The sequence below is a fragment of the Rana temporaria genome, chromosome 4, assembly GCF_905171775.1.
Source record: "Rana temporaria chromosome 4, aRanTem1.1, whole genome shotgun sequence".
Taxonomy (NCBI): Eukaryota; Metazoa; Chordata; class Amphibia; order Anura; family Ranidae; genus Rana; species Rana temporaria.
Window position 1 is genome coordinate 101532936 of NC_053492.1, and position 288358 is coordinate 101821293.

Here is a 288358-nt window from a genome sequence, read left to right on the forward strand (position 1 = left end):
GATGTGTTAGCAGCCGTTTGGTCTCGGGGGCCTGCTGGCCCGAGGCTCCGCTACTGAGAGTAGGCCCAGGAGTTTCTGGGGGGGCTACTGGTCCAGGGGAGGTCCCGTGCTGTCTTGCCTGGGGGAAGAAGCTGAACATTTGGGGATCCAATTGGAGGACGCACCCTGGCCAATTTACCTCACCGTGCGAGGGCTTGGCTGAAAGATCCTGGCACCGTGAGCTGTGTAATCCCTTTGAACTTTGCAAAGTGTGTGTATGGTTACATGACCCTGTGGCAGAGGACTGTGCACTGACTCGGTGGCACTCATCAAGTCTGTGGCAGAGACTTTTGAACGAGCTTCGCACCGGCTGCTAGGTCAGTGAAAGAGGCCTATCCGGTGGTCGCTGGATCCAGTGTGGAAACGATTTATCTTCTGGATCCAAGATCATACCCGTATCTTCCCTACCCCTTCACCTCTCTAACGGAACTTGTTTAATAAAACCCTTGAAGAAAAAGAAAACAAAGTGTTGGTGTGGACATTTGTAACTCTTCAAGAAGGACCCCTAGGACAAACATGGTGAACAGTAAGGTAATGGCAGTCCTAAATCTAAACCAGCAGCTCCTTTGGGGGATAGTTCTACACTTATACAGTATATAATTCTAAATATGCTTATTGTCAGGAAACCCAAATGTGCACTAACTGGATAGAACATCTGTGTTTTATATGTATGTTATTTTAAAGTAAAAGATTCACCTCAGCAAAGGAACTGACGAGGCACTTGTATGGGGGGATGGGGGTCCATACTTGCACTTTGCTAGCTTGGAGTGAGATGTTTTAAAGTGTGTGTCAGGACAAAAAAAGTGGTACATCCCCACACTATATTCACATTTTTCCATGGTTAATCCTGTTAAAGACATTGCAGATACAGAAAAATACCTGTTGATCCATACCATAGGTAGGAGTTCTATATGCCCAATTGCACTTCAGCCTGTTGCAACGTGACAATCTGGCACTGTGGGACAGGCAGGCTTTAATTAGTGGGCCATTGTTAATGTTTGACTCAAAACCAGGCTTGTCTTGACCTGGTGGATCACGGTTCTTGCAGTAAAATCGGGGAAATTCTTACTCCCACTGGTCTGGAAGGTTCTCATGATAGATGGCAGCCTGTCGCATGGGGAAGAGCCATGTATACTTATTTGGTGCAAGGAACCTGATCAGCAGAGGAATCCTATCTCCTGGTTAATGTTTTGGAACTCAGAGAAAATCAGATAACTCTTCAACTGTATCTCTTGACTTCAATTTCATCTAACCAGGGTTCAGTCAGACTGTGCCATGGCGTTGGCTTACATCAACCATAAGAAAGGAATCAGAAGTCTCACTGCTCAAAAGGAAGCCAGTCAGATTCTGGTTTAGGCATAACGTCTCATCCCAGCTCTGTCCATGTGTGAAAAATTGCCCAGGGGACACCTTAGTCATCAATGTCTGGACTTCGGAGAGTGGTCTCTTCACCTTGAAGGGGTTTCAACACCTTGGTAGCAGGTGTGGCCACCAGATGTGGATCACCTGTCTTCCAGGTTGAAAAACAAAATAAGCAGGTTTGTCTCCAGATCCAGGGATCCTCTAATCTTCCTAGTGGATGCTGTGACTCTGTGGGATCAGTTCAATTTGATATATGCCTTTCCTCCTTTGAAACACCTTCCTGGTCTGCTTCACGGGATCGAGATAGGGACTCTTTGCACAGATCTGGCCCAGGCAGATGCGGAACTCAGGCTTCATCACAGTGTTAAGTAGGCCCTTCCGGATTAGACAGATCTTTTGTTATAAGGCTCAGTTTACCACCCTGCCTTTTTGTCGCTGGCTCTTAATGGCCAGGTCCTATGAGAAAGGAGACCCGTTTGATTTGGAAATCACTATGCTATTAAAACCTAAGGAATTTACTTCTTGCAAAGTCTACCATTGCACCTTAAATGTATACTGTAATTCTCATTGTGTAAGGCAGGGGTGCCCAACCTTTTGAAGAGTGAGGGCCACTTAAGTGACTTGGTAACCGGTTGTGGGCCACAATGAGCGGAGCGGGTGGATGGCAGCCCACTCTATAGAGCCCACTCTACTCTTTTGTATTAGCGGAACAAAATTTAGGTCAGCGTTTGTAAACGGACACAAGACCATTTACATCTGCCACTCCTTAGAGGTGAACGAAGGGTCCGATTGGGTCGGACTGACTGTGTGAAAGGGGCCTAAGGCTACACGGTTGTTTACCCGCACCGCGAGCGCAGCACAGTTCACCTATGGCTTTCCTGCAGGTTAGACTTCTATTATATCCTGTAGGTGTGGTGCACTTTCAAACTCGCAGGTAATAGAAGTCTATGGCTCAGTGCAGGTAATCCGCAGGTGCACTGCTCTGCACCTGTGGATCAGTTTAAAACGGCCCAGTAACCACTGCAGAACACAAATGCCCATATATACACTGTGATTTAAAGGGGTTGTAAAGGTTCGTCTTTTATTTTCTAAATAGGTTCCTTTAAGCTAGTGCATTGTTGGATCACTTACCTTTTCCTTCGATTTCCCTTCTAAATGCTTTTTTTCTTTGTTTGAATTTCTCACTTCCTGTTTCTCCTCAGTAAGCATCCCACCATCATCCGAGCGGTGGAAAGTCATTTAGAACAGCTTACTGAACAGCTTACTGAGGAGGAACAGGAAGTGAGAAATTCAGACAAAGAAAACAAAGAAAAAAAACATTTAGAAGGTAAATGGAAGGAAAAGGTAAGTGAACCAACAATGCACTAGCTTAAAGGAACCTATTTAGAAAATAAAAAATGAACCTTTACAACCCCTTTAAGTAATAAGCATTCCTTTAATAACAGTATTCTATTCTATTGTATTCCATCCCAGAGCAGGAGGTCGCGGGCAACATCAGAGGGCTCCGCGGCCACTGGTTGGGCACCCCTGGTGTAAGGCAAGGAAATTCCATATCTGGTCTTTATTCAAGGCTGGTCTGGATTAACAATTGGCTTTGGGTGACATGAAGGGTCAAATTCTTTTTCAAAGACTACTTACCTCAAACTCCTTAGTAAGACGGTAGACCTTTTCCAGGGTGCTGCTCACATTATTCTCCCTGTGCATTCCCAGTGACACTGTGGGATCCCAACCTGGTTGTGTTGGTTTTTGAAAACCACCCTTTAAACCCATCAGAGAAAGTCCAAAGTTGCCTCAATTTTTTTGTGGTTTCTCTATCTACTCTTATTTACAAGATTGCTTTCTTAATTACCGTCACTTTTGTAAGGCAAGTTTCTGAATTGGTGGCCTTAACATGTTGTAGCACCTGTGTACTTTATAGTACTGGTGCTAGTTAAATTTCTGGGCCCAATGAGGGTTCATTATGTCAAGAAATTAATACAATAAATTTGGGTTTTGAACAATCTCATGATTATTTTTTATACGTATAACCAAAATGCCTTGTACACTAGATCTACAGAAATACTACTTACCTGCTGTGACTGGGGGGGGGCAGATCTACAGAAATACTACTTACCTGCTGTGACTGGGGGGGGCAGATCTACAGAAATACTACTTACCTGCTGTGACTGGGGGGGGGGGGCAGGTCTACAGAAATACTACTTACCTGCTGTGACTGGGGGGGGCAGATCTACAGAAATACTACTTACCTGCTGTGACTGGGGGGGGGCAGGTCTACAAAACACTACTTACCTGCTGTGACTGTGTGACTGGGGGGGCCAGATCTACAAAATACTACTTACCTGCTGTGACTGGGGGGGGGGGCAGGTTTACAGAAATACTACTTACCTGCTGTGACTGGGGGGGGGGGCAGGTCTACAGAAATACTACTTACTTGCTGTGACTGGGGGGCAGATCTACAGAAATACTGCTTACCTGCTGTGACTGGGGGGGGGGGCAGATCTACAGAAATGCTACTTACCTGCTGTGACATAAAGCCAGGCAGGTTTGGACAGCTTTTTTTCCTTAATAAATTAAATTATCATTTAAAAACTGCATCTTGTATTTCTTTAGGTTATCTCTGTGTAATATCAAATTTAGTTTGATCTGAAACATTTAAGTGTGACAAATATGCAAATATAAATAAACATCAGTAGGAGTGACTTTATAATTATCAATCAGCTGCTGCACCTGCAGGGCTCTAATGAGGACAGTGGCAGGGTCTGCATCTCTTTACACATGTGTGTGTGTATATACACATAAACACGCCAACAGGTAACCAGACCCCCCATGTGAGGGGGCCGTCTCTGACTAAAGAATTCATAAGAAGTTCATAAAAAGTGCAAATGTTGCTGCGCCTCTCCCCTCTGTGCTGTATGTATTAAATTATCACCATTTACACTTTATACCACGACTTGTATAACATATCATTAAGGGCCTTTTCATGTATAACATACAATTTTCAGTGCAAACCGAATAAAGTGTGTGTGTGTATAATATATATATTATAGTGTTTGGGAGTGCTGATTTCTACATGTAAACAAAATGCCTGGTCATCAAATGGTTAATAATCCTTAGTTTCAGCCACAGAAAGAAATTCTCATGGAAAAAAAAAAAAATCAAGTTAAGTGTATTTAAAAAAAATAGTGGCCCGGATTCAGGTACGACTTGCGCATTATTTGCGGAGGCACAGGGCAACGATTTTGCCCTGCGCCCCCGCAAATAATTTGCGCTGCCCTCGATTCACGGAGCAGTAGCTCCGTAAATTGCGAGGGCGCGCCGGCAAAATTGCCCGGCGTAAGCGCGCGCAATGTAAATGATCCCGCCGGGGGCGGGAATCATTTAAATTAGGTGCGCTCCCGCGCCGAGCGTACAGCGCATGCTCCGTCGGGAAACTTTCCTGACGTGCATTGCGGCAAATGACGTCGCAAGGACGTCATTTGCTTCAAAGTGAACGTGAATGGCGTCCAGCGCCATTCACGATTCACTTACGTAAACGACGTAAAATTCGAACGTCGTGACGCGGGAACGCTGGGTATCCTTTAGCATTGGCTGCCCCTGCTTTTAGCATGGGCAGCCTTACGCTAAAGATGCCGTACGCAACCGACGTAACTTGCGTACGCAGGGGGCGCGCAACATTGTGAATCGGCGTAAGTATGCAATTTGCATACTATACGCTGACCACAATGGGAGCGCCCCCTAGCGGTCAACGCAAGAATGCAGCCTAAAATCTGCGTGGCATAAGAGCCTTATGCCACGCAGATTTTAGGCTGCAGTCGGCGTAACAAGTTCTCTGAATCAGGAGAACTCGTTACGCCGGCGCAAGTCAGCAATTGCGCTGCGTAACTATGGTTACGCAGGCGCAATTGCTACCTGAATCTGGGCCAGTGTTTGAAAAACTGCTACACAAATACCACGCGACATAAAACATTTTCTGCTAAAATATGTGTGTGTGTATATATATATATATGATATATCTTAGCATTTTTTTTTGCTAGAAAGTTATTTGAAACCCCCCAAACACACATTATACATATATATATATATAAAAAATGTGTGTTTGGGGGGGTTTCAAATAACTTTCTAGCAAAACAAATGCTGATTTCTACATGTAAACAAAGTGCCTGGTCATCAAATGGTTAATCCTTATTGTAAGTAACAGAAAGATATTCTCATAAAAAAAACAACACTTGTTTTCCCTCCTGCTGGCAGATTTGAATTTTTGTCTGTTGATCTAAAAATAGAACATTCTGTTGCCGTGGTGACGTGCACACAGGTCCAGCTAGGAATGGAACAGCAGAGTCATGTGACCACTGCTGTGACATCACAATGACACGGAGAGAAGCTGGAATAAATAGCTGCTGACCAGAGAGGAGCTCAGAGTGCGATCGAGCTCAGTGAGAGAAGGAAGCAGTTTGTGTTTCTCTTCAATCTTGCGAATCGTATTGAGAATGCTGAAGTGGGTTAAACCAATCAGACATAATTCTGTGCAGGTGAAAGATCAGCCAGCACAGGAGAGAGCCGGAATTCCAATGGAAGAGCGCCGGCCAGCCGCACAGCCCTGCGTTAATACTACCCCACGTAGGGGTTTATTTGGGGTAATTAAGCGGCTTTTTAAGAACGTTCCCCCTCTGTGCACCAACCAAGAGGAATTATCACAGGAACGTGGGGGGTCCTCGGCTGAGGTCCCCCAGCCAGCTGTACAACCCCGGGTTACTACCCCGCATAGGGGTATCCTTGGGGCAGGTAGGCAGCTTTTTAAGAAAAAGAAGAAGGTTCCCCCTCTGTACACCAACCAAGAGGAATCATTAGAGGAACGTGGGGGGTCCTCGGCTGAGGTCCCCCAGCCAGCTGTACAGCCCCGGATTACTACCCCACAAAGGGGTATCCTTGGGGCAGATAGGCAGCTTTATACAGAAAATGGAGCTGAACCTCTGAACATCAACCAAGAGGGATCAGCACCGGAGACAGCAGGAAAAGAGGATTTTGGTAAGTATTCTAATAGAGCAGGGGTATTGAATTAAAATTCATGGAGGTCCGATTAGTAACATTTTCTTCCAGCCGAGGTCCGCATCGCAGTTTTGTGCGATTACCCCGATTCTTTACATCGCAGCCCAGGGGTGCAGGCACGACACACCATTCGTTTGAAGGGGCTGCTGCGCCTGTGTTTCTGCTGGGAAAAGGTCCTGGCATCTTTTTAAAAAGGCAGCCGCATGGAAACTGCATGATGCGTTTGTACCATGCGATTTCCATGTGCAGAAAATTGCACTTTAGTGCATTTAGGAGTCAATGGTACCCCCTTCACGTTTTCTGTGCAGCACCTCATTTTGTGCGCAGCTGCTTGTCCCCTTCACATCTTCCCCACCACAGCCCTGTCCCCCTTCACATATCCCCCCACACAGTATTACCCCCCTTCACATATCACCCCACACAGTATTACCCTCCTTCACATATCACCCCACACAATATTACCCCCCTTCACATATCCCCCCACACAGTATTACCCCACACAATATTACCCCCACTTCACATATCCCCCCACACAGTATTACCCCACTTCACATATACCCCCACACAGTATTACCCCCCTTCACATATCCCCTCACACAGTATTACCCCCTTCACATATCCCCCCACACAGTATTACCCCACTTCACATATCACCCCACACAATATTACCCCCCTTCACATATCACCCCACACAATATTACCCCCCTTTACATATCACCCCACACAGTATTACCCCCTTCACATATCACCCCATACAATTTTACCCCCCTTCACATATCGCCCCACACAGTATTACCCCCTTCACATATCACCCCACACAGTATTACCCCACTTCACATATCCCCCCACACAGTATTACCCCCCTTCACATATCCGCCCACACAGTATTATCCCCCTTCACATATCACCCCCACACAGTATTACCCCCCTTCACATATCACCCCACACAGTATTACCCCCCTTCACATATCACCCCCACACAGTATTACCCCACTTCACATATCCGCCCACACAGTATTATCCCCCTTCACATATCCCCCCACACAGTATTACCCCACTTCACATATCACCCCGCACAGTATTATCCCCCTTCACATATCACCCCACACAGTATTACCCCCCTTCACATATCACCCCACACAGTATTACCCCCCTTCACATATCACCCCCACACAGTATTACAAACTAAACTGACTTGTAATTAGCAGCCAGCAGGTGACAGTTGTCTGACTCTTCAGGTGACCGTTGGGCAGCCAACCTGGTGTGGGGTGACGGGTATCAGGTGTGGGGGAGACACACAGACCTGACAGGCAACCCAACTATAAAACTAAAGTGTTACACATGGCGGGCTGACAGAGCTCCGCCCCCAATCACTGCCACCCCCATTATTGTCACTTGTGGACAGTCGTGTTCTGGGCTCCTCCCATTTTATCATATAGTAACCAGGACATAGAGCTGCCCACGGGACTCATCCCCCTGCTCCTGCACAACCCCCAACCCTTCCCCCACCACCAGTGTTCATTTATACATCACATTTTTATTTAGTTTTAGTCATATTTTAATCATCTCAATTGTTTTAGTCGACTAAAATCGAACGGGTTTAGTTAAATTTTATTGGATTCATTAAGCATGTCTTTAGAATTGCCAAACTCATTCTATACTCCGGGAGTAAAAAGCGAATAAGATATTATTTCCAGTGGGAAGGATTGAACCCGCACTACACACACAGCTGATGTGATAAATAACATCTTTAGAAATAAAACCGAGTTTCATAAACAAACTGCTTTCTGACAAACAGGAGTGCAACCTGAAAATATATTGCTCAACGGTCTTTCAAACGCAATTTTTGGAGAAAAATACATTTCACTGAATTTAAAAAAATAAACAGTAAAGTTAGCCCAATTTTTTTTTGTATATTGTGAAAAATTATGTTTCGCTGAGTAAATAGATACCAAACATGTCACAAATGAAAATTGCACACGCACAGCCTGCATATGTAATGTAGCAGATCGGCGCTCTTTATCACCAAGAGCTCAGCGCAGTGAGAGATTCCATCAGAATTTCTACCTTTTGGTGGACAGAAGGTTGAAGTCTGGGTATTTGGGGTGAATAGCTGTTAGAGATTCCACAGGGACCCCAACTTACATTTGTATTGGTGGAGAAAGCCGTGCCCTGAGAATGGACTCCCAGGGCCGGGAACCCCCATATCCTCCATTTTTTTTTATAGAATTCCCATAAAGAGAAACGCATCACACAAGATCATTTCCATAACTCAAATGACATTCACTTTCATATGTTAAAGTCAATGAAGTGTAAATATAAATAATTTGTTGTTTTTTTCTCTCTGCAGATGGATACAATGACCCAGCCCCCCATGAAATGGGACCGATTCTACTGGTTCAATCCATCAGTGATGAAACCCAAGTGGCTCCAATCACCACCGAGGCTGGGAAATCATCCTACGCTAAGACCATGGAAGAGACACGTGTCATGCCATTCACCAATAATGAGCAAAGACAAGTGACTCCATCCACCCATAAGAAGAAACCACGAGTGGTAGTGATTCCATCCACCCAGGACAAGGATGCACGAGTGGTAGTGATTCCATCTTCCAGGAGTCAGCAAGTACAAGTGATCACCGTTCCCTCAACCAAAGGCCAGGAAGTAGAAGTGATAATAGCCACCGTCAAGAAGGAGGCAAGATATGTGTCCACGTCTACCATCGAGATTAAAAGATCCATGATGAACAGGAGAATACTGGTGAATGGGACTCCATCCACTTTGGACCAGGAAATACAGATGACGCCATCCACCACGGACCAGGAGACACATATGTCAATGTCCACCAAGGAACAGGGGACACAAATGTCACTGCCCACCAAGGAGCAGGCGACTCAAATTTCACTGTCCACCAAGGAGCAGGGGACACATGTGTCATTGTCCACCAATGAGCAGGGGACGCAAATGTCACTGTCCACCAAGGAGCAGGGGACACAAATGTCACTGTCCACCAAGGAGCAGGGGACACAAATGTCACTGTCCACCAAGGAGCAGGGGACACAAATGTCACTGTCCACCAAGGAGCAGGGGACACATATGTCATTGTCCACCAAGGAGCAGGGGACACAAATGTCACTGTCCACCAAGGAGCAGGGGACACAAATGTCACTGTCCACCAAGGAGCAGGGGACACATATTTCATTGTCCACCAAGAAGCCGGAGACACATATGTCATTGTCCACCAAGGAGCCGGAGACACATATGTCATTGTCCACCAAGGAGCCAGAGACACATATGTCATTGTCCACCAAGGAGCCGGAGACACATATGTCATTGTCCACCAAGGAGCCGGAGACACATATGTCATTGTCCACCAAGGAGCCGGAGACACATATGTCACTGTCCACCAAAGAGCCGGAGACACATATGTCATTGTCTACCAAGGAGCCGGAGACACATATGTCATTGTCCACCAAGGAGCAGTCAATTCCAGTAGAGCCAGAGACACATATGTCATTGTCTACTAAGGAGCCGGAGACACATATGTCATTGTCCACCAAGGAGCCGGAGACACATATGTCATTGTCCACCAAGGAGCAGTCAATTCCAGTAGAGCCAGAGACACATATGTCATTGTCTACCAAGGAGCCGGAGACACATATGTCATTGTCCACAAAGGAGCAGTCGATTCCAGTAGATCTCGCCTTCAAGAATCAGCATACACCGGTACCTCCTCCAGACAAAGGCCATGGGGCATCTCCACTAGTCCCATCCAGTAGTGCCATGGAGCAACAGCCATGCGTACTTTCCTTGGAAAGATTCACTTTCTATGAAATACTTGGAAAGGGGGCCTTCGGGAAGGTGGTGTTGGCCTCCCATGACACCATTCAACAGAAGCTGGCCGTGAAGATCATTAAAAAACGAGAACTACTTGATCAAGATCCCAGCATGGCCACCAAAGAGCGTCACGTACTGATAAACTACAAGGGGAATCCATATATCACCCATCTATTTGGATCATTCCAGACAGAGGTAAGTCTTTCCATCTTCCATTTTTTCATCTCTTGTGTGTATCTTCCTATATTCCTCCACAAAGTGAAATCTTATTTGTCTCTAATGTAACCTTTATCTCTTCTTTTCCCACAGACTCATCTCTTCTTTGCCATGGAATACCTGAGTGGAGGGGATCTTCGGAAACTGCTATTGGCCTACAACACATTTGACGAGAACATCATAAGGTAAGTCCAATGACAGGGCCATGATGGAGTCGGGGGTGGCTGGCCAATGAGGACAGGCAGTGATGCAGCCAGGCCCCTCCCACTGAGCCCCATCCATACACACCCCTATGTACTATAGGGGGAAGTCACTTAGCTTTAGATTTTCTTGGTCTGTGATGATTTTGAATGATAATTCATATTTTTCTTTCTCCTTCAGAGGTCTCACTGCAGAGATTATTTGTGGACTGCAGTACCTGCATGCTGCTCAGGTCATCCATAGGTAAGTATTGGATTATCTGACTAACACTCACCCCTTGGCTTCTGGTATTTTATGATGAATCAGGCAAGGTTGTGTTGCCTCCCGTAAAGTCTCATTCCATCTGCTGCAGAAGTCTCCCTGCTCATGTCATATTCTGCTTAATGTAACTGTTCTCTCTTTTCCTTCACAGAGACCTCAAACCGGAAAACATTCTCCTGGACGCCACTGGTCACGTTCAAATAGCTAATTTTGGCTTGTCTGAGACTGGAGTCTCCAAGGCCAATAGAATCAGAGGAGGCGGGGGTACAGCAATATACATGGCCCCGGAGGTAAGATTGGTGATTTCCTGATATTAGACTTTGTTGTAATGCTTATTATGGGATATAGAGAGGAGCTAAAAGGGGGGCTCCTCATTCATTGAATGGAGAATTCCTCCACTGGGGCCACCGATTGCTTTCAGTGGGTCTCCAGGCTGGTTGTATTTACAACAAAATGTGGGAAGTTGTGAGTTTCAGTGGTGTTGGAGCTTCTTTGTGGAGGACATTGAGGGGGGGGGTATAGATGAATGGATCTGTCCCACCCAATTCACACATATAAATGGGATAAAATCTCCTGGAGCTGCTCACCTGCTGTACTCCTCTTTACCATGGTAAGCGCTTGTGAAGATTGAGCTATTGGGGTCAGTACACCTTTATCTGCCCCCTGTAATTGGCACAATTTAAGTGAACCTCTAGGCAAGGGTTGGACATTCTCTTAGGTGTTTCTTGGTGTCTGAGTCCTCATTAGGGGGAGTCACACTCTTTATTTGTACTGGTGACCATTGACGGCGAGAAAATTAAGGGAAATGCAAAATGTTAGAGCTGTCCCCAGAACAAGAATAGAGGGAAAGTCTTCCAATGGTGGGTACAAGACTATAAGAGTAGAATGGGAGATTTCCTTTGACTTCCTCTTGAATCTCTGGAACAGGAAATTAACTTTCCCCCAATGGTACACAGACAGCAGAAATTTACTGGCAGGGGTACTAACCCTTCTGTACTCTATATTATTGGATGTTAGCGCAAATTAAAAATAAAGTATCTTGGTCGTTAATGTACAATATATATGTGTAAAGCGCGGTGTAAAATTGATGGCACTATACAAGCTCCGCCTTAGTTTGATGTCAGTTTTAGGACTCCTGGGAGGCTCCATACATCATATATCAGCATGGAGTCCTCTCTGTCCTCTGCCTGGCCTACAAACTCGCTCATCCTTCTTTCTCTCTCTCTTCTCTTTCTCCAGGTCCTTTCAGGTCAACCGTACTACACCATGGCAGACTATTTCTCCCTTGGAGAGACAGTATACGAGATGGCCAAGGGCAAACATCCATATAGGCAATACATTCATGGAAGAAATTTGGACGTGGAAGAACTTTGGAATGTAATCCGTACCAACACCCCTCATTTTATACGGAAAAGAAAGACTCCTCTCCAGGATCTCCTATATAGGGTGAGTATTACCTTCTCCTAACTGACAAAACCCTTTCCAAGTTATATATACCTTGTTAGGATTTTAGGAAACATGATTGGACATTCATGTGGGTCATAGCAGTACTTTCAGCATGCTGACTGCTTAGTGCAGGGGTGCTCAATCCTGTGGCCCTCAGAGCCCAAACCAGGGAAGCGCATGGCCCGGGGGTCAGCCAACCCGATGATCCCAATGTGGGCCGGCAGCGCAGGAGGCAGGCAGCCGTGGAGGGAGGAGCAGGACCCGCATAAGCTGATGCCTACTCTGTAGTGCCGCCTCCTGTCCCAGGCAGGGCTGCTGTTAGGCTATATGGGGCCCCGTGACTTCTATCTGACAGGCCCCTCCCCCACCTCCAAAAATATCAAAATGATATTTTCGCTAAAGTGCCATGGCTGGGATGCCATGCTTCACTGTCATGGCAGAAATGATACCCTTATCGATAAATACCCATTCAGTTGACTTAGTGCTGCTCTGAAATTTCCCCGCAATCCCGTGCAAAGCATGCAGTTGTGGTGTGATAATGTGGGGGTTAAAGCAGGCGGTGGGGAGGCAATATAAAACATTTCAACAAGTTTGTATTGTTTTTAAAATTAATTGAAGTTTACATTTTTTTTAGAAATCTATATTTTTTTTAATCTGCCCTGTTGGGGGGGCTTTGGTGAAATATCAGGGGTCTAAACAGACCCCTGATGTCTCATATGAGATATGAGATAGAGCAAGGGACTGAGGGCAGAGATTTATCAGTCCCTTTCCCTCAGCTAAACTAGATCCACAAATGTCAGTGATAAGGCAGTACAGCCGGCCCTCCAGCTCAGCAGGTGCCTGTGACCCCCCCCCCCCTTTGAATGGATGGGGCCCGGGCCCAGTACAGGAGGGATGGCTGTACTGCCTCATCACTGGCCCTGGTTCCAGGCAGAGTGATACCAAGTGCACTTCTCCTTCCAGCAGCCTGGAGAGCGATGCCAGCTGGAAGAGGAAAAGGGAGGTCAGTGTATTAAACATACAATCAGTGGCGGCTGGCAGGGCCGTCTTTAATATTAATTGGGCCCTGGGCAAACATTTTCTTGGGCCCCACAACAGGCAGCTGCTTTGGACCCCACAACAATGATGGAGCCCAGAGGAGCTGCCCCTTTTGCCCTGCCTTAAAGATGGCCCTGGCAGCTTAGTAGGGGGAATTAAAAGCAAAACCAGGGAAGTTGAAATATGTCAATGTCAGAATCCAATATTAGAACGGGGGTTGTATTGTTCACATATCACTATTGCTCTCTCGTGGTTTCTTATCATATTTCCTTCTCCTTTACAGCTCTTACAGATTTCCCCAGAAAAGCGAGCAATCCACGTATGTGACATCAGAGGTCTCCTATTCTTCAAACCGATCAACTGGAAGGAGGTAGAGGAAGGAAAATCACCATCACCGCTTAGACCAGATATGGTAAGTATATGAACATGTCCTAGGGTGACAACAAACACTCGCTGCCTCTGTGGAGAAGAAGTGTTGTCACCCTAGCCTGCCTTCCTGATTAGGACTACAAACACCTGCACCTCTCATTATCTCCGTGGCATAGAGGGGTGTTGTATTGTAGTTTACAGACAATAGATGAGAATGCTGATAACGATTTTTGAGATCTCAGCACAGGAACTTAAGACAGCATTCGATCGAATCTCAGTCGCTTCAGCAGGGAACAGCCGAGATTTGATACATCTATGGGCAGGCTGGTGGTACTGAAGTTGATCCATCGATCTGGTACAACCAGCCTGTCTGATATTTTGCATGCGATCACTGCCAGCAGCTATAGACACCAGCAGCGATCATTGTGTTCTGTTGACAGGGAAGGCTCCCTACCAGCAGAACACAATAGTGCAGTGGCAGAGATTCCTCCTTTAACACTGAATGTGTTGATGGAGGAACCAAGCGATTTTCTTTTCTTCCTCCCGTGGTGGAAGAAAAGAAAATGGTATAATCTATGGCTTTCTTCATGAATCAGGAATATTGATATTTGTATTTTTCCCTTTTCAGCTTCCCAAGGAATCGGAACATAGAAGAATGGAAATATCGGAATGTTTGATCTGCAACGACCATGAGAAGCGGATCGCGACGAGGGAGCAGAAGAAATTTGAAGGCTTTTTCTACATCAGCGAAAGTCTGAAGCCGCAGCCAATGACCTCTTCTCCAGCACCATCAGAGGGTCATTAAAGCATATCCATCAGCTTATAAAACAGACAAAAGGGGGTATCCGGGTAACCTGCCACCTCTGCTCAGGCTCTAAGGAACTGCATCTCCCAGCATGCACTGTGTAAGTAATGGGGCTTCAGCTCCCAGCCTAGAATAAGATGCTATGGGACTACATATCACAGCATGCTTTTTTCTATAGACGTATTACAGGTCCCAGCAATCTACATACCCCAGCCTGCTTCCCCCCCGCCTCAGGGGTAATTGCGCCCCACACTCTTCTCCCACCACGGGTGGTGGGGCCCCTCCCCCTCAGGATAAGGGTGGGCCGGTTGGGCCTGCGGGGGAGGGGAAGAGGACGGTGGGAGAAGAGTGGGGTGGCGGGACTGGGGGGGCGCTGTCCCCCTGAGGAGGGGGGGTAGCAGACTGGGGTATGTAGAGATTGCTGGGACCTGTAATATCTCCATAGAAAAAAGCATACTGGGATATGCAGTCCCGTAGCATCTTATTCCAGGCTGGGAGCTGAAGCCCCATTACTTACACCGTGCATACTGGGAGTTGTAGTTCCTCAGAGCTTGAGCAGAGGTGGCAGATTCCCCGGACACACAGACACGCTGTGAACCAGCTGCAGTATGGACAATGGCTCCTGAGTCGCACCGGAGCGCTTTCTGTGTGGGGGAGAGATTCCCTCCTCCCCGCTCTCCGTACAGTGGCACCGCTCACCTACCACCAAGGGTGGCAATGCCTCTTACCAGGCTCCACCCCACTCACCTACCACCAAGGGTGGAGATGCCTCTTACTAGGCTCCGCCCCCCACTCACCTACCACCAAGAGTGGCAATGTCTTTTTATCAGGCTCCACTACACCCACTCATCTACCAGCAAGAGGGGGTGCTACCACCCTGGGTATGGGGTGAGTGTGGCCAGTGGAACTTCCCCCCAAGTTTCATCTGCCCTCACTCCCCCCACACCCAGCATACTGGTGTTTCCCCCAGGCCCCACCTACATGCACTCATGTACATAAACTGACCGCTCCATGCTTTAGATAGATGTACACAAACACACAACCAAATTAGGAGAGAGTAGATGACACACACAGATTATAGGATGAGGCCGTACTACAAACATACACCCAACATTAGAGAAAGGATGACTAGCGTCCAGTAGGGTAGCTCAGTGTAGGTCCTGCCCTAGAAGAGTCTACCTTGCCGTGGTGGGCAGGCTTGGAATCTCCTGGTCAAAAGTGTGTCAGCGAATGGGCGAGAGGATCACTAGATCTTCACTTCTGGCCAATTGATTTTACAAAAGGACTCTTGGTTTATTCAGAGTATATAGAGTTGGAAAAGGAAAAAATGTGTCTAGGTCCAGAATTCTACTTTCATAAACACACAATAAAAATTTGGAATATTTACATTTGAATTGCTTCCTCTTTTATTTAATCCTTTCATGAGCGGGGGGTAATTACCACTTGGATGCCCAGGTCACATTTGCGAGGCTGGAAGGGGATCTATGGCGACTTCTTCTACTTCTGGTGTAGGGATGTGCAATAGGTGTTTATGTATAACATGTGTCCTAACCATGTATATATGTATGTAGACACACCCCTTATGAGAGAGGAGTGACAAGGTCCTCTCCATGGAGACATCGGGGGTCTTCCAGCTTCACCCCAAGAACAGGAGATACCGTCTAATCCTGGAATGAAACATTCCCCTAAACTAGGAAAAGATATCAAGTTCTCCAGGAATTTTATATTCATTTTATATTCCTACACATTCCCCTCACACAATATCTGGGGAATTCTTTCCTGTTATCCGGGGCTGGAGGATCTGCTCTATTCAGAAGAAGTGTTTCTCTCCCCTCACAATCTATACTTTAGTATAAAGCCTTTCTCTCGTCTCCAATACAATTGTAACATTCTCCGTTTTAAAATCTCTTTACATTTTTTTTCATTAAAATAATAAATGTGTTATACTTATCTGCTCTGTGTAATGGTTTTGCACAGAGCAGCCCTGATCCTCCTCTTCTCAGGTCCCCTATCGGCGCTCCTGGCTCCTCCCCTTGCCTGATATGGGACACTTGTGCGCGCTCGATCCGGAGCCTCACTGTCTTTGTCGATTGTGTAAAAAAAATTTTTGCACTTGGTTACTATTAAATGACAACAGTGAAAAGAATTGTGGCTCTCAGAGAAAGCAACACTCTAAAATGTGTTTAAATACATCAACACCCAAAGAGATGTCACTAGAGCTGGTTTGGTGCGCTGTCTCTTTTATATTGTTACATCGATATGAAAAGCTTTATTGACAATGACAATGAACAGTGTTGCCAACCATCCCAGATGGAAATTTACTGGCACAACACCCAAAATTTACTGGCACAGACAAATTTTTACGGACATTTTACAAAAGTTACAAAATTACAGTTTTAAGTGCAAATTTCAGTATTTAGGCTACAAACAAGTACACTAGGCAAATAGCAATGTGATTTAAGGTAGATATTAAGGTAAAAAAACATATTTCTGTTATTTTCACTATAATAGTCCATCAGTTTCTGTTTCCCATCACCTCCTGCCCCCACCAGCTCTTGCTACCATCACCTCCTGCCCCCACCACCTGCACCCACCAGCTCCTGCCATCACCTCCACTTCCTGCCACAATCACCTCCTGCCACCACCAGCTGTCAGCTCCTGCCGTCACCATCACCTCCGGCCAGCTCCTGCCGCCACCATCATCTCCTGCCACCATCATCTCCAACCTGCCCCCAGGATCACCCCCTGCCACCATTACCTCCTGCCAGCTCTTGCTGCCATCACCTCCTGCCCCCACCACCTCCACCTCCTGCCAGCTCTTGCCACCATTACCTCCTGCCCCCACCACCTCCTGCCAGCTCTTGCCGCCATCACCTCCTGCCCCCACCACCACCACCTCCTGCCAGCTCTTGCCACCATCACCTCCTGCCCCCACCACCTCCTGCCAGCTCTTGCCGCCATCACCTCCTGCTCCCACCACCACCACCTCCTGCCAGCTCTTGCCGCCATCACCTCCTGCACCCACCACCCCCACCTCCTGCCACAATCGGCTCTTGCCACCATCACCTCCTGCCACCATCACCTCACCCACCTCCTGCCACAGTGCTACCATTACCTTCTTCCACATCACCTCATGCCCCCACCACCTCCTGCCACCATCACCTCCTGCCAGCATTACATTCTGCCACCATCACCTCCTGCCACAGTGCCAGCATAACCTTCTTCCACAATCACCTCATGCCCCCACCACCTCCTGCCACCAGCAGCTTCTTTATTACCTTAAAGCTGTGCTGTGCTGGACTTGGCTTGTACTTGTATGGTGGGGTACTTGTATGGCAGGGTACTACTTGTATGGTGAGGTACCTGTATGGTGGGGCACTTGTATGGCGGGGCACTTGTATGGCGGGGCACTTGTATGGCGGGGTTATAGCGCACACATAGTAGTATAATACTACTACTACTGCTAGTATATTTCAGTGCCTGTACAGAACATACATCCTTTCTGTACTCAGTGGAAGGAAAGATTTGGCCAATTAGAGGGAGATCAGAGTGTAGTCAAACCTTTGATCCAAATTGTCAACGCAAAACAGGGTCTCTTACTCAGCTTGGCCGTGCTGTAGGTTATTCTGTTACACTGGGGTGTTCTTCCAACCCCGGTGCTGCTGGTGGCAGCAGTGGAGTCAAGGTTTGTGTGCTCTTTCCCAGCAGCCAATCAGGAGGGTTTGACCTCACTGTGCATGCTGGGGAGGGGTATTTATGAGGCAGACGCCATTGGTTCTGGGTCTTCTTCGAAAGAGTGGCAGCCACCTTTGGTTGTGGCCTACCTGGCCGGGGGCGTGCGTGCCACGCGGTGTTCCTGGTTCTGGGACCATGTTGGCCCGGAGCATCTGAACAGGGGCAGGGACCCAGTGAGCGACTGGGTTCCCACCTTTGAGGATCCCAAGCTGTATTTGCTGTTTGGTGGGGAGCGCCATTGAGAGGCTGGCGGTCCAAGGGGGCCTCGACGGACCACCGAGGGATCAAGGTGGCCGGACACTGAGGAATTGATCACCTGTCAGTTGGTACCTGGGCGACGAGTTGAAGGAGATCCAGGCGTAACTCATCTAAGGAGGATTATCTCCGTAGCTACCAAATCAGAGAGGGCCTGTGGCAGGGGTGTCTCTCTGAAGTTCACCAATGAGGGCCTGTGGCAGAGACTTTTCCCTAAGTTCAAGTTCACCAAGGAGGGTCTGTGGCAGAGACTTTATCCTACAAACGTTCGAGTGATACTCCGGCTGCCAGGTAGGTGAGAGAGGCCTGTCCGGGTACGCTAGACGCACTTCGGCAGGAGTGGCGCAGAGAGGGAGCAGGACTGTTTCCCTATCATCACGCCTGAATCTGCTGTTCTCTTTCTTCTTCAACTTTACTTTCCTCACTACGGGTTATTGTTTTTGCCTGGCTGGGTAATGGAGAGCACAGCAGGGAGCACCTGTTGTGGAGATTCCTTTACTTCTACTAAATGCAATACGCATCATTCACCCCTAGGAATTCGGAGGAGCCATGAGGTAAATGTTCCACCCAAAACAACCAGCAGCTCCTCCGGGGGTAATGCTACAATGTAAATAACCTTTTCTGTGCCACACAGAGATAAGGTTGTCTTGAGGCCAAAAGCAACATTTTTTCCCAAGGTGATTTCTTCCTTCCAGCTTAAGCAGGGCATTGTTCTCCCTTCTTTTTGCCCTGCCCCACAACATCCAAATATTTCCTTCCATTGGACATGATATTAGAGTCTATGGGCCAGATTCACGTAGATCAGCGGATCTATAGATCCGCTCGATCTACCTGATTTAAGATCCGCTCCCGCAAGTTTGCGAGGCAAGTGGGTAATTCACAAACCACTTACCTCCAAACTTGTGGCGGCGGATCGTAAAACCCCCGGCGGAATTCAAATTCGACGCGGGAACGCCGGCTATACTTAACATTGGCTGCGCCTCATAGAAGCAGGGGTAAGTATACGCCGGGAAAGCCGCTACGGAAACGACATAAGAACACTGCGTCGGGTCCGCGTACGTTCGTGAATTTGCGTATCTCGCTGATTTACATATTATTCAACGTAAATCAGCGGGAACGCCCCCGGCGCCATTTTCAAATTGAAAAAAAGATCCGACAGTTTAACACAGTGTAACACTGTCGGATCTTAGCCATATCTATGCGTACCTGATTCTATGAATCAGACGCATAGATAGGAGCAGTGTAAGTCAGAGATACGACGGTGTATCTGGAGATACACCGTCGTATCTCTTTGTGAATCTGGCCCTATGTTTCAGCTCCCTTTAGACAATTTGACTCTCCATTTGTCATTCCTGAAGGACCCAGTAGGGGACAGCCTTATAGTTACATCTGAAACCCTGTGTGGGTGTGTGTATGCATTGGGCCTCCTTCTTATTCCACTGTTGCGAGCTGGATACAGCGGCTCATCACTTAGGCCTGTAGACTTAAGGACAAGGTTGCATTTTTCCACATAAAATTATGCTCCACTAAATCGGCTTCAGGTTTTATAAGGTTCAGGCTGACTTCTTCAGGTGACTGGGTTGATCCCTCTCTGTTACGTCCCTTATTTATAGGCATGTTAATGCTTTGTTTACTGTATTGCCCACCCCTCAGTTGGACTGCTTTTGGATATGCCAATGTACCTAAATCCCCTTTTCCTGTGTCCCTTAAAGGGGTTGTAAAGGTACATTTTTTTTTTTCCTAAATAGCTTCCTTTACCTTAGTGCAGTCCTCCTTCACTTACCTCATCCTTCCATTTTGCTTTTAAATGTCCTTATTTCTTCTGAGAAATGCTCACTTCCTGTTCTTCTGTCTGTAACTCCACACAGTAATGCGAGGCTGGTGTGGAGTGTGTCGTGCTCGCCCCCTCCCCTGAAATACAGGAGAGTCAGGACGCCCACTAACACACAGCTCCTTTCTCTATCTGCAACGTAGAGAGCGTCCGGACTGTACTGCATTCCAGGGGAGGGGGCGAGCACGACATTCCACACCAGGGGGAAAGCCTTGCATTACCGTGTGGAGTTACAGACAGAAGAACAGGAAGTGAGGATTTCTCAGAAGAAATAAGGACATTTAAAAGCAAAATGGAAGGATGAGGTAAGTGAAGGAGGACTGCACTAAGGTAAAGGAAGCTATTTAGGAAAAAAAAAATCCTATACAACCCCTTTAATATACAGTTAAGAAAATAGGATTTTGGACTTACAGAGAAATCAATTTAATATATTAAAGGGACACAGGTCACTCCTGTGAGCTCTTCTGACCCACTCCTACTATTGAGGGGTTACAGTAGGCTGTCCTTAAAGTGGAGGTTCACCCAAAAATAAACTTTCTGACATTAGCTACATCCCTCCAGCATACTGCTCACATCTGCAGTATGTTTTTTTTTTTTTTCTGTACTTATCGTTATACGAGCCCTTGTTATCCGGCTCCGAGCGGGGGATTACTTCCGGGTATAGGCGTTCCTAAGCCAAGCGGAGTTGATTGACGGGCTGCTAAAGCGTGTCACGCCTTCCGAAAATACCCAAAGTGACACTCGGGTGTTTACGGCGCCTGCGCAGTCAGCTCTACACGGCAGGCGCCGTAAACGCCCGAGTGTCACTTCGGGTATTTTCGGAAGGCGTGACGCGCCTTAGCAGCCGTCAATCAACTCTTCTTCGCTTAGAAAAGCCCATTCCCCGCTCGGAGCCGGATAACAAGGGCTCATATAACGATAAGTACAACAAAAAAAAAACAGCATACTGCAGATGTTAGCAGTATGCTGGAGCCAATGTCAAAAAGTGGATTTTTGGGTGAACCTCCGCTTTAAAGATTTATTTGCCAGTATCCAATCTCCTGGGGAAACCTGTTGTTACGTACCTGGGTGTGAGCCTGACGCGTGGAGGGAGACCTCCCGTACAACCCCGGCTCGGAGACCACTGGAATGGGGACAGTGGTGGTAGGAGCGCGGTGGGGTACAGGTGCCTGTTCTGGTTGTTGCTGCTGGTGAGATGGGAACCGAGAGACAGGAAGCAGATGATGCAGGTTTGCAGACTTAGTAGATGCAGGTCAGCAGAGCGTGGATGCAGGTCAGCAGAGCCGAGGATGCAGGTTAGCAGAGGCGTGGATGCAGGTTAGCAGAGGCGTGGATGCAGGTTAGCAGAGGCGTGGATGCAGGTTAGCAGCGCAGCAGGTGCAGGTGGGCGGAGTCAGGCAGGCCGGGTCATACACTTGGAGTCATAGCAGAAGCAATAGGCAGAAGAGTAGTCAGTCCAGGCCGGGTCTTGGCAACGGGTATTCAAGCAGGGAACAGAGCAAGGTCAACAAGCCGGAGTCAGGATTGGAGCAGGAAGCAGAGTCAGGAAGCCGGGTCATACACTTGGAACAGAATGCTTTCAAACAGCAACAGGAGCTCAGGGAACAGATGCAGATCAAGCCGCGAGGTGCAGCATCACCACAGTGTCTTTTATAGGCTTGCTGGGCGCCAAAAGATGCGTCTAGTGCGTGCGCATGCGCGCACGCACGAGCGACGGCTGGTTAGGTACGTTTTGGCGCGTGCGCGAAGGAGCGCGCAACGGCTGCATAGCTGTGTGCAAGGTCCGTGGTTGGCGCATGCGCGTAGGCGCGTGCCGAGGGGAGCGAACAGTACGTCCCTGACAGTGCCCCCCCCTTAAGGGCAACCTCCGGGTGCCCAAGAGAGCTCTTTTTTGGGGATGCGTCCGAAAAAAGGCCTGAATTAGTTCTTGGGCATGAATGTTCTGTTGGGGTTCCCAAGAGTTCTCCTCTAGACCGTACCCCTTCCATTTGATCAGGAATTGAAGCTGGTTCCTCCTTCTTCTGCAATCCAATACAGCCTCCACCTCGAACTCCTGATCACCGTCAATGATTACAGGTTCAGGTGGTCCTGACCCCCTGTTAGGGAAAGGATCAGGTACAGTAGGCTTTAGTAAAGACACATGGAATACCGGGTGGATTTTCATTGACTCAGGTAAGGCAAGTTCATAGGAGACCTCGTTTAGCTTCCGTTTTACTGGGAAAGGACCGATAAATTTAGGTGCCAGTTTCCTTGCGGGGCAAGCCATCTTAAGGTTGGTGGTGGATAACCAAACTTGATCGCCTTGTTGAAGGCTCAGTTCTCCTCTCCTTTTCCTATCGAACATCCTTTTACTGGCTGCTTGTGCTTTGGTCAAAGCTTCCTGCAGAATCTTGCTGTTACGGGTAAGAAAATCAACGGTATCTTGGACTGCCGGGACTGTTGAGTCAGAGACAAGATCAGGTAGGAAGGTCGGGTGGAACCCGTAGTTGGCAAAAAACGGAGACTGACCTGTGGCCGAATGGCTGGCATTATTAAAGGCAAACTCTGCCAAAGGTAGTAATGCTACCCAGTCATCTTGGACAAAGGAGGTGAAGCATCGGAGATATTGCTCGAGGGTTTGGTTTGTCCTCTCAGTTTGCCCATTGGTTTGGGGGTGGTAGGCCGAAGACATGGACAGTTCAATTTTCAGAACCTTGCATAACGCCTTCCAGAAGCGAGAGGTGAACTGCACCCCTCTATCTGACACAATGTCTGCAGGGACCCCATGTAATCTTACTATCTCTTTAATAAAGACCTGGGCGGTCTCCATGGCAGAGGGCGTGCCTTTCAGTGGTATGAAATGAGCCATCTTGGATAGACGGTCAACCACTACAAAAATGGCTGAGCAACCCTCTGACGGAGGAAGTTCCACTATGAAGTCCATCGCGATCATTTTCCAAGGACGGTCAGGAATTGGTAAAGGCCTGAGCAGACCCCAGGCCTTGCCTCTGGTGGTCTTGCTACGGGTACAGGTAGCACAAGAACTGATATATTCCCTGCAATTTTTTTCCAGATCTGGCCACCAAAATGTGCGTTGGACTAGTTCCAGTGTCTTATGCAACCCAAAATGGCCTGCCAGGGGGTGGTCATGACACAGGTTCAACACTGTAGCTCGGACTTCCTCCGGCACAAAGATTTTGTCATTCTTCCACAGTAACCCCTCCTTGGGTAGCAGAGAGACTCCAGAGGGCTCAGGCACACCTACAGAAGCTTGTTTCAGGCTAGACATCAGGTTGGTTTGCAACAGTAAGAAGTTACCTTCCGATAGTATGGTATCTGGAGCTGACACTTCTTTCGGGTCATCAAACATGCGGGAAAGGGCATCTGGTTTGGTGTTTTTGGAGCCTGGCCGGTAAGTAATGTGGAATGAAAACCTAGAGAAAAATAATGCCCATCGTGCCTGGCGTGGTCTCAGACGTTTGGCGGCTCTCAGGTACTCTAGGTTTTTGTGGTCTGTATAGATGAGTATAGGGTGCGCTGCACCCTCCAACAGGTACCTCCACTCCTCCAGGGCAGACTTAATGGCCAGGAGCTCCCGGTCCCCCACATCATAGTTCTTCTCAGATGGGGTGAGCTTACGGGAGAAGAATGCTATTGGGTGCATCAAGTCCTTGAGACCCTGGCGTTGGGAGATGACAGCACCCACCGCTGATTCTGAGGCATCTACCTCGAGTAAGTAGGGTAGAGTCGGGTCAGGGTGACTCAGGATAGGAGCGGATGTAAAAAGTTATTTTAGGTTTGTGAAGGCGGCCTGTGCCTCGGGGGTCCAACGGAACCGGACATTTTGCTTTGTTAGCTGTGTAATCGGAAAAATAATGGCAGAGAATCCCTTAATGAATCTTCGATAGAAGTTGGCAAAGCCAACAAATCGCTGCACCCCCTTTTTGTCTGAAGGTGCAGGCCAGTCCAGAATGGCTGAGACCTTCTGCGGGTCCATCTTGAACCCCTCTGTTGAGATTACTAGGCCGAGGAACTGAATGCTCTGTCGCTCGAACTCACATTTTTCTGGTTTTGCATAAAGTCCATGTTGGCGGAGACGACAGAGTACATTCCTGACGTGTCTTCGGTGCTGCTCAAGAGAAGAAGAAAAAATCAAGATATCATCCAGATAGACAACTACATAAATATCCAGACAGTCTCTAAAAATGTCATTGACTAGGTGTTGGAATGTTGCAGGCGCATTACATAGGCCAAAGGGCATTACTAAATATTCGTAATGGCCGAACCTGGTACGAAAGGCAGTCTTCCACTCGTCCCCGGCACGGATGCGGACCAGGTTGTATGCCCCTCGCAGGTCTAGCTTGGTGAACACAGAGGAGGTCCTGAGTCTTTGGAAGAGTTCGGGAACCAGGGGCAGGGGGTACCGGTTCTTAACCGTGACTTTGTTCAGCTCTCTGTAGTCCACACAGGGCCGGAGAGAATGGTCCTTTTTCTCTACAAAAAAGATTCCTGCCCCTGCCGGGGAAGTAGAAGGCCGGATGAAACCCCTCTTTAAGTTTTCGTCGACGTACTCTTTCAGAACTTCTAATTCCCGCTCAGACAAGGGGAAGATGCGTCCAAACGGAATCTCAGCACCAGGTAGAAGTTCGATTGGGCAATCGTACGGACGATGAGGCGGCAGGACTTCAGCCCCTTTCTTGCTGAAAACGTCCAAGAACTCGTGGTATTGTTGGGGTACTGCAGCACGTACCTCTGGGTCTGATTCAAGGCATAACAAGGGACCAGAGGTGCTAGGACATGAGGGCCTGCAGTGTTGCTGGCAGTAGAGAGACTGAAACTCAATCCTACCGGTTTCCCAGTTGATCTGTGGATTGTGTGCCTGGAGCCAAGGTAGGCCCAAAATGACTGGAAACATAGGAGATGCTATAGCGTCCAAACGTAAAAGTTCCTTATGATTCGTAGAGGTGACTACAGGCAAAAAAGGGGTTTCTTGGGTTACTTCTCCAGACTTGATTCGAGACCCATCTGCCAGGAAGATGGAAAGACCCCGAGTCTTGGGTTGGAGTGGGATGCGCTGTTGTGCTGCAAAGTCCAGATCAATAAAACAGCTACATGCCCCTGAGTCTATTATTGCAGTAACTGGTATAGTTCTTTCAGGTAATTGAAGGAAAATAGGTAAGTCCAGGTGAGTGGCCTTGGTAGAGGAAGGTGACAAACTGGGAGACGAGGTAGCCAGGGTCTTGCGCAGCTTGGCAGGGCAAGAGGAGACATAGTGGCCAGCCTTCCCGCAGTACATGCACAGAAAATTCTGCTGCCGGCAAAGTCGTTCCCTGGCAGTTAAAGAATGTCTTATCAGTCCAAGCTGCCCAGGCCTGGTGGTGACAGAAGGTGAGGATCTACCAGGAACTGTACTGACACGGGCAGGGTATACAGAAGCTGGTGTCCGGGGAAGCATCCAAGCTGGGCGAAGTGGCTGAGTGGTTCTTTCGGTTCTGCGTTCCTGGAGTCGTCGGTCTATCTGAATAGACAAGGCAATTAAGGACTCAAGGGTATCAGGGACACCGACCCGAGCTAGTTCATCCTTCAAGCTCTCGGAGAGACCAAGACGGAATTGATGCCGCAGGGCTGCCTCATTCCACTGGGTATCTGTGCTCCAGCGTCTGAAGTTAGTTACATAGTCCTCAACGGCTCGGGAACCTTGCTGGAGCGTGTGGAGGGCAGCCTCAGCAGTGGACGTTCGCTGAGGGTCGTCATAGAGTCGGGCCATAGCATCGAGGAAGGAAGACAGAGAGTCAAGAACCTCATGACGGACTTCAAGTAGATGATGGGCCCAAGCCTGGGGCTCCCCCTGCAGCAGGGCGATAACGAAGCCCACTCTGGTAACTTCAGAGGAAAAAGTCCGAGGTAACAGCGAAAAGTATAGTTCACATGCGTTGCGGAACGCCCGGAATTCGCTTCGGTTCCCAGAAAACCTCTCGGGAAGAGGAACCCTGGGTTCAGGGAATGGTATCGTTCCAGTAGAGCAAATGAGGTCCGAAGATAAGTCTGCATAGGTAGCCTGGGTTTGTGTCTGTTTATCTATCCGGACATTGCTATCCTGCAGGGATTTCACAACTTGAGTGAGGGCTGTGAGATGTTGAAAGACACTGTCCATAGGCGAGGTCCCTCCGTCAGGCTCCGACATGGCGGCTTGATACTGTTACGTACCTGGGTGTGAGCCTGACGCGTGGAGGGAGACCTCCCGTACAACCCCGGCTCGGAGACCACTGGAATGGGGACAGTGGTGGTAGGAGCGCGGTGGGGTACAGGTGCCTGTTCTGGTTGTTGCTGCTGGTGAGATGGGAACCGAGAGACAGGAAGCAGATGATGCAGGTTTGCAGACTTAGTAGATGCAGGTCAGCAGAGCGTGGATGCAGGTCAGCAGAGCCGAGGATGCAGGTTAGCAGAGGCGTGGATGCAGGTTAGCAGAGGCGTGGATGCAGGTTAGCAGAGGCGTGGATGCATGTTATGACTGCAATACTCAAGATACTAGACTATAAGTTTGGATCTCAATTGCGGAGGCTACTCAGCTCTCAACCACCGGTTCACTCTCAAAGTGATATAGAGAGTTTGGGGGTTAGGTCATCACAACCTCCAGAGAACAAACGTATAATATAGATAGCTTATTAACTCATAAGCTTGTTGTCTAGTGCAGCATAATCACAGTCTTACTAATTAGTACAAGCTGACGTAGGTATTGTTTCAGGTTAACTGCACATTTAATTGAGAAAGTAAGAGACTGGCAACGCTCACAGAAGTATACTAATATCCATTAGACAGTTAGTATGGGGTTGAATACAGTCCTGTATAGTTCAGCATAAACTATAAGCAATACATCTACTGATAGTGAATACTTGCGGTTAGGAGATCTCTTCTGTAATTGGTTGTTTTGTGAGAGGAGAGAGTTGATGCTGGCACTCCTAAAAGATATATATATAATATGCAGGCAAATGATCCAGCAGGGGTTCTGTGACATGTAGAGGCAAGAGGATGAGTCCCAAATAAAGAGATTCCTGGTGGGGTTTCAGCTGATGTCCCCTGGGGATGAGAGCCCAGGGAGGAGAGATCCAGGGAGCAGGGTCCAGGCTGCAGGGAGCAGGAAGCCGAGTCCAGTGGGCAGTGGTTCCCTACAGGTGCTACAGCACGATACCGGGTTCCAGGTGGCGGCAGGGTCCAACAAGAATAACCGAACACCCTGCCGCCGATCCTGGGGAGTTTAAATAACCCGGGTGCCGAGCGCCGAGCGTGACACGCTGGGACGCGCTTCCGCGTTCCAGCGTGGAACGCAGACGTCCGCGCACCGGAAGTGACGCGGACGTCTTACAGAACGGAGCGCAGCTGTTAGAAACAGGGACAGCTGCGCTCGTTCTGCATGGAGTAACGCCGAGGGCGTTACATACTCCCCTCCTCAAGGGGGCACCTATAGTGCGCCCTAAAGGAGACGGCCTATCAGGATACCTGCGATGAAACTGTTTAATGAGTCGGGGAGCATGAATGTCTGTGGAATCCTCCCAGGAGTCATCAAGATGACTATAACCCTTCCAACGGATTAAATACTGAAGAGAAGAACCTTTCTTTCTTGAATTGAGAATCTTCTCTACTTCAAATTCAGCCTCGCCAAGGACATCAACTGGAGGAGGAGGTTGAGGATGTCTGTTAGGAAATGGATTAGGTACGTATGGTTTGATAAGTGAAACATGGAAGGACGGATGAATCTTCCAATCGGGAGGTAAAAGAAGTCTAACCGCGTTGGTGTTGATCACATGAGAAATTGGAAAAGGTCCAGTGAATTGACGGCCAAGTTTTTTTGAAGGTATCTTGAGGCGTAAGTTCCGAGTGGACAACCAAACTAAATCGCCAACCTTGTAAATGGGAGGTATTGTTCTATGAGTGTCGTAATATTTTTTTTGTTTTTGTTGAGCAGTTTCAAGATTGGAGCGCAATATACTCAGAGTCTTCTTTATGGTTGACAAATAGTGTTCCACCGCGGGAACATTGTTAGGGAGAAAAGAGGACGGCAAACTGTTGGGATGGAATCCGTAGTTGGCGTAGAATGGTGAAAATTGAGAAGATGAACTGGTGGCGTTGTTATATGCAAATTCTGCATGCGGAAGCAGATGGAACCAATCATCTTGTAAATGGGTGCAATAACAACGTAGATATTGTTCAAGTGTTTGGTTGACACGCTCTGTTTGCCCGTTTGTTTGAGGGTGATAGGCAGTGGACATACGGTGATCAATTTGTAAGGTTTGGCAGAGGCCTCTCCAAAATCTAGAAATGAACTGAGAGCCCCGGTCGGAAATGATCTGGGAAGGTAATCCATGAAGTTTGGGGAATCGGCCAAGATAAAATGCAATCCACTTTGGAACGATCCATCTGAATTCCATTAGGGGTGATCTGGTACCCGAGGAAGGAGATACTGGTTTGACTGAAAACACACTTCTCAAGTTTAGCGTATAAGGAGTGTGTTCTGAGTCTAGCCAAAACCCAACGCACGTGTTTATTATGTTCCTCCGGAGTGTCCGAATAAATTAAAATGTCATCCAGGTAAACTACAACACAAATGTCTAGCAGATCGTGAAAAATATCATTAATGAATCTCTGAAAGGTTGCTGGGGCATTACATAGCCCGAAGGGCATGACCACACTCTCGAAAAGACCATATCGTGTCTTGAAGGCGGTCTTCCATTCGTCACCCGAACGGATTCTTATCAAGTTGTAGGCCCCTCTGAGATCTAGTTTCGTGTAGATCTTGGAGGTCTGGAGACGTTCGATGAGTTCTGGAATAAGTGGCAGCGGATATCTATTCTTTATAGTAATATTGTTGAGAGAGCGATAGTCAATTACTGGCCGAAGCGAACCATCTTTCTTTTTAATAAAGAACAATGCTGCACTTGCTGGAGAAGTGGAGGGCCTAATAAATCCTTTCTCGAGATTCTCATCCAGGTATTTTTTCAAATGTACCAGCTCTGGTTGTGATAAGGGATAAATCCGAGCGGTAGGGATAGGCCTGTCAGACATAAGGTCTATAGGACAGTCATAAGTCCTATGTGGGGGAAGTATGTCTGCGTTGGTCTTGCTGAAGACATCCGCAAATTCAAGTAAATAATCGGGCAGATTAACCGGGTGAACTTCTGAACAGGAGATGGTGCAAGAAGGGTAACAGAATTCTTTACAGTAGGTAGACTGTAAGGAAATAGAGTTTGTGGCCCATAAGAAACTAGGTTGATGAAGAAGTAACCATGGTAAACCGAGAACTATAGGAAATACAGGAGATGAAATAATATCGAAAACAAGGGTCTCAGTATGACCAGTTCCACAGGTAACCAAGAGAGGAGAGGTTTGGGAAGAGACTGGACCTGAGGAAGAACTAGACCCATCAATAAAAGTGAGTGACACAGGAATTTGCTTAAACACACAGGGGATTTTATTGGATTCTACAATTTTTGAATCAATGAAATTGCCACAGGCTCCGCTGTCGACCATCGCTTCAAGGGTAATCCTTTCTTGATCCCACTGTAAAGTAAGAGCGATAAAAATGTAACGGTTAGAGGTAGTACCATTTGAATTAGGCTTACTAATGTGGGAAATTTTACCTTCAGAGTTCCTCTTTAGAAGCGGACAACTGGATACCATGTGATCCGGAGCTGAGCAATACAAACAAAGATTATTGGTTCTACGGCGTTGTTTCTCGGCTGGGGATAAAGGACCTTTGATAGTACCGATATCCATGGGAACATCCTTGGGAGGAGATCTAGATCTTTTGAAAGGTGTTTGAAGATATGTGTTACTACGTTCAGCCTTTCTTTTCCCGAAGACGACGATCAATGGCAACAGAAAGATGCATAAGATCCTCTAAAGATGTTGGGAGCTCAATACGGGCAAGTTCATCCTTCATTGCTTCCGCTAAGCCTAAACGAAATTGGTTCCTAAGAGCAATCTCTGACCATTGGGTCTCTCTGCTCCAGCATTTGAATTCAGAGATGTAGTCTTCCACATGTCTTTTCCCCTGTTTAAGGTTCCTAATTGAATTCTCTGCAGTCAACTGTTTATTAGGATCTTCATATAATAATGACATCTCATCCAAAAAAGTGTCGAAAGCACCAAGAAGGTCCCCATGTTCCTCAACGTAAGTATCAGCCCAAACTCTGGGTTCGCCCTTAAGATAAGAAATTAGGGTGAGGATTCTAATCCTGTCAGAATAATATGTGCGGGGGCGCAACTCAAACATTAGTCGGCATGAGCTAATAAATTGGCGGTATTGTTTCCTATCTCCAGAGAAGACCTCTGGAGGGCAGACCTTAGGTTCAGGTCTCTCTCTGGCTTGCGCAAAATTTTGATTGCGTAAGGCGTCATTGTCTAAACGCAATTCATTCATGGAGGCGGTAAGGGTATCTACCCTCTGTGAAAGTCCCACTAAATGATTCGCAAGCTCCGCTGGATCCATTTCAAAAAAAGTTTTAGGGGGGGTGGTTCGGTTATTATGTTATGACTCTGCAATACTCAAGATACTAGACTATAAGTTTGGATCTCAATTGCGGAGGCTACTCAGCTCTCAACCACCGGTTCACTCTCAAAGTGATATAGAGAGTTTGGGGTTAGGTCATCACAACCTCCAGAGAACAAACGTATAATATAGATAGCTTATTAACTCATAAGCTTGTTGTCTAGTGCAGCATAATCACAGTCTTACTAATTAGTACAAGCTGACGTAGGTATTGTTTCAGGTTAACTGCACATTTAATTGAGAAAGTAAGAGACTGGCAACGCTCACAGAAGTATACTAATATCCATTAGACAGTTAGTATGGGGTTGAATACAGTCCTGTATAGTTCAGCATAAACTATAAGCAATACATCTACTGATAGTGAATACTTGCGGTTAGGAGATCTCTTCTGTAATTGGTTGTTTTGTGAGAGGAGAGAGTTGATGCTGGCACTCCTAAAAGATATATATATAATATGCAGGCAAATGATCCAGCAGGGGTTCTGTGACATGTAGAGGCAAGAGGATGAGTCCCAAATAAAGAGATTCCTGGTGGGGTTTCAGCTGATGTCCCCTGGGGATGAGAGCCCAGGGAGGAGAGATCCAGGGAGCAGGGTCCAGGCTGCAGGGAGCAGGAAGCCGAGTCCAGTGGGCAGTGGTTCCCTACAGGTGCTACAGCACGATACCGGGTTCCAGGTGGCGGCAGGGTCCAACAAGAATAACCGAACACCCTGCCGCCGATCCTGGGGAGTTTAAATAACCCGGGTGCCGAGCGCCGAGTGTGACACGCTGGGACGCGCTTCCGCGTTCCAGCGTGGAACGCAGACGTCCGCGCACCGGAAGTGACGCGGACGTCTTACAGAACGGAGCGCAGCTGTTAGAAACAGGGACAGCTGCGCTCGTTCTGCATGGAGTAACGCCGAGGGCGTTACAATGCAGGTTAGCAGCGCAGCAGGTGCAGGTGGGCGGAGTCAGGCAGGCCGGGTCATACACTTGGAGTCATAGCAGAAGCAATAGGCAGAAGAGTAGTCAGTCCAGGCCGGGTCTTGGCAACGGGTATTCAAGCAGGGAACAGAGCAAGGTCAACAAGCCGGAGTCAGGATTGGAGCAGGAAGCAGAGTCAGGAAGCCGGGTCATACACTTGGAACAGAATGCTTTCAAACAGCAACAGGAGCTCAGGGAACAGATGCAGATCAAGCCGCGAGGTGCAGCATTACCACAGTGTCTTTTATAGGCTTGCTGGGCGCCAAAAGATGCGTCTAGTGCGTGAGCGACGGCTGGTTAGGTACGTTTTGGCGCGTGCGTGAAGGAGCGCGCAACGGCTGCATAGCTGTGTGCAAGGTCCGTGGTTGGCGCATGCGCGTAGGCGCGTGCCGAGGGGAGCGAACAGTACGTCCCTGACACCTGTATAACCCAATATAGATAAATTACTTCATCCTGTGCCCCTTTATTGTTACAGTCATTGCCTGTATCTTTGGATTTGCTGATCACTCCTATATGTCGTTTTCAGATAACTCCATCTAACGCCACAACAACATTTTCTTTTCTTTTTTTTATTTAAATCTAATTTAAAGGCATATACAAATAAAACAAGTGAATACAGATGTACAGTCATGAACATTCTGACTTCAATTGTTGTAATTGATTATCCTTTCTGAGACCTCTATGGCTGGCCTGAATATAACAGAGACAATCGCTGCAGACAATCTTCATTACACAGCTGAACTCACTAGAACACTTGGCATCCACATAAATTCTTTATATTTATATTGATATTTAATTGTTTCAGGCAGTCAAAAGCAATATGTGCTTTTCCCAACCTCAATATATGGACAGTAAAGGATCTCACAAATGAATAAGAGGAAATTACATAAAAGGCGGAGGAATTATAGACATTACATGTAGTATAAACAATGGCCACAGGGTGGCAGCATAAAAAAAAAAAAAAAACGAATGAAGAGTATAGGCCAGGGGTGCCCAACCTTTTGAAGAGTGAGGGCCACTTAAGCGACTTAGTAACTAGTCGCGGGCCACAATGAGCAGAGTGGGCGGATGACAGGTCTGTATACACTCTGCATATGTAAAACAGACACAGCCCACTCTACTCTATGGGCCCTCTGATCCGATCAGATGAAAGGGGACAGATCCACTTCTGTTTTTTTACCAGATCGGATTGGAGGTAGGTGGATGTAAACTGACACAAGTCTGCTTACATCCGCCGCTCCATAGAGGTGAATAGAGGGTACAATTGGGTCAGACCAGTTGTGTGAAAGTGGCCTAAGGCTGCTTTTAATTGGACGGTCTGCAGTCTACCCACACCGCAGGTGCAGCACAGTGCACCTGTGGCTTACCTGCGGGTTGGCTACTCTTTGCCATAGAATTCTATTATATCCTGCAGGTGTGGTGCACTTTCTGAAAGTGCACCAAACCTGCAGGTAAAACCAGAAGTCTATGGCTCGGGGGCAGATAACCTGCAGGTACACTGCGCTGCACCTGCAGTTCAGTTTGAAAGCAGCCTAGTAACCACTGCAGAACCGATATGCCCGTATGTACACTGTAATTTTAATAATAAACTTACCTATAATAACAGTCTTCCATTCAGGTATCATCGGCTGTTGCTGTCACAGGCAGAGTGCATTTAGTATCACTCCACCTATGATAGGAGCCCATGCTATACAGGAAGCATTGGCTTATGCAGCTCTGCCCAGCAGCTGTATGCTTCCTCTACCGCTGGCTTCATTCACAACACTGATGCTCTGGTATAGCGGGTCGGCAACCTGCAATCTAGGTTTGCCAACCCACCATTCTAGAGCAGGAGGTTGCGGGCCACAACAGAAGGCTTTGCGGCCACTGGTTGGGCACCCCTGGTATAGGCTATATACACAAATGCAATTGCATTGTCCATATCATTTTTTAAGGCAGCTCAATTAACTAGCAAAATTACCATTTTAGAGGTCGGGGGATATAACCAACAACCTAAAGAAGTGACTTATATTGAAGTTGGGCAGTTTGACTCGAAGAAGAGTATGGAAGGTGTAACAACAGGCACTTTGTGCAAGACAGGAGTATGGGGGCTGTGACAGCAGGCAGTGTGTGCAGGAGAAAAGTATAGAGGGTGTAACAGCAGGCAGTCTGTGCAGGAGAGGAGTATGGAGGGTGTGACAGTGGGCTGTATTTGCAGGAGACGGGGTAATCCACCAGTAGGGATGAGCTTTGAGTTCGAGTCAAACTCATGTTCGACTCGAACATTGCCTGTTCGCCGAACAGCAAACAAACAATTTGGGGTGTTCGCGGTAAATTCGAACAGCTGCAGAACACCCTGGAAAAGTCTATGGGAGAAATCTAAAGTGCTAATTCTAAAGGCTTATATGCAAGTTATTGTCATTAAAAAGTGTTTGGGGACCTGGGTCCTGCCCCAGGGGACATGTATCAATGCAAAAAAGTTTTAAAAAAAACTTCTGTTTTTTCGGGAGCAGTGATTTTAATAATGCTTAAAGTGAAACAATAAAAGTCAAATATTCCTTTAAATTTCGTACCTAAGGGGGGGTGTAAAGTATGCCTGTAAAGCAGCGCTTGTTTCCCGTGCTTAGAACTGTCCCTGCACAAAGTGTCATTTCTGAAGGATAAAAAGTCATTTAAAATCACTGCTCCCAAAAAAACTGCAGTTTTTAAAACTTTTTTTTGCATTGATACATGTCCCCTGGGGCAGGAGCCGGGTCCCCAAACACTTTTTAGTTCAATAACTTGCATATTAGCCTTTAAAATTAGCACTTTAGATTTCAAACTTTCGAGTCCCATAGACTTTAATGGGGTTCTAAAGTTCACACAAACTTTTGGTCTGTTTGCAGGTTCCGGTGCGAACCGAACATAGAGGGGGGGGGGGGGGGTTCGGCTCATCCCTATCCACCAGGAGAGGAGTATGGACTGTGGAGTGAGGGTATGACAACAGACAGTATCTGCTGGAGGGTATACCTTTTTTTTAGTTAAGGACTTTAATGTAAACACACATGAGTTTACAGGCGTAATTTTCAAAAGCTTTAGACTAGGTTTGTGGCTTCCTTTCATCACAATAGACATTCAAACTGTTACAACAGATGTACTGGATGAGGGATGATAGGTCAAATCTCTGTAAGCAGTCACCCCTCCCTTGTGTAATAAATGTCAAGTATAGGATAAACACTATCTAATCCTTTTGCAATCTTAGCAGAACATGTGGTTATAATGCAAGGTGTGGTTGGGGAACTGAACAAGCTGTGCAAACAAATAAAAGGTTGGGAGTCAGACTTTTTGATGAGCAACAGTGTGGTACCCTATAGCCAGGGCTCAAAATTTCAAGCCCTGAGCTACTAGCCAGGCCTCAAGAGTTACTCGCCACCAGTTGCCCCACCTAATTCATACACTGCTCCACGCCTAATTGCGCCCCTAAACACGCCCTCGTAGATTATCTCATGGAATGACACTGTTAAATGTTTTATGCAGAATCAAGTTACACAATTAAATATTACCAAAAACAACTTTAACAAAATGGGACAGGGCACTGGGGACAGACCAGAGGGACAGGGCACTGGGGACAGACCAGAGGGACAGACCAGAGGGACAGGGCACTGGGGACAGACCAGAGGGACAGGGCACTAGAACTGGATCTCTTCCCCATTCTCTTGCTATCTCCTCTGCAACTCCCATCCATCCATCCTCTCTCTCCCTCTCCTATTCATCTCATCATCAGGAGCCTGTGTGTGCGGCTCCATGCTTGCATGTCCCCACTTCCCCCTTTTATTCAGGCTGGCAGTGAGGAGAGGAGCTGCAGCACAGTGGGAGGGAGTACAATCCAGCGCCGAGATCCACACAACTGCGCACATTGACACCGCACAGCACACATTGAAACCAGTTTGCTCACAGTGCTCAGGCTGAACTGCTGGACACCTACATAGAGCACAAGGAGAAGAAAACTTCACAAACTGGAAGGCTGCCACTCTCATGTCAGGGCAACTTTCAGTGAGCGCTGCACTGCCTACCTGGGACACCCGGAGTGGTAATTTTCGCAATCCTCCACCTGACTCATTACTTCCTGCTCCCTGCTCTCCAGCTACATTGGTCGGGGGAGGGGGGGCAGGCTCAGAGAGGTCATACTGTTAGGTCCCATGGCTTAATGAGAATTGTAAGGAGAGCACCTGTGTACTGCGCTCTGCCTGTGTGCGGCTCACCAGACTACTTTTCCCTAGCATGCACCTTTCCTCTTCGGCTGCCAATCACATTGGGGCTCTAAGTGTAGGCACAAATTGAAGGGACATTGGTCATGCAGCCCTGTCATCACTCGCCCCCAGCTTAAATTCACTCGCCAAATGCTAGCAGGCGAGTGGAAATTTTGAGGGCTGCTATAGCAACAAATAAGAATGGATTTTTAAATGGTTTGACTACAAAAAAAACTGAAATCTCATTGCTTATTATGTGTGTACACCTTCGCTATGGTCTTACAAATGCCGGAAATTAGTCAGTCTGTACGCTACTCTGTGTGTACAGGTTTTACATCAGGGGTGCCCAACCGTTTAAAGCGCGAGGGCCACTTAAGCAACTTGGTAACTGGTTGCGAAGGGGGCGGCAGGTCCATGACCACTCTGCATATGCAGAGCCGACACGGACACAGCCAGATCGAATTGGAGGAAGGACACAAGTCGGTTTACATCTGCCACTCCATGGAGGTGAATGGAGGGTCCAATTGGGTCGGACTGACCATGTGAAAGGGGCCCATGGCTGCTTTCACACTAATGCGCTGCGGTTTACCCGCTCTGCGGGTGCAATGCAGTGTACCTTCGGCTTTTTTGCACTTTGCAATAGACTCCTATTATATTCTGCAGGTTTGGTGCACTTTCAGAAAGCTCACCAAACATGCAGGTAATAACAGAAGTCTATGACTCAGTGCAGGTAACCTGCAGGTGCACTGCTCTGCATCCGCGTATAGTTTGAAAGCAGCCCAGTAACCACTGCAGAACAGATATGCCCATATATACACACTGATTTTAGTAATAAACTGACCTTTAATAACAGTATTCTATTCCATCCCAGATCAGGAGGTCGCGGGCCACATCAGAGGGCCCTGCGGGCCACTGGTTGGGCACCCCTGTTTTACATTATAAGTTGCTGTCCAATGGCAGACACTGAATATGCTGGCCAAAAAAGCATCATCTAAGGGGGCTTTTTGACAGGTAGTGTTAAGGTACTTGTATATTGTAGCGGAGTACAATATTAAAATCCACGATCTCCGCTGGTAACCAGGGTAAATCCACAGTCAGCGCTGAAAAGTAAGGCAATGTCCCAAATCCCCCCAAGTAACCGGACGAAACACAGCTCTGGGAGTCAACTGACTTTTTATTCACAGGCTTCCATATTTATATAATTCCCCATGCAAGGGGTTTCAAAACAGTCAAACAGATTTAGCAGGGGTAATACAGTGAGGACCACATGGGGAACTTAACATTTTGGATAATTCTCCCATCAGGCATTGCTGCACGAGGGAAAAGTCGGTTGATAGCTGGGGTCTGGGGTTATGTGTTGTGAGAGTTCGGTTTAAAACTGCCGAACACCGATTGGGCAACATAAAACGAAGAACTTGAATGCTAGTGGCTTACGGCTGCTAGCATACGAATTACCATGCCCACATAAGACCCAGCAGAATACATAGCATATAAAACAGACAACCCTTTGACATGTAACGTCCAGCGTTCCAGAAGTGGCTAGGTTTGCCACATATGGTATGGTAATGAGTAAAAAAAATCTCAAGTGAACCACCAACATAAGTGGCCACTTCATCACTGATCATCACTTTAAAAAAAGCATTTTACCACTGTCCACTAAGGCTGGATTCACACCTATATGAAGTTTTAGTGCTTTTTGCAGACTTACGCTACAGAACATGTTCCAAAGGGAAACCATATTAAATGGACTGTAGTGCAAATCTGCAAAATGCAAAAAGCACTAAAACTGCATAGGTGTGAATCCAGCCTAAGACAAACGGTTACTGCACTGGTCACCAATGTAAAGTGGGATACATCCTATGAGAAAATAAGTCCAAATGAGGAACAATCGTTCGAATTTCGTATATTGGGCACACAACTTTCAACATCTGATTCCAACCAGTGTTACCAACCGTCAGTATTTTTACTGGCAGCCAGTGAAAATGGGCACCTTTCTCCTGCCAGTAAATGCCAGTAAGAGGTAAAGGTTGCCAGTAAAAAATATGGCTGTGATGCTCAGCCCGGAACTGCGCATCCAAGTGCCTGCTAGTCAATTTCATGTGCATCACCCATGGGACCACAGGCATCATGCATAACCCAACAAAACGTGCATAGAAATAAACAAACCCAACAACAGAATCCTTGAAAATATTTATTTAACAATTCTGTAATAATCCATTTGGAAATAACTTGGCCACGGCCTGATTCATTGGTTTTACAAATTAATACACGATAATAACTCATACTGAATATCATGAAATCCATCACTTAAACAATTAATTCACCATAACCAAACATCAGCTCAGCCACTTAGACTCGAGCCGATTTACCATCAGAAAACTCAACTCTCCCCTCAGGCATCTGAGGGAGACCACCACATGAATCGGCCGCGACGGGAGGGGGGGTAGGGTGGGGAGCTTCCTCCTGCTGACATTTACCTGGTCACCGGCACCTGACCCATAATGCATAGGCCTTAATATAGCCCAGAGACCAGCTCCAGAATTTTCCAAACTAGCCACCTGACCTGTCAGAACCAATCCCTGACCCAGGCTGCTAGCTTTCCAGAACCCTCTCCTACCCAGCTGATCCTAATCTTCCCAGTTAACCCAGCTGATATTCCTCACTCCCTGACTATCTGACTGTCCTAAATTAACCTTGCTGGCCCAAACTTTTGACTTTTTACCTGAATGCCCCTGCCGTGGCCCCATGAGGAAAGGAGAGCCTAAACGGCTACTCTCTTTCCTTTCCCATGGGACCACAGGCATCATGCATAACCCAACAAAACGTGCATAGAAATAAACAAACCCAACAACAGAATCCTTGAAAATATTTATTTAACAATTCTGTAATAATCCATTTGGAAATAACTTGGCCATGGCCTGATTCATTGGTTTTACAAATTAATACACGATAATAACTCATACTGAATATCATGAAATCCATCACTTAAACAATTAATTCACCATAACCAAACATCAGCTCAGCCACTTAGACTCGAGCCGATTTACCATCAGAAAACTCAACTCTCCCAAGCGACAGAAGGAGGGGCAATAGCCGCCCTTCTGTCCCCACCACCCCAAACCGCGGCCGCTTCTATGCACGTTTGAAGTTCCGTGTTAAAAATGTCCAGGCCTATCTCTGACAGATGGACTCCATCTGCCCTATATAGACCCTGAACCCCGCCCTCTAGTTCACGATGCCTGAAAGAAAAACCCAGATCGGGGGATAAAAAATTTTCCATAGCCTTGTTGATCCGTTTACGGACCTTCTCCAGAGGTTTGAAAATTAAAGACTCCAACCAACGTAAACGCGGAACTATTTCCGAGAAAACTAAAACAGTGTGGGGGGAAACCATTTTTAAAAATTGAAAAGAATCCTTCATCTTGTTAACCAACTCGTAAGTTTTGACTTTACCTATGTCATTTCCGCCCAAGTGTAATACCAAAATGTCTGGAGGAGGAAAAACTGCATATAATCTGCCTAACTCAAAAACTAGGTCATCCCACACCATTCCTCTGCGACCATACCAATTCACTTTGAAGATCGAGGGGTCCAGGCCCAAATTTTCCGAATAGGTCCTATCCGCCGCTCTTTTCTGTGCCCAAAAAATAAATAAATGACCTAAGATCCATATTGACTGTTGGTGACCTGTAATAAATTAAACTGTTTAATACGGGCGAATATACAATTTAAATGCACTCGACTTCCATCTCCCAATTTTCTTAATTGCATTATCCCCCAGCCCAATCCTAGCGGCCTCTGTTGCTGCACCGATACGAAAAGAATGGGACGTTAACCTCATATGGCCTAGGTGAGCATACGATACACATTTTTTTAATATTGCTGAAAACTGATACCCGGAGGCGGGAGAACCGTTCATATGAATAAATAACAAGCCAGGGCATGATGGACGGATCCGCAGGTACTCCCTCATATTAGTTACTGGACAAATTTGCTTTAAACCATACTCGTTTAATGAAACCCAAGATCCTATGCCCAAAGTATCTGTTTTGCTAAACTTAACGAATAACTTTAGCACATTTTCCAGCAAGAGAACCTCGGACAATAGCATTCCCGAAATCCTTTTACCAGAGGAGGGAAGCAACTCCGATATCCTAAATGCACCAAAAAATGCTATGATAAACATCAATTTAAATAGCATGGCTTCATATGCCGAGAAGCATATTGCTGAGGTTGCCTCGCAAATCTGGGCTAAGATAGCTGGGGTAATTGGTGATCTGGTATCCTTCCTAAAAGAGCTTTTCCTATAACCCTTTAAAACCTGCCTAACAGTAAAGAAACTGTGGCAAGGAGGCAGATTGTACAGGCGAAGGAAAAAAGAAACCCCCGAAAGAGTTTTGCTAATATGGGACCAGGAGTAGTGTCTCTGTATTAATGAGGTGAGAAATAGAAGCACCAGTTCCTCTGAATAATCTGACACTGGTGACTTTAATGAGGCTAGAAAAGTTGACCACAAAAACCAAGCAGAAGTGTAACTCCTCCATGTAGAACCTGCCACTGAGTTCTGAATATTTCGCGAGATTAAATCAGATCCCACAGATGGGCAGGACATACCACCCCCACTGGATCTGCCCCCGGAAGAAAAACGAAAAACTGGTCCATCTGTAGACGAGAAAGAGCGTCAGCGATTCTGTTAGTCTTACCAGGGATGTATCTAGCTTTTATCCAGATGTTCCATTTTAGGCAAAGAAAAACCAAATGACGCAAGTAAGTCACTACTGGGGGGGATTTTGATGCTAAAGTATTCACTGCAAAGGCTACACCCTTATTATCCGTACTTACTAGCAATCTTCTATTTGTGAATAGGTGCCCCCATATCTCAAGTGATACGATTACCGGGAAGAGCTCTAGTAGCACAATATTTTTGCAGAAACCATTGGTGATCCACCTAACGGGCCAGGTGTCCATGCACCAATGGTTCCCCCAAACTGCCCCAAAACCAACTGATCCTGCTGCGTCTGTTTCTAAATGAAAATCACTGTCTAACACAAAATCCTGCTGCCATACTGCCTTGCCATTAAAACATTCCAGAAATTGTAGCCAAACAAAAAGATCTTTCTTAATGTCCATTGTTAACTTAATATGCGCTGCAGGATTCTTCAAACCCGCTGTTGCTGCATATAGGCTTCTAGAGAAAACCCTGCCCATGGGTAACACCCTTGATGCAAACGCCAGCTGACCCAGGAGGGATTGCATCTCCTTTAGCGTAACCTTATGCCTCCTAACAAATGATTTCAGAGTTTGAGATAACTTATAAATTTTCTCCTCTGGTAATCTAAATTCCATTTTTGCCGAATCTAACGTTATACCCAAAAAATCGATGCAATTTGTAGGAGAAACAGTTTTCTCGACTGCCAGTGGGATACCAAAATGCTTGCATACCATTTGGAAAGAGTGCAACAGGTGAGAGCATTCATCTGAGCCTCCAGGGCCTAAGAACATGAAGTCGTCCAAATAATGGGTTAAATTGCCTGAACCTGACACCTTGCTCACTACCCATTCCAAAAATGTTGCAAATGCCTCAAAATAAAAACATGAGATCGAGCAGCCCATTGGCAGTGCTTTGTCAAAGTAAAACTGCTCCTCAAAACAAATACCTAATGAATTAAAACTTTGGGGGTTCAAAGGGAGTAACCGAAAAGCAGACAATGTCTGCCTTGGCCATTAACGCATCCCTTCCTAGTAGGCGTAGCTTATTGACGGCTGTGTCAAAAGATGAATATGAAACCGAGGCTTCGCTGGTGTCAATCTGGTCATTTAACGAGTGGCCAAAAGGAAAAGACAAATGATGAATTAAACGGAACTGAAAAGGCTCTTTCTTGGGAACTAGGCCTAAAGTGGAGATTCTGAAGTTCTTAAACGGAGGATGATCAAAAGGACCTTCCATCCTACCCGCCATAACTTCCTTCAAAAGTTTAGATTTCACCACTGCAGGTGCTTCTCTGACTGATTTTAAATTTTCCACAATCTGGCAACCACTACCATTAAAACTCGGTACGTGGAAGCCCTCAGTGAAACCTTTAATGAGAAGGGAAGCCATCCGCTGGTTTGGGTACACCTGTAGCCAGGGGGACATGTTTAGGAATATCACCGGGGTAGCCGCCTTTGGGAACCCCGTCTCTTGCTTGGGTCTGTAGCTTACGAAAACACTTTGAGACTGGATGGTTCCCAGTACAAAAAGCGCACTCGTGTCTATATTTGCAGGTATTAGCCCATCTACATTGTGTGTCGTTGAAAGCGAAGCACAAACCTTTCTTATAAGTGCCCCCCGCGGAGGCCTGTGGTGCGTTAGGTGTGCTTGACCGTACGAAAGGCTGTTTCTGTGGCAAAAATAAATTTAGCCACAGGCCCACATCCTTTGATCCCCATTGCAAAGATGGCTGAACCGCTATCTTTTGTCTGAAAGCCTCATCATATGTCAGCCAAGACATACCACTGAAGCTTCTGTAAGCCTCCAAGACTATATCTATATGCTGAAACAAAAGGGGGCTTTTCTCTGGGGATCTCTCACATAGCACACTAGCGTAAATTAGAAAGGCTTGTAACCATCCATAAAAGGATTTGATCATAGGTTTACGTTCGTCCTGTTTTTCCTCCCTCCTTTCATATCTAGCAAATTCTTTGGAGGGAGGAAGAATAGTGGACAGATCAATATAATCATTGCTCCAGATTTTCTCTTTTAAATTTAGAGGTAAGTGAAACCCTAAAGGAGATAGAATACAAGGCATGCACTCTTTAGAAATCCTGTCAGTATGTTTAACAATGCTATCTGTACCAGGGGTCTGAGGCATAGGGGAAAGGTTAGCTGACCAAACCCCTGCCTCACTGCTTGCTGACTGTACATGCAAAGGGTTAACCTGCTCTTTCATTACAGAAATCAATCTTTCAACAGTTGTAGATAGAATAGCTAATTGTGTTGCCGTCTGGCACTCACCCTCCAATCCCTGAGCAGACTGGGCTCCAGGGAACGCTGCAGGCACCTCGCACCGCACAGGGATGCTGCCGGTTTGCTGAGAGGTTTGCTGAGAGGTTTGTTGTGTGGGGCGGCTCGCGTTCCTCCGACCTCCCCTGCCACCTCTGCGGGAGTTTTGAACATTCCCCGGCGTGCTTCCTTGGCTGTGGAGAAGCTTCAGTTGTGGACCTGCTGTTCCTCCCTCGACCTCCAGGGGGGGCTGCTGGTCTGGCGCTCTGGCTGCTGCAAAATAAAAGGGGAGAGAGACTACAGGACTCGCTGGTCCTGGGCTGCGCAGGGCTTACACTCCTCCTCTGCGAACGCCGTCTTTTGCTGGTCCTCTGCCCGACGCCTTCCTCCTCCTCTGCGGCCTCCAGGCTTGTCATCCCCGGGACGAAGACCGTCGGGAACTCCGCTTCTCCTATCCGGAATGGCTGTAGGCTGCTCGGCTCGCTTGGACCTGGTGCAGGGGCGGACTCGACGCTGCTGGCATCCACGCTCCTCTCGTCAGGTAGGGATAGGCAATGCTGTATCCATTCGGCGCCGCCCGAACCCTCCGCCTTCCTGATCAGCTGTTGAATCAAGGCTTCCATCGCACACACCGTCCGGGAGCTTCCTCCTGCTGACATTTACCTGGTCACCGGCACCTGACCCATAATGCATAGGCCTTAATATAGCCCAGAGACCAGCTCCAGAATTTTCCAAACTAGCCACCTGACCTGTCAGAACCAATCCCTGACCCAGGCTGCTAGCTTTCCAGAACCCTCTCCTACCCAGCTGATCCTAATCTTCCCAGTTAACCCAGCTGATATTCCTCACTCCCTGACTATCTGACTGTCCTAAATTAACCTTGTTGGCCCAAACTTTTGACTTTTTACCTGAATGCCCCTGCCGTGGCCCCATGAGGAAAGGAGAGCCTAAACGGCTACTCTCTTTCCTTTCCCATTCTAATGTATTGGCCTCCTGAGTCCTGTCCCTGAACTACTTACTTACTATATCGAAAATAAAAATATGCTTTTTTGCCTTAATATCTGCCTTAAATCACGTTGCTAATTGCGTATTGTACTTATTTGTACCCTAAAATACTGGAATTTTCACTTAAAACTGTAAATTTTTTAACTTTTGTAACTGCCAGTAAAAACTTGGCTGTGCCGGTAAATTTTGGGTGTCGTGTCAGTAACTTAAAATCTTGTAGGTTGGCAACACTGATTCCAACCCACCAAATGAAAATTAAGAGGGAATTTGACCTTTGACCCCAAATGTAAGGGGACAATACATTGATTAGCAATGTAGCCTGTGCTTTACAATACGTACACTTGACTGGTGCCATTGTCTGTTTTTCTTTCTGTTATTAATGAATTTCATGATTATTACTGAAAATTATTTTGTTGCACAGAGGAGGGTGTTATTAAACAATCTGCTATGGGAGCCAAATATACTTGGTACAACAGAGTACAGTGTTTTGTCCCTAAATATACTTGGTACACCCCTGCTCTGGGCCATAAGGAACAGGGCTGGATCAGTGATATCGGTATTATAAGCAGAGGGGCCATGTGCAGCCTTGTCGATGCCAAGTTGTTATGGCACAGTGCTCTGCCTCTCTCCTTTGCACTGAAGCATTCATGTCCATGGTGTAGGGGGAAGGTGGACCAGGATGCATGGTGTCAATTGTTGCTATGGTGCTTGCGGCAAGGGATGCCTGCAGCATGGAAACAAATTATGTTGATCCAGGGCAGGGATTTAGAAGGGAACTTGCTTCCATCTAGACCTGTGCCACCTCCCGCCCCTGTCATGATGCTGCAACCATGGTGAGAATTTGAAGGTAAGACTTTATTTGTGAAAGGTGGACTAAGAGTGTGTGATGGGGGCTGACTCTGACGTGAATGGTGGAATTCTGATGTGTTGGGGACTAAATCAGATGTGACGGGGAACTCTGATTTAATGGGGGTATTACAATGTGATGGGGGGGGGGGACTTTGATTTTATTGTTGGCACTGATGTGATGGGGGATTCTGATGTAATAGGTAAGTGTGATGTAAAGGGGGCATGCTAATGGAAACGGTTGACTGCCAAGTAAAGGGTGACATTATCATCCATTGTATGTCCATGTCCTTTAGCCCAATAGGTACAATTTGATTTGAGACTGGGGGTCCCACGTGATTTTGCATACCTTTAAAGGTTGACGTAACTAAAAAAGGTAAGAAAAAAAGCTGCCCAGTGACACACGCACACATCCAGTGCCAATGGGGAGAACTGGAGAGGGTGAAACAAAAGTGTGTTGACTGTATGCCCCGCAACTTTTTTGTTACTGCACCCCCAGATCAGACAGGCTAGATAAGGGCTGATAAGGACTATTAGGCTAGATGTCTTTGGGTGTTTAGTCATCTTAAAAATGACCCACAATAATGTGTCCCCTATTAAAACGGCAATACATGAAAATTGGTGGATCAGAAAACTCATCCTAGTCAATAATTTGCATAGATTTTAATGTGTAACATATACCAATTACTCAAATCACTACCCACATTCTCAGTGCGACATTTTCCCATCTATGACCACCTCAACACAAACAACCCATTGGCACGTTCATAATCTTTTATGTCTGCCAGGTAGGCGGCATTCTTCAGCTGCTAATAGAGATGTGAGCTGCAGCCAAGCTCTGTGTTGAGTCCCAGTAGAAATCATGTGTGCAGAGAGTCAGATAATTCCAGGATGCCTCAGTCTGACCCTGTTTTTCTGCTGGTTTCCTTTATTTTCTGGCTGAATGAATTTTCACCTCTGGATGCGGTGCCATGGGAATGCAGCTGCATACTGCGCCATTCAAAATCACAGACTGAAAAGTGATTGTAATCTCATACCTACAGGTGAAAGCAGACTGCTCAGAACTCCCCCTCCCTCAGCTGACATTTTACAGGCGCATTTCACTGTGTGTGTATGTTATACAGTATACACACACACACACAGTGCTGTGCAAAAGTTTTCGGCACGTATTAAAAAAAAAATGCTGTGACGTAAGAATGCTTTCAAAAAGATATATTTAAATATATTTTTTTTTTGCAATTTACAAAACGCAAAGTGAGCGAACAGAAGAAAAATCTAGATTGCACATAGTTGTTGTTGGAGGAACTCGGCAGGCAGGTTTTTCTAATTATCTTAGGCTTCATTCACACTTGGCGGACTCCGTCGCTACGGAGTCCGCCTGCTCCCGTCGGCTCAGCGGGAGATCAGTCCGCAGATCTCCGCTGAGCCGACGATGACAAGCTCCTCTCTGCTCACTGAGCGGGGAGGGGCTTGTCGGGCACCGCTGTGTCCCTATGGAGCGATCTGATGAAAACGGACAGCATGTCCGTTTTCATCAGATCTTACCCGATCTGATCCGCATGGACGGATGGGGACGTGGCCCCCATACGTCTGTTTTTAGCGGGTCGGGTCGGATGTCAGCGGACATGTCTCCGCTGACATCCGACGCTCCATAGCGATGCATGGAGCGGCCGTTCAGGTCCGCCGACAGACGGACCCGACCGGCCAAGTGTGAATGAGGCCTAAGAGTACTAACCACAGATCATCTGTGGATATAGGCAGGGGCAGCTCCAGACACATTTTTGGGGGGTGCTGTGGTGGTGCTGGAAGTACGAGTGGGGGTGCTAATGTGGCACACCTAACGTGTGTGTGGGTGTGGCCTGCAACTGGGCATGGCCAGCAAGTGGGTGTTTCCTCATGGTCTATAGCTTGTAGTGTGACACTTTTCTCCCTTTGTATAAACCAAATTTGACCTGGGGGTGAACTGAAGAGACTGTGGGAATTAAAAAAAATAAAAAATGAGTCCAGCTGAGGCCAGAAGTGATAACCCATCAGCTTGTGTCAAGTTCAGCACTAACCTCCAGCACAGCAAAATATTTAACTCCCAGCAATCCACAAAAATTAACCCACAGTGGGACACAGTATTTAACCCCAAGCATGGCACAGTAATTAACCAGGACATGGTTCAATACTTAACACCCAGCATGGCAATAACCCAGGGCATGGTTCTAAGCACAATAACCTTCAGCATGTCACAACAATTAACCCCCACCATGGCACAGTAATAAACCTCCAGCAAAACACAATCATAAACCCCTAGCACAACACAGTGATAAACCTCCAGAGAATGCCAGAAGTGTGCTATGTACAGGGTGCAGAGATCACAAGTGTGCTGCACACAGAATGCAGGGTTGATGAGTGCACTACGTACAGAGTGCAGAGTTCAGGAGTGCACGGTGTACAGACTGCAGGGTTCAGGCATGTGCTATGTACAGAATGCAGGGCTCAGGAGTATGTTACATACAAAGTGGTGAGCTTAAGGGCTGTGCTACATACAGATTGCAGAGTTTAGCAGTGTGTTACACACAAAATGCAGAGTTTAGGGGTGCACTAAGCACAGTGCGCAGAGTTCAGGAGTGTGTTATGCACAAAGTACAGATTTCAAGGGTGCACTACATACAGAGTGCAGAGTTCAGGAGTGTGCATTGAGAACAGAATGTAGAGTTCAGGGATGTGCCACATAGAGAATGTAGAGTTGAGGAATGTGCTACATAAAGAATGTAATGTACATAATGCAGAGTTCAAGAGTGCATTATGCACACATTGCAGAGTTCAGGAATGTGCAGCGTACAGAGTTCAGGCATGCATTGGGTACAGAATGTAGAATTCAGGAGTGTGCCGTATACAGAATGTAGAGTTCAGGAGTGTGCCACATACAGAATGTGGAGTTCAGGAATGTGCCACATACAGAATGTGGAGTTGAGGAATGCGCTGTGTACAAAGTGTTGAGTTCAGGAATCCGTTGCATACAGAATGCAGAGCTCAAGAGTGCATTCTGTAAAGAATGCAGAGTGCAAGAGTGCACTATGTATCACAATGCAAAGTTCAGGGGTGCAAAGTGTACATGTAATGGTCAGCATTCCGCAAGTGTAAATACAGGCTTTGACACACTCCTTGGTTGCCACACTGGGGCAGCTATGGAGAGCACAGGCTGTAGTATTAAATTTAAATCCGTTCAGATTAAAAGGGTTGTAAATCATCAAGGTTTGCATTAAGGTGAAAAACCTTTTGTAGTGCAGCAGCCGCCCCCCTTTTACTTACCTAAACCCGATCATTCCAGCGATGGGGACCAGGAGAGCAGCTCCAGCCGCTGTCTTAGGTCCTCATTGGCTAGATCAGCCTTTCTCAACCAGTGTGCCGCGGCACACTGGTGTGCCGTCAGAGGTTCTCAGGTGTGCCGCGGGGTCAGTGGAGAGAAGGCTGTCAGATGAGCTCTCCAGCCGAACTGTGAGAAGCTCTGTCGGTTTCAAAAGTGAAAGTAAAGTGCAGAGGAGTGTGCTGTGCTCTCTGCTTCCCCCTAGAGTGCAGTACCCGGCTGAATGAGGAATCTGGAAAGGTACAGTACTGAGCTAGAAGCTAGATTCATTTTAAAATGGCTTTATACATGTGTCTTTGTGTGTGTGCACATGTGAGTGTCTGTGTGTATGTGTACGTATGTATGTGTGTAAGCATGTGTCTGTATGTATGTTACTTTTAATCCTGACCCCTCCCCCCCCCATTCCTGTACCATCAGAATGGCTTTTGTAGGGCTTGTTTGATAGCAGCAAGGACTGCTGCTCCTCTTAAAAGCAATCCAGCTAAAGGTGGAGAAGTTGGGGGTGGTAAAAACAGCTCAACCATGTGGTTTTACCGCCCCTATGACATGTGAACAAGCCCTTGGTTCACATCTGTGTAGCTGCATGTAGGGCAGTCCATTCATTTCCGTACCCACAAAAATGCAGGAAAACAAGTCGCACAACCTTTTTTTTTTTTAATTGCACTGCAGCAAAAGCACCCCACATTTTCCAATGTGTGGGGGTATCATTTAGAATTTATGGTACCCCTAAAGAGCAGAGCATTTGTCTGTGTCAGGAATGAGCGTGATTTTGCGCGTGTTCTGTGAACCAAGCCTTGGACTGGGGTGCCTCAAGACTGAAAATACTTTTTAAGGGCGCCCCGACTGGAAAAAGGTTGAGAAACACTGGGCTAGATTGATAGCAGCGGGAACATTGGCTTCAGCAGCAGCATAACTCGGGGGAATGCGGGTCTCTGTGGGGGCACTTGAGAAGAGGAGGAGCCAGAAGCACCACTGGGGAACCTCAGAAGAGGAGGATCTGCACATAGGAGGTAATCATGACATGTTTGTCATTTAAAAAAAAAAAAACCTTTACAACTCTTTAACCACTTCAGCCCCGGAAGGATTTGTCCTCTTAACCACTTAAGCCCCGGACCAAAATGCTGCCTAAAGACCCAAGGGGTTTTTACAGTTCGGGACTGCGTCGCTTTAACAGACAATTGTGCGGTCGTGCGACGTGGCTCCCAAACAAAATTGGCGTCTTTTTTTCCCCACAAATAGAGCTTTCTTTTGGTGGTATTTGATCACCTCTGCGGTTTTTATTTTTTGCGCTATAAACAAAAATAGAGCGACAATTTTGAAAAAAATGCTATATTTTTTACTTTTTGCTATAATAAATATCCCCCAAAAACATATATAACATTTTTTTTTCCTCAGTTTAGGCCGATACGTATTCTTCTACCTATTTTTGTTAAAAAAAATCGCAATAATCGTTTATCGGTTGGTTTGCGCAAAATTTATAGTGTTTACAAAATAGGGGATAGTTTTTTTGCATTTTTTTTTTTTTTTTTTTTACTACTAATGGCGGCGATCAGCGATTTTTTTCGTGACTGCGACATTATGGCGGACACTTCGGACAATTTTGACACATTTTTGGGACAATTGTCATTTTCACAGCAAAAAATGCATTTAAATTGCATTCTTTATTGTGAAAATGACAGTTTGCAGTTTGGGAGTTAACCACAGGGGGCGCTGTAGGAGTTAGGGTTTACTTTGTGTGTGTTTACTAGTGTAGGGGGGTGTGGCTGTAGGAATGACATCATCGATCGTGTCTTCCCTATAAAGGGAATGACGCGATCGATGCGCCGACACAGTGAAGCACGGGGAAGCCGTGTTTACACACGGCTCTCCCCGTTCTTCAGCTCCGGGGAGCGATCGCGACGGAGCGGCTATAAACGAATAGCCGCGCCGTCGTCCCGGATCGCTCCTGAAGCCACGGGGACCGCCGCATGTACGGGGGGGGGGTCCCGATCGGACCCCCGACCCACGTCAAGCAGAGGACGTATATATACGTACATGTGGCTGCCTGTGCCATTCTGCTGACGTATATGTACATGAGGCGGTCCTTAAGTGGTTAATGGACAGGTTATTTTTTGCGATACAGCACTGTGTTGCTTTAACTGACAATTGCACGTGCAACGCTTTACCCCAAAAAAAACTACGTCCTTTTTTCCCCACAAATAGAGCTTTCAACAGACATTTGTTTGTTTGCATGTTCATCGAATAGCGAACAATTTGCGGTGTGCGCGGCAAATTCGAAAGCCCCAAAACACCCTTTAAAAGTCTATTAGCTAGATTCAGTAAGAGCGCCTCATCTTTAAGGTGGCGTAGTGTATCGTATTTACGCTACATCGCCTTAAGTCAGAGAGGCAAGTACTGTATTCTCAAAGTACTTGCCTCCTAACTTACGGCGGCATATCGTAAATGCGGCGGGCGCAAGCGCGCCTAATTCAAAATAGGCTGAGGGGTCGTGTTTTATGTTAATATGCTTTGACCTGACGTGATTGACGTTTTTTTGGAACGGCGCATGTGCCGTCCGCCTACATATCCCAGTGTGCATTGCGGCAACGTACGCCGCACGGGCCTATTGATTTAGACGTGGACGGAAATCCCTATTCACGGACGACTTACGCAAACGACGTAAAATTTTCGAATTTCGAAGCGGGAACGGCGGCCATACTTTAACATTGACTACGCCTCCTAGGGGCAGCTTTATCTTTAGGCGGCCTATCTCTTACGGAAACGGCGTATCTTTACTGCGACGGGCGGACGTACGTTTTGTGAATAGGCGTATCTAGTGATTTACATATTCTACACCGACCGCAATGGAAGCGCCACCTAGCGGCCAGCCTAAATATTGCACCCTAAGATAGGACGGCACAAGCCGTCGTATCTTAGATCGGTTTAAGTGTATCTCTGTTTGAGAATAAACTTAGGTCGACGCAGATTCCGAGTTAGGTCGGCGTATCTACTGATACGCCGACCTAACTCTATGTGAATCTAGCTATATGGGAGAAATCAAAAGTGCTAATTTTAAAGGCTTATATGCATGGTATTGTCATAAAAAGTGTTTGGGGACCCGGGTCCTACCCCAGGGGACATGTATCAAGGCAAGAAAATTTCATACCTAGAGAGTGTCTATAGTATGCCTGTAAAGTGGCACATTTTTCCTGTGTTTAGTCCCTGCTCAAAATGAAATTTCTAAAGGAAAAAAGTCATTTAAAACTACTTTTTGGCTATAATGAATTGTAGGGGCTCGGAAATACAGATAAAAGTCTTTGAAAAAAACGGCATGGGTTCCCCCCCAATTCATTATCAGGTCCTTTGGGTCTGGTATAAATATTAATGGGAACCCTGAGCCAAAAATAAAAAATAAATTGCGTGGAGGTCCCCCCAAATTCCATACCAGGCCCTTCAGGTCTGGTATGGATATTAAGGTGAACCCTGCGCCAATTTTCCTTTTGGAAAGAATGGCGTAGGGCTCCCCCTCAAAATCCATACCAGACCCATTAGGTCTGGTATGGATTTTAAGGGGAACCCTGCGCCAAAATAAAAAAAAAATGGCATAGGGGTTCCCCCAAAAATCCATACCAGATCCTTATCCTAGCACGCAACCTGGCAGGCTGCAGGAAAAGAGGGGGGACGAGAGAGAGCGCCCCCCTCCTGAACCGTACCAGGCCACATGCCCTCAACATGGGGAGGATGCTTTGGGGTCCAAAGCACCATGTCCCCATGTTGATGGGGACAAGGGCCTCATCCCCACAACCCTTGCTCGGTGGTTATGGGGGTCTGCGGGCGGGGGGGGCTTATCAGAATCTGGAAGCCCCCTTTAACAAGGGGACACCCAGATCCCGGCCCCCCTATGTGAATTGGTAACGGGGTACAAAAAAATAAAGAACATTAAAAAATTCCAGCAATGTAAATCCATTCTCGAATTCCGGAACGAGGAAAAAAATGGGCAGCTCCCGCCGAGTGACGTGTCTACCGCTGTGACAGCTGTTATATAGCTGTGGGCGGGGCCACCCGATGACATGTATGGGCGACCCTGCCCCCCTCTGATGCCAGGTGGGTTTCCCCTGGCATCAGAGGGGGGCGGGTCACCCGAACACGTCATCGGGTGGCCCCCCACAGCTATCACGGGGGGGGGGGGGAGTGTCACTCGGCGACCACATAGGAATTAATGTGTAGAAGAATGGCCTGATGAGTCAAAATCATATCAGGTTTGGTTGCAGAAATATTTTAAATACCCCATCCGTTGATGGGGAAATGTCATATTTCCTTATTAAAGTTGTCTCGCAATATCTCATAATGCCTCCAAAGCCTAGTTACCTTATCTGACTTCATACAGAAGGAATGTCATTACAAACTGACCAGGTCCTTAAAAGAACATGTTTCTTGCAGTAGGGGTTGACCATTTCCTTACACACAAGTCCTATATACTACAGCTTTAACTTTGAATATCCAGTCTTTTCTCCCGAGCTGCACCATGCATGCGTCTGGTCTGACTATTTGTATCTGTCATTGCTTAATTAAATCTTATACCTACAAGTGTTTGTGTGATCTCTCTTTGCACATCTCGAATACAACCTCAAAAATGTAAATTATCACGTAACTGTGATAAAACATCTGCTCACTTGTTCTGCTGCTAAAGTGACAATATTTTACATCACTCCATTTTTGTTATGCCAAAAAAAAAAAACACTGAACGCTCTGACAATCAGATGATAAGTGGCTCCTTTTCTCTTTATCTCTACTGCTTTTCAAGATGACACATCTACATACAAAATGCCCTGATAAATTCTAGTTCAAAGTGCTTCTAAAGGCAGAATTTATTTTAAATATTAATGCATTCTGTGCATTAAGATAAAAATCCTTTTATGTGCAGCAGCCACCCTAATACATACCTAAGCCCTATCTATCTATCTATCTATCTAGTAATGTTGCACGAAAGACTCGGCTGTGCGGGACTCTCCCTCCTGATTGGCCGAGACACACAGGGGCACCATTGGCTCTTGCTGCTATCAAAGTCAGTGAACCAATGAGGGAGGGAGAGGGGGCAGGGCCAAGCTGCAGCACCATGTCTAAAATAGACACACAGAGCAAATGCTTGGCTTGGGTGCCCCCATAGCGAGCTGCTTGCTGTAGGGGGCACTCAGGAGAAGGGAGGGGCCAGGAGTGCAGACGAGGGACCCAAGAAGAGGAGGATCACTGCATAGGGCAGGTAAGTATAACATGGTTGTTATTTTTTTTTAAAACAAACAAATACTTTAGTATCTCGTTAAATATGGATCCCTCTGACTTTTTTTCTTACATCCTCTCTACATACGCTATATTGTCAAAAGTATTGGGACACCTATGTTTACCCGCACATGAACTTTAATGGCGTCTTAGTCCATAGGGTTCAATATTGAGTTGGCCCACCCTTTACAGCTATAACAGCTTCAACTCTTCTGGGAAGGCTGTCCACAAGGTTTAGAAATGTGTCAATGGGAATGTTTGACCATTCTTCCAGAAATGCATTTTTGAGGTCAGGCACTGATGTTGGACGAGAAGGCCTGGCTCGCAGTCTCCGCTCTAATTCATCCCAAAGGTGTTCTATCTGTTTGAGGTCAGGACACTGTGCAGGCCAGGCAAGTTCCTCCACCCTAAACTCACTCATCCATGTCTTTATGGCCCTTGCTTTGTGCACAGGTCCAAACAGATTGGTGTAGATGGATTATGGTGTATAGGGGTGCAACGGATCAAAAAACTCACGGTTCGGATCGTTCCTCGGATCAGGAGTCACGGATCCGATCATTTTCCTCCTCCTCTGTGGGTGTAAACAGAGGAGGAGGGCTGCTGCTGGGTGTACCAAGATGGCCGCGGCTTCCGGAGCTAGGCCGAAGCCGCGGCCTTTCCTAATGTTATTGCCGCGGCTCCGGAGGTAGGCCGAAGCCGCGGCCATAACATTAGGAAAGGCCGCGGCTTCGGCCTAGCTCCGGAGCCGCGGACATAACATTAGGAAAGACTGCGGCTTCGCCCTAGCTCCGGAGCCGCGGCAATCCGCGGATCACAGTGTGTGCCGATCCGAAGGGGGTGACCCGTTCGGATCACGGATCACCTGTGATCCGTTGCAGCCCTAATGGTGTGGGATTGTTTTTCAGGAGTTGGGCTTCGCCCCTTAGTTCCAGTGAAGGGAACTCTTATGGCGTCAGCATACCAAGACATTTTGGACAATTTCATGCTACCAACTTTGTAGGGACAGTTTGGGGATGGTCCCTTCCTGTTCCAACATGACTGTGCACCAGTACACAAAGCAAGATTCATAAAGATCTGGATGAGCGAGTTTGGGGTGGAAGAACTTGACTTGCCTGCACAGAGTCCTGACCTCATCCTGATAGAACACCTTTGGGATGAAATAGAGCAGAGACTGCGAGCCAGTCTAAAAGAAAAGCCAATGCAGCTACCTCATTTAGGTAAACTGCAATATATTATATACTGTCTATAATATATTGGTTTTTGGGTTTAATACTGCTTTAAAGCCCAACTTCAGGGCTATGAAACAATCCCTTTGCAGTGCGGCTGCACCTAGCCCACACACTGCAAGGGTTAACTGCTGATTTCTCATAGTGGAGGGGATAAGTGCCTTTACTTTCCTGATCCTCCTCTCCTCCATACTCTGGCCATGGACTGTCCATAAGCATCCTCTTGTCCAGTGCAGGACTATGGATGCTGCACAACCACATTGTGCTTTGCTGCCTAGGTGCATTATGGGTGGGGAGAGGGTGGTGCAGGTTATGGCCGTGCACACAATGCAAAAAATACCACTTTTGAAGCGATCACATGATAATCGGATCGTTAGTACACAGCTTTCGAGAGCTGATCACGACAGTTCATCCGATATTATCCAATGGTGCAAGCGCACCATCGTCCGAAAATACAATAGAAATACACACTACAACACATGACATCACTTCATTTTTTATTTTGTCGTACGAGAATTTTTATAAAACGATTTTCAGGTCGTATGTACGGGTCATTAGGCCACGTTCACATGGGTGCGTTATAGCATATGTCTGTATGAGGTCCATTGTTGCCCCCTCGGGGATGCACAGGTGTTCCGTGCAGGTACAGTGGAACCTTGGTTAACGAGTAACGCGGTTAACAAGCGTTTTGAAAGACAAACAACTTTTTTTTTTTTTTTTAAATCCTGACTCGGTTTGTGAGTGTTGTCTCACAACACGAGCAGGATTCAAGCCTATGGGGTGTGCAGTACCGCATTTGGCCAGAGGTGTGGGGGCGCCGGTGACACTCGAAACGGTTCAAAAATACTCAGAATCACTAGGAAATACTCCATTCCTGAGCCTTTCTGAGTTCAACCGAGCTGTCCCCGAGTATTTCTGAGGCTCTCCGGCGCTCCCCCCCTACCTCTGGCCACATGCGGTATTGCATGCAATAGAAGTTAATGCGGAACAAATTATCTTTGTTTCCATTGACTTCTAAGGGGAAAATCGCTTTGATATGCAAGTGCTTTGGATTACAAGCATTCTCCTGGAACAGATTATGCTCGTAATCCAAGGTTCCACTGTAGTCCTATTCATGTTAATTGGGACACAGCTGCTGCTCGAGGTTGTACACCCACACAGCTCTCAAATTACCGTATTTATCGTGGTATACCGCGCCCCGGAGTATAACGCGCACCCCTAGCTTAGCAAGGTAAAAAAAGATAATTTAAATTTTTGCCCTGCGTCCATCGGCGGCCTTGTCCAGCGTCCGTCTGCGGCCTTGTGGGTGTTCATCTGCAGCTTCCTTGCGAGGTGTATCCCCCAATATATATACAAAAAAAATAATTTCTTCCTCAGTTTAGGCCGATATGTATTCTTCTACATATTTTTGTTAAAAAAAAAAAACGCAGTAAACGTATATTGATTGGTTTGTGCAAAGGCTATAGCGTCTACAAAATAGGGGATAGATTTATGCCATTTTGTTATAAAAAAAAATGTATTAGTAATGGCGGCGATCTGCAATTTTTAACGTGACTGCGACATTATGATGGACGCTTTTGACACTATTTTGTCATTTATAGTGATCAGTGCTATAAAAATGCACTGATTATTGTGTAAATGACGCTGGCAGGGAAGGGGTTAAGTGTGCCCTAGGGAGTGATTCTAACTGTGGGGGTGGACCTGCGGGCACGCTCACCGAGTACATGACAGGTACGTCCCTTTGCGCAGCCGTGCCATTCTGCCGACGTAATTGTACGTGTGGCGGTCGGCAAGTGGTTAAGACGTAGCTGTAGTAGTAGGGTGTAGTAAGATGTCTGCTGCCTTCTTCTGACTGCAGGTGTTCTGTCAGATTAGCAAACCTGGTAGCGCTGGAACGCATGCGCAGCGGACGGAACGTCACTTCTGTTACCTAATTTAATAGACCACAGGCCGTCCCATTTATGTCATTTGGGATACAGCAGCTGCACTGACACAACCACTACACTTAATTTGAGAGCTGTGTGGGTGTACAGCCTTCGAACAGCAGCTGTGTCCCAATTAACATGAATAGGACTGCCTGGCTGGAAAACCTGTGCATCCCCGAGCGGGCAACGATGGCCCTCGCACAGACATATGCTATAACACGCACATGTGAACGTTCGCTATTCTCACAGAACACCTGTGCATCCTCCGAGTGGGCGAAGACTGCCCTTGTTCTATCAGAATACCGCTACCCATCAGAAAATGTAACCAAAGCAACGTTCTGTTGCGACCATCTTGGTACACCACGCACTCGTCCACAGTAAGTCTATAGTCAGATGGCGGCAGCAGACATCTTTTTACACCCAGCCAAGTCTTGCAATTCACACTTATTTTTACCAGTAAACTCAACTTATATAGTGAAATGCAGTATTTTGAAATCCATGGCACATTTTTGATGTTGGATTTTAAAACAGTGGCAAGCCTGCTGCTCTGACAGGTGTGCTAATCTGACAGAACAGCACTGGTTTTAAAATTCAACTTCAAAACAGTCTGACGGATTTTAAAATACTGTATTTCACTACCTCTGCCGGGTTAGCCCCCCCCCCCCCCCCCCATATAAAAAATGTTGACTTTTTTTAAGCAGTTTGTTATATCTTTGTTAGATCAGGTTAGATCAATCATTGTCTGTGTTAGATCTCACACAGAAGAAGCAATATTAACAGTTATATGCTGGGGGGGCTAACCCGTCATCAGCCCCCCCTTATTACATTTTCTGGCCAAAAATCATTTAGGCTAATAGATATTCGTTAGATCCGGTAAGATCAACTGGTTTTAACGTTAGATCTCACATAATTAGAGACTTATTAAGTGATTAATTAGGGGGGGCTGGCGTTAAAACCAGTTGATCTTACCGGATCTAACGAATATCTATTAGCCTGAATGATTTTTGGCCCAAAAAATTTATAAGGGGGGGGGGGGGCTGATGACAACAAATAACTGTTAATATTGCTTCTTCTGTGTGTGATCTAACGCAAACAATTATTGATCTAACCTGATCTAACAAAGATCTAACAAACTGCATAAAAAAAAAGTCAAATTTTTTTTTATATGGGGGGGCTAACCCGGCAGAGGTTATTTCACTCTATAAGCAGAGTTTACTGGTAAAAATAAGTGTGAATTGCAAGACTTGGCTGGGTGTAAAGATGTCCGCTTTCGCCTTCTGACTATAGGCTTACTGCGGACGAGTGCGGGGTGTACCAAGATGGCCACGACAGAAAGTAATTTTGGTTGCATTTTCTGATAGAATACCCTCACACTGGCATACGCTGTAGTACACTTGTGTGAATGAGGCCTAATTGACTTCAGTGATTGGCATTGACTTGCAGAACTGTAAATGGGATCCTGTCACTGACAATGGCTAGTATGACCTGACCCTGAGCTAGACATTTGTTTTCTATAGTGCAGCACTGAGCATATCACCACCTCTGCACAATTACATGTCAGCTCAGATAGCAACGAATATACAGCTCGAGTCCTGCACATGGCCCACACGTCCGCAGTTCTGTAGAATGTAACCCCCTGTGTCCACAGCAATACCATGTCCTCATATCCTCCTAGCTTTTACTTTCGAACGTCTAGTCACCACTATCTAGACCGACGCCATCTTTGTTAAAGGCATTGCTCTTCCTCTGGACTTCTTGCAATAAAACAAGCCTTTCAATTTCCAGAGAGATAATACCACCCTGGTCGTTATTTAGCATCTACAATAGGAAATAGAACGTACCAATATTCCACGAACGTCTGTAAACATACATAAGTCAGCAGTGACCACAAGAAAAATGGCCGCTGCTCTACTACGGAGACGTCACATTCCTGTGGCGAAGCGGAAATGACCCCTGGGAGGTGTGGCGCTTCCAGGAAAAGGAGCCGGTAACTGTGAGTATCGTGTATTTGGGTTCCTAGATGGAATGGGGGTTCGGGATTCTATTGCTGGGGGAGCGGTGAGGGTGGATATAGAGCGTGCTTCTAGTCCCCGGTGCTCATTTCCGGTCTGTGTGACTGCTTTAGTTATTTCTCTCTTATCATGAAGAGAGGAATGGAAGTGTCCCAGTGATACTGGCGAGGTTCACTGCGGGGCTGAGGACAGCAGGGGGGAGCTTGTCATCAGTACAGGGAAGGGAGACTGCAGCCACATGGAAACACTGATAAAATGACCAGACTTGCTAAAACACAGCTGTGTTTGACAACCAATCAGCAACTAGCTTTAATTTTCAAAGCTTAACTGATAGGTAGAAACTGATTGGTTGTTCTGCACAGCACAAATTGTGTCTGCTCTAACCCCCTCCTATTACACATTAAACAAAAAAAATCTTATAAAACTGTTTCACTTTATTTCATTGCCGATGTAGGAAACGCACAGGAAGTGCTGGGTTTCCTGCATCGCACAGCGATCGTACGGTGTACATGCGATCTGTTGCAAGGTAAAACGGTAATAAAGCAAAAAGTGTAAACGGACAAACAATGCATATGTCCAGTCTACTCGTTCCAATGTGGTTCCGTCACCAAGTCTCAAAGCATACATGGGAATTTTTTTTTTTCCTTAGAGGGGAAAGAAAGAAAGGCTGCAAGCGTGACAGAGAATGCGGACCGCTATTAATTGAATAATGTTATTAATCAAAAGATGGTATCGTCTAAAATCATGGTGCTGCATACAGCCACTAAGGTGAGGAACATAAAAATCGCTCAGCATTGCAGGAGAAGCATGCTGACGTATATACAAAGAACATAAAACATAAACGTCAGAACGCCAAGTTAATTGGCACATGGGGCACCTCCACGGCACAGTGAATACTCAGTATATCTAGGTGGGGCACCCGTGTGTCAACCCGTTGGAGGCTCGAGCAAGGGAAGGGACCAAGGCCAACTCTGGGGTGTATTTAATATGAGATGCTGCTCAGACCAAATGTCCCAGATCGTGGAGTAAAGTAGGGGAGCCCTTGTCCATCATGGAGACTGAAATCCTGGTTTTCCGGAGCTGTAGAGGAGTGAGCTTACCCTGAGTGCTCAGGTGCTGGGAGCATAGTGTCAGGTGAACTCCCTGGTAATAGTAAAGAACCAGGGAGATGCTTTTGGTCACAATTCAAAGGATGGTTCCTGCAGGGCAGTGGACCTCCTTACTGCGGAGGTGGGCTGGGCACCAACATGTATCAGTCACCATAGGGTGAGTGTACTGGGGATCTGGCACATGGAACAGAAGGAGATGGTAAGGGAGTACTGGTTGTGGGGACTTGCAGTAGTATGGACACTACAGACAGCTGACAGTCTCAGGTGAGGTATAGATACTTTACCATCCCCAGATGATTCTCAGTCCATACCCATCAGCTGGCATCTCCACATGGGTTCCACGGTGGGACCGTCGATCAGTATGCTGCGAAGGAAGACTGAATCTTGTTATCGCCAAAGGCTGCCACCCTCCCTTTCCAGATTCCGGTCACTCCGCTGGTGGGCCAGTGGCCAAAGAGTCATGCAAAGTTCCCCTCCAGCTGGAGGAATCTCCCTGTGTGCTCACCAACGCTACAGGGGATGTTGTGGTGGCGTCCGGGCGGTGATGACGAAAAATAAAGCCCACTTTGTGAGTTTTACCTATAGGTAAGCCTGTAACAAGGCTTACTTGTAGGTAAATGAATATCTCCTGAACCTGCGCAGTTTAGGAGTTATCCACCCTGCATGCAGTCAGTGACATCACCGGCACATGCGCTCTGAAGGACTTGCCTTGCCGAACCTTCAGAGCTTTGTGCTGGAACCAAGGGCTCCCATGTACATGCGCAGGAGTGATGTCATTGTGGCTTTGGCCAATAACATAGCTGGAGCGTGTGAACCTGGAAAAAAGACCGGGGGAAGATGTCAGCCCTCTCAGCAGTGAAAGCATACCGCTGGAAGGCTTCCAAGGTAAGCATTTCATCATGTGCAGGTATGCAATGCATACTAGCACATTATGCAATTGCTTTACAGGTGTTTTTTTTATATTTTTTATGACACCCAAAAAGCAGGTTGCAGAACGCGGTGTGTTTGCGTGAATCAGATCACATTGATAGTAACACTAATGCAATCCGATTCCAGTGTGGCAAAAAAAAGTGCCTGAACCCAGTGCTGCTGATCTCCAGCACAGTCAATGATCAGATGTCTGCCTGCCTTTCTTTTCTGTGGAATAAAAGGGAAAAGGGCATTCACATACACCCCAATGCTCAAGAGGCATAGACCTCTGGATGGTGCCAAACGGTAACCATCATGATCTCCGAAGTGATCTTCAACTGATAAGCTCCACCGATGCAGCTCTCCTCAGATGTGGGGAATCCTGACAGAAAAGTGTAAAAACAGACAGGAGGATGCAAATGCCTATGGCATTACTGCATAGACCTTTATTGGAAAAAAACTATCACCAAAAACACACTCACACGTATACCAGAAAGCAATGTTTAACACTACAGCGTGTTCCACCTGGGAAGGTGTCACCAAGTCCAAACCGTCACTCAAATTGGCAGGCTTACTCATTTCGGGACACACACCCCCTTCCTCAGAGCTAATCCTGTCTGGGGCCCACATCTTCCTTCATATCCACTTATGTACATTTATGAGCACTGTCTCTATTTGAGTGACCATGTGTAGTGGCAGGTTCGAGTTCATCAATTTATTCTCAAATGTTTAATATCCATGCAGGTGCATACTTTTTTGTGAAACGGGACAATCAGTGATACCCTTGCTGACATCTGATACTTACTGCAGCCCCATCGTGGTTTCTATAGAGACATAGGACATTGTAGTATGGAGTGTTGTTATGGTGCAAAGACTTTGCTATTTTATCACATGTTAGCAGTGACCCTCCTGATGGTTTCCTTCATGTTTGTAAAGTGATACTAAACTAAAAAAAAAATGTGTTTCAAAATAACAAATATGTTATACTTGCATGCTCTGTGCAGTGGATTTGCACAGAGCAGCCCAGATCCTCCTCTTCCCAGGTCCCTCTTCAGCGCTCCTGGCCCCTCCCTCCTGTTGAGTACCCCCACAGCAAATCAGCTTGCTCTGAGGGCACCTGAGCTGAACCGCAGCTCCGTGTATCCATTCAGACTCAGAGCTGTGGCCCAGCCCCGCCCCCTTTCTCCTCATTGGCTGACGGCCTTTGATAGCAGTGGAAGCCAATTGCGCTTTTTTGCTGTCTCAGCCAATGAGGAGGGAAAGTCCTGGATAGCCGAGTCTCTCGGCTGTCGTTGGAGCTAGGTATTAGGGAGGCTGAGGGGGAGCGCTGCACACTGAAGGCTTTTTATCTTCCCTCAAAAAATGTAATTTACTTGGTCTCGATGGCTGTGTTCTACATTGGTTCAAATCTTACTGCAACTTCAGTGTTACTTACAACTCCACTTCCTCCTCTGCAACACCTCTTACCGTTGGGGTCCCCCAAGGTTTTGTCCTTGGACCTCTACTATTCTTGATCTACAAGTCCTTCCTGGGTCAGCTGATAGCCTCCCATGGCTTCTGCTACCATTTATATGGCGATGAGACCCAAATCTATCTCTCTACCCCTCAGCTCACCCCATCAGCCTCCTCACGTATCACTGATTTGATAACAGACATATCAGCCTGGGTGTCACACCACTTCCTCAAACTGAATCTATCTAAAACCAAGCTCTTAATATTTCCTCGCTCACGTGCCCCTTCCCCTGACTTCTCTGTCAAGTCTGACCCCACATGCCAGGGTGCTAGGGGTAACCCTAGACTCTGAACTGTTCTTTCAGGCCTACATCCAGTCCCTGTCCAAATCATGCCGTCTTAGCCTCTGCAATATTTCTAGAATATGCCCCTTTTTAACTATTGACACCACCAAGCTTTTAATTCACTCCCTGGTTTTCTCTCGCTGCGACTACTGCAACTCCCTCCTCATTGGATTACCTTTACGTAGACTATCCCCCCTTCAGTCCATCATGAATGCCGCTGCAAGACTCAACCACCTTACCAACCATTCAGTGTCTTCCACCCCTCTCTGCCAATCCCTCCACTGGCTTTCACTCACCCAATGAATACAATTCAAAGTTATAATAATAATAATTTACAAAGCCATCCACAACTCTGCCTCCAGCTACATCACTAACCTAGTCTCAAAATACCAAGCAGGCCACTTGATTTGGTCCTCCCAAGACCTCCTGTCCTGCACTCTAGCTCCCTTGTCACCTCCTTCCGTGCTCACCTTCAGGATTTCTCCAGAACTTCTCACATCCTTTGGATCTCCCTACCCCAATCTGTCCAACTGTCATCTACTCTATCCATCCTGAAAACCCTTCTCTTTAAAGAAGCTTACCCTGCTTCCAACCAATACACTGTTTTACTTTCTCCATCAGCTCATCCCCCATAGCTTTTGTATCAATTGACCCTCTCTCCTAGATTGTAAGCGTTAACAAGCCAGGCCCTCTGATTCTTCTTGTACCAAATTGTAATGTAAAGGTAATGTCTGCCTTCATTTTGTTAAGCTCTGCACAAGCTGTTGGCGCTATATAAATCCTGTATACTATTAATAATAATCTTAAATGCATAGAATGCATTAAGATAAAAAAAAAAAATTCTGCCTTTACAACCACTTTAACGCAATTGCCCTTGGAGTCTTCCTGGTAGACATTACTATAGTGATGACCTCCAGTTTACCTGCAACCTTAATACTTTGCATATTTTGTGCATCTCATCTGGTCTCCTGATGAAGCAGAACTTGATTCTGGGAAACACGTTGAGATTTGGGCTTGTCTTACCCCTAGCCTTTATATGTTGGATATGATCATGTATCTGGGATTGCATATATGTTGATTACCACATTGTTAGAGTACGGTATTGTACTGGCTGGGAGTTCTCAATGAGGCTGATTTATTTGTAATTTTGGTTGAATGGATATTTGATTTTCTGTATGTGTATCAATGAAAAGTTACTGCTTTTTATTCGAGCTGCACAATTAATTGTTAAAAAATCGTGATCTCAAAACAACCCCCGTGACCGTGACGATCTCCAATGCAGAGTGATTCTTTCATATAACAAATGGAGAGACTTTATCTGCTCACTCAGCTGTCAAAAGAAAATATCCGGGGCAGTCTGCCAAGTTCTTAACAGGAAACATTGTAACTAATGCTTCCTTCTTAGATCAAAGGGATAAACTTGTATAAAGAAATAAATCTGGGCAGTCTGCCAAGTTTCACAACATGAAACATTGTAACCAAATTCCTTCTTAGAGCAAACCTGTGTAAATGTAGGGAGTTTAACCACTTAAAGTCCAAATCGATTTCTGACACTTGTTTATTACGTTACAATCAATATTTTTTGCTAGAAAATTACTTGGAACCCCCAAACATTATATATATTTTAGCAGAGACCCTAGGGAATAATATTTTGCAATTTTTTTAGGAAAAAATACACTTCAATGAATAATAATAATAATAATAAAAAAAACGAAACAGTAAAGTAATGCTGGCCATACACTATACGAAAATTCGGCCGAAAATCGGTCGTAAAGAAAGATCTTTCGTTTTTTGGCCAGTTAATGGGCACAAAATCGAAAATCGTTTGGACGTTTTTGAGCCGAAAAAACGAAGGACAAGTTTTGAAATTTTCTGCCGAACGAACGATAAATCGGAAGGTTAATGTGTTTCCTGTCCGAACTTTCTGCACTAGGTATATGTAAAAAAAAACGAACCATTTTTTTTTTTTTTTTATGTCCACTGAACGATTTATCGCCCATTACATGATGGCACTATCGTTTGCACTCACGAAAGAACTTTCGTTTTTCGAAAGTTCTTTCGGACGATTTTTCGTGGAGTGTATGGCCAGCATTAGCCCAATTTTTTTTGTTTTAATGTGAAAGATGATGTTACGCCGCGAGAATCACGATCTATCTAAGCGAAAGAATTGTGTTTCTCATTTTAGCCAGAATCGTGCAGCTCTACTTTTTACACAATTATTTCTGGTCTTCTATTTAGTTCTCCCTATACTGGATGTGGCCCCCGCAACAGGTAGTTATTCTGGGAACATGGGTAGAATGCCAATCCATCTGTTTATTGATTGGGCAGCACAGTGGCTCAGTAGTTGGCCTTCCAGTTCTGGGGTCCTCGGTTCTAATCCTGACCAGAACACTGTCTGCACTTGCTTCATCATTCAGTGGTGAAATTAAATCCTCAGTGGCTTAGTGGTGGAAGGAATGGAGCCTAGCCTTGCCTTGGAGATAAGTCTAGTGTGCAACCTGGTCTTATGATCCAATATAAGAGCTTACAAATTGCAGAAGGCCACATCCACGCAGGGAGACCCCTGGTAAGAAAGCAAAACAAATACGTATATAACAGACATTGAATACAGTTGGTTCCTGTGTGGTATTTGTGAACTAAAAGTATGGAAAATGAAGATTATAGTCATCTCTCCAGCCCTCAAGTTTAAGGAGAGGGGGCAGTGCTGTCTCCCATAAATCGTGTCATAGTGGCTAAGAATGGGGAGTCCTCCAGTTGGTTGGACAGTTCACTGCAACATGAACAGAGAGGGAAGAGGCATAGATCCTGGGCACAAGGATGAACTCCTCTGTGCATGTGTAGGAGTTTTGTCATCCTGAGCTGGCCAATAGGATCTCATGCACACTGGTTTATATTAAAATGCTCTTTCTTCTGACATGAGAAAACCAGTGTTAAAAACTCACCTAAGCTGCATTTTTTCAAACCAGTTTAGCAACGTTTGATGTTTGGGCGTGCATTTATTTATTTGTCCAGAATTGAAGTTTCTTTATTTTTTATTACATTTTTAAAATTAATAATACTGAAGTGCTAAATGCGCCTAGTGTTTATGCGCATTTAGCAGTGTCAATCGTTTTTTTTCCCTGCTAAAATGCTGCTTCTGGACTCACTGGCAGTGGGTTTTTCAGGGATGCAGTGATACCAAGAATTTGAGCAAGTATCGGTACTCGTTCAAATGCTCTCGGTACCGAAACTGATACAGTGCAATTTTGCGTCAATATAAAATTAATAGGGGTGCATATTGCTCTACAAAAAATCAAATTCGATTTCCCCCCACCGCTCCTGTGTGTATATAGAAAGGGAGTAAATCGCCATCTAGTGGGCAGGTTTTTTTTTCTTTTTCCAACTCACAGTTTATATCTGGCAACATGCAAATTTATCTACATAGGTGTCCCGATCTGTCAATTATAGTAAATCACTAGTGTTGCTCACGAATATTCGTATTGTGAATATTCGGCTCGAATATGGCATATTCGAGTATTCGCGATATATTTCGAATTTCGCAATGAATATTCGCAATTCCGAATATTCGCATTTTTTCAATTTTATTTTTAGAACAGATCACATCCTATCGACGTCTAAAAGCATTGCTGGTATGATTAGAGACCCTGGGCCGAGTAGCTAAGCTGAGGCGATCCTTTTATGTTGCCGAATATAAAAAAAAAAAATTGCAAATTTTCGATAACTGTGGTAGGAGAACTCTGATTGTCTCTGATGCAAAAGGGGGGGGGGGGGCTTTGTGTATGTTTCTGTTATGAATATTTGTATGTTTGATATTTTTTTTTGTAAGAAGGAAAAAATTGCGCATACCTTAAAAAAAGGGGAGAATAGAGCAGCAACTCAAAAATGTTATACAACATAAATTAATACAAGACAGAAAATGGAGTCGCTCTACAAGAATAAAAAATATGTCTAGTGACAAGACATGTGGGCAAATTATAAAATAAGCAAGCGCAAATAACTTGTGAAATACACAGTGAAACAAATATATAAAGAAATATAGTCCCAATAATAGAAAAATAATCTTTCATAAAAATGTCTTTGATATGTGAAGTGAAAAAAAGTCCAAAGCATGCAGCATGAACGTGTTCAATCTTCAAGGTGTTTGATTGACAAACGGCTGTGACAGATGGATAGAGTAAAGAATCACCACCAATGCAAAACACTTTTTATTTTCTATTGTAAAATATCACGAATATTCTGAGCCAATCAGAGTGCTCCTACCGCAGTTATCGAAAATTCGCAATTATTCTCGCATTCGCAATAGCGAAAATTCGCAATCATTTCATTTCGATAAAATATCACGAATATTCGAATTTAGCGAATATATCTCGAATATTCGAGATATATCGCGAAATCGAATATGGCGTATTCTGCTCAACACTATAAATCACGGGCGCTGGAGGAGATCTAGAGGCAGCCCGCCCCCAAGCTGAACTCACTTCCACCCTATACCAATTGGCTCTGCTATAGCGGCTAGCAATAATCACTGTGTTCTCCTGGCAAGGACAGCTCCACTTGCCCCAACAGCTGGAGGGATTCCCTCATCAACACTGACTGTGGTCATGGGAGAATCAAGTGATTCTTTCTCCCTACTTGCAACCTGTGGTTGCATGATAGAAAATCTCACCTATGGCCGACTTTAACTTTTTTATATAAAATTATCTTCTAATTTCAGTTTGCAGCTGCTATGCTTATCTAAAGCTGCCAAAAATTCTAAATGTTACTTCCTTACACCATGCCAAACAGGACGTAATGTTTGTTTATGAGCTCCAATCTGAAGAGTTTCAGGATGAAGCACTGGATTTTTGTTGCTAATGTTGTATGTGAATTAAACTGATATAAAAAAGTCAACAGGCTGACTGTCTGATTCTCCAGGGCAGTACAGACCTTATAGCTAGGACCCATCAGTAAACCACCACTGAAGAAAAAGGGCATCATATTCTTTTTCATGATAATTTGATAGTCATTCTTATTTTTAGGAGGGCAAGATGGTGTTCAAGGAGTGGTGGGCAGAGAGAGATCACATTTTACACTTCATTTGATTAGATTACTTCTAATTCTGATTTATTTTTCTGCAGATACTGGCAGCAAGATGGATTCGCTGTGGCTACTTCTGGGTTTTGGCTTTTGCCTGTCTTCAGCGAGTACAGATTCCAAGGGTGTCACCATGTCCCTCACCACCAAGTGGGCTTCTACATCCTTGCTGCTGGAGGCCAGGTAAGACTCATCAATGTGTGGAGCCAAGAAGGATAATTCAGAGCGGACCTCCAGGCAAATCTAAAAGAAACACCATTTAGTCTGAATATTACATTGTAGTTCCTTCTGGTTGCTGAGAAGGTCACCTAATAGGTGTTTGTATGTTGAACTTCTACAGTCCACTGCACACAGGAAAAAAATGAGTGACATGTTTTGGGCTTTTAGCCATCCAGACTTTTTTCTAATGTATTGTTTTTCAGAAAGATGCCAAAGCTGGAGTCCAGATATGACCTTTTGGATCACGTTTGGACTCCAGCTGTGGTGTTTTTCTGGACTAAGTATAGAGGGCTGACAGAAGCGTTGTTGTGGGACCAACATCTCTTGTAACTGTAGTAGCTTGGAGGGGGGAGCAGTACTTCGATGAGTGCTGTGTGTTGTCTTGCTAATGTTGTAGGTTATTGGCATTTAGAAAAGAACAGGTAAGTCAGGTTCCAGGAAAAGAGAATACAGAAATGACCCCACCTGAGTCTTATTACTCATTCTTGGCCCAATGAACAAGTTGTAGGGCGGCGTGTTCTGAATAATGGTGTCACACTAAACCTTGTAGTGACAGAATTAGAACTCGGCTATATGTTTAACTGTCTGAAATCCTGTTTTAGGGCCAGTTCAGACTGGTGCGATGTCGGACATCGCATGTGATTCGCATTGCTGTGCAGATCACATGCAATGTCTGTGCGATGCAAATTTCAGCCATACAAACTGTATAGCTAAATTTGCATCGCATTCAAACCAAAATTGTGCAGGACCCTTTTTTGGTCCGCACCAGAATCGGAGTGCATAGGTGTTCACACCCATGCGATCCGATTCCTGTCCAAATTCACCGTCAGCACTGTGATCTGCAAACCGATCTGGGGGTGTCATTAACTTAATATTGACACCCGCATCGTTTCGCAGAGGGCAGTGTGAACTGCCTGCTAGTCAGGTAAGATGCAGACGCATCGCGAGCCTTCGAGGTCAGTCAATACAGTTAGTCATCAACACTCACCTATTGACTAAAGCTGTATGGTAGAAAACTCACCTCTTCAGGGAAGCCTATCATGTCTCCAACTAATCTTTTACCACTTCCATCAGCTCATTCCCCACAGTTACAACTAGGGTTGCCACCTCATCCCTTTAAAAAGGAACACATATTAATTACACAGGTTCTGTGGCTAATTAAGGTAGTAATTAGACTCATTTGGTGCCTTACCTGCATTAAATTAGCCTCAGAACCTGTGTAATTCATATGTGTTCCTTTTTAAAGGGATGAGGTGGCAACTCTAGTTACAACCTTTTGTACCACCTGCCCCACCCTATTAGATTGTAAGCTCTTCTGAGCAGGGCCCTCTTAATCCTCTTGTATTTTATTGTATTGTAACTGTATTGTCTCCCTTTTATATTGTAAAGAGCTGCGTAAACTGTTGGCGCTATATAAATCCTGTATTATAATAATAATAATAATAATAATAATAATCCTGGCTGAACTGTACTTGACATAAGTGATCCATTATTCACCTTTTGCCAAGCACCCCTGTGCATAGTTTTTTGGTATGTTTTACATAATATATTTAGACACAAAGTGTAAGGATTTTTTTCTGTTACATGGTTGGTAAGGTTAAATAAAGACACCAATCCATCCTGTTTGTGCGTAGGTGTGTGCATGAGTTTCTGTCAATATTAATTCCCATATCCCTGCATTTTGTGTTTGCTAAGATGGTCACCTATTATTTTTTTTTAAACTATTGATACTCCCGCTGACAACGCCGCTTGTGGAAGAAAGTTCACATCTTTACCGCTTTGACAGCAAAGAACCAATTATGCGCTTTTAAAGTGTTTGTTAACCTCCCATTAAAAATATGCATCCTGCTCTTTTAAAGCACTTTATACAGCACAGTGCTTGTGCTGTGTAATGTGGACCCCTGTAACACCTAAAAAAAACCTGTCTGATCCTGCCAGTTTCTCCCATCCCCTATGTAAACTGACCACGGTATATCATGGCTGCTGAGCCCTGACACCGTGGTCAGTTTACGTGCTTCCCTCATCCGCAGCCTGTTCTTCTGTGTCTCCTCCGTCCCCCTCCCCTCTCTGCGTGTCACCTACTGACAGTGCCGCCCTGTCACTTTCCTGCTGCAGGAATATTTTATTATACTATCCATTTTGACTCCTAATACAGTGCCCTTCTGTCTCTCTTTGTTTTATAAAAAAATAAAAATCTTCTTTACCGTATCTCACGGTGGCTCCCGGCGGTCACGTGACCGACCCTGTCTCTCTCCTCTCCTCCTTGCGTCCCGCTGATGTTGGCCCCGCCCTCCCGCTGCTTCTGTCAGACGGTTACATGAGTGTTGGAAGCTGCCGGGGGCTATGGTAAAGGAGGATTTTTTTTTATAAAACACTGAGACAGGAGGCACTGTATTAGGAGACAAAATGGATTATGTGTGAAAGTGGGTTAACAACCACTTTAAGGTTAAACCGCTTCTCCATTTTTAATAAGTGGCTGTGTCACTTTGTAAACTCCCTGCAACTGAATAGTTTTTTCCCTATGCTAGAATCAGCATTGAGATATTTGTATATCGCTATCATATCTCCTCTCAAGCGTTTCTTCTCCAGGGAGAATAAGTTCAATGCTTGCAGTCATTGCACTACAAGTTAAAGTGGTACCAAATGCTAGATGTTTTTACAATAATGCATTCACAGCATCAAGATAAAATACATCCCAATATCATAACTGGGTCTCTGTGATTCTCTGTTTAATGCAGCAGAACATAACTGGTGGGAGGGGCTGTATCACAGCTATCTGTGATCAATGCAGAATCGCAGCTATCTGTATCTGCCTCAGTACTCCTCTCAAGAGTTCTCATCCTTGATGATTGACCCTTCAGAGGAATTATGCAATCATCAAAATGCATTGATCAGTGGCTGTCAGTCTGTACGATTGAGCATTATTAGGTACGCTGCATTTGCATGCAGAATGCCCTAGCTGAGCCTCCATGTTGGAAGAACTGAAATTCATGAATAAAAGGGGAGGGCCAGGGACAGTAAGGTTTGGTAGGAAAGGGCCAGATGATGCTGGTCTTCCCCCAGTCAGGTAATGAGATGGGATCTACTATCTGACCTATCTGGAGTTAGGTTTTCTTTCACTTTAAAACGGTTTAAGCCACGAAAAAAACAAAAAAAAACACCTGTATGGCAATTGTATAATGTGCTAGTATGCATAGCATACTAGCACATTATGGAATACTTACACATACTTGCACATTATGGAGTACTTGCCTTAGGACAAAGCCTACCCACAGTCACCGCTGAGAGAGCTGATATCTTCTCTCGGCCTTTCTTCCGGGTTTGCACACTCTGGCTGTGTGATTGGCCAGAGTCGTGATGACGTAGCCATCGGTTTTGGCACAAAGCTCTGAAGTTCTGGCAAGCTATGCCAAACCTTCAGAGCTCTTTCTCCAGTGATGCCACTGGCTGCATGCAGGGTGAATATCTCCTAATTGGTGCATGTTTGGTAGATATTCATTTTACTATGGGTAAGCATTATTATAGCTTTACCTGTAGGTAAAAATAACAAAGCAGGCTTTACTACCACTATAAGACTGTATCCACTCTTCTTCTAGCTCCTTCAATGCTATGCCCCTGCAGACTTGTCTCCAAGGTGCTCAGGCAGCCACAGACACTTTTGCATCATCAAGTACAGTGCAGGGGCAATAGCCCTGTATTGTACCTTGGGACACTGAGGGCCCACACGCCACAATGCCAGGGATAAGAGGAGACTGCTGTCTGTTGGGGGAGGGATTAGGTAAATAAAAGTCCCTTTTACTAGTACCCTGGGTATACACAAGCATTTAAACCTTGCAGTGTGAGGAGAGCCTCACTGCAAAGAAGGATTATTATTATTATTATTTTCTTTTTTTAATACATGCACACCTGTCTTTTTATCTACCTAGCACTCAGCATTACATTTATAAAGTTATTATTACCATTATTTTATTTAGAGAGTTGTTTTCCTTGCAAAGTGTGGCAAATTGATGATTTCACAGGCGGCTCACCAGCTGACACAGGTTGGAGATGTGCGGAGTAGAGGAACGTGTCTTGCCATTGCTGCAGGCTCAGGAGTGAAGGGTTCTTTGTTCGGATAATTAAATCAAATAAAGCAATGAAGTTGGCTGCAGTGCCATTTCCCCCTCTCATATGTTTACCTCTGTCTCTTGGTTCCTGGTCTGGCAATCCTTCACTTCAAGGATCAGGTCCTCTGCCCTGGCTGTCTTTTTCAGTGTAGGAGTAATAAGCATCTTTTACAGTAATGTTGCTGTCCTCTGACTTGCTGTCTGCACAGAGTATAAATACATATTCATGTAATTTACTGATCTGGTGAGAGTACTTTCCACTGGAAGAAGCAGAAACTGCAGCCAGATGGGAAGCTTCACAGATGCTCAGTGTACACTTCAGTTACAGAAAACACAAACACAGGAGCACAAGCCTGAAACCATATACATGTTCTTATAAGGCTGCTTCTAATAAAATAATAAGCTCATTCTCCTTTCCTCATTAAAAGCTGAACTCCGGGAAGTTTGTACCTTGTACTGTAATGTTTAAAGAGGTTGATGAAGAAGCTCTAATGGTTACCTTATTGCTCACTCTGGCAGGCTCCCTCCATCTGTACAACTGGTCCACTGACGCCTCTTCTCTTTGGCGTCCCACCAGTGGTCGCTCTCTGATGTCTTCATGTCCAACGCAGGGCCAGTAGCAGTGCATTGTACATGAGGACAGTGAGGTCCTACCCGGAATGTCGGAGAGAAGAGGGGAGTGGGGGAGTGACAGAAGCCGACCAGAGCAAAGGACAAGGTAAGCATTACAGCTTGTTCCTCCACCTTTAACTGTTGGAAGGGATGGGGGCATGGGGGATTATTATTCTGTATTGGATACTGCAGTAAGCAATCCACACTGCCTATATTTTATAAAATGCAGAGCGCAATGTGGAGCTGGTGTAGTGTCCTTCAGAGTGTTCTTTGCATAACGCTGCAGGTAACATTTCATGTTAGAAGGGGAGCCCAGCCAGGCAGGCAGGGTTCACTTCCCCCAGAACTTTTTTCCTCATTGTTTTTTTTAAAGTTAATGAAGCTATACTTGTTTTGGGATCTTAAAGCAGTCACTTCTAGGGTACTATACCATTATTGGTTACCTGTGTGTTTTTAATGCCTTTTATGCTCTATTTTCTGATATTTAATAAAACGTAGTAATAACTCTAAGGCCCCGTACTCACGACCAAACATGTCTGCTGAAACTGGTCCGCAGGCCAGTTTCAGCAGACATGTTTGGTCGTGTGTGGGCGCGAGCGGGCCGAATTCCAGCAAACATTTGCCCGCCGGGCCTTTTCCCAGCAGACAAATATTCCTGGACTTGTTTTAAAACAGTCCGCTGGAATCCTGCCCGCTCGGACATGTACGGTCGTCAGTACAGACCTACCGTACATGTCCAGGCGCCCGCCGTCCCTCGCATGCGTCGAATGACTTCGACGCATGCGTGGAAGCATTTTAAAGGCGGGCCGCCCACGTCGCTGCGTCATTGTCGCGGCGACACCGCGTCATCGACGCGGCGACACCGCGGACACGCCCCGCGTATTGTTTACGCGCGGACTTCTGTACGATGGTGTGTACAACCATCGTACAGAAGCCCTCTGGCAGACATGTATGGTGAAAACGGTCCGACGGACCGCTTTCACCATACATGTTTGTCCGTGTGTACCCGGCCTTAAGGGTGTGCAGCAGTCATTTTTCTTTTTTTGTTTTTTTCTCTCGGGATCTTAAAGCACAAAATGTTTCTTTGGAGAGCAGTGCTAAGGCCAAACTGCTGCCTAATAAATTGGGCCTTAAATGTTATCAAAATAATTCAGTTGTTACCAGCATATTCTTCTTCATATTTCCTTCTCGTTTACTTCTACAGTGAATTTCTTGCGGATGAAGGACGGGATCAGTTCTGGAACTTTGTGGATGAAAACCAGCAAATAGAAGATCAAGGTAAACCATGTACATTGAGGTTGATTTACTAAAGGCAAATATACTGTGCACTACAAGTGCACTTGGAATTGCAGTTGCTCTAGATCCGAGGGGAAGCTCCCACATGAAGGGAAGAGCTGCTGACTTTTATCATCCAATCATGTACAAGCAAAAATAAAAGAGTATATCTCTTAGGATTTATAAAAGAAATGGCTCCCATGCTATGATGTCAGTTTATATTCAACTGTTCCGGAGGGGTTTGATAAGCTTGGGTCTGTGTCTAGGAAGGAGAATACAAAGTACTATAAACTAAATAAGAGTGTCACTATTGGCTTTCTCTATCAAATTAGTATACGGACTGATTAAAAAGGAGGAAAAAAGTACATAATCAGGATTGTTGGTGTGCCTGGACAAGTTGTTGTAACGTAGGATCCACTAGTGCCAGCAGGGCAGTGTCCAAACTAGAGGAAACCGGAGCCGACCTAGACACGCGACTCCTCCATGGGGCCCACATAGAATCAAAACGCTTCTGTGTACGCTTGCTTGTAGTAATCCACTCTTCCGCTTCCACGATTTCTGTCACCTTCCCAATCCAGTCCTTTTTACTTGGAACATACAAGCTCTTTTTTTAAAATTTATTTATTACCATAATGCATTCCTTTTGTTAAGGTAAAAAAGTTTAGGCATTAGAATCCCCCCTCATCCCCCTTTTTACTTACCTGAGCCCTCATTCGATCCAGTGCTGTGCACATCTGCAGTTTTCCTCTACCCTCACTTCCTGCTCTCACTGGCTTTGCTGAGACAGCAGTAGCCACTGCTGTAAATCATAGCTGGTTAAAGTGGTTCTCCACCCTAAAGTGAAGTCCCGCTGATCGGAACCCTCCCCTTCTCCGGTGTCACATTTGACACCTTTCAGGCGGGACGGGGGTGCAGATACCTGTCTAAAGACAGGTATTTGCACCCACTTCCGGCCCGGCATTCACGGGCAAAAGACGGGCATTGCGTCACATCCCGTCGCCCCCCCCCATTGTGTGCTGGGAACACTCGGCTCCCAGCACACAGCGGGAGCCAATCGGCGGGCGCGGCGCGACTCGCGCATGCGCCGTAGGGAACCGGGCAGTGAAGCCGCAGCGCTTCACTTCCTGGTTCCCTCAGCGTGGATGGAGGGGGGAGCAGCAGGGTGACGAGCGACCGCTCGTGCTCTGCTGCGGACTGCGCTGGACTACAGGACAGGTAAGTGTCCTTATATTAAAAGTCAGCAGCTGCAGTATTTGTAGCTGCTGGCTTTTAATATATTTTTGGGGTGGAACATCCGCTTTAAGAGGGAGTGGGGCTGAGTCTCACTGTCTGCATCAATAGATGTAGACAGCGAGACTCGGGGTCGTGCCCGTGTGAGTGTCCTCATAGAAAGATGCTTTTGGGGCACTCGCCAGAGGGGAGGAGTGCCGGCAGAGGACCGAAAAAAGAGGTTCGGTGCTGCTCTGTGCAATTCCATTGCACAGAGCAGGTAAGTATAACATGTTTGTTATTAAAAGAAAAAAAAACATTTACTACTTTAAAGTAATTATAAAGCCTAAACATTTTTTTACCTTAATGCATTCCTTGCAAAAAGGTAAAAAATGTTTAGGCATCAGTATCCCCCCTCTCCTGAGCCCTCATTCGATCCAGCGTTGTGCCCACCTACAGCTGTCTTCTCCCCTCACTTCCTGGTCTCTTGGGCTTTGCTGAGACACTGGGAGCCATTGGCTTTAGCTGCTGTTAATCAAAGCCAACGACATGATCATTGTAAGTGAAGAGTATATACCAGAAATGGGCAGATTACTGCAGAGTGCCAGTTTAGTCAAAGAGCCAGCAGGTACTTTGGAAAATATATTGTTATATTGGGTTGATTTTTTTTTTTTCTTCTTCTTCTTCTTTTTTAATAAGTTTAAAATTTTAAAACAAATGATTTGTATATTTTTATTATTATTTATTTTTTATTTTTTTAATATTAAATGTGGCGTGCACCCACTACACTTGTTTAGAGCATTCTAGTTTTTTTCAAAGCTAAACTCCAGGCAGATAAAATACAATTAATGCAGCTATGCATTTATTTTAAAATGATAAAATTTATTTTAGATGCAACTATTGTAAATACCTGAGTTTTCCTTAATTTAGCCTCTTGTACTTTCATGTACAGCAATGCTCCGACTGGGAGAGGGAGGGGGGTATCCTGCTTTATCCTGTGCTGAAAAGAATATGGTTATAGGAGAAGAGAAATAGATAACCTCATCCACCACGTTGCCTAACTGCAGCAGAGAAAAATCAAGTCTTATGCCGCGTACAGACGAGCATACATGTACGATGAAACCGGTCCGCCGGACCGTTTTCACCGTACATGTATGCCTGGGGATTTCTGTATGGTGGCTGTACTCACCATCATACAGAAATCCGCGAGTAAACAATACGCGGGGCGTGTCCGCGCTGTCGCCGCGACGATGATGCGGCGACGTGGGCGGCCCTGCCAGTTAAATGCTTCCACGCATGCGTCGAAGTCATTCGACGCATGCGAGGGATGGCGGGCGCTCGGACATGTACGGTAGGTCTGTACAGACGACCGAACATGTCCGAGGGGACAGGATTCTAGCGGGCTGTTTTAAAACAAGTCCGGAAATATTTGCCCGCTGGGAAAAGGCCCGGCGGGCAAATGTTTGCTAGAATCCTGCCCGCTCGGGCCTACACACGACCGAACATGTCTGCTGAAACTGGTCCGCGGACCAGTTTCAGCAGACATGTTCGGTCGTCTGTACGGGGCCTTAGGGTTGTCTGTGGTGCCTCTCAGGGCTGGATTGGATGGATAGAAATGCATATCCTTTGGCAGGTTAAACAATTAGCAATCTATGGGGGTTATTTACGAAAGGCAAATCCACTTTGCACTAAACAAGTGCACTAGAAAGTGCAATCGCTGTAGATTTGAGGGGAAGCTCTGCTGATTTTATCATCCAATCATGTGCAAGCTAAAATGCTGTTTTTTATTTTCCTTGCATGTCCTTGGATCTACAGCGACTGCACTTCCAAGTTCACTTGTAGTGCAAAGTGGATTTGCCTTTAGTAATTGACCCCATATATCGGGCGTCACTAAATGGCAGACCGCGGTCCGGTTCCGGCCCCAGTGGCCATTCTATCCGGACCGCAGCCCCGCCAAGTAGTTTTGTGTGTGTCCTCTGTCACCAGCTCGCCCGCCTGCCTGCCTGCTGCTGATGCCGCTATATACACAGCATGGCAGGCGCGGCAGGTCCGTGCCTTCTCTAACATCGCTGCACTCCCCCCTCCCCACACTGCCTGTCTTAATCACACAGGACATGAAGCGCAACTGCTCTGGACAAAGGGCGGGACTTTTTAAGTTAAAAAGTGGGTGATTGGTTGCTAGGCAGCGGGGGCGGTCCCAGCAATAAATCACTCACTTTTAATGGGTAAAGTCCCGCCCATTGTCCAGAGCAGCAATGCTTCATTTCCTGTGTGATTAAAGTAGGGTTCTGTGGGGAGGGGGGAGTGCAGTGCAATGCAATACAGGACAGGACAGGGGAGGTCTGCGATGGGGAGTCTGATGTGTCAGGACCAGTTTGTGATGGGGGGAGGTCATCCTGTGATAGGGGGTCTGTGATGGGTCAGGACCAGTTTGTGATTTGGGGGGGGCAGTCTGTGATAGGGGGTCTGTGATTTGGGGGTCAGTCTGTTATGTTTCAGGACCAGTTTGTGATGGGGGGGGGGGGTCAGCCTGTGATAGGGGGGTCTGTTATGGGTCAGGACCTGTTTGTGATGGGGGGTTAGCCTGTGATAGGGGGTCTGTGATGGGTCAGGACCAGTTTGTGATTTGGGGGGGGGGGTCAGTCTGTGATAGGGGGTCTGTTATGGGTCAGCAGGACCAGTTTGTGATGGGTCAGGTCAATTTGTGAAAAGTGGTCTGTGATTTGGGGGGTCAGTCTGTGATGGGGAGTCTGATGTGTCAGGACCAGTTTGTGATGGGTGGGGGGGGGTCAGTCTGTGATAGGGGGTCTGTGATGTGTCTGGACCAGTTTGTGATGGGGGGGGGGGATCAGTCTGTGATAGGGGGTCTGAGATGGGTCAGGACCAGTTTGTGATTTGGGGGGGGTCAGTCTGTGATAGGGGGTCTGTGATTTGGGGGGCCAGTCTGTTATAGGGGTTCTGTTATGGGTCAGGACCAGTTTGTGATGGGGGGGGGGGGGTCAGTCTGTGATGGGGGGGTCTGTGATGGGTCAGGTCAGTCTGTGATAGGGGGTCTATGATTCTATGATTTGGGGGGGGTCAGTCTGTAATAGGGGGTTGGGGGGGGGTCAGCCTGTGATAGGGGGTCTGTGATGGGTCAGGATCAGTCTGTGATGGGTCAGGATCAGTCTGTGATGGGTCAGGATCAGTCTGTGATGGGTCAGGATGAGTCTGTGATGGGTCAGGTCAGTCTGTGATGGGTCAGGTCAGTCTGTGATGGGTCAGGTCAGTCTGTGATGCGCCCCTGCGTGCTGAGCAGTGTGTTGCAAAATGCATTCTGTTTCTATGCACCGCAATTGAACTGTGGTGCATAAAAATGAATGAAATTTATTTTTACATTTCAATAAAGTTGAAAGAAAAAAAAGTGCAATGTGTGTGGGTCATAAAGGTGTGTGGTGGTGGTGGGGGGGCGCTGTGATGGGAGGTTGTCAAGTGGAGGATATCATGTGGCGTCATAGCACCAATTTGGCATTCGGACCTCCGCTGGAAGAATTTTATTCCGACTGGACCCCCGTGAATTTTAATGTAGTACCCCTGCCCTATATGTTATTCAATTTTATAATCCGCATTTTGCCTCAATTTCAGCTTAAAAGACCATTTTTTACAGGATAAAGTGTGCATTTATTATTTTCTCCCCAAGGATCCTGCAAAACATTACACCTTCTATCGGAGGATCATGGGTGCCACATCAGGCTCTTGCACACTAATACTACAGCTTTCTGCCCATACCTCTGTACGGACTGTCAGTTTGAAAACTGTATGGCTTGTGAATGTATTACAAGGTCACTCATCAGCACCCTCGCAGTTCATTGAGAACTATAAGCCATCTGCCACATTGGCAGACAGGACTTGTAGCTTTCTCCTTCACAGATCTCGGTGAACGAATGAAGCGGTTGCACAGCCGTGACGATTTTAAAATGTGACAGTGGGTGTGGAGATAGAAACCATTGTCTGCTGTCACACGGGGATCAGTGGGGTGAGGGGAATATGTGCCGGAACATGTTACATATGGGCGTAATGTGTAACATGCTCCAAATGGGGAACTTTGCTTTAAATAAGAGCCGGTTCACACTGGGGCGACTCGTCAGGCGACTTAGCCGCCTGACAAGTCGCATCCCATTCTATTCACCAGAACCGTTCTAATGGGAGCGGCGCAAGTCTTTCCGACCTAGAAAAAGGTTCTTGTACGACTTCGGGGGCGACTTGCATTAACTTCTATACAGAAGTCATTTTGCAAGTCGTCTCTGAAGTCATCTTCAGGACGCCTTGCAGAGTCGCCCCCGAAGTCGTGCCGCCCCAGTGTGAACCGGCTCTCAATAAAAAAACACAACAATAGTTTCTTCCTTTCAAACTATTTTTCTCCAATTCAAAATCTGTATAGAGCAGGATGGGAGGGAAGCAGGGAGAGAGGCATTCCTTTCTATTTCAGCTGTGTGTGTAATTTGAGCTTTAGCAGTTTAGCTTTGTAAACAGGCGTTTTTCATTATCAGCTTTCTGCAGTAGTTGTTACTTTAGTCATTTTACTGCTTACTTAAGAATTGGTGACCATATGCTTTCTTTTATGACCATAATAAAGTTGTCAGCCTTGACTCCCGACTATCGGAATTTGTCCAGACCTGGTATAGACATCTTTTTCTTATTCTTTTTACTATTGCAACAATTCTATTTTGAGGTATTTTTGCAGTGCAGATCATAGTGTCAAACACTTCTCTGCAAGGAACTTTGTTCATACATCCAGCTGTTTAACACATCAGCAGCTCCTCCAGTAGGAATGTACTATAATGCAGAAGGAGTTGTGTTTTCTTAACTTTAGTTTCGTGTTACACAAAATCACAGTTTAGTCAGACCGTTTTATATAATGGTGTCCTGGGATTCTGGCCCTGGGTCTTCCATTGCATTCCATTAGCATTACATATACCTTGGCTGGGACACATTTCTTGCATGCTTTGAGTTCTGGGGGTTTGGCTCCCTCCAATAAATGTATGTGTGTGTAATATATAATATAACTGCATTTATGTGTGAGTTTATGAACTACTGAAATGTCAAATATTTAACAACTTCAGCTCCGGGAGATTTATGTCCGTCCATGACCGGGACATTTTTTGCGATAGGGTACTGCGTTACTTTAACTGACAACTGTGCAGTCGTGCAGCACTGTAAATAAAAATGAAATGTATGTCTGTATGTGTGTTTTACCATAAGTAGAGCTTTCTTTTGGTGGTATTAGATCACCTCTGCGTTTTTTATTGTTTGCGCTATATATATTAAAAAAAATTCAATTTTGAAAAAACAAAACAAAAAAAACAATATTTTTTACTTCCTACTCTAAAACATATCCAATAAAAAAAGGCAAAATCGAATTTCTTCATCAATTCTATGGCAATATGTATTCGGCTACATATTTATGGTAAACAAAAATCCCAAAAAGCGTATTTTGATTGGTTTGCGCAAAAGTTATAGCGTCTACAAACTGTGGGGTATATTTATGGAATTTTTATTTATCGTATATACTCGAGTATAAGCCGAACCGAATATAAGCCGAGGCACCTACTTTTTCCACAAAAAAATGGGAACATTTATTGACTCGAGTATAAGCCTAGGGTGAGAATGCAGCAGCTACTGTAAGTGGGGAAAAAAGGATCAACATTGCCCATTTGCAGCTTCACTTTTCCCATTTGAATGCCTCACTGAGTCCATCTACATGCCTCAGCCTCACTTTGCCCATCTGCATGCCTCAGCCTCACTTTGCCCATCTGCATGCCTCAGCCTCACTGTACCTTGATTGGCGTTATCATCTCCTGGCACTGTCTGTGCACATCTGCAGCCTTATTACGGTATCTCTCGGCGCTGTAATACATTCAGTGTAATCGGTGGCCATGCAGTGTAACAGCGCCGGGGGGATTAGGCTGCAGCGCAGGGCTCGAGTACAAGCCGAGGGGAGCATTTTCAGCAGAAAAAAATGTGCTAAAAAACTTGGCTTATACTCGAGTATATACGGTATTTATTTTTTACTAGTAATGGGGGCGATTAGCAACCTAAAGCGGGACAAATCGGACATCTAACTGACACGTTTGACACTTTTTTTGAGGACTAGGGACACTAATACAGTGATCAGTGCTAAAATCTGAACTCACACAATTTCACTCCCGCTGGCAGTCCCGATTTTGACCATGATTACAGAGACATCTGTACAGGTTTCTGTAAATCGCAGTCCGAAATCGCAAAAAAGTAGTACAGAAACTACTTTTTGAAATCGTGCAGCGCTGCAGATTAGGATTGTGTCATTGCCGGCAAATGCTGCCGATTTGACCTGCGATTTGACATGTCAAAACGCAGCAGTGTGAACCAGGGCTAAAAGTCGTCAAAGTAAAGTTTCTCTTAAAGCTGAGGGATGCTGCATTTATATTAATTTGTTAATCTCCTAAAGTAGGCACATGCTTTAAATTATCAGTTTAATGTCACCACCTTGTTTTAGGACCATTGGATATCAGAAGCATTCATGCTGTGTCTGTTACCCATCATTGCATCATCACTAACATTTGTAGCACAGGAAGGAAAGCTTCTAATGGTCTAAAGTGGAAGTAAACCCTTTTTGTAAACTTGTACCTACAAGGTAAGCCTATAATGGGGCTTGCCTGTAGGCACTGTGAATATCTCTTAAACTTACTGGGGCAGATTCAGATAGATCTGCGGATCTTTAGATCCGCTAGATCTACCTGGTTTACGATCCGCCGGTGCAATTTAGCGAGGCAAGTGCATGATTCATAAAGCACTTACCTCGCAAACTGCACCGTCGGATCCTAACTCCCCCCGGCGGAATGCAAATTCCGCGGCTAGGGGGAGTGTACAATTTAAATCAGGCGCGTTCCCGCGCCGATTTAACTGCGCATGCGCCGGGGCGAAAAAGCCCAGTGCGCATGCTCCAAATGACGTCGCTACGACGTCATTGTTTGCGGCGGGTACGTCGTTTGCGGCCATCGGTATTCCCGATCGCGGTACGCAAACGACGTGGAAAATTTAAAAATCGGCGCGGGAACGTCGGCCATACTTAACATTAGCTACCCCTCATAGAAGCAGGGGTAGCTATCCGCCGGAAAAACCCGAACGCAAACGACGTAGAAAACGAGCGACGGGCGGGCGTACGGACGTGAATCGGCGGTTTTCCTCATTTGCATATGCGACGGGTAAAAAATCGCGACGACACCTAGCGGCCGGCGGGAGATTACAGCCTAAGATTCGACTGGTGTAAGTCACTTGCACCAGTCGGATCCAAGGAAGATCTATGCGGAACCTGATTCTTATGAATCAGTCGCATAGCTCCGACGGTGGGATCTCACAGATCCGACCGTCGGGTCTCACAGATACGACGGCGGATCAGGAGATCCGCCGGCGTATCTCTATCTGAATCTGCCCCACTCTGTTTAGGAGATATTCACACTGCATGCAACTGGTGTCACTGGCGCACGCGCTCTGAAGGGGCGGCTTACCAGTACCGTCCTTCAAAGCTCTGTGCCGCGGTTCATGTGCAGGAGCCAATCGGATGGCTGGAAGCTTCATTGTAAGGTAAGCATTTCATAATGTGCTAGTATATAATTAGCACATTATGCAATTGTCTTACAGGGTTTAAAAAAAAATTGCAGTTTACTTTTCTGGGTAAGGCTCAATATTTATCAGCACCCCCTCGTATAAGGTCAAATTCAAGCATTTACACCAGCTGCGTTTTAAAAACACATTACATTTTTTTTATATATATTTTGAACTTTTTGAAATGTTAAGGAGAGTTACCCCAATTTAAATGTAATTACAGGACCATCGGGCCTCGCTCCTGATTGTATCTGGATGGGCTATATTCCATTAACCTATATGATGTGTATGTTACCCCCTTTTATATCAATGGGGTTGATTTACTAAAACTGGAGAGTGCAAAATCTGGTGCAGCTCTGCATAGAAATTAATCGGCTTCCAGGTTTTTTGTCAAAGCCTAATTGAACAAGCTGAAGTTAGACCCCGATTGGCTACCATGCACAGCTACACCAGATTTTGCACTCTCCAGTTTTAGTAAATCAACCCCACTTTTTTTTAGACATGGATGTAGTCCTGCACCTCTTAACTTTTTCTTATAAAAATGTATGAAATCTATTGAACGAGAAATGTTGAAGAGAGATGGTTACACACAGTTTGTTTTTTGAATTGAGCTTGTGTCCCACTTTTGGAGTCCTAGTAACCCCATAAATACTTGCGCTTTTTCTTTTTGGGAAATTGTCTTGTAGTTTAGAAGGAAACAAAACGTACCAGGTCTGGAATCGTTCATGTTCTGTTGTAGTTACTAATAATGGAAAATATTTTTGAAGCATTTGAAATATTTGTGTGAGGATTAACCATATGCAATGAATCTCTGTCCTATTGCAGGCTCTGACTCCGCTAACTATAACCTGTTACTGACTCTTGCCAGCCGCCACCTTTCCTCAGTCCAGCAGAACCTACTGAAGTTTGCCCTATCTCTTCGCTTATACTCGGCAACTGTGCAATCATTCCAACAGGTTTGTAACCTTTGCGTTTTCCCTGCCTGTCACAACAAGAAAGCAATTTCCTAGGCTTGGTTCGGGGTTATAAGTGCTTGCAGATGTTTCCTTTTTGCATACAGCCAATGTGTTTTTAATAATATGCATTTGTTTCAGTGCACAGATTCATTCTTCATCTAGTTAGTAAGAAAAAGTGAGTACGGGGAGTTATCTTATTTTTTTTTAATACTTATACTCTCCCAAGCACATCTCTCACTTAAAAAAAAAAAATAAATCCTGTAGGGACAACTCACCCTCTCCACAATCCTGCAATGCCCCCTAGAGCCAGTTGCAGTTTCTGTTCCAGGTTGTATAATGACCAGCATCATTCCTCCCGCTTCCTGTGAGCCAAGGTTGTCAATGACACACCCCTGGGGCATCGTCACGCATCATGGGCTCACAGTACTTCTGGACATGAGAATCGCTCAGTCCAGTTAGAAGGGCCACCTGCTGCCAGTGGAGAATTTCAGATTTCTGGATTGATGGTATGTATTGAGCAATTAAAAAAATAATGGTAGGGGCTTCATGGAGGGAAATGGTGGGCAGGTTGAAAAACAAGTTCTGCTTTAAGGCTACTTTCACACGGCTATTAAGGCCAGTGTGAATTGAGCTTCCGTTCCTTCTGCCTCAGTAGCTAATTGCGTCCGCTGGCCCCGTTCACTATAATGACAGGTCGCTGTTGGTGCATCTATTCGTGGCTCTCTGCACAGCCAGCGATTTACCTGCTGTGATCACTGCTGGACACACACAAAGTGCATCCAGCAGTGATCACCGTAGGTAGTCGCTGGCTGTGGTGAGAGTCACCAATAACTGTGGCTGCCAGCAACCTTTCATTATAGTAAACAGGGCCAATGGCTGCAGCAGGAATCTGATTCCTGCCGCTACTATCTGCACTGGCCCTAATCACCAGTGTAAATGTAGCCTAAGCCATTTTGCTAACTGCTCCGGTCCATACAGGCTGTAGTCTATTATTGTAATCTCTTCATAAAAATAGATCATCCCTTGCAGTTAACTAATTATTTAGGCTCTGTTCACACCTGAGCGATCCAAATTGCCCGGGGATTTACTGCAATTCTGCCTGCGATTCCAAATCGCAGGGCCCTAGTATGATGCCATTACTTCTTAATGGCACCCCAGTCACCCCGCGTTCTTTCTGCGATAAATCACGCTGCAATCATGGCAAGTTGCAATGCGCGCTTCTGCTTCTATTTGAGCGATAAGCATTTAAATTTGCCATGATTGCAGCACGATTTATCACCATAATTGACGGCGCAATTGAGGTGCCATTAAGAAGCAATGACATCACACAAGCATCACGCGATTTTTCCGCGTCACGTTTCAGATCGCTTAGGTGTGAGCGGAGCCTTATGCCGCGTACACACGATTGGTCAAACCGATGAGAACGGTCTGATGGACCGTTTTCATCTGACCAAACCGATCGTGTGTAGGCCCCAATCGATCATTTATCCATAGGTTAAAAAAAAGCAATCTTGCTTTAAATTTAACCGATGGATACCTAACCGATAGAAAAAAAACGATCGTCTGTAGGCACGTCCATCTGTTAAAAATCCATGCATGCTCAGAATCAAGTCGACGCATGCTTGGAAGCATTGAACTTCATTTTTTTTTCAGCATGTCGTTGTGTTTTACGTCACCGCGTTCTGACACGATCGTTTTTTTAACTGATGGTGTGTAGGCACGACTGACCATCAGTCAGCTTCATCGGTTAACCAATGAAAACGTTCTCATCGGATGGACAGATCGTGTGTACAGGGCATTAGATGTGCAAGGGTGTTTTCGTGTTGTTCATGGTTCCAGTGAAGTTCCATCCATCGTAGTACACCCTTCTAGTAATGTGTAGCTGTCAAGGCTTCCTTTGTCAGGCTTAGTTTTAGTAGGTGGGACAGCCAGAGTACATGCTTGTCTGTGCCCACCAGCAGTCTATGGGACAAAGGTGGAGGATCATGGTACTGATTGAAAATGGCAACAAAGCCCAGTCCAGTTCACCAATTGACATGTAAGAACAGGATGGCTCCATTTGGCTTTCTTAAAGACAAATACAATTGTCAGATAAACAACACCCTTCTTCATTACATGGAACTGTGCTATACTCTGACAGTGAGCTTGTTTGCCATTAGAAAAAATCCTGCCAGTCAGAAAGTGAACAATGTCATTGTATCTGGGCAGGTGTAAAAAGCACACTCTGTGCTGCATATCTGTCTTCTAAAGGTAAAGTGAGTTTTTTTAATAGATTTATAACTTTTATATCTTGGGACTGGTGAAGAGACGTGACATAAGAGAAGGAACAATAAACGGCAATATTTTTTTTGAAATAGCAAGGATTACTTTAATTTTATTTTTATTTTTTATATTATAGGTTATCACATTCTTTGATTACAGCCACATTTTCTGTAAATAACTATTTCTGTGCACATTTATTGTTTGATTTCAGATTGCAGTTGATGAGTCCCCACCCTCAGGAAGTAAAGCTTTCATTGTGGTCCATGGAAAGAAGACCCATGACCTTAGTGAGCTGCCATCTCTTCTCAGTGAAGCTCAGGAAAGGTATTCATGTTATTTTTGTAAATATAAAGAGATACATTTACAGAAGTCATGCAACATATCTGAAATACTTTGCTTACATATGTGAACCACCATTAACATCCTAACTATCTCTTTGTCCAGGCCAAAACCTTTCTTGTTCAAGGGAGATCACCAATACCCTGGTTCCTCATCTGAGAGCCCAGTGGTAATACTATACGCTGAGATTGGCTCTGAAGGCTTTTCCAAGTTTCACCAGCATCTCTCAGAGAAGTCTCGAGCAGGGAACATTTTATATGTGCTAAGACATTATGTTGCGGTAGGTTTCTATTATTCTTCACTGCAGTTCCTGTTGTTTCTGTTGCTTCATAGCCTAAAGCCGGTATTGATCCTTTTATGGGCAGGCTAGTTGCACTGAAGTCAGTCCATCAATCAACTTCAGTACAACCAGCCTGCTGTTTCTTTTTTGCCCAATCACTGCTGGTGGCTATAGCCAGACAGCAGTGATCGTTGTTTTCTGCTGGTGGGAAAGGAACATACTAGCGCTGCGGGTGGGATTCCCCCTATCCTTCACATGGTTGAAGGAAATAAAATTGTACAATGTATAGCTTGCCTAAGGACCTAGAAAAACTTAAAGCTGGCCATAGGTGGATAGAATTTAGCCCTGTTGGGTTGAGGCTTTGGTAAGTAATCAGGGTTCTTAACAGACCCCTGACATCTCCCTTTTGAGACAGGTAAAGGGACTGAGGACAGAGATTCCCCAGTCCCTTTCTCTGCAGCCTCAGCTGCACTGAGTATGAATAGACAGGAGATGGAGGCTCCTCTCCAGTCATAAACTGAAGCATCATAAGCACAGTTTACGATGCTCAGTGACAGTTATGAATGGAAAGAGTCAGTGATCACTGACTCTGTGCATTCGTAAAAGGAAGGAGTGGTAAATGACATATTTACTGGCTCCTTCCTCCGCTCTCCATCCGTACAGATCGAGGACAGAGGGGTCGGAGGAGCACAGAGGGGGAATGAAGGAGGATATAAGGGACAGTCAGGGTTGATCGGTGTGGTGCTGGGGAGGAGTTACAATCACAGATCTCCCTGTATAGATTTCAATAAAGCAGCTGAAAGTCACGGGAGGGAGAGGAGGAGAAGTGGCTGTCAGCTGCTTTATTGAAATGTATACAGAGAGATCGGAGATTGTAACTCCTCCCCAGCGCCGCACCGATCATCCCCTGACTGTCCAGGTATCCGATTAAGCATCAGAGCCTTCGGGCAAATGCTCGGTATCGCCACTAGTATCGGTATCGGTGCAACCCTATTGGAAACCAACTGAACTTATTTCCTTTTGGTCTGAAAAATTCTTGGAAAACCTAGCTACTGTAGGCAAACTTTATTCACGGGTTGACATTTTTGAATATTCTCTGATCTTGTTATGTTAAGCGGTATGTGTTGAAAAGCCTGTCTCCTATTCATTTGACATATTGTATATTTAAAAGAGAACTTTACTGAAGCTATATCTCAGCCTTAATAGTTTCATATCCAGAGTGCATGTATAATGTACTTTTTGTTTCCATAGAATCCTGAAGCAGAGAAAGTTTTCCTCTCTGGTTATGGTGTGGAGTTGGCCATTAAAAGCACAGAGTATAAAGCTAAAGATGACACAGAAGTTAAAGGTAACAAAGAAGTCTGATTACAAAATTATTATACTTCCTGTGAGAGGTGGAAGAAACTGTTCTTTTGTACAGTTTTTGGGAGCGGTTTCCCTGTGCTTTAGCATTATTTTTTCTTCATGTACTGTAAAAACATAAATAAAACGCTAACGCTCCTAAAAACTACTCCAGCGTTTTTTTCTAGCGTTTTTTTTTGCTTAATAAAATGCTTGTGTGCATGGAGCCTAAGGTTGAATTTGTGTCTTGCAGTACTTTACAGCACACACATTAACCTATGTTATTTTTCCCTATACCGCAAATAAGGTGTCAAAGGACCTGCAGCATTTTTGTCAAGTGCACCACAACCTATGGATAGTTCACATCTGCCCAAATGCATGTGCCTTGTTGTGCTAGTAGGTGCACTGAGGTGTGATTCAAAATGATTGGCATCATATCACACAAAGTTTTCGGCATTTTATCACGTGTTACCACAATCAAATTTCTGAATTGGCCATTAACATTGGGGTAGACTAACCATTTAATATAGCCAACTTCTGGCCAGGGACAAGACTTTTAGTGTTAGTTAGACCTCATGTGAGTTTCAATTTCTTAAAGTGCAATTCTGCCAAAGAGTTGTATTTTAATTGTAGTGGAATGGGAGCCCCTGATAACACAACACAACACAATACATACAGTGCCTTGCGAAAGTATTCGGCCCCCTTGAACTTTGCGACCTTTTGCCACATTTTAGGCTTCAAACATAAAGATATAAAACTATTATTTTTTTAAAGAATCAACAACAAGTGGGACACAATCATGAAGTGGAACGAAATTTATTGGATATTTCAAACTTTTTTAACAAATAAAAAACTGAAAAATTGGGCGTGCAAAATTATTCAGCCCCCTTAAGTTAATACTTTGTAGCGCCACCTTTTGCTGCGATTACAGCTGTAAGTCGCTTGGGGTATGTCTCTATCAGTTTTGCACATCGAGAGACTGAAATTTTTGCCCATTCCTCCTTGCAAAACAGCTCGAGCTCAGTGAGGTTGGATGGAGAGCGTTTGTGAACAGCAGTTTTCAGTTCTTTCCACAGATTCTCGATTGGATTCAGGTCTGGACTTTGACTTGGCCATTCTAACACCTGGATATGTTTATTTGTGAATCATTCCATTGTAGATTTTGCTTTGTTTTGGATCATTGTCTTGTAGGAAGACAAATCTCCGTCCCAGTCTCAGGTCTTTTGCAGACTCCATCAGGTTTTCTTCCAGAATGGTCCTGTATTTGGCTCCGTCCATCTTCCCATCAATTTTAACCATCTTCCCTGTCCCTGCTGAAGAAAAGCAGGCCCAAACCATGATGCTGCCACCACCATGTTTGACAGTGGGGATGGTGTGTTCAGGGCGATGAGCTGTGTTGCTTTTACGCAAAACATAACGTTTTGCATTGTTGCCAAAAAGTTCGATTTTGGTTTCATCTGACCAGAGCACCTTCTTCCACATGTTTGGTGTGTCTCCCAGGTGGCTTGGGGCAAACTTTAAAACAACATTTTTTTTATGGTTATCTTTAAGAAATGGCTTTCTTCTTGCCACTCTTCCATAAAGGCCAGATTTGTGCAGTATACGACTGATTGTTGTCCTATGGACAGAGTCTCCCACCTCAGCTGTAGATCTCTGCAGTTCATCCAGAGTGATCATGGGCCTCTTGGCTGCATCTCTGATCAGTCTTCTCCTTGTATGAGCTGAAAGTTTAGAGGGACGGCCAGGTCTTTGTAGATTTGCAGTGGTCTGATACTACTTCCATTTCAATATTATTGCGTGCACAGTGCTCCTTGGGATGTTTAAAGCTTGGGAAATCTTTTTGTATACAAATCCGGCTTTAAACTTCTCCACAACAGTATCTCGGACCTGCCTGGTGTGTTCCTTGTTCTTCATGATGCTCTCTGCGCTTTAAACGGACCTCTGAGACTATCACAGTGCAGGTGCATTTATACGGAGACTTGATTACACACAGGTGGATTTTATTTATCATCATTGGTCATTTAAGTCAACATTGGATCATTCAGAGATCCTCACTGAACTTCTGGAGAGAGTTTGCTGCACTGAAAGTAAAGGGGCTGAATAATTTTGCACGCCCAATTTTTCAGTTTTTTATTTGTTAAAAAAGTTTGAAATATCCAATAAATTTCGTTCCACTTCATGATTGGGTCCCACTTGTTGTTTAATCTTCAAAAAAAATTACAGTTTTATATCTTTATGTTTGAAGCCTGAAATGTGGCAAAAGGTCGCATAGTTCAAGGGGGCCGAATACTTTCGCAAGGCACTGTAATTCTTACACATGAAAATGATATAAGAAACTGTCATATGCTTTAGCCTTCAGGGCAGTTGTTTCCTATGTGTCCCATTCACACTGCAATGCAGCCTAGCGCTGTGCTAAAATGCAGACATGCTGCATTTTATCACAGCGCATCAGTCCAAATTGCAATGCAATGTCGGGCAGCGCAGCACATCATGCAACCCACCATTGCAGTGTATGAAGTATACATACATTTTGTACACTTTACATAAAGTTTAAGAGCCAATTCACAACCGTGTATTGATCTACGTTTTTAGCATAGATGTAAAGCGCAGATCAATGGAAGGACATCTGAAAAACAATTTCCAAAGTGTTCTATTCACGCCATAATGCTGCGCATGCATGTCAACGACCATCAAAATCGATGTCACCGGACATCAAAATGTATGTCAAGGGACTTATTAAAACACAACTAAAATGGATGGAAATGTACATGCATTTTCCATGAATTTAAGTCAGTGTAAATTGGCTCTTAGAAAAAAACTGAAATATCACTTTTGGGTGGACTGACATATTACATTGCTGGTTTGGTAGCAGGGAATAAAAAATAAGGTTAAAACTAAAGAACTCGCTTTAAAAAGAGGCTTCACCACAAGTTAAAAATCCTTGATAAATTCCCCAGGGGACCCAGTGCACGAAAGTAATTGGACCTGTTCAAATCAGTGCAGTGGTTATTGAGCTAGTGTGGCTGGCAGGGCATCCCTACCTGTGTCTGACCATGCTACTCACAAGAAGAAGTATATTATTATTATTATTAATATTATTATACAGGATTTATATAGCTCCAACAGTTTGCACAGCGCTTTACAACATGAGGGCAGACAGTACAGACAGTACAGTTACAATACAATTTAATACAGGAGGAATCAGAGGGCCCTGCTTCGTTAGAGCTTACAATCTAAAAGGGAGAGTCAAGTGAAACAAAAGGTAATTGGACGTGGGGCTTAAAGGAGACTTCAGAGTCCAGGACTACACCTAGGACTTTGGCATGCGGGTATGGGCTTATAGTTGTGCCATCATTTTTAAAAGAGAGATCAGGAGAAGGTGCATGTGGTGGAGCAAAAATTATACGTTTGTTTTTGGATAGATTGCGTTTGAGGAAGTGGTGTGACATCCAGACTGATAAATATGTTAGTAAATTAGTGATATGTAATGAGACTGAGGGAATGAGCTGAGGGGTAGAGAAATAGATTTGGGTGACGTCATCGTAGAGGTGGTATTTGAAGCCGTGAGAGGCTGACCCAGGGAGGAGGTGTGGATTGAAAATAGGAGAGGTCCAAGAACAGAACCTTGGGGGACCCCAACAAAGAAAGAAAGAGGAGAGGAGGAAGTAGAAGTAACGCTAAAGGTGCGGTTGGATAAGTAGGAAGAGAACCAGAGATGAGTACAGTCGAGGAGGAGGGGGGGGTGGTCAACCGTATCAAAGGCAGGTAGGAGTACAGAATAGTGACCTGTGGTTTTGGCCGTTAGTAGATTGTTTGTTAGTTTTAGGAGAGCAGTTTCTGTGGAGTGTTGAGGACGAAATCTAGACTGAAGGGGATCAAGAAGGCTATTCTCGGCAAGGTGGTTGCTCAGTTCTGAGTGACAGACACTCACAGGAGAGGGGGCAGGAAAGACAAAGGAGAGTTCGCACAAGCTGTCAGCTACTTGATTTTTTCTCTGGTCTTTCTCAAGAGAATAGCTGGTGGCATTCTGTACAAGAAAGTCTATTTAGTACAAGGAAGACTTTTTATTACCTGGAAGATGGCAAGAGGGGTAGAGCAAAAGCGGCATAGGAATGCTAGATTAGATGGAGGGCTCCAGAAGGAAGAAAGGTGATAGCTTCAGTGCTGGCTGTGTTACTCTTGTAGGAGTGCCCATAAATTGGTCTTCAGCCTGGGGTGGAGCTACTGCCAGCACAAACAGAAAAATACTATTTATCTCATTAACAAACCACGACTCAGATTTCAAGAGGACCTAGTGCTATGTTCACTGGGAAATTAGCAAGGATTTTCGGCATTGCTGGAAAACGTTATCTGTCTTCAAGTTCTCTCTCTTTGCATGCATTTTAAAAATAATTGTATATTTTAGATTCCTCAGAGAAGTTATCATAATTCTCATTCATTTATTTTAGGGGATGGGGTAAATGCCACAGTGGTGAGTGATGATACCACAGATGAAGTTCAAGGATTTCTGTTTGGAAAACTCAAGTAAGTGAACTAAGAGTACAGTCTATACATAAGAGTGTTATAATGGAATATGGAATTGATGGGAAATAGGTAAGGGGCTAATAGCTGACTTTCTTTGGTTTCAGTACTTTTAATGTCAATGCCAGAACTGCTCATCTACATAATTTAAAGTATAACTAAAGGCAATTTTTTTTTTTGTTTTGAATAGAGTGGAGAGGGGTTAGAACACCCATCAGTTTTTATTGCTTTCTGTGCCCCCGTTAAGAACATTTGCCTTTCTAATTTGTCCTATTTACCATTATCATTGAAAATAAAAGAAATTCCCAAATTTTGGGTTGTCCCCAGAAAAGTAATAGAGGGGAAATCTTCCAATGGGAATACCAGTTCTGGTGACCTGGGGTCCCCAAGAATTTCCCTTAATTTGCAGGGATTTCCTCTCACTTCCTGTTTGGCTATGGGACAGGAAGTGCAGAGTAATCTCCGCAATCAGACACATAGGATGTATTAAAAAAAAAAAAAAAAAAATCTGGCAGGGTTTATAACCTTCCCTTCTCTTTCCAAACTGAAAAAAAAAGTTTTGCCTATAGTTCTACTTCAGGGTCACTGACTCTAGCTATTATGGCTAGTTCACAACACAAAAACGTCCTCCAGATCCGTTCTGGATACATTTCTGGATACATGTTTTTGATGCGTTTCAGTGCACTTTTGATGAATTTCCGAATGCATTTCAGATGCTTTTTTTTTTTTCTTGTTTTTTTTTTCCCACTGTACTTGCGTCCGATGCGTTTTTGATGCATTTAAGTACATTCTGGTGCACTAAAAATGCAGCATGTTCTATTTTTGGAACTGGAATGCCCTAGAACTGACTGCACTGGTGTGAACTATGCCATGCGTTGATGCAGAATAAAACGCACTGGACTGCATGTGGTGAAATCATAGGGATCAACAAGGCAGCCGGGAAAATTGCATTTTTGTGTGGAGAGATCTGTAGTGGCAGCCCATGAATTGTAGCTTATATCCTTTAAAAGAAAGAAAGTTACCGCGCCAGGTGGGTTGTGTTAGGATGATCAGTGTAGTCTCAGGAGATCGAGGGTGCTGGCAATGCACAAGGCAACAAATAGCTATGATTAAGCACTAATTTATAGTGTGAAACGCGTCAGATGTTTTACTCCCGTGTAGTGTGCTGTGACTTGTAGTGCATTTTTTCCTTTTTTAAATAAAGACAACCATCAAGGTTTTTAGGAGTGCGGCTGTCCATATTTTCTTTTTCCATTTATTTCCTTTAAAGCTGAACTCCAGACACCAATTTTTTTATATATTCCTTAATAGGCACAAAATCCACTTTGTGTGCAGCAAATGCCTTTGTAAGTCCAGATATTGAAGCAGGGTTCCATCCAAAAGTGGAATTTCTGCTTTAAGGCCTCCTCCCCAGCTCCTTTTTGTGAAACTGAGCTTTTGGGGAGGAGGGGGGTAGTGGTACCCGATTTTGACATGTACCTGCCACCATTTCCATTCCAGTCACCTAAGTCCGGCTTCACCCACTATAGGCTGCCTGTAGAAAACTACTAAAGTGGGTGGAAACATGCCCAGGACCGTGTGCAAGAGACAGAAGTTACTGGTCTTTATTACAGGAAACTCTTGTACAAATCCAAAGTTTCAGGCTGGCTTATTCCATAGATCTGGAAGAAATACACAAACCACACCAAGTTTTAAGTAGGAATACACATGCCTTTTGTATTTTAGACAATATTTGCTTATTGCTTATGCAAAAGATGTAACTTGGATAAGTGGATCTTTTATATAAGCTGCTTTGCCTGACTTCTGTATTCGATCATAAAGATCATAATTAGTCATGCCCATCTGGAGTCCAGTAGCCTCTCATAAATGTTTGTAATAAACTTTTATTTTTTTTACAGACAGCTATACCCAGAGCTTAAAGAGCAGCTAAAAGAGCTGAGGAAACATTTAGTGGAAAGCACCAATGAAATGTCACCTTTGAAAGTCTGGGAGTTACAAGGTATGTTTAGAAGCACTGACATTATTGGGTCTGGTATGTTCAAATTTCTGAATCCATATATGTATCCATTGGCATAACTTGTGAAATTCTCCTAAATACCAGCTCCACATTTGTGGACCCCTAAACCCCTGAATATAACTAGTTTTTCTTATATGCCCATATGCACCCACTCCTCTCACACCCATTTTATTTTATAATCCAATCCACTGGAGACTGATGCTAGCCTGTAGGGCCCCCCCCTTTTTTTTCCTGACCTTTGTCTTCCCCTGAAATCCCCATATACCCCCAAATATGATAAAAAGACAGTTCAAAAACAATACAGCTATAGGTTGCCCAACACTGATTTATTTGAACATGAGTTGTAACAGTATATAATGACATTTTAGTTTGTTGAAGTGTTATGCTGTTGAAAATAGATTGTCGTCAATGTCCTGATCTGATATACACAACTGTATCTATTAATGCTGCTGTCCTAGCAGTATGTCTGTGGAGCCAACTAAATAAAGAATTGTATATAAACAAAGCGAAGAATCTAAATCAAACAATATCTGTAGAACTTACAGCAACTAAATTCTTATTTCTTCCCTTTTTACAGTAAGAGAGACTCATAGGGAGAATGGGGGGAGTATTTGCCTGGAAGTATAACTAAAGGCAAAACCTTTTTGTTATTTTTGGATACTGGAGAGTTAATAGAACACTTGTCAGTTTTTATTTCAGTCTATCCCCTGTTAGGGAGATTCACACTCTCTATTTGTCCTGTTAACCATTATCATTGAAAGTGATGGTAAAAGAAAATTCCAAATTTTGGGTTGTCCCCAAAAAAATGAGAGAGGGAAAAATCTTAAAATGGGGACACTAGCTCTGGTGACCAGGGGGTCCCCAAGCTATTCCCTTAATTTGCAGGGATTTCCTCTCACTTCCTGTTTGGCTATGGAACAGGAAGTGAAGGGAGATCTCTGCAATGGAACACAGATGGTAAAAAAAAAAAAAAAAATCTGTACTCCCGCAAATGCCCCCGATGCCAGATCCGATACTACTAAACAACCCCCCCCCCCCGCGCCGTCGTCGCCGCAATGCCGCCGCATACCGCAACGCCGCCACCGCCTAGTTATTCAGCGTGCAGGGAACATTACTACAGCTTTCATTTGAATAGCTGTCTGTTCCCCGCCGTGCCGCGTATAGGCATTCCCCCTTGCTCAGGATTGGACGGGTGATCTGTCTATCAAGGTGCAGATCACCCGTCCAATCCCGAATAAGGGGGAGTGTATACGCGGCGCGGCGGGGAACACACATCTATATAAATGAAAGCTGTAATGTTCCCCGCACGCTGATTAACTAGGCGGCACCTAGGTATGGGGAGACATGGCTGCATATGTGGGGGGACATGGCTGCATATGTGGGGGGACATGGCTGCATATGTGGGGGGACATGGCTGCATTTGTGGGGGGACATGGCTGCATTTGTGGGGGGACATGGCTGCATTTGTGGGGGACATGGCTGCATTTGGGGACACATTTAAAAAAAAGTATCGGTATTCGGTATCGGCGAGTACTTGAAAAAAAAGTATCGGTACTTGTACTCAGTCCTAAAAAAGTGGTATCGGGACAACCCTAGTTATAACCCTCCCTTACTCTATCCAACATGATTTTAAATTTTTTTTGCCTATAGATCTACTTTAAATTTTATTTTTGCTTTTGGCACTTAGGCAAATTAAGCAGATGATACAGTATTTTTTATTTAACCAGTGGGTTGAATGAAAAAAATCTGATTAGATTCCCCCATCCACACACTTGATGTGGATGGGGGAATCCTACCCGCTCAGTTATTGTACTCTTACAGTGGGGAGACTTCCCTATTAGCAGAATATACTGATCGGCGCTGCTGGCTAAAGCTGGCAGCGCTAATTGAGCAGGGAAAATCTGACAGGGCAGTCAGACACAATCTTTGCACACTCACTACAACACATGGTAATAGGTTACCATGCATTGTGGTGCGATTTAGTGTACATGCATTGACTGTTGCTGCACGCCTGCCTGAACATAGTATATTGTCATGCAGCGCAGAGATGTGTTCAATATCGAACACGTTTCCAAGTCGCATTAATGTGAATGGCCCCTAATACTTTGAGTTACTAACCTGGGCTGGCATACTGAAGGGGAGTCAAAACTCCTGATCTGCATGTTCGCTGCAAATCAGTTTTAAAGGAGCAGCAATTAAGGCCCTCTCTTTTCTTTCAGCACAGTTTTTCATAAAGTTGCTGAGCTTTATATTTCTGATCGTGCCATAGTTTAGTTTACATCTATTGATTGTGAGTGTCTAAAAGCACCCACAGTATATGTAAAGAACTAGTTGGGTAATTGTGGCTTCTTATCGCTATGCTAAGACCCCTTTCACACTGGGGCGTTTTTCAGGCGCTTTGCCGTAAAAAAAAAAAAAAGCACCCTTAAAGTGCCTGAAAGAAGCCTCATCTGCAACCCCAATGTGAAAGCCTGAGTGCTTTCAGAGCTTTCCGTTAAGACCCCTTTCACACTGGGGCATTTTTCAGGCGCTTTGGCATTTAAAAAAGCTTCTCAATGGCAAGGGGGCTTTAGGAGCGGTGTATTCAACGCACCTAAATCGCTGCAAAGAAGCTGTTTGCAGGACTTTTTTTGACGCCCTGCCAGCGCAGCGGCTCAGTGTGAAAGCACTCAGGTTTTCACATTGGGATTGCAGATGAGGCTTCTTTCAGGTGCTTTACAGGCGCTTTTTTTTAACGCTAAGACCCCTTTCACACAGGGTGTTTTTCAGGCGCCTTAATGTGAAAGCACTCTGGCTTTCACATTGGAATTGCAGATGCTGCTTCTTTCAGGCGCTTTACAGTCGCTTTTTTTAACGCTAAAGCACCTGAAAAACGCCCCAGTGTGAAAGGGGTCTAACTGTAAATCCCTGTACTTCTTCCCCTGAACTTGGTTCTTCAGATTCTGGATCTCTCAGCTGTCCAAGAACACCCAGACAGTTATGTCTGCTTTCCTTTTTTTGCTTTCACAAAAAAAAAAAACTCTAGGATCATTAAATAGAAAATCTTTCTACAAAACATTTTGCTTGGTATCTGCTTCTTCTTTGTACAGCACCACTCAGACTGCGATAGAAAAGGCAAGTGCAAAGGTGCTGACAAGGAATATGTAGACAAACAATAGGATTACAGTGGTTATTTTTCTTTCACTGTCCTGAGGTATAGTGGGTGCGGGGAGGTGACTTGTCTGTAAAGAAATGTCAGGTCTCCATTCTGCCTCCGCTGTCAGTTATGGCTGTGCTTATGTCAGGACTGGCTGCAGGTGAACAGCTCCCATATTTGTACTTCTGCCTGGAGTTCAGTGTTAAGATTCTTATTTAGTCTGTTTGGTTTTGCCAAGTCATTATGGTCACTGTAGTGAAATACTTATCATTGTGTGTTTTTCTTTTCATATAAATATGTATACTTCTCTTATTCCCATTAAGATCTGAGCTTTCAGACTGCGGCTCGTATCCTGGCTGCTCCCTCCTCTGAAGCTCTGATGCTCATGAAAGATTTGAGCCAGAATTTTCCTACTAAGGCCAGGTAACACTGTTTGTAACTCGGTTTTGTTGTGATTTTTGTTTTTCTGGTCCAGAGTAACTGGATTTAAGGAAAGGAAAGCACCCTTTGCAAGCAGTCAGATTATGGATGATATTTTATAATGCTGGTTTCTAGTAAATGTTTTTTAAAGGTTACAGTAAAACCCTGGGTTGCGAGCATAAGTTGTTTCCGAAACATGCTTGGAATTCAGAGCACTTGTAAATCAAAGCTAATTTCCCCATAAGAAATAATGGATTTATTTCACAACCATTTATTCATAGGTTTTTCAGTTTATAGTCCCCTAGTTACAAACATCCGACTTACAAACGACTCCTACTAACAAATGGAAGGAGACAACAGGAAGTGAGAGGAAATCTACCCCTAGGAAGGGAAATTCTCTCCTGTAAGAGTTAATATGGGAAAATTATCACCAATCCTTGTTTCCCTAATAACCCCAAATTTTCAAAATCCAATTGTCATTGGGACAGAAATTGAGGTGAAATCTTCTGAACAGATGCGCACAGACAGCAAAACTAATGTTACAGGGGTAATAACCCTTCCCTATGTTATCCAAAAAGCTTAAAAATATTTTTTTTGGCTGGAGCTACACTTGTACCTGTTCCAACTTACAAACAGATTCAATTTAAGAACAAACTTAAGAACAAGCCTACAGTCCCTATCTTGTTTGTGACCTGGGGATGCCTGTATAGCAATGTGATTTTGTAACCATAAAATGTCCGTCCACAAGTGGATTATAAGCAAAATTCAGCAGGAGCTACAGAGTATAAAAGAGAAGAGAGGCACCTCTAAATGTAGCAATATGGTTACATTTAGCAACTCACATGGTTGATGATTAAAACAGGCACATCTAAGTATGCAGTCATCCGGGGTAAAGCTGTCCACATAGACCAGGGATATGCAATTAGCGGACCTCCAGCTGTTGCAAAACTACAAGTCCCATCATGCCTCTGCCTCTGAGTGATATTCTTGTGGCTGTCAGAGTTTTGCTATGCCTCATGGGAATTGTAGTTCTGCAACAGCTGGAGGTCCGCTAATTGCATATCCCTGACATAGACCATCCTCCGTACCAACAGCTCTCACCGCTGTCAGACTGCAATCATGACCGGGAAGACTACTCTGAAAGCGAGGCTTGAACTGCTCGTGGAGCGCAGCGTGGAAGGGACGACTTCGATGGCAGTGCGGAGGATGGTCTATGTGGACAGCTTTAACCCGGATGCCTGCATACTTAGATGTGCCTGTTTTAATCATCAACCATGTGAGTTGCTGAATGTTGTACCTTCATTAAATGTACCCATATTGCTACACTTAGAGGAGCCTCTCCTCTTTTATACTCAGTTGTGACGTGACACTACTTGTATATCAAGACATTGCTTGTATATCAAGTAAAAATTTATTTAAAAATTTAGCTTGTCTTGCAAAACGCTCTCAAACCAAGGTTTAACTGTACTTGAGACCAGCTGAATGAAACAAAGTGGTGTAGTGTAGTGGTTAAGACAGGCAACTGCATCTCATCTTTCTGTGAATATTCTTTAGCTAATCTGTAATTGTATTAGCTAGGGCTGCTTCATCCAGCCAAAGCAGTGTTCAGGCAGGCTGATCACATTGCAGAACTAGTAGCTGCCTCTAGCATTGCTGTTGGCCAGGAAATGTTTATAATGAATAACATCTATGCATTTACATTGTTTAATTTCATTTCTTTTATCAGAGCTTTAACAAAAACTGCTGTTGATCCTGCGTTGAGGAAAGAAGTAGAAGAAAATCAAAAAGTGAGTAATGTGAATCCTATGTGATCAGGGCCGGCGCAACCACCAGGCGGACCAAGCGGCCGCTTGGGGCGGGCAGGTCCGCAGCCTGGGATGGGGCGGAAAAATTACTTATTTTTTATTTTTTTTATACTTTATTGTCCGGAGTTGCCGCCGCCCGGTGTCCCGCTCCGGTGTGCTAATGCGCCGCAGCGCCTGTCAGCTGCTGACTGGATGTGGCCCGGGCCGGGCGCAGCCAGTCCAGTTACTGCCTGGTGATGGATGACGCCGGGTCCGGGCCTGCTGATAGATCCCTCCCCCGGCTCCCACAGCGGCAGAGTTGTTCGGCGGCTCAGGGCTCTAAAGCCGAAGAGCTGGGCCGCCTCCTTCACAGTCACTGGTCGGGACTCGTGAGTGGGTGTGGCCAGCCAAGGGATGATCCCGCCTGTCACTGGGGGACGGAGAACGGAGTGGGCGGCCTCAGGGATGATCGCAGGTCTTTCTGGGCAGAGCAGCAGGTAAAAAAGAATGGTTCTAAAAATGCTGTTTTGTTTTTGATGAAGCCACTGGACTAGGAGAAATTGAGTTGAAAATTGCTCAGTCAGGACAGGAAAACACAGATATCATCTTGATCTTTGTCAACTGTATGACTTATATCTTTAGACTTTTACATAGAAGTAAAAAGTGCTATTAGCTGACAAAGATCAAGATGGTATCTGGTATCTACTGACTGAGCAATTTTCAACTCAATTTCTCCTACTCCTCCGCCCTGCTGTCACCCAGTCCTCTGCCCTGCTGTCACCCAGTCCTCTGCCCTGCTGTCACCCAGTCCTCTGCCCTGCTGTCACCCAGTCCTCTCCTCTGCCCTGCTGTCACCCAGTCCTCTGCCCTGCTGTCACCCAGTCCTCTGCCCTGCTGTCACCCAGTCCTCTGCCCTGCTGTCACCCAGTCCTCTCCTCTGCCCTGCTGTCACCCAGTCCTCTGCCCTGCTGTCACCCAGTCCTCTGCCCTGCTGTCACCCAGTCCTCTCCTCTGCCCTGCTGTCACCCAGTCCTCTGCCCTGCTGTCACCCAGTCCTCTGCCCTGCTGTCACCCAGTCCTCTGCCCTGCTGTCACCCAGTCCTCTCCTCTGCCCTGCTGTCACCCAGTCCTCTCCTCTGCCCTGCTGTCACCCAGTCCTCTGCCATGCTGTCACCCGTCCTCTCCTCTGCCCTGCTGTCACCCAGTCCTCTGCCCTGCTGTCACCCAGTCCTCTCCTCCGCCCTGCTGTCACCCAGTCCTCTTCCCTGCTGTCACCCAGTCCTCTGCCCTGCTGTCACCCAGTCCTCTGCCATGCTGTCACCCGTCCTCTCCTCTGCCCTGCTGTCACCCAGTCCTCTGCCCTGCTGTCACCCAGTCCTCTCCTACGCCCTGCTGTCACCCAGTCCTCTCCTACGCCCTGCTGTCACCCAGTCCTCTGCCCTGCTGTCACCCAGTCCTCTGCCCTGCTGTCACCCAGTCCTCTCCTCTGCCCTGCTGTCATCCAGTCCTCAGCCTTGCTGTCACCCAGTTCTCTGCCCTGCTGTCACCCAGTCCTCCGCCTTGCTGTCACCCACTCCTCCGCCTTGCTGTCACCCACTCCTCTGCCCTGCTGTCACCCACTCCTCCGCCCTGCTGTCACCCAGTCCTCAGCCATGCTGTCACCTAGTCCTCAGCCATGCTGTCACCCAGTCCTCTCCTCTGCCCTGCTGTCAACCAGTCCTCAGCCTTGCTGTCACCCAGTTCTCTGCCCTGCTGTCACCCAGTTCTCTGCCCTGCTGTCACCCAGTCCTCCCCCTTGCTGTCACCCACTCCTCCGCCTTGCTGTCACCCACTCCTCTGCCCTGCTGTCACCCAGTCCTCCGCCATGCTGTCACCCAGTCCTCAGCCATGCTGTCACCTAGTCCTCAGTCATGCTATCACCCAGTCCTCTCCTCTGCCCTGCTGTCACCCAGTCCTCCGCCCTGCTGTCACCCAGTTCTCTGCCCTGCTGTCACCCAGTCCTCCGCCTTGCTGTCACCCACTCCTCCGCCCTGCTGTCACCCACTCCTCCGCCATGCTGTCACCCAGTCCTCTGCCCTGCTGTCACCCAGTCCTCTCCTCCGCCCTGCTGTCACCCAGTCCTCTGCCCTGCTGTCACCCAGTCCTCTCCTCTGCCCTGCTGTCATCCAGTCCTCAGCCTTGCTGTCATCCAGTCCTCAGCCTTGCTGTCACCCAGTCCTCCGCCCTGCTGTCACCCAGTTCTCCGCCTTGCTGTCACCCACTCCTCCGCCTTGCTGTCACCCACTCCTCTGCCCTGCTGTCACCCACTCCTCTGCCCTGCTGTCACCCACTCCTCTGCCCTGCTGTCACCCACTCCTCTGCCCTGCTGTCACCCACTCCTCTGCCCTGCTGTCACCCACTCCTCTGCCCTGCTGTCACCCACTCCTCCGCCCTGCTGTCACCCAGTCCTCAGCCATGCTGTCACCCAGTCCTCTTCTCTGCCCTGCTGTCACCCAGTCCTCAGCCTTGCTGTCACCCAGTCCTCCGCCCTGCTGTCACCCAGTTCTCTGCCCTGCTTTCACCCAGTCCTCCGCCTTGCTGTCACCCACTCCTCTGCCCTGCTGTCACCCAGTCCTCCGCCATGCTGTCACCCAGTCCTCAGCCATGCTGTCACCTAGTCCTCAGCCATGCTGTCACCCAGTCCTCTCCTCTGCCCTGCTGTCACCCAGTCCTCAGCCTTGCTGTCACCCAGTCCTCCGCCCTGCTGTCACCCAGTTCTCTGCCCTGCTGTCACCCAGTCCTCCGCCTTGCTGTCACCCACTCCTCCGCCCTGCTGTCACCCACTCCTCCGCCCTGCTGTCACCCAGTCCTCAGCCATGCTGTTACCCAGTCCTCCGCCATGCTGTCACCCAGTTCTCTGCCCTGCTGTCACCCAGTCCTCCGCCTTGCTGTCACCCACTCCTCCTCCTTGCTGTCACCCACTCCTCTGCCCTGCTGTCACCCACTCCTCCGCCCTGCTGTCACCCAGTACTCAGCCATGCTGTCACCCAGTCCTCAGCCATGCTGTCACCCAGTCCTCTCCTCTGCCCTGCTGTCACCCAGTCCTCTGCCCTGCTGTCACCCAGTCCTCTCCTCTGCCCTGCTGTCACCCACTCCTCCGCCCTGCTGTCACCCAGTACTCAGCCATGCTGTCACCCAGTCCTCAGCCATGCTGTCACCCAGTCCTCTCCTCTGCCCTGCTGTCACCCAGTCCTCAGCCTTGCTGTCACCCAGTCCTCCGCCCTGCTGTCACCCAGTTCTCTGCCCTGCTGTCACCCACTCCTCCGCCCTGCTGTCACCCACTCCTCCGCCCTGCTGTCACCCACTCCTCCGCCCTGCTGTCACCCAGTCCTCAGCCATGCTGTCACCCAGTCCTCAGCCATGCTGTCACCCAGTCCTCTCCTCTGCCCTGCTGTCACCCAGTCCTCAGCCTTGCTGTCACCCAGTCCTCAGCCTTGCTGTCACCCAGTCCTCAGCCATGCTGTCACCCAGTCCTCAGCCATGCTGTCACCCAGTCCTCAGCCATGCTGTCACCCAGTCCTCAGCCATGCTGTCACCCAGTCCTCTCCTCTGCCCTGCTGTCACCCAGTCCTCAGCCTTGCTGTCACCCAGTCCTCCGCCCTGCTGTCACCCAGTTCTCTGCCCTGCTGTCACCCACTCCTCCGCCCTGCTGTCACCCACTCCTCCGCCCTGCTGTCACCCAGTCCTCAGCCATGCTGTCACCCAGTCCTCTGCCCTGCTGTCACCCAGTCCTCTGCCCTGCTGTCACCCAGTCCTCTGCCCTGCTGTCACACAGTCCTCTGCCCTGCTGTCACACAGTCCTCTGCCCTGCTGTCACACAGTCCTCTGCCCTGCTGTCACACAGTCCTCTGCCCTGCTGTCACACAGTCCTCTGCCATGCTGTCACACAGTCCTCTGCCATGCTGTCACACAGTCCTCTGCCATTCTGTCACCCAGCCCTCTGCTGTCATCCTGTCCCCTGCTGTCACCCAGCCCTCTGCTGTCATCCTGTCCCCTGCTGTCACCCAGTTCTCTCTAAAAAAAAAAAAAAAAATTGTTGGCAACTATGCTCGCTGTGTACGGCAGTTCAATGAGGGTCAATAAACATCACAGGGGGTATAGACAGGGCCGGTGCTAGACGTTTGCGCCCTTTCTATACCTTATAGAGATATAGAAATTATATTTTAGCAGTATAGAAGTTTTTTTTTTTTGTTGGGGGGGCGCAAGTAGCTGGTCTCGCCTAGGGCGCAAAAAAGTCTAGCACCGGCCCTGTATGTGATGGAAGTACCTCCAGATAGTGGTCAGGCATGAGGTAGTGCCTGACTGGTTTGTTTCATAGTAGCAACCAATCAGCAATTATTTTTCATTGTTTGGATTACCCTTAACAAGTGGTCTCCGAACGGTGGCCCTTTGCTTGCCTTTGCTGGCCCTTGGACACTTTTCCATCCACTGACACCAACAATGGAGCATAATTCCTGTTGCTGACACCAACAATGGGGCACCCATCGTCTCACTGATATATCACTAAAGTCTAAAGGACAGTAAACTGTTTTGAAAGTTTGGAGACCCCTGCTATATAAAAAAAAAAAAAAAAAAAGGGTCAAATCTGGTTATTGTATTTTGCACATTACCATTGCCTTTGCAATCTCTTATTCTAAACAATTTTACACCTACAAGTAAGCCTAGATTAAGGCTTACCTGTAGGTGCTTGCAATATCTCCGAGACCTACACGGTCTCTGAGATATTTGCAATTTCCCCGAGCGACGCCTTCAACGGCGTATGCACGTTGTGACCTTTCAAGCCGGGAGTGACGTCGCGCAACTCCAGCCAGTCACAGAGCCGGAGTTCGCGGCCCCCGGAAGATGAAGGGTGAAGAATGGATGCTTGCTGCCATGGAGGAAGACAGTGACATTGCGGGCTTCTCCTGCAGGTATGCGATGCATAGTAGCCAATTATGCTTTACCTTTGCAGGGAGACATAGAGGAAGTAAACCCATCAGGGTTTAAAGAAGCAGTGCTGAATAAACATTATTTAAAATATCTTCAACATCATAGGTTTGTCAATTGTCTTGTAAGAATGACCTGTGAAGGGAATGACTATATAAATAACTGCATTGGCCTTATTTTTAAGGGCCTCTTTATTTAGCAGTACCATAGCAGTCCCAGTAGGAAATTCTTTAGGCTTGAGACATGTGCAATGACTGTTCTATAACCATGGATATGTTCTTTATGTTGTACATGTTCTCCTTGGGCTATATTGTGTTAATATTAAAAAATATGTTTTAATTGTAAAAATCATACTGTATAAAGGGACAATTATTTGTATACACACACACACACACACACACACACACATCATTTTTGTGTTTGTTGGTATAATAATGGTTTTGTAAGCATATTATACATAAGATACACTTTTTTTCTTTTTCAGTATTTTAAGAATAACCTAGGCCTACATCCTGGAGACTCTGCTCTGTTTATTAATGGAATGCTTATTGATCTGGACAGCCAAGACATCTTCAGGTATGGGGAGCTTGGAGCTGAATACAAAAATAAAGTGGAACTGAGGAAAAGCTTTTTTTTTTTTTGGATAGAAAAAGGGACAGATATAACGCTAGTCAGTTGTTTTTGCCATCTTTGTCCCATTGGGGAGATTTTCTTTAACTTCCTGTCTCATAGCCAACAAATAAAGCGAGAGGAAGTCCCTCCAAGGTTAGGGAAATCCCTAGTATGTCATCAGAGTCACCAAACCTAGTGTCCCCTATGGAAGATCTCCCCACTATTCCTGTTCTGATGACCACTCATAATTTGGGACTTCCTTTTGAGTTCACTTTATTTTGATTTCACTCTGTGATATCTGTCACCAGGAAAAATTGGTGATTTTTCTTAACTGAGTAATTTTCTGTCTAATTATTGTTTGGGTTCTTCCTGTCCCCTCCTGACCAGGTTATTTAACAGCAGTGCATCTTTCAGACTAGCACCACTCCGAGCTGTTCCTCTGTCGTCTTTGTGGTCAGGTTGCATTGCGCTAAAGAAACCTAATTCAGTAAGAGTGGATAACCTCGAAACTAAAAAATGGTTAGGAAGAATTTCTAATTGTGTGAAGGATTCCCTGGTATTTTTTATGAACTGAAAAACCTTCTTTAAACTCCCATGCATGAATTTTACCTATAGGTAAGCCTGCAATACAGCTTTACCTGTAGGTACTGTAAATATCGAATACACATGCACTGTTTAGGGGATATTTACTGTAGATGCAGCCAGTGACATCACTGGTGCATGCGTTCTGAAGGAACAGCACACCGTGCCGTGTCTTTCAGAGTCCTGTGCTGTAAATGTTGACACTCACGCACATGCTCGGGAGTGGGTGTATTGCGCCTCTGGCCACTCGCACAGCCGGAGTCTGTGAATCCGCAAGAAAGCCTGGGTGAACATGGAAGCATCTTCAGCGGTGACAGCACGCCACTGAAGGGCTTTGTTCTATGGTAAGTTTTGTGCTAGTATGCAATGCATACCAGCACATTATAAAATTGCCTTGCAGGTACAAAAAAAAAAAAAGCCAGCAGTTTACTACCGCTTTGGGATGTACGCATTATTTTACATCTGGCTACATTCAGTGAAATTGCAAGTTTTAATTGCCCATCTGCTTGTTCTCCCCCTGTGTGTAACAAGGAGTGGTCACACTGCCTTGCTTAGATTGGGATCTGAATTTCCTGCTGATTTCTCCTGCAATACCAGCTGCATAAAGTGTATCTTTCCTAAGAGCACTTGGGAATAGGGAAGGTTCTAGAATATATGTCCCACCTCTAGGGGGTAAGTTGCCACCCCCCCCACTTCTTACAACTAAGATCTCGCCATTCTGGTACCTTTGCACAGTGGGGCATTCATGCCCTTCAACCACCCACTCCCAGTGTGACCTTTCTTAATTTCGGTCTCAGACCGAAACACACCATGCTTTCCCAATTCTCAACTCTGCCATCTTTCTTTGAACCAGACTTCAGTGGCAGGGAACAAACATTCCACGACAGCCTGTAGTTCCAAACAAGGTTTGACAATCTTGTGTGTCTTCTGGCTTTAACACATTTTCTTATTCTGGAATAGAGAAACTAGTAGGTGTAGCATCCCCTAGTAAAGTCTTTGTATTAGGTTTGCATTTAGCTTCTAGCTACACAACTTGTGGGTCAGGACCTTAATTGGATTGTTTTAGTTTCTCAGGTGGTTAGCTGTAGCATGCACTCCATAGAAATAAAAGGACAGACACGTTTTTGGGGCAACAAAACAATGGGACTGTAGTGTCCTTGAAAACAGGCAGTGACTACATGGAAAACAAGAAACCTTAAGTTTAGTAGACACGGCAGCTTTTTCCCATTTGGTAAATGTTCTTATTTTTACAATCATGTATTTCAAATTCAATAATCATTCTATATGTAATTTTAATATTTGTTGAATTTGCATCTTCAAACACTATCTCAGATGTTATTTCTCATTTTGTCTACTTATATGACTGATAATATCCTTTTTCATCTTGTCTATTGCACACAGTTTATTTGATGTCCTGCGTAATGAGGCTCGGGTGATGGAGGGTCTCCACCGATTGGGTATAGAAGGTCCAGCATTGCATAATGTCCTCAAACTTAACATCCAGCCATCTAATGCTGACTATGCTGTGGATATTCGAAACCCTGCTATACTGGTAACTTTCACCACTCTTTTTACCTTTCAGTGATCATTGTTCATAAATGTATATGTCATCACAGACTTGCCTAATGCTGAGATGTAAATGTTTGGTGAAATCCTTAGTGTTAAAGTGACTGTTATATTAATTTTGCCTGATTACATGGCCTGTTGTTTAGCATATGACAGCAATAGTTGTTATGGGGGCTGTTGTTGGCTATAGCTAATAAATCATTTAGAATTACCATGTTGTAACCTTGTTTGTGTACTATCTAGAACACTGAAATCCCTGGATTTGCAATTTCTGATTAAATTAATAAATATCTACAAAATGTAATATATGTTGTACCCACATCATTTGATTTAAAAATGTGTGGAGTCCATGGAGAGCTATAGAGGAGAAATATGGTATTAATAATGGGTGCTCTGGCTTATCAAGGTGCATTCCAGCCAAAAAGAAAAACAAGCCCTTGATGGATAAACAGGACACATCGTCCCTGCCCAGGACTTTTACTTTTCATCCAGGCATTGTTGTAGTGCATTATACCATCCCACTGCTGGTCTGTCCTTGTGAAAACACCAGTTGATGAGCCTTGTGAGTGTGCAGATCAGATGGTTCCAGTTCTGCCTGTTGTAGTTGCCTTGTAGTCTTTTACACAGAGTAAGAAAGGGATATTATAAGGGGCAGAATTTCGTAACTACTGGCTAAAGGTCCATCCAGATTTACATATTGAGGCTTCCGAGAATCTTGCTTTTCTGGATTACAAAGTTCGGACCAAAGAAAATTTTGTAGACTTTCTGACTTGTTCTTGGATAACATTTATTGAATGGCCTCTGTAGATTCTGTTCACTGTTATGACTTGGAGCATGTTCCTCTTTGTATTACATTTATGTAAACGTCTGCTTGCATTGTAGTGGGTGAACAATCTGGAGATCGACAGCAGATACAACTCATGGCCATCCAGCGTTCAAGAACTTCTGCGGCCTACCTTTCCTGGAGTCATCCGGCAGATCCGCAAAAACTTCCATAACTTTGTAAGTAGAAACGTTTTTTCATGGTTAGTTTCGATTTTAAGACGGCTTCTAGAACTTTTTACATCAATAAAAGTATGAATAAAATATATAAAATGGACCCATTAGTGGAGTTATCAATAATGTGGCCAAACATTTTAGGGGTGTGCATTGGGGCAACTCCTCTGCCTTACAAATACAGGGCATATAAAAAATCATTGCCCCAAAAAGGGGGGGGGGGGTGACGCCTTTAGGTAAGAGGGAAGTCTCTATATTCCACTTACAGACAAGGATTTCAGGAGGCTTGAACTATGAGTTTGATTTAACCCACTATTATGAATAAACCACTTTGTCCGAGATGTTTATTTTTTTATTTTTATTGTTTTCAAAAAATAAATACAGTATTCAAGGACCGCCCATCACAATACGATGATCCACCCAAAAAAATAAAATAAAACCTAGTAGTACACACAAAAAAAAGTGCATAACATTTGACCATGTGCATGAATATTGGCTGCGAAGCTTGCCAACCTGACCCACACCGCCTTCTCAGAAGAGACACAAACCCCTCCCCACCCATAAGCAACTAAAAGCACAAGGATCCATGTGAAAAACTACTCACACTCTCCAGAGGATACAATTTGTGTGTCCCACCATTCAATATTGTAGAGAGACCACCAAACCCGCCTTGTCAGAGGTGATGAGGTGCATATTAGAAGGTCACATAATACAGAAAAGATAACCTTAATAAAAGGTTAAAACTAGGCTGTTACAGTGAGGGGTGAGGCCATCCAACCGGCCCAGACCTTATCAAATTTGAAAAGCAACCCCCTGTTCAAATATGTGGGTAGGGTAGGGCCCTATTCACTGAAGCCTTCCAGGACTTTAACGATGGAGGATTAGAACTCTTCCAAGACAGAGCTATGCGTTTCCTAGCATTAACAAATTAAAGTAAGATCCTTATTGCTGTAGTGGGGGCCAGATCATTCTCCAGTCCGAGCAGGCGCAGTGCCTTATAGAAGGACTTGGAGATATTTGTCACCACCTGTAGACTCATCAAAACATCCTTCCAGTATTACTGGACAATCCCAGAAGATATGCATACAGTCAGCCCCCTATCAGAACAACGCCAGCAAGAAGAGGTGACCCAACCAAAAATTCTCGCTAGCTTCACCGGGGGTCATGTATATATGATGCAAAAACTTGTAGTGGATCAATTGGTCACGGGCCAAGATTAGTCCGGTAAAGGGTACATCCCAAACATCCTCCCAATACTTTGTGTCCAAATCAGGGACCACTAACTCCCACTTAGCTCTATGCACACTCATAAACCGATCAGTCGCAGGGAAAAGGAATTTATAAATAGTAGACATGGGCTTTTGAAGATCATCCTCCCTTGGTAAGGATTCAAGGGCAGACACTGGGAACGAAGCCCTTACATATTTAAACTGTGTTTGGTATGCGTGTTTTATTTGTATATACCGAAAAAAATGGGTATTTGGCAACTGATGTAGAGATTTCAGTTTATCGAAAGATTTCAGCAGCCCATTTTCCAATCTTTTTAATCCCAAATTTCGTCCAGACCACTGGATCCTCAAATGCAGATTATGATTTCTCCACAAAGAGGCATGAGGCGAGAGTGGGAAGGGACCTCCAAATTCCTACTCTGTCAGAGATTTGAAGTGGTTGTAAAGGTTTGTTTTTTATTTTCTAAATAGGTTCCTAGTGCAAGTGCATTGTTGGTTCACTAACCCTTTCCTTTGATTTACCTTCTAAATGTTTTTTTTTCTTTGTCTGAATTTCTCACTTCCTGTTCCTCCTCAGTAAGCTATTCTGACTGACTTTCCACCGCTCAGATGATGGTGGAAAGCTTACTGAGGAGAAACAGGAAGTAAGAAATTCAGACAAAGAAAAAAACATTTAGAAGGGAAATGGAAGGAAAAGGTAAGTGAAGCAACAATGCACTAGCTTAAAGAAACCTATTTAGAAAATAAAAAACAAACCTTTACAACCCCTTTAACTAATTGGTAAAATACAGATTCTGGTAGAAGAAAGATATGGGGAGACATGCACAACCTGATATTTTCAGATATCCTTTTTTTTTGTCTTTTGTTTCTCCTACAATTGTTACAGGGTATAAGTGTCACATTTGGGCCCGGTTCATACTGGTGCGACATGTGCTTCGACTTTAAAAGCGCATGACAAATCGTGGCTCATTAAATGCAATGGAAGTAACCGTTCTAATAGGGGCAACTTGAGTCACTCCGATTTAAAAAAAAAAGGTTGCTGCACTACTTTTGGTCCAACTTCAGCATGACTTGCATTGATGTCTATTAAAGAAGTCGCTTGCAAGTCGTGTCGCAGTCATGCTGGGATGTCAGCTTGTCGCGGCAGTGTGAACCGGGCCTTAGGCTACATTCACACCAGTGATTTAGGCTGATGCATATGTGTAGCGGTAGAAATCTCCTGATTCCTGCTGCGGCTCTGAGTGGCATGGTACAGCCGCCAGCCTGTTCATTATAATGACAGGTCGCCGGCGGCTGAAGGTTTTCGCGGCTGTCCACACAGTCAGCCATTAGTCTAATTGTTTTTACATTTGAGTACAGTTATATTAAAGGCTGTAAAAAATGTTTAGTTATGTTCATTCTCATCTTTCTTTAGGTCCTCTTTATTGACCCAGTACAAGAATCTACCTCTGAGCTGATCAACATGGCAGAGATGCTCCTGACTAACCATATACCTGTGAGGTAAAGGTGCTAAAAAAAGCCAAATGTACATCGAAAACATGTATGTTGGCACTGTTACCTGACAATTTTTTTTTAAAAGGCTGTATATTCTTAGGAAGGTCACACCACTTGCCAAGGCAATTCTGCCGACTATGTGACATTACCTGCCTCCTGCTTGCTTTGGGACTGTTCTTCTGTTATGACATACTCTCCTCCCTCATGTAAACCAACGATACACAGTGCTGTTGCAAGCTATCTTTATCTTTTAGTATTAAATTGCAATATTAAGACAAATCAAGTTAAGTATATCAAAATAAAACTTTTTTTATCAAATATTTTTAATTAAAAGGTTTTTAGGTTTTACAAAAACACACACATAAACTCAAACGTAAAAGTAAAAAAAAAAGTACAGTTCAATGGACAGCAGCATCATGTTCCTGAACATATATGGTGAGGTAGTCAAAAAGCAGTCTCTGCATAAACAAAACATGTCTATTGCACCATGTTGATTATCCCTGAACTAAAATGACCAAAAATGTATTTAAAATACAGCAGAAAACATTACAGTAAATATTTAAATGACACGTGTTACACCACATCTATAATAATGCCACCGTCCCTATACAAACTAACAGTGTGCCTGCCGACAAGTATATCCATTTCTAATGTCCTGTATACCATCATGGATGTTGCAAATGGCCACGCTTATTTGGGTATGCGAGGACATAGCAAACGACCGCCATATTGAAATATCTGCTAACATTGGAAATTCTGTGAAACCTTTTTTTACGTTTTTTATAGAGCTAGTAAATGGTTAAAGGCCACTTACAAGTGTAGGCAAGCCCTGTAAACGTTGCCAGTCTAAAGTGACATTTCTGATTGCCCATGTCTTGAAATGCTACTACTTCACTGGTCCCCAGCAACTGCAAGTGTGTGTAAATACCTGCTTCTCCCACCGAATGCTGTGGTTCCTCTTTCTGACTCGTACTTCACCACTAGACAAACGAGGGGGTGGGAGAAAGAGTTGCATTGAGGGGACAGATATTTAAACCCACTCGAAAAAGGTTGATTACCTGCAGCATCCTGGGAGCAGTGAAGTGACAGTATTTTAAGGCACAAGCCATTGGAAAGGTAAGCATAGTTGGGCTTCTTTTACAGGGCTGGCCTATTTTTTTTTTTTTTATAAGTGACCTTGTGATAACGGCAAAGGTAAAAAAACAAGAATAGAGCCGCTGACCTTTCAGGAATCCAAGGTACATTTATTTGTGTGATGGACCCCCTACTCAAAATGAGTCTGTCCGCCGTAAATGCTTCCTCTGTCTGGAACCATACCATCCAAGGGCCCCTTAGCTTTTCCATTCACTAGTCGTAGCTCAGTGTAGGGTAAAACATCCGACAGTTTATTAGAACCAGAATACAGAAGTCTTATATACACAGTAAAAGAGGAGGTTCCTACATTCTGCTCATATTACTCTAGCAATACACAGAAACATAAATTAAAATGAGCTCATTAACTAATTCCTTTATACAGCCGATGTGACTCCCTAACTACAATACACATTATCATACATATCAACACAGAACTTCTTCATACAATTGCAGGGTCAATTAGCACAGACAACCATGGGTGAAAGAGAAGCCACACTAGACTCATTTACATTATAACGGACAGACAGGTGGCTGGAGTTGACATCAGCACCTCCTAACGATATGTGTCCTAACAGTATGAATCAGTCAGTCTTTCTAATATGGCATATACAGGGTTCCCAGAGTCTGTGTGTCTTGGGGAGAGATGGACTTGAATCCAAAGTAACACCACCTCAAGGGTCCCCAAGCATACAGCTCACAAAGAGCACCGTCCCCCCCAAATGCCAGGGCCCATGATCAGTAGGTAAGAGGCTAGCATTCAGTCCTCTCCAAAAGCCTCTGTCCCAGGTGAGTCTGTCACAATTTGTATTACCCAAATGTGTTGGACAAAGACTGTTTTGTTTAAATTGCTAAATTTAAAACCTAATAGGGTGGGACTTTAAATGAGGCTATGGCCATCCGGCAAGTAAGCCTCCATCCCCGGCAACATGAAATAGGGAAAATAAGTTGTTGGGACTTTAATTGAAACAGAACACTAGGGCAGAGTGAATCAATCAATATGATAAAAAATATTTATTAATGGAATGCTAGGGCACAATGCAATGTAGGTAAACAGGGTAGATCAATAAATGAGTTACAATGTATAACAGAAGCATGATTGGTAAATCATATAGCATTCTAATAGTAACATAAACAAACATAATAACACATGATGAACAAGAAACCAGCAATGTGACCCAGAATGACATATAACCATGATAACTAGTAAAATACAATTGATGATTTAGACAATATCAAGCCCATAGTAGAAAACATCTTCACTGTGACATGACAGCTGTATTGTATGCTCGACGCGTTTCGTGGAATATCTCCACTCATCAGGAGCAGCTAGGGACTGGGGTAACCTACAGTAAATGATAGTTGATAATGAGAAACTAATTAATGGTAATTAATTAGAAAGGGAAGGGAGTGAACACTACACAGTGATTCCTAACAATCTTACCTATGGGTATTTGGTAAAACAGTATAAGCAGTAGCTTCCCGCGATTTGCCGCTATTGCCAACTGCTGGCAGGATCGTGGTGATTCCGCCCGTGATTCGGAATGCGGAGATGTGAATGAATCCTAAATCTGAAAAAAGACAACAGTTCCCCTTTTGAGGCTCGATTCACACTAATGCGATTTTTGGTGCATTTTGCAGAAATGCAGGGACATTTTTTAACATGGGTTCCTATGGAACATGTTCACATTAATGCATTTTTGGAAAGGTTTTGGGACTTTTTTCCCCGCAAAAAGCAGCGTTTTGCATGTAATAGAATTCAATGGACCCGCATCCAAAATGCAAGTACCGCGATTTTGCCGCGTTTTTACCCCGATTTTTTTAACCTGTTATAGCTGATTGTTAAAGGAAATGTAAAAAAAAAAAAAAATCAACAAAAAACGCAAACCACAAATAGCGGCAAAAATGCGTGTCGAAAAACGCAGCAAGCACCGCAAAAAGCACTGCATAAACGCTCAAAAACAACATGCATAGGTGTGAATCGAGCCTGATTGCACATATTCCAAAGATATTTTTATCTTCTTTGGTATTTGTAAAAAATATCAAATGCTTATTTATTTAAACATACAGTCTGTCAGTTAAATCCATGTAAGAAATGTGTACATTCAATAACATGCAGATATTTATTAGATTTTTAGCTGAAGTTTTGTGCAGCGTTTGAATTTAGTTTACATTTTGACCAGCAGAGGACTCTGTCTTTCAGGATCGGGTTGGTGTTCGTAGTGAATCAAGCTGATGAGGTTGATGGTTTTGAGGACGCAGGTGTTGCTCTGCTAAGGACTTTCAACTATGTGGCTGATGAAGAAGATAATTATCACGCTTTTCAGATCGTTATATCGGTAGGTTGCTGGAAGCATAAAGGGAACATCAATCAGCTTTTCTTTTCTTCTGGAGCAGAAATACAGTCACATTAATGTCGAGTCATTTCAGCTTTATACTTGTCCTCTGCTTAATGCACTTTTAAAAGGGGAGCACTGTGAACATAATTCTCGGTATCTAATGATTTCTGCCAATAATAAAGGCTCTTATAACAGTCACTATGCTGCACAAGCTTTTTTATTAAGAGCAGCATAAAAATGAAATAGTAGATAGTGATGCTCTTCCCATGGGATCATTAAAAGAAAGCTGGCTAAGAAAGTATTTACATTTTGCCGTTTTGACACATGTATTGATTCAAATTATATTTAAATTATATGTTGTTACTCTTTAAAATATTTTCTATATTTCAAGGAGATTGGAAAGGTAAGGGAAATTTTAACCACTTAACCCTCGGACTATATTGCTGGTCAAAGACCAGAGCACTTTTTGCGATTCGGCACTGCGTCGCTTTAACTGACAATTGCGCGGTCATGCGACGTGGCTACCAAACAAATTTGGCGTCCTTTTTTCCCCACAAATAGAGCTTTCTTTTGGTGGTATTTGATCACCTCTGCGGTTTTTAGTTTTTGCGCTATGAACAAAAATAGAGTGTCAATTTTGAAAAAAAAATATTATTTTTTGCTATAATAAATATATAAAGGTTTAAGGCCGATACGTATTCTTCTACATATTAGCATTCATTGATTGGTTTGCGCAAAAGTTATAGCGTTTACAAAATAGGGGGTATTTTTATTGCATTTCTATTAGTATTTTTTTTTTACTAGTAATGGCACGCACCCCTAGTGGCCTGCGCGAGAGCCGACGTATAGCTACGGGCTCTCGCGCAGGGGAGCCGACCTGCCGCCGTAAAACGACGGCGGCTGGTCGGCAACCAGTTAATACTGAAACACATACAGGAAATATTTGTAAATGAACAATTGTAGGAGTTTAAAGTAAACGGATCTCAATTCTTCACAGTGGTAAAATATATGTAAACCCTACCAATGGACTTATTATATTTACTATCCTTTGGTCTGTTAAATATGCCATCGAAACATTATTGGAAACATAGAAAAGCGACAGCAGAAAAAGACAGAAAAGTCCATTGAGTCTGCCAATTTAAAACATTTTTTTTTATAGAAGTTCCAAAAATATTTTATCATGTGAGAAATTCAGAGCTTTGCTGAGTTCTCAAGGAGTCTAACACTCCTAGTTGTTATTTGGGGCTACAGAATGGTTAGTGTTTATGTTGTAGATAATGGCATAGTAGTTTAGCAAAAAAGACAGTTGGGCAGGGCTGACACCACAAAGTCCCCAAACAAATACTGTGGTCAGCTTACAACAGGAGCGCAGAATTGCGTTTCTGATAAACAAATATGTGTTTTTCTGTACTTGCAGGGTCTTTTAAAACAGTAAAACATGGGGGGATGCGCATGTATTGTACACTGTTATACAAGCTGTACACTCACTACTTTACATTGTAGCAAAGTGTAATTTCTTCAGTGTTGTCACATGATAAGATATAATAAAATATTTACAGAATACGTTTTTTTTCCACATTGCAATAAATCCTGAAGCCCCTCATCTTGTGTATTTGACAAATCTAACTGACAAATACACACAATCCAAAATCCTACCAACCAGTGCCTCACTGTATTCACTAAAATAGTTACAGTGTAAAATCAGCATTCTTATTTTGGGGATTCCATTCATTAAAAACACAGTCAAGTTTAAAAGAATGGACCTGGACAGATAAGTGTAGAATTGAGAATAAAGCTTAAAATAGTTGTGAAAATTAACATCACAAACATGTAAAATGTGTTATTTGTTTGATATATATAAGTAATAGATGTTGTTGCTGCTTTGTACAATGCTTTTTAATAATAAGAGCTTGTCCACTAAAATGATATTATAAAAAAACAAACCAGACTTATGGATTGGTGTAGAACTCGTAGGAGAACTATTGGTTAAGTATCTTTATGATGCAGTAGTATTAATTTTTGGGAATATTGTAATCTCTATAGGTTTGCGGCAGCAACATCTTTTGTCAGAGTTTTAACCCTTCGTTCCTTGTTCTGCAGATCTACAACAAGTTACGGGCTGGTGAAAAGCTGACTGTGAAACATGTCACCAGTGTCCTGGAACAAAAGTACCGCTATGTGGAGCTGAGCAGTATCCTAGGCCTGGACTCTGCTTATGACCAGGATAGAAAGGTAAGGGAACCCTTCATGGCGTGTCTGCATCTATGGCAGATGTTTTATGTGTTTTAAAGCCCAACTGAAGTCTCTGAGAAAAATATAACATTTAGGCATGCAGTGAAATATCAAGTGCTATACTTTAATTGTTTTTTGTTGTTGTTGAATAAGTACAATTACTAAGAAAGCATCCTTTCACTCAACTGCAGCACTGCTCGGCGTGTACAAGTGGTGGTCTGACGCACCCCTCCAAGCTCACACTGATCCTGATCTAAGACAAAATGGGGATGATTTACTAAAGCTGGAGAGTGCAAAATGTGGTGCAGCTCTGCATAGAAATCAGCTTCCAGGGTTTTATTTTTTTTTGTAAAAGCTCAATTGAACAAGTTGAAGTTAGAAGCTGATTGGCTACCATGCAGAGCTGCACCAGATTTTGTTCTCTACAGTTTAAAGGGGTTGTAAAGGTAAATGTTTTTTCACCTTAATGCATCCTATGCATTAAGGTGAAAAAACATCCGACAGCAAAGCCGCCCCCCGAGCCCCCGTTTTACTTACCTCACCCCTCGAATGTCCCGCCCTCGTCCCCGTCATCCTCTTCGGTTTCCAGCCTGGCCGTTGATTGGCTAGGTTGGACGGATTGATAGCAGCGCAGCCATTGGCTGGCACTGCTGTCAATCACATCCAATGACGCAGCGGGGCCAAGTGATACAGTCGGCGGCTATGCCCGCCGATTTTTCACGGGAGCGCACCCGCAAGAGCTTTCCACCATGCTCGCTCGCTCGCATGAAGGTCGAAAGCTCTTGCGGGGAAGGAGCCGAGACAGCCGCCGAGGGACCCCGGAAGATGAGGATCGGGGCCACTGTGTGCAAAACAAGTCGCACAGTGGAGGTAAGTATAACATGTTTGTTGTTTAAAAAAAAAAAAATTTCACTTTAGTGTTCCTCTAAGTAAATCAACCACACTGGATCTATTAATTCATGCCCGTTTATGCCAGATCTTGACCCTGTCATCTGTATGTTGCTCAGACCAGACGAGGTAACGTTTTTCAATCATTATTTGGCCATTTGTGATGATCCTGTGCCCCCTGTGGCTACATTTTCCTGTTTTTAGCTGACAGGAGCAGATCCTGCCTGGTTCCTGTGTTCTATTAGTCTTCTTGCATTTAGTAATGCTCTTCATTACACTACTGTTGTAATGAGAGGCTATTTGGAAATTTGCGACCATGCTGTCAGATTCTGTTTGGCTTCTCTTATTGGCGGGGTGTTCATGCCCAAGGAACTGCCTCTTACTAAATACTTTTTGTTTTTCACTCAATTCTCTGTAAATTCTAGAGACAGTAATATGTTGAAATCCTAGGAAGTCAGCAGTTTGTGAGATGCTGCATCCACCACATGTATACAATCATCCCCCCACCACATGTATACAATCATCCCCCAGTCTAATTTACTTGGATCACTCATCTTTCCAGTCTACGTTTTGAAAAACTGTGACAGTATCCATATGCTTTATCTACAGAGTTTTGCTGTGTGTCTCCATCTTTGTAATCTACGTTATGATGGTTCAGAGTGTTTTGGCTATCTTTGAAATGTGCTGTTGTCTTTCAGGAGGGGAGGGAATACTTCCTACAGACAGGTTTGTCTCCGCTGCCTGTGGTTCTTTTCAATGGTGTACCATTCTCTAAAGACCAGTTGGATCCTGATGAACTGGAGACTGCAACAATGCAAAAAGTTCTCGAAACAACAACCTTCTTCCAGAAAGCTGTCTATTTGGTGAGATATTATAGCTACCTGCTCATCTCTATTGCCTAATGTATATGTAGTTAAAATGGACCTAAATAGAAAATGAAAAAATTACAATATAATGCATATATTACATATAATGACGTATATAACCCAGCAGTTGATCCTGCCAGTAGATCCTTACTTTTCCACCTCCTTTAACATAGTGACAATGCTTTTTTCTGCAGTTAAATTGCAAAGCAGTGTTGTAACCCTCTGGGCAGGGTAGCCCCTGAAAGGACTTTAAATGGGCTTTAAGTAAGTGACCAACACATTTAAAACTGAGCTCTAGCTAACCCATTTAAAGCGGACCTTCACAATCTTCTAATTTTTTATTTATCTTATTTTTTTTCTGTCCTACCCGCCCCCTGCTTCCATTCTAGCCTAAGCAAGAATGACATTCCATTCTCCTCCTGTAGCCTTCTGGGGCACTGACCTCAAAAAACCCAGGAGGCATAAATTTCTACCATTCATGTAAATAAATGCAACCCCAGGTCTCGCACATGCACAGACAAAGATCTGGGGTCATGTCTGCTTACATATTGTTCTATGGTGGAAAGTAATGTCTCCTGGGATACGTGAGGTCATCATCCCAGGAGGCATTACTTTTAATAGAACTTTTCATAAAACATGTCATATAAACAGACAGATCTCTGCCTGCACATGTGCCAGACCTGGCACCACATCATTAGGGGACCTGCTGCAAGTACTGGGAAGAGACAGTCGGCTCCCCATGATGTAAAAAAGAAAGATGGCAGCAAGAGACAGTCCCTATAGTAGGCTAGCGATGTGAGAAAAGAGGTCAGAGTTTGTATTCACTGGACTTTTAAGTATGAAACCATACAAAAAAAATATATATAAAACCCGAAAATTTTATATTTTGCAGGTTACCAAACCTTAAAGCTGTAGCTGCGTTAGATTTCTTATTTTAGGCCTTTTCCCTTGATTTTCTGGTGATCTGACAAGTAACATAATTTCTGTATTAGAGTGCCCTGGCTGTGGATGAAGGAGCAACAAAGACACCTTTAGTCAGCAGCATTGTCAGAGAGGGGAGTGTAAAACATTTTGTTTTTTTTATGTCATTAAAAACGACCGTGTGTGGGCTCCATAGCATTTGTCACAAAGTAAAAAATGGCCATTAAAAATTTCGAACATGCTCTAATTTTTCGTGAAAAAAACGTGCATGCTCAGAAGCAAGTTATGAGACGGGTGTGCTCGTTCTGGTAAAACTAGCCTTCGTAATGAAGTAAGCACATTCATCACGCTGTAACAGACTGAAAAGTGTGAATCGTCTTTTACTAACGCGAAATCGGCAAAAGCAGCCCCAAGGGTGGCGCCATTCGAATCGAACTTCCCCTTTATAGTGCCGTCGTACGTGTTGTATGTCACCGCACTTTGCTAGAGCATTTTTTTTTCTTCACGATCGTGTGTTGTAGGCAAGGCCGTTTTAACGATCCGATTGAAAAAAACGTTGTTTTTTCTAGACCATTAACCCGTTCCCTACCGAGTCATAGTAAAATGACATCGGCGGGAACCCTCCGTTCCTCAGACTGGACGTCATATGATGTCCTAGCCTTCTCGGGCGCTAGGGTGCCACGCGAGCGCCCCCGCCACATTGCTTGGGACCCGGTGTGCGTGCCTGGTGGCCGCGATTGCCCGCAATCACGGCAGGACCATGGATCTGTGTGTGTAAACACACAGATCCATGTCCTGTCAGCGGTGAGGAGACAATGTGTGTTCCCAGTACAGAGGAACACACATCGATCTCCTCCCATTGTGAGTCCCCCTGCCCCTACAGTTAGAACACACTTTAGGGAACATATTTAACCCCTTCAACGCCCCCTAGTGTTAACCCCTTCCCTGCCAGTCACATTTACACAGTAATCAGTGCAGTTTTATAGCAGTAAATGTGAATGGTCCCAAAAACGTATCAAAAGTGTCCGATGTATCTGCCGCAATGTCACGGTCACAATAAAAAAGAAAGAAAGCAGATCGCCGCCATTACTAGTAAAAAATAAAAAAAAAATATGCCATAATTCTATTCCCTATTTTTGTAGATGCTAGAACTTTTGCGCAAACCGATCGAATCCGCTTATTGCAATTTTTATTTTTTTGCCAAAAATATGTAGAAGAATACGTATCCGCCTAAACTAAGGAAAAATTATTATTATTTTTTTTAATTATGATATTTATTAAATCAAAAAGTAAAAGATGTGTTTTTTTTCAAAATTGTCGCTCTTCTTTTGTTTATAGCGCAAAAAATAAAAAACGCAGAGGTGATCAAATACCACAAAAAGAAAGCTCTCTTTGTGGGGAAAAAAGGGCGACAATTTTGTTTGGGAGCCACGTCGCACGACCGCGCAATTGTCATTCAAAGTGCGACAGTGCTGAAAACTAAAAATTGGTCTGGGCAGGAAGGGGGTGAAAATGCCCTGTTTGGAAGTGGCATAATAGTTATCCTGGGGACAGATTCTCCCACCTGAGCTGTGGATGTCTGCAGCTCCTCCGGAGTTACCATGGGCCTCTTGGCTGCTTCTCTGATTAATGCAAGACGACCATGGGGTAGATACACGAACCATAGATACGTCGCGTAAATTCAAAGCTACGCCGGCGTATCTATTTTCTGTATTCAGAAAGCTAGATACGCCGACATTAGCCTAAGATACGACTGGCATAAGTCTCTTACGCCATCGTATCTTAGGGTGCATTCTCACGCTGGCCGCTAGGTGGCGCTTCCGTAGTTGTCAGCGTAGAGTATGCAAATTACATACTTATGCCGATTCACAAACGTACGTGCGCCCGGCGGTAGTTTTTTATTTAGTTTGCGTAACTCGTTTTCGTCGTAACGTTGCTCCTGCTATTAGGAGGCGCAGCCAATGTTAAGTATGGACGTCGTTCCCGCGTCGCGATTTGAAAATATTACGTTGTTTGCGTAAGTCGTCCGTGAATGGCGCTGGACGCCATTTACGTTCACGTCTAAACCAATGACGTCCTTGCGACGTCATTTACCGCAATGCACGTCGGGAAATTTTAGGGACGGCGCATGCGCAGTACGTTCGGCGCGGGAACGCGCCTAATTTAAATGATCCACGCCCCCCTACTGGATCATTTGAATTACGCGCGCTTATGCCGTCCCCTTTTACGCTACGCCACCGCAACTTACGGAGCAAGTGCTTTCTGAATACAAGTTGCGGAGGCGTAGCGTAAATACACTACGCTGCGCCGCCGTAACTTTAGGCGGAGATACCTGAATCTACCCCACGTCTTGGTAGGTTTGCAGTTGTGCCATACTCTTTCCATTTTCGGATGATGGATTGAACAGTGCTCTGTGAGATGTTCAAAGCTTGGGATATTTTTTTATGACCTAACCCTGCTTTAAACTTCTCCACAACTTTATCCCTGACCTGTCTGGTGTGTTCCTTGGCCTTCATGATGCTGTTTGTTTACTAAGGTTCGCAAAACAGCTGTATTTATACTGAAATTTAATTACAAACAGGTGGATTCTATTTAGTAATTTGGGAACTTCTGAAGGCGATTGGTTCCACTAGATTTTAGTTGGGCGTATCAGAGTAAAGGGGGCTGAATACAAATGCACGTCACACTTTTCAGATATTTATTTGTAAAACATTTTGAAAACCATTTATCATTTTCCTTCTACTTCACAATTATGTGGCACTTTGCATTGGTCTATCGCATAAAATCTCAATAAAATACATTTTTTTTGGTTGTAACATGACAAAATGTGCAAAACTTCAAGGGGTATGAATACTTTTTCAAGGCATTGTAAAGTAAAAAATACAGAATTCTATCTCTACAGGTGTTAACCACATAAAATTACCAAAATACACAATTTGCCCCTGCAGTGGGCCTTTTTAATTATTGCCCTCTAGCATTTGAGAAGCATGCAGTGGATGTCAAGATAATTGCTTAAAATTTAATAAGGATATTAATGCTGACCTTAAAGCAAGTGCAATAGCACTAACATTAGTCAGAAATCATGGTTCTGTCTGTGGGTAACTGCTCATTATCCTTGCCCTTTTTACCATCTCATTAATGGGGAAATATAGTGTATTTTCAGAAAGTGGATATTTTGAGCTTTTATAATATGTGCCTTTTGATAAAACTTTCAAAACCTACATGTTTGCTCTTCTGTTTTTTTTTGTATTGTATTATATATAGAGAGACTTGTAAATTACCTATAAGACTAGAGGGAGACCAGCATGTTTGCCTCCCTGATTAAAGTACATATCATTCAGACAATGTGGTAGACCAGCCATTATTTATGACTTTAAAATACCTGTGGATTTTACTAGTGACTGTATTTAAAGTAGTTGTAAAGGCTTTATTTTTTCCAAAATTGCAAACCTGTTATAATTACTTGCTCTGTGCAATGGCATTGCACAGAGTGGCCCTGAACCTCTTCTTCTGGGGTCCCATATTGGAGCTATAGGGTCCACCTCTTCTACATGCGCAACCATAACAAGATGCTTGCTATGGGGGGGGGGGGGGGGGGGGGACGACATATGGGCTAGCTCTCGAGCTGGGCTGTGTATATTCAAAGACACAAGCAGGTTGGCTCCTGCTCCCCCCTTGCAGGATTTGACTGACAGCAGCAGAAGCTAATGGCTCCCACTGCTGCCTCTGTGTTCTGTGATGAGAGAGAGAGAGAGAGAGACCAGGGGGGTGATGGGGCAACACTACTACTATGCCATTTTTTACCCTAATGCAGGGAGTGCATTAAGGTAAAAAATGTCTCACCTTTGTATGCTATGACTTGTTTATTTTCAATAAAAACCTTAAGTCATAAAAAAAAAAAAGTCCCACCTTTAAATCCACTTTAACAAATGCATTAATAGCATCCACTAGTATAGCTATCTTTTTGCCATCTTTGACTTGGCATGACAACATATACCAACACATATCGGATATATTTTGGCTGACAGATGTTTTGATGCAAGTTCCATTATTGATAAACAAAAAATGTAGCGCTAACAAACTCAAAAATATATAGTACCAAGTAAGGTAACAACTCTCATTGTGTAAGAGCATATATGTAAACCATTGGAATGGATGAAAGTGGCTAAAACAGTGCTCAATGCAATACAAAAAATATAAAAAGTATTAAAGTCTATATTTTGAAGATGAGTGAACATCAAATGGAGTGATTGGTGCAGGAAAACAGGTGAGCTGCAATCCAGTGATTGAGATGCAACAGGTGTACAAGTTGTCTGTAGAACCCCGTGAAGATCACAATCACATCAAGGTATGAAATGGGTAAAACACGCTTACCAGATGGTGTTGGACTCTACTACCATACAGCAAAGAGTCAGCCAGACATTATGGTCTTTGGAAGCCGGGACCACTAAAACCGGACTTAGATCATGTGCAGGACTGGAACTCCAATGGAATGGACAACAGGAACCAGCAGTGCTTGATTGATGTATTGCGTCAATGCCACAGGCTCTGAATACGATCTTTGGACCATCGATCAGGAGATACAGGCAGAGGACGTGGCTAGAGCTCCAAAGAAGCCATGGGATGGATGATATAAAAATGGAAAAAGGAACTCCAATGGTGCAGGTCAATTAAAACCAAAAGGTTTATTTGTAAAAGTCATAAATATGACAAAGATAAAAGTGATCACGTTCAAGGGTAGCAATGTGGGGTGCTCAATGGCAATTTTGTATTACATTGAGCACTGTTTTAGCCACTTTCATCCATGCCAATGGTTTACATATATGCTCTTACACAATGAGAGTTGTTACCTTACTTGGTACTATATATTTTTGAGTTTGTTAGCGCTACATTTTTTGTTTATCATCTTGCTGGCTTTGTTTGTTTGTATGTAGCAGCTTGGCACCTATTTCCATATTAGCGCAGTTTTTTCTTTATTTTAAGTTCCATTATTGCTTGTTATTTTTTACAGGGGGAAATGCCTCACGATCAGGATGTTGTGGATTATCTTATGAATCAGCCTAATGTCGTTCCTCGAATTAATCTGAGGATACTAGAGGTGGAGCGGCAGTACCTGGACCTGACTGCTATAAGTAAATCGCCTTTGTATTGTTTGCTTGTTGTATTGTTTTCCAGGATTGCTGTTCTAGTATGATATTTACCCCAGAATACAAACAGATCCTAGATCTAAGAGAGGATTTATTATTGTACTTGGATATACAGTATAGCAAACCAAACCTGAGAAGCTATTGCGCTGGCAAAAGATTCTAAGCTCACTAAATAAAATAGATACAATTTAGTACATGAAATAATGGTGGGATTTATAAAAACTGTACAGTGGTTGGACCAAATTCTGGAAACCAGTATGGTAAAAGAATGAAATATTTACCTAATATGGTATTGGACCGCCTTTTGCATTCAAAACATAGAAAAGTGACAGCAAAAAAAAGACTGGGTAGTCCATTGAGTCTACCCGTTTTTATTTTTATTGATCTATGTTTGTCCCAAGCATGTTTGAAGCCATTTAATGTTGCCTGTCTCACTGTCTCCTTTGTGCATGAGGCTTTAAAGTGGTTGTAAACCCTTTACAAACACTTTTACCTACAGGTAAGCCCAGATTAAGGCTTACCTTGTAGGTGCTTGAAATATCTCCTGAACCTCCACGGTTCAGGAGATATTTAGAAAAAGGACAAACTTTAGCAAGGGCGATCGTGCCGTTCCTAAAGGAGGCCATGCCGTGACTGGTGGCACATGACGTTATCGCGGCTCTGGCCAATCACAGCACCGGAGCTGCAATACCCGGAAGTGACCCCCGGGAGAGATGTCGGCCGCCTGATCGGTGTACGGGGATGGCTGCAGGGGCTTTGATCTGAGGTGAGTATTACATAATGAGCTAGTATGCTACGGCAACTCGTCGAGTTCTGGGCTTGCTGACCTGCCATCTCAAAGATTGGACATGCGCTTCACTGGTTTGAGGTTGCGGGCCACATCAGAGAGCTCCATGGGCCACAGGTTGAGCACCCCTACTGTAGGGAAAAATAACCAATATTGTCACAGCATGTACACTGATTTCATCTCTTGACCACGCATGGGGTGCACAGCAGTTACAGAACTACTTTCCAGTTGAAAAAAAAAAAAAAAAAGATTTAGTCTGTTAAAAAAAAAAAAAAAAAAAGCTACATGGATTTTCCCTTATGCCTGAGAACGTGATGCATCGTTCTAAGACACAATCACATGAGAAGCTTTGCTGGCAGTTATAGGATATTGTACTTCTGGCCCACAAGTTTAGATTGGCTATGTTGATTGGTGTTCACTTCACACCTAACTGTTTTTCTTTTTTTACTTCCCTGGTAGATAATTTCTTTGTGGATGATTATGCTAGATTCAGTGTGCTGGACTCCAGCGATAAGAGTGCGGCCATATCAAATAGTATGAACTACCTCACTAAGAAAGGTAAGCAAAATCGGTAATCGTCTCTTGGGTACAGTGTGACGGAGTGTGTTAATTAAAAGATTGTTCACATATTTTGTTGTTATAACACTTACATATAAGGGAAAGTATATTGGCTATGCCCTTTGACTTGTTTAAGGAAATACCCGCTATAGGAGGATCATCTAATTACTAAGTGACCAAGAAGTATGTACAAATAAGGCGCACTCTGAGATGCACGTGTTTGTTCTTGGTTAAAGACTCTCCCATGTTTGGAAGGAATGATTAGGTAGCCATGGATCATGTACCTTCAAAAAGTATTTAGAAATAGATGCTCTTGTATTTCTAGCAGCTTTCCGGTTAAGTTAGCTGTTATGTCTGGTAAAAAGTGTTTGGATACTGGTGTCACTGAACCAGTTTTGAACTGTCATCAGCAATTCTCTGTCCACTTCATGCTTGCAAAGATGTGGCATAGTATCTGTAGTTCCCCCACAGTTATGAGAAAACTTGGGTTATTTCCAATGGGATAAAATGTATAATTCCAAATTCTCTACATATCAGAGGAAAGAAATCATAAGCAATGTTGTTTGTAATAGTGATTATCTTTCTACCCTTTTAAATGTCAGATTTGCTGGAAGGATCATAGTGGTTTAGATACATGTGCAGGTCATAAAAAGCTGCGCTCTATTTATAGTGCTCTGTGCTATTGGTTTTAGCAGCGATTCCACTTAAAGAATCCAATACTGCTAGCCTTCGCATGTCATTTATTAACCGTCACAAAATAAACAATCTGCACTGTGATTTTGCACTTCTCATCTTTGAAGATGTGAAGTGATCTGTTCCTCCTCACATTTATAAAAGCCCACTTTGTTCTCTCCACATCAAAGCCAGCTTGTGTCCGCAATCAGACGCAATGCTTTATATCAGTGGGATCATCTCCTCTTGTAACATTTGTGCACAGTTGTTTCTTTCTTCAATCAAACTTTATTTAAATAAAACAAAATACATTCTGAGTTTACATCGGCTGCCCGCTGATCTCTTGATCCATGTGCAGGAATCTTGATACAGCCCCTTCTTGTTCATTGACTATGACACGGATCATGTCACAGTGGTATTCTCTTCTAATGGTATACTCTCTGTGATGAAAAACTCGCCTATGAACTTCACACGCTTTACACTGCGTTCTGCTTGTATACAAATAGAGCTTTCTTTAGCGTACACCACGGGACACAGAATCTTTAGTCATTACATAGTGGGTTTTATAGTTCACCAAAGGTGATTGGACACTGGCACAACCAATGAAGACAGGCTCCCCTCTATATAACCCCTCCCATAAGGGAAGTACCTCAGTTTTTCGCAAGTGTCTAAGGTGAAGGGCACGAGAAGGATGTGCTAAGAAGGAGCTCTGTTGAAGGATCCCTCCAGGGTTAAGGAGCTATGCCACCAGGTCCATTCAAAGTGCTTATTAATTACGCCAAATGGATGGTACCCAAGCCTCGCAGAAAACTGAGGCGGTGCCTGTAATGTCTCTCTTTGGAAGACTGGACTCTGGGATCCAGCACTTTCGCAAATTTAAAACACACAAAAGTATTCTGGCAGACTCTTTTACAAGGCCCAGGGAAGAGGTCTCCTTTAAGTAGGAACCCATACCCCTGAAGTTTGGCACAACACTACCCGCCGTGAGGGGTGGAGATTAGTACTGTTTGGTCTTGGCAGTCCTGCGGCGTGGATAAGGCAAGTGGGGAAAAAGTCTAATAGGTAGATTCAGGTAGAGTTAGGCTGACTTATCATTAGATAAGTCGACCTAACTCAGAATCTACGCCGACTTATGTTTAAGCGTATGTTCAAACAGAGATACGCTTAAACATATTTAAGATAAGACTGCTTGCGCCGTCCTATCTTAGATTGCAATATTTTGGATGGCTGCTAGGTGGCGCTTCCATTGCGGTTGGCGTAGAATATGTAAATGAGTTGATACGCCGATTCACGAACATACGCCTGGCCGCCGCAGTCGATTTACGCCGTTTCCGTAAGGCCTTAGTAGGCCTAAAGTTATTCCATCTATTAGGTGGAATAACAATGTTAAAGTATGGCCGCCGTTCCCGCCGCGAGATTCAAATTTTTTACGTTGTTTGCGTAAGTCGTCCGCGAATCGGGATTTACGTTGTTTACGTCCACGTCAAAATCAATAGGCCAGTGCGGCGTACGTAACCGCAATGCACACTGGGAAATGTAGTCGCCCGGCGCATGCGCAGTGAAAAAAAAAAACGTCAAAAACGTGAGGTCAAGCCTCATTACCATCAAACACGCCCCCCTCCAAGTCATTTGAATTCGGCGCCCTTATGCCCGCCCGCTTTAGGCTACGCCGCCGTATATTAGCAGGCAAGTACATTAAGATTCATGTACTTGCCTAGCTAACTTACGGCGGCGTAGCCTAAACAGGCTAAGCTACGCCGCCGTAACTTTGCACTATTCTACGTGAATCTACCTATAAGTTTTAGACACTTAAGAACTTTCCCCTTTTTTTGAGTAGGACTGTCTTGCCTGGAAACCGCCACTAGAGGGAGTAAAGAGTTAGAGTTCCACTCACCATGTCAGGAACAAAAGCTCAGTGTGAATTTAGCACTTCCTCCGCTGCAAGGCTCTGCAAATCAGAAATGTGGGTCTCTTCCCAGGACAATGCGTCTGTCTTCAGAGGTGTGGTGGATGTCTTGCATGATGCAGGTCATGTTGCCTCTCTCCCTCACGCCGCCATTCCCCATAGGCACGCGAACGCTTTTCACTTCATGAGTTTGCCAGGAGCAGAAGGGGGCGTGGTCGCGCGAGCGGGCACGTCGGCGAGTGCGCCACTCTTCTGCGCATGCATGAGGCGGAAAGCTTTGAAATTGGTCTCAGACGCCTGTCAGACTCCACAGGAAGAGACACAACAGCTTGGGGGCACATGAGTTCTCTAAGTGGTTGGATTACAGGCACTTTTAAAGGCACCTACTCTGCATCAGACTGTGTGAAAGTTGCTTACTTTATGTAGATTGCTAAACGAGCACAGTAGTGTATGCACTGTCTTTTGTACCTCTGCTTTGGCTTAAGAATATGTCTTCCCAGAGAGAGAATTCAGGTACTAAAAAAGACAAAAAAGAGACGCCGCCTAATACAGGGGGCTTTACCGTTCTAGCTGAGTATTATTCTCTCCTGGGGAATCGGAAGCACCCATACAGGATGAGCCATAGCCTTGGTCAGGAATAGCAGCCTCTACTGTTGTGCCAGCTCCTGCATATGTCACTGAAGACACTTTGGCAGCAACTCTAGACAATTTGGAAGGGAGGATCGCTACATTAATCGCTAAATCCATAAAAAGGATAAAAAGCGAAGCAGATCCCCTTCCGTTGCTTTAGATCTCTTTTCAGAAAAATCTGATGACGATAAGGATGAGGTAGCACCTTTAGAGGATAAGGATGATGAGCAGTCGGGTGGATCAGATGGATCAGAGGAACCCTTTTCTGCTTTACAGGTTCTAAAATTGCAGGTGCAATGTTATGCTGAAGCAGTACGTTCCACGTTCAGGTTGCCCTCTGCAGTGTTAACTGAATCACCTGTCTCCTCCCTGGGTTCAATAAAGTCCCCACAAGCTGCATTCTCCTTTCCGGTTCATCCTTTATTGGAAAATCTTATTTGCGCCGACTGGCAACATCCAGATAAGCATTTTCTCCTCCTAGAAAACTTGATGTTCTCTATCCTATGGAGGAAAAGTTTACTAAAAAATGGAAACTACCGGCGGTAGATGCGGCCATTTATTATGTAAATAAAAACCTAACTTGTCCCATAGACAATGCTTAGGTATTTAAAGATTTTTCTGAAAAGAAGTTAGAATCTTTACTTAAGTCTTCCTTTGTGATGGCGGGCGCTGTAACCCAACCTGCTGTGGCGGCTGTGGTGGCTGTGGGTATGTGTCAGGTCCTAAAGGAACAGGTAAAACAAGGGCTCAAGGATCTTCCTCCAGACCAGCTCAAGCTTTGGGAGAACCTGCCTAAGGCCTTATGTTTTACGGTCCATGCCATGAGAGATTCTATCCAACAGGCATCCCACCTCACGTTCCAACTGGTGCATATGTGCAGAATCCTTTGGTTAAAGCATTGGACAGCAGACGCTCCATGTAAAAAGATTTTGGCTTGTTTCCCTTTTCATAGGGAATGACTCTTTGGGGATGATCTGGATAAATACATCCAGAAGATCTGAAGTGGTAAGACTACACTATTGCCAGAGAACAATAAAAATAAACGCTCACTTCGGATATGTGCTTACTATTACTTAACAGTGTACTGACAAATCATATTTTTTTTATTGCTGGAAGGTCTGTAACGTATGCAGATTGTGTCCTATTTTGTACATCTTCCTTTATGCTATATCCCATGCTTTTGTATGTTGTAGGCAATTATTTTCAATAAAAAGTTATTTGAGAAAAAAATAAACACTCATGTTTTAAACGGGCCCTGTGGAGGCAGTGGCGACGGAATTTTAAATCAACCACAAAACCTAAGACCCAGAACCAGACCCAGGGTCACAAAAAGCAGTGGGTACAGAAAAACGGTAAACAGAACCCTAAAGCTTCCTTATGAAGGGGCGCTCCCGCTCGGCCGAGTGGGGGGGACGGCTACGGCAGTTTTCAGCAGCTTGGCATACAGAGATCCAGGACATAAGGGTAATTTCCACGGTATCCTTAGGATACAAAATAGAATTCTGGGAAATCCCACCTTATCGGTTCCTAAACCCCAAATGTCTCCAAAGATCCATTAAAAAGAAAACCCTTCTTCCAAGCAGTGGATCACTTGCTGTCCCAAGGAGTAATCAAAGAAGTTCCCCTAAAGGAACAAGGCACAGGGTTCTATTCAAATCTCTTTGTGGTTCCGAAGCCAAACGGAGACGTCAGACCCATTCTGGATCGTCATTTCCGAATGGAAACAATTCGATTAGTGGTTTCCACCCTACAAAAGTTCCTAAGGTTTGCTGTGGAACACCGCCACTATCAGTTTGTGGCTCTACCTTTTGGCTTGGCTACGGCACCTTGCATGTTTACAAAGGTTCTGGACCTGCTTCTAGCAAATCTAAGGACGCAGGGCATAACAGTGACGGCTTATCTGGACGATCTACTCTTGGTGTACTCGATACAGTAAAATACCTATAGCCAGATTCAGAGAGCTTTATGCCGGCGTATCGGTAGATACGCCGTCGTAACTCTGAATCTGCTCCGTCGTACATTTAAGTGTATTCTCAAATTGAGATACACTTAAATGTAGCTAAGATACAACAGCGGGCGCCGTCGTATCTTATCTGACTATTTATGCCGGCCGCTAGGGGCGTGTACGCTGATTTACGCCTAAAATGCGTAAATCGGCAAGATACGCCTATTCACGAACGTACGCTTGCCCGTCGCAATTATTTACACCATTTACGTAAGACATACGCCGGCGTAAATATAAAGCTGCTCTCTAGGTGGCGCAGCCCATGCAAAGTATGGACGTCGGAACAAGCGTATCTTTTTACGTTGTTTGCGTAAGTCGTACGTGAATAGGGCTGTGCGTAAGTTACGTTCACGTCATAGGCAGTGTTCGACGTATCTTAGGCATTCTATCTGACGCATGTGCACTGGCATATGTCCACGGACGGCGCATGCGCCGTTCGTAAAAAACGTCAATCACGTCGGGTCATGATTAATTTGCATAAAACACGCCCACCTCTTTACAATTTGAATTAGGCGCGCTTACGCCGGCCCATTTACGCTACGCCACCGTAACTTAGGACGCAAGTGCTTTGTGAATACTCTCTCTGACTTACAGCGGCGTAGCGTATATGCGATACGCTACGCCTGCACAAAGTTAAGCCAGTCTTTCTGAATCTGGCTACTAGTGTTTAGGCTGGATCCTAAACTTCCAGAAGTCCTCTCCAAAGCCCGGAGAAGGGTAGAATATTTGGGCATGGTTTTAGACACAACCCAAACTAACGTATTCCTTTCGGAGCCAAAGGTCAAATCTCTAAAGGATCTGGTCCGCATGGTCAGGGCAAAGGGAAAACCATCAATTCGCCTTTGCATGAAATTGTTGGGAAAAATGGTGGCCTCTTTCAAGGCCATTCCGTTAGCCCAGTTTCATTCACGACTACTCCAGAACAGTATCCTGGCTGCCTGGAACAGAAAGATCCAGGCTCTAGATTTGCTGATGCACCTGTTCGAAGGTGGTGCGCCAAAGCCTCAGTTGGTGGTTAAGCACCAATAATTTGCGAGCAGGGAAATCCTTTCTCCCAGTCACTTGGAAAGGCCAGCCTCTTGGCCTGGGGGGCAATTCTGGAAGAAGCCTCAGCCCAAGGTACCTGGTCCAAGTCCGAGAGGGGCCTACCCATCAACATTTTGGAGATTTGGGCAGTATATCTAGCCCTCAGAACCTGGACACACAGGTTACATGGTCACCCAGTTCGGATTCAATCAGACAATGCTACTGCGGTGGCTTACATCAGTCACCAAGGTGGCACCCGGAGTCAGATTGCTCAGAGAGAGGTGAACAAGATTTTAACATGGACAGAAGCTCATATTCCTTGTATTTCTGCGATCTTCATTGCAGGGGTGGAGAATTGGCAACCTGAGCCGCCAGCAATTATGGCCAGGGGAGTGGTCTCTCCACCCCAACATTTTCAGGATATATGCCAGAAATAGGGGACCCCGGGTGTAGACCTGTTTGCTTCCAGGTTCAACAGGAAATTTGACAATTTTGTATCAAGACAAAAGATCCTCTATCCTACGGAACAGATGCATTAATGATTCCCTGGGATCAGTTATCCCTGATCTATACCTTCTCTCCAGTTCCACTCTTACAGAGACTTCTTTGCAAGATCAAAGAGGAAGGAATATCGGTTCTCTTGGTGGCCCTGAATTGGCCCAGAAGGTCCTGGTACACCAAAATCATAAGGATGGCGGTGGGGAAGCCTTGGATTCTCCCACTTCGCCAAGACCTGCTATCACAAGGTCCAGTGTTCCATCCTTCCTTACAAAAGCTAAATTTGACGCTCTGGCTGTTGAAACCTACATACTGAAGAAACGGGGGCTCTCGGGTTCTTTCCGCTCTCATTAATGCTAGGAAGCTGGCCTCCAGGCTCATTTATTATAGAATCTGGAAGGCATATGTTTCCTGGTGTAAATGAAGAGGGTGGAACCCTCAAAAATATGTCATTGGTAGGATTCTGGCCTTCTGTCAATTGGGGGTAGATATGAAATTAGCCCTCAGTACTATTAAGGGTCAAATCTCGGCTCTATCAATCTTCTTTCAGAGACCATTGGCATCTCATTACCTAGTAAGGGCATTCATTCAGGGGGTGTTGCGGGTAAATCCGCCGGTCAAACCTCCCTTGTGCCCCTGGGATTTGAATCTAGTTTTGTCAGGCCTGCAGAAGCAGCCCTTTGAACCTATTCGTCATATTCCATTGATTCTCTGGAGTCGGAAGTTGACTTTTTTGGTTGCTATCTCCTCTGCTAGGAGAGTATCTGAACTAGCAGCTCTTTCCTGTAAAGAGCCTTATTTAGTTTGTCACAAAGACAAAATTGTATTACGACCCCACCCTACTTTTCTTCCTAAAGTGGTCTCACCGTTCCATTTAAATCAAGATATTGTTTTGCCTTCCTTTTTGATTGCACTCTCTAGATGTAGTGAGAGCAATGAAGATTTATCTGCAAGCAACTGCTCAGATACGTAAAACAGATGTTTTGTTTTTTCTATCAGATGGTCCCAAAAAGGGCCTGGCAGCATCAAAATTGACCATTTCTAAATGGATTCGACAAGTGATTGTTCAAACTTATGGTTTAAGAAATAAAATTCCTCCTTTTTTCCTGTGAAGGCACACTCAACCAGGGCGATAAGTGCCTCCTGGGCAGTGAATCATCAGGCTTCGATGGCTCAGATCTGTAAGGCTGCAACTTGGTCTTCAGTCCATACATTTACCAAATTCTACCAAATAGATGTAAGAGGACATGAGGATGCCGCCTTTGGGCGTAGTGTGCTGCAGGCAGTGGTATAGGGCCTCTCGTCCAATGGCAGTTTGCTTGATCTGTGTCTCCCTCCCCTCATATCGAGCATTGCTCTGGGACGTCCCACTATGTAATGACTAAAGACTCTGTGTCCCATGGTGTATGATAAAGAAAATAGGATTTTTAATAACAGCTTACCTGTAAAATCCTTTTCTTGGAGTACACCACGGGACACAGAGGTCCCGTCCCTCTTTCTGGGTTACGTATTGCTTTGCTACAAAACTGAGGTACTTCCCTTAGGGGAGGGGTTATATAGAGGGGAGCCTGTCTTCATTGGTTGAGCCCGTATCCTATCACCTTTTGGTGAACTATACAACCAACTATGTAGGGACTTAGCCTCTGTGTCCCGTGGTGTACTCCAAGAAAAGGATTTTACAGGTAAGCTGTTATTAAAAATCCTATTTTATATGTGCAGTGTTTATGTTCAGAGGTGATTATAACATGGTCCTTTTTAAATGAGGTCCATAATGTGTACACTACACCATAAGGTGCCTGATTGTTCCTGTAAAGCTCTGCCCAGAGCTGCTGGTACCTCCTGTGATACCTTGCCATAAGTGCTGCCCTATGAGATGGAGGTAACATTAGATTTTGGGGGACACCCTAATCATATGCAAATACTGAGACCAGAGGAACTTGAAGGATTGTTGTTACTTTTTTTGGTGTATTTTGTCTTGGCTTCGAAATTCCCGCACAATATTATATTCACTTTTAAAATAGTGTATGTAATGTTTATCTGTTCTTGGTGTGCTCTCTCTTATCCATATCTGTGTATGATTTCGTTTTTTGCTTTTTTTTCCTGTTGCAGTGATAATGTTTTTCTCTCTCTCTTTTCTTATGTCTCGCTTTCTGTCTGGTCCAGGAATGTCATCCAAGGAAATTTATGGTAATTAGCATTCACATAGTTATGCAGTGTATGTTTCTGCATGAGAGTAATTTATCCAAAGCTCTTCATGGACCTGCCCTAATCAACAGTTCAATACATATTCATGTCAAATGGTTAAAGCCCAACCCTGGGCAAACTAAACATGCCACAACTAAAGCATAGGCGATAATCTAAGAATGCTAAGAGTCAAAGCTCTGCAGTGTTGCTGAGGGGTTTTAATAAGCATACCTACTATCCTTATCCAGTTTAAAGTTGTAAATGCTCATGTTGGCTTACTGTAATTGTTGCAGATGACTCTTTTGTGAGACCCGTCACATTCTGGATTGTTGGGGATTTCGATAAACCATCTGGGCAGCAACTTCTGTATGATGCAATTAAACACCAGGTAAGTACACAAACCAAAGTTCTACTGTCCAAAGAGCAGGTTAGAACCATGCATAGTTGTACATACAGAGTATTCGTTGGCTAGATTTTTTAGAGCTTCAAACAGATAACTCTTTCATATATTTTTATTGAGTATTACACAGTACAATAAAAGTTTTACACCAATAACATTTATGGCGAACAATGAGTATAAATGCAAGTAACAAAGCTTCTCAAGTAAAACGTGACTGGCAAGTGGTATCTGTTAAGAGTGTTTTGGTGATGCAATACACATTCTAGTGGCTTTGAATTTCAGCAATTGCAAATAGTGAACAGTGAGAAGTAAAACAGTATAACGTCGTAAAACAAGGGTATAAAAGGGACAACGTTATCATTGGCATTATAAGACAAGTTGCTGTGGGATAGTCGGGGGAAATAATCAACATTTCCAGGGCCAAACAGAATTCAAGCAGGAAATTTCCTTTACAATTAAAAAAAGGGAAAAAAAACTTTTCTGCAATACTTACCTTTCTTTCTCGTACATCACGGGACACAGAGCGGCATATTCATTACTATGTGGGTTATATGGAGTACCTTCAGGTGATGGACACTGGCAATCTCAAACAGGAAGTGCCCCTCCCTATATAACCCCCTCCCATAGGAGGAGTACCTCAGTTTTTTCGCCAGTGTCTTAGGTGTTGGTCATGGTTTAGCTTACCTCCACATCCTTGGGATTAAGGTGGGCTAACCGGTTCTGTCCAAAGGCCTCAGTGCTAAAGTGGTCAGCAACCGGACCCCAAACCATTGGGGTGTAGCCCATAATGCTTTCTGTTCAGAGAGCTGGACACTGGGCCCAGAACTCAGAAACCTTTGGGGGCCTAATGTTTCTGTTGCCAGGGTGCTATATGGGCCCAGGACAGTGGCTCCTTCATAGGAACCCAGGGCCTGAAGGTCTAGACGCCACCCACGGAGATGGGGGAAGATTGGACCTCTTGCTGTGCAAAAGTCCTGCGGCATGGAGCAGGTAAGTATTGGGGGAGCTTGCGGAACTTGGTTCTTAGCAGGTTCCCTACAGGGGGTGCACAGGGGGACAGGCCTGGGTATGCTCTGCATTGGCAAGGAATCACTATGTCTATGACAGAGACAGGATGATTCAATCTTTTTTCCCCAGTAATATGTGACCTCCCTGGTAAGTGTTGTTTAGCTGGGCTGCTGGCGCTAGGTGTGGGATCTCTGCAAGAGGGGAGTCTTTTTCCCATGCTAAAAGGAGGTCTGTGACCTACCTAAAGGGCTTACCTGCCTGGGTGCCTGCGCTGCTCCGTCCTCCTCCATGTGTGATGGCCCCCGCCGACGGGCGCGCGTGCCCGAGATATAAACGATTTTTGCGCCGTTTCCGTGGTGGGGGCGCGTCCCGGTGGGCGGCGAATCACAAATAAAGGAAGGGGAGGTCCTTCCATTAGCTGCCAAGAGCTCAGTGTCATCCTGAGCTAGAGGAGAGGAGGACACAGAGCGGAGCACGCCGAGGACACCCGGTGGCGAAAGGAAGAATTGCAGTTTTTTCTAAGGACTGTCAAACCTACAGATAGGTTTTCTTTTCCTTTTTTCAGCAGTTGGCTATTGGCAATACTTAGTGGGAGACAGAGTGGTTTCTTTTCCTCTTCAAAAAAAAAAGAAAAAGAAGAAGGGAAAGAACTGCTGATCTCCCTTCTCAGTTTGGGCGTTAGTCTCTATCGCTCCCAAACCGACAGATCCCCTTAGCTACGTCTGTAGCTGGGTGATAGCAGGTGTACCTCGGTGTTGTACCATGCCTTCTGGGTCAGAGGGTACAAGGGGTGGGGATTCCCTCGCAAAATCCGAGGGCTCAGACACGGCTATGCCGCTGCTCTCCCCACAGGACATATCAGGGCACGCCTTGATGGGACCTGGGGGATCTGGTGCTGGGGCTGATCCAGGTCAGTCCAACCCCGGCTTTGTCACTGAGAGAGTTCTTGCTGTTTCTTTAGGTGAACTAGAGAAAAGAATGGCAAAAAGGATAGCTAAAGCTATATCGGGTAGAAAGCGGACTAGGTCTCCGTCACCCGAGCAAGAACCCTCAGACACAGAAATCCTTTCCCTAGGGGAATTGGATAGACTTGACGCTTTGGACCAGGGTGGTTCAGAGATCGAGGATCTGGATACTGAGGGGTCTGGTTCAGCCTCCCAAGGGGAACGTTTGTGGGTTCAGGCCTTAACGGACATGGTCCATGAGGCATTTAAGTTACCCATACCAGAACCTCAAGTATCGGCGGTTTCAGCTTTAGGCTCTTTAAGAACGCCTCAAAGCAACGCAGTTTTCCCGATCCATCCTCTACTCGAGGAGGTCATGTTTCAGGATTGGATTAAGCCAGATAGAGTCTTTTTACCACCTAAAAAAAAAGAAAAAAAATTCTCTGTTTTATATCCTATGGAGGAGAAATTCTCCAAAAGATGGGCGCCCCTGGCGGTGGACGCAGCCATCTCCTATGTGAACAAATCTTTAACTTGTCGGTGGAAAACGTACAGGTGTTTAAGGATCCGGTTGATAAACGCTTGGAAACATTACTGAAAGCCTCCTTTACTTCAGCAGGGGCGATAGTTCAGCCCGCTGTGGCTGCTATTGGAATTACCCAAGCATTATCAGATAAGACTAAGCAAATGCTTAAACTTATCCCTGCCCAGCAGGCAGAGGAATTTTCGGATATACCGAGGGCTATACGCTTTACGGTGGATGCTATCAAGGACTCCATCCAGCAGGCATCACGTTTATCCTTATTTCTAATCCATATGAGAAGGCTCTTATGGTTGAAGAGTTGGGAGGCTGAGCCCCCATGCAAAAAGCTCCTGGTAGGGTTTCCCTTCCATGGAGGACGACTCTTCGGAGAAGATCTGGATAGATATATTCAGACTATATCAAGCGGCAAAAGCACTCTCTTGCCAGTCAAGAAGAAAGCCCGAGGGCCCGCGTTTAAGCGCCAGCCCTCCCCGGGACAGGGGCCCTCTAATACCAGACAGTATCGACGGCCTCCTGCAAGATCAGGCTTTAACAATAAGCCACAAGGCCAAGCCACTGGGGGCAAGAAGCACAAGCCTGCGAAGCCAGCCCCCAAGTCGGCCTTATGAAGGGGCGCCCCCACCCACGATGGTGGGGGGAAGGCTACGTCTCTTTGCAGAAGTTTGGGAGGCCAGCATTCCCGACTGCTGGGTACGGTCTTCCGTGGCCACGGGCTACAAACTAGAATTTTCAGAATTCCCTCCTCCTCATTACCAGGAGTCAAGAGTACCAGGCGACCCGGTGAAGGGAGCCGCGTTGATGGCGGCATTGAATCATCTGCTGTGCCAGAAGGTGATAGTAGAAGTACCAGTCCAGGAACAGGGCTTGGGGTTCTACTCCAACCTGTTTATCATCCCAAAGCCCAACGGCGATGTCAGGCCAATTTTGGACTTAAAGGGAGTAAATGCGTACCTAAAGGTCTGCTCACTCCGGATGGAAACTATTCGGTCAGCTGTCGCCGTGCTCCAGAAGGACGACTTCATGGCGTCCATAGACATAAAGGATGCTTACCTTCATGTGCCAATTTTTCAGCCACATCAGGTATTTCTACGCTTCTCGGTGGCTCAGCGTCATTTCCAATTTGTGGCGCTCCCCTTCGGGTTGGCTACGCCCCCCCGGGTATTCACGAAAATCCTAGCCAATCTAAGGACCCAAGGGGTCACGGTCCTAGCTTACCTGGACGACCTCTTGGTCGTAGACCACTCGTTTCCTGGCCTGGAACGAGCAGTCGCCCTCACGGTTCAGTACCTCGAGAGGTTCGGCTGGGTCCTAAATCGAGACAAATCAGCATTTCGGCCCACAAGGCAGCTGGAATGTCTCGGCATGAGATTGGATACAGAACAACAGAGGGTGTTCCTACCTCTATTAAAGGTCAAGGCCATCAAAGAGCTAATACAAATAGTTCTGAGCAAGAGAAAGCCAACTGTTCGCCTATGTATGCGGCTACTAGGCAAGACGGTGGACACCTTCGAGGCGGTACCGTATGCTCAGAGCCACACTCGCATCCTGCAGGCAGCCATCCTGTCAGCATGGAGCAAGAGGCCTCAGGCCTTGGAGATTCCTTTGCCACTCTCACCAAGAGTCCGGCAAAGTCTATCTTGGTGGTTAAACCCTCAGAATCTCCTGAAGGGAGAGACGTTCAGTCCTGTGACCTGGAAGATAGTAACCACAGACGCCAGCCTGATCGGCTGGGGAGCAATTTTGGATGGTTGCACTCGCCAGGGCACTTGGGCAGCGGCAGAGAAGCAGTTGCCCATCAATATCTTGGAGCTCAGAGCTGCCCGACTAGCCCTCAGGGCTTGGACGTCCAAACTGCAGGGGTTCCCGGTGAGAATACAATCGGACAATGCCACGGCGGTGGCATACATAAATCACCAAGGGGGAACCAAGAGTCAAGCCGCTCAGAAAGAAGTGAGCTTGATTTTCTTGTGGGCAGAAGCCCATGTGCCCTGCATATCGGCTATATTCATTCCCGGAGTGGACAACCTACAGGCGGACTTCTTAAGTCGCCAGACTCTATTGCCGGGGGAGTGGTCTCTGCATCCACAGGTCTTTCAGACACTCTGCCAGAAGTGGGGAGTGCCGGACGTGGATATCATGGCATCGAGACTAAACAAGAAGCTAGACAGGTTCATGTCCCGCACAAGGGATCCCAGAGCCTGCGGAACCGATGCGTTAGTTTGCCCTTGGCATCAGTTCAAACTTCTTTATGCATTTCCCCCGCTCCAGTTACTACCCCGCCTGCTGCGCAGGATCAGGGTGGAGCACATACCAGTCATCCTGGTAGCTCCAGCATGGCCCAGAAGGGCATGGTATTCACTAATCCTGAAGATGGTAGTGGGAGACCCTTGGACTCTTCCTCTACGGCCAGACCTGCTATCGCAAGGTCCGATCCTCCACCCTGCCTTACGGCATCTAAATTTGACGGCCTGGAAGCTGAATCCCTGATTCTCAGAGGTAGAGGTCTGTCTCAGAAAGTATTCTCTACCCTAATCAGAGCCAGGAAACCGGTCTCTAGGGTGATTTATTACAGGGTCTGGAAGGCCTATGTAGGCTGGTGTGAGTCCAAGCGATGGCTTTCTCGCAAATTTACCATCGATAGAGTATTAAGTTTTCTCCAGCTAGGAGTGGATAAAGGACTGGCATTAAGCACAATCAAAGGACAGATTTCAGCTTTGTCAGTGTGGTTTCAGCGGCCGCTGGCCACCCACTCGCTAGTTAAGACCTTCCTTCAAGGGGTCTTACGTATTCATCCTCCAGTTAAATCCCCGCTTTGTCCGTGGGATTTAAATCTTGTTCTGTCAAGTTTACAGAAACAACCTTTTGAGCCGTTGGCTGAAATTCCTTTGGTTTTACTAACAAGGAAGTTAGTATTTTTGGTCGCCATAGTTTCCGCCAGAAGAGTATCGGAACTGGCAGCCTTATCCTGTAAGGAACCATATCTTATTTTACATAAGGACAAGGTTGTTCTCCGCCCTCATCCTTCCTTCCTACCGAAGGTTATATCCAGTTTTCATCTAAACCAGGATTTGGTGTTACCATCCTTCTTCCCTAAACCTACTTCCAGAAAGGAAGGGTTGCTGCATACCTTGGATATTGTCAGGGCCATGAAGGCCTATCTTAAAGCTACAGAGAAGATCCGGAAAACAGATGTGTTGTTCATTTTACCGGATGGGCCCAAGAAGGGGCAGGCAGCTGCAAAATCCACCATCTCGAGATGGATTAAACAGTTAATCTCTCAGGCCTACGGCTTGAAAGGGTTGCCTCCTCCGTTATCATTAAAGGCTCATTCTACTAGGGCCATGGGCGCCTCCTGGGCAGCACACCACCAGATCTCTATGGCTCAAGTTTGCAAGGCGGCAACCTGGTCTTCTGTCCACACGTTTACAAAATTCTACCAGTTGGACGTAAGAAGGAATACTGATACAGCCTTTGGGCAGGCAGTGCTGCAGGCTGCAGTTTGAGACCCTCGGATTCCGGGGGCTCCCTTTTGAGTTAAATTTAAAATTATTTTTTCTCAACTAAGTTGGATTTATTATGATTTAAGTATATCTCTAAATTAAATCCTTTTGTCTTGGGAAGATGTTCTCCCTCCCCTCATTGTAAGCATTGCTTTGGGACATCCCACATAGTAATGAATATGCCGCTCTGTGTCCCGTGATGTACGAGAAAGAAAAAGGGATTTTTAATACAGCTTACCTGTAAAATCCTTTTCTTGGAGTACATCACGGGACACAGAGCTCCCACCCCTCTTATGGGGACCATTTTGGGAGGCATACTGCTTGCTACAAAACTGAGGTACTCCTCCTATGGGAGGGGGTTATATAGGGAGGGGCACTTCCTGTTTGAGATTGCCAGTGTCCATCACCTGAAGGTACTCCATATAACCCACATAGTAATGAATATGCCGCTCTGTGTCCCGTGATGTACTCCAAGAAAAGGATTTTACAGGTAAGCTGTATTAAAAATCCCTTTTTTGTTTGGAATCTTTAAGTTTATTGTCCGCCTTCAAAAATAATTGAACTGACTTCCTGTGAGCCCAGGCATGTAAGTAATGCACATAACCGTCTCAAGATGAGGGAGCCCTGGCAGGTGTTTTTTTATGTAACAGTTGAGTTCTGCTTTAAGTTTAAGCAGCAATTGCTAGATATTTAGCGGAGAAAATCAGGAGGTCTGTCATCTACCACTTATGGATATTTGTCTGCATACATTTGGGAGCACTTGATACTGTTCTGTACCTGAACCCCACTTAAAGATTGAATGATGTATTGCTAGTCCTAGAATCATTTTCTTACTTCTCATACCCCATCATTTTCAGCCTTACTCCACAGTCATAAGCAGCTTATTTTTTGGTCTGCTGATTGCGCTTCTCCTGGCAGACAGAGTGCATCCTGTCTCCCTGGCACCAGCATTTTCAGCATATTTGTCTTGAGCGTAAAGTGTCCCACAGTAACCAATTGAATTTAAATCTGAACTGGAAAATGGCAACAAACAACCGTTGGGGTGTGCCTAGTCTATGCTACCAAAAATTGCTGGTGCCTCCAGAAGCCACGAAGGTGCGATTTTTCTGCTGTTACAGATATGTTTTTATAGCTGCTTCTGCTGTCAGTTTATCTCATTTATTGTGTTAATATTTGCTTTAAGTGATAAGTGAAATGGGTTTTGCAGCTGCCCCTATCTGGTAAGGCGTGAACTGATTTCATTGGAAAGTAATACAAGTGTGTGAGATGTTGGTGTTCTCGTTTTCTATTTCCTCTATTGTTTATCTTTCCAGAAAACAAGTAACAATGTCAGAATTGGCATGATCAATAATCCCAGCGTAGATGCCTCTCCCAAGACCACCCGTATTGGCAGAGCCATCTGGACAGCTCTACAAACACAAAGCTCTAACCATGCCAAGAACTTTATCACCAAAATCGTCAAAGAAGAGAATGCCCGGGCACTGGAGGCTGGCCAGGACATTACTAAATTTGCTGTTGGGGTATGTATAAAAGTACCATGTGGCTACATTAAGAGTAATATGTTTATCACTAATCTTGAACTTCATAATGTAACTTCAGTGCTTTTCAATCTCAGAATTAGCCCTTAAATATTAAAATAAACATATACATATTGAATGTTGTAGTTTTTAGGTCCGCTATATGATAATATATAGTATAGTATAGTATAGTAAAGTCCTCCCATCCTCCAGAAAATTACCAAGCCTTTGCTACTGCCATAATAAATACTCTGGATGCAGTGCTTTTCGAGTTTTGCTGCTTGCACTGTGAAAATAGCCAAATATCTTTTATATCATTTATAGATTGCCTTTATCATTAGAAGCACTTAAATTGGACAATGTAGCTGGTGAAATCACACTATGCATTCGCAGCCTTGTCCCTGCCATACTTTACTAACTCTCTTCCTGTTTTCAGTGTTTGATCCCAATTTTTATTTTTTCAGCATGTTATATTGCTTTTACCATAAGGGCCCATGCACATAGGGCTTAAAGTTGTTTTAAAGGATTTTTCCAATAACAAAAATGACTATACTTACCTCAGTGGTCCTGATGTGCTTAGCGACTGAGCGTTCATTTCAGTGACCAGAATAAATGAATATTCTGGCCAATAAAATCCATAAATGTTCAACAGCTTCACATGCATAAACAGTTTTTTTTAGCTGCTTTTTCCTGCTTTAGCCTGAATACAAAATATATAAAAAAAAAAAAAAAAAATCTATAATTCAGAAAGAGTGTGACTGAATGCTCATAGTGCATAAACACAATGGCAACTGTGCAACTCCAGGAATTGAAACCACTTAAAAAAAGAGAGATAAAATCATTTGTCAGGTGGTCTGAGATTTTAAAGGGTCACTAAAGGAATTTTTTTTTTTTAGCTAAATGGCTTCCTTTACCTTACTGCAGTCCTGGTTTCATGTCCTCATTGTTCGTTTTTGCTTTCATGTTGCTGTAAATCCTCTCTGTTCTGGACACTTCCTGGTTGCCTGTTTCCTGATAACCACAGTACTGGGAGATTTCTCACGGTGGTCACTAATCAAGGAGCTGTGTGTAAAACGAAACTGGATTGGTGCTGAGGAGTTTTAGACAAAGTATCACTGCTCTCTATTGGCTGACTGCCCTCTAGTGGCTCTCTGTACATCAGAGAACCAGCAAACAACAGCAAAAACGAAACTACACTGCAGGCACATTATATGATTGTTTTTTTTATCTATTTTTAATCATTTTTAAAAGGAATCAGTTAACTATTATGTCTCTATGTCCTGTAAACAGTCATTTCAGCTAAAAAAATGTTTTCCTTTAGTGACCCTTTAATAACAGACGTGACCCCTGGTGAGGAGTGTATAACGGCACAGAGTTTGCAGCATATAGACTTTGTGAAAACTATCTTTTAGGCTTTTAATGTAGGTGGTATACACTAGCTGTATTTTGATTATTTTTTTCCCCTCATCAGGGAATGGATGTCGGTCTGTTCCAGGAAGCCTATGACTCTCCTAAAGTTGATTTTATACGATCCCATTCTGCATACTGTCGGGATGTTCTGAAGCTAAAGAAAGGGGAACGGGCTATTATTGCTAATGGAAGAGTAAGTATATTTAAATGACAAGTGTTGCATGTACTTTCTACAGCACACAACATCAGTTATAGAACAGTTTTTTTTCCCAGTATAAGCAAACCCTTGTCTTTTTGGTGCAGGTGATTGGACCCCTTAAGGAAGAAGAAATTTTTAACCAAGATGACTTTCATCTCCTGGAGAACCTAGTTTTAAAGACCTCTGCACAGAAGATCAAATCCCACATCCTGAAGCTAGGAGTGGAGGAAGATCAGTAAGCTTATGTTTAGTGACCTATACCTCTGTCTTTGTCTTGATGACATTCCCTCAACATCTTCTGTAGAATTCTTTCTCCGTTTTGTTATTGCATGACTAAGCCAGTTCAGACACTGGCTTCTCATCATCTGCTAAAGTTGGATATTAATAGCGGTTGTGTAATTATTGGTCCTCGGTTTTCATTCTCCATTTATTATCTCATCCTCTTGGAATCCCCTCCAAAATGCCCCTATAAACCTTCTATCCTCATCAATTTAGTTTGTCTATATCTGCTTTTGTGCAGATATAAATCCAGATTTATGCTGAATACTGAATACTGTATGTCTCAGTTTGAGAAAAGTTCTATAAACTCAAATGTTTATTTCTGTTACAGAATTCTTGTGTACACCACTTCATCTATATATGTTCATTAGTGCTTTGCTTTGATTTTTTTTCCTTGCAGTGCCAGTGATTTGGTCATGAGAGTGGATTCTCTTTTATCCTCCCAGCCAAAAGGTGAAGGGAGGATTGATTACCTGCTAAAAGAAGATCAGTACAGGTGAGGTTCTGTTGATCAGTATGGTTCCAGATAGAGCCACATTATTTAGTAATTAGAGTAATCATATGCATTATATGTAAGGAGTATAATTTTTATTCAATAATTTTTACTCAATCAAATACGTTTTCATCAAGTTTTTAGAAACAAAAAAAAAAGCAACAGGGTTGACACATAACAAGCATTAATGGAGATATACAGTATGTCACAAAAGTAAGTACACCCCTCACATTTTTGTAAATATTTTATTATATCTTTTCATGTGACAACACTGAAGAAATTACACTTTGCTACAATGTAAAGTAGTAAGTGTATATCTTGTATAACCGTGTAAATTTGCTGTCCCCTCAAAATAAAGCAAGACACAGAAATGAATATCTAAACCACTGGCAACAAAAGTGAGTACACCCCCAAGTAAAAATGCCCAAATTGGGCCCAATTCGATTTTTTTCCCTCCCCAGGGTCATGTGACTCGTTAGTGTTACAAGGTCTAAGGTGACTGGGGAGCAGGTGTGTTAAATTTGGTATTCTTGCTCTCACTCTCTCATACTGATCACTGGAAGTTCAACATGATCTGAAAAAAAGAAATGTTCTACATAAAGATGGCCTAGGCTATAAGAAGATTGCGAAGACCCTGAAACTGAGCTGCGGCGTGGTGGCCAAGACCATACAGTGGTTTATAAGGACAGGTTCCACTCAGCACAAGCCTTGCCATGGTCGACCAAAGAGGTTGAGTGCACCTGCTCAGCGTCATATGCAGAGGTTGTCTTTGGGAAATAAATGTATGAGTGCTGCCAGCATTGCTTCAGAGGTTGAAGGGGTCAGCCTGTCAGTGCTTAGACCATATGCCACACACTGCATCAATTTGGTCTGCATGGCTGTTGTCCCAGAAGGAAGCCTCGTCTAAAGATGATGCACAAGAAAGCCCGCAAACAGTTTGCTGAAAACAAGCAGACTAAGACATGGAATAATGGAACCATGTTCTGTGGTCTGATGAGACCAAGATGAAGATATTTGGTTCAGATGGTGACAAGCGTGTGGCGGCAACCAGGCGAGGAGTACAAAGACAAGCGTGTTTTGCCTGAGATCAAGCATGTGGTGGGAGTGTCATGGTCTGGGTTGCATGAGTGCTGCCAGCACTGGGGATCTACAGTTCATTGAGGGAACCATAAATGCCAACATGTATTGTGACATACTGAAGCAGAGCATGTTCCCCTTCCTTTGGCGACTGGGCCGCAGGGCAGTATTACAACATAACAACTCCATACATACCTCCAAGACAACCAATGCCTTGCTAAAGAAGCTGAGGGTAAAGGTGATGGACTGACCAAGCATGTCTCCAGACCTAAACCTTATTGAGCATCTGTGGGGCATCCTCAAAACGGATGGTGGAGGAGCGCAAGGTCTCTAACATCCACCAGCTCTGTGATGTCATGAGGAAGTTGAAAAGGACTCCAGTGGCAACCTGTGAAGCTCTGGTGAACTCCATGTCCAAGAGGGTTAAAGTGGTTATAATCCCTTTGCAATCACCTTTGACTACAGGTAAGCCTATAATGAGGCTTACCCGTGAATTTCTCCTAAACTTGAATAGTTTAGGAGATATTCACTGTATACACTGAAGAGACGGCTCGTACATACCGTTTGTTCAGCTGGTGTTCTGTTACCTGGGTTTACAACTACTTTAAGGCAGTGCTGGAAATAATGGTGGCCACACAAAATATTGACACTTTGGGCCCAATTTGGACATTTACACTTGGGGGTGTACTCACTTTTGTTGCCAGCGGTTTAGACATTAATCGCTGTATGTTATTTTGAGGGGACAGCAAATTTACACTGTTATACAAGCTGTACACTCACTACTTTACATTGTAGCAAAGTGCAATTTCTTCAGTGTTGTCACATGAAAAGATAGAATAAAATATTTACAAAAATGTGAGGGGTGTACTCACATTTGTGAGATACTGTATATAGCTTCATATCAACTGTTAAAATAATCAGATTTTCTAAGCATAATAAATATAATTGTGAACCAGTAGATATAGTGAATCGTGTGAATGATTTACAAATTTCACACATTGTCTTCTTATACGTTTTAATTATCACAAACAAGTCTACATTTACTACAGCCTATTGTAAACAGTAGTTCGTAAGACCCGGTTCACACTGGGGCGACTCGTCAGGCGACGCAGCCGCCTGACAAGTCACGTCCCATTCTAGTGAATAGAACTGTTCTAATAGGAGCGACGCAAGTCGCTCCGACTTAGAAAAAGGTTCTTGTACTACTTTGGGGGCGACCTGCATTGACTTCTATACAGAAGTAATTTTGCAAGTCGCCTTAGATGTCGTCTTCATGTCGCCTGGCCGAGTCGCCCCCGAAGTCGTGCCGCCCCTGTGTGAACCGGCTCTAAGGGGGAAAAGTTTTGAGAGTTTCAGGGTGGTCCAGAGAACAGAGTGAATAAGGGTAACGGCAAAAATAGCCTGTTTTTAGAATGTTTATTTTTGAAGGTTTAATAAGACAGACGGGTTTGCTGTAAAGTGGTTCTGAAGGCAGATGTTTTTTTTACTTTAATGCACTGTATGCATTAAGGCAAACAGCCTTTGGGTACATTAACCATACTTACCTGAGCCCCACCTTAATCCACTGATGTACATGAGAGCAGTGGCTCTCCCGGGTCTCTTGCTCCTCATTGGCTTACACAGCAGTGGGAGACATTGGCGTCTGCTGTTGCCAATCATAGCCAGTGAGCCCATGAGGAGAGCAGGGGACGGGGGCGAGCCTGCTTGAGTCCCCCCACAGCAAGAGGCTTGCTATTTGGGGCATTCGTTAGGGGGGAGGAGCCAGGACAGCCGACGGGGGACCCAAAAAGGAGAGGATCGGGCTGCTCTGTGCAAAACCATTGCACAGAGCGTGTAAGTGTAACATGTTGTTTTTTGTTTTGTTGTTTTTAACTTACAATCTTTACAATCAGTTTAAATCATCAGTCACTCTTTATTTTCCGCTATTCCTACAGTGGGCTCATAATACCACAGAAAACATGCTCAGTCTGACACGAGCTGTCAGGATCTATAATGAGCACAGTGACTTATCCCCATACTGGAAGCATCTTCTGCTGTGGATTCACATGGTTCTGGTTAGACATTAAGCCTTGCTTTGTACTTCACAGCATGAAGAAGAAAAGCAGGAATGGTACTTTTTACACTTTGTGGAACACTATACCATGACTAACCATTTTTATTTATTTATCTGCCCTGCTGTGTTAAAGACTTTTCTGTCTCTCTCTGTTGCATGTTCTAGTAGTAAAATCATGCATTTCACATTTACTTTTTAGTGCCATTAAGACGAGACCTAAAGAAGGCATGATGTACTTTGAGGTTTTAGCCATTGTGGATCCTGTGACGAAAGCTGCACAGAGGCTTGCTCCTTTATTGTTGGTATGTCCTCATTAATTATCTGTTTTTTGTCCATACCAATGACTTTTCATCTTTAGTAAGACTGCAGTCAAAGTCCAGTCCTCTGGCAATGTTCTAAATTCTGGTGTTCCATATTTCAGGTTTTGAATCAAATCATAAATATGAACTTGCGTGTTTTTATGAACTGCCAGTCCAGGTTATCTGAAATGCCTCTGAAAAGGTAAGAAAACACATTGAAAGGGGATATAAAATCACAGCATATACAGTTTTTTTTAAGATGCTTCTGGTTTTCTTTCGAATATCAGAAGTTTAATGCGTTTTGTAATTTGTCGGTGCCATCATTGATTTCTAAATTCGACCAACCAAGTCTTTCATTTCACCTCACGTTGTAACAGAAAAAAAAATGGTGACCGGGAATTTTCTTGCGCTCATGTGCATTTTGTTTTTGATTATATTTCGTGCACGATTCTCCCACCATTGATTTTGAATATTGTTAATTTTTCAAAACACTTCCAACATGCCAGATCACTCAAATTTAATGGCCGCAAGAAAATTGGCCATTACTGTGGCCCACTAATGGTGCGAAATTTCAAAGAAAATTCTTTCGGAATTTGACCATGTATGGTCGGTGTTAGTGATGGCAATGGCAATGTGCACAGTTGGGCCCCGGAAAAGAGAAAATTACCCCTAGGGGCTTTGTGCTGCAGCAAAGAATGGAAACGTACCAAAAAATAAAAAATTATAAATTTATTAAATATAAAGTTCAAAAGGCCCCAAACAGTGGGGACTCAAGATATGAGCTTATGACAACATAAGTTTATACATAGCAAATAAAAACACAAAATAGAACAAGTACAGACATAGCATAACAGTACTGTGGAGTGTACAAAATACTATGGGCGAAAAAACACCCCTACGCGTTTCGACCTTTTAAAAGTAGCGGTCTTCTTCAGGGAGTATTGGTTAGACGCTGCCATAGGTTCTATAGAAAAAGAATACATACAAAGAGATACATACAGATGAGTGGAACATCATAACAAAAGAACATGAAGAGGCCCGCCACCCCCAGCCATATAGGTAGATGGCGGGATGCGGGTGTTCCTCCTGTAAAAATGGACTGATGTAAAAGGTTCCATTGCCACTCACCCAAGAGCGTCCACTCGAAGGCGTAGATCCGGACCATATGAACCAATACCGCACCATCAAACTTCCCGCAGGGGTATCGGAGGGGTGGAACAAGGGGGAGAGGAGCTCCCCTAGGTCAGTATGGAAAAAGACTCCGAATTCCGGTTCACCAACAGGAGAGGTACCGCCCGGGCCCACGAGAGGTCAACGGATAGCGTGCCGAAGGGTCGCGCCCCGAGACGGGCCGGGGGGGGAGGGGAGGGAAGGGGGGCCGCCACAGAAGGGGGAGCGGAGGGGGAGAACGAGGCCGGGCGGGGAAGGGGCACGGGGGGGCCCCCCCAACAAAGTCGGGGATGGCAGATGGAAGCCAAAAGGGTAAGGGCGAGCACACGTAACCGGCTGGGTCAAGGGGGGGCCCAGCACCCCCGTACAAAACCGGGATGGGTAGGTTGGGGTGCAGTGAAACGCTCCCCTCCTTAAATTGCGATGAAGGCCCTGTAAAAAAATACACACAAATATATGTAAAGCTGAAAAGTGTATCTAAAAAATGAAAAATTAAAAAACTATAAAAATGAAAGGAAAAATAAAACTGGTAAATGTGAATACATGCCAGGCTGAACAGGAAGCCTGATGTATCAGCATGGAGATTAAATGAGCGAGAGAGATGCACCGGGAGGAAAAGGAGATGTGGAAATAGAATGAAAAGAAAACTATGCGACAATAGTGAGATACGACGTGAACGCAAAACTGAAGAGGTCGGTGCAGTGAAAAGGACTAGAGCAGAAATGGAGGGAGTGTTGAGTGACTGAGAGAATCACGATGAAGGTGCGGTGTGTGATGTAGTGAAGAGAGTGTAGGAAGTGTATGTGAAAGAATGGAGTGAAACAGCAGTGAAAAGTGAAAGAGCAAAGAAAAAATGAAATAAGATTAAAATGAATGTCAACAGGGAGGAAAAAAAGGTGAGAAAGAAAAAGAATATTAGGGTGAAAAGTGAAAAAAGAGGCAAGAAATACTGATGATGATAATGAGTGTGACTAAGAGTGTATAAGTGACCTGTGATGTGTGTGCAAATACATGGGACTAAAAGACAAGTGAATGAAAGGGAAGTGAGGAAAGGGACCTAGAGAAGGGCTAATTAAGAACACATGAAAAAGTGAAGGAATACCTGTGCTATCTGTGATGCTCACAGAAAATAGAAGGTCGGATAGTACAATGGTTAGAACTGTAGCCTTCCTGTTAAGGAGGAATGTTGAGACACCTTTGAAGGAGGTGCTGACATCTGTTAGAAGATAACAAAATAAAAAGGTAAAAGTAAAAGTAAAAGAATACCAAGGTGGATGGCAAGTCTGCAGGAAATGGAGAGCGGAGCCCAAGCTCCCACCTACCTTCCTGCAGCCAAAGTCTGTAGTGACCACCAAACACAGTCGCCGTGGGATCTGGGTTTATCCCGATAGGGCTGGCTGTTTATATAAGGTATGTCTAAGCAGGTGGGGGAGTGCACTCCCTCAGCACCTGTGGCAACCCCACCCCATGATAAGTGGAGGGCGGGCCCGGATGGACACCAGTCGGTCCGAGAACCACACCCACCACTAAGGCAGGTGTGAGCATCGCCAGATGATCCTCCCTCACAAACCCCCCCCCCCCTCCCCGAGAAAACAATCAGGCCCCCCCACCCACAGGGACGCCACCCCCGCCCACCTCAAGAAACGGACCGTCCCAAACCCCCCCCCCCCACACACGCCCACCCGCCGCGCGCGCAACCAAACAGCGCGCCTCGGCCGCCGAGGCGGCGTAAACGTTGGCCTCCCCGGCGTTCCAGAGTGGACCGTGGAGTCCCCGGTGTACAACTCCATCCTCCTCGTCCTGGGACGGAGTTGCAACCGGACGCACTGGTGGTGAGAGCCGCGAGCGCTGTCACGTGAGACGTCGGTGCCATGACGTCACCGCGACCCCGCGCGCACGGCAAAGGCGTGCTCTGGTTGCTAGGGACCTGGGACGCCGCCGGCAGGCGCAAGAACTCCCCCCAGCGGCCGACAGTTAGGCCCGGATTCAGAAAGGAGATACGACGGCGTATCTCCGGATACGCTGTCGTATCTCTGAGTGTGCAGGGTCGTAACTATGCGACTGATTCATAGAATCAGTTACGCATAGATTTCCCTAAGATCCGACCGGCGTAAGTGTCTTACACCGTCGTATCTTAGGCTGCATATTTACGCTGGCCGCTAGGTGGCGCTTCCGTATATTTACGCAATGAATATGCTAATTAGGTAGATACGCCGATTCAGAAACGTACGTCCGGGGCATTTTTTACGTCGTTTACGTTAGGCTTTTTTCGGCGTAAAGTTACCCCTGCTATATGAGGCGTAGCCAATGTTAAGTATGGACGTCGTTCCCGTGTCGAGTTTTGAAAATTTTACGTCGTTTGCGTAAGTCGTTCGCGAATAGGGCTGTACGTAAGTTACGTTCACGTCTAAAGCAATGACGACTTGCGGCGTAATTTCGAGCATGCGCACTGGGATTTTTTCACGAACGGCGCATGCTCGGGGTCACAGTGAATTTAAATAAAACACGCCCACATCATCCCCATTTGAATTAGGCGGGCTTACGCCGACACACATACGTTGCGCCGCCGTAACTAAGGGCGCATACGGAATACGGAACTTGCACCCTAAGTTACGGCGGCGTACCGTATCTGAGATACGTTACGCCGAGCCGACAGATACTCCAATGTATCTGAATCCGGCACTTAGTGTCTTTGCTAAATGACTTCTGCAAGATGATTTACAGGCTAGTTACAGAGAGGTTGGCAATACACAGATAGCCTTTGCAAACATTCCTTGTGCCTCTCTGGTCTTCTAGGGTCAGAGACTTATGGCACAATGAGATTTTCCATCTTGTTGGTCCCAGTACTTCACTCAGTACTGCAGGTGTGTTGCTAATGTTGTCAAGTATCACAGTGGGCTCCAGTGTATATTTGAATTTATAGTTCTCATGGAAATATCTGCCTGTCTATGGCCAGCAAAACATTGTATGGAGTTGTGTAAATTGCTTTAGGTTTGATCTGATAAGATAAGGTGCAATCAGGAGGCAGCACTATTAACCAGAAAACACATTGTAGCCTAAAGTTAGCAAACATTATGCCACGATCGGAAATTCTGACAAGAAAACCGTGGATTTCTTTCCAACTGAATCTTGGTTCAAACTACGACGAGCCCAGAAATATTAAAGCGGAGGTTCACCCATAGAGAACACATTTTCCCCTTAGATTCCTGCTCGTTTTGTCTAGGGGAATCGGCTATTTGTTTTAAAATATGATCCGTACTTACCCGTTTACGAGATGCATCCTCTCCGTCGCTTACGGGTATGGGCTGCGGGAATGGGCGTTCCTTCTTGATTGATAGGCTTCCGAGAGGCTTCCGACGGTCGCATCCATCGCGTCACGATTTTCCGAAAGAAGCCGAACGTCGGTGCGCAGTATACAGCCGCACCGACGTTCGGCTTCTTTCGGCTACTAGTGACGCGATGGATGCGACCGTCGGAAGCCTCTCGGAAGACTGTCAATCAAGAAGGAACGCCCGCTCCCGAAGACCCATACCCAGAAGCGATGGAGAAGATGCATCTCGAAAACGGGTAAGTACGGATCATATTTTAAAACAAATAGCCGATGCCCCTAGACAAAACGAGCATCCAGCTATGGGGAAAAGAGAAAAAAAAAAAACGCAAATGGGTGAACTCCCGCTTTAAGTTCAATGCTCCTGAGCATGCGTAAGTTTTTTCTCCGTCGGAATTGCATACAGACGATTGGAATTTCCAAAATAACTTTTCCTGTCTGAAAATTTGAGAACCAGCTCTCAAATTTTTCTTGGCGGAAATTTCCGACATAAAAATTCGGATAGAGCCTATACACGGTTGGAATTTCCGACCAAAAGCTCACATCGGACTAATCTTGTCGGAATTTCCGATGGTGTGTATGCGGCATTACTCCTTCCAAGGAGATATGCATTATTTAACTAAAAATACATAAAGTACATTTACATATATTTGTATAGTAAAGCTGATCATAGTAATAAACTATTTCGGCTCCCAAAATATTAGCTGTTCAGTAAAAACAATTTACTTTTGTTTGCCCATAGTCCTGTAATGTGGGGGGGAAGCAGACCCAGAGTTCTTTTTGCCTCCCCATAGAATCTTCTTTTACCTGTAAGTTTCCAGGGATTTGCTAGACTAATGCCTACTACACACGGGTCAAATGTCAGGAGACATCGACTGGTTCAATAAAAAACGTCTGACATTTGGCCATGTGTATGGCAACAGGTTCGTAATAAGCCGGCCATTTGGCTCCCAATGTCCGAGAGGGCTGATTGGAGTGTTCTGGCAAGGGGTCCACCCCTCTGTCAGAACACAGCCATTCAGTGGGGGAAATCGCTGTACTAAAATCGGACTGTTAGTGCAGCAGCTCTGACCAGAGCTGTCAGGTTTTTTTCGTTTAACCTGCTGGGTTGAACAAAAAAAACTATTAGTGTAATGCCATGCTTAACTGGGAAAACAAATTTCATGTCTTGAGTGTATTACTGGTCCTTCTTCTAGTTGAGCATCTCTTTACAGGGCTCTAGGCCTCAAAACCTTAAGTGACATTAAATCCAAAAGCAAACGTTTTATTATATATCTGCTTATCTATTCTTAGATTTGATGGCTATATTTGTTTTTCTTTTTTTAGGCTTTATTTCCCTTATTGTCACTTGGTGATTATGCCAGTAAGTCTGTTATTTTTCAAAAGAACAAACTCTCCTGGAGTTGTAGCAATTATAGACATGAGGCAAACTATTTACCACTGGCAAGGGTTCAGACTGACAGTGCGGCTGTTCAATGGTGTCCCTGTGCTCATTCATATAGAGTGGGGGCACTCTAATACAGGAGGTGTGTTACTGACCAGATCACCAGTTAAAAGCCTAAATAAAGAAAGCTAAAGCAGCCACCACATCTAATGATTGGTAAGCTGCAAAATATATACAGTATATACATTTTTGGTTTTGAGTTTAATACCACTTTAAACTCAACTCCAGACAATTTTTTTTATATAACGGTCTCCCAACAGTATTGGGGGAAAAAAAACTCTCAGACGCGGTCCCCGGCAGTAATTTAATTCTATCACAAATTGTACAGTCTTCCATAATTTCTCTGTAATTCAATCCAGAAGACAGAGGACATACTGTGAGTGCAGGGAGCCATGGACCTGTTCCATGCGGGGGGCATCACCAGGATGCCTTGCCTATATTGATGCAGAGAGCAGTGCTGTTGTAAACACTTCACTGCTTCTTTCCGCATCTTTGCGGATTGCCTACTGCCAGAAAAAGATCAAAAGAGGACCCTCCAGATCACACAACTATCTTTAAAAAAAAAAAATGTACATATATGTAGCACTACCCCCGAAGGAGCTGCTGGTTTGTTTTGGGTGGCATGTTACCTCCGCCGTCTAGGGTACTGGATGAGAGCTGAAACAAAGTCAATGTCCACACGTTGCATTCCTTTTTCTCTGCTTTATTTACCAAATGTGGTAAAAGAACGAACAATAGATTGAAGACGTGAAATAGGGTATAGGTAGTGGGTTCAGGTGAAGAACTTGATCGGAATCACTCCTGCTTCCAGACATGAACACTTGTCGCCACTCTAGCCAGAGTGGGTAGTGTGCCCCTGGATAGGCCTCTCTCACTAGTCCTAGCAGCCAGGGCTCTACACTGAACCTTAGTAAGTCTCTGCCACTGACCTTCCAAAGGTGGGGATACGTTTAGTCCAGAATCCTCTCAATTTAGGATTAAGCACCCAAATCTCTTCTCAAAGTAGTTACTTGTGAAATCAGGAAACTGACGGGTGATCACTGCTCTGCCTTTCAGTAGTAATGTGTCCTTTAATGAAGTTCAGGCCTCCCCTGAGTGTACCAGCCTCGTGCTGGGTGCTCTCCAGACAGGTACTTCATTTGGTGGCTTCCTTCTTTTTAGGATGGATAGCGCAGGACCACTTTGTCAATGCAAACCCAGTCTGGATACTGGGCCTGCTCAGCAAGACACGAATCCAGACCAACGTGGTCCTGGAGTCAGGAAACTTTGAACACGCACCCGTGGCCAGGAGGGTCACACACAGGGGTGTTGGGACAACTGCCCAGGGCGGACGACGACGACCCAGAACCTGTGACGTCTGTCCCTTAAATACTCCTCCCCAGCACGCACAGCGAGGCGATCAACCCCCACTGATTGGCCACCGAGAAAGAATACCCAACACACCTGGATCTGACTGCTGCCACCCTTGGCCTGGGGTGGAACTGACACCCCAGACAACAATAGTGGTCACCTGCAGTACAGCCACGGCTGGAACAGAGGTCCAAATTTGAAAACAAATTGGTCAGAGGTAACTAACCCTCTGACTAACCTCTAAATTTAGAGCAGGGTCAGCAAAGAAAACAGCTGACCGCTACATATAAAAGGAAAACGATTGCATAATATATGCACAGAGGGCTCCAGGGGGAAAGAGGGAGTCACAGGGAAGAGAGAACCTGGAGTCCATATCAGGGCTTTAAAATAGTGTCCTAAAATGTTAAAGGTAGGCACTGGTTTGCTACTGTAGGTTTTGACGGCAGACTTCAGGGTGACTCCAGCATGACTGGGGATTCCACCCTGTACTTGTACTGCATAATTCACATTTTCAGTAATGTCCAGCATCAGCATGTCTATATTCCTGTTGAATGCAGTGTAATGGTGCCAGTGCTTGACCTGTTGTAATGTTTTCATTTGCTTAGAAATTAAGGAGGGTACCTGGTGTTTGTAGACCTCCAGTTAGAGCAAAACTGATGTTTGCCCCTCCCATCCCCTCGCAGCTGACTAGGGATCTGCGAGGCTGATGAAATGATTGGCTGCTTGGACTGTGGTAGCTATTTTGTTCCTTTTATATCGCAATTATTTGCTCAGGGATACATGAAAGGGTATCAGTCCTGGCTAAAGATAAGTATTAAAACACTTTGATTATGCGCTTTTAGGGAGGTCAGTTATAATGTAAAGTAGACAAGGATAAGTTCACCTTTGGGAGCGTGTTGCACATTACACACATATTTAGGGTACTATAATGTGTAACATGCTTCAGCACTCCCCCTTCCGCCCTAAACTCCCCATTGATCCTCCCTCTTTCCACACCCACTGGAACAATTTAAATATAGCCTAGATGTGCGAGGTTCTGCCCACACAGTAGCGCCATTCATTCACAGAGTTCTGTTAGTGAATGAACTACAACTACCATCAGCCCACTGCATCAGACTGCTCATAGTTCATTGATCTCCCTGCTCTTCAGACACTGTCTGCCTGTAGGGGAGGTACATGCAGACTGCTATGCTGTGAGTCTGGAGGAGCCTGGCATTGTACCCGTCATCTACTAATCACAGGAACAATGCTTTCAGGGCTTCCTTTGGGGTGAAAAAAAATAAATGCACTTTTTTTTTTCCTGCATTTATTATTTTTTCCAAAAACGTGAACTTTGCCTTTAAGTTTGCTGATAGAACATATCGTTGTTAGGTGTAGCCTGCTATAAACCAGCAATATTAGATTAATTTTTTTAGAACTTAACAGGTGTCCTTTCAGGCTGATTTGCTATGATCACACTGAAACACACCACAGAACAAAGCTCCTTCTGTTTTCTTTCACGGTTTATTAGGCTGGATAGCATAGAGTATTACAGAATGATTTAAACAAATGTTAGAATTTTGGGCCTCCCGTAAGCCAATATGTGATCTCATCTAGCTGTGGTTTATCTTGGCATTCTAGATCTGATGGCATTAACTTGTAGAAGGGTGCACACAGTGACAGCTTGAAACTGATAAGCTGCACAGTGACTGTAACCAGTAAACCGCACACTAGAATATTGGAATCTTTGTGGACATAGGGAGTAATCAGTGAATTGTATTGTTTTTAAAGGCAGGGATTCTTGCCTTCATGCTTTAACATATTAGTGCTGAAAGCTTAACATGGATGAGGCACCTTTTTTCTCACTTCCAGCTGTTACTGATATGCTGAGCATTTGCAGATAGATAGAAACAAAAGTTCAACTTATTTCAAAGTTCATTTAAAGTGATACTAATGTCTCATTTTTTTCTTGTTAAAAATAACAAACATGTTATACTTACCTGCTCTATGCAGTGCTCCTGTTGAGTGCCATTACAGCAAGCAGCTTGCTATTAGGGAACCCGAGTCGAGCTGCACCTACCTGTGTCCTATCAGACACAGAGCCGCGACCCGGCCTGCCCCCTCTCTCTCTCTCCTTATTGGCTCACTAACTGACAGACGCAGGAGCCAGTGGCTCTTTACTACTGTCTCAGCCAATGAGGAGGGAAAGTCCCAGACAGCCGAGACTCTACCCGGATGGTGATGGGGCTCAAGTAAGTATTAGGGGGGCTGATGGGGGCTGCTGCACACAGAAGGTTTTTTATCTTCATGCATAGAATGTATTAAGATAAAAAACCTTCTGCCTTTACAACCACTTTAATTTTATTGTAATAGTTTATTTTTGGTGTTTTTGGACCTATACGTGTTGTCTACGGCAGGGAAAATGTTTTCTTTAGCTCACTCTATGTTATTTCTCACTATACTAGTTCAATGCATTGAACAATCCATTGGAAAAAAATGCACGGTTTTGATGTCGCAATGTCCGATCGTGTGTACGGGGCATTAGAGTCTTAACTTTTGCATCCTAATGTCACAACTTTACAGTCAGCAAACAATACAGTGTTTTCAGGATAGTTCTAGTTTGTATTGTGATCTATACCTTGCAAGCATCAGACTGCACGTTGACAATATTTTTTTCTCTCTTTGGCTTTTCCAGTTTCTACCGTTATGTTTTGGAACCAGAGCTTGTGTTCACCCCAGACCACAAGTTATCTTCTGGCCCCATTGCAAAGTTCTTAGATATGCCACAGTCCCCACTTTTCACTCTGAGTACGAGCACGCCTGACAGCTGGATGGTGGAGTCTGTGCGAACCCCTTACGACCTGGACAATATATATTTACAAGAGGTAACGTGGCCTAGGTGATCTGTATAGTATGTTATTCTGTAAGAGAGCTTACTTCTCAGTACGTTATATTTGGGCTTGTTTTGTGAAAGATGAAGGTTTTGCCTGCAGCAGTCAATACAAAAATATGGGTGACCAACAGGTGGTACTGTGGAAGCTCCTTGATAATTACCTATGCCACATCCTAATTTGAGGATATTGTTAATCAATAGGCATTGGAATAGCATATGGACTTTTTTGGCACTGAACAACAAATGACCAAAGTATAGTAAATATTTTTTAATATACAAAAGTGGTCAATAAAGGTTTTAGCTTTATCCTGCTCTAGAAACATAACAATTGGAATGAGATTTCTTTGTAAAAGAAAGTGCAGCACTTTCAACTAAAATTAAACATAAACGTGTATGCAGATAAAAGAAGTGTCCTCAAAACAAGTCCTTAAGAAGTGTCCATAAATGTATAGTGAAAGTAACCTGAAGTGTACTCGGAGATCATGAAGTGGTGTCAAAAAAGCTCATTCCACCTTCAACAAACACGTAGGGGTCAATTCACTAACGTTTACCGCATGTGATAATATGGTCATGTGACTCATTTGCATAAATTAAGTCCAATTCATAAAAAACAAAACAACAAAAACAAGTATGTGGTAATTACCGCAAAACAAAAAAAAATGTGCTAGTAAATATTGTTAAAAAAGCTTCACAATAGGACCAGAGAGTAAAAAAACATGCAATATTTACCACCAGAGGTTTGTTGACGGTATCACATACGGCCGCTCGATTAGTGACCGGCAAAAAACCATGGGAATCAATCTCGCCTTCACTGAGAGCCCTTCATTGGTTGCCAGTAAAATACAGAATCACTTTCAAGGCACTCTGCCTAATGCATAAGTGTATTCAAGGAACCGCCCCCCAATATCTATGCGAAAAAATAAAAGCCCATAACCCCAATCGCGTTCTGCGATCCACCAATCAAAATCTATTCCAGATTCCCAAAGCCAGATACAAGTCCAAAGGAGATCAAAGATTTGCAGTCCAGGGACCTAGACTGTGGAACGCTTTACCATCCACCATCTGACTGGAGTTGGACCTCTTGGCCTTCAGGAAAAAGATTAAAACCCATCTCTTCTGAGGTCAAAGGGTCCTTACCCATGGAATGGATACAGCGCCCAGAGGTGATTCAGTTCACATGTGTTGCGCTATATAAGTTTTTCACTCACTCACTCAGTATTTGTCAAAAAAAAGTGTAGTGGTCAGGGGACCTCCATGCTGTTTTTTGACAAATAGCTGGTTGCTTAAAAGCGGGCTGGAAAGCCGGCCACCGCGTCCTTAACAATGGATGACTCATCAGCTCTCAGTGGGTTCCCCGCTGACAACTGAATGTACAAAAAAAAAATGCAGACATTTAAAAATGATGAAAAAATGCATACCAGGCTTTTCAAGTCTGGTATGGATTTCAAAGGGGACCCCATACCAAAATAAAAAGAAAAACCGTGTGGGGTCCCCCCCAAAATCCATACTACACCCTTATTCGAGCATGTAGCCTGTCAGGTCAGAAGAGGGGGGGAACAAGCGAGTAACCATCCCCCTTTTACCTGAACCATACCAGGCCACATGCCCTCAATGTGGTGCTTTGTTGCAAGGAGGGCACATGATGGAAACAAGGGCCTCATCCCCACATCCCTGACCAGTGGTTTTGGGGGTCTGTGGGCAGGGGGCTTATCTGAATCTGGAAGGCCCCCAGACACCCCCTCATATGTGAATGAGTATGGGGTACTACCCCTACCCATTCACCAAAAAAGTGTCAAAAAGTAATACAAACACAGAGACCGTTTTTGATCATTCCTTTATTAAAAATTTAAAAACCGCGTCCCCCTTACATTACTGCTAAATCAAACAAATACCGCATTCGATATTCAATGCAAAATTCTTAATGCATTGAACACTTGCACAATTGTCACCACATGCAGTATTTTACCGCATTTTATTAGATGTTATTTAACTCTTGGTGAATTGACTCCCTAGCCTCTTACCGCCAGATGTTGACCACCAAATAACTAAGAGGTCAAAAACGCTTATGCAGCATATCCATATGCTGATCTTCAAGCTCTTGTACTTATTGAATGATACAGGCACACTTCCAAGATAAGACACCCTACCTAGACAAATAATCAATTCTGAGGACATATAAATCAAAAAAGGAAGAGAACCGCCTCATGGTGTAATAAAAATCTCTAACGCTCACGTGTGCTGAAACAAATTCAACCTGTCACAAGGTTTCAAAGTTTCAAACCAACAAGATGGCCACAATACCCAGCATGGTGACACATGCCGTAGCGCCACCTAGTCAGATTTCAATAGTCAGGAAGTTGGTGTCTCTTCAGTAGTTGATGTCCAGCTGTAGATGGTCAAGCAGACAAGATCCATGAGTGGAATGCTGGAGGAAGTTGGAGCCACGATGGAGTGATGTACATGGCAAGAGTGCATTTACATGCAACAACAGTGATAGGCATTGAATAGGGTCCAAATAGTTTGACATGTTCTTGACATTTACAGTGGCCTTACTATGCATACATTGCTTGTGCCAGTAGCCCTAGGGAAAGTTGATTTAATAGATATTGGTTCGGACCACAGTATGACTGCGCTGTACACTGCCATGTGCTAATTTTACAGTTTTGTATGTAAGGTTGTCAATTGTCAAGTTCATTCCAATTGTAGTATGATAGTCGTATCCTGAAATAGGCAAAATAAATGTTCCGTAAGGTATCGACCAAGTTATTTTTACAGGTGCATAAAAATATATCCATCTTGACCTCATCAATGGCAACCAGTTTAATTTCATCGGTCACTCACTTTAATAATGAATGTTGTAGCTGGAAATATAATTTCTTGTAGGAAAAGTGTCCAATCCACATTAATATTCACATCGTTGCCTCCGTTGGCAAAGGATTCCAGTGTCTAATCACTCTAGCAGTGAAGAACTAATTTCTATGCTGGCGATGAAATCCTTTCTATTCTATGCTGGTGATGAAATCCTTTCTATTCTATGCTGGTGATGAAATCCTTTATTTTTAAGTCTAAGTGGATGTTTTTTTGTCACTTGTATTGTTTTAAGGATGAAGAGCTACTTAGATAGTTCTTTATATTGACCTCTAATGAGATTGAAAGAGTTGTGTTACTTTGAATTGTCAAAGAAACTTAACACATTCAGTTAGGCCTGTTTTTTTGTATCCTTCATAGAGGACACAGGAGACCTCTGGGGTGTTAGCCCTGTGGTTGGATACTAAGCACAAAAGATGCTCCTTCCTTCCCTGTGGGCTATCGTTTTTCGGTAGAAAATAGATCGTAGTTGGCTAATCTTATTATTTTATGCAGACAATGATGATCTTAAAGAAACAGATGTGCTTGTCCCTTTAAAAAAAAAACATTTGTACATAAATTAAAAATGAATGTATGCAAACTAGTAATAATAAAATCAATATAGGAAATTCTTGTGCCGAATGAATAAAAAGATAAGAAAGACTAAAAAACTTAAATTAAAAAATGTCTGAATCAATAATACAGTCCAAAAGATTTATGTTCACATCTATAATAAATGCCCCTCTGTCCAAATATGCTAATCAAAAAAATATAATTGAAAAGTCCCTACTCCAGCAACCATGTTGAAGTGTTCTAAGTGCAAAGGATTAGTAATCAAAGTGCTCCAGTGCCAATGTGAGACTCTCATGCAAAGCCGCCTACTAGCAGTAAAGATCTCACACACAGGAGATCTAATAAGAGCTTGTGGACTCAATAATAGATGATTCCGCTGACCAGCTTAGGACGTCATCTCCCTCATAAGGATTGCAAACATAGGACTTCTCTTACACACACAGTTTTGTGTAATGGTTAAAATGTAAAAAATGGGAGAAGCTTCATGGTGCAGTCAATTCCAGTAAACTTTTATAATGGGCTATTGCACTTCCATTTCTCAACAGCATAAACACAGCAGTGAATTAAATAACAATCTGATCCATGCACCGCCGCAGACTCCAGCCGCCAATGTGCACAGTGATGTCACAAGATTAGCTCTGTCCAACGCATTTCCCCCAATAGGGCATCTTCAGTAAAGGAGCTTCTCCCTTTTTTTTACATTTTAACTGGTATACAAAACTGTGAATGGTGTGTGGAAGTAAAGTCCCATGTTTGTGATCCTTCTGAGGGAGATGGTGTCCTAAGCTGGCTGGCAGTATTTTCTGTTGTGTACACAAGAGCTTTTAAGGCCTGGTTCGCGCATTTTTAGTTTTGCAGAAACACACTATAGTCCATTTAACATGGTTTCCTATGGATGTAAGAAATTATACCACTCTAAAAACTGCTGATCCCTTGGCTTTGCTTCCGTCCCACTAAACCAAAAAGGTGCTGGCTTTGCACAGGTGCATTGGATAGAAGAAGGTCCTGGACTGCCGCACTCTTTAAAACAATGTCTTTATTATACAAATAAAATCCAAAAAACAACCAAAGCGATGCAGTCAAAATGAAGTGAACAACAGGAAAAAGGTGTCTGACATGTTTCACATCATGTGATGCTTACTCGTAGCCACGTAAGCATCACATGATGTGAAACATGTCAGCCACCTTTTTCCTGTTGTTCACTTCATTTTGACTGCATCGCTTTGTATTTGTATAATAAAGACATCGTTTTAAGGAGTGTGGCAGTCCAGGACCTTCTTCTATCCAATGTTCCTATGGATGTAGTTCACATCTGCACATTTTTTTTTTGGAAAGGGCCAGGGACTTTTTTTTTCTGGTTTTTGGTTCCATAAACTTCAATTGTAAAATCCTCCCTTGTGAAGATATACAAAAGTACTGAGACTACTTCCTAGTAAATTCAAAGAAACGTTGCGAGTGAAAAAAAAAATTGGGAAAGGAAAAACACTGTAAGCGTTTCAAATGCTTGATTTGTTCTGCCTTTTTGCCTGCATTTTTTTAATTGGCAACAGGTTCAATTCAATGAAGGCAATTGCTTGCTTGGATTAAAAAAAAAAAAAGGAAACTCCTGCGAGCAGTTTGGCAATACATTTTCTTGCTCTTACTGCACTCTCCTCCAAACACTGGATCATCATCTGTCTAAAGATAGGGTCTTCAAGAGGTAAACCCAGTAGTACAAAAAAACACAATAATCGAGCGCACTCCCTATAGGTGTCCGGAAAAACAATACATAGGATATGTAAGGTGGAGGTGAGTTATGGAAGGGAACGGGGGAGGGAATAAAATAATAAAGAGTGATCAATAAAATTAATAGAATTAATGTCCAAAAACAAAAGTGCTCTTAGTACAATAGTCCAATTCTGAAAATGTCCACAGAGCGGGATAAATAAATAACGCCTTGCTTAGGTGGCAGCCAGCTAGTAGATGAAGCAATCTGTAGAAGGCCAAGAAGAAACACAATGCAGCGCCTTCTAAGCGTAGCAGGTAGATTTAATGTTGGCAAATGTATAAAAGCATATAAAAGACCTACTCACAATGGTGATGTAAGAGAAGGCATGACAAAGTTCAGGGTACAAAGTATCATCCGCGGGGTTCCCGGAGACGACGAGGTGTCCTCATGCAGGTGTGCAGAGCTGTCCTTGCTTGTACAGCAGCGGCGGCGGCAGGAACCAAAAGTGCCCTCGGAACCAACAAGGAGGGATCAGTTCTCCACTGTGTGCTGCATTCGGCGTGCATTCAACGTCACTTCCGGGCGCGGGAGGTGCGCTCGTTCAGGCCTGAGAAAGAGACTTGAAAGTCTCGAACGCGCACCTCCCGCGCCCGGAAGTGACGTTGAATGCACGCCGAATGCAGCACACAGTGGAGAACTGATCCCTCCTTGTTGGTTCCGAGGGCACTTTTGGTTCCTGCCGCCGCTGTACAAGCAAGGACAGCTCTGCACACCTGCATGAGGACACCTCGTCGTCTCCGGGAACCCCGCGGATGATACTTTGTACCCTGAACTTTGTCATGCCTTCTCTTACATCACCATTGTGAGTAGGTCTTTTATATGCTTTTATACATTTGCCAACATTAAATCTACCTGCTACACTTAGAAGGCGCTGCATTGTGTTTCTTCTAAACCCAGTAGTACCACTGGTTTGTTGTTCCTCTCAGGCGTTTTTTTTTTCACTGTTGTGAGAAGGAGCAACATTTTGCTTTTATAAAAAATAGATCCAAAATTCTCGGCACCTTTAACGTTTCATAAAAACATCACAAACAGTGTGGGGATTCAAGAAGCTCTTACTCATAACCATGTTTTTATGAAATGTTAAAGAATTTGAGGAAGTGCAGCAAATTTCCGGTCTACTTTTATATTTCCATTGACAGTGCTAGTGGCTGTGCTATCACCCTCGAGATTGTCTGCAGCAGATAACATTCTGACTGTTCACCTGAAGCGGCTTAACACTCTGACCTTTTACGTAGTGTCCACCTTTTATAGGCAGAGCTTATACTTTGAAAGTCTCCAGTGTCCCCAAAAAGCTAATTTTCTCCTCATGTCTGTATACCACTGGCCTGAGGCAGTAAAATAGCAACCTGAAATCCAAGTATACTGAACATATTTATGAATGTCGTCTGTGCTGTAGTCTATACTTATTATTTTTTGTTTTGTTTTTTTACTTCTTGGGTTTTGTCTTGTTTTGTTTTTTTTTATCAGGTGGACAGCATTGTAGCTGCTGAGTTTGAACTTGAACATCTGCTTTTGGAAGGCCACTGTTTTGACATATCTACTGGACAACCACCCCGAGGACTCCAGTTCAATCTGGGAACAGCAAACAATCCTGTGATGGTGGACACCATTGTCATGGCTAACCTTGTACGTTTCTGTTTGATAACCAGAATAACATATAGACTTTGGAGGGCTCACTGTGTTTCTGATGCTCTTCTGAAATAAAAGCCAAGAATTTGTTAGTTCATTTAGTGAGTTTGTGCTGAGCATATACAGACAGTCCCCAGGTTACAACCAAGATACAGGTTCTGTAGGTTTGTTCTTAAGTTGAATTTATAGGGAAGTTAGAACAGGTACATGTTTAAGTAAAAGTCCAGCCAAAAACGCATTTTTTAAAAGAGAAGTATGTATTTTATTTTTATTTATTTTTAAGTAATCATACTTACCTAGGTGGATGCAGCATCGGTTCGATGCTGCATCTGTCCCCCAGCACCTCTACACTGAGAACCGAGTGATTGAATATCAACAATCACTCGGTCCTCACTGCTCCGTGAGCAGAGAGCTGATGACTATCAGTCACCGCTTTCTGCTCTGCCCCCCTCCTCGCTCACTAGAGCACTAGACTGTGGAAGGGGCGGGGGTGACCATCTTAGGCTCTCAGGGGCTCGCTGAAAGGCTGAGCCAGGTGTCGGTCCAGGGATCTGGCAGATCCCGACTCCGTGGTTGTAATGACGTGGAGCCTGGACCTGCTTCTGTGACATCAGCAGAGAGCAGACTTCAGCCCACTCTCTGCTGAAAACGGGCCACAGAAGTCCAAAAGGAACAGCACTCCTGTGATTCACAGGAGAAGTTACAGCCAAATGAACGTTGGCTGTACTTCTTTAAGTTTTTTGGATAACACAGGGAAGTGTTAACACCCCTGTAACATTTGTTTTGCTGTCTGTGTGCCTGTTCAGAAGATTTCATCTCACTTTCTGTCCCCATGATTTGAAAAATTTTGGGTTGTCATGGAAACAGGGATTGGTGATTAAGCTTCAGTGGAGACTAGAGGTCGAACGATATGGGTTTTTCTCTGGCCGATGCCGATATTTAGAAATAGCGGCGGCCGTTTTTTTTGGGCCGATATGTTAGGCCGATCCCCCCCCCCCCCTTCATCTCATAAAATCTAACAGTTAGACCCCTTTCACACTGGGGCGTTTTTCAGGCGCTTTTGGGCTAAAAATAGCACCTGTAAAGTGCCTGCAAAACTGCCCCCCTGCAGTCTCAGTCTGAAAGCCCGAGTGCTTTCACATTGAGGCAGTGTGCTGGCAGGACGTTAAAAAATAAATAAAAGTCCTGCAAGCAGCATCTTTGGAGCGGTGTATACCGCTTCTCGCACCACTCCTGCCCATTGAGATGAACGCCTACAAAGCGCTTCTGCAGTGGCGCTACATGGGAGCATTTAACCCCTTAATCGGTCGCTAGCTGGGATATAAGCGCCCCGCTAGCAGCCAAATAGCGCTGCTAGAATGATGGTCCAGTGTTTAGGCAGCCGAGTTCTGCGGATTTTTTTTTAAAAGTCAGCAGCTACAAATACTGCAGCTGTTGACTTTTAATATATGGACACTTACCTGTCCTGGGTGCCCGCAATGCTGGCACCCGAGGCCGATCTCTCCCTCGGGTGCGGCCGCCACCATCTTCGGTAAGGGAATCAAAAAGTGAAGCCTTGCGGCTTCACTTCCTGGTTCCCTACTGTGCATGCGCGAGTCGCGCTGCGCGATCCCACTGGTGCTGTCTTCTGGGACCTGTGCATCTCCCAGAAGAAAGCTGGGGGCGGATTAAGCGCCAGATGTGGTGTAGGTCACCACAGTCACTGCAGTGATCTATGCCCAGAAGAGGGAGCAAATACCTGGCATTACACAGGTATCTGCTCCCCCCTCCCCCTGAAAGGTACCAAATGTGACACCAGAGGGCGGAAGGATTCGGAAAAGCGGAAGTTCCATTATTGCTCTAAGTAATACAGAAAATGTCTTACATTTAAACACAACAAGCCTCCAATCAGTGCACTTGTATGTATAATATATATATATGTATAATATATATATATATATATATATATATATATATATATATATATTCTAATACACAAAAACAGGTAATGAAAACTTTTGGACGAAAAAAATAAATATGGGCTAACTTTACCGTTTATTTTTTTTATTTGTTAAAGCATATATTTTCTCAAAACTTGGCAGTCTTCCCAGGAGAGAGAGAAGGTCTTCTACAGGAAGCTTCAGGCAACTTGCATTGACTTCTATTACAGAAGCTTTTTGCAAGTCGCAGTGCTGAAGTTTAAATCTGCTTTTTTAGAGCACAAATCCGCCGATGCCGATTAATTAAAAAACACCAAATATCGGCCGATATATCGGTCGACCTCTAGTGGAGACACCTTTTTCCCATTATAATTCTTACAGGAGTGAATTTCCCTTCCTAGGGGTAGATTTCTCCTCACTTCCTGTTGTCTCTCTCAGTTTGTAAGTATGAGTCGGATGTAAGTACCGTATTTATCGGCGTATAACACGCACCCTAATTTTAAGAGGGGAGTTTAAGGGGAAAAAAATGTCACAGCCCCTCATCCAGTACACATCCCCCTATCCAGTACACAGCCCCCCATCCACTATACATCCCCCACATCCACTATACATCCCCCCACATCCACTATACATCCCCCCCCACATCCACTATACATCCCCCCATCCAGTACACAGCCTCCCCATCCATTATACATCCCCCCCATCCATTATACAGCCCCCATCCATTATACAGCCCCCATCCATTATACATTCCCCCATCCAGTACACAGCCACACTGCACTCCCATGAGACCCCCAGTCTCCTGGGACAGTGCTGCCAGCATTCTCTACAGTTAAGTAAAAAAAAAAAGTCACTGTCAGCCCCTTCCACACTGCTCCTCCTGTGTCACTCCTTTTGAAAACTGAATCTTCCATCTACCTCAATAGCTCAATTTCTTTTCACTGACCTGGTCACATGACTGCTCTCCTCTGATGTTACACAGATGGTCATGTGACTGCTCTCCTCCTCCAATCAAAGCTACACTCAGAGGAGGAGAGCAGCCAGAAAAATCAGAGCTATAAAGATATTTCAAAGCTTCGTTTTACAATGACACTGACACAGGAGGAGCGGTGTAGAAGGGGCTGGCAAGTGACTTTTTTTTTCTCAACTTCAGACTATGCAGGGAGCATTGTTCCAGGGCCAGGGGATGCGGGACAGCCAGCCTGACACCCCCCCCCCAATGTGTGGCTCCTGGGGCGGACTGCCCGATCCCCGCCCCCCTATTTGTAAAACATGATATTGGCGTATAACACGCAGGCACTGTTTACCCTCTGTTTTCAGAGGAAAAAAGTGCGTGTTATACGCTGATAAATACGGTAAGTCAGGGACTGTCTGTTCAGTGTACAGGCTTTTAGATTCGTTTGTGCTAGTGCAAAGTTTATTGTGATATGGAAGCAAGTACTCATTCATGAATTGCGCTATTTATTGACCCTCCTGTGTATGAAGTGAAAACTGTATTTTTTTTACAGGGGTATTTCCAGTTAAAAGCTAACCCTGGAGCATGGATTCTTCGTCTCAGGAAAGGCCGTTCCGAGGATATATATAGTATTTACAGGTACGATTGTTATAACATCTGTGAGGGTTTTTATAATTGCATTAGCTCAGGTTTAAAATAATGCTCTGTATTTTTCGAAACTCACTTCAAAAACCACAAACACCCAATCCCCCTCTCATTTTGAAAAACTCTGTCGCGATTCCACCAGGATGAAAGGTTTCATCTCAGAACTTTATTTCATCATGTCTAACAACACAGAGCCCAATAAATTATCATATATGCTAAAATGGGAACAAGACCTTAACTTTACGTACTCCCCAGTAAACTGGGACAACTGTATAACCAACTTACACAAATGCACCAAATCAATTGCAATCAAGGAAACAGCCCTAAAAGTGTTTATCAGATGGTATTATACCCCGACCAAACTCCACGCCATTTTTCCCTCAATCTCCTCCTCATGCTTTAGAGGATGCGATGATTCGGGTTCTTTCCCCCACATTTTCTGGTCTTGCGATAAGGTCAAGAATGTTTGGTTACAGCTTGAAAGTTTTGCATCTAAAATTTCAGAAAAACCAATCACCCTTACAATACATAACTGTTTACTTTTCTCCCCCATCACAGACCTTTCCACATGCCATATGAGACTCATTCATACAATATGTGTAGCCATACACTGGCTGATTGCGTCTCAATGGAAATCTCCAATAATACTCCTAAATCCACTCAAACACAGGATTAACGAGATAAATTTGATGGAAAAAATCTCCCATACGCTACAAAACACCATGCACATTTTCAACAATAAATGGTCCCCCTGGTCTGAATATTCACCTCTCTTTTTTAATACAAACTAATTTCTTTATTATACCACATTCCTTTTAACATGGCCTCCCTCAATATTCTTTCAAGATCCTCCATGGTTTTTTCCCATCTCTAAGAAAAGCCTGTTAACCCCATTTGCTTTGCTGTGTCATATTATATATCTGTTTCTGATAAGAACTTACCACATCTTTTATAATTATGCTGTATTTTTATATATATCCAACTATGTACCGCTCTCTATCTTTTGCAATAAAAGTTTGTAAACAAAAAAAATAAAAAAATAATGCTCTGTATAAAAGTGAATATATGTTTAATGTTTAAATGAATGTAGAATGACTGTTGTTATTTTGTTATCTCTCTCAATTGTAGTCATGATGGCACAGACTCTTCTCCAGAGGATAAAGACGTGATCATAGTTCTTGATGATTTCAGGAGCAAAACCATCAAAGTAAAGGTAATGTGTGAGTGTGTGCCCTCTTGTAGTTTACCTATGTACCTGCCAGTGGTGCTGTTACTATTTTTTGCAGGTATTTATGTTTCTAGATCAGGGGTGTCAAACTGGCGGCCCTCCAGCTGTTGCAAAACTACAAGTCCCATGAGGCATTGCAAGGCTAACGGTTACAAACATGCCTCTCACAGGCAGAGGCATGATGGGACTTGTAGTTTCGGAACAGCTGGAGGGCCGCCAGTTTGACACCCCTGTTCTAGATGTTATGGACAAAAATAGCACATGTGTTACAGAAATCTGTTTGCTCCTTTATTTTCTTTTTGGTTTTGTGTGTCTGGGTGTAATGGAAGCATGGTGGGTACTGGATTGTAAAGGTTACTGATCCATGCGCGTTGTAGGAATAACTAAATAAAATGCATCCTATTAAAGAGGAGGTTTGAAAACAAAGAATACAACACGTTACATTTTTGCAATCTACCTAGATCTTGCAGCTTGCTGTAATGTGTTCTTTTGTACCGTGATAAGTGTTCCTCTTTTAATAGAGATAATGGTGTAATTACTTCTTCTAGAGCCACTAACCCCAAACAACATGCTTTTTCATACATTTATAAATGTAAAAATAGCCTAAAACACCATCAAAAGACACAGAAGATTTCCACAGCAACAATTTATTGAAAATCAAGGTAGCTTAATGAAAGTGATATTTCCAACGGGTTGGTTTCCCGTCCAGTGATAGTAACCAACTCAAAATCTGGTAGCCTCCTATTGCTTTCAATGTGGCTGCCTCCTGCAGCTAATCCTGGGAACCCCTGCTGGGGTTGTCACATCTAATTGGAGTGAGGGTGCATTCACAGGTGTAAATGCACCCTTATAATATAATGCACCTTGCTTTTATTGTCTGAAAATCAAGCATGCATGCTTCAATCCAGATTTTTCTGTAGCCATGTTATGATAAGTGTCACAATGCCTGGCATATACTGTAACTGTAATCTCTGATAGCTTAAGGTAGAACACAATGAAGGACAGTTATTATTGCTGTAACAAACTTTTACAATGTCCAGCCCTATTTTATTATCCATCTGTAAAACAGTGAAAGCCCATTGCCCCATAAATAGACATGCTTAAAACAAAAATATAAAGCTAAAAATGTTCTTATGAATCCAAATCCACAAACAGTTGCAGTCTCTTATATATCCTCTCAAAGATTGTCTCCATAATTTAAATGTGTCATAGTGTTATGGTAAATGTGGTGTTTTGTGTAAGGCCTGCATGCTCAGCGGGGAATCTGTCTGCTGATCCCTACTTAACAGGCAGATGGCTGGTCTGTGTCCTTTCCACTTATGCGGAGTATACACAGATACAGTCCATTCTCTCCCTCCATGGGTATCGGATGTAATAGGACTGCCTGTTCTTTTACACTCGACTGCCACCCGATCCCCATCCATCTGTTTTTAGTGGATCGGATTGGATGTCGTGGGTGTAGAAAGACACATAGCTATTTACATCCCCCGCTGCAAAGAGGATAATGGAGGGTCCGACAGGATCTGCCTGAAAAAAGGAGAGATGGACTTGATCAGTCCGCTTGTCTGCAGAAGTCTACGTTTAAAGGAAGCCTGTTTTTTGTCCTGCATGCATAATGCACAGGCTCAGATTAAAAGAGCAGTGTGGGAATCACACAGAAAAAAAATTCATACTCGCCTAGATGGCTGCAGCACTGATTCCAGTTGCAGCTGTCCCCCGCTGCCTCTAAGACTGGAAACTGAGCGATCAAACACTGCTGATCTCTCAGCTTTTGGTCCTCAGCCTGCAGAGAACTGGTGACTGTCAGTCACTGACTTTTTGCTCTGCCCCTCCAGTGCTCACTGGGATGTGGAGGGGATGGGAGTGACTGACTCAGGCTCTCAGCAGCTCACTAAGAGGCTGAGCCAGCTGTCGGTCCAGGCTTCTGGACCAACTATGTGATCTCAGCTGACTTTAGCCCTCTGTCAGCTGAAAACTTTTACAGGAGTGCAGAACTAAGTGCACTCCGGTGACCCACAGGGGCAGTATAGTCAAAAAAAGCTTTGGCCATACTTCTTTAAATTAAAAGAGGGCTAAAAGGCCAGTACTCAGAGGTGTCTGCAGATATACTCTATTATGCAGATAGTAACTTCAGATTGTGAGGTTGCGCTTGCTGCATATGTTGCCATACTGTTCTAGAGCTCTCATGGAAAGCCTCCCTGAGAGGCAGTGATGTCCGGAAGGAAGGAGCGGGCAGGCCCAAGCATTATGTCAGAAGCTGATGTCACTTTGTATATAACACAGCACCTCGGATTTTAAAGCTTCTGGGGTCTTCTTCAATTTTACTGAGTGTTCATTTGCTGAAACAACCAGTCTTACACTTTAATATGGGCCCTAGGTTTACTTTAACCTCCTTGGGCGTTATTCCGGAGTGTGGTTCAGGGTGAAATTTCAATACCATTAGCGGTAACCCCGAGCCACGCTCAGGATTGCATCGCAGGATCCTGGAAGAGGTTACTTACCTTGTCCCCACAATCCTGCGATGTACTCCCACTGTGTTCGGTGTCCGAATCTTCCTCCTGATGCTCTGTGTGTCCTGGCCTCCGTTCCCTGTGAGCGCTGAAACACAGGGGGCGGAACTTGCAGCAATATCAAAATGTATTAAACACAAGACACATTTAATACATTGTAATCCTATTGAATTACATTACTGTATCAAATCATGTGACCTCAGTTTGTCCCCAGTGCCCTGCCTGCAGTTTTTCTGTACTTTCTGCCTGGAAACTGGAGAACATCCATGGCATCTAAAAAGCATGCCTCTACATCAAAAGCGGTTTATGACCTGCTTGAAAATAGCGATACAGAATCACTTGCAGAATTGAGTGATAGTGATTCGTGGGGAAATTTGTCATCGGACACAGAAAGTGGTTTCTTGCGACGATCCTGCCACTAAGCTTAGTGATGTGAGGACTTGGTGCTCTATTAACTGCCCCCAAGATTCCCATTTACTGGAGCACCTGGTATGAAAATGGACGTTGAAGATGACAACCCCTTGGCATACCTACAACTATTTCTGACCAATGAGGTTTTTGAAAAAATAGTTACTGAGACAAACCAGTACCAAGAGCAACAAACTACTATGCATCAGAAGTTTTCAAGAAGTAGAAAGTGGGAACCAGTGACCAAAGATGACATTTGGAAATTTCTGGGCCTAATAATACTTCAGGGAGTGGTGGGGAAACCCCTGCAGAAGTGGTATTGGACAACTAACAAATTACTTTCCACTCCATTCTTTGGAACGGTCATGTCAGAGTACACATTTTCCCTGGTAATGAAGTATTTGCACTTTGAAAACAACGGACAATTTGATGAAACTACTCCTCCAGCTCCAAAACTCAAGAGAATTTGGGAAGTATATCAAGTGATTCTGACGAATTTCCAACAAAGCTATGTGCCAGATGGAGATATTAGCATAGATGAAAGCCTAATGGCCTACAAGGGAAGGCTTAGCTGGATACAATACATGACATCAAGAAAAGCACGATTTTGTGTAAAATCCTTCATGCTATGCGAATCATCAACTGGCTACATTTGGAATTCTGTCCTATACACTGGGAAAGGAACAAAATTCAACCCAAAATACAGAAACTATGGAATGGCAACATTTTCCATTTCACTGATTGAGCCATTGCTAAATCAGAGCTATTGCCTAACAACCGACAACATTTTCACATCACTTTATGAGTTTATTTTGCAGAATAGAACAAATGCCTATGGGACCATTGGGGCTAACTGGCGCAACATGCTGCCAATGTTTGGCAATAAGAAGCTCAAGTCTGGAAAAATGGTTGTCTGACAGAAAGGCAAAACGATGGCACTGCGATGGCGTGACAAAAAAAGATGTGTGCCTAATGAGTAATACCAGTCCATTATACCTCCGCTGTTATGGTACGCACAAAAGGTGGGAAAGAAATCATGAAGCCACAAGTAGTGAATTAGGCAGATTCACAAAGAGTTACGTCAGCGTATCCGTAGATACGCTGTCGTAACTCTGAATCTGCGCCATCGTAAATTTAAGCGTATTCTGGAAACCAGATACGCTTAAATTAGGCTAAGATACGAGCGGCGTAAGTCTTCTACGCAGTCGTATCTTAGGGTGCATATTTACGCTGGCCGCTAGGTGGCGCTTTCGTAGTTTTCCGCGTTGAATATGCAAATGGGCAAGATACGCCGATTCACGAACGTACGTACGCCCGTCGCAATTAGTTATGCCGTTTACCTAAGACATACGCCGGCGTAAAGATATAGCTGGTCTCTAGGTGTGGCAGCCCATGCAAAGTATGGACGTCGGAACAAGCGTATCTTTTTACGTCTTTTGCGTAAGTCGTACGCGAATAGGGCTGTGCGTAAGTTACGTTCACGTCGTAGGCAGTGTTCGACGTATCTTAGGCATTCTATTCGACGCATGTGCACTGGGATACGTCCACGGACGGCGCATGCGCCGTTCGTTCAAAACGTCAATCACGTCGGGTCACGATTCATTAGCATAAAACACGCCCACCTCTTCACAATTTCAATTAGGCGCGCTTACGCCGGACGATTTACGCTACGCCGCCGTAACTTAGGACGCAAGTGCTTTGTGAATACAGCACTTGCCTCTCTAACTTACGGCGTAGACTAATATGAGATACGCTACGCCTGCCTAACGTTAGGCACAGGTATGTGAATCTAGCTAATAGACTACAATAACACCATGGCAGGTGTTGACAGAGCCGACCAAGCAATGACATTCTATCCACCAATGCAGAAACAGCAAACGTATTACAAGATCTTCAGGTATCTTCTTGAGCAATGCTTGTGGAATGCCTCCATTCTACAACAAAAAAAAAAGTGACAAGCCTATGATCCATTCTGACTTTATTTGGAAAGTTGCCAATATGATCTTCATGAACCACCAAACACCAATGGCTGTGAATGGAGCTGGACGTCCTGCTGCTGGCGTTGTCAACACTGGTCGTCACTTCATGGACCACATCCCACCAACTGAGAAAAAGTCAGGACAAATTTAAGTGTTTTTGATTTGATTATATTATTGAATACAATTTATTGAATAAAATTGATTATTATTATTATTATTATTATTAGTTGTTATTATTTATAGTTATTTATTATATTATAATTTATGATTTTGTGTTTTGAACTTTATCATATCTGGAATCTCTACTAGACTCTTGTTTGGACAGATTTAAGTGAGTTATTCCTAAGAATTACAGGCCTACAATATAAAACGCCAAATTTTCATGCAAAACAATGTACTGCTTTCAACATCAAAAATCAGACATAATCATATTGCCAGGGAGGTTAAGATGGATCTTTGAGATGAGCCAAGCAGAGTTTTCCTCATGAAAAGATGTCTTGGCTTCAATTGTTGTGCAAAGTTCTTACATTCACCATGTGTTGGATTATTTTATCCAAAAGTACTCCCTGTGATTAAAGTACTTGACAGGCCCCAGGCATTACCAGATGTTGGCTGTTTTCTATTTGTTTTGTTTTTTAATCATTACTTTTTCTTGTTTTTTTTTTCAGGTTCAGAAGAAGGCAGACAAGATGACTGAAGACCTCCTGAGTGAAGGATCTAATGAAAGCGAGTCAGGCTTCTGGGATTCCATCAAATGGTAATTAAGGGCAGGACCAGCAATCATCTTTGCTGTTAGTTTTTCAATCCCTACAAAGGAATAACAGTAATGTGCCATACCAAAGCAAAAAACTGTAGAACGGGTCTCTGTCTATCAGAATTCCTAGCTATAAACTACATTTATTGTAAGTGAAATCCATGGTTCTTAGTGCTTTTTCTCATTCACAAGAAATGTAGGTCACTGTGGATTATAAAATAAGTAAAACGTTTTATTCTCATTCTCAATGACAGCTGCAGAAAAGGCAATTGAAGCTAATAAAAATACAATTTATGTTTTACCGTTTAAGCTATCATGTACAGTGGGGAAAATAATTATTTGATCCCCTGCAGATTTTGTAAGTTTGCCTTCTTACAAAGAAATGAAGGGTCTATAATTTTTATCATAGGTGTATTTTAAATGATAGAGACAAAATATCAACCAAAAATCCAAAAACATGATACAAATGTTATAAATTGAGTTGCAGTTCAGCAAAATAAGTATTTGATTCCCGTTACCAATCACACTGTGTTCATGCATAACAGCACAGTGCACTTCCTATTATTTCCCTGTTCATTGCGGCTGCAGAGAAAGGGACTGGGGAATCTCTGTTCTCAGTCTGTCTCAAAAGTGAGATATTAAGAATCTGATATTTCACCAAAAAACCCTACAACAGGGCTGATAAAAAAAATATTTAAAGGGGCTGTAAAGGTAAAAAAATGTTTCCCTAAATATTTTCCTTTACCTTAGTGCAGTCCTCCTTCACTTACCTCATCCTTCGATTTTGCTTTTAAATGTCCTTATTTCTTCTGAGAAACCCTCACTTCCTGTTCTTGTGTCTGAAACTACACACAGTAATGTGAGGCTTTCTCCCTGGTGTGGAGAAAGCCTCTTGAGGGAGGAGGGGGCGAGCAGGAGGGTCAGGACGCTCTCTACTTTGCAGATAGAGAAAGGAGCTGTGTGTTAGTGGCTGTCCTGACACTCCTGCTCGCCCCCTCCCCCCCTCAAGAGGCTTTCCCCACACCAGGGAGAAAGCCTCACATTACTGTGTTTAGTTACAGACAGAAGAACAGGAAGTGAGGATTTCTCAGAAGAAATAAGGACATTTAAAAGCAAAATCGAAGGATGAGGTAAGTGAAGGAGGACTGCACTAAGGTAAAGGAAGCTATTTAGGGAAACTTTTTATTACCTTTACAACCCCTTTAATAAAATTGTAAAAAAAAAAATTGTAAAAAATTATAATAATAATATTTTTTTTATTATAAATACACACTCTGGGGATGTATATAAAGTGCGATAGAGACAGCCACCTGCTAGTTTGTGAGGCAATACAGTATTCCTGTGGTCTGTGTTCTTTAAAACAAAAAAAAAAAAACATTGTATGAGAGGGAATCATGCAATATGCCATTGTGTTTGTTTCCATTGAGTGGTAGCTCTATGAATCACAGACAAATGGTTCATCAGTTCTACCCCATCACATCTAGATAACCTTTTAAATGCTAAAGAAATTATAATTGCCAAAAGTTTGATTTTGCTTAGAAACTAAAAAACAAAAAACAAAAAAAAAAAAATTTTGATACTCCTATAATTTTACACATTCTGTGGCCAGCCTCCTAAATACAGGAATGTCACATCCCATTATGCCAGTTATATAGTGATTGTGCCCACAGGTTGGGATGCCTGTAATTAGACAGAGAAGGAACCATGATTGTCATAGTCAAGTGATGTTCTGAAAACAATAATGCTGATTATAGTGGTCATTGCTCTAAGTATGTACCGTATGTGACAATATATACCTTGGTATGATAAGTACATAATTTTGTTTGACCCCACACAAATGTGAATGGTTTATTTCCATTCCAGTTACATAGAGTGGGTATAGAAAATAATCCACCCCCCCCCCCCCTCTTAAAATAATCACATTTTGTTGCTCTTGATCCTGAAATGAAGACAGACACGGTTTTTGTTTTGTCCAGCTGTATTTACTAGTGCAACTTATAACATCCAAGTGAGAGATGTAACGCCAACCTATCAGAAAAAAATGTAGAAAAAAAAAATCAAAAACAAAATCACAGAGTTGGAAAAAGGATCGGCCCCCTTATGTCATTATTTAGTTGAACCACTTTTTGCTTTAATTACAGCCTTTAGTCTGTTAGGATATGTCTCTACTAACTTTGCACATCTTGGTCCGGATTCACGTACAGCGGCGTATCTTTGAGCGGGCGTAACGTATCCTATTTACGTTACGCCTCCGCAACTTAGACGGGCAAGTGCAGTATTCTCAAAGCACTTGCTCCGTAAGTTGCGGCGGAGTAGCGTAAATAGGCTGGTGTAAGCCCGCCTAATTCAAATGTGGAAGATGTGGGAGTGTGTTATGTAAATGTTATGTGACCCCACGTAAATGACGCTTTTTAGGAACGGCGCATGCGCCGTCCGTGGACATATCCCAGTGTGCATTGCTCCAAAGTATGCCGCAAGGACGTATTGGTTTCAACGTGAACGTAAATTACGTCCAGCCCCATTCACGGATGACTTACGCAAACAACGTAACATTTTCAATAATTCGATGCGGGAACGACGTCCATACTTAACATTGGTACGCCTCATATAGCAGGGGTAACTTTACGCCGGGAAAAGCCTAACGTAAACGGCGTATCTGTACTGCGTCGGCCGGGTGTACGTTCGTGAATTTGCGTATCTTGCTGATTTACATATTTCTAGGCGTAAATCAGCGTACACGCCCCTAGCGGCCAGCGTAAATATGCAGTTAAGATCCGACGGCGTAAGAGACTTACGCCGGTCGGATCTAATACAAATCTATGCGTAACTGGTTCTAAGAATCAGGCGCATAGATACGACGGCTCAGACTGAGAGATACGACGGCGTATCTGGAGATACGCCGTCGTATCTCCTTTGAGAATCTGGGCCCTAGACATTGCAATATTTGCCCACTCTTTGCAGAACTGTTCAAGTTCAGTTAAATTTAATTGTGGCCGTTTGTGGACTACAGTCTTCAAGTCATTGCACAGATTTTCAATGGGGTTTAAGTCTGGGCTCTAACTAGGCACCGCAAGGACATTCACCTTTTTTCTTTTGTCATTGTCATGCTGAAAGGTAAACCTTCTTCCCATTGAAAACTTTCTGGCAAAGGGCAGCAGATTTTCCTTCCATTATTTTTTTCTTTTATCCTGTCAGCACCTGCTGTGGAGAAACACCCCCATAACAGGACATTACCACCTCCATGCTTTACTGTAGGAAAGGTGTTATTTGGATGGTGAGCTGTATTGGATCTCCGCCTGACATACTGTATCGTTTGATGTTGAGGCCATATAATTCAATATAGTCTCAGAATCTGAGGTGTGTTTAAAGTGGTCAGATAAGACTAAAATGGAATGATTTGGCCTCAACACCAAACGATATGTCTGGCAAAAAATCCAATACAGCAAATAACACCAAATAAATTGTGTTTTTTTTTTTTTTTTTTTTTTTCCGCCTCAGAGAACTATCAGGATACTCAATCAATTTGCGTTCAATTCGCAGTCTCCTTAGTTCGCATCATGGTTGGAAAAATTTTTTTTTTTTGTTATTGCAAAAGTGCTTTTTTAAATATATGTCAATAAATATACAAAAGGAGAGAAAGGAAAAAATACTTAAATACATAAATAGATACATTAGTTTCCCCTAGCCGAACAAACCCTCATCCCACCCTCAAGCCACCCCCAACCCTTATCCCCACCCTCCCACCCTCCCCTATCTCCGGAATTCTGTCTCCTATTGAATCACTCTTTGCCCGTTAACCTTCCTACACTATATCATCCTATCTATATACCTTGGTGCAAGTTTAAAATTAGCCCAATCCTGCCATTTTCGTTTAAATCCGCCTTCTCCTTCCTCTCCCATGTACCTGAGTTGTTCAGCATAATATATATCATTAATTCTGCAAAACCAGCTCTTCTCTGTCGGGCTCATAGGGTCCTTCCATTGTTTGGGGATCAGACTCTTTGCTGCATCTAGTACGTGGGGAAGTAAGGTTCTCATGTACTGTTTAGTTGACATTTCTGTCCCATGAAACAAGCAGACCCATGGATCAGGAGGTATTTTAATTCCGGTTATCTCCTCAATTACTAATAATACATTATTCCAGTATGTTTTAATTTTTGGGCAGGTCCACCATATATGTGACATAGTGCCCACTTCAAGACAGCCCCTCCAACAATATTTGGAGGTGTCGTCTTGATAACGGTGTGCTATGGCCGGGGTTATATACCATCGTGCTAAACACTTAAAGTTCATTTCGATCAATGCACAATTAAATGAAGTCGTATGCGTCTTTTTTAATATTTTCCTGACCTCTGTCTCGGTTTTACCCGTTCCCAATTCCTCTTCCCATTTATTAATATAAGGAGGGAAACCGGGGTCTTTCAATCCCATCAATATTTTATAAATTGCGGAGATCGCGCCCCTTTCCTTTGGTGCTAAACACAAACGCTCCAAAGGGAGCAAGTATCTATCTGACCTCAGGGGGGAGGGGAAGGAATCTACAAAATGCGTCAGCTGCAAGTATCGCCACCTGTTCAACTCAAACAATTCTTTTTTTTTACTTAGTTCCTGGTAGGTAAGAATTTTTCCGTCTTTTAATATGTCTTTTAATTGTGCATCTGGTTTTTTAATCCAGTTACCAAACAGGTCCATTTTCCCTGGTACAAAAAAATTTGTGTCAAATAAAGGGATTAGTGGGGAGTTATAACCCCATCTATGTTTTTTATGTGCCCTATCCCATATAGACATGGATGCCAATGTGATTTTGTGCATGTGCGGATTTATTTGTCTAAAATGTGGCGGTATCCAAATCTCTTTTCCTAACAGTGACTTATTTGAACAACTTTCTAATCTCACCCACCTTTTCTCTTTGTTATCTCTGACCCAATCAACCACCCGTGCCATGTGAATGGCCATATAATATGTGTAAATATCAGGTACCCCCAAACCACCATGTTCCTTATCTCTAATTAACACCTCCATACTTATGCGCATTTTTTTGTTCCGCCATATAAACCTATTTAATAACTGTTTTAGTATTTTAAAGTAAGCACCCGGTAGTGCGATAGGTATAAATTGTGTTTATACACAGAGTTTACACCTTTTATTAATAGTACATTACAGTACACAGGATCTTCGTCTTGGACAATTGGGCTATGCAGCTAATTTCAGGTGCTTGGACGCTGGCAAATAAAACTGTAAGGACAACCCCAACATAACCTCTTCCATGCTCAGCAAGCCTTGGCTTTTTTGTAGTGTCCTCCGGTATATGAATGCAAACATTTTTCTTTATTTTATTTGTCTTGTCTAATTTTTTGCATCCTTATACTTTTAGAAAATTTAAAATTGCTCATAGCCATTGTTGCTTTCATTTAGCAGCTTTCCAGATGGTTTGCATCATTGTCTGCATCTTGGGAGACCGTACCCTAGCCCTGCCTGAAAGAAGATGTATGGTCAGATCTGTAGACCATGCCTACATAACCACTTGATCAGGATTCAGTCAGACAATACCAGTATTGGGTTGCATCAACCAACTGAGGCACATAAAGTTGCCAAGCTCAAAGGGAAGCAGACCTTGTTCTACCTTAGAATGAATATGTACCAGCCCAGTCCAAAGTGCACATTCCGGGCATAAAAAAAATTGTTTAAAAAAAAAAAAAAAAAACTTTGTCGTCAGCATCTGGTTCCAGGGGAATGGCAAAGGTGTTTCAACACATCTATCACAGGTTGGGACACCATATGTAGATCATCTGGCATCCAGGTTCAACAACAAAATTAATAGGTTTGTTACAAGGACTATTGACCCCCGTGGATCAGTTCAACTTGATTTACACCTTTCTGTGCCAAAACGACTTCCTCATTTGCTTTGCAGGGTTGAGTAAGCGGGCATTCTGGTGATCCTCATTGCACTGAACTGGCCCAGGAGAATGTGGCACTTTGTCAAACTTCTGGCAGACACCAGATTGGCCATATCTCTTGTCCCACAGGGGACAGTCTATCATCTTGCTTCTCGGTCATCTTAAAGAGTAACTCCATGTAACATGTTCCAAAGGTGAACTTATCCTGTAAACAATTGATTTCACTCTTTGTCATACCTGGGCACAAGCTATATAAGATTAATTCACACCAGCCCGCATGCTAATATGCTGCCAGCTGTTGTCCTTTGTGTTGTGGCAGTGCAATATGTTTTTACAATGCATTAAACTGTTTAGATAAAATGACACTTCATTCAGGTCTGTGCACAGCAGCATCTCTTCTTTTTTTATGCAGCTTATTGCACTGCACCTCACTGTGGTGTTGTGTGACCGGGGCACATAGAACACAATAGTTTTATATGCGCCTTAGTATTCAACCTGTGTTGATCTGTGCAGAAGTGAAGCTTTTATTCCGTTTACACTGAAGTTTATACCGTTCAGTATATTGCCCAAAATGATAAGACTCCCTTTATCTGTCATGCATCTTCCTTGTTAAATGTTATGCCAGAAATGTCCTATTATACTGTACATCCAAGCCATAAATGAGTCCTAATACTGACCAGACATATGTATGTTTTGTAATTCCCTAGGGGATTTTCTGGAGGTCAGAAACAAGAAGAGGTGAAACAAGATAAAGAAGATGTGATTAACATCTTCTCCGTGGCCTCTGGACACTTATATGAGCGATTCCTCAGGTGAGTAAAACTGTTATGCCTCATACACACGACCGGGTCTCCCATTGGGAAAACTGCCATAACAGCTTTTGGCCGGGAAAATTGGACGTGTGTGTATGCTCCATCGCAGTTTTCCTGACGAGAAAACTGCGGGTGAAAAAAAGAGAACATGTTTTATTTTTTCCTGGTGGACTTTTTTCCCGTCGTGTGTATGCTTTCCTGAGGGGAAAAAAAATGTGCATGCTCAGAATCAAGTACGAGACGGGAGCGCTCGTTCTGGTAAAACTAGCGTTCGTAATGGAGATAGCACATTCGTCACACTGTAACAGACTGAAAAGCGCAAACTTTTACTTACACGGGGATCAGCAAAAGCAGCCCAAAGGGTGGCGCTGTTTAAAATGGAACTTCCCCTTTATAGTGCCGTTGTACGTCACCGCGCTTTGGACGGGTGGTATTTGGCCTGAACGTGTGTATGCAAGGCAGGCTTGAGAGGAATCCCTTTGGGAAAAACTTTGTGTTGTGTGAACGAGGCATTTTCTTTCTTGTACATCACGGGACACAGAGCAGCATATTCATTACTATGTGGGTTATATGGAGTACCTTCAGGTGATGGACACTGGCAATCTCAAACAAGAAATGCCCCTCCCTATATAACCCCCTCCCATAGGAGGAGTACCTCAGTTTTTACGCCAGTGTCTTAGGTGTTGGTCATGGTTTAGCTTGCCTCCGCATCCTTGGGATTAGGTGAGCTAACCGGTTCTGTCCAAAGGCCTCAGCGCTAAAGTGGTCAGTAACCGGACCCCAAACCCTTGGGGTATAGCCCATAATGCTTCTCTTTTTAGAGAGCTGAACCCTGGGCCCAGAACTTAGAAACCTTTGGGGGCTTAATGTTTCTGTTGCCAGAGTGCTATATGGGCCCAGGACAGTGGATCCTTCATAGGAACCCAGGGCCTGAAGGTCTAGACAGCCCCACGGAGATGGGGGAAGATTGGGCCTCTTGCTTGGCAAAGTCCTGCGGCATGGAGCAGGTAAGTGAGGGGAAACTTGCGGAACTTGGTTCTTAGCAGGTTTTTCTGGGGGGTCACAGGGGACATGCCTAAAGTTATGCGCTGCATCTGGCAAAGTAAGTCACATATCTTAATGATAGGATGGCTTTATGTGTTATTTCCCCATAAGAGGTGACCTCCCTAGTAGTATTGAAACAGTGGCCAAAAAAGATATTACAGTCTTCATAAGACTGTCTAGCCTAGAAATAGGCTGTTCTTTTCTATCTCGGCAGTTTTTTGGCAATACTACTAAGGGGGACAGAATGTTTTTTCTTTCTTGGGTTTAAAAAAAAAAAAAAAAGAGAAAATCCATCAAAGGGAGAGAAGGCATTTTTTCCCCCAAACGGGTTTTTGGACAATAATTGTTATAGTTCCAAACACCGACAAGTTAGCGGGCGTACCTCGGTATTGTACCATGGCATCCGGGTCAGAGGGTACAAGAGGTGGGGATTCCCCCAGAGAATCTGAGGTCTCGGAAAAAATTATGCCGCTGCTTTCCCGAGAGGGAGCCTTGGGGCCATCGGGATCTGGGGCTGGAGCTGGCTCGGGTCAGTCCAACCCTAGGATGGTCACGGACGAGGTATTGTCCACCTCATTAAAGGAGATGGAAAAAAGAATGGAAAAGATGATAACCATGGCTCTGCGGGGCAAGAAACGGAATAGATCTCCGTCGCCCGAGCATGGACCCTCTGAGGAGGAGGTCCTTTCCGTAGGAGAATTGGAAAACCTCTTGGACAAGGACCAAGCAGGTTCGGGGATCGAGGATTCGGATACAGAGGAGTCTGGGGCAGTCTCCCAAAAGGAGAGCTGTTGGGTTCAAGCCTTAACGGACTTGGTCCATAGTGCTTTCAACTTGCCAACACCAGATCTCCAGGTATCGACTGTTTCAGCTTTGGGCTCACTAAGGGCACCTCAAAACAACGCAGTTTTTCCGATCCATCCTCTGCTAGAGGAAGTTTTGTTCCAAGATTGGATCAAACCAGACAGAGTCTTTTTACCACCTAAAAGATTCTCTGCCTTGTATCCTATGGAAGATAAATTTTCCAAGAGATGGGCAACCCCTTCGGTGGACGCAGCCATCTCATGTGTTAACAAGTCTTTAACATGCCCTGTAGAAAACATACAGGTGTTCAAGGATCCGGTTGATAAACGCTTGGAAGCACTACTTAAAAACTCCTTCACTACTGCAGGGGCAGTAGTGCAGCCAGCTGTGGCTGCGATTGGGGTTGCACAAGCATTATCGGATCAAGCTAAGCAGATGCTTAAACTTATTCCTGCCCAGCAGGCAGAAGAATTTTCGGATGTCCCTAGGGCCATACGCTTTACGGTAGATGCGATTAAGGATTCTATCCAGCAAGCGTCACGTTTATCGTTATCCCTTATCCATATGAGAAGACTCTTATGGTTAAAGAGCTGGGAGGCAGAGCCCCCATGCAAGAAGCTCCTGGTAGGGTTTCCCTTCCATGGAGGATGACTCTTCGGAGAAGACCTGGATAAATACATTCAGACTATTTCAAGCGGCAAAAGTACTCTTTTGCCAACCAAGAAGAAGTTTCAGGGGCCTGCGTTTAAACGACAGCACTCCCCTGGGCAGGGGCCCTCTAATGCCAAACAGTATCGACGGCCTCCTGCAAGATCAAACTTTAACTTCAATAGCAGATCGCAGGGCCAGGCTGCTAGAGGCAAGAGGCAGTGGTTTCGCAAACCAGCAAGGCCAGTCCCCAAGCCGACCTTATGAAGGGACGCCCCCACCCACGAAGGTGGGGGGAAGGCTGCGTCTCTTTTCAGAGATTTGGGAAGCCAGCATTCCCGACAAGTGGGTACGGTCTTCCGTGGCCACGGGCTACAAATTAGACTTCCTAAGGTTTCCTCCTCCTCATTTCCAGGAGTCAAGGATTCCAAACGATCCGGAGAAGGGAGCCGCATTAATGACGGCATTAAATCACCTACTCTCCCAGGAAGTAATAATAGAGGTACCAGTCCTAGAACAAGGGCTGGGTTTCTATTCCAACCTATTCATCGTCCCAAAGTCCAATGGAGATGTCAGGCCAATTTTGGACCTAAAGATGGTAAATGCATACCTAAAGGTCCGCTCATTTCGGATGGAATCCGTGCGGTCAGCAGCTGCCACACTCCAAAAGGACGACTTCATGGCTTCCATAGACATAAAGGATGCCTACCTTCATGTCCCAATTTATCAGCCACATCAAAGATATCTACGCTTTATGGTGGCTTCGCGTCATTTCCAGTTCGTGGCGCTTCCCTTCGGGTTGGCTACGGCCCCCCGGCTGTTCACGAAGGTCCTAGCCCCAATCCTAGCCAAGCTAAGGATCCAAGGGGTCACGATCCTAGCGTACCTGGACGACCTCCTAGTCATAGATCACTCGTCTCCTGGCTTGGAACGAGCAGTGGCCCTCACGGTCCAATACCTCGAGAGGTTCGGCTGGGTCCTAAATCAAGACAAGTCAGCATTCCAGCCCACAAGGCAGTTGGAATATCTCGGCATGAGGTTAGACACAGAACAACAAAGAGTGTTTCTACCTCTGATGAAGGTCAAAGCCATCAAGGAATTAATCCTACTGGTTCTAAGCAAAAGGGAACCAACTATTCGCCTATGTATGCGGTTACTAGGCAAGATGGTGGCCACATTCGAGGCGGTACCGTACGCCCAGAGCCACACTCGCATCCTGCAGGCAGCCATCCTGTCAGCATGGAGCAGGAGGCCACAGGCCTTGGATATCCCTTTGCCGCTCTCATCAAGAGTCCGACAAAGTCTGTGTTGGTGGTTAGACCCTCAGAATCTAGTGAAGGGGAAGTCTTTCAGCCCAGTGGCTTGGAAGATAGTAACCACAGACGCCAGCCTGACGGGCTGGGGAGCAATTTTGGATGGTTGCACTCGCCAAGGTACTTGGGCAAAGCCAGAGAGGCAGTTGCCCATCAACATCTTGGAGCTCAGAGCTGCTCGACTAGCCCTCAGGGCTTGGACGTCCAAATTGCAGGGGTTCCCGGTGAGAATTCAATCAGACAATGCCACGGCCGTGGCATACATAAATCACCAAGGGGGAACCAAGAGTCAAGCCGCTCAGAGAGAGGTGAGCTTGATTCTCCTATGGGCAGAGGCTCATGTGCCCTGCATATCGGCAATATTCATTCCAGGAGTGGACAATCTTCAGGCGGACTTCTTAAGTCGCCAGACTCTGTTGCCGGGGGAATGGTCTCTACATCCACAAATCTTTCAAGCACTCTGCCAAAGATGGGGAGTGCCGGACGTGGATGTCATGGCATCGAGACTCAACAAGAAGCTAGACAGGTTCATATCCCGCTCAAGGGATCCGATGGCCTGCGGAACCGATGCGCTGGTTTACCCTTGGCATCAGTTCAAACTTCTTTATGCTTTTCCCCCGATCCAGTTACTACCCCGCCTGCTGCGCAGGATCAGGGTGGAGCACATACCAGTCATCCTGGTAGCTCCAGCATGGCCCAGAAGGGCATGGTATTCACTAATCCTAAAGATGGTAGTGGGAGACCCTTGGACTCTTCCTCTACGGCCAGACCTGCTATCGCAAGGTCCGATCCTCCACCCTGCCTTACGGCATCTAAATTTGACGGCCTGGAAGCTGAATCCCTGATTCTCAGGGGTAGAGGTCTGTCTCAGAAAGTAATCTCTACCCTAATCAGAGCCAGGAAACCGGTTTCTAGGGTGATTTATTACAGGGTCTGGAAGGCCTATGTAGTCTGGTGTGAGTCCAAGCGATGGCTTTCTCGCAAATTTACCATCGATAGAGTATTAAGTTTTCTCCAGCTAGGAGTGGATAAAGGACTGGCATTAAGCACAATCAAAGGACAGATTTCGGCTTTGTCAGTGTGGTTTCAGCGGCCGCTGGCCACCCACTCGCTAGTTAAGACCTTCATTCAAGGGGTCTTGCGTATTAATCCTCCAGTTAAATCCCCGCTTTGTCCGTGGGATTTAAATCTTGTTCTGTCAAGTTTACAGAAACAACCTTTTGAGCCGTTGGCTGAAATTCCTTTGGTTCTACTGACAAGGAAGTTAGTATTTTTGGTCGCCATGGTTTCCGCCAGAAGAGTGTCGGAACTGGCCGCCTTATCCTGTAAGGAACCATATCTTATTTTGCAAGGAACCATATCTTATTTTGCATAAGGACAAGGTCGTTCTCCGCCCTCATCCTTCCTTCCTACCAAAGGTTATATCCAGTTTTCATCTAAACCAGGATTTGGTATTACCATCCTTCTTTCCAAAACCTACTTCCAGAAAGGAAGGGTTGCTGCATACCTTGGATATTGTCAGGGCCATGAAGGCCTATCTTAAAGCTACAGAGAAGATCCGGAAAACAGATGTGTTGTTCATTTTACCGGGTGGGCCCAAGAAGGGGCAGGCAGCTGCAAAGTCCACCATCTCAAGATGGATTAAGCAGTTAATCACTCAGGCTTACGGCTTGAAAGGGTTGCCTCCTCCGTTATCATTAAAGGCTCATTCTACTAGGGCCATGGGCGCTTCCTGGGCAACACACCACCAGATCTCTATGGCTCAAGTTTGCAAGGCGGCAACCTGGTCTTCTGTCCACACGTTTCCAAAATTTTACCAGTTGGACGTAAGAAGGAATACTGATACAGCCTTTGGGCAGGCAGTACTGCAGGCTGCAGTTTGAGACCCTCGGATTCCGGGGGCTCCCTTTTGAGTTAAATTTAATATTTAAAATGATTTTTCTCAACTAAGTTGGATTTATTATGATTTGAGTATATCTCTAAATTAAATCCTTTTGTCTTGGAGATGTTCTCCCTCCCCTCATTGTAAGCATTGCTTTGGGACATCCCACATAGTAATGAATATGCTGCTCTGTGTCCCGTGATGTACGAGAAAGAAAAAGGGATTTTTAATACAGCTTACCTGTAAAATCCTTTTCTTGGAGTACATCACGGGACACAGAGCTCCCACCCCTCTTTTGGGGACCATTTTGGGAGGCATACTGCTTGCTACAAAACTGAGGTACTCCTCCTATGGGAGGGGGTTATATAGGGAGGGGCATTTCCTGTTTGAGATTGCCAGTGTCCATCACCTGAAGGTACTCCATATAACCCACATAGTAATGAATATGCTGCTCTGTGTCCCGTGATGTACTCCAAGAAAAGGATTTTACAGGTAAGCTGTATTAAAAATCCCTTTATTCTTTTAGGAAATACAGAGCCTTAAATATACAGACTTTTATTGCTGTAAGAAGCAGACCTGTTTCTGCTTGAAGTCCAACTTCATCAAATGCCAAAATGTTTAAAATTCATCCTGGAGTTGTGCTTTACTGTGAACTTCCACTTTGCATTCTTTCCACAATGAAGGACTGCTTAGTACTTATGCCCTGGTACCTTCTTACAAAGATGATTAAATAAAAAATATCATAGAATTGACTTGAAGCACCCAAATTCCTGTTTCTTTCCCGCAGAATAATGATGTTATCTGTACTGAAAAACACACAGACGCCAGTGAAGTTTTGGTTTTTGAAAAATTATTTATCTCCTACGTTTAAGGTTTGTACTTTTTATTCTATGATGTTTGAGATTTTTGTTAATGTTTTTAACCAGCTGCTTAGAGCTAAATAAGCATCTAGTTCAAGTTTCAGGATGTAAATGCAGGTTATGTATAAATAAATGTAACCTCTCACAATAGATTGTGTTTAGTAACACTTTAATGCATTCCTTTCATTAAAGTGGAGGTTCACCCGGAAATGAAAATTTTTAACATTAGATTCATGCTCATTTTGTCAAGGGGAATCGGGTAGTATTTTTAAAATCAAAGCCGTACTTACCGTTTTAGAGATAAATCTTCGCTGCCGCTTCCAGGTATGGGCTGCGGGACTGGGCGCTCCTATTTGATTGACAGGCTTCCGACGGTCGCATCCATCGCGTCACGATTTTTCGAAAGTAGCTTCTTTCCGCTACTCGTGACGCGATAGATGCGACCGTCGGAAGCCTGTCGGAAGACTGTCAATCAAATAGGAACGCCCAGTCCCGAAGACCATACCCGGAAGCGGCAGCGAAGATGTATCTCTAAAACGGTAAGTACGGCTTCGATTTTAAAAATACTACCCGATTCCCCTTGACAAAATGAGCATCAATCTAATGTTAAATTTTTTTTTAGGGTGAACTCCCGCTTTAAGGTTGAAAATGTAATTATATTGCCACTTCACTTCCCTATAGCTTGATCCAGTGTTGTGCCCGTCTGCAGTGGTGTTGGTCTGTTTCCTCGCCTCACAAGCAGAGAGGGAGCAGCAGGAGCCATTGGGGTTGATTTATTAAAACTGGAGAGTGCAAAATCTGCAAAGAAACCAGTCAGCTTCTGTGTTTTGTTTTTTTTTGTTAAATGCTTAATTAAACAAGCTGATGTTAAAAGCTGATTGGCTACCATGCACAGTTGCACCAGATTTTGCATACTTCAGTTTTTGTGAATTAACCCCATTGGCTCTTACTGCTGTCAATCAAATCCTGTGAGGGGGAGCAGGGGTGGGGCCAAACCTTGCTGTGTGTGTCTATGGACACAGCAATCGAGTCTGCAGGTGTGCTCCCGATACCATTGCACAGAGCAGGTAAGTATTACATGTTTATTGTAATAAACTATTTACCTTTACATTTGCTTTATGGTTTGTACCAAGCTGAATTCTTAGTTTAACCATTTCCCACCAGCGGGGCATACATGGACGTCCTCCCGTTTCAGTGGTTATACTGGCGTGATGCATGCACCTACAGGCATCATCCTGGTATCAATCTTTTTAATCGGCAATTCTCTTCAAGGCAGGAGTGATCTGAATGGCTAATTAGCCACTCGATCACTTCTGCCGTGGTGGAAGAAGATCTCATGATGGGACCGGAGAGATGGCGGGAGGGGGGTGGGATGGCTGCCCTGTGCAGAGAGAGAGGAATTGACGTCATTCCCCTCTCTTTGTAACTTTGGAAACCCGTTAGGACAAGCAGTTTGCCACTTCTGGTTCCGCCCCTTTGTTTACCTGGCCACCAACAGCCAGGTAAGTAGCCGATCAAACTGATCTGTGTCTGATCGGTTACATGGAAGGCCAGAAGAGAGATTTGGGGTCTAATAGACCCCAAATCTCTCCATAAAGAGGACCTATCACAGCCCATGCTATCACAAGGGATGTTGTAAAAAAAATATATATTTTTGTAAAAATAATTTAATTTAAGGCGCTCCCGTCCCACCATGCTTACGTGCAAATGCGAATGCATACGTTACTCCCGCTCGCATATGTAAACGGCGATCGAATCACACGTGAGCTATTGTCGCGAACGCCAGAGTGCAAGCAATAATTCTAGCACCAGACCTCCTGTGCAACTCTAAACTGGTAACCTATAAAATTGTTTAAAGCTTCGCCTATGGAGAATTTTAAGCACTGTAGTTTGCCACCATTGCACAGGCAGATGCAATTTTAAAGTGTGACATGTTGGGTATTTATTTACTCGGTGTAACACCATCTTTCACATTATGAAAACAAATTGAGCTAACTTTAGTGGTTTTTTTTGTTTTCCAAAAATAGTTGCGCAAATACTGTGTGACATAAAAATACCCACCATTTTTTTTCTATTGGGTCTCTGCTAAAAAATAAATATATACGGTGTGTGTGTGTGTGTGTGTGTATATATATATATATATATATGTATGTATGTATGTTTGTGGGTTCCAAGTAATTTTCTAGCAAAATAAAAGTAGATTTTTATATGTAGGAGCAAAGTGTTTGAAATGGCCCAGATGGCAAATGTTTCAATTTCAGAGAACAAGTTACTCCAGCCGCACCCATCCATAACTAAAAGGATTGTTTGGTCATACTGACTCTCTTAGGCTGGGTTCATACCTAATACCGATGCGGCTCTTAGCAGGGGTCTGGTGTGTCCCTGTTCTCCGTTTCAGGGATGAATTGGGGCCAAACTTTTGCCTGAAACGAAGCCAAAGGCGCAGAGCATACCTGTTCAAGCCGCAACAGAGATCTGTGAATCGGCTCTATAGAGAGCCGCTCACAATATCCTGTCATGCAAATTTGCATAGGTGTGAATCCACCCTTAAACCCAAGTTCCAGCCTCCCACCTGATCTTTAGTATACTTATCATTTCTCAGAAGTCTTCTATCCAGTCATGTGACATGCAGGGTTCTTTTCCGCTCCTCACTACTGGTTCTGGGCGGTGGATGGCAATGCAAATAGTATAGAAGATGCAATGATATTAGCACGGTTTTCTGAAACATTGTACTTGGGAGTACAGGGCTCCTATGGAGTGGTATGTCCATGATGCCCTGAACTCACAGGAAGTAGGTTGAATGACGTTGGTTGTCATTGAGCTTGGAAGAATACTGGACCACAGAGTGCTGATTGGAATCCAATAAAATAATCCGCACTGCCAAGTTGTTGCTCTTAAGAATGTTCATGTTTATTGAAAAACCACAGTGTACAAACGCAGATTAAACCAGTTGATGTGTTTCAGCCTACAAAACCTTAGTCACATTGGACTGCTGATTGGACAGCAGCAGGGAAACCGTGAATATTGCATCAAAAGTTTCAATATTCATTTTTACAATTGCTGAGCTGTTATTTTCAGTAAAAATTGAATTAAGATTTGGGACTCATTCACACCAGGCTGGAGTAAAGTGCCCTGTGCAATTTTTTTTATTTATTTTTTACTTTAAGTGTCACAAACTACATTTCATTCTTTTCTGTGTGCCATAGTTGAGCTACGGTGCTGTGTATTGCAATTTTTTTTTAGCATGTCTTCATTATTACACAACACACTGCAACCCAATTCAAGGCAGCATTGTGGACTATTTGTATTCTATGCGCCCTGGCGTTGAGCCTGCATTAATCTATGTAGGTCAATGCATGCACCAACTTTGATTTACCCTTGCTTCCTGCCCTGGTGACATTTCAAAGGAAGTAAAAGAAAATGATTGCTGGTATAGACCAGGGGTGTCCAAACTTTTTTCAAAGAGGGCCAGATTTGATGAAGTGAACATGCGTGAGGGCCGACTATTTTGCCTGACATTCTTTGAACCATTAAAATTCTGTCTAAGTGTGTTCGTCTGAGCACTAATACACGGCCCAACAAGAATTATCTTGCCTTTGTGGCTGTGTGTGGTGAAGAGATGAGCTTGGGCGTGTTATTTGGATATACTGTATATATTTTATTTGTGGCCCCAACGAATCCCAGAGCGCTGCTTAGGACTAAGGATGAGCTTGGGCGTGTTATTTGGATATACCATATTTATCGGCATATAACGCGCACAGGCTTACCATTGCCATGAATGCAGCCTTACAATTGCCATGAATGCAGCCATACCATTGCAACCAATGCAGCCTTACCATTGCAACCTCACCATTGCAACCAATGCAGCCTCACATGTGCCATAAATGCAGCCTCACATGTGCCAAAAATGCAGCCTTACCATTGCCTTCAGTGCAGCCTGAACGATGCCCATCTGCAGCCTCGGAGGGCAGAGGGAGGGGCGGGACGAGTGCCTACAGATTACAAACAGGAGAATGTCTTGTTTACCCTGTGGCCTCTTTAATACAAAGTCCTGCCTCCTATGATAGACAGATCAGTTGTCCAATGGCATCCCAGGAGACGGGACTTCCAATAGAGACGCTGCTGAGTAAACAGGAGATTCTATTCATGTAATCTGACGGCGCTCGTCCTGCCCCCTCCCTGTCCCCTCCAAGGCAGCGCCAATAAGTACAGTATATATCTTTTGTGGCCCTGGGGGCCACAAACAATATATATATCCAAATCCCCATGGGGGCCATTTTAAATCAACAGGGGAGCCGCATTTGGCCCCCGGGCCTGACTTTGGACATGCCTGGTATAGACGCTAACATTTCAGTCAGAGGGTCTAACCCTTCCCTTCTCTGTTCCACTTTAAGAACAAGCAGTGAGTAAAGCCCCATTCACACTATCAGTTTTCCTGCAGGTTTTTCTCTTCAGGTTTACCAAAACCATCTAATATGAGGTGAAACCTTAAGGCCGGCGGACCGTTTTCAGCGGACTGTCCCCTCGTGTGTACAGGGCATAAGAGTTTCAATTTGTATGCAATCAGGCAGGCCCTTGCACTACATTGTTTTGGTAAACCTGAAGAGAAAAACAGGAAAACTGATAGTATGTACAGGGCTTCAGTCTTTTGGCTGATGAATTTGTAGTGAAACAAACTAGACAAGAGTTATTTCTTTAACATTTCCACTTGAAGGCTGCCAAATCCTTCCTGTTATCCCTGTTAAATTTACTTGAAAAGAGGAATTAGGCTGTGTAATTTCTAACAAACGGGCTTTATTTTAAGCTGGTCTACATAGGGCTCCCTTGGATTTTGCACCATGGGGAAGTGTCAGCTGTGTGCAAGGTTATTAATATGTATTTTTAGGACTAGACTGCTGCTTTGTCAAATGTCATTATTTCATGTAAAAATGACCATGCCACTTTCTGCTTCTTAGTGCCACAGGAAATAATTATTCCTTGCCGTTTATGTAAACAATCTCCTGCTGTTGCAGTTATTGTACAGTAATAACTGGATTTCTGGGACTGATTTTGTACTAATCTGCCTATGCTGTTTTAACTCTTGCAGAACTTCATTCCTCACATGGCAAAGCAGTACAACTTCCAGTATGAGCTGGTCCAGTATAAGTGGCCCCGATGGCTGCATCAGCAGACAGAGAAACAGAGGATTATTTGGGGATACAAAATCCTCTTCTTGGATGTACTTTTCCCACTGGCTGTGGATAAAATTCTCTTTGTGGATGCTGACCAGGTATTTATAAAGCTCTAAAATGAGAATTAAATTGAACCTGTGAAGCTAGTATATTAATGGTAGTTAAATGCAGGTACTTAAACATTCCCGATGCAATTTTTAGTGACAACTTGACAACCATGGAGGTCCCCGAAATCCAAGGTACTGGAGCTGTAGCCTCCCACCTCTATCAGTGTGGGCGTGCACATGCATGCGCTAGATTTCCCAGCATCTAGGTTTCCGAGCTCATGGGGCATTTTTGGAAAATAACTAAATATATGAACAGTCACCTCCTATGTTTCTGTATTTAACCCCTTTATCAGTTTACTTGCTTTAACCTCAGTAGATGTATGTTTTATTTAATATATTTGCACCTACTGTATCCCCTACATGACTGAAAGTAATTCATACAGAGCACGCAGCCCGTATTTCTTTGTTCAGTCATGGACTGGGGGACACAGATTTTATTGGTCACTCAAAAATACTTTTATCATTAAACACTGGTGGTTATTTACTAAAGGCAAATCCACTTTGCACTACAAGTGCACCTGAAAGTGCACTTAGAAGTGCAGTCACTGTAGATCCGAGGGGGACATGCAAGGATAATAAAAAACAGAATTTTAGCTTGCACATGATTGGATGATAAAATCAGCAGAGCTTCCCCTCATTTCACAGCTTCCCCTCAGATCCACAGTGATCTACAGCGACTCCACTTCCAAGTGCACTAGTAGTGCAGAGTGGATTTGCCTTTAGTAAATCAACCCCATTGTCAAATATCAGTGGCTGAAGCTGATGTTCTGCACCCCAGCCCCTTGAATGGGACTTTCATGTTCTCTCCTGGCCTGTGTGTGTTCTTGCAGATGAAGAACTTGAGTGGGGTTTAAATGCTAACTGAGAGAGGCAAACTTGTGTTCTGATGTGCAGAGGTTTAAAGTGATTGTAAACTCTTACATATAGCCAGCGAAGTCACTATAAACAAACCCCCAGTCCCCACGCACCTAAGAGCAGATATATACTAAGGCTGGGTTCTCACATATGCAAATTGGATGCAAGTGTGACCAACTTTCAATGGAGCTGGTTCACACATCTCTAAGGCAGCCGCAGTCCACATTTGGAAAGGGTTCTGTGCATCTTTGGTTTTGATTCAGGTACGACTTCAGGCAAAAATTCGGACCTGATTCGCACCTGAACAGGGACGCACTGGACCCCACGCTGTGAGCCGTGGCAGGTTGAAAAAAAAAAAAAACTGAAGAGCTCGGGAAGAGATCCTGTACTAACTATGCAATGTTATGTGATCTCCCCGCTGACCTATTGTGTTCATACAGGGGGATGGCCAGAACCACCACATCACCCCGCCATTGGCTGAGAGCGCTGATCGGATGCCGATCGTCTGATTTTTTTCACTCATGCCCCTTCGACAGGGGGTTTCTATTGATATTTGGCCTGTGTGTACGGCCCTTTAGGCTTTCTCCAGGCACAGCTGGAGTATTGTGTAAAAATTTCAATTTATGATTCAAAATATCCTTTTTATGTTTTTTTTGTTTTAGAAAAGCAGAAAAAATTATTCCTGTTAATAAAATAAAGTATAAATAATAAAGGTGCAGTGTGTTATGGTTCAAATTCTGTTATTTCTCCAATAGATAGTCCGTACTGATCTCAAAGATTTGAGAGATTTCAATCTGGATGGTGCCCCATATGGATACACTCCTTTCTGTGACAGCCGTAGGGAGATGGATGGATACCGTTTCTGGAGGTCTGGTTACTGGGCTAGTCACTTAGCAGGACGAAAATACCATATCAGGTAACCATATTTCATAATGTTCAACCAATTCAATGTCCTGCCCAGATCACATTTTATTTAATTTGTTATTGTTTATTTATTGAATGTTTCCAAAGGATGGAACAGCATACATTTTCACATGAAAAAGTCGACAGAGGGGATATAATCCCAATGGGGAATAAGCATGACAAATTACGTATAAAGGGGAACAGTATAAAGTAACAAATGATTATCAGACATTACAAATACATCATGGTGTAGGAAAAAGAAAGACAAGTTACCATTAAAACAAGGTCAACAATAGCTTGAGTGATATATTTTCAACTCGTTTGATCGAGATATTTTGCTCCTCAAGCACATGAACACAGAGTTACACGTGAATCCTCTGAGTTTTATTCGGTGGAATCCCATTTTCCCCCATATGGTTTCAAAACTGCATAGGGAGCCTTCAATTACAGCCGTAAGGCATTCAATCCTACGAATGTCTGCAATGGCTGCCAGAAATTGTGTAAAATTAGGGGGAGTATTGGCAAGCCATCACTGTGGTATAGCCCATTTCGCAGCTAATAAGTGTCAGGTCACCTGTGGCCAGGTGACAAGTGCACCCCGTTGGAGACAGGGGTGCACCGCAAGGTAGTGAACCCAATAGCTGACTGCTGTGGATGGACAGGAAACGTGAGCCCAATATTCCCCAGGGCGCGGGGGTCTAAGGTCCAGCAGGTGTTCACCAGAGCCTCTGGTGGTGAGGATGGCCTTCGCTGCAACTGAACCCAGGTCGCGGCCCCTGGGGTCCCCCAGGTCATGCCCTGTAGGGAGAAAGGAGAAGCAGCCACTGAGGACACAAGGGATAGTGATGGGTAAGCCGAGGTCGGGGCAACAGGCAGACGAGGGTAACCAAGAGACCGGCCAAAGGTCAGGGTCACAGGCAAACAGGAGTAGTCAGAGACGAGTCAAAATCGGTACACAGAAAGGTAAACGTAGCACACTGCAGACAGGAACACAAGCTAACAAACAAAGTTGAACAGCAAAGCAGACCTGCAGTGCAACAGTTAATATAGACTTCCTGGGATGGCCTGGGGTGGAGCCATACAGGGAGGAGATGATAAAAGGCAGGCAGAAAGGGAGTCATGGAGGAGAAGGTAAGCTGCCAGACATTATTGCATGTCCATGACAATAAGATAAAGGCCATCAATTTCCTGAGGGGTTTAGGCGTTTTCGGAAGGGGTAATCCTAAGAGCCCAGATCACTTTAATGTGCATTTTTACCACAATATATGCTCAAGGTAAATCTGGTAGACGTTTAACATTTTTGTAAAACTTCTGACCATAGGCAGGTACCGTGAGGTGCTTGCAATTGTATTGCTACCTAGCCTTGTCTTGCATGTCCCCCCCCCCCCTACCTGCTGTCAACTTTTTTTTAGTATGTATCTAGGTGAAAAAAAAAATTGTACTCGATTCAATTAGTGCACATTCCCCCATCTTAAAATGCTTTAAAACGCTGCAGGAATAGAAGAGTACCATATGATATTGATATAGTGAGATCCTAATTTCCTTATTTTTGCTGGTGATGCTGCCCCTCCACACACAGAGAAACTATCCACTGAGCAGCAGTTGTGTGGATAAAAAATGCCTTGTTGATGTCAGAGGAGAATGGGCAGACTGGTTCGAGATGATAGAAAGGCAACAGTAACTCAAATAACCACTTGTTACAACCAAGGTACACAGAATACCATCTCTGAATGCACAACACATTGAACCCTGATGCAGATGGGCTGCAGCAGCAGAAGACCATACTGAGTGCCACTCCTGTCAGCTAAGAACAAGAAACTGAGTCGACAATTCGCACAGGCTCACCAAAATTGGACAATAGAATGTTGGAATAACATTGCCTGGTCTGATGAGTCACGATTTTAGCTGCGACATTCAGATGGTAGGGTCAGAATTTTGGCATGAACATGAAAGCATGCATCCATCCTGCTTTGTATCAATGGTTCAGGCTGGTGCCCCTTAGTACTAACTGATTATCGTTTTAAAAACAACGGTCTACCCGAGTATTGTTGCTGACCATGTCCATCCCTTTGTGACTACAGTGTGCCCATCTTCTGATGGCTCCTTCCAGCAGGATCATGCACCATGTCACAAAGCTCAAATCATCTCACAACTGGTTTCTTGAACATGACAATGAGTTCACTATACTCAATGGACTCCACAGTCATCGGATCTCAATCCAATAGAGCACCTTTGGGATGTGTTGGAACAGGATATTTGCATCATGGATGTGCAGCCGACAAATCTGCAGCAACTGTGTGATGTGATCATGTCAATATGAACCAATATCATATAGATACAGTGTAGCATGACCGCGCAATTGTCATTCAAAGTGCCACAGTTCTGAAAATTGGCCTCGGCAGGAAGGGGGTGAAAGTGCCTAGTATTGAAGTGGTTAATATGTTTCAGAAATACACACACAGGAGAGTTTCCTGGATGTAAATATAAAAGCAGTTTATTTGTGGTGGCAGGCAGAAATTTTACTTTAGTGTATAGTTAAAGTGTTTTTATATATTTGCATGGAGTCCTTTAGCATTTTATCAGTGTAGACAGAAACATGGAAGAGGTGTTTATGTGCTAATTCTGCTTTTTTCCCCCCTTAGTGCTTTATATATAGTGGATTTGAAGAAATTTCGGAAAATTGCTGCAGGAGACCGACTCCGAGGCCAATATCAGGGCCTGAGTCAAGATCCCAACAGCCTCTCCAATCTGGACCAGGTTTGTGCTATGGAAACATATGTGCTCTACAATGTATTCTGTTAGTGATATATGGGGCTTATGTTCATTTAGCAACTGTTGGTACTTTTAATGCAGTAAACGTATTTATTTTGCTAAAAGAAAATACATTACAAGCAGAAATCCTATTTTTTCCTATGTGGCCGGTTTACATCTGTGCATTGCAGTTTAGTGTGCAAGAGAAAGGTAAACAATATTGGGCCAATCTGTGTTAGGCCCCTTTCATACGGGGCGGATCAGTAATGATCCGCCTCCATATGCTCAGCGGGGATCGCTCCGTTGATCCCCGCTGAGCCGGCGGATGACAGGGCGGTCCCCGCACACTGTGCAGAGACCGCCTTGTCTTTTCTCCGCTCTCCCCTATGGGTGGATCGGATGAACACGGACCGTCTGTCTGTGTTCATCTGATCTGATCCACAGACGGAAGGAAAAATAGGGATTTCTTCCGTCTGTAGAATCGGATCATTGCGGAGGCGGGTGATTACGGGTGTCAGCGGATGTTCATCCGCTGACACCCGCAATCTCATAGGGACCAATGTATCTCCCTCATTCATCCGCAAACGGATGGATGAAATAGCGGACATATGGTCCGCAGGTGTGAAAGGGGCCTTATTGAGCACTTCTCCTTTCCCGAGGTAATCCATCCACCTCACAGGTGTGGCATATCAAGATGCTTATTAGACAGCACGATTATTGCACAGGTGTGCCTTAGGCTGGCCACAATAAAAGACCACTCTAAAATGTGCAGTTATACTGTATTGGGGGGGTCGAGGGGTCCGAAAACCAGTCAGTATTTGGTGTGATCACCATTTGCCTCACGCAGTGCAGCACATCTCCTTCTCATAGAGTTGATCAGGTTTTTGATTGTGGCCTGTGGAATAGTGGTCCATTCCTCTTCAATGGCTGTGTAAAGTTGCTGGATATTGTCATGAACTGGAACACGCCATCGTATATGCTGATCCAGAGCATCCCAAACATGCTCAATGGTTGACATGTCCGGTGAGTATGCTGGCCATCCAAGAACTGGGATGTTTTCAGCTTCCAGGAATTGTGTACAGAGCCTTGCAACATGGGGCTGTGCATTATCATGCTGCAACATGAGGTGATGGTGCTTTTTATTGATGGCATTATGAATGCACAGAGATAACGTGACAAGATTCTGAGGCCCATTGTTGCGCTTGTATTTCAAAACTTTTATATCAAAATGAATTTCCCCATAAGAAATGATGAAAACTCAGCTGATTCGTTACAACCATTCATTCAGTCTAAAGTCCATGTAAAAAGTTTTTGGCAATGTGACTTCAATGCAACCTCAGGGAACGCCTGGGTAATCTTCCTGTAATGTCGGATCCAAATCAAATTAATTAAGAGGAGGATCTGACTTGGGGCTCATAGAGAGAGAGAGGAGTGGCAGTATGTCAGTTAAAATTCAATGTTTAATAAGAGTAAGCTCAACTCACGTTTTGGTGAGATTTAATGTGCATATAATAAGTAGCTTGGGCTTCTGTAGTCCAGCTGGTCATCAGTGGTGGTCAGCAGTTCCCGGCGACTCTGGTGGTTCCTGAGGCTCCAAGGCTTAAGACGGTCACACAACAAGCACATTAGCGGTGATGGACGGGAGGCCTGGTTGAGCTGGCGTTCGGAGCATGCGTGGTCCTTCATCAGGCATATGGAGCAGCCATCTTTGGTGTGAGTTTTTATGGTGTCGGAGAGGGGCGGTTCTTGTGACTGCAACTCACAGCTGACCAATGTCAGCACTGGATCTTCTACTGGTCACTTGCAAATGATTGGGTAATAGTGTTAATGGTGATGTTACATGCTGTTAGCATGTTTCAGTTCATTAACAGTGTGTAACATCAACAACCCGGCAACAAGTGACCAGCAGAAGATCCAGCGCTGACATTGGTCAGCTGTGAGTTGTAGTCACATGCGCGGCGCTGACCAATCAGAACCCACGTAGCCTGTCCTGTCACCGCGGGCGAAGAGGAGAGAAAGCCTTGGGGATTTCAAATCCCTTGCCTGGTAAAGCGGCTATCCGATGTGTCAGAACAAATGATTGCCGGACTCCAGATTAGCTGGATTGGGGGGATGGGGACAGGGTCCAGTGTAAGTTCACCTTACAGATTTTCTGTAAAGGCGAACTTACACTTTAATGTGAGTTCTAACATTTTTATTAAACTGCCAACTAGATGGCGCTTTTACCTTTTCTATACCCACATGGAAGTGGTGGGGGAAATTGCATGTGATTCGGCTCTTCCCTACTTTATTCAAATTAAAAAAATATGTTTTGGCTATAAAAGATTTGTCTGCTGGTTATTTTTAAATGCTTCTCATTCTAAAACAGTATCCTAATTTTTTAATTCGATATTCTTCTTTATTTTGTAGTAATTGTGCCTTTTCTCCTTAGGATTTGCCCAATAATATGATCCACCAAGTGCCTATTAAGTCACTTCCTCAGGAATGGCTGTGGTGTGAGACATGGTGCGATGATGCTTCCAAGAAGAAAGCCAAGACTATAGACTTGGTAAGAGGTTACTGGCTGTAGATCCGGGGAAATGGAGCAACGCTTTGGATAACCCATTTTTACCTGTGTTTGAACGATTTGTTTTTTAACAGACTTTAAATCTTCTGCTTGTTATACAAATTTGTATCTTCATCTCATACAACTTCCTTACCACTCTGTAGATGAACAGCCTGCTGCATCCATTGATCTAATTTCATTTTATTTTTTTACAGTGCAACAACCCAAAGACCAAAGAGCCCAAGCTAGAAGCAGCTGTGCGTATTGTTCCAGAGTGGCAAAATTATGACCAGGAAATCAAGAGTCTCTACAAACATTTTCTGGAAGAGACTTCAGAAATAACAGTCGAACATTCTGATAATGTTAGAAAACCAGATACACAAGGTAAGCTGTCTCTTTCTCTGACATGTTGGCATTTATTTGTTTTCTGTGATTCTGTTTAAAGTGGTTGTAAACCTTCACATGTACCCAGTCAAGTGACTAGCATTAAGTGATAGACAGAGATGAAACAAACCCTCCTTCATAAGTTGTAGCTGTGTATCTACAGCCATTTATTCTGCAGATCGATCTGAAAACATAAGCAGGAAAGGATTTCTACTTAGTTCTAGAAGCAGGGGGGCAGGGATCTAAAGTCTTTACACAGTTGACAGCTCTCTGAGCCCTGATTGGAAAGAATGGCTCCCACTGCTGTCTCAGCCAATGAGGAGAGGGAGTCCGGGGACAGCCGAGGCTCTCGTGCACAATGCTGGATCAAGTGGAGGCTCAAATGAGTATTTAGGGAGGGCTGTGAGGGAGCAGCACGCAGAAGGTTTCTTTTACCGTCATGCATAGAATGCATGAAGGTAAAAAACCTTCGGCCTTTATAAGGGGGTGTACTAGGTTTGCATTAGCTTTAGCTGCATTCACTCTGTTACAGTCTATGTAATTCATAGGCATCCAGTTTTAAAGCAACCCTAGCTGTATGTTTGACAGGATCAAAGAGTTTTCCACTGAGAAGATGCAGTATTCCTCGGCTTAAAAAATGCAAACTATGAGTTTCAATTGTGAAAAGCAATCCTATCCATGGCATGAAAACATCTTGTGTATCTCTTCTCAGGACAGGTAGTCTATGAAAAAATTCTCACTAGTGTTCGTTTCAGGCAAAAAATAAGACCGTGAAGAGAAGGAAACTGGTACATATTCCTGGACATCAGAATAAACTAGTGGAGGATAAACGGCAAGATTCTGGTAGTGTTTGGTTCACAAGAAGCAGCTCATTATAGGCCCTAATCTTGATTAACGAGGATCGAGTGCCGACAGCTTGCTAACGGCACTTCCATGTAATTGTACCTGTCGGGTGTAAATCTGCTTGAGTGCCATCTGATGATAAACCTGCCACAGAAAGAAAATTTAGCATATGGCCCAGAGTTTCAGTACAGCAAAACCTGTGACATATTACACTTGTCTTTGAATATTTGTTGTGCTGCTTCCAGATGACAGTGTCTGGTGATTGTTCTTTGTGTATATCACTCACATCTTTTTTTTGTTTTTGTTTCGCTTGCAGATCACAAGTCACATGTGGAATTATGATCTATGGATGTCTGCGGGAACATGGACTTTTTTTTGTGGAAATTTTGAGATTATTGTAATTTTTTTTACTTATGTTGATTTTACAGAATGTCTGCAGAACTGCTGAATGGTTTGATAAGCTGAGCTTTAGGGGGTTATTTATATTTTGGGTGTGATTTTTTTTTTTTGGAGGTTGCTAAAGGGAATAGGCCATCAGGACTGACGTTTGACTTCCAGGCTGTGTTCTAGTTCATGGCCAGGGAAGTATCTATTCACCTTCTCTATGAGTGAGGGGCGTGTCCTGGAACTAGCCTGCAGCCTGAAAGCCACATATATAATGGCATCTCAGACTCCTTATATAGGTATTTAGATTGATGACAAATTCCTTTTAACATTTAGCCATATCTTTGGGGTACTATGAAGAAAACATACATTCCTGGGAATGTATGGCATCTATTATGAGTGATTAAACCACTGATACCATTGATATAGTGTTAATATTAAAAGGTACACAGAATGAAATGATTTTCTGTGTTTTATCATTGTGCTATATGCCCAAATACTACAGATGTATACTGTGGCCATTGTGATGTTCCAAAAGCAACCTTAACCTCTAAATGTCTTACTTTCAGCGTTGCCGGGTGCATACTGCTTACAATGTTTGTTTACTGTTTAATATGAGCGCACAATCAGGGATTGTGAATGCGTCCTCTTATGTTACCCCCTATTTCTTGATAGTATTTGTTCAAACCACTCACCTAAATTTACATCATACTTTCCCTCCCGGGGTGTCCCCTACTCCTATCTTTTGATTTTCCTATATTTCTTTAAGGTAGCTGTTCAGGTTACTACTTTACAATTACACAATACCCTATGATATCACTTTCTCTTCTCATTCTTTATGAAACGCAATAGACCCGAGGGGGTATATATGTTGTACCACTATGGATCATAACACGCTTTTTTTTTTTTAAAGTTTAAGTTCACCTTTTAACAAAAAAGAATAAATGCACATTTTTTGGAGGTAAATTGTGCATTTACTACTTTTTGTTTTAGGAGCCTGGAAAGCATTGCACCAGCGATCAGCAGATTGCTTATGCCATGCAGGTCTCCTGCAGACTGTCAGTGTAAACTGTCTAAACTGTCTGCCAATACCTCCAGTACGGGCAGGCAGTTTTCACTGACAGAAAGAATCAATGAACTACTTAGAGGGCTCAACAGCACCATGGTAGTTCATTGAGAACTACAAGCCGACAGCCACAAAGGCTTTCTGTAGTTGTAGTCCAACCATTCACAGAACACTGGAAATGAAGGACGCAGTCGGGTGGGCGGAGCTCTGCATTGCACATGCTGTCTTTAGATTGTGGCAGGAGGGGGGAGTTGCGCGATCCTCCTCTCTCTGCCAAAACGGGGGATAAAGGGGGGGTTGCGGGGGCCGGTACATTTGCAACATGTTGCACACTGAAGATAGGTATAACATGTTACAAAAGGGGAACTTACCCTTTAAGCATTGGTCTGTCAGTCTTAGCTTAGTTGTACTTGGGATTTTGCAACTATGGATTTTGAAATCTAAATTTTTTTTAATTTTTTATCATTTCTGTACTTTTGATTTTACTTAACAAAGAAAACTTTTGCTTCTTTTAGTCAGCGCATATTCTAGCTGCTCTTTCTCTATCATCTAAGAACACCGTAGCTCATTGCTCAGCAACACACCGAGCTTTCAGATCCAAAGGTTTGTTGATACAGCTTTATCAATGCTTTTTCAGGTGGAGTCATGCTTTTACAGGGGTGGCACAAGTTGTTTCTTACTTCAGGCCCAGGGATTTGCTGAAAGTACTTCCTACTACACTGCTTTAGTGAGCAATCATTCTGATTTTGATTCCAACCCCTTTCATTGTTTCTCATCCTCAGCCCCCTTTCAAGTGCAGATCAAGGGAATACAGGTAATAGATGATGATGCACTAGAAAAAGAGAATATTTTTGGACATTTAAAAATGCAGCTATTAATGGTGGAACCAGTGACACCGTAAACCAGACTCATTGTTGTGTCTCTTTTTTGTGAAGTTACAATGTCTTTTAATATTGAGTCTGCAGGCAAAATGGCTTCCTTTGTTTTGTTGTCTGGCCAAAATGATTGCATTCTGTGCTACTAGTCATCACATGTACACCAGTTTATTGAAGGGTAATATTCTAGTCTCACACGTCCATCTAATGTAAAGAAGGCTGACATCTCACAAGTACCTGTGTACACAATATAAGATTCTGTATTATGCTGACTTTTCCGAAACCATTGCTTTGTATCAGATGATGTTACATTACTCAGCAAATGTGATAGGTATTAGTTTTGCAAGTTAATCAATGCACCCTGTTGCTATAGAGGCTTTGGAGTTGAGCTTTTCTTTGTTTTAGGAATCTAAAATATCAAATAGAAATATGGGAGCTGGCAGTGCTGAGTTCCCAAAAATCCTAGATTCCAGGCTGTTTTGTCGGCGAAAAGACAAATACCCTTATTTGGGTACTTGTACCAGGTCACTGACTCAAAATATGGATATCCGGGTCAGCATTACATCTAAACAACTAGCAGTTTCAGGATAGGAGGTCCTCAGTGGCATATTCGGTGTTTCCCATATGACAGGCTTTGCTTTAAGGAACAGATCACCCAGATTACATTTCAGATCAGTTCAGATGCTGATGTGTTGTACCACATATGGATATCCCCTGTCTGCTAGAGACTGATGTTTCCTAATACACACACCTTCTGTATTCATTATGACGGTTTACATCCCTTGCTTGAGTTTTATAGCGCACATGGTAAAGCAGATCCTTGTGCAGAAAAATCCAGGACATTTGTCTAGAGCAGATCGGTATTTAACCTGATCTGAAATGGTGCCTTTGAGAGGTTTAAAAAGCCACTGAGGGATTCTGCTTTCCTGTATAAAAGTATAACCACGTTTTGGATGCATGGTTTGTTTAATTAAAAGCACGGTATTGATAATTGCAGTTAGGACTCCTGTACACAATCGTCTCACTGTGCATCCAGAATGAAGGGGACAAAGCCAGTGGCCACCTGTTGGCAGATCAACGCCTTGTAGTGTGGAATACCTATTATAAATGATGACGTGCAGCACTGTATGTATTATCAGGGTTTCAAAAATAGATTCAAGATAGTAGGCATCCTGACACCCCCCCCCCCCAAAACCTTCTGATCCAAAATGCAAAATTCACCCTGAGGTCTTCATTTTATGGACAAGACAGTATTATTTTCCAGTGAAGCTTGCAAGCAGCCAGTTGTGCAAATTCACCATTTGATCCAGTTATGTATTCAAACCAAAATCATTCAATGTATTTTTAAATGGTTCCCTTTATCAGTTTATTCCCATGACTCTCTGCATACCAGAAATTGAATAAAGATGAAGTTCACCAGTGTTGTCAATGCTCTACTGCCATCCTGTGGACTGGAGGGGAATGTGTCAATGTATTTTTATTGGATAGGGGGTAACCCAGGAAAGGCCTTGATGACTATGGTGATAATCCTCTATAGTCCAATGAGGTGGAGAGGTGTCACGTGTAAATGCAGAGCATTAGGCATTGAATAGTGTCACCTTTTAGTTATTAAATGTGACAAGGATTTTCAAATCACAAGAGAGCCAGAAGAGGGTTATACATCTTATTGCTAGTAAAGCAGTCGCATACATGTATTTCAATTGTGTGCATAGCTGTATGGCTCGACTTTAGTGCTGCAAGACGAATAGAGGATCTCATTGAACTAGACACCCTTGTATTCCTGCTGACAGGGCCCAGGTTGGCTGTATGCCTATAGCTAATTGATCAGGGACTAAAGATATACTCTATGTAAGCCATATTGTTATAATTCAATGGCAGATCTTACACATCTGCTTCAAACAGCCATATTGTGTAGGGATCTGTGAATAACGTAGAACTGTATAAAAGTAGCCAGTGATCAAGCGGGCAATCATTGCATTAAAACGTTTCAAACTGCTTCATTGCAGGTTATAAACACAATGGACCCCAATGATCTGCATTAGAAATGAAATTCTAAATTGTTTTGCTCTGCAATAGCCAATCAGGTTGAGACCTTGATTGGGAAACAATTAAAGCAGAACTCGAGTGAGAATAGCAGTCCGTTTCAGATAAATATATAGGGCCAGATTCACAGCAGAAATACGCCGGCGTATCTACTGATACGCCGGCGTATTTTCAAATTTGCCGCGTCGTATCTTGATTTGAAATCCTCAAACCAAGATACGACGGCTTTTGGCAAAGATACGACAGGCGTACGCCTTCGGATTGTAGGTGTAATTCTCCGGCGGCCGATGGGTGGAGTTCTCGTCGTTTTCCAGCGTCGGGTATGCAAATTAGCTGTTTACGGCGACCCACGAAGGTACGCGCTTTCGTCGCATTCTCTTACGTCGGTTTTTCCCGCCGTGAAGTTAAGTGTGCTATTTAGATGGTGTAAAATTACACCATCCATGTTAAAGTATGGTCGTCGTTCCCGCGTCGAATTTTAAATGTTTTTTTTTTTTGCGTATGATGTCCGGGAATACGAAACTACGTTACGCACGTCGCCGTTCAGAAAAAAAAAGGCGGGGCGCCGTAATTTCGCGCAAAGCACGGCGGGAAATTTCCAAACCGAGCATGCGCAGAACGTTCGGCGTGGGAACGCGCCTAATTTAAATGGTACACGCCCCATTTGAATTAGGCGGGCTTGCGTCGGACGGCTTTACGCTACGCCGCCAAAAGTTTACACGCAAGTGCTTTGTGAATCAAGCACTTACGCTGGAAACTTGCGGCGGCGTAACGTAAACGGGAATACGATACGCCGCCGCAAATCTGCATGAATCTGGCCCATAGTATTAAGTTGTGGTGGTGTACTGCAGCAGTACCTTCACCCAATGTTATAGATGGATTCCCATCAGCTGAGAGCACGTTCCTCTAATTAAAGCAATGTGATGGGAGGGTTTACATGAATGATGGCTGGTCTGTCCAGGGCCCACAGAATAGGATTGTTGCAGACGGTGTACTTCCCATTTAGATCTATGCGTTCTTTTTTTTTTTGTAGTAGTAGAGTTAGGTACCGTGTTTCCCCGAAAATAAGCCCGGGTTTTATATTAATTTTGGCAATCAAAAACACAGTAGGGCTTATTTTCGGGGTAGGGCTTACCATTTCACGTGCTGTCTTCTTGCCCCCTCTTCCTGCCTGCCTGGCAGGAATCCCCAGTGTGAAGTGAATCAAACAAGGTTGTAAACTCCAAGAATCCTTTCTATTACAGTAGAATATCATGAAAAAGGTGTGTGTTTCTGCGTCACATACCTTCTTACAGCGCCACTCGGCGCTTCCATAGACGGCTGGAGCTCTCTCCCACGATCCAAGCATTGCAGAGTGAGGGGGGGCAGACATCCCCCACCGACAGGCAGGAAAATAAAACATCAGCTAAGCACCCCTCGGCGCCTTCCATAGCCCACTGTGATCCAGATTTGCAGAGGGAGGGGGGCCCGAGATCCCTGCTGACAAGCAGGAGAAGAAAACATCATCTGAGTGCCCCTCGGCGCTTCCATAGCCTGCCGTGAACCAGCATTGCAGAGAGAAGGGGCGGAGATCCCCCCGCTGACAAGCAGGAGAAGGAGATCAGCTGAGTGCTCCTCTGCACTTTCATAGCCTGCTGCGATCCGAGCATTGCAGAGGGAGGGAGGGTGAGATCCCCTGCTGACAGGAAGGGGAAGAGGAGGAGATAAGCTGAACGCCGAGTATCACTGTATACCGAAGGTATTTGACTACAGATTATATTACAGAAACACACACACTAGGGCTTATTTTCGGGGTAGGGCTTATATTGCAGCCCTCCTTGAACATTGGGGTAGGTCTTATTTTCGGGGTAGGTCTTACTTTCGGGGAAACACAGTAGGTATGTTGGCGTGTATCCACATGCACTACCGTTGTCGCTGACATGTGCTTTGATGTACATTTCAAATGCAATTTTTATTCTAAACCAGCAAAATGTTTATAGGAATAAGCAAAGAGTTTGACATTCCAAACATTAAAGTCTGAGTCAACATCAGATGCATTTTTAAGTTAATATGTGGAGTGGATTGTCCTTGACCAAATCTTTTTAATACCTGTGGCCAATGCATCAGTTTCCATATAAACTCCACTACAACGCTGAGATGGGAACATCTTTGTTTTAGCACAACAGTGTAAATGAGCCCATAGGGGAGTTTATTTTATATACACAAACCATGAATTCAAAATGGATTCAAGTCAATAGTTTTGGTTTGCACTTCACAAGTTAATAAATAAAAAATGGTTGCTGAGGGACAACACAAAGGCCCCGTACACACGAGAGGATTTATCCGCAGATACGGTCCAGCGGACCGTTTCCACGGATAAATCCTCTCAAAGATTTCCGCAGATTTCGATGCGATGGAGTGTACACACCATCGCATTGAAATCCGCGCGGAAATCCTCTGGCGATGACGTGTCGCGCTGTCGCCGCGATTATGACGCGGCGACGGGCGCGACGCTGTCATATAAGGAATTCCACGCATGCGTCAAATCATTACGACGCGTGCGGGGAATCCCTTTGGACGAATGGATCCGGTAAGTCTGTACAGACGAGCGGATCCATCCGTTGGAATGGATTCCAGCAGATGGATTTGTTGTGCAACACAGCAAATATCCGATCTGCTGGAATCCATCCCAGAGGAGATTTCTCCGCGGAAACAGATCCGCTGGCGTGTACACACCATAGGATCTATCCGCAGAAACCCATTTGCTGGGATTTATCTGCGGATGGATTCTATCGTGTGTACGGGGCCAAACAGTAGTTCTTTCAGACAAATTGATAAACGAGACCTAGAATGTGCAGCAAGTGGCTAAAAAAAAAGTTAATCAGGGATAAGATTGCATGCTTGTGAATGGAAAAGCCGTACAGAGCCATGTTTACAGAGTGGACTGCTTGTGTGTTGATGCCAGACGCCTTTTTATTGTGTTTCCTATAAAGAACACATCTGTAGATGAAGGAGTTATTGATTTCAGACAGACTGTATTGATCCTTGTCGAGCCTTATAAGAGAGGAACCTTGCTTATAGAGACAAATAAGCTTGTTTTATTGTATTTGGTACCTGTCTTCCTCTATGCCAAAGGCATATAACTTGTCAGGGGCCCAAATGGGGTCTTAACAATTTTGGGGCCCATAGTTAATGTTTTTTTTCTTTCTATTGGCAGCAATATCTTTTGGGGTCTCAGAACAATAGGAAACTGATACTTGGGATCCCAACATTAACCACTTAAGCCCCGGACCATTTTGCAGCTAAATGCCCAGGCCATGTTTTGCGATTCGGCACTGCGTCGCTTTAACAGACAATTGCTGGGTCATGCGACGTGGCTCCCAAACAAAATTGGCGTCCTTTTTTCCCCCACAAATAGAGCTTTCTTTTGGTGGTATTTGATCACCTCTGCGGTTTTTATTTTTTGCGCTATAAACAAAGATAAAGCGACAATTTTGCTTTTTGCTATAATAAATATCCCCCAAAAACATATATAATTTTTTTTCCCTCAATTTAGGCCGATACGTATTCTACCAATTTTTGGTAAAAAAAAACGCAATAAGCGTTTATCGGTTGGTTTGCGCAAAATTTAGAGCGTTTACAAAATAGGGGATAGTTTTATTGCATTTTTATTATTTTATTTTTTTTTACTACTAATGGCGGCGATCATCGTTTTTTTTCGTGGCTGCGACATTATGGCGGACACTTCGGACAATTTTGACACATTTTTGGGACCATTGGCATTTTTACAGCAAAAAATGCATTTAAATTGCATTGTTTATTGTGAAAATGACAGTTGTAGTTTGGGAGTTAACCACAGGGGGTGCTGTAGGAGTTAGGGTTCACCTAGTGTGTGTTTACAACTGTAGGGGGGTGTGGCTGTAGGTCTGACGTCATCGATCGAGTCTCCCTATAAAGGGGATGACACGATCGATGCAGCCGCCACAGTGAAGCACGGGGAAGCCGTGTTTACATACGGCTCTCCCCGTTCTTCAGCTCCGGGGAGCGATCGCGAGGGGGCGGCTAGAAACGAATAGCCGCGCCCTCGTCCCGGATCGCTCCCCGCGGGTTACCGACCGCTGCATGTACCGGGGGGGGGGGGGGGGGGGTCCCGATCGGACCCCCGACCCGCGGAAAGGCGGGGACGTACATGTACGCCCATATGCCTGTACGTTCCATTCTGTGGACGTATATTTACATGCGGCGGGCGTTAACCAGTTAATAAAGAAACTCCTCTGTATGACTATCTGCTTTGAGATTTTTCTTCAGTTTTGCCAGATCTGTCCCATTTTAGAGGTTATGGCAGTGGCAGTCCCTGACAGCGACTCTTCATCAGTGTACAGCATTATCTGCTGGTTCCCGGTAGCTGTCCCCTGCCAGTGCTTGTCTTTTACACTGCTAATTCGTTAATGTTCCTCTAGAGGTTGAGGCATTCTTTGAAATGGGACGTCTTGTAATGGAATTCACTGAGCTGTTGTCACATGAATCTGGCCCTGTTTATAATGGCACTCTGAGGAGGTCTAGGAACAGGCTTTCATGGCTCTGAGGTTTTCTTCTAAAGTCTTGAGAACAAATGTGTGCCAGTTTTCATGGAACTGAAAGTTAAAGCTGGAAAGGTACAGGCATCTAGAAGTATACCTGTCATGGGAATAGTATAGGGGCAGTCATTGCCTGTCTTCAGTACTTTTGAGTCACTCAACTGGAAAAAGCATGCAGATTCCTCACCTGCATGCATATTTTGGATCAGTGACGCCAAAGCACAAGCATGACAGGTTGGGAACTAATATTTTCATAAGGACAGGTTCATACCGGCAGCCTGCATAGTAGTAAGTAACCTATTGTGAGATACATTTGTAGGCTACTGTTGCCAACCACCTCCTTAAAACGCTGGTTGCCTGGTTAGAATGCTAATCCTATGATATTTATTACTTCCTGAGTTACTGACGCAGAATAAGTGTGCAGATTAAGGCTGGGTTTACACCATTAGGACTTGGATGCGGATTATCCGCATCCAATTTGCAATAGCAGGAGATTTTGACTGGCTCTCTATGGAGCCGGTTCACATATCTCTGCTGTGGCTCCGGTGCACATTTGCACAGGAGCTCTGTACGTCTTTTGGTTTGTTTCTGGTCCGAAAGTTTGGGCTTAAATCTCACCTGAAACGGTGAACGGGGGCACACAGGACCCCTGCTGGGAGCCGCATTGGTATTGAGTGTGAACCCAGTCTAATACCTAACTTCACCTGTTGCATACTTATTCCAGGGCAATGACAATCATTGTGACAGCCAAGCAACTAGCATTTTCAGGAAGCCATCAACATCAGCTCATGCATCATGATAATCTGCTTTACATGATTCAGTTCCTTAGTATTCGTGTAAAACTTTAAATGTATCAATCTTTGCTGAGTATTAGTGGGAAATACTACTCGTGTGAATGATTTGCACTAAAACATAGGGTTAGATTACTCCGGAAACAGCAGGTGAGCATTGTTTTTTTTTTAATGTAAGCTTTTGGTGCAAGTTCCCTGAATCCTAAAGTAGCGTAAATGCTGGGAGACATTTTGCTACATAAAGGGAAAGGTCTTGCACAGCCTTGGAGCAATTTCACCCAAAACTGATACTGTATTTGTGTTCTTATAGTAGATGGAGGTGAGTTGAATCACTCACTATCTAATACAACATAAATAATTATTTTAACTTTTTATTGAGATAGCGTAAAAACATTATACAAGATGCAAAAGGGAACAAGGTTCTATAAAAACAAGGTATTGAAACAGTTTTGAAACTGTATGGGTCACTGAAATCCCCAAGTTGTATAAAATAGTGGTCACATACGTATAAATATAGGGAACTTGGCCCATACAGTTTCAAAACTGTTTCAATACCTTGTTTTTATTGAACCTTGTTCCCTTTTTCATTTTGTATAATGTTTTTACGTTATCTCAATAAAAAGTTAAAATAATTATTTATGTTGTATTAGATTGCTCTCAGAACCGTTACAATCCCACTTTCTCTCTCTTTATACTTCTTACTTATTTTTGGGATGAGGTGCGTACTGTTCTAAAATCACTCGGATCCTCTCTACTCAATCAACACAGGCGAAGAGAGATCACTCACTGAGAATAAATATAAATGTCAGGTCAAGTGAGATGGATTGTTCATTTTGGTATAATTAGTCAAATTTTTAAAGTGCAATTCCACTTATTAGTGATTTCTGCTTGCTGTGGTTACCAGTAACTTTTGTCCACACTGAATCCCAATTTCTATTCAACTGCTGCAGTTATTGTTGATCTAAAATAATTCCATTACATAGGGATGTTCTACAGAACAGCTGCAATTTTTTTTTTTTAGAAAAATGGTTGAGACAAAAACCATTAGGATCGGTAAAGGTATAGACCAGTGGTCTCCAAACTGTGGCCTAGGGGCTGGGTTTGGCCCCTTTCTTGCCTATTATCTGGCCCTGTCGGGCACTATTTACCCAACTGACACCAATGATGGGGCACCATTCCCACTACTGACACCATAAATAAGGCACTATTCTATTGATACTAACATTGGGCCGCTATCTCTCTCATTAAAACCAATGATGGGGCACTAATGTTGAGGCATTGTCTACTCCTACTGGCCACAGTCCGGTCCCCCTTAAACCTGAAGGACATCAAACTGGCCCTTTGCTTAGAGAGTTTAGAGACCCCTGGTATAGACGAGTAGCCGGATTCAGAAAGCACTTACGCCGTCGTATCTTCTGATACGCGGCGTAAGTGCACGGATGCGCCGTCGTATCTCTGCGCCTGATTCTTGAAATAAGATACGCCTGAATTTTGGCTCCATCCGACCGACGTAAATCTCCTACGCCGTCGTATCTTGGGTGCATATTTACGCTTGGCGCAAGGGGCGCTTCCATTGATTTACGCGTTGAATATGCAAATGACCGAGATACGCCGATTCACGAACGTACTTGCGCCAGTCTGATTTAGCTACGCCGTTTACGTAAGGCTTACGTCCGGCATAAAGTTACCCCTGCTATATGAGGCGCAGGTAATGCAAAGTATGGACGTCGGAACAAGCGTATATTTTTACGTCGTTTACGTAAGTCGTCCGTGAATGGGGCTGGGCGTAGGTTACGTTCACGTCGTTGCCATTGAGCCGTCGTATCTTAGGGCGTAAATTCAACGTGATTCTGAGCATGCGCCGTTCGTACGGCGCTTCATTTACATGGGGGTCACGATTCATTATAATACAACACGCCCACTACCAGCCTACTTTGAATTACGCTGGCTTACGCCGGCCCATTTACGTTACGCCGCCGTAACTTGGAGAGCAAGTGCTTTGTGAATACTGTACTTGCCTCTCTAGGTTATGTCGGTGTAGCACATATGTGATGCGCTACGCCCGCACAGAGATACGCCGATCTCTGTGAATCTGGCCCATACAGTCTATACCAGTTTTGGGTGGAATTTCTCAGTTACACATAAAACAAGATTCACCGTGAGTAGTGAATATCACAGAATGGATTGTATTACTAAAATCACTCATTGCGTTAAAGATCCATTAGCCTTAAAATGTCATGGCTGATTATCAGACATGCACCCCTTCTGTGACATACCCACAATCTACTCTAAATAGTAATGTCAATTAAAGAATTATTAATTTTATCTTTATATTAAGCCATACAACTTAGTTTCTCGTTAACGAAAACTGTCCTGTTACAATTTCTATATGTGTATGAGGCACCCCTGGTAATATAGGGACTGTACGTTATATTGTTAAAGGAACCGTCCACCTTTCCTTTTCCCATGATCTTCCATTGATGTTGGGTTTTGTCTGCACTAATCAGTGGGTTTGATGACTGTTCTCCCCTGTGTTCTGTATAGGAATTTTATAATGATTGTGTGTGATTTTTGTATTGCTTGAAATCTTATTGCCTCAATTTGATTAAAAATGTTTTTACAATTTGTTTTTTTCCACATTTCTCTCTCTTACCAGTATATCGGCTTATTGCATAGGGGTATGGTTAAAGGGTAACTCCACTTTCATGGGGAAAAAAATTGGCAAATAAAAAAAAAAAAACAATTCAGCATAAACAATTGCGACACAAGTCATATTGTAATTGAATGTTATTAAAAATGACCTTTCCTATTCAATCTGCAGCACCGTACTTCTGATAAAATGCAATATGGCTACCTAGAGGTGTTCTGTACATCAGGGCTTGACAAATTTGCTTGGAATCTAGGAGCCAGCTAAAAAAGTTAGGAGCCAGGAATGCGCCCCGTCCCACCGAGCTTGCGTGCAGAAGCAAACGCATACGTGAGAAGCGCCCGCTTTGAAAGCTATGTTCAAACCACACATGTGAGGTATCGCCGTGATTTTGTAGAGTGAGAGCAATAATTCTTGCCCTAGACCTCCTCTGTAACTCAAAACATGCAACCTGTAGAATTTTCTAAACGTTGCCTATGGAGATTTTAAAGGGTAAAAGTTTGACGCCATGAGCGAACGCAATTTTGAAGCGTGACATGTTGGGTATCAATTTACTCGGCGTAACATTATCTTTGACGATATAAAAAAAATTGTGCTAACTTGACTGCTGTTACAGGTTACCCCAGCTGTGCCGCCCCAGGTCGCTAATTTTAGTCGCAATTGCGACCTGGCGCCCGGGTTTGTCGCGCCCTGCTGTACATAGATGGTGTACAGAATGCCCCTCAGAAATGTCAATTTACTGCTTGTGTGATTGGCTCACTGATTTTCCCCAAATTCTGCACCAAGATACAGGTCCGATTTTGAGCAATAAAAATTTCATTTTTGGTGTGAAACTCTTAAAGGAAAATCACGTCTAAAGGAATGCAGACTCTGCAGCTTTCCTCATTCGAGCCCTGCAGGTGCAGCAACTGATTGATAATTAAAAAAAAACACTCCCATACAGATTCAGCTGCACATGGACACAGACAACAAAACAGCTAATTCTTCAGAAGAACAAAAGGTAGGAATCTACATCAAAGTTTGTTAAAATCTCTGCAATGTACATAAATCACCCAGAGGGGAATGTTGCTCTTTAAATATATCCTAAAATGGATCTATGATATAGTGGATCTAAAATCTATATTATATGTTTGGTTTATTGCATAAACCATTCAAGGAGAGAAGTTCAATGTCAAATAATTTATTTATTGACGTAGTAGAAGAGTGTTTTTGGTTGGTTGTTGCACTTTGCACATAGCGTTTTGCTGCTATCGCTATTTAATTGAACAAGCCTGTGTGTTACAGCTGTTCTCTTATTATTTCATGTCTGTTCTAAAAAGAAAAAAAAGTTTAGAATGTATGATGGCAACCCCTTGCCAAGTTATCCCCCCAACTGATGCCAGCAGAATGCACCAGGGTTGTGCCAAGCTGTAGCAACCCCAATGTAAGAGAGGGGACAATCTTCTAGCTCAGATTTTCATTAGCACCCATTGCAGCAAAAAAGACAACCATAGTATGATACTTCTGGTTCAGTGTACAGCCTCTGACTGTTGTGGTAGAGCTACTATCATGAGCAAATATAAAATATAGCAAGTGACACTTGAAGCGTTTGTTAACCCCCCCCCCCCCCCCCCCAAAGAAAAAAAAACCCATAGATACTGTTCCTTTAAAGCATGTTATATAGCACAGTGCTTGTGCTCTGTCATTTGGCCCCCCTGTATACACTAACAAACCTGGCTATATCCTACCCTCTGCAAACTGACCACGATTATCATGGCTGCTGAGCCCCTGATACCGTGGTCTGTTTGCATGATTCCGTCAGCCACAGCCCTGCTCTCTGTAGCTTTCCTGTGTTGTGTCTCCTCTGTCCTCCTCCCCTCCCTGCTCCTCTCATATCTGTTATGAAATCTTCTTATATGCTCTGTACCTTTTAACGTGTGCCTGTTTAAAAAAAATCCACCGATCTGTACCTTGTATGAGCACGGCTCCAGGCGCTCAGCTGATTGTCGACTCTCTCTCTCTCTCCTCTCTCCCCCTCCTCCCCAGCTGACGTCAGCGGGATGGCTCATCCCTACCCACTACAGCTGTGAGCCAAAAGAGAAGAGAGGAATCAGTTGTGCGGCTGGAGCGGAGCTTAAATCAGTACAGATCGGCTGATTTTTTTACAGAACACAGGCACAAGGACACTTGTTATTAAGGTAAAGAGGGGATAAGAAGTTATCAAAAAAGTGGGTTAACCACTTTAATAAATGTGCCAGGGTTGGAAGCCCACCACTTCCACAAGCCCTCCGGTTTCCCTGAAGTGTATCTGCAGGTACATAAAGTCAGCCCTGCTACATCCGAATAGAAGTATCCAGGCCTTAGATAGTACACTCATCTTTCATCTCTTATACCATTCTCTAACTTCCACCACATTTGCTGGCTATTCCTGGCCACAGTGAGGGGGAAAAAGTATTTGATCCCCTGCTGATTTTGTACGTTTGCCCACTGACAAAAAATGATCAGTCTATCATTTTAATGGTAGGTTTATTTCAACAGCGAGAGACAGAATAACAACGAAAATATCCAGAAAAAAAAAGTTATTAATTGATTTGCTTTTTAATAAGTGAAATAAGTATTTGATCCCCTATTAGATTTCTGGCTCCCAGGTGTCTTCTATACAGGTAACAGGCTGAGGCTTAAGGCTGGGTTCACACTTGTCCGACAAACGGTCCTACATTGGGAGCCTCATGTAGCATGACGTGTGAAAAATCAATGTTTCCCTATGAGAGCTGTCTTAACTGGTCCTACACAAGTCGGTCCGACTTTGAAAATGCTCCCTGTACTACTTTTGGTCCTACATTGATCCTACTTCAACTTCAACCCATTGAATATCATTTAAGTCGGATCAAAGTAGTATCCTGTTCATGAAAGTAGGATGGATGTAGGACCAATGTAGGATAAATGTAGGACCAATGTAGCAGAGCAAAGTAGGATTAAAGTAGTGTAGTCTCAGCTTGTTACCTGTATAAAAGACACCTGTCCACAAAATCAATCAATCAGATTCCAATCTCTCCACAATGGCCAAGACCAAAGAACTAACCAAGGATGCCAGGGACAAGACCTACACAAGGCTGGAATGGGCTACAAGACAATTATCAAGCAGCTTGGTGAGAGGGTGACAACAGTCGGTGCGATTATTCGCAAATGAAAGAAACACAAAATAACTGTCAATCTGTCTCGGTCTGGGGCTCCATGCAATATCCCACTTTGTGGAGTTTCAATGGTCATGAGAACGGTTAGAAATCAGCTCAGAACTACACGGGAGAATCTTATCAATGATCTCAAGGCAGCTGGGACCATAGTCGCCAAGAAATGAATTGGTAACACACTATGCCGTGAAGGACTGAAATCCTGCAGCACCCTCAAGGCTCAAGAAAGCACATGTAAAGGCCCGTCTTAAGTTTGCTAATGAACATCTGAATGATTCAAAGGAGAACTGGGTGAAAGTGTTGTGGTCAGATAAAACCAAAATCAAGCTATTTGGGATCAACTCAACTGGCCTTGTTTGGAGGAATGCTGCCTATGACCCCAAGAACACCATCTCAACCGTCAAACATGGAAAAGAAAACATTATGCTTTGGGTGTGTTTTTTTTTCTGCTATGGGGACAGCACAACTTCGCCATCAAATCTTGTGTGAGAACCTCCTTCCCTCAGCCAGGGCATCGAAAATGGGTCGTGGATGTATATTCCAGCATGATAATGACCCAAAACACACCAAGTCAACAAAGGAGTGGCTCAAGAAGGACATTAAGGTTCTGGAGTGGCCTAGCCAGTCCAAGACCTTAATCCCATAGAAAATATGTGGAGGGAGCTGAAGGTTCGAGTTACCAAACGTCAGCCTCGAAACCTTAATGACTTGGGGATGTGTGCAAGCCTGGTGGCCAAATACAAGAAATGTCTGACCTCTAAATGCCAACAAGAGTTTTGCCACCAAGTACTTAGTCATGTTCTGCGTAGGGGCCAAATACTTATTTCACTCAATAAAATGCAAATCAATTTACAACTTTTTGAAATGCGTTTTCTGGTTTTTATTTTGTTATTATGTCTCTCACTGTTTAAATCTACCATTAAAATTATAGACTGATCCTTTCTTAGTCAGTGGGCAAACATAGAAAAATCAGCAGGGGTTCAAATACTTTTTTTCCCTCGCTGTATATAGCTAAATCTACAGACCAGATCTTTAGAACATCTATAACAAAAAATATAGACCAGTCACTGCTGCTCTCTCTCCTTCTACAGCTGGACTGGTGTCCTCTCTGCCCCCTCCTGTAGTGTTCTGCAGACAGCCTGTAGTTGGTGGCCCCTCCCACAGCTCTGCTATCTGCACAGGCTATATACACCCCATTTATGATGCACTGCTACATTTATTCCTGGATTTACAAAGGCCTTTTGCTCACACAATGTTGATCATGTATGGCTATTGAGGAATATATGTAAATTAGAGTTGTTTGCCTGGAGTTTAGCTTTAAAGCAGAACCCATAACAACTTGATAAAAAAAAATGTTCTTTAGCAAGGAACATACATTCCACATTTAATAATTATGCAACCAAAATTAGCACGTGCCTTTAAATTGCCTCCAGCATTGCTCCAGTTTCTTCTTGTTGGAGGCTGCCTTTTGCTGAAGCCCAGAGCCCCTGAGTAGCAGTAAATCTTTAGGCTGCCAGCAATTCAACCTCTACATTTTTGGCACAGTGCCACAAAATAAAGAGCATGTGCAGAGCAGAGTGAGACAGTATATTACTGGGTTTTAACCACTTCAGCCCTGGAAGGTTTTACCCCCTTAATGACCAGGCCAATTTTTGTGATACGGCACTGCGTTACTTTAACTGACAATTGCGCGGTTGTGCAATGCTGTACCCAATTCAAATCGATGCCCCTTTTCCCCCAACAATAGAGTTTTATTTTGGTGGTATTTTAATCAACTCTGCGGTCTTTATTTTTTGCTCTATAAACAAAAAAAGACCGACAATTTCAATCTTTTTTTATACGTTTTACTTTCTGCTATAAAACATATCCAATAAAAAAAAACTTAAATCTAATTTCTTCATCAATTTAGGCCAATATGTATTCTGCTACATATTTTTGTTAAAAACTCCAATAAACATATATTGATTGGTTTGCGCAAAGGTTATTGCGTCAAATAATGGCGGCAATCAGCGATTTTTAGCGGGACTGCAACATCGCGGCGGTCAAGTCGGACACCTAACTGACACTTTTTACACTTTTTTGGAAACCAGTGACTGTACTAATGACACTGGCAGGGAAGGGGTTAACACCAGGGGCGATCAAAGGGTTAAGTGTGTCCCTCAGGGGTGCATGCTAACTGTGTGGGGGATGGACTCACTGGATAAACAAAGAGATCTTGTTCCTGCTTAGCAGGAACACAAGATCACTGTGTTCTTCCCTGTCAGAACGGGGATCTGCCTTGTTTACATCTCTGGAGCGATCGCAGGTGGCCGGCGGATGTGCAGGTGTGTCGTTTTGCGCAATAGAACCGACCTACCACAGTATATGTAATGCGGCCAGTCAGCAAGTGGTTGACAGTATAAACACTTACATACCATACCTGCAAAAGGGGCCAGCCTGAAGTAAGCTAGCAGGACTTCATTTTCTTACCAAAGTTCCATTCTAATGAAAGCATAGCTGAATTACGTAGACGTCACCACCCGGAGCATGCTGGCACTGTGACGTCATAAGAGACCTATTATAAATTGGTGCGAGCCACACACCCGGCATTACAGCAGGAGGCAGCATCGAGTCAACACCGGAAGAAAAGAAGAGGAAAGAAGAAGGTGAGGGAAGAAGACCGGGCTGGCCGCCACTAGTAAGAGAGCTACAAAGAAGATGGCGGCGCCGCAGCCCGGCAGAAGGCACCGGAGAGCGGGAGAAGAACCGGAGAGCAGAAGAAGAGAGCAAAGAAGTCCCCCAAGGTCAGAAGAAGACCCCGGGAGAGCAGAGAAGTCGGAAGAAGACCCCTGTAGCTGACTAATAAAAGATTTTAAAAACCTGTGTAGTGGTTATTTTTTTTTACACTTTTCCTCCAGGTGAATGGGTAGGGGTACGATGTACCCCACACTCATTCACCTAGGGTGGGGGGCCAGTATCTGGGGGCCCCCTTGTTAAATGGGGCTCCCAGATTCCGATAAGCCCCCTGCCCGCAGACCCCGACAACCAACGGCCAGGGTTGTCGGGAAGAGGCACTGTCCTCATCAACATGGGGGCAGGGTGCTTTGGGGTGGGGGGTGGCAGAGCACCCCCTGCCCCCAGAGCACCTACCTCCCCATGTTGAGGGCATGCGGCCTGGCACGGTTAAGGAGGGGGGCGCTCGCTCGTCCCCACCCCCCTTTCCTGACCGGCCGGGCTGCTGCTCAGATACGTTTTTTCGGCGTAGGGGTTCCCCTTTAAATCCACACCAGACCCATGGGCCTGGTATTCTCCTGGAGGGGAACCCATGTTGTATTTTTGTTAAAATTTGGCGTGGAGTTCCCCCCTCAAGATTCATATCAAACACAGTGCCTGATATTGGCAGGGATCCAAGTCAGATCCACGCTCATTGAAAGTCGGACTTCAAGTCGCAGGGCAAAGTCGGATCAATGTAGTATCCTGTTCATGAAGGTTGGATGGATGTAGGATCAATGCAGGACCAATGTCGCAGAGCAAAGTAGGATGAAAGTCGTGTAGTATAGTGTGAACCCAGCCTTACACTTGCATAATTGAATAAAGGGTAGGGCCTACTTTCTAAAACTTCCTTTGCAGCTTATTATCTCCTAAATGACAGAGTGCTGCTTTCTTTGTCATAGCACATTTATTTCCACAACAACAGTTTCCTTATATAACAAAGAACTGCGGTACTCCTCAGGAAACAAACTGACTGCCATAATGCTCTCCCAGGTATTTAGAATTAGAACATTTCCAGCTGATCGCTACAAACTTCTTTCCATATGAGAGAACACAAACAATGGCTTAGACAGGTTGTCTTTTGGGCTCCTGTTCAGTATAATAGAAGAATTGCACGGCAGGCCTTACCTTTATGGTAATCAGCATAATGTGCTTTGTCTTAAGTGACAGTGACATGACAGAGTGATTATTCAGGTGTGCAGCCAAGCTCCCACACTAGCAGATGGGGAGATACCTAATGAGTGAGATCTGCATATGTGACATTCACCTAATGACAGGAGCACCACTATGTTTTATGCTACCATTTTCTGAAGTACAAAATAACTATATTTCAGACGAGAAGTAAATTATAGTGTGGAACTTTTTCAAGCATGTTTGAAAATAAAAACAAAAAATAAAATGTAAAAGCCAGCAATGAATTAATTTATAAGTGCATACTAGTCTGTTCCTAGATAATTACAGTCTCTGAAATGTGGGTGGCTGTGTTCGTGATAAAATAAATGCGCCTTAAAGCACTGTATGGTGCCCATGATTTAATTCAAGAGAAATTCTAGTGTGAAGGTATGACATCTCTCCAAGCAAGTTGTCTGGGTCTGAATACCTGTCGGTGTTCCCTGGCGTTTGGGCTGCTGGAATGCCAGCCGCATCAAATTTTAAGTGCTGGAAATGACTAATGAAAAATGGAATAAAAAAAATCAACAAAAAATAAAACTCGAAATTCACAGGTACATAGTTGGTGAGGTTAAAAAAGTCAAGTCCATCAAGTCCAACTTGTGTGTGTGCTTATATGTTACTAGTACATTGTATACCCCTGTATGTTGTGCTTGTTATGGTTACATAGTGAGCTTGAAAAAAGACACAAGTCCATCAAGTTCAACGTATGTGTGTCGTTATATGTCAGTATTACATTGTATATCCCTGTATGTTGTGATCGTTAAGGTTACATAGTGAGGTTGAAGAAGGCACAAGTCCAACCTGTGTGTGTGCTTATATGTTAATAGTACATTGTATACTCCTGTATGTTGTGGTCATTAAGGTAACATAGTAGGTGAGGTTGAAAAAAGACACAAGTCCAACCTATGTGTGTGATTATATGTCAGTATTACCTTGTATATCCCTGTATGTTGTCGTTCAGGTGCCTATGTATCGTAATCGTTTATTGAAATTATTGATATTGATGCTCCCCGCTGAAACCACTGCCTGTGGAAGAGAATTCCACATCCTTACCGTTTAGGTTTGAACTGCTTCTCTTCCAATTTTAGTGAATGGCCACGTGTCTTTATAGTTGCATGTGAATGGCCACATGTCTTTATAGTTACATGTAAATGTCCATGTGTCTTTATAGTTACATGTGAATGGCCACATGTCTTTATAGTTACATGTAAATGTCCATGTGTCTTTATAGTTACATGTGAATGGCCACGTGTCTTTATAGTTACATGTAAATGTCCATGTGTCTTTATAGTTACATGTGAATGGCCACATGTCTTTATAGTTACTTGCTTTTAACCTTATTGTTTTGTGTTGATGCTCTAGATGCTCTAGAAAATGTCTTTCTCCAAGTGTCTAGAATGGCCCTTGACTCTGCTGATATACGCAGGACTATGTGGCTAAAAGCTTAGTCTGCTGGACCTACTGTACTTGTAAGAATTATCTAGTAAGAAGTCACACTAGGTTCCTGCAAAATGTCCAACGGAAGGTACACTAGTGAAGAGGCCTTCAGGATTCTAAACATGACAGATGAGAGGGATGGGGAAGCCTCACTGACTGAATAAGGCTCAGTATACTAAACCGTAAAGAGCAGCGGCACCCTGATAGATAGGTCAGACAATGGAGTAGTGGTCCCTGCTAAGGTCAGGCATACCCGACCCCATGCCCAGGTTGCTGAGGTGGTACAATCGCATGATGATTCTCATATGCAGCAGAGTGCCAGTATTCGTGCCCCACTATCTTTTGGTGAACTGGCGATCACCAGCAGCCTAGTACATCCTGGTCTTATACATACCAGCACTGCAGTAACACTTGGTGACTTGGCGAGTCCCATAAGTGCAGTCCAAGCTGGTGCAGTGGCTAAAACAAGTAGGGTCCCGTAGCTACCAAGAATTCGAACACAGGCCCATAGTGTCCTGCCTGATGTGCTTGCAAATCCTGATTGGCAGCCCACAGATTCTGCAGCACCTGCACTTCCTTCATTCACTGCCCAACCCAGAATTCAGGTGGAAACAGCTCATTTTAATCCCTTTTATTTTTTTAAAGCTGTTTTTCACAGAAAATCTGTATCAATCGATTATGGATGAAAGCAATTTATATGCCGACCAATTTATCTCTGCCAACCCAGATTCATTCCGTCAGATCATTCAAATGAAAAAAGTATCACGGTTTCCAAATTTAAAACTTTTTTGGGCCGATCCTTCATATGCCTGTGTTCTCTGCTGCCATGGCGAGGCGTAGAGCCAGGCGTAGATACAAGAATTTAATGTAAATTATGCATTTCAACAACTATGAACTTGGTCATCCTCGGGGTGACCCTGCTGGATATGATCGGCTCCATAAAATTCGGCCCCTCGTAAATCACTTTAACCAAAAATTTGCAGACTTGTGTAGATGCGCACCTCATAAATTTTCCTGGCCACCTTGCTTTCAAACAGTTTCTCCCCAGATATGGGATGTATAAAGATGTATAAGCTCTGTGAGAGGACAACAGGACATACATGTAATTTACGAAGGAAAAAGATAGTCACATGGGGCCAGATCCACAAAAGGGATACGGAGGCGTTTCTACTGATACTGTCACGGTCTGGGGTCAGGCTCAGAGGCCAGTAGCTATAGCAGCTGAGCAGGTCACCCTGCCTGATGACACGGGGTCACCTGAGGTGCGGAATCTAAGCGCTAACCGGTATTCACCAGAGCTCCTGAAGGTGGAGATGGATTTTGCTGCGTGTTAGCGCCAGGTCGCGGTCCTCAGGATTGCCCCACCAGGAGGTGAGAAAGCCGGGGTACAATAGCAGATAAGCAGGTAAGGATCAAACAGAAGCGTGGTCGGTAAACAAGCCAAAAGGTCGGTAATGAGTATTTGTAGATTGGGATCAGGCAGAAGTGTAGTCGATAACAAGCCAAGGGTCGATAACGAGTATTTGTAGGTTGGGATCAGGCAGAAGCGTAGTCGATAACAAGCCAAGGGTCGATAACGAGCAGTAGCAAATATGGACGGCAGCAGAGAAGACAGGAGCGAGATACAGGCTGGAGATAGCACAATATTCTGGCAAGGAGGAAGTGCAGAGACATGGCTTATATCAGGAAGTTGGTGGGAGGAGCAAGGGGTTCAAGGTTCAAGACAATCAAGACACAAGGCAGGAATGTTCAATGGATCAGATGGGTTTGTCCAGCAGATCAGACAGGGAGCTATCCAGCATCCCAGATAGCTCAGTGAGAAGGTTCACTGCCAGACACAGCTGAGGTCCCAGGTTCGAATCCAGGTCCTGACAGTACTCCCCTCCTCCCAGGACGTCCACTGGACGTCTTAGGGCCAGGTTTCTGAGGGAACCTCTGGTGAAATTCCCTTGTTAATCTAGGGGCATGGACATTCTTTGCAGGCTCCCAAGAATTTTCTTCTGGCCCATAGCCTTCCCATTGAACCAAATATTGCAGTTTGTTCCTAGAGATCCTGGAGTCAAGAATTTTTCCCACTACAAATTCTTCTTCACCCTGTACCTCAACAGGTGGAGGAGGAGGATGAATTCTTCCAGAAAAGGCATTTTCATGAAACTGTTTGAGTAGTGATATATGAAAAACAGGGTGAATCTTCATATTGTCAGGAAGTTTTAGGCGAAAAGTGACAGGGTTGATTTGAGCAGAAATCTCAAAAGGTCCAATAAACTTTTGACCCAACTTAGCACATGGAACCTGAACCTTTAAATTTTTGGTAGATAACCAGACCTTGTCACCTACCTGAAAGGTGGGAATAGACCTACGGTGTCTGTCAGCAGCCTTCTTGTAATATTCCTGCGCCTCCTTCAATGTATCGGTCAATTTCTCCTGGATCTCATGTAATGAAGTTAGTCTGTTGGTAACAGCAGGAATTGAAGTTGGGATAGGGAGATCAGGAATAAAAACTGGATGATACCCGGTGTTTAGGAAAAAAGGGCTTTGGGAAGTGGAGCTATGTTTAGAATTATTATAAGCAAACTCAGCCGTAGGAAGGTAGTCCACCCAGTCGTCCTGGAGATAACTCACGAAACATCGAAGGTATTGCTCCAGAGTTTGATTGGTCCTCTCGGTTTGACCATTAGACTGTGGATGAAAAGCTGAGGACAGATTAATTGTTACACCCAAAGCTGAGCAAAAACTTTCCAAAATTTTGAGGTAAACTGTACCCCTCTGTCAGACACCACATCATCAGGAATTCCATGAAGTTTAAAAACTTCTCTAACATTACCTCAGCAGTATGTTCGGCAGAGGGTACCCCCTTCACTGGAATAAAATGAGCCATCTTAGTGAGACGGTCAACGACTACTAGAATGGTGGTCATTCCTTTCGAAAGAGGAAGGTCAACCACAAAGTCCATAGAAATTGACCCCCATGGTCTTGATGGAACAGGCAGTGGTAGAAGTAACCCCAGAGGAGAAGATCGGGGTGTCTTATTGCGAGCACAGGTTAGACATGAAGCCACATATCTCTTTACATCTTTCTTGTACCCAGGCCACCAAAAGGAACGTGATAAGAGTTCTTCTGTCTTAGAAACCCCAAAATGACCAGCAAGTTTAGAGTCGTGTACCAACCTGAGGGCTTCTACCCGAACTGATTCAGGTACATAGAGGCAATGTGCTTGAGTCCAAAAACCATTGTTGTACTTGAGGTTAATGTCTTTAGGAGGATTATTAGGAAGTTGGTCATTCTCATACCCCTCCTTGAGGAGATTAAGAAATGTCTTTGAACTTGTGGCCCCTAGAAAGTTCTTTTGAGGCAGGATTGTACATTCAGAGTTTCTTTCCTGGAGGGGCCCAGGCAACATCCGTGATAGGGCATCAGTCTTACCATTCCTTGACCCTGGGCGGTACGAGATAACAAAATTGAACCTAGAGAAGAAAAGGGTCCAACGTGCTTGTCTAGATGACAACCTTTTAGCAGACCTAATAAATTCTAAATTTCTATGATCGGTGAGAACGGTTACAGGATGCTTAGCCCCTTCCAACAGATGCCTCCACTCAGAAAATGCTTCCTTAATTGCCAGCAGCTCCTTGTTTCCAATGTCATAATTCCTCTCGGCAGGAGACATCAGTCGAGAGAAATAAGCGCAAGGATGAAGCTGCATTTTTTCTCCAATTCGCTGAGAAAGGATAGCTCCCACAGCAGAATTAGAAGCATCAACTTCTACGATGAAAGGTAGTTCTGGATCTGGATGTACCAGGATTGGCGCAGAAGTGAAGAGAGTTTTAAGTTTATTAAAGGCAGTCTGTGCCTCAGGTGACCACAAAAAGGGCATCCCTTTCTTTGTCAGCTGTGTAATTGGAGCAATTACCTTGGAGAAATTCCTTATAAATCTTCTGTAAAAGTTGGCAAATCCAACAAATCGCTGTATCTCCTTAACAGTTCTAGGGACAGGCCAATCCACCACTGCTTTGATCTTATCAGGATCCATGCTTACCCCTTCAGAAGAGATTATGTATCCCAAGAACTGGATCTGAGTTTGTTCAAACTCGCACTTTTCTAGTTTGATGTAAAGTTTATTCCGCCTTAATCTCTCGAAAACAATACAGACATGTTTGCGGTGTTCTTCCAAAGTATCAGAGAAAATGAGAATGTCATCCAAGTATGCTATTACAAACTGATCAAGCAAATCTCGAAAAACATCATTAATAAAATGTTGAAAAGTTGCGGGAGCATTGCAAAGCCCAAAGGGCATGACCAAAGACTCAAAATGTCCATATCTGGTTCTGAAAGCAGTTTTATATTCATCCCCGGGACGAATGCGGACAAGGTTGTATGCCCCCCGTAAATCTAATTTGGTAAAGAGTTTGGCGGAGCGCAGTCTCTCAAGCATTTCTGGAATGAGCGGGAGTGGATAGCGATTCTTAATTGTGATCCTATTTAAATCTCTGTAGTCAATACACGGACGCAGGGTGGAGTCCTTCTTTACCACAAAGAATAAGGCTGCCCCAGCAGGAGAGGTTGAGTGTCTGATAAAACCCTTCTCTAGATTCTCATTAATCCACTCTTTAAGCACCTTCAGTTCAGGTTCTGATAAAGAATAAAGGCGCCCAAATGGTATTTCTGCCCCTGGAAGCAATTCAATGGGACAATCATAAGAGCGATGAGGAGGCAGCTGATCTGCACCCTTTTTATCACAAACGTCCCGAAACTCAAGATATTGTGGAGGTAGCTTGTCGTATGACTTAATGGTTGCCAAAGCTGCTTGTAAATCCTGGGTTGGTGAAGGGCTTATTTGATAAGATTCTTTGCAATGTCTTTTGCAGTGGTCAGATGTAAAGCTTAAAGAACGTGTCTCCCAGTTGATGGAGGGATTATGGATAGAGAACCAAGGAATGCCTAGGATAATAGGGAATTTGGGTGATGTGATCAGCTCAAAGCTGATGGTCTCCTGATGGTCAGTCTCAATTAAGAGCTTCAGTGGGATGGTCTCGTGGGTAACTGGTCCTGAAGACAAAGGTGAGCCATCCACAGTTTCCATATTAATAGGGGCGAGTTTATTTCTTATTAGAATGTTATTACTTTGGGCAAATTCTATGTCCATGAAGTTTCCCCCGGCCCCTGAGTCCAGCATAGCAGAGCAAGGTATTTCATTGCTTTCAACGATAAGCCTTATTGGGATAACAAAATGAGTTGATACGGAATTAACTTTATTTGCTTCCTGAATCAAAGGTGAGACGGACTGAGAAATTAAGTTTATTTGTTCAGATACTGTAACATCCGTTGCTGCAATTGTTCTTTTAAATTTATTGGGACAATTAACTGCATAATGTCCGGAGTCTCCACAATACAGACATAAGTTCTCTGAACGTCTTCTATCTTTCTCCTGAGTAGTAATAGACCTTTTAATAGCATCCACCTGCATAGGTTCAGGAGCGTCAGAATCAGGAAAAACTCTTGGACCCTTAGGCGAATACTGAGTAGTAGAAAAACGCATGCCACCATTACTGCCTAAGATTCCCAGTCTCTCCTTTCTCCTTTCAGTAAGTCTCTGATCAATTCGAATACATAATTTAATGAAAGCCTCGAGGTCGTCTGGACTTTCTACTCTGGCAAGCTCATCTTTTACTTGTTCCGAGAGTCCTTGACGGAACTGACTCTTTTGTGCTGCTGGATTCCAATTGGTATCTGAGATCCAGCGTCGAAATTCAGTTGTGTACTCTGCAACAGAGCGTCTACCCTGCCGTAAATTGTGCAATTTAGCCTCAGCAGTAGCGCAGCGGTTAGGATCATCAAAAACTTGGTTCATCGCAGTCACAAAAGAATTGAAATCATCCAGGACGACATCATCTTTCTCCACATAAGGGGAGGCCCAGGCTAAAGCTTCCTCAGTCAGGAGGTTGATAATAAACAGCACCTTTTTCCTTTCAGAAGTAAATGCAGCAGGTTGCATCTGAAAGTATATACGACATTGATTAAGGAACCCTCTATAATTGCGGCGGTCTCCGTTAAACTTAAGTGGTAGGGGCATTCGTGCATTAGAATCTTCAGCAGCAGTATCTCGGGCACGAAAGTCACGCAATTGTTTATTCAGATCAAGGATTTCCTCCTGTAGCGCTTTCAGTTCAATTTGTAACTCTGAAATCTTTTCCTGGGAGTTAACAGCATACGTCTGCAACTCACCGATTTGCATTCTGAGAGGGGCTACAGCAGCTGCTACAACGGCCTCCATGTTTTGGGCCAGAATATTCTGTCACGGTCTGGGGTCAGGCTCAGAGGCCAGTAGCTATAGCAGCTGAGCAGGTCACCCTGGCTGATGACACAGGGTCACCTGAGGTGCGGAATCTAAGCGCTAACCGGTATTCACCAGAGCTCCTGAAGGTGGAGATGGATTTTGCTGCGTGTTAGCGCCAGGTCGCGGTCCTCAGGATTGCCCCACCAGGAGGTGAGAAAGCCGGGGTACAATAGCAGATAAGCAGGTAAGGATCAAACAGAAGCGTGGTCGGTAAACAAGCCAAAAGGTCGGTAATGAGTATTTGTAGGTTGGGATCAGGCAGAAGCGTAGTCGATAACAAGCCAAGGGTCGATAACGAGCAGTAGCAAATATGGACGGCAGCAGAGAAGACAGGAGCGAGATACAGGCTGGAGATAGCACAATATTCTGGCAAGGAGGAAGTGCAGAGACATGGCTTATATCAGGAAGTTGGTGGGAGGAGCAAGGGGTTCAAGTTTCAAGACAATCAAGACACAAGGCAGGAATGTTCAATGGATCAGATGGGTTTGTCCAGCAGATCAGACAGGGAGCTATCCAGCATCCCAGATAGCTCAGTGAGAAGGTTCACTGCCAGACACAGCTGAGGTCCCAGGTTCGAATCCAGGTCCTGACAGATACGCCGTCGTATCCCTGTTTCTATCAATGCGACTGATTCATAGAATCAGTTACGCATAGATATTCCTAAGATCCGGCAGGTGTTATAGTTTTACACTGTCGGATCTTAGGATGCAGTACCGCGGCCGCCGCTGGGGGCATTTCTCGTCGAAATTCCGCGTCGGGTATGCAAATTAGCACTTACGGAGATCCACAAAGCTTTTTCCCTTCGTTTTTTTGCCGTAAGTGTTAGTTTGCCGTCGCAAAATTAGGGCTGCTTTTACAAAGTGTAAACTTAGTACACCATGTAAAAGTAGACCCTTCTTTCCCGCGTCGCTGTCAATTTTTTTTTTAATTTTTTTTTTCCCGCCGCAACTCTTTTTTTTTCTTTTACACCCGTCGCGATTCTCAAAACTCGGCGCAACGTAATTTTGCACAAAGCACACCGGGAAAATAGCGTCGGGAGCGTGCGCAGTACGTCCGGCGCGGGAGCGCGCCTAATTTAAATGGGACTCGCCCCATTTGAATTGGCCCGCCTTGCGCCGGCCGGATTTAAGTTACACCGCTGCAAATTTCCAGGTAAGTGCTTTGTGGATCGGGCACTAACTTGGACAATTTGCGGCAGTGTAACTTAAATGGGAAATGTTAAGTTACGCCCGCTATTTGTGGATCTGGCCCATGGAGCCCCCCAGATGCAGGAGGAGATTTCTCCTCCGCAGTTAAAAAAAAAACAAAAAAAACGCATATGCCAAAACATGGGGGCCTGGGGTGGTCGGTGGGCGGATCACCCCTATGCTTCGGCATATATTTTTTAAACTTTTTTTGCAGAGATTTTTTCATCCACATCGATCCATGTGAATGAAGGAATCTGTTAGACTTTTTATTTTTTCATTCAGCCAATGGGCTGAACAAAAAAAATAGAACATTACATGTATGCCCATCATTAGAAGTGGTGGATGCAGGGCAGTATATATTCTAATGGTGGGCATACCACACACTTTTTCTGGCAGAGATTTCTGTAAGAAAAAAAAAATTCTTTGTTTTCTTTAGTTAAAGCGGAGGTTCCGACAATTTTTTTTTTTTTAAAAAACAGCAGCTACAAATACTGCAGCTGCTGACTTTTAAAATATGGACACTTGCCTGTCCAGTGTGCCCAGGATGTCGGTAGCCAAGGCAGAGCAATCGCTCGTCCCTCGGCTGAACCCAACGCTATCCTCGGTGAGGGAATCGGGAAGTGAAGCGTTGCGGCATCACTGCCTGGTTCCCTACTATGCATGCGCGAGTAGCGCGGCGTGCCGTCACTGGTCCCCGCTCTCTCCTGGGAACAGTGTGTTTCCCAGAAGACAGCGGGGGTGCCGGTAGGGGTGTGACTGCCGCAGGAGTGTATTCCCGAAAGTGGGTGCAATTACCCATCTTAGACAGGTATCTGCACCCCCCTCCCCCCTGAAAGGTGCCAAATGTGACACCAGAGGGGGGAGGGTTCCAAAAAACGGAAGTTCAATTTTTGGGTGGAACTCTGCTTTAATGTTCAGTTTTTACTGTGATTTATTGCTAATTGTTGTTTGCTTTGCAGGAACACCATACAGCTGCAGCACTGATCTGTTTATTCTGACAGCAGCAGGGTGTGCTTTCAGAATACACACATCAGTGATTGCAGCACTGTAGGAGGAAATTTCTCCTCCAGTAAAAAAAAAAAATGTATGTGACGAAGCATGGGGGTTTAGGATGGCCAGTGGGTGCATAGCCCTATGCTATGGCAGAGATTTGTTCATCCACATCGAGAAATAAGCCCAAACACTGTATGAAAAAAAGAACATTGCATGTATTCCCATCATTAGAGGTAGGTGGATGCAGGGCATTAAATTCTATAGGTGAACATAACACATACTTTTTCTGGCAGAGATTTCTTCATCCACATCGATCGATGTGAATGGAGGAATCTGTTAGGTTCTCTTTTTTTCGTTCCGCCCACAGGCTCATGCCCAACAAGGACCAGCAACGTAGTGGCCGGGCTTTCAGCTAATTAGCTGCTAGATTGATTTTACAACCAGTGCCGCCTTCCACAATTTTCTCTGGCTCTCTTGTCCCACCAAGGAACTCAAGGGTGCAGCCGGTGGTTCCACCAGCTGACCATAGAGCTGATCGGAGACCAGAAGGGCTCCAATCATCTCTATGGTCTAAGAAAACAGAAGCTTTGAGCATTTCATCACTTCAGTTTCGCCGAATATAAACAACACAATTTTTTAATTGGGAAAGCATCTCATCACACCAATCTTGGTGTGGTCAGATGCTTTAAGGGCGGAGGAGAGATCTAGAGTCTAATAGCCCCCAGATTTTTTAGAAAAGAGTACCTGTCACTGGCTATTGCTATCACTGGGGATATTTACATTCCCTGTGATAATCAAAGTGATAAAAAAATAAAAGAAATGAATGGGTGACAGTATAAAACTGCAAAATGAATAAATAAAAAAATGTAAACACCCCTGTCCCCCCCCCCCCTGTGCTGGCGCGCAAAGGAGAATGCAAGCATCGGTCTTGTTTTGTATGTAAACAGCAATTGCACCATGCATGTCAGGTATCACCACTCCTGGGTAAATCTAAAGTGGGAACCTGTAAAGGCTTTTAAAACATCGCCTATCGATATTAAAAATGTACAGTTTGTTATCGTTACACAGGCGTGCGCAATTTTAAAGCATGTCATGTTTGGAATCCATTTACTTGTGGTAAGATCATCTTTTATACATTACCAAACAATTGGGCAATATATTGTGCTTTTGTATGAAGAAAAATGGTAGTAGATGTGGCGCTGTTCTATAATTCAATTAATGAATAAATTTGGGTTTCGTCTTGTGACATCATCTGGACATCAGATGATGTCACAAGACGAAACTGGTCAGATAGCAGAAAGCCAGACTTCTAACTGCTAGCATTTCATGCCTTTTTTAACTCGAAAATTGTGAGTACCCATTTTAAGTTTTAACAATAAATGTGTTTGTAAATGATAAGACACTATTTGGGGCTTCTTTTTTCCTGTACATGAGCCATACTGCACTAAAACCAGCGGAACAAGGAAGGTTATTTGATCGCCACAGTGCTACACAGTGGCACACACTGTGAAGGCTTACATACCCCATAGGGTGTGAAAAATCCGGTGAGTGTGGGCTTTGCAGGGACACGAATTGCAGTGTTCACCTATTGAAGGAAGAGTGTTATCTTTCACAAGGCACCCAGCACGAATCATATCACTCAGCAGGAGTGGGAATATTTTCTGTGATTATTTGCCATATGGACTTGTATATGATCTCAACAGTGGTCTATATTTGATTTCACATTTGTTTGCACTTTGTTTACTTGCATGTATTATATCACTCAGCAGGAGTGGGAATATTCAGATTCTGTGATTATTTGCCACATGGATTTTTATATGATCACATCAGTGGTCTATATTTGATTGCCCTATTTGCACTTTGTTTATTTGCACAAATTATTTATTGCAACATTGGGCACTTTCCACCATTGCACACAGGCACGCATGCACTTTAATGGTATCAACATTTTATATTAATAATTTACTATGCCAAATGTATTCATTAATTGAATTATAGAACAGTGACACATCTACTACCATTTTTCTTCATACACTTTTACTTCATTTAGTTGACAGTAACACATAGAGGCTGAAGTTCTTTCTTTTTTCAACTCCCTAGGAATACAAGTCCTGCCAATTTAAAATATCCATAGCGCGGAATCACATTTTAACTAATTGTGTTTTTGTGCTTTAAAATTCAAAAAAGTGTATTTTTCCCCAAAAAGTTGGGTTTAAAAACTGCTACGCAAATACTGTGTTGCATAAAAAATTGTAACACCCACCATTTTATTCTCCAGGGCCTCTGCTTTAAAAAAATAAATGTTTTAAAAGTCTTAAATTCGGAAACCAAGATTCCCACTCGTATGGCCTGGCAAGGTATGAATTTTGACTGGCGGCGATATATTGTTGGGCATAAACATTAGTTTGGTCCACAATCAAATCACAGGGTTTGCAAGCTGCTATGGGCTCTATGTACCTGTGCTTTGCATCTTGGTGGCTGCTTTTGCATTCCGCTACTAGTGCTAGCCACCTTACCAGCTTGAACTGCACTTCTGGCGTTTGCCACTTAGCCAAGGATGTACAGTATCGCACAGAAGTGAGTACGCCCCTCACATTTTTGTAAATATTTTATTATATCTTTTCATGTAACAACACTAAAGAAATTAAACTTTGCTACAATGTAAAGTAGTGAGTGTACAGCTTGTATAAACAGTGTAAATTTGCTGTCCCCTCAAAATAACTCAACACACAGCCAGTAATGTCTAAACCGCTGGCAACAAAAGTGAGTACACCCCTGAGATACTGTATGTGCTTTCACTGAGGAGACTTTACATTTTAGAGTTAGGACTGCAGTACACAGAGAGCCTTGATGGGGCCTGCAGCTTACACATGCATTTGCAAATGTGTGCAACTAAACCTCTGTATTTAGCGCATACTGTTAAACAGGTGAATTTGATTGGTTGCTGATTCGTCAGTAAGTTTGAGCTTGGATATTCTATGTTGTTTTTGTATTTATTTGCGCCTTTTCCAGTGCTCCTTACTGTATAGACCAGTCATAGGCGGGGCAGTGACATTTGTTTTTTGCCCTGAGATACTGTATTTGCCAGATCACCAAAAAGTAGTGCAGTGCAAGTACTGGCACTCTGCTGCATATGTGGAGACACGAGTATTTTTCTGATTGTGATCAACATACTGATCTGCGTTCAGACACTAAACTAGTAATAGCTGTTATAGTGTGACTGTGATAGTGCTACTGGAAATCAAGGGGTTAAATGTGGATGGCGATAGTGTGGCTGGCTATCTGATGCTAGATGGGAGGGACACCTCCTGACTCTGAAATCATCTGTGACACTAATTCAGTGATCAGTAAAAAAAATGCTGTACACTGTGACAGTGCTCAAAGGGTTAACTGGAGGGCAATCAAAGGTTTAAATGTGCCTAACTGTGTGCAAGTGTAGGTGTGCAGTTTCTGCTCACACAGGTCTGCCTTCTTTTTTTTTAAACGAAAAGGGCTCAGGGAGAAAAGAACGGTGCAGTTTCTGTGTCTGTATCTACAAACATTGACACATGCTATGCTGTGATTTGCTACAGACAATCAGCAGGTTTCAGGTACAAAATCATTGGCCTAAACCTGCTGACAAGCTTGATCTGTAGTGAATCACAGCACAGACCAGGCAAGCACCTGTCCATTTCAATCCGACTGTCTTCTGATCTGATGCCGCAAGGCTTCACTGACGGTTTCCCTTAGTAGAGATTGTGGCGTCAACGCCCAATAGCCGATTGAGGACACCACTGTATTCCTGGACAGGTAAGTGTCCTAATATTATAAGTCAGCAGCTACAGTCTTTGTAGATGCTGACTAATTTTTTTCAGAAGGAGCCTAGGGCTCATGCAGACAGGCATATTGGGGCATGTAACATGAAATATGGAAGTATTGTGGCACCAAGTTGCCATAGGTATTGGGTACAGCCACCTGTACAAATGAATTACAGGATAAGGCTGTACGTGGGTATGCCCAACTTCAAGTTTAAACATGCATACGGACATATGTTCTTATACACAGACAGTCTGCATCTAGGGGCATCCGTCTGTGTGCATACAAATGATTATGCTCAGAGCTGCGTATACCTGCATATATCCATATCCTGTGCAGCTGGCTGTACGCAAAACTGGTGGTCCTGGGTGCTGAAATATGTCCGTACCTTACATAATGTGCCCCCAATACGCCTGTCTGAGCCTTAACTGGTACACCTATTTATAAAGGTCTAGTATTTTAGAGTTTAACAGGGCACAGGTGGTTCGTGGGGTCCAAATAAGGCAGTTGTGAGCTTTGTATTTCTGTAGTATTAGCCATTCTGGTCTTGGCTGTGGGTTATGAGGTAAGGGGAGCGCACAGCTGTGGCAGGAGGTGGCTTATGCCATCTAAAGTTTACATTACATTAGAGTCATTGGTGTGAGTGAGGTCTCCTTGGGGACTCTACTTAATTGTGCAGATCAAACTGTTATCATTTAAATGGTTAGCAGGATCCATTTGTGCCTGTCCTGGTAATTTATATCTTCTCCCGGGTGCTTTCCTGATCATTTAACAAGTAATGCCGCAATAAAGGTAGGTGTTGTAAAGTGTAATGTTCCATTTGATATATATATTAAACATTGTTCCCGTGTCTCAGTGTTACAGGCACAACAGCGTAGCCACTAAAATATTCACGTGTTATTATTATAAAATCTCCATTATCAGTTCATTTTATTAGTCATGAAAATATATTAACAATGAAACTACCAAAAGATGCAAATTGGCACTCTGCAGAGGAGAGTTTGAAGGCGCACAATAGTGAAGTAAGCCTTAAAGGAGGTATACTAGAAAATGAAAAAATCTGCTATATGGGGCTCCTCAGAACAGCTAAATGGAAATTCCCCCCCTTCCTACATTTCCCTAGCTTGTGGGGTAATGCTATCTTTTACACTATTTGAAGTGTTCACTATTCCCATCCTTACCGTGCTACTGGGTCAGTCTAATTCCAGCCTATGTAGCATGAAAAAAATATAAATGCCGACTATCCCTTTACCTCCAAGAAAGCCAGAAAACAGCCTTGCCTATTTAGATCTGGACCCAGTTACACTGGATTCTACTTCTGTGTCTCCTTGATGAGTTAAACTGGTTGGAGACTTTGTCAAGTCAACAAGCCACCATGTTTTCCTATACAGACTGCATCTCAGAAGGCTTGTTACTTGCATAAAGCCACATCTGAGTGAAAAAAGCCTTCGTTATTTATTGAGCTTTAGCATTTTACTAATTTTATTTACTTTTTGCTTTAGGTTACTGTATAACAATCTATGCTTTTTAAGTAAAAAAAAATATTTTGTGCCAAATTTCCTACATTGGGTGTGTTTGTTTTTTGGTGCAAAAATCTAGACTGGTCTATATCACATCTAATACCAATCATATTAAAAGTGTGTTGTCATTAATTGTGACTACAAGTCATTTCAGAGGGTTAGAGAAGAGTAAACTTAGCCAGTGAAAGACATACATCTTTCCTTTAATGCAGCCATCTCCACTCTTAGCCTGTTCTGAAAGCTTCTCCTTAAATGAATGAAATGGCTGAATATAATAACATTACACAGCAACCATTGTATTAAAATATTGCTTCTGCTTCTAATTAAAAAAAATATCTCATTTATGTTTGGCTTTAGATTAGCCCTAGTTCTCTGAAAAGTGCATTAAATGAAAATCCCATCAATACACAATATAATAATGTACATGGCGAATATTAATTTATTTCTGGGGCGATCTATCAAAAAATCAATGTGCCCATTTCCTGTAAAACACTATTCTATAGAGGTGGGGGAAGGACCATTTAGCTTCTTTATTGTTCCTAGATAATTGTAACAAGATACAATGTTCGTTGCCTTCCTAATATCATTGCTGACCAGATTTTGGGGAAGATGAATAGAATGGCTTGGACACATTCCTCTAGTATTTTATTTCACATTGTATAGATGACCAATGGGATACTTTAAAGCAAACTTATAAACAAATATTTACTACTTACATCCGGGTCCCCATCAGAGTCCCCTTTACATCAGAATTCCCTCTTACATTAAAGGGGTTGTAAAGGTAAAACATTTTTTCCCTAAATAGCTTCCTTTACCTTAGTGCAGTCCTCCTTCACTTACCTCATCCTTCGATTTTGCTTTTAATTGTCCTTATTTCTTCTGAGAAATCCTCACTTCCTGGTCTTCTGTCTGTAACTACACACAGTGGTGTGGAGAAAGCCTCTTGAGGGGGGGAGGGGGCGAGCAGGCAGGTCAGGACACTCTCTACTTTGCAGATAAAGGAGTTGTGTGTTAGTGGACGTCCTGACACTCCTGCTCACCCCCTCCCCCCTCAAGAGGCTTTCTCCACACACGGGATAAAGCCTTGCATTACTGTGTGTAGTTACAGACAGAAGAACAGGAAGTGAGGATTTCTCAGAAGAAATAAGGACATTTAAAAGCAAAATCTGAGGTAAGTGAGGGAGGACTGCACTAAAGTAAAGGAAGCTATTTAGGAAAAAAAATTGTACCTTTACAACCCCTTTAAGGTCCCTATTAGAGCCCCCTTACATCAGAGTCCATATCACAGCCCCCTAACATTGGAGTCCCCATCTAATCCCCCTTATAGAAGAGTCCTCTCCCTTCCAGCCCCCAATTAGAGTTCCCTTTTGGATAAAATCTTGTAGTGGGCTGTAGTTTGGAGATCCCTGCTTTAAAGCGTCATAATGTGACAAACTGATAATCCAAATCAGCTGCATGTTAACTAGTAAACTCCTACACTGTACCATTCAAGGCCTTTGATTTGTCCTAGTAAGACATTTTTAATGTATATAAGGACAGAAAGTTGTAGATATTGTTCTGTGAAGGAAACATTTTAAGACTACACTCTGGAAGATGTGCACCATAAAAAAAAAAGTCAGACAGAGGCCAGTGGCTGATCATTGGTATTGCCTCTGGGCTTCCTGCACCCTATCTTTTCCCATTACCTATTAACCATGTAGGAAAGATGATCCACACTCCAGTTGTTGCTCTTAAAAAATCTTAATTTTATTGAAAAGCCACAGTGTAAACGCAGAAAAGATCAGTTGACACATTTCAGCCTATAAGGCCTTAGTCTTAACCATTGGTTAGGACTAAGGCCTTAAAGGCTGAAACACATCAACTGATCTTATCTGTGTTTGCACTGTGGCTTTTCAATAAAATTACGTTTTTTTTAAGAGCAACAACCGGAGTGTGGTCTCTGTCCTACATTACTCTACTCAGCCAGTGGCTGTGGATCGAGCACCCGGGAGCTCTTCCATCTATGTGTTATATGGGAAGTAGTTCTGATTATTCTGTTTTTACCTATTAACCATGCCTTGTTCTGCCCTGTGTCTCTGTCTCGGGGGTGGCCATTTTGTTAGAGACAGGATTTTGTTTCCTTATGTCAGAGCTTCCAGCAAAGAGTACAGTGAGCAGCACAACAGTGATATCAGCATTGAGGACACTATTGATCCTGACCAAGTCTCCAACTCCATTTGCAGAAATGCAGCACCAAACTTGAAAACAACCTCTACCATGCTTCACTGTTGCCGGCAGACCCTCTCTATTGTACCGCTCTCCAGACCTTTGCAAACAAACTGCCTCATTATTGCACCGCTCTCCAGCCTTTTGGTGAACAAACAGACAGATATATAACATTTTCACTCATCAGTCCAGAGCACCTACTTTAGGAAATAACTGCACCAACACAGGATGGTACTGTGGGTGTATGCTATAGGTAACTCAGTGCCATGTCCTAATTTATTGAACAATATATATAGAAGGAGGAAACATGGACTTTGTAGGCACCACTGATAAAAAAATTATTTTATTGTTACAAATTCACATAAAGATTATAAAAAGATCATAAAAACTACAACACTGTAGCAGCCTACAGTTGCACACTTGACATCTCCAATAATAGCCACTTGTGTTGAAGGTACATGGTAAAGGTGAAGGAACCGTGATAGCACTCAACGTGGCAAAATGGATTATTAGTATTAAATATTACAGAAATATCACAGGATCGCTTCTTCAGGAGATTAAAGTATATTTTTTCTAGGTAGAATAAAGTGACACCAAGTAAATATATAGTATATATTAGTTATGATATATCGGCAGTATATTTAAAACAAGGTAATAGGGCTGTGTCTGAAATATAGTAACCCCCGGCATCCATGTATGCATAGGTGAGCTGTGAGCACATGTGGGGACATACCAAGTAACAATAGACATAAGAGTCAACACGATAAATGTATTCGGTCAACAAGTACTGCAGAAAGAAAAGAGAGGGAAGTATCACCACCACGATATCTACCGCTAATACATGTAAGGCAGAAACTTGATGTAAATAGTAGCAAGACCCCATGGTTACTAGAAACATACCTAACTCTGGCAAATACAGTGAAATAAAAAATAAAAATTGCAGTCTAGTAGTCTGGATGTTATTGAAAAGGGAAGCAGGCCTGTGTACGGACAATCATTGGGACCAAAGGTATAGCTGAGCATCCTTGAGTGGTATAGATAAATAATCCTTTTTTTTAATTCACTGTATTTGCCAGAGATACATACCGTGTTCTAGTAACCACAGGGTTATGGGGCTGTTGCTACTAGTTACATGTAGTTTCTGCCTTACATGTATTAGCTGTAGATATAGTGGTGGTGTTACTTCCCTTTCTTTCTGCAGTACTTGTTGACCTTGTGTTGCCTTTGTTTTTTTCTATGTCTTTTGTTACTTGGTATGACCCCAGATGTGCTCACAGATCACCTATGCATGCATGGCTCCTGGGGGTTACTATATTTCAGACACAACCCTGTTTTAAATATACTGTTGATATATCATAACTAATATATATTACAGTATATATTTACTTGGTGTCTCTTTATTCTACCTACAAAAATATACTTTAATCTTATGAAGAAGTGATCCTACGAAACATGTAGAGATTGCTGTGATATTTAATACTAATAATCCATTTTGCCACATTGAGTGCTATCATGTTTTTTTGGCCCTGTATCTTCAACACAAGCGGCTATTGTTGGAGATGTCAAGTGTGCAACTATAGGCGGCTACCGTGTTGTATTTTATATAATCTTTTTATAATCTTTATGTGAATTTGTTACAAAACATTTTTTTTTTTATCAGTGGTGCCTACAAAGTCAATGTTTCTATCTATCTATCTATTTTTTTTATCTAACAAAATTCTTTTGATCAGTACTCACCTCTCCGGCGGCTTCCGGGTCTTCAGGGTGTTCCGTCGGAGATCCGGTGACGTCACGGACACCGGCAGGGCTTCCCGTGTCCATCTGAAGGGCTCTTTTGCTGTGCCTTCATATGTGATGCCGACGGGACCTTACTATCTGCCACACGCAAGGGCTGTTACACTTCCCTCTATCACTTTCTTCTATCAACCTGGGATTCTACAGCCATCCACTGGGAGTTGTGATAGTTCCCTTCACGGGACATCTACATGCCGACGGACTGATGTTAACCCCTCCTCATCTGGATTCAGCAGTGGTATCTTTGTACACATTTTTAAACCAGTATCATACTTGGCTACATGTTTTTATGCTTGCTTTTGCTACCATTTGGTATTGCTCACACAATTTTTACAATTTACGTAGCTACATCGATTTTATATTTATATATTTATTTTGTTACCTACTTGAAGACTATAAAAGTTTTAATGCTATTCCCATTGAGCGCTGCCTTTGTGTGTTTTTTGTATCCTGCTATCCATTTTTTCAGTGGTTGGTAGCTGCACTGGCAATCAGCCTGCAAGGAGATCAGCTAAAAGTAGTTGGATCTGTATGTGCGTTATAATTAACCGAAATTAGTCGAATAATCGATTCTAAAAAAAATCGATTAATCGAACACGAAAATTCTAATCAGTGACAGCCCTAATATATATATATATATATATATATATATATATATATATATATATATATATATATATATATATATATATATATATATATATATATAATTAGTCCATAGCACCTGCTGCCATTTTCCTGCACCCCAGTTTCTATGTTTCCATGCATAGTTGAGTCGCTTAGCCTTGTTTCCATGTCTTGGGCCTCGTACACACGACCGGGTTTCTCGTCAAAAAACAGCAAGATAACTGCTTCTTGCCGAGATTCCCGTTCGTGTGTATGAGGCATTCAGGTTTCTTGTCTGGAAATCAGACAAGAATCTCGACGAGAAAAAAGAGAACCTGCTCTCTTTTTTCTCATTGAGATTCTCGTTTGCCTGTTTCCAGACGAGAAACCAGAGAGTGTGTATACTTACCTGTCGCCGTGGAAACCCACGCATGCTCGAAATGACTTTGATGCATGCGCGGTAGCTTCCACGGCATAGGTAGGGTGAAGCAAGATGGCGGCGATGACATTGAATGTGACAAGCGCATGCTGATCGTACGCGATGACGTCACTGCGTTCTTTCCTTTCAAGAGAACCACCGTTCTTTTGAAATGAAAGTTTGTACACTCGGGCGGCAAGAGTTTCTTGCTAAGAATCTCGTCAGGGAAAACAAAGATTTTTTCCTGAAGAGATTCTCGTTGTGTGTACGAGGCCTCAGACATGAAAACATAGGTACTGAGGTACAGAAAAATGACAGAAGAAGGTGCTCTGGACTCATGAGTCAAAATGTGAAATATTTGGCTGTAGCACAAGGCAGTTTGTTAGCCGAAAGACTGGAGAGCGGTACAATAATGAGTGTTTGTAGGCAACAGTGAAGCCTGCTCTTTCGACCTACATGTAAGCCTTATTATAGGCTTAACTATAGGTAAAAATAACCAAGCAGGCTTTACTACCACTTTAAGAACTATCTTCAGCGTAAAGAAGAACAAGGAGTACTGGAATTACATGAAGAAATTACATGTCTGGGATTACATGAAGAAACAACAGAAGATCTGTAGTTCGTTCTTCAAGGTGTTTGGAACAACCTACCTACAGAGTTCCTCTAAAAACTGCATGAAAGTGTACCTAGAAGATTTGATCCTGGTTTGAAGGCCAAGGATGGTCGAACCAAATATTGATTTGGATTTATCTTCTGTTCATTTACTTTCCATTTTGTTACTCAATAAAAATAAACTATTAACATTTCTATTTCTGAAAGCATTCTTAATTTACAGCATTTTTTCACACCTGCCTAAAACTTTTGCACAGTACTGCGTGTGTGTGTGTATGTGTATATATGTGTGTGTGTGTGTGATATATATGAATGAATGAATGAATGAAAAACTTATAAAGCGCGGCGCATGCGAACTGAATCGCTTCTGGGCGCTAGTTGTTCGTGTCTCGTGACATCAGAAGAGCAGAGTTTTGATCTGTCTTCTGAAAGTCAGGTGGTTTTCCTCCAACCGAATGCTGGTTGGCAAAGCGTTCCATAGTCTAGGACCCTGAAAAGCAAACCTTCTTTCTCCTTTGGACTTGTATTTGGTTTTTGGTACCCTGACCAGATTTTGGTCGGTGGAACGCAGAACGCGATTCGAATTGTGAGGTTCTATCTTGTCGCAAAGATATTGCGGAGCCTTCCCATGGATGCACTTATGTGTCAGGCAGAGTGCTTTGAATGCAATTCTGTCTTTTACTGGCAACCAGTGAAGGGTTTTCAGCGAAGGTGAGATTGATTCCCATTTTTTTTTCCCAGTCACCAGTCTGGCGGCCGTATTCTGAACGACTTGCAGACGGGAGATTTGGTACTTTGGGAGTCCGAGGTAAAGGGCGTTCGCATAGTCCAGTCTGGAATTCACGATTGTTCCCACCACGACTGCTACGTCTTCTTTGGGAATAAATGGAATAAGTCTGCATAGTAGGCGCAACAGATGGTGCGCTCCGCTGACTACTGACCCTATTTGTGCGTCCATTGTCATGAAGGTGTCGAAGATGACCCCGAGACTTTTGACTTTGGAGCTAGGGGTGATGATTTGGCCCAGAATGGGCGGGGGTGTCCAGGTTGTTGCCAGTTGACTCTTTCGGCTGGCGTGAAACATAAGGAGTTCTGTTTTTGAACTGTTGAGTTTAAGATAACTCTTTGTCATCCAGTTTTCTATCAAAGAGAGACATTTCTCTAAACTGGGATGATGATCCTTTTTGTTGCAGATGCGAAAATACAATTGCGTATCGTCTGCATAAGAGTGATAGAGTAGTCCTTGGCTACTGATAATATCAAAGAGAGGGCGAAGATAGATGTTGAAAAGCACCGGTGACAGGGGGGATCCTTGGGGGACTCCACATGACACCGTGCGCTTTTCCGACGTGAAAGAACCCAGTTTAACTGTTTGTGATCGGTTTTCAAGAAAGGAAGAAAACCATGGTAAATCACCTTCTGCGACTCCTGCTACCTTGGCTAGTCGCATCAGTAACAGTTTGTGGTCTACCGTGTCAAAGGCTGCGCTTAGGTCCAGCAGAACCAGGAGACAAGATTCTCCTTCGTCTGCGGCCTCGAGGGCATCGTCCCATATTTTGAGTAAGGCCGTTTCTGTCCCGTGTCCGGGACGGAAGCCTGATTGTAATGGATCCAGTAGATTATGGGTATCTAGATGCTGTTGCAGCTGTTGTACCACTACTTTCTCCATTATCTTGGAGAGAACATTTAGGCCTGTTATGGGACGGCGGTGAGTTGGGTCCTTGGGATCCAGGTTAGGTTTTTTCAAGATGGGCTGGTTTGTGCCCTCTTTCAACGGGGATGGCACTGTGCCTTCCTTAAATGACTGGTTTATAAGCTGTGTGATGGGTGGTGCCAGGATGTCGGCACATTCCTTCAGCAGTTTGGTGGGGATGATATCATTGGGCGATGTGCTGTTCCGCAAAGCACCAATGATATTTTTTGTGGTATCGATGGAGATCGGTTCCAGAGTGAACTTAGTTGATTGTAGAGCGTTTCTGTGGGTGTTTTGTGGTTGATTGACGGTGGGGTTGAGGGGGGTATTGTTTTGCAAGATGCTTTCCCGGATTCTTTCAATTTTGTTGATGAAGAAATCCGATAGTTCATTACAGAACTCTTGGGTGTCTGAGTTGGGGACTTCAAGACATCCTGGATTCATGGTCTGGGTGACCATCTTGAAGAGTTCGCGGGGGCGGTTTAGGGCGCTGTTAATCGCCATAGAAAAATGATGTTTCTTGGCTTTGAAGATTTCTTTATGATATCGTGTTGTTATTGCCTTGTAGATGATGAGGTTATCCTCTGCAGGGCTTCTTTTCCAGGCGGCTTCCGCCCTTCTGCGCTCTTGCTTCAGAAGCGACAGCTGGTTGTTGAACCAGCCGGACTTTCTTTTTCGGATGCAGGCTTTGCGTTTCGGTGCTACTAAATCGGCTGACTGTAGCAGGGCTGCGTTTATGGCCTCCAGTGTATCTGCGGCTGTTTGATGTGGATGGATTGTTTTGATTCTGTTTCCCAAGGTAGATTTGAAGAGTTCCGAATGGAGCTTCTTCTGAGATCTAGCCCAGTGTATTGTCACCGGCTTGGGTGCTTTTATCACTGGGGGAATTTTGGAGATTATGAAATTAATTGCATGGTGGTCTGTCCATGGCAATGGTTCATTTTCTAAAATGCTTATTTTCAGATTTTGTCTGAAAATTAGGTCAAGTGTGTGACCTGAAGCATGTGTTGGCCCGCATACAAGTTGCTGTAGCCCTAATCCCTCCAGGTGATCGATGCAGGCGTCCGCAATGGGATCCTGTGCGGAGTTGGCCCACAGATTAAAGTCCCCGAGCAGCAAAAGGTGTTTGCTGTTAAGGGTATAAGTGGATATAAACTCCGTTAAAGATGGCAAAAACTGCGATTTTGGCCCAGGTGGCCTATAGCAGAGGAGAATGTGAACAGTCTCCTGGGGGGAAGTTTGAAGTTGAAGAGTAAGGGTTTCCATGAATGGAAGAGGATTTTGAAGGACCGGCTTAGTGATTGCAAGGTGAAACTTATGGATCACCGCCGTTTTCTGGCACCAATTGCGATAGTTTTCTGGCACCAATTGCGATAGTTTTCTGGCACCAATTCTCCGAGAATGGTGTTGCAGTCGTCTGAGAGCCAGCTTTCTGTAATAAAGAGGCAGTCTAGATCGTTTTGTAGTAAGAAATCGTGGATTTCTAATCGGTGTTTTACTGCCGATCTTGTGTTGATCAAAGCACATGATATGTGCTTGAGCTGGGTTAAATAGTTTACATTTTTGATGGTCGATCGTCGATCGAATCTCAAAAGTTGCTCAATTTTTAAGGCCTTTTTGGTGACGGCTGGTAATGCTGTTGCGAATTGTCTCAGACCCCGAATAGAGTCCGCAGAGTATCGCAGATTAGCCATTGTCGCCAGTCACATTGTCGTCAGTCTTTCCTAATTGCGGCGGCCGCGAATGAGGCCTGGTCTGGCGCGGATGCGGGAAGAGCCGCGAGACGCCGGACGTGATGGGTGGAAGACTGTCCAAAGGAGCCGTCACTCGTTGAGTCTTCTCTCCCCGATTGGTCCAGAGGAAGGCGAAAAACCCCAGGCGTGCTGTGCCAATCTGCAGCGATCGGGGGAAAAAATTCCTTCCTGACCCCTTAACGGCGATCGGTGCAACCCTGGATCAATTGGCTAGGGGGATGTGGGGGGGGGGGGTGTCTTAGTCCTGTTTTTGTGCTGTGTCTGCAGCAGCCGAGAGCTGGGAGGACCCTGCCTGGCTGCACTATCCCTGGGGAGAGCCGACTCGTTTGAGAGCGTCCTGCTCTCACTATCCCTGGGGTGAGCAGACTAAGATGAGAGCGTCTGCTGCACCGCTGAATCTATATAGCAAGAGTTCCAACTTTATTAGCTGCAAGCTTGTTCTGTGATCACTGTGATCAGTGATTGAAAAAAATAATGAAGACTCCTGTCTTACCTCCTGTTTCAAACTCCTGGTTTTTAACTCGCACTTTTGATCAAAGAATGCACTTCTGATCAGAGAGTCCACATGTGAAGCCACCATCAATTGGGAGCCAGCTCCTCTGGGAGCTTGTACAGCAACTTTATACTCACCTGTGAAGACCTGTGAACAAACACACACCTGTGAACAATTAAACCCTCCCCTTAATTAGCAGAAAGGAAAAAGAAATTATATATATATAATTAGTGCTGTCAAACGATTTAAAATTTTTAATCGCGATTAATCGCATTAATGTCATAGTTAACTCACGATTAATCTATCTAATTTATGAAGAATTTCCCCACAAATATCGCACAATTCTGCAAGTGATTATAATTTATTATCGCTGTTTTCTAGCTGATCTAAAACCATTTTTGACATAAAGGGACACTTTTGGACAATCTACAGTTTTTCAGGCAGAAAGAATAGTTTTTATTTTTATAAAAGTACATGTAGGACACTGGGCAGACCACTAGGGACAAGGGGTGTGTGTATTTTTTACATACAGTACTGTAATCTATAAGATTACAGTATACTGTGTGTATTGTGTTTGTTTACTTTTTTGAATTTGGCGCCGTTCTCCGCTCCCGTGCGTCGTAACGTCGCAGGGAACGGAGATCGGCGGCACACAGGCACTGTGAATCGAGCGAGGAGGACCCGCCGAGCGAGGAGGACCCGCCAAGCGAGGAGGACCCGCTCGATCACACAGCGGGGTGGCATCGCTGGATCCAGGGACAAGGTGAGTAACTTGCCTGTGAATCCAGCGAGAAGGTAAGCCGCGCCGCGCCGCTGCACACTCTGCACGTCCACCCCGAGGGCTCCTGCGTTAATCGCGCGATAAAAATATTGACGGCGTTAACATGGGTTTGCGTTAACGCCGTTAATATCGCGTTTAACGCACAGCCCTAATATATATATATATATATATATATATATATATATATATATATATATATATATACACCCACACACAGTATTTTACAAAAAGTGAGTACACCTTCACATTTTTGTATGTATTTTTATTCTATCTTTTCATGTGACAACACTAAAGAAATGACACTTTGCTACAATGTAAAGTAGTGAGTGTACAGCTTGCATAACAGTGTAAATTTGCTGTCCCCTCCAAATAACTCAACACACAGAAATTGATGTCGAAACTGCTGGCAACAAAAGTGAGTACACCTCTAAGTGAAAATGTTCAAATTGGGCTCAAAGTGAGCTCAGCGAAGCTGGCCCCCCTACAATCAGCACAAATAAAAACTCAAGTGTGTTTCTTTCGTGCTACGTTTGTGCTGTTTTGTGCCGCAAAAATTTACGTTTGTGCTGCTTTTATTTTGAAGATATTAGCAATTGTTTTTTCCAGACTATGACATCACACAGCCCCCCTACAACCCCAAATGACACAAAACTGGTCTCGTTGGTTAGTGCTACGTTTGTGCTGTTTTGTGCTGCTAATATTTCCGTTCTATCTTTTATCGTTTTTGCGTTATTAATGACTTATTAAAGGTCACCAAAGGTCACACAGCCCCCCTAAAACGCCCAAATGACACGAAACTGGTCTCGTTCGTTAGTGCTACGTTTGTGCTGTTTTGTGCTGCTATTATTTCCGTTCTATCTTTTATCGTTTTTGCGTTATTAATGATTTATTAAAGGTCACCAAAGGTCACACAGCCCCCCTACAACCTCAAAATGACACAAAACTGGTCTCGTTGGTTAGTGCTACGTTTGTGCTGTTTTGTGCTGCTATTATTTCTGTTCTATCTTTTATCGTTTTTGCGTTATTAATGATTTATTAAAGGTCACCAAAGGTCACACAGCCCCCCTACAACCCCAAAATGACACGAAACTGGTCTCGTTGGTTAGTGCTACGTTTGTGCTGTTTTGTGCTGCAAAAAAAATTATTTGTGCTGTTATGGTTTTAAAGTTATAACAGTTTATTTATTTTTTTCAAACCCCACTCACTTTGCCCACCTTACAATCAGCACAAATAAAAACTCAAGTGTGTTTCTTTAGTGCTATGTTTGTGCTGTTTTGTGCTGTTTAAATTTCCTTTCTATCTTTTATCGTTTTGCGTTATTAATGATTTATTAAAGGTCACCAAAGGTCACACAGCCCCCCTACAACGCCCAAATGACACGAAACTGGTCTCGTTGGTTAGTGCTACGTTTGTGCTGTTTTGTGCTGCTATTATTTCCTTTCTATCTTTTATCGTTTTGCGTTATTAATGATTTATTAAAGGTCACCAAAGGTCACACAGCCCCCCTACAACGCCCAAATGACGCAAAACTGGTCTTGTTGGTTAGTGCTACGCTTGTGCTGGTTTGTGCTGCTAAAAAATGTATTTGTGCTGTTATGGTTTTTAAGTTATAACAGTTTTTTGGTTCTTTTCAAACCCCACTCACTTTGCCCCCCCCCCGTACAATCTGCACAAATAAAAACTCAAATGTTTTAGTGCTATGTTTGTGCTGCTAATATTTTTATTTGTGCTGCTATGGTTTTTAAGATATAACAGCTTGTTTTTATTTCATAACAACCCACTCACTTTGCACCCCATGTTATTAAATCTTAAAAACAAACATACTATTTGTTAGTGCTACGTTTGTGCTTTTTTGTGCCATATAAATACAAATTTGTGCTGCTTTTATTTTTAAGATATAAGCAATTTGTTTTTTCCCAGACAATGACACCACCCTGCCCTCCTGTCCCATACCTGGTTAGTGATCTCCTGGTTAGACAGCAGCAATTGGAGCACAGCAAGGTATGGGTGCCTGTGATAAGTCCAGTAGACTGCGTGGTGGCAGCAGAACCGGCTGGTGGCATATAAGCTGGCACTGAGCTTGGCTGGCAGCATACTGTGGGTAAGCAGCTGGAAGCAGGAGACAGGTGAGACCTTGCTGGACTGAAGAGCTGTAGCAGGCTTGATTAGCAGGATGCATAATGGTCCATAATGGTCGGACAGATCAGGCATAGACGGCAGACAACAGGATAGTCAGGTCACAAGCCAAATCAGCAACGGGAGTTAGATCAGGCAAGAACAGAAGGCAGAATCCAGAGACAAGCCATGGTCAGGGCAGGTAGCAGTCAAACTCCATTTTGTTTGTTTGTTTGTTTTTAAGATTTAATAACATGGGGTGCAAAGTGAATGGGTTGTTATCAAATAAAAACAAGCTGCTATATTTTAAAAACCATAACAGCACAAATAAAAATATTAGCAGCACAAACATAGCACTAAAACATTTGAGTTTTTATTTGTGCAGATTGTACAGGGGGGGGGGCAAAGTGAATGGGGTTTGAAAAGAACAAAAAAACTGTTATAACTTAAAAACCATAACAGCACAACTAAAAATTTTAGCAGCACAGACCAGCACAAACGTAGCACTAACCAACTAGACCAGTTTTGTGTCCTTTCGGGGTGGTAGGGGGGCCGAGTGACCTTTGGTGACCTTTAATAAATCATTAATAACACAAAAACAATAAAAGATAGAACATAAATTTTAGCAGCACAAAACAGCACAAACGTAGCACTAACCAACGAGACCAGTTTTGTGTCATTTGGGTGTTGTGGGTGGTTGAGTGACCTTTGGTGACCTTAACGATAAAAGATAGAAAGAAAATTTAAACAGCACAAACGCAGCACTAAAGAAACACACTTGAGTTGTTATTTGTGCTGATTGTACGGGTGGACAAAGTGAGTGGAGCTCAGCGAAGCTGGCCCCCCTACAATCAGCACAAATAAAAACTCAAGTGTGTTTCTTTAGTGCTACGTTTGTGCTGTTTTGTGCCGCAAAAATTTACGTTTGTGCTGCTTTTATTTTGAAGATATTAGCAATTGTTTTTTCCAGACTATGACATCACACAGCCCCCCTACAACCCCAAATGACACAAAACTGGTCTCGTTGGTTAGTGCTACGTTTGTGCTGTTTTGTGCTGCTAATATTTCCGTTCTATCTTTTATCGTTTTTGCGTTATTAATGACTTATTAAAGGTCACCAAAGGTCACACAGCCCCCCTACAACGCCCAAATGACACGAAACTGGTCTCGTTGGTTAGTGCTACGTTTGTGCTGTTTTGTGCTGCAATTTTTTTTATTTGTGCTGTTATGGTTTTAAAGTTATAACAGTTTATTTATTTTTTTCAAACCCCACTCACTTTGCCCACCTTACAATCAGCACAAATAAAAACTCAAGTGTGTTTCTTTAGTGCTATGTTTGTGCTGTTTTGTGCTGTTTAAAGTTCCTTTCTATCTTTTATCGTTTTTGCGTTATTAATGACTTATTAAAGGTCACCAAAGGTCACACAGCCCCCCTACAACGCCCAAATGACACGAAACTGGTCTCGTTGGTTAGTGCTACGTTTGTGCTGTTTTGTGCTGCAATTTTTTTTATTTGTGCTGTTATGGTTTTAAAGTTATAACAGTTTATTTTTTTTTTTCAAACCCCACTCACTTTGCCCACCTTACAATCAGCACAAATAAAAACTCAAGTGTGTTTCTTTAGTGCTATGTTTGTGCTGTTTTGTGCTGTTTAAAGTTCCTTTCTATCTTTTATCGTTTTTGCGTTATTAATGACTTATTAAAGGTCACCAAAGGTCACACAGCCCCCCTACAACGCCCAAATGACACAAAACTGGTCTCGTTGGTTAGTGCTACGTTTGTGCTGTTTTGTGCTGCTATTATTTCCGTTCTATCTTTTATCTTTTTTGCGTTATTAATGATTTATTAAAGGTCACCAAAGGTCACACAGCCCCCCTACAACCCCAAATGACACAAAACTGGTCTCGTTGGTTAGTGCTACGTTTGTGCTGTTTTGTGCTGCTATTATTTCCGTTCTATCTTTTATCGTTTTTGCATTATTAATGATTTATTAAAGGTCACCAAAGGTCACACAGCCCCCCTACAACCCCAAAATGACACAAAACTGGTCTCGTTGGTTAGTGCTACGTTTGTGCTGTTTTGTGCTGCAATTTTTTTTATTTGTGCTGTTATGGTTTTAAAGTTATAACAGTTTATTTATTTTTTCAAACCCCACTCACTTTGCCCACCTTACAATCAGCACAAATAAAAACTCAAGTGTGTTTCTTTAGTGCTACATTTGTGCTGTTTTGTGCTGCTAATATTCATGTTCTATCTTTTATCGTTTTGTGTTATTAATGATTTATTAAAGGTCACCAAAGGTCACACAGCCCCCCTACAACGCCCAAATGACGCAAAACTGGTCTTGTTGGTTAGTGCTACATTTGTGCTGGTTTGTGCTGCTAACAATTTTATTTGTGCTGTTATGGTTTTTAAATTATAACAGTTTATTTGTTTTTTCAAACCCCACTCACTTTGTCCACCCATACAATCAGCACAAATAACAACTCAAGTGTGTTTCTTTAGTGCTGCGTTTGTGCTGTTTAAATTTTCTTTCTATCTTTTATCGTTAAGGTCACCAAAGGTCACTCAACCACCCACAACACCCAAATGACACAAAACTGGTCTCGTTGGTTAGTGCTACATTTGTGCTGTTTTGTGCTGCTAAAATTTATGTTCTATCTTTTATTGTTTTTGTGTTATTAATGATTTATTAAAGGTCACCAAAGGTCACTCAGCCCCCCTACCACCCCGAAAGGACACAAAACTGGTCTCGTTGGTTAGTGCTACGTTTGTGCTGGTCTGTGCTGCTAAAATTTTTAGTTGTGCTGTTATGGTTTTTAAGTTATAACAGTTTTTTTGTTCTTTTCAAACCCCACTCACTTTGCCCCCCCCCTGTACAATCTGCACAAATAAAAACTCAAATGTTTTAGTGCTATGTTTGTGCTGCTAATATTTTTATTTGTGCTGTTATGGTTTTTAAAATATGCCAGCTTGTTTTTATTTGATAACAACCCATTCACTTTGCACCCCATGTTATTAAATCTTAAAAACAAACAAACAAAATGGAGTTTGACTGCTACCTGCCCTGACCATGGCTTGTCTCTGGATTCTGCCTTCTGTTCTTGCCTGATCTAACTCCCGTTGCTGATTTGGCTTGTGACCTGACTATCCTGTTGTCTGTCGTCTATGCCTGATCTGTCCGACCATTATGGACCATTATGCATCCTGCTCATCAAGCCTGCTACAGCTCTTCAGTCCAGCAAGGTCTCACCTGTCTCCTGCTTCCAGCTGCTTACCCACAGTATGCTGCCAGCCAAGCTCAGTGCCAGCTTATATGCCACCAGCCGGTTCTGCTGCCACCACGCAGTCTACTGGACTTATCACAGGCACCCATACCTCGCTGTGCTCCAATTGCTGCTGTCTAACCAGGAGATCACTAACCAGGTATGGGACAGGAGGGCAGGGTGGTGTCATTGTCTGGGAAAAAACAAATTGCTTATATCTTAAAAATAAAAGCAGCACAAATTTGTATTTTTATGGCACAAAAAAGCACAAACGTAGCACTAACAAATAGTATGTTTGTTTTTAAGATTTAATAACATGGGGTGCAAAGTGAGTGGGTTGTTATGAAATAAAAACAAGCTGTTATATCTTAAAAACCATAGCAGCACAAATAAAAATATTAGCAGCACAAACATAGCACTAAAACATTTGAGTTTTTATTTGTGCAGATTGTACGGGGGGGGGGGGGGCAAAGTGAGTGGGGTTTGAAAAGAACCAAAAAACTGTTATAACTTAAAAACCATAACAGCACAAATACATTTTTTAGCAGCACAAACCAGCACAAGTGTAGCACTAACCAACAAGACCAGTTTTGCGTCATTTGGGCGTTGTAGGGGGGCTGTGTGACCTTTGGTGACCTTTAATAAATCATTAATAACGCAAAACGATAAAAGATAGAAAGGAAATTTAAACAGCACAAAACAGCACAAACATAGCACTAAAGAAACACACTTGAGTTTTTATTTGTGCTGATTGTAAGGTGGGCAAAGTGAGTGGGGTTTGAAAAAAATACATAAACTGTTATAACTTTAAAACCATAACAGCACAAATAAAAAAATTGCAGCACAAAACAGCACAAATGTAGCACTAACCAACGAGACCAGTTTTGTGTCATTTTGGGGTTGTAGGGGGGCTGTGTGACCTTTGGTGACCTTTAATAAATCATTAATAACGCAAAAAAGATAAAAGATAGAACGGAAATAATAGCAGCACAAAACAGCACAAACGTAGCACTAACCAACGAGACCAGTTTCGTGTCATTTGGGCGTTGTAGGGGGGCTGTGTGACCTTTGGTGACCTTTAATAAGTCATTAATAACGCAAAAACGATAAAAGATAGGAAGGAACTTTAAACAGCACAAAACAGCACACACATAGCACTAAAGAAACACACTTGAGTTTTTATTTGTGCTGATTGTAAGGTGGGCAAAGTGAGTGGGGTTTGAAAAAAATAAATAAACTGTTATAACTTTAAAACCATAACAGCACAAATAATTTTTTTTGCAGCACAAAACAGCACAAACGTAGCACTAACCAACGAGACCAGTTTCGTGTCATTTTGGGGTTGTAGGGGGGCTGTGTGACCTTTGGTGACCTTTAATAAATTATTAATAACGCAAAAACGATAAAAGATAGAACAGAAATAATAGCAGCACAAAACAGCACAAACGTAGCACTAACCAACGAGACCAGTTTTGTGTCATTTTGAGGTTGTAGGGGGGCTGTGTGACCTTTGGTGACCTTTAATAAATCATTAATAACGCAAAAACGATAAAAGATAGAACGGAAATAATAGCAGCACAAAACAGCACAAACGTAGCACTAACCAACGAGACCAGTTTCGTGTCATTTGGGCGTTGTAGGGGGGCTGTGTGACCTTTGGTGACCTTTAATAAGTCATTAATAACGCAAAAACGATAAAAGATAGAACGGAAATATTAGCAGCACAAACGTAGCACTAACCAACGAGACCAGTTTTGTGTCATTTGGGGTTGTAGGGGGGCTGTGTGATGTCATAGTCTGGAAAAAACAATTGCTAATATCTTCAAAATAAAAGCAGCACAAACGTAAATTTTTGCGGCACAAAACAGCACAAACGTAGCACTAAAGAAACACACTTGAGTTTTTATTTGTGCTGATTGTAAGGTGGGCAAAGTGAGTGGGGTTTGAAAAAAATAAATAAACTGTTATAACTTTAAAACCATAACAGCACAAATAATTTTTTTTGCAGCACAAAACAGCACAAACGTAGCACTAACCAACGAGACCAGTTTCGTGTCATTTTGGGGTTGTAGGGGGGCTGTGTGACCTTTGGTGACCTTTAATAAATCATTAATAACGCAAAAACGATAAAAGATAGAACAGAAATAATAGCAGCACAAAACAGCACAAACGTAGCACTAACCAACGAGACCAGTTTTGTGTCATTTTGAGGTTGTAGGGGGGCTGTGTGACCTTTGGTGACCTTTAATAAATCATTAATAACGCAAAAACGATAAAAGATAGAACGGAAATAATAGCAGCACAAAACAGCACAAACGTAGCACTAACCAACGAGACCAGTTTCGTGTCATTTGGGCGTTGTAGGGGGGCTGTGTGACCTTTGGTGACCTTTAATAAGTCATTAATAACGCAAAAACGATAAAAGATAGAACGGAAATATTAGCAGCACAAACGTAGCACTAACCAACGAGACCAGTTTTGTGTCATTTGGGGTTGTAGGGGGGCTGTGTGATGTCATAGTCTGGAAAAAACAATTGCTAATATCTTCAAAATAAAAGCAGCACAAACGTAAATTTTTGCGGCACAAAACAGCACAAACGTAGCACTAAAGAAACACACTTGAGTTTTTATTTGTGCTGATTGTAAGGTGGGCAAAGTGAGTGGGGTTTGAAAAAAATAAATAAACTGTTATAACTTTAAAACCATAACAGCACAAATAATTTTTTTTGCAGCACAAAACAGCACAAACGTAGCACTAACCAACGAGACCAGTTTCGTGTCATTTTGGGGTTGTAGGGGGGCTGTGTGACCTTTGGTGACCTTTAATAAATCATTAATAACGCAAAAACGATAAAAGATAGAACAGAAATAATAGCAGCACAAAACAGCACAAACGTAGCACTAACCAACGAGACCAGTTTTGTGTCATTTTGAGGTTGTAGGGGGGCTGTGTGACCTTTGGTGACCTTTAATAAATCATTAATAACGCAAAAACGATAAAAGATAGAACGGAAATAATAGCAGCACAAAACGGCACAAACGTAGCACTAACCAACGAGACCAGTTTCGTGTCATTTGGGCGTTGTAGGGGGGCTGTGTGACCTTTGGTGACCTTTAATAAGTCATTAATAACGCAAAAACGATAAAAGATAGAACGGAAATATTAGCAGCACAAACGTAGCACTAACCAACGAGACCAGTTTTGTGTCATTTGGGGTTGTAGGGGGGCTGTGTGATGTCATAGTCTGGAAAAAACAATTGCTAATATCTTCAAAATAAAAGCAGCACAAACGTAAATTTTTGCGGCACAAAACAGCACAAACGTAGCACTAAAGAAACACACTTGAGTTTTTATTTGTGCTGATTGTAGGGGGGCCAGCTTCGCTGAGCTCTCAAAGTGTCAATATTTTTTGTGGCCACAATTATTTTCCAGCACTGCCTCAATTCTCTTTGACATGGAGCTCACCAGAGCTTCACAAGTTGCCGCTGAGTCCTCTTCCACTGCAGATGACATCACAGAGCTGGTGGATGTTAGAGACCTTGCGCTCCTCCACCTTCCATTTTAGGATGCCCCACAGATGTTCATTAGGGTTTAGGTCTGGAGACATGCTTGACCAGTCCATCACCTTTACCCTCAGCTTCTTTAGCAAGGCATTGGTCATCTTGGAGGTGTGTTTGGGGTCGTTATCATGTTGGAATACTGCCCTGCGGCCCAGTCTCCGAAGGGATGGGATCATACTCTGCTTCAGTATACAGTACATGTGGCATTCATGGTTCCCTCAATGAACTGTAGCTCCCCAGTGCTGGCAGCACTCATGCAGCCCCAGATCATGACACTCCCACCACCATGCTTGGCTGTAGGCAAGACACACTTGTCTTTGTTCTCCTCACCTGGTTGTCGCTCCACACGCCTGACACCATCTGATTCAAATACGTTTATCTTGGTCTCATCAGACCACAGGACATGGTTCCAGTAATCCATGTCCTTAGTCTGCTTGTCTTCAGCAAACTGTTTGCGGGCTTTCTTGTGCCTCATCTTTAGAAGAGGCTTCCATCTGGGATGACAGCCATGCAGACCAATTTGATACAGTGTGCGGCGTATGGTCTGAGCACTGACAGGCTGACCCCCCACCCCTACAACCTCTGCAGCAATGCTGGCAGCACTCATACGTCTATTTCCCAAAGACAACCTCTAGAAATGACACTGAGCAACAATGGCGAGGCTTGTTCTGAGTGGAATCTGTTAAACCACTGTATGGTCTTGGCCACCGTGCTGCAGCTCAGGATTATGGTCTTGGCAATCTTCTTATAGCCTAGGCCATCTTTATGTAGAGCAACAGAGAGTTATTTTTCATGAGGTGCCATGTTGAACTTCAAGTGACCAGTATGTGAGAATTTGGCCCAATTCTGACATTTTCACTTATGGGGTGTACTCACTTTTGTTGCCATCGGTTTAGACATTAATGGCTGTGTTGAGTTATTTTGAGGGGAAAGCAAATTTACACTGTTATACAAGCTGTACACTCACTTCTTTACATTGTAGCAAAGTGTTGTCACATTAAAAAATATAATAAAGTATTTACAAAAATGTGAGGGTGTACTCACTTTTGTGAGATATTGTATATAAAATATAAATATATATATTTTTAAAATCAATATACAGTATGGGCCAGATTCATGTAGGAGAGCGTATATTTCTGCGGGCGTAGCGTATCCTATTTACGCTACGTCTCCGCAACTTAGACAGACAAGTGCTGTATTCACAAAGCACTTGCTCCGTAAGTTGCGGCGGCATAGCGTAAATTGGCCGGCGTAAGCCTGCGTAATTCAAATGTGGAAGAGGTGGGCGTGTTTTATTAAAATGATCTGTGACCCCATGCAAATGAGGCGCCGATCTTATGGTGCATGCGCGCGCATGCTCAGTATCACGCCGAATTTACTCCCTAAGATACGCCGGCTCAATGCCTGTGACGTGAACGTAACCTACGCACATCCCCATTCATGTACGACTTACGTAAACAGCGTAAAAAGATACACTTGTTCCGACGTCCATACTTTTCATTGGCTGCGCCTCATATAGCAGGGGTAACTTTACGCCGGACCTAAGCCTAACGTAAACGGCGTAGCGGGCGCAAGTACGTTCGTGAATCGGCGTATCTACCTAATTTACATATTAGACGCGTAAATCTACGGAAGCGCCCCTAGCGTCCAGCGTAAATATGCACCCAAGATACAACGGCGTACTAAGACTTACGACGGTTGGCTGAAGCCAGATTTCAGGCGTATCTACGTTCAAGAATACCGCACACAGATACGATGGCACATCTTGTAACTTACGCGGCGTATCAATAGATACGCCGGCGTAACCTCTACGTGAATCTGGCCCTGTATATTTATTTAGTTACCAATGCTGGTGTTGAGAGATCAGCACATTAAATTCCACCTTGGAACACTAGGTGGCAATAGAGTTACACTAAACCTTGAAATAGGCAGCATTATAGCTATACTAAGATTTTGTTATCATTTTGTTAAATTACAAGTTACAAATTATATTCACATCTAAAAGCAATGGCGAAAATGTTGCATTTTAAGACAGAATGCACAACAATTTAAAATAAAAAGCTTTGCGTCTGGCTTTTTTGCTTTTTACAGCAGTGAATGCCTGCAAAGGAGGTTCAGGGGAACTCCACATCTTTGAAAATGCTAACCGTTGCAGGATACTACAACTACTAGTCAGAGCTGCCACACAATAAATAATACATATACAATGTTGGGTGCTTTCCAAATATTTTCTAATATATGCTGTGAAGTTAGGTGACCATAATGCTTATAGAAATGTATTTATAAAGTATTCTCTAAGCAACCCGGCAGACACACAAGGGCCATATATAGCTTTTTCCTTGGGTTCCAGCCTTGGGCACCCAATGTACAATCAGGCAGTGCAGGGATCTATGGGTGCAGCAATATTGCAACTTTGAGAGGCATAAAACTTGGGCTTATGCACTGTGCACATATGGCACAGTCCTTGTACCAACAAAATATACTTTAATTACTGTGCCACAAGAGTGAGTCTAACAGATGTGAACAAACCTCAGCACAATCATTGGTAAAAAAAAATGCAATACATTTACATTTCAGCACACAGCCTATCTTCAGGAGCAACCAGCAACTGTTGTATAAAGAGTGCAGTGGTCAGGAGTATGTCATACACAGTCCTGTATACAGATTGCAATGGTCAAGAGCATGCCATATACAACCTGCATACAGAGTTTATTAGTAAGAAGTATGTCAAATACAACCTGCATACAGAGTTTAGTGGTCAGGAGCATATTATATAGAGCTCAGCAAACAGAGTTTAGTAGTGAGGAGTATGTCATATACAGCTTGGTGTACAGAGTGCAGTGGTTGGGAGTATGTAAGACGAGTATGTAAGACTATGTCAAAACATACTCACAGGGGAGGACATACAGAGGTAATGGATAGATACAACCAGGGAGAGAAGATGTGGAAACTAATGCAGATGTAAATCAAGGCCTCAGCTCAGGTTTAAGCCCTAAGGGATCCTTGTCCTTAACCTAAATATCCACTAAGCCTCTCTCCCTACCTCTGTATATCCTCCCCCGAGAGTATGTTTTGACGTAGTCATATACACTTTTTTTCTCTTTTTAATAACGTCTTTATTTAATATGTATTATTTTCTGATGTCTTGTGTTATAATGTGTTTTTATTGTGGTGTTTAAATAACTCCCCTAGTAAAATGGTTGATTTTATTATCCATTGATTAGATAATTGACAACGTCCCTGTTGGGTGGAGCTTAATTAATCTTGTCACTATTTACTGTTCTGTTTTAAAGAATGTTATTTTTTATGACTAAATCTGGTTAGGATGGAACATGTCAACTTGCTGTACTGGTCATGTACAGTGGATTTATTAATACATTGTAGATTTTATGAGCAATGAACGGAGGTGCACATCATTTGCTTAGAAGATATGTTATATACAACCCAGCAGTGGTCAAAAGTTTGGCATATGCCGCCCATGTACAGTACAGTGGTCAGGAGCATGCTATATACAGCCCATGATACAGAGTGCAGTGATTAGGAGCATGCCATATACAGCCCAGAATACAGAGTGCAGTGGTCAGTAGCATGCCATATACAGCCCAGGATGCAGAGTGCAGTGGTAAGGAGCATGCCATATACATCTCAGGATAGAGAGTGCAGTGGTCAGGAGCATGCTATATACAGCCCAGGATACAGAGTGCAGTGGTCAGGAGCATGCCTTATACAGCCCAGGATACAGAGTGCAGTGGTCAGAAGCATGCTAGATACAGCCTAGGATACAGAGTGCAATGGTCAGTAGCATGCTATATACAGCATGCAGTGGTCAGTAGCATGCCATATACAGCCCAGGATACAGAGTGCAATGGTCAGGAGCATGCTATATACAGCCTAGGATACAGAGTGCAATGGGCAGTAGCATGCCATATACAGCGTGCTGTGGTCAGTAGCATGCCATATACAGCCCAGGATACAGAGTGCAGTGGTCAGTAGCATGCCATATACAGCCCAGGATACAGAGTGCAGTGGTCAGTAGCATGCCATATACAGCCAAGGATACAGAGTGCAGTGGTCAGTAGCATGCCATATACAGCCTAGGATACAGAGTGCAGTGGTCAGGAGCATGCCATATACAGCATGCAGTGGTCAGGAGCATGCCTTATACAGCCAAGGATACAGAGTGCAGTGGTCAGTAGCATGCCATATACAGCATGCAGTGGTCAGTAACATGCCATATACAGCCCAGGATACAGAGTGCAGTGGTAAGGAGCATGCAAGTTGCAGTGCATAAAATGCACCCATTCTGCATTTTTGTGCATCACACACGACTGCGCATGTATGGTGTCAATTGTGCTCTTGCATTGAGCCTTCGTTGATGTAAGCAAATCAACGCAGCTCCATGGACATGGTGTGAATAACTTTACATTAAAAGCTACTAGAGAGATTAAGAGTGGCTCATTTTAAAGGCCATTTACAGTACTGCGCATTAAGAATATGTAAATAGTTCAATGTCTATAGTCTGGGGAGAGGTGCGCTTTAATCAAAGCTATAAAGGACTATGAATGTTAATAGCGGATTTATAATATAAAGCATTGTAAAGAGAGGTCATGTAAAAAAGTGGTGGCAGAAAAAGGATGAAAAGAAGGAACTTATATAAACATCTAGACCACGTCTTGAGGTTCACTAAAATAATAATGATTACCTCTTTAAGAGTAAAAACATATGTGCCCGGATCTACACACTTTCATGGCTTTATCAGACCCTGCACATTGCTTATCAGTTTATTTAACATGAACACGCTAAATTGATGTTTCACTTCAGTAAAGTCTACAAATGATGTCTACCAATCAAGGTCATAATAACTACAGCTATAGCTGACCTCTATTGGGCTCTAGGGGGTAAAATAGAAGTCATTAGAAGACACCTACTATTGATGGGGGCTTCCTTCAAATGTTGTTAATGGAGTCCTGTGGTTTCATACTACGCCCCTGCTACCAGGACTTTACTATAGTCTGGTCTATATGTAATACAATGCTATGCATTCCAGTTAGGCTTTCATTAAACCCTCAGGGCCAGATCCACAGTGAGAGTACGCCGGCGTATCTACTGATACGCCGGCGTACTTTCAAATTTCCCACGTTGTATCTTTAGTTTGAATCCTCAAACCAAGATACGACAGCATCTGGGTTCGATCCGACAGGCGTACGGCTTCGTACGCCTTCGGATCGTAGGTGCAATACTTCGGCGTCCGCTGGGTGGAGTTTGCGTCGTTTTCCGCGTCGGGTATGCAAATTAGCTATTTCCGACGATCCACGAACGTACGCGCGGCCGTCGCATTCTCTTACATCGTCTCTAGACGGCTTTTTCCGGCGTATAGTTAAAGCTGGTATTTTGCGGCGTATAGTTAGACTTGCCATGTTAAGTATGGCCGTCGAAATTTGAATTTTTTTTTTCTGTAAGTCGTCCGTGAATAGGGATGGACGTAATTCACGTCTAAGTTTAAAAAAATGACGTCGTTGCGACGTCATTTAGCGCAATTCACGGCGGGAAATTTAGTGACGGCGCATGCGCAGTTCATTCGGCGCGGGGACGCGCTTCATTTAAATTAAACACGCCCCCTACATGCCAATTTGAATTACGCGCCGAGAGATACACTACGCCGCCGTAACTTACGGCGCAAATTCTTTGTGGATTCAAAGAATTAAAAAGTAAGTTACAGCGGCGTAGGGTATCTCACATACGCTGCGCCCATCTAAATGTATGTGGATCTGGCCCTCAGCTTGCTTTTTGTCTTTGATTTCATCCTTGGGGTAGTTAACCTTTACCTTAACCAATTCCTTGTAAGGATATTTACATTTTGTATTACATTTTATCTTTAAAATTGCAATCCAGCAAATTAAACAAGAAAACATATTTCATCGGTCCCTTGCCATTTTTACTGTTTTAATGGCCACTGTTCGGTATGGCTAAGCCATGAACCCTGTGTTGATTTACCCATGGACTTGTGGAGCAGGTGTTTTGCACATTTTCCATATTAATGAGCATTAGACAATGACAGTACTCATGCCATGTGTTACATCACCTCATTGATGTCCCCTGTGACACACCAGCTGTATCCTATCTGCTTATCTACCAAGACAGCCCTTATCAGCCCATCTGCATAATCAATGTCACAAACAAATACTTCCACAGCAGCAATAAAGCAGAGCATGTGAGGGCAATGAGAAACCGCAGACCAGCCTCTGTCTGCCCTATCCCTGCTTACTGTAAGATCTCACCTGCCAATTCATTGTTCTGCCTTCTTATCCAGGAAAGCCCTGCAACAGTATATTTAGGGGGTGTAATCTGTAGATGAATTTCTGCTACACAAAGATTCATTATGGAAAAAAAAAAAAAAAAAAGCCAAAAGCAATGCATATTGGGTGTTAGCAGAGAAAAAAAATGTATAACATTTCTTTTTTATTATTATTTTTAAACTTAGATTTTACATTGATTTGCTAGCAGAGCTGAATGTATATCCATATAGCAGCGGTAGGCAACCTGGGGCCCTCCAGCTGTTGTGGAACTACATTTCCCATGAGGCATTGCAAGGCCGCAACAGCTGGAGGGCTCCAGGTTTCCTACCCCTGCCATATAGGTACACAAATGAGCCCCACCCAAAAATACAGACCGCACTCCAAACCAATTTGGTGGCAATTACTGCTTTCACCCTCTGGGGTGTATGTCATATGTCCAGGCTTTGAAAGGTTTAACACAAGCTTACATCTACAGTAGCAGTCATGAACTTGTTCCTATTTTGCTCAGCAGACTCAGGTCTTTTGTTTAAAAGTGATCTGGGTGACGGTAGAGCTGCCAAATCACTTTTTCGAGATTGTGCTGTCTCCCCCTTCTGTCAGAACTAGGGTGACCACATTTCTAAACTACCATTCAGGGACACCCTCCCTTCCCAAAAATCAGCTTGTGCTGTAACGAATCACAGCACAGTGATTGGACACAAGAGGCGGGATTTATGATTTCTCCAATCACAAACAGGGGGCGGGATTGTGCTCCTCCAGGCATTCCCGGCCAGGACAAGTACTGTCAGTGAGTAAAGCAGTGATGTGGCTGCTTTTTTTGGGGGCATCAGATTGGCCGGGGGGTGGCTGTGCCAGTTTCATTCTGGGACACTGTATCGTCCTGGAATGAATGTGCCCGGGACAGACCTGCAAAATGCGGGACTGTCCCGGGCAATCCGGGACACGTGGTTACCCTAGTCAGACCCCTTATAAATAGGGTCAACATGGTGTGCTAGCTAGAGGACATCAAATAACATTCATTCCCCATTATCTTCTGCAATGTGTGAACCAGTAGTGCTAAGCTCTGAGGATCTCTGGGTTCACACCCCACCCACCTCCCTGGGGTGCAGCAAAACAGCAGTGCCACAAAAATGACAAAAAAAGTCCCCCTCTGCTGAACTGATGGGGCGCAAGGAAATCTAATTTAAGCCTTGGCAAACAAGTAGGAGTGGGGGTGTGGTCTAAGAAGAAATGCAAAATAAAGTTACCCTGGGATCCCTGATGTCTTCATAAAGAATACCTATTTCCTGTCCAATGCTATCACATACCATACTGTACATGCTATCACATACCCCTGATGTCTACATTAAAAAAATAGCTATTTCCTGTCCAATATTATCACATACAGGGCTTCTTAGTCCCCGTTGATATCAATAAAAGAGGAATAGAAAACGTACTAAAAATGCAAAATTATAATAAAATAGTAAAAATAAAGTTTTAAGGGACCCTTTTCTTCCTGTGCACACATACAAATAATGCATGCACATAAGGCACGCACACACGCATGTAAACAATGCGATTTATATTGGGTATCCCACACATGCTGTAGTGAAATTTTATTATTTTAGGTCCCTCATTCACAGTGAACTTTAAACTCTTAACTATAAGCTGTAAAAGCTTTTAAAGCTTCGCCTGTTGATCATTTTGGTTACTGTACTTCCTGTGTTTTGCAGGCACATTCAGTTTTGAGGCTTGACATATTTGGTATCTACTGTATGTACTCAACACGACTTCATCTTATATTTTGTACAAAAGATTAGGGATTACATTGGGTTTGTGACAATTTAAATTCATTTAAGTGTATTTTTTCCTATAAATAGAGTATTGATAAACATTGTCTGACGTAAAAAATTGTACATTTCAGCTTCTATTTTTTTTCCACAGCACCTCTGCTTTCAGAAAATATAAAATAGTTTGGGGTTTTAAAGAGATCCCTCTCTGTACAGCAATGTCCACATGTGTCTCAGCGGTCCCAGATTCCCCTTACTGATTGGCTGAGACACAGCAGCGGCACCATTGGCTCCCGCTGCTGTCAATCAAAGTCAGCTAGCCAATCAGGGGCTAGGGGGGCATGGCCAGGTCGGGGCTCAGGGTCTGAATAGACACACAAGGCTGGGACTCGACTCGGGTGGCCTCATAGCTTGCTGTGGGGGCACTCACCATGAGGGAGGGGCCAGGAGCACAGAACAGGGACCCGAAGAAAGAAACTGCACAGAACCATGCTGCAAGCACAAATAACAGTCATACCAAAAGAGGGGAGGGACCCGACCCAATGCGGCAGCTACCGCCCTATCTCCCTACTGAACACTGACCTGAAGCTGTTTACTAAAATAATAGCCACCAGACTGCAACAACACCTTCACCATTTAATACACCTTGACCAGGTGGGTTTTGTGCCATTTAGGGAAGCCAGAGACAACACCATCAAAGTGTTGAATCTACTACACATAGCCAGGTCTAAGAAATTGCCATGCGTCTTTATCGGGACAGACGCCGAAAAGACGTTCGACCGAGTAAGGTGGGAGTTTATATTCAAGATGCTGGCACATATAGGCATAGGGGAGAAAATGTTTAATTGGATATCCGTGGTATATTCGAACCCGACTGCTAGAGTTCGGGCCAACAGGGTAACATCTGATGCTTTTCGGATCACCAATGGAACCAGACAGGGCTGCCCACTCTCGCCTTTGTTGTTTGCCCTATCCTTGGAACCCTTCCTGTGTCACGTTAGATCAAACCCAGGTATCACCGGTATAGCCACCCATAAAACACAATACAAGGTTTCTGCCTATGCCGACGATCTAATGTTCTCCCTGACGAACCCGGCCATCTCCCTCCCTAATCTCATGCGAGAGTTTGAGATCTATGGGAGACTCTCTAACTTAAAAATTAACCTTTGTAAATCGGAGTCCATGGGATTGGGAATACCAAGCCAACAACTTACGGCGCTTAAAGCTAACTTCCACCTAAAATGGACGGACACTGCATTGAAACATCTGGGCACGCTCATTCCTTCGAAAGCCTCCAAAATATTCAAATTAAACCCCCCCCTTCTAAAAAACGTCCAGACACTGCTCAATCAGTGGAACTTTTTCGAGATTGTGCTGTCTCCCCCTTCTGTCAGAACTAGGGTGACCACATTTCTAAACTACCATTCAGGGACACCCTCCCTTCCCAAAAATCAGCTTGTGCTGTAACGAATCACAGCACAGTGATTGGACACAAGAGGCGGGATTTATGATTTCTCCAATCACAAACAGGGGGCGGGATTGTGCTCCTCCAGGCATTCCCGGCCAGGACAAGTACTGTCAGTGAGTAAAGCAGTGATGTGGCTGCTTTTTTTGGGGGCATCAGATTGGCCGGGGGGTGGCTGTGCCAGTTTCATTCTGGGACACTGTATCGTCCTGGAATGAATGTGCCCGGGACAGACCTGCAAAATGTGGGACTGTCCCGGGCAATCCGGGACACGTGGTTACCCTAGTCAGACCCCTTATAAATAGGGTCAACATGGTGTGCTAGCTAGAGGACATCAAATAACATTCATTCCCCATTATCTTCTGCAATGTGTGAACCAGTAGTGCTAAGCTCTGAGGATCTCTGGGTTCACACCCCACCCACCTCCCTGGGGTGCAGCAAAACAGCAGTGCCACAAAAATGACAAAAAAAAGTCCCCCTCTGCTGAACTGATGGGGCGCAAGGAAATCTAATTTAAGCCTTGGCAAACAAGTAGGAGTGGGGGTGTGGTCTAAGAAGAAATGCAAAATAAAGTTACCCTGGGATCCCTGATGTCTTCATAAAGAATACCTATTTCCTGTCCAATGCTATCACATACCATACTGTACATGCTATCACATACCCCTGATGTCTACATTAAAAAAATAGCTATTTCCTGTCCAATATTATCACATACAGGGCTTCTTAGTCCCCGTTGATATCAATAAAAGAGGAATAGAAAACGTACTAAAAATGCAAAATTATAATAAAATAGTAAAAATAAAGTTTTAAGGGACCCTTTTCTTCCTGTGCACACATACAAATAATGCATGCACATAAGGCACGCACACACGCATGTAAACAATGCGATTTATATTGGGTATCCCACACATGCTGTAGTGAAATTTTATTATTTTAGGTCCCTCATTCACAGTGAACTTTAAACTCTTAACTATAAGCTGTAAAAGCTTTTAAAGCTTCGCCTGTTGATCATTTTGGTTACTGTACTTCCTGTGTTTTGCAGGCACATTCAGTTTTGAGGCTTGACATATTTGGTATCTACTGTATGTACTCAACACGACTTCATCTTATATTTTGTACAAAAGATTAGGGATTACATTGGGTTTGTGACAATTTAAATTCATTTAAGTGTATTTTTTCCTATAAATAGAGTATTGATAAACATTGTCTGACGTAAAAAATTGTACATTTCAGCTTCTATTTTTTTTCCACAGCACCTCTGCTTTCAGAAAATATAAAATAGTTTGGGGTTTTAAAGAGATCCCTCTCTGTACAGCAATGTCCACATGTGTCTCAGCGGTCCCAGATTCCCCTTACTGATTGGCTGAGACACAGCAGCGGCACCATTGGCTCCCGCTGCTGTCAATCAAAGTCAGCTAGCCAATCAGGGGCTAGGGGGGCATGGCCAGGTCGGGGCTCAGGGTCTGAATAGACACACAAGGCTGGGACTCGACTCGGGTGGCCTCATAGCTTGCTGTGGGGGCACTCACCATGAGGGAGGGGCCAGGAGCACAGAACAGGGACCCGAAGAAAGAAACTGCACAGAACCATGCTGCAAGCACAAATAACAGTCATACCAAAAGAGGGGAGGGACCCGACCCAATGCGGCAGCTACCGCCCTATCTCCCTACTGAACACTGACCTGAAGCTGTTTACTAAAATAATAGCCACCAGACTGCAACAACACCTTCACCATTTAATACACCTTGACCAGGTGGGTTTTGTGCCATTTAGGGAAGCCAGAGACAACACCATCAAAGTGTTGAATCTACTACACATAGCCAGGTCTAAGAAATTGCCATGCGTCTTTATCGGGACAGACGCCGAAAAGACGTTCGACCGAGTAAGGTGGGAGTTTATATTCAAGATGCTGGCACATATAGGCATAGGGGAGAAAATGTTTAATTGGATATCCGTGGTATATTCGAACCCGACTGCTAGAGTTCGGGCCAACAGGGTAACATCTGATGCTTTTCGGATCACCAATGGAACCAGACAGGGCTGCCCACTCTCGCCTTTGTTGTTTGCCCTATCCTTGGAACCCTTCCTGTGTCACGTTAGATCAAACCCAGGTATCACCGGTATAGCCACCCATAAAACACAATACAAGGTTTCTGCCTATGCCGACGATCTAATGTTCTCCCTGACGAACCCGGCCATCTCCCTCCCTAATCTCATGCGAGAGTTTGAGATCTATGGGAGACTCTCTAACTTAAAAATTAACCTTTGTAAATCGGAGTCCATGGGATTGGGAATACCAAGCCAACAACTTACGGCGCTTAAAGCTAACTTCCACCTAAAATGGACGGACACTGCATTGAAACATCTGGGCACGCTCATTCCTTCGAAAGCCTCCAAAATATTCAAATTAAACCCCCCCCCTTCTAAAAAACGTCCAGACACTGCTCAATCAGTGGAACAGCGGTCTACACTCTTGGTTCGGCCAGTGTAATATTCTAAAAATGACTGTTCTCCCCAAATTTCTATATTTGCTGCAGGCCATCCTGATACACATCCCCGCCGTCTTCCTTAGGCAAGTTCATTCAGCATTCACAACGTTCCTTTGGGCAGGGAAAAGACCCAGACTACACAGAAAGACTCTCTCACTCCCGAAACGACACGGCGGCCTGGCATTGCCCGAGATACGCTCCTATTACCACGTGACTCACCTGAACAGACTGGTCGACTGGTGCCGACACCGGGAAACCAAGCTGTGGACCCAGGTGGAACAGGCTCAAAGTGACTTTCCCCTCCGGCGAACCCCTTGGTGTTACCCGGCCATGCCATTGCACCTCAAGCAACATCCACTCATAGGCACCACCATAAAGATATGTGCTGATCTATTGTCACGCGCTACTCTCTCTGCCCACAATTCACCATTGCTCCCTATACTAGGTACCCCCCAATTTGAACCAGTCATCAACAACCAACGGTTCCGCATGTTAAGCGGTGAGGGGATACATCAAGCCTCACACTTCAGCATCTTGGGAAGATGAAGGACAGTGTCTGAACTTTCGGACTCAGACGGTCAATATCGCCTGGACTTCCTGAGAGCAAATCAACTCTGCCACTTCTTAGCTAGCATACCACCCCCCAATGTTGCCAACCAACCCCTTACTGAGCTGGAGGTGCTATACACAGAGACAGGGGTGATATCCCACACTCTCTCCCTTACATATGGTATGTTGATCATGCCCCCAGATGATTATCGCCCCCCAAGTCTAATTAAATGGGAGAGGGAATTGACCTGCCATTTCAACGATAACAAAACACAACATATCCTCAGATTCACACATAAGTCCGCTGCCAACAAGAGACAGGCACTATGCTTCACATTTTCTGGTCCTGCACCAAGATTTTGCCCTTCTGGAGGAATGTCCGCCAAATAGTACAGAAGTTTTTGGATCGTGCAGTACCGGAGGAACCGCCATACTTCCTGCTACACGACACTGGCACCCCCACATGCACATACAAAAAATCGGTGGTCCGCCACCTGGTCGATGCAGCCGAGGCATGTATTCTGCTGTGTTGGAAATCCTCGCACCCCCCGACCATTGAGCTTTGGCTTAAAAAAGTGGACGAAATCAGCCGCATGGAAGACCTAATCCTCGTCACTAGTCAAAACAGAGGGGAAACTTACACCAAGACATGGCAACTGTGGAACACGTTTAAGTACTCAGATGAGGGACAGGCCCTCAGGTGTAGGGACTAGCTGCCTTAAACACCCCTCTGGACACGCAGAGGTCAAGACAACCCCCACTCAAAACCAGAGTGGGGTTCTCTGGAGACTGACAACCCTTCCTGATACAACAAGGAGCTCCATGCTAGAGATACACTCCCCCTCCCTCTTCCCCTCCCCACTCCCTACCCCTCCCCCCCATATATCCCCTTGTACCAACCCCCTCTCCCTGCTTTTCCCCTTTCCTTATTTCAGGGCACTGCCCACCTACTGTCTCTTTACTTTTCTCTTTCTGGAAAAAAAAAATATATATGGGAGTTGGCCCCGCAGAGCCATGGACCACTGTCCAGTAGGATTTGATCGGCAGAGGCGGCTGGAGGGCTATGGGAATCCTCATGATATATAAGGGGTGGGACAGTTTATTAGACCCCAATTGGAACAACGATGTTAGTCACACGCCCCTGAAAGAATGTCACCATGGCTGTCGGACGCTGCCTACGCTGTATATGTATAATTTTATAACTGTACAATATGTAACATGTTGCTATTTGTTATTTGTGCTATATCAATGTGGCCGCTGTGGGCCTGACTCTTGTTATAAATAAACAATAAAAAAAAAAAGAAAAAGAACAGGGACCCGAGAAGAGGAGGATCTGGACGGCTCTGGGCAAATTCAATTCACAAAGAGGAAGACTCTTCTCCCGCCGTGAACTTGGTATGCATACACACAGCAGGACTTTTTCAGCCAACTTTCACCAAATCACATGGTTTTTCAGCTAGTTTCCGCCACCCTGTGGGCAACTTCTGCCATTGTTGTTTGATCTTTAGCATTGGTTCTGAGCATGCATGTTTGGACTTTAGTCTGATGGACTTGTGTACACACGATTAGCCTCCATCGGACATTTGTTGCTGGAAAGTTTGCACAGCGAACATTTGTCCGATGAAAAACACAAAACGTTTGTCCGATGGAGCGTACACATCGTCGGATTGTCTGATCAAACAGGTCCTTTGGACATTTGTTGTCAAAAAGTCCTATTGTGTGTGTGGGCCTTAACTCTACAAAGGTCAATAGAAAAGTCTACGGGTCACCGAACTGTCTGAACAAAGCACCAGTTTATTGTTCTTGTGATTTTAGGGGGGCAGTGGGAGTACAAAAAGTAGCATGTGTGGCTAGTAGGAGGAGGGATTGAGATCTCTATTGGTATTAGCGGGAGGAATAGTGCTTTATCATTGGTATTAGTGGAAGGAATTGTTCCCCCATCGTTGGTATCAGTGGGAGTAATAATGCTCTATCGTTGATGTCAGTGGAAGGAATAGTGCCCCATCGTTGGCATCAGTTGGAAAGCATAATGCCCCCTCTTTGGTGTCATTGGACAGAGTAGTGTTCCATCATTGGATCTCAGTGGGAGATATTATGCTTAATTTATGGTGTCACTGGAAGGAATAGAGCCCAATGGGTGTCAGTGGGAGGAATTATGTCCCACTGTTGGTGTCAATGGAAGAAATGTTGCCTTATTGTTGGTATCAGTGGAAGGTTTAGTGTCCCAGGTGCTGGATAAAGGCAAGCAAAGGGTTGCATATGGCCCATGGGCCTCAGTTTGGAGACCACTGGCATGGTCCATTGTGGACTCTGCATTGCACCTGTTATCACTCCTGCATGCCTAAAGCAGCATGCTATGATAGTCGCACGCTAAGGCATAAACAGGAAGGTCAGAGGCTACACATGGGACACAGATGATTGGCCCAGTAGTACTTCTGCCTTGCAGCACTAGGGTACTAAGTTCAAAATCCATCCAGGACACTATCTATGCAGAGTTTGCATTTTTTCGTATTGCTTGTGTGGGTTTCCTCCGGGTACTCTGGTTATCTCCCTCTCTCTACAGATATGTTGATGGAATAATTGTCTTTTGTCTAAATTGGCCTTAGTGTGTGTGTGTACATGTGAGATAAGGACCTTAGACTGTAAACTACTTAAGGACAGGGACTAATGTGAATGTGTAATATGTAAAGTGTTGTGTAAATTGTCAGTGCAATATAAATGCCTGTGATAAATAATAAATTCATATCTGCTCTCCCACCATTCCTTCTAGCAGTTGTACAGAATAAATCAGCATTTATCTCTCCCTCCCAACCTTTCCATTCTATTTTCTGATGTTCGAGCCAATAGTTGGCTGCATATAGAAAATCGTTTTTTTGAAGATAAATAGAAAGCATGTACGTATTGTTTTGAAAGCCTTTTGAAATTGCTTATGCCATATTATTTCAAACATGTTTTATCTGTTTAATGATCATTCTATACATTATTCCTACAGTTACTTACAGTATGTATAAGCTATTATTCTTACTGAGGGGTGGTAGGAATAGAAGGTCCTACACTATCCCAGTGCATGTCATGGCAGCCTTTTCATACTTATCATAGCATCAAAGGGGCAGGACGGCGATCATAAAACTATAATTTTAGAAAAAATATGAAATATTATCCGCTATATCATATTTGTTGACAAAGTGATGACCCTTGACAATAACGAAGCAATGCAGTGAAGCAAGCATATATTTCAAGGGATCAAACATGTATGCATTCCATACATATCTGTGCATGGGCTGTCTGTAGTTCTGTCCCTATAAAAGCAGATACTTTCATACAAGATGATATAGACAATGTAATATAAACAGTATTATAGTGTGTAGACGAAGACAATGGCATTCCCCAGCCTCTTCATATTTGCTCTTTCTTATCTCTTTCCTGATTTTTATTGAAATACCATAACCTTCACTAAATACCCTTGTTGTATACAAACTTCTATCTGATCTAATGTCAGGAAGTCCTTGGAGAAAACGTCTACATTCCCATTTTCCCTGCATTGCCCCAAACAGCATCTTTATGTTTACCCAGAACATCTGGCTACTGTTTGTATAATGTACACAGTAGAAAGCCATAGAACAGTGGAATAATGGTCAGTAAATAGTACAGAATGTGTGTTTGGAGGCAGACAAATGGAAATAAGGCTGGAGGTTTGGTTTGGAAAACACAATAAGCGGCGACCTTGAAATCTCAATGTTGACCTTCAGGTGATTCTCTGCCATCTTCGGATTAGAGTTCTATAAACTTTGTGAAGGAAAAAAAAAAATCCAGGTCCTCTGTCAATATCAGCTAATGAGACTGAGCTTAAACAAGCTTTGAGCACAATGGAAAACATATCACTCTTCTGACACCTCTCCAATGTTATTTTTTATTTCTGCAGGGGAGAAAAAAAAAGTGTGATTACCCCAGGCCAGAGGAAAAAAATAACACATAATGATAAGACACAGAACAGCGGTCACACTATTCTACTTTAATCTGAAATGAAATATGGATTTCTGTAGGTTTGCTGATACCCAGCGCAGTGTCTGTGATCTGAGACGGTAACTGGATACTACAGAAAGGACTGCGCCTGTGTTAACTGTTTCATGGTTGCCGATAAGCCATTACTGATCTTCCTATCACCTACTGCATGTATAGAAACAGGGCACCTAAATGATTAATATATAAGTAGAGATATATGTAATTGAGTCACCACAGAATAACTGTACCCTCTCCTACTGGCAGAACCTGGGGCTACATTGAACCATACGGCCACCCGTGTACATTAGACATGTGCATTCGTTTTCGTCTGAATGCATTTTCGTCCGAATTTCGTTATCGTTTTAACAAATGAAAACGAATGGGCAGAATCCGAAATCCGAAAGATCCGACATAAAATAATGCTTTATTTTTGTTTTCATTGCTACAACAGTTCGATATAGATAGGAGATTCCACATGACGCTGACAATAGCGATCTGTGTCTATTGAACCTGTGGTCGAATGTGCCTAACCTTAACTCTATTAGTCGTCTATTCGATTAGTCGATTATTCTACATAGAGACAAAAGATTCAACATTATAGAGACAGTGTTGGGGTAGACCATTCGACATGAACAACGAAGATTTGGCGAAGCAGAGAAAAACATACAAACGTTGAATCTGTCATTGAAGTCTTATGGTGTCTGTCGAAAGTTCTAAGTATATACGACAAGCAGCTAAACTGTACGACGCCGCAATCGTACATTTCCGGTCAAATGCTCGGCCCATAGGCTATTGAAGAATTTGAATGTTGGTTGACTAGTAATAATAATTTATAAATATAATTATTACTAGTGTCATACAACATTAGAATTCTTCTATAGCTTGTAGGCGGAACATTTTACCGGAAATGTACGATTGCGGCGTCGTACAGTTTAGCTGCTCCGTCGAATCTTCTTAGAACATTCGACAGACCCCATTAGCCTTCAATGACAGATAAAAACAAATTTCGGGAATAACTAAATAAATGTATTTTTCGGACGAAAATGAAATTCCAAAATTAAATATTTCAGTGTGCACATGTCTAGTGTACATTGGTAACTTGGGGAATGGCAGAGTTACTGCCCTAATAGACTATTCAGCATCTATAAGATTGTCAGTAAGACAGACCGAGTACATTATTCCCCAGAGCCTTCTGGTCTACACATGCTGCAGTTAGGTACAGAGCTAATGGTGGCCAAACTTGCTTTGATAACTGATTGATCTCTTTTGCAATCAATTTCTCCCAATAGGAATAACTGTGAAGTGTCCAAACGGTGCGGTGCTAAATTCTCATGTAGCCTTGACCCCCATCTCTCTGGTGTTCATAGCTCCCAGGGTTGTCAACATCCATTAGTTGCAGTAAGAGATAGAAATGACCTTGAGTACCAGAGCTTTGTTGTCACATGACCACAGGACCACATAGAAATGTAGAAAAACGAAAAAACACAGTATTCAGAAAGTGCTTTATTTGTGAATGTATAGATGGAGGATCAGAACAAATGGAGAGCAACATTTAAGGGGGCAGTTATTGTGATGCCTTCACTTCTATTTTAATTACAATCACAAGTGAGCTAAATAACCTCTTATGTGATAATGGACAGAAGAGACAGAAATTAATGGATGCATCAGGGGTCTATTGGACCCAGTGCTGATTAGGGACACATACAGTAGTCTTAGGAACTTTCCAGCTTCTGGCCTGAGTTTCCAGGTAATCAGGATGATTACCAGTGTTATTGCTTCATATGGCCATTGTTGGTGCTGCAAAGCCAGGTGGTGTAGGAAATATTTTAATGCGCCTCAACTAGGGATGAGCTTCGAGTTCGAGTCGAACTCATGTTCGACTCGAATATTGCCTGTTTGTCGAACAGCGAACAATTTGGGGTGTTCGCCCGAATTTGAAAAGCCGCGGAACACCCTGTAAAAGTCTACGGGAGAAATCTAAAGTGCTAATTGTAAAGGCTAATATGTAAGTTATTGTCATAAAAAGTGTTTGAGGACCTGGTTCCTGCCCCAGGGGACATGTATCAATGCAAAAGAAAGTTTTAAAAACTGCAGTTTTTTCGAGAGAAGTGATTTTAATAACGCTAAAAGTGAAACAATAAGGGGGTGTGTAAAGTATGCCTGTAAAGCAGTGCTTGTTTCCTGTGGTTAGAACTGTCCCTGCACAAAATTACATTTCTGAAGGAAAAAAAGTCATTTAAAATCACTCGCGGCTATAATGAATTCTCGGCTCCTGGCAATACAGAGAAAGGTCATTGATAAAAAAGAAAAAGTGGGGGTCCCCCCAAATTCAATTACCAGGCCCTTCAGGTCTTGTATGGATATTAAGGGGAACCCTGCATCAAATAAAAAAAAAATTACGTGGGGTTCCCCCCAACAATCTATAATATAATATTTAGACTTTTTTAGATAAACGCATTGTTTGTTTACAATGCAAGTGATGTTGATTATGCTGCTGTCTGCAGAGAATTTTAAGTCACAAAGTAAACCTCTAGATATCACAACAAGCAATGACACCTGCAGCCTGTAAAATTTTACTAACCGACACAAGGAACAGAAGGAGCGTAATGTCTCGTGTACTGTTAAATCCCAGAATAGTGTTCTTTTATACCCTGTCCATGGTGCTGAAACAAGTAATAGGGCTTGTAACATGCTGGTACACATAACCATGTAAATAAGACAAGCCGCCATGGTTTGTTATCTTGTTTCCTTTTTACAGAAACAACATTTGTATATGTATAAATGTTTACATAACATGGAAATTGCATTGTGTTGATAATATAAGATAATTTAAAGGGCAACTCCACTTTCGTAGAAAAAAAAATACTGTAGCATATAAAATACATTTGCTACACAAGCCATATGCACTTTAATGTTATTAAAAATTACCTTTTCTTTTCAATCTACAGACAGTAATTTTATATAAAATACAATGTAATATGGTAACCTTGGAGGCATGATGAAAACTATTGGTGTGCAGAATGTCTCCAAAAATGTAATTTCCTGCTTGTGTGATTTACTCACTGATTTTCCCAGAAGTCTGCACTAAAATGCAAGACAGATTTTAGGCATTCTCTGCAACCGAAATGTCATTTTTGGTAAGCTCTTCCCTAAGGTTTAATTACATCTATAGGAATGCAGACACTGCAACCTTTCTCATGAGAACATGGAGAATGAATCAGTCCCTCCCACTCAGGCCTCGTACACACGACCGAACATGTCCGCTGAAACTGGTCCGGCGGACCAGTTTCCGCAGACATGTTCGGTCGTGTGTAGGGCCGACCGGACAATTTTCCGGCCGACCAGACAGGTTTCCAGCGGACAAATGTTTCTTAGCATGCTAAGAAACATGTCCGCTGGAACCATGTCTGCCGGACATGTCCGATGGTCAGTATGACTCATCGGACATGTCCGCTGGCCCGAGAACCCGCGCATGACGTCGAAGTGATTCGACGCATGCGTGGAAGCATTGAACTCCCGGGTTCGCGCACGTCGCCGCTATTTGTCACCGCGTCGTAATCGCGTCGTCTGTCCGCGGGAAATTTGGTCTGATGGTGTGTACAGCCATCAGACCAAATGATCCCAGCGGACATGACCGATGAAAACGGTCCGCGGACTGTTTTCATCGGACAGGTCCGCTCGTCTGTACGAGGCCTCAGAATTTCAAATGCAAAAGGACAAAACAAACAGACATTTCTTCAGAGCATAATCTGCAAGAACTTTTAAGATTCCTGCAATGTACATTGACTGTTTCTTTGCAACAAAAGTGGTAGAAAAAATGAGGTAGATCACTAAAAACTGGAGAACGGCAGGGCTTTTTTTTCAGCGGGAACGCGGGGCAACGCAGTTCCGGCACCTCTAGCACTGAATGTATGTGAAGTCAAGAGGTGGAGTTGTTTATAATAGCAACCAGTTCATCTTCACCTTTCATTTGAGGGATATACTAAATAGGATGCTGATTGGCAGATTTTGTGAACACTTTAAAGGGTATGTTCACCTTTGTTCAATATAGCATTCTTGTACATTTTTGCAAAAATAACACAACTTTCCATTAATTCTACATACACTTACTTTACTTGTCCTCATCCATGTTTCCAGACATATCCATTTGTAATGTCTTACTTCCTGATCAGACTTTAGGTCATGACACAGAAAGGAGTTAACCAGCTGACTTCATTAGCACACACCCTGCTTCATCCACCCACCCATTCCCAGCTACACTTTTTTAAATTGGTTGTAAACCCTTTACAACCACTTTAACCTACAGGTAAGCCTAGATTAAAGCTTACCTGTAGGTGCTTGAAATATCTCCTAAACCTCCACGGTTTAGGAGATATTTACAAAAATCTCGGGCGCCGATGTCTACGGTGCATGCACCATAGACAACAAGCGCAGGCGCACTTTAGCAACGGCGATCGTGACATTCCTAAAGGAGGCCGTGCAGTGACTGGCGGCTCCCATGCGTGGAAGTGACGTCATCGCAGCTCTGACCAATCACAGTGCCTGGACCCGCAATACCCAGAAGTAACGCCCGGGAGAAATGCCGGCCGCCCCGAGCAGTGAACGAGGATGGCTGGGGGGGGGGGCTTTGATCTGAGGTGAGTATTACATAATGAGCTTGTATGTTGTGCATACTAGCTCATTATGCCTTTGTCTTGCAGGTGGTGTTTTTTTATAAGGGTTAATTCTGCTTTAATGAAATGCAATCAATCAGTGATCACCATTCACACTAAATACACAATATACAATCAGATTGCATAGTACATCGGCATCTTTATACAATTACATAGAAGGGTGTGGACAGAAACACTCATCTGTCAAGCTCCGTACACATCTCTGCATATTGGGAACTCCTACACGCATGTTTTTTTTTGTTTTGTTTTTTGCAAGGGGGGAGGAGTTTTTGAGCATTTTCACTCATCACATATAGGGCAGCTCATCCACCTTTTGTGCTGCCCTACACACAGAAATCGCCCCGTAGAAGCTTCAGAACTTTTTTTTAGAGCGAAGCTTGGTGTGATTTTTACTGCGATTTTTGGTGCTGCGCATTTCTGAAATAGAAGGAAAGGCACACATGTCAATATAGCCTCATTGTTCTTGTGTTATCGCAGCAATTTCACTTTCAGGCCCCATTCATCTAGCATAGTAGGAGTGCACATTTTGCGTTTAGTTTTTCCTGTGACACGCATAGGGCAGCCTGTTGATTTCAATTGGCTGCAATTCACATGGAAAAATGTGCATTTGCTTTTGTGTTTGGTGATCCATTACCAATTAATGGCACTGAAAGTGCAACTAGTAATTTTAGATGTATAAACATGGCCATACACTATACAATCTGATTGTACAAACATCCCTGAGGACAGTGAAGTAAGTATCTGTAGAAATAATGCAAAGCGTTGAGATTTTTGCAAAAAAAGTGGTGAACTTTTGAGTTATACCTTTGAGTTATACACCAAAAAGTATACCCCATTTCGCTTGAAGCACCTGAGGCCTTTAGGAAGCTTTTATTCGGCTTTATCTTTGCTTTGTTTCAGAGAAACTGCAGGTATAAGATATCTACACACTTATAGCTGGAATGCGACATTGCGGTGGACAAATCGGACACTAAGGCCATGTACAGACGACCAAACATGTACGATGAAAGCGGTCCGCCGGACCGTTTTCACCGTACATGTCTGCCCGGGGATTTCTGTATGATGGCTGTACTCACCATCATACAGAAATCCGCGCGTAAACAATATGCGGGGCGTGGCCGCGGCGTCGCTAGGGCGACGATGACACGGCGACGTGGGCGGCCCTGCCAGTTCAATGCTTCCACGCATGCGTCAAAGTCATTCGACGAATGCGAGGGATGGCGGGCGCTCAGACATGTACGGTAGGTCTGTACAGACGACCGAACATGTCCGAGCGGACAGGATTCCAGCGGGCTGTTTTAAAACAAGTCCAGAAATATTTGCCCGCTGGAAAAAGGCCCGACGGGCAAATGTATGCTGGAATCCTGTCCGCTCGGGCCTACACACGACCGAACATGTTTCAGCAGACATGTTCGGTCGTGTGTACGGGGCCTAAGTGACACTTTTGAATTTTTTTTGGGGATACAGTGCTAAAAAATATGCACTGTCACTGTACTAATAACACTGGCATGGAAAGCGTAAACATCTGGGGCAATCAATGTGTCCCTGGTTGGTGCTTTCTTTTTTTTTTTTTCTCTTGAGAATGATTGGCAGGTCCTGGCAGACATCGGGTTTGCCGGACCCACTGATTGGCTCCGTCTGTGATTGGACACAGTTAGGCGCTGGCGGAGCCCATGCGCGCCACAGACCTGGAAAGCGAAATGATGTACATGTACGTGATTTTGTGCCGGAGAGCCACCGCCCCACAGTACATGTATGTGGGGCAGTCGGCAAGTGGTTAAATTGCTGGCAAATTACAGCTTTGGCAGCTTAATTCTGTTTGTAAACAAACCAGCCATCAATTCTCTTCACCTACATCAGACCCTTATCTTAGAAGTAAGCCTGGTACAGATGGTAATAGGGGACCCCACACACAAACAAAAATGACATGAAGTTTCCACCAAAATTAAATACCAGACCCTTATCATTGATGAGAGTCTGGTATGAACACCACTAGAAACACCAAAGGGGAACACCACTAGAAACAAGGAAAAAAAGTGAGTTCCCCCAGACGATCCACACCAGACTCTGATCTGAGCATGCAGCTTGGCAGACCAGGAGAAGGGAAGGGGTCGGACATATATACCCCACCTCCCCCTCCTGAACCATACTAGGCCACAATGCTATGAAAACGGAGAGTGACCTTTTAATATCCAACAGCGACAGAGGCAGGCTTTCTTTTCAGAGAAATATGCGAAAGCAAAAAAAAAGGGGAAAAAAATCAATCTAACATCTCCATTTAATCTACACCAGACAATCTACACTGGGTATTTCTACCCGTGCATTTATGTTATTTCTTGCAACATTTAGATGCACTGTTCGAATCTAATGCTATACAGCCCAGGGATGTTGGCCTCAGTCCTGTTTTTTCCCTTATTCCGGGATTGCAAAGTGTTCAGTTCCTTCACCCCCGCCTCCTTCTGGTGGAGGGGGGGGGGCTCGACCTCTGCACCTAGGCGCTTTGCCAGCACGCCCCCATACGCAGTTAATACACCTCACCGCTATGGATGCTCGTGCTATAATATCCTGCTTTGCGGCAGGGATAGGCGGCCCCCGCATTTCAAGCAGGAGCTTCTCCCATTCCCAACACCACACGTCGATGCATAACGCTGGCGGGGACCCGCCCAGAGATGGGGGTACTGTAGCTGGGACGGACCGGTGGCGGTCCATCTTGACGGGATGACTCGCATGTCCCCCCCTAACTCCGGGTACGAAGGGAACTCTCTGGGATCCCACACACTTACACTCATGCACATTTTCTTTCATTCACATTCACGCTCCATTCACACTCATTACACCTACAATGCATACACACACATTCACTCACACATACACACACACACACACACACACACACACATACATCCAGGTCTCTATATATTGTATATATATCTTTCTTATATATTTATACATTTTTATCTATTTATATATTTGTGCTTGCAGGGCTAGCACACTGACACTCCATTGCTGGATGTGTGCATATCTTTTCATCACATTCAAACATACACTCTACCATTCCCATACACCTGTTTCTTTGTATTTTTACAGCACAAACCTCAGCAACCTACATAGGTACACCTATACACTTCTCACTCAATTATCCTCTAATCAACCCTCCCTTCCCCCACTTCTCCCTAATGTTTTCCTCTTTTTTTCCCTACCTTCCCCCCTTCCTTTCCTATCCACTCCCCCCTTTTTTCCCTTTCTTCCCTTTTTCTTTTTCTGTGTGTTTTTTTATTTTTTTTTGTTACATTGGTGGTTATCCGTCATCAATAGTTTTTTCTCACTTTAACCACTCACAGCCACGCCACCACATCCCAGGGACACATACCTCCAACTCTGAAGTCTAGTTGCAGCCACCTGGCTCTAGTCCCGGCTTTCGGCGCTACAGTCTCCGACCAAGACCACCCCACTCATATGGGAGGACTGGGTAGCCAGGGGTAAGTGGGAGGGGGTCTCCAGCCTCAACCCCGGACGAGAGAATTAATTCTAGACCATATGCATTCCATCCTTGGAGCTGTATAGTTACACCTATGAGATACCTCCATAGGTAAAGTATCTATTGCTAAAGTGTGCCCTTTGTCCCCTAGATGGAGAGCATATTATATTAGATGTTTGCCCACTTACTTACCTATATATTAATTTACCTTCTAGCATCCTACTCCTGGTGAGTGGTTTTAAATACCACAAAACGCGTAGAGTCCATACTCAAGGGTGCCAAGTTATAGCTTACATACCAGCTTTTCGGATTTCTGATTCTGCATGTTCGTTTTAGTTTGTTAAAGTGATAACGAAAATACCTGAAATTCGGACGAAAATGCATTCGGACAAAAACGAATGCACATGTCTATTATGTGTGTACGCTCACCTTAGAGCGTGTGACCTCAGTCAAACACGTTCAGTCAGAACACGCTTTTGAACCACCTCTGGGTTCAGTGTCAGTGATGGAGTCCTGGGGTGCTCAGTATTGCTGCTTCTACACTCGTATAAAACATAAATAAACTTAGTGTAATACCGTTTTTAAAAAAAAATGCAGGAGATAAGATAGCTACTATATTACGTGTTTGTTGTTGTTTTGACTTAAAATGTTACATTGAATTCTCACTGAGATTGTCTGTCAGAGTGATCATTCAGTGAGGAAGGCATTTGACTAGCTCCCAGTCATAGAATCTCATGGGCTGTGCACAGTAGCTGAGCAGAAGCAGATAAGAAAACATAAGAAAGAGCAACTCTATAAGACACGTCCTGTGTACAGAGGAGGGGGCTTTATGGACGTTTGTAAGACGCCCAAGGTAGGCAACTGGTTAAGTTCACTGATGCTCTTAAAAGGGCCCCAACAATAGCCGGCAGAATAACATCTCAAAGGACTACGGCATCCATAATAATTTTTCTGCAAGCCCCCTTTGTTCTCCTGCCCCTTCTGCTACCATCCTCTTTTTCTTTTGCACAGTGCATATCTAGCCAGTCTAGAACTATCATTACCGTCAAAAGTTTGCTCTGGTAGTATAGTTCCAGCACTCGGTAGATTAAACTTTGATCTTGATGCCAAATGTCATCTTTTTAAAAAGATCACCATTTTTAATCAATTTTATGCCTTCCTAGTTACCAACTATATTGGGTGACAATATATTAAATCTGCCTCTACAACCTGGCCAGGTGCCTGTTTTCTTTGATATAGCATTACTATTGGGAACTAAGTATTACTTTTAGGGATTTCCTGTGACATTGCATGTTTGTACACTCAACCTGGTGTGTCAGAAGTTGAGATTCTTGAGAAGGTTGAGGCGAAGAACAGAGGACCCATCCTATCCTGTGGCTCCTACAGGGTTAGTACTACATGCAGTTGTGACGTTCTGACTTCAGCAGTGGGATATGAGACTGCTGCAGTCACAAGGTGGACTTGTAAAATCTTTACCTTTTCTTTACTTGCATTGCATCTGCAGTTAGATCAACAAATTTCTAGTCTTTGGTTTTATAAACTTTAAATCTATAGTCCTGTCGGCAGCTAAAACAGCTACTAAAGCCAATGCAATAGAAAATATTTTGTCATCTCATAAAGATCAATATATTTAAATCTGTGTGCATGTGTGTGTAGTCTCGCATGACAATCACATTGAAAATGTAGGTATTATTGCAGAAAATACATCTTTGAGGGGGTGTTCTAACCCCTCACTGTGAGTTATTTTTATAGATATAAGTGAATGAAATACAGTTGATGTGAAGATTCAGATTACCGCAAATGCCCAGTAGTGCCTGCTTGTTTTTAAGCATGTTTTTTGCTATATTCTGTATTATACATTTAGAATGAAATCATCTTGTAGTTGTCTATATAGTAGATGAATAAAAATGTCTGTAAAAATGACATGCTCACAATGACTTCACTGCAGTATATTTGGCTTCTCTTCACATCACTTGATAATGGAATACAATAAAAGGAATGATTTGCTGTAAAAACTCTTAACTGTAACTGTCAGCTATTAAACGAGAAGTAAATGCACTTTGCACGCAATTATTTTTACAGAACATATAAACATTTTCATCTGCATCATGCAGTTTCTCGGTATTTACACTTTTTATCTTTTTTTATGGTTATGGTTTTACAATGTCTCTAAGCAACATTTTTCCCCAATCATTATCCAAGACAGTGCATGAGAGAGCGTGGCTCCACCCAACTAAAACAAGAAATGCAAGACTCACAGACAAATGAACAAGCTCAGACTCTCTGTTTTTTGTGTTTCCTCAGGACTAGCAAGAACAACATTGTGACAGTGATCGCACCCGGCCGAATGACGCGCAAGCTGTTTGACAGTTCTTTTATAACCGAGGGCAGGGCCACCATTGACGTGGACGGGGTCACACGTCACGGTTGGCTCCGCCCTTGGTTATAAAAGAGCTGTCAAACAGCTTGCGCGTCATTTGGCCGAGTGCCTCCGGGGGAGACAGGATCGTGTGCGTTGTTCTTTACTGGAGATCATTGCTGGAGAATGGATCATCGCTGGAGATCAAGAATGGATTACAACAATGGACATCGAGACTGGATTACATCGCTGGAATTGTTTTTAATTTTTTTTTTATTTTGTCCCAATCCGCATCCTGTCGTTTTTAACATTTTCACACTTTTTGTTTGTGAAATGGTAGGGGTACAATGTACCCCTTACCAATTCACATAGGGGGGCCGGGATCTGGAGTTCCCCTTTGTTAAAGGGGGCTTCCAGATTCCGATAAGCCCCCCTCCAGCAGACCCCCACAACCACCAGGTAAGGGTTGTGGGGATGAGGCCCTTGTTGATAGGGACATCCTCCCCATGTTGAGGGCATGTGGCCTGGTACGGTTCAGGAGGGGGGGGCGCTCTCTCATCCCCCCTCATTTCCTGCGGCCTGCCAGGTTGCGTTCTCAGGTAAAGGGTCTGGTATGGATTTTAAGGGGAACCCCACACCATTTTTTTTAGTGCAGGGTTCCCCTTAATATCCATACCAGACATGAAGGGCCTGGTAATGGAATTTAGGGGGACCCCCACCCATTTTTTTTTCAATGACTTTCAATGACTTTGATCTGTGATGCCGGGACCCGACAATTCATTATAGCCGCGAGTAGTTTTAAATGACTTTTTTTCCTTTAGAAATGTCATTTTGTGCAAAGACTGTTATGAACACTGAAAACATGTGCTACTACTGGCATGTTATAGACACCCCCCAGGTACGAGATTTGAAGGAATATTTCACTTTTATTGTTTCACTTTAAGCATTAATAAAATCACTGCTCCTGAAAAAACGGCCATTTTTAAAACATTTTTGCATTGATACATGTCCCCTGGGGCAGGACCTGGGTCCCCAAACACTTTTTATGACAATAACTTACATATTAACCTTTAACATTAGCACTTTTGATTTTTCATGTTCGTGTCCCATAGACTTCAGAGAGAGACCCTTTGCAATGCTGCTATGCTGAAGTTGAGCAGCAGCACTATCGTGCATCCAGTAGGCCCATGTGAGCATCTGGTGACTTTGTTCATGCATGACAATGAGGACTGAGCTATTCTCCATAGTTCCAGGTTATGAGATACATTTACATACTCTGGCAGAATTGATGATTTCATTTTTCAGAGAATATGAATAACACAAAAACTTTTCTTTCACTCATGGTTAGTGTTTGGCTGAAGCCATTTATTATCAATCAACTGTCTTTACTCCTTTTAAATGATATTGACAACAGAAACTAGCCAAATGACCCTGATCAAAAGTTTACATACCCCAGTTCTTAATACCGTGTATTTCCCCCTTTAACATCAATGACAGCTTGAAGTCTTTTGTGGTATTTGTGGATAAGGCTCTTTATCTTCTCAGATGGTAAAGCTGCCCATTCCTGTTGGCAAAAAGCCTCCAGTTCCTGTAAATTCTTGGGCTGTCTTGCATGAACGGCACATTTGAGATCTCCCCTGAGTGGCTCAATGATATTGAGTACAGGAGACTGAGATGGCCACTCCAGAACCTTTACTTTTTGTTCTGTTGTAGCCAATGACAGATCGACTTGGCCTTGTGTTTTGGATAATTGTCATGTTGGAATGTCCAAGTACGACCCATGCGCAGCTTCCTGGCTGGTGAATGCAAAGGTTCCTCCAGTATTTTTTGATAACATACTGCATTCATCTTGCCATCAATTTTCTGTGCCCTTTTAGCTCACACATCACCAAAACATCAGCGATTCACCTCCCTACCTTTCATCATAGGCCTTGTTGCCTCCTCTCCAAATGTAGCGTTTATGGTTGTGGCCAAAAAGCAACATTTTGGTCTCATCACTCCAAACGACTTTGTGCCAGAAGGTTTGAGGCTTGTCTCTGTGCTGTTTGGCATATTGTAAGTGGGCTACTTTGTGGCATTTGCGTAGTATTGGCTTTCTACTAGCGACTCGACCATGCAGCCCATCTTTCTTATTGTGCATCTTGAAACAACCACACCACATGTTTTCAGAGAGTTCTGTATTTCACCTGAAGTTTTTTTGGGGGTTTTCTTTGCATCCCGGACAATTTTCCTGGCAGTTGTGGCTGAAATTTTAGTTGGTCTACCTGGCCGTGTTTGGTTTCAACAGAACCCCTCATTTTCCACTTCTTGTTTAGAGTTTGAACACTGCTGATTGGCATTTTCAATTCCTTGGATATCTTTTTATATCCCTTTCCTGTTTTATACAGTTCAACTACCTTTTCCCACAGATTCTTTGACAATTTTTTTGCTTTCCCCATGACTCTGAATCCAGAAACGTCAGTTCAGCACTGGATGAAAGATGCAAGGGTCGGTCAGGAGTCCAGAAACCAATTGACCTTTTTTACACACACACACTAATTACCAGCAAACAGATCACAGGTAAGGATTATTACCTTTAATAGCCATTTAAACCCCTTTGTCTCAACTTGTGTGAATGTTATCAGGCCAAAATCACCAGGGTATGTAAACTTTTGATCAGAGTCATTTGGGTAGTTTCTGTTGTCATCATGATTTAAAAAGAGTAAACACAGTTGATTAATAATAAATGGCTTCAACCAAACACTAAACATGAGTGAAAGAAAAGTTTTTGTGTGATCATTCATATTCTCAGAAGAATGGCCAATAAATCATAAATCCTGCCAGGGTATGTAAACTTATGAGCACAACTGTATATATGATGAGGAAGGGAATCATTAAAATATATATTTAAAGGAGTATATTACAAAGTTGTGAACGGGGAATCATATATAAAGGCAATATAAAATTCTGTATACTGTATATATACTGTAGATCTATCTATCCATCTATCTATATATATATATATATATATATATAGATAGATATATATCTATATATACAGTTGTATATGCACATGCGTGACCATGTGCACACAAACAAATGCACATGGGCAAAAAACATGTACGCATACATACATACATACACATCACATTATTGTCCACTATGGGACATGTGTAATAAAATGGTAAGCACATGGTTTGTTATTTAGAGGCCCTTATACACACTTTTATCCAGGTTATAAAAAAAAGGGGGTTTTTGGGACTTTAAATGAGATGCGTTTTTAAACAAACAGTAGTATAAGTAAAATATAGGGGTGGAGGTGTGTGTTTTTCATACGCCTCATTTAAAGTCCCAACCCCAGTTTTCTTTGTACCATATAGGGATGGAGATGCGTTTTGCTGATACCCTTATACTATACCCTTATACTATTATGCATTTTTTTCCAGTGCTCTTCACCACAATACCAAGCATAGGTGGAGGCGGGGACACACCCCTAGTCACCTGTCCTCCATCTACCCATCAGTCTTTATATGCCTCCATTGAGGAGACTTCAAAAGTTTAGTTAGGACTGCAGATCGCAGAGAGCCTTGTCGCTGGCTCTGCAGCTTACTCATGTACTTGCAAATGCGTGCAACCAATCCTCTGCTTTTAACATATACAGTTAGACAGTTGAATTTGGCTTGCTGTTTGGGTGGTAAGTAAGAGCCTGGTTATAAACGTTTACTATTTTACTTATACTACTGTTTGTTTAAAAACGCATCTCATTTAAAGTCCCAAAAACCCCCTTTTTTTGTATCCAATAGGGATGGAGGTGTGTGTTTTTCATACGCCTCATTTAAAGTCCCAACCCCAGTTTTCTTTGTACCATATAGGGATGGAGATGCGTTTTGCTGATACCCTTATACTATTATGCGTTTTTTTCCAGTGCTCTTCACCACAATACCAAGCATAGGTGGAGGCGGGGACACACCCCTAGTCACCTGTCCTCCATCTACCCATCAGTCTTTATATGCCTCCATTGAGGAGACTTTAAAAGTTTAGTTAGGACTGCAGATCGCAGAGAGCCTTGTCGCTGGCTCTGCAGCTTACTCATGTACTTGCAAATGGGTGCAACCAATCCTCTGCTTTTAACATATACAGTTAGACAGTTGAATTTGGCTTGCTGTTTGGGTGGTAAGTAAGAGCCTGGTTATAAACGTTTACTATTTTACTTATACTACTGTTTGTTTAAAAACGCATCTCATTTAAAGTCCCAAAAACCCCCTTTTTTTGTATCCAATAGGGATGGAGGTGTGTGTTTTTCATACGCCTCATTTAAAGTCCCAAACCCAGTTTTCTTTGTACCATATAGGGATGGAGATGCGTTTTGCTGATACCCTTATACTATTATGCGTTTT

At 43.9% G+C, this 288358-nt stretch overlaps 1 protein-coding gene across 2 annotated transcripts; it reads left to right on the forward strand.

The window, feature by feature from the left end:
* The first annotated feature begins 58622 nt into the window (after nucleotides 1-58622).
* On the forward strand, nucleotides 58623-206626 carry UGGT1 (UDP-glucose glycoprotein glucosyltransferase 1). Of its 2 annotated transcripts, XM_040348685.1 has the most exons (41): nucleotides 58623-58724; nucleotides 67675-67813; nucleotides 73772-73845; nucleotides 83500-83630; nucleotides 86104-86216; nucleotides 86337-86511; nucleotides 87763-87859; nucleotides 92301-92376; nucleotides 94272-94372; nucleotides 97850-97949; nucleotides 99673-99733; nucleotides 105180-105271; nucleotides 107291-107441; nucleotides 108338-108457; nucleotides 111095-111180; nucleotides 114509-114644; nucleotides 116745-116876; nucleotides 118463-118627; nucleotides 124563-124683; nucleotides 125945-126043; nucleotides 134944-134967; nucleotides 135258-135352; nucleotides 142674-142880; nucleotides 144349-144480; nucleotides 144591-144721; nucleotides 145166-145261; nucleotides 148588-148690; nucleotides 148810-148889; nucleotides 158654-158843; nucleotides 165507-165665; nucleotides 169096-169181; nucleotides 170316-170400; nucleotides 175981-176069; nucleotides 182671-182775; nucleotides 189254-189338; nucleotides 194413-194595; nucleotides 196215-196375; nucleotides 199005-199119; nucleotides 201545-201661; nucleotides 201874-202042; nucleotides 203202-206626. In XM_040348685.1, the coding sequence occupies exons 2-41, from the start codon at nucleotides 67689-67691 to the stop codon at nucleotides 203225-203227; spliced, it is 4593 nt and encodes a 1530-aa protein (XP_040204619.1). In that variant the 5' UTR covers nucleotides 58623-58724; nucleotides 67675-67688; the 3' UTR covers nucleotides 203228-206626. The 2 variants fall into 2 exon arrangements, with proteins under 2 accessions (XP_040204619.1, XP_040204620.1); XM_040348686.1 differs by lacking the exon at nucleotides 134944-134967.
* Nucleotides 206627-288358: the final 81732 nt, after the last annotated feature.

What these genes read in the sequence shown, in the direction of transcription:
- UGGT1 (XM_040348685.1), top strand. Translation starts at nt 67,689, where the DNA reads ATGGATTCGCTGTGGCTACTTCTGGGTTTTGGCTTTTGCCTGTCTTCA. An exon ending in GAACTACCTCACTAAGAAAG is followed by an intron (nt 126,044 to 134,943) that starts GTAAGCAAAATC and finishes TGTCTGGTCCAG; the next exon opens with GAATGTCATCCAAGGAAATT. An exon ending in CTAGGAGTGGAGGAAGATCA is followed by an intron (nt 144,722 to 145,165) that starts GTAAGCTTATGT and finishes TTTTCCTTGCAG; the next exon opens with TGCCAGTGATTTGGTCATGA.